General features: G+C 36.6%; 4 protein-coding genes across 11 annotated transcripts; 1 reads left to right on the forward strand and 3 right to left on the reverse strand.

The window, feature by feature from the left end:
• Positions 1-17,145: 17,145 nt before the first annotated feature.
• Positions 17,146-103,292, reverse strand: Crag (DENN domain-containing protein Crag). 6 transcript variants are annotated; one of them, XM_083140870.1, is made up of 35 exons: positions 103,254-103,292; positions 96,021-96,074; positions 94,516-94,728; positions 93,405-93,501; positions 92,661-92,904; positions 92,004-92,073; positions 88,912-89,084; positions 86,427-86,659; positions 82,682-82,807; positions 81,705-81,849; positions 78,012-78,187; positions 77,527-77,710; positions 75,385-75,526; positions 74,231-74,376; positions 72,475-72,597; positions 71,492-71,694; positions 70,122-70,242; positions 67,639-67,835; positions 62,081-62,310; positions 60,649-60,807; positions 55,624-55,767; positions 52,012-52,306; positions 48,104-49,333; positions 46,314-46,403; positions 40,765-40,917; positions 38,059-38,258; positions 35,947-36,142; positions 31,390-31,664; positions 30,320-30,563; positions 28,508-28,586; positions 28,102-28,272; positions 24,883-25,047; positions 23,562-23,656; positions 22,319-22,491; positions 17,146-21,522 (listed from the first exon to the last, which is right to left on the reverse strand). In XM_083140870.1, exons 3-35 carry the CDS (start codon positions 94,715-94,717, stop codon positions 21,386-21,388), a joined length of 6,618 nt encoding a protein of 2,205 aa, XP_082996996.1. In that variant the 5' UTR covers positions 94,718-94,728; positions 96,021-96,074; positions 103,254-103,292; the 3' UTR covers positions 17,146-21,385. The 6 variants fall into 6 exon arrangements, with proteins under 6 accessions (XP_082996996.1, XP_082996995.1, XP_082996994.1 ...); XM_083140869.1 differs by having other exon boundaries at positions 96,021-96,095; positions 103,254-103,269; XM_083140868.1 differs by lacking the exon at positions 103,254-103,292 and adding an exon at positions 102,775-103,246.
• Positions 103,293-104,082: 790 nt separating this feature from the next.
• On the forward strand, positions 104,083-130,739 carry LOC146003025 (uncharacterized). Its single transcript, XM_083141186.1, has 7 exons — positions 104,083-104,168; positions 115,809-116,090; positions 120,928-121,124; positions 125,839-125,952; positions 126,926-128,471; positions 129,272-129,356; positions 130,708-130,739. The coding sequence occupies exons 2-7, from the start codon at positions 115,971-115,973 to the stop codon at positions 130,737-130,739; spliced, it is 2,094 nt and encodes a 697-aa protein (XP_082997312.1). The 5' UTR covers positions 104,083-104,168; positions 115,809-115,970.
• An 8,778-nt stretch (positions 130,740-139,517) lies between these two features.
• Positions 139,518-152,701, reverse strand: LOC146002864 (uncharacterized). 2 transcript variants are annotated; one of them, XM_083140875.1, is made up of 7 exons: positions 152,590-152,701; positions 147,766-148,537; positions 145,450-145,598; positions 144,255-144,495; positions 143,274-143,363; positions 141,682-141,919; positions 139,518-140,272 (listed from the first exon to the last, which is right to left on the reverse strand). In XM_083140875.1, the coding sequence occupies exons 2-7, from the start codon at positions 148,525-148,527 to the stop codon at positions 139,689-139,691; spliced, it is 2,064 nt and encodes a 687-aa protein (XP_082997001.1). In that variant the 5' UTR covers positions 148,528-148,537; positions 152,590-152,701; the 3' UTR covers positions 139,518-139,688. The 2 variants fall into 2 exon arrangements, with proteins under 2 accessions (XP_082997001.1, XP_082997000.1); XM_083140874.1 differs by having other exon boundaries at positions 152,540-152,676.
• A 42,068-nt stretch (positions 152,702-194,769) lies between these two features.
• On the reverse strand, positions 194,770-218,121 carry Tbc1d15-17 (TBC1 domain family member 15/17). 2 transcript variants are annotated; one of them, XM_083140877.1, is made up of 11 exons: positions 217,953-218,121; positions 213,882-213,977; positions 208,916-209,030; positions 208,364-208,571; positions 207,682-207,869; positions 203,923-204,185; positions 202,876-203,074; positions 201,995-202,212; positions 201,450-201,647; positions 199,923-200,039; positions 194,770-199,269 (listed from the first exon to the last, which is right to left on the reverse strand). In XM_083140877.1, exons 1-11 carry the CDS (start codon positions 217,977-217,979, stop codon positions 198,979-198,981), a joined length of 1,920 nt encoding a protein of 639 aa, XP_082997003.1. In that variant the 5' UTR covers positions 217,980-218,121; the 3' UTR covers positions 194,770-198,978. The 2 variants fall into 2 exon arrangements, with proteins under 2 accessions (XP_082997003.1, XP_082997002.1); XM_083140876.1 differs by lacking the exon at positions 217,953-218,121 and adding an exon at positions 217,736-217,830.
• Positions 218,122-265,626: the final 47,505 nt, after the last annotated feature.

Consider the following 265,626-nt stretch of genomic DNA (forward strand, 5'->3'; position numbering starts at 1 on the left):
CTGATTAGAAAAATAATTTAGAAGTTTTAAACATACTTTTACTTTCCTTATACCCCCAGTGCATTGCTTCTTGCAGAAAAATTTTCAAGAAATTGAATGAAGATAACACAGTGGCCTTGACAAGCCAACTGGCAAACCATAGGACCTGCAGCGAGTCTCATTTATCCCGTGCATTCATTTGACTAATGCAATTTTCTTCCAGTTTGACTTTAGGGTTTGACTTCAAATGGCGTTGTATTTGTGTTGCATTCGATATCAAAATTAGGTTTTAAGCGATTAATGTCCAATTCTAAGTACTATATCTAATACTTGGGTAAAAGTAAGTTGTCGTCCTCTGATAAAATCACAAATTGCACCCTGTTCTAATGTCTAGGAAAGGGGAACCTTTCATTTGACCTAGGAATGACATCGAGATGAGACGAGAGGAGAATTGTCACAGCCTCATCTCGTCTCCTCTGTGGTGAGTTTGAGTTTGTTTAAGTTGGTGTATTAAGTCCATTTTATGCACAGTTAGGCTAATCGGGATACGAACCACTGTGCCACGTGCCTCCACCAAGTATCGAACCCGGAACCCCTTGATTACATGGCGACGACGCTACCACTGCGCCATCGGGGAGGCCCTCCGGTGTGCTGAGGTACTTCTCGTTCTTGTTTGTGTTTCGGTGTCCACTCAGAAGTTGTTAAAACTTATTCTATGTACTTTATATCCACTTCATGGGCTAATCGGGACTGAATCTGCAGTTTAAAGTGGAATCCAAAGATCAGTGCATGTTGGACCCTTCAATTACAAGGCGAGATATCTCGTCCTGACCCACGAAATGTTTAGTATAAGCAACACGTACATTGTGTCACCACTCAAAGTTTCACAACGTATATGTCATTAAAGCAAAACTTTTCTTAATAACGTTTTTCTGCTTTATATCTTGTTTCGATGCTGTGAACCGTCGAAATACGGAATTATATTATAAATACATTAAACCGGGCAGCACAGGCTCGCAATTATTACTAATGCATTAACTTTGCAATTACAGTAAACAAAATACAGGACATTTTGAAAAAAAAAATAAGTCAATAAATTTAAACGCTTGGTATGTCTGATAAGACACACAGTAATTTAAATTTATTTTTACCAATTTCTTCAAATATGATACCAGAGTTTCGAACGAGATCATCTCGGACATCAAGTATGGCCTCGCTTTGATTTTGCAGAGATTTATTTCAGTCTCGTTTCGAAATTTGAGAGGAAACACAGACTTTTCTTGTCTCAGTATCATCTCTATATTCAAAAATGTCTTAATATATAGGTTTAAGTATAGTTTTCCCCCTTACAAAGTTATGAAGTAGAGGAATACATTGTACCCCACAATGTCTCGTCTCATTTGTGTAAGTATTTCGTTTCGGAAAATTCCATTTGAAAAATTCAAAAGAAAAGGTCAGTCATATACTCTTCTGATGAAGATTTATATATTATCTTTGAATCGATGCGACCATTTCTTTAGAAAAGTGTAACCCCCCCACCTTACGCAAAGGAGCATTCATCTGGAGCGTGATTTTCTGAGAGTAAACTGTTTCACAGAAATGAAAATGAAAGAGATATAGTAGAGCGGAAGAAAGGAAAAAGAAGGAGATATAGAAACAGGAAGAAAGAAAAGACGAAAGAAATACTATAGTAAGATAGAAAGAAAGAAAGAAACATAGCAATAGAGGAATAAAAAGATGTTTAAAAACAGGAAGGAAGAAATAATAATAAATATAAACGGAGGAAGAAAAAACAAACGAAAGAGATATAGTAAGAGAGGAAGAACGAGAAAACTACAAATGCTATTATTTCTAGAGAAATGTAGTCGCTTATTATTATTCTGCATTGATTTAAGAACACATTGTCAATACAAATCTGATTCATCCGAATGTAATCGTATCTTTGTGTTAAGTTCGACAGGAATAAAGAAAATTCATATTATGCAACAAACAGTAACAATAATTTTACTTGACTGAAAAAGTAATGCGTTGCCATGCTATTCTGCACTATCTCTTTCGGATGGCAAAAATACTTTTTTTCTGCTGTGTAAGCCTCGTCTAGCTGAATATTGTGTGTGTGTGTGTGCACACCCCTTCCTGATTAAAAAACAACGTTGCCTTTGAAAGCTCCTGACGCAGTTAGAAAACGAGACGATGGTGCTATCGTCATTTGAAATATTATCTTTAAATTTACTAATCTTATTTGCGTCCCTTCACAGACAACCGTAAGGTAATCACAAAATGATCGATTGTCGCGGATTATCACGTCTGAGGAGCATGATTTAATTAAGCTTGAAATGGAGAGTTAAGTTTGAAGGGCAAGACGACGTTATGGGTCTTCAAATTGTGGATGATATTGTATTACATTACATGATATTCGTTTGCCAAATTTAAACTTAGCCAGAATCTCAACAAAAATTTAATACAATGCATAGTTTAGCATGTGAGGAGTTGTTTACCTTAAGCAGAGCAGGGTTTGGAAGTAACAGCCTAATTATTTCGAGCAACAACAACTGGTTAGCCTACTTATGCAAAAGAGTAACAGCAACCAGCATGGTATTTAAAAAAAAAAATTCTATGGGGGAAATTCTATATTTTAATTTTTTTTCAATGGGGAAATTCTAAGTTAGAATTTCCCCCATTGGAAAATTTTAAACAACTTCTAACTTCTCTTGAAATTCAGGGATAGTATATAAATTGCGTCCCCACGCACTTAAAAAATAACAACCAGATGCAGGGTGCACTAAACAGTTCTGGGAAAATAAGTTTTATTTTCGAAATGATTTAGAATATTATAGTGATTTGATCAAATGTTGGTGAGATTATTCAAGAAATGCAAAATGTTTATTAAACCAATGGGTGGAGTTTGAACCCATTATAAACCCTCCTCTTAGGTACAGTCACGGACAGTGCCGGCTTGTAACGATTCCATTGAAAGTCAATGTATTCATTACAAGCCGGCAGTGTCCGTTACTGTACATACGCCAATGACACTTACGTAATGATTATACACAGACAACCAATGTGTTTTAATTTAGAGATAACTATTTAGAGATAGCAATACTGAAAGGCCATGATTATACACAGGCAAGAAATCGGTTGTAATTTAGATAAAAATATCTGGGGATAGCAATACTGAATGGCCAACGACACCTGAAGGAAGTGATGACGTATACGGGAAGCGGGGCAGGAGAAGAAGTCTGATGCAACAAGCCGTAGATAAAGCAAGCAGTGCAAAGCTGATTCAATACCTTGCTATGTTGCATTCGCTTGAACTGGTGTCGTTTACATGGTGCTTGTTAACAACGCAAAGTGGCTCATACCAATGCTAAGAATGTGTAGGTGAGAAGGGCAAGAAATGGCATTATCAGAATTTATCTCATGCGTTAATCTTTGACAGACATAAGGAAAACTTTTATGCGTTTTTTTTGTTGTTATTATCTTGTGTCAGTTTTCTACATCTCTGGATTAATCACGACCATGATGATAAAACTGATGAAGTAGGTGATGGGATAATCACAGTGACGTATGATCTTGTACTGCCTCGTTAACCGAACACTTTGACAACTGACGATTAGCCAAAAACGGCGCAAAATAGGAAAAACGAATATCCACGACTTGCCCAGGAATCGTAGCTTGTTCTACGCTAACCACTCTGCACCAAAATCATGGGTGGATGGGGGAGGAGGCGATCGGTCTTCCACTAAGACTTCCAAAAGTAACAATGTCGTCAATTAACACAAAGTAATTAGCACAATCACTCCCCCCCCCTTTCGACGCCTAAAATTATCATTCATCGAGAAGTCTTAAAAATCATCATAAGAGTAAATGGCACCTCTCCTTGACGTCCTAAATCAAGTGATCGGGACTTTATGTTATAACATTTTTTTCAATTGGCTTCGGATCTATTATTGGGGGTGAGATCTTTACATATCTGATGAAAATCAGCCGAAATAGACAAACTTGACAAAGCATATTTTGACATATTTCACCAATTTCGCGTTTTTACAACATATTTCTTCAATTTTGTTGTAATAAGACGTATTTCTGTATAATTTCGTAATTCTCTCGCACATAATCGGTTATTTCATATTTTTTCTTCTTAGCTTTAGCACAACGAATAGTTGATATTGTCGATGGCAGGATATGGAAATTACGGAGGAAGAAAGGTGCCATCTTTTCTTAGTACAGAACAAGAATACCCCCACTTTTTTTTATCCCGCCGGCAAATGATAACCATGCAAACATTATTGAGGAAAAATGTTCTCTCTCATTGTTGCACGGGAAGTAAAGAAGTTTCGTTCTCATTTCTTTGCCTTTTTCGCTTTTCACAAATATCAGTCAAAAGTAAAAATAACATTCGGTATATTACAGCCCCTACTCTACTCTATTGGGTATGGGAGAAATTCGAGAGTACTGTTGTGCATATTTTTGGCTTTACTGGGAATATTTCTGCATTGTATTTGTAATTTTTCATGATATATTTTCCAATTTATATGACATAATTTCATACATATTTTACAGCTTTATAGGAGATAAAGTCCAGGGTCCTAGTGATCACCTTTGAAGCAACTAAAACCAACCACATATCGAAAGAGTAAATACTGAGACGTCTCATTTTAATATCTAAAGAGGTGATCTCCGGCCGTCGTTAAGCGATCACACTCCCACAATACGTCTAAAACTACGTGATTATCCTTAGAAACAACTTCTAAAACTAACGATACTGAGTGACGGGTAGCAAGTATCTGCCATCTTTTTTTTATTATTTCGTTCCACTTTAGGTTCAGATAGACTAATCGAGACCGGACCTACAGTTTAAAGTGCTACCCCAACCACTGTGCAATGTTCCCCCACCGAGGATCGAACCTGGAACCCCTTGATTACCAGTCCTGCCACATTTGTGCAACAGAAATTGAGAAATATATTTTCATTCGGTACACGATACAAGGCATACGGGAGACGTACTTTCGCTTGGTATGATCTTGCTTTTTTGTGGCACGATCATGAGCAGCCGGGAAGAGATATTCTTCACTGACTGCCTTGTTAATTACCTGTAAGAAAAGCACATCCTCTGGAACAGAATACAGGTCAAGCCAAGTGGATCAAGTCACGAAAAGAGAGAAAGTTTTTTCTTTTACGTGATGTAATCATGCCATCAGACTTGCGTGAAGAATTGAGTGCTCTTACGCTAGAAGGCACTTGATCTCGAGGCTTCTTTATGAAATCGGACCTTCAACTGTTCAAATAGGATTAACAAAGGTATAAACATAGGCTACGTGATATAAACTAAGCCTGTCGATCTCAAACTCTTCAAGCCTCGAAGCCCCAACATATATTCTATGCCCGTTAGAGCAAAATTGTATATTTACAACCAATGAGAATTCGGGCGGGAATTACGTTTCTGAGAAGTATTAGTTTCAATTAGTGTCCGGCCAAGCTTAGAACCGGCGCGGGGACTGCCTTATTAACGGAAATGACCCGCTGTTGCCACGTTTACCTACGAAGAAACTTGCAGAGCAGATTAGGCCTATCGCTGTCCCCTGTTTGGGCAACAAGCAGCAACCTTAGAATCCCCCCTCCCCGAAGTGGCCAGCAAGAAAACAGGATTTTGTCAAAATAACTTTTCTGCGCTGTGATTGGGAGCCAGGGGATCGAGCGTGGCCAGGGTATAGTGTTTATGATGTTCTAAGCATCTAAAAAAAATTATCATCATATGGTATCAAAGAAAATGCTCTTACAACTGCATGATAAGCATTTGTGGGGGAAAAACCGTATTTTAATTCTGAGCTCAATGTGACGAGTGCGTTTGTTCCTTCAGAGACGGTAAGAAGCTGGAGTAAATGTGGTGAAATCATGTGTTTTATTTTCCAACAATCGAATATCAAAGAACAGCATGAGGGAAACTGCGCTTCACGGCAGTTTACTATTTCAGAAGCGGTGTCATCGCACTTCAAAAACGCCACGGTGACGAGTGACCTCACACTTTCGGCAGCGATACGATAGGGTGGTACATCCATCCTGTGCAGTGGCGTATGTTGATCTCGATGACCCATAAAGTTTGAGATTGCATCACAGAGTTACGAAGGCGTATTTTGAGGACTAACTTTTTGGAGGAGGGGCAGAATCCCATACAAATAGCGTCCACGACTACTTTGCTAAATAACTGTTGCATTTGAAAATTATGAAAAAATACTCTTTATATGTGTTACTCAGGTCCCAGGGGGGTTAGCAAAAATAACAAAACTTGTAAATTTCAATAAAACTTAAATTCTATGGGGCCAAAGTTACGCCTTTGGCTGAAATGAACCCACAGTCACAGACAGTACTGAATGAATTGTAACAACCCCATTGGCTTTTAATTGAATAATTACAATCCAGAAGTGTCAGTGTCTGGTCTGTATAGGCATATCAAGAAGAGAAAGACGGACGTCAACTTGTAAACTAAAGTGGACAGTCATTTGTTTATTCCTCTCCCAGTCATCGCAGATGAATACGTTCTCCTTCACTTGCGCTCAAGTGTCCCTGTGTTGCAGGCGCGGTTGGCCCTATAGCGCACAGGATCAGTGAACCCCCAGTAATATACGATAATCACCTCGAGAATGAACAATGAACAATGTCTTTAAATTTTCACATTATTTCGCTAAAAATTCTACACAATAAGTCATGTATTTGTGCCCGTAACACGGCGAACTCTCTTGCTGAGAAGAAGAAACCGCGAATCGGCCGCCCTGATACAGACCCTCAGTTGAACCCCCACAGGACAGCTCGTGCCATTGTGAAAGCTTCGTGCGGGAGCAGAAGCGCGAGGAGGGTATAGGACAAAATGCATGGGAGATGAGATTTGCAGAACCTATGTTCAACCCAACGGTCATGCGCAGTTCATTCTCTCGCAGAAGGCGCGGGACAAGGCTCCTTTCTCGCTGCTTCCTCCCTTCCAGTGTTGCTGCGTGCGGTTCAAGTTTGAAGCGCACACATTACATATTCAATCTTCTCTTGTATCATTTTTGCACCGAACTTCTTGGAATAAATGCAAGATTGTGTCAGAGATGGATGAGTGGAAACAAATAGAAGCTGGAATTAGATGCGATGAATTAAAATAAAGGAGATACATTACCAAAATACCTTGTGCATGCATTCAGAGGTTTTTCCTTAAAGGTGGAAACACTTCGGGTTCGCGAAAGAGAAAGAATGGCGCGAAGACGTGACTCGCTGTCGCTCGGTGTCAAAGTCTCAAGTTTTTTAGTTTTTGAAGTGCTTGGATACTTGTTGGAAAGTATTAAGTGATGCTGCGAGTGAAACGAGGGATGGACTTTACCTAGGTTATGTCATTTGATGCAGTGTAGGCGTTGCTGTCCGCGCAGGTAAGAAATGACCGATAGAAATGCACATAATTAACGTAAACAAACTTCCTTGTCCACTGAAAAAAAGCGTGTGCTGGTCGACCAGCCCCAACTTTGAACAAACCTGTCGCGTATAAATGAAAGGGTCTCAGGTTCGATTTCTAGTATGCGCATGCCATTAGTTGCCATTTCCCTTTAACAAATGTAGGACCAGTTCTGATTAGTCAGCATGGACGTCCGGAAGGGGAAAAGGGGGCCGCCCCCCCCATGGAAATTGAATGTAAACCAAAAATTATATATTACACGCATATAATTTAATTTCAGTCACAGTAATTTTTGGTAATTATTATAAAAGCGTTGCAGTAACTTTAGACTGAAGGAGTGTTTTTTGCTCCTCGTGGGGAAAAAATATATTACTTGCCCCTACTTGAGGATGTCCATGATATTCCAACAAAACTCAACTTTTTTCATAAAGGCACAATTTATTGTAGTTTCAGCCCTAAATTTATTCGCACACCCCTACAACAAAACCTTATACTCCCAGATAAAAAGAATTCTTGACAAAGCTTTTAAACCCTCCCCCATCCTTTTGTTGGGCGAAGGAAGTATATTTTGCGGAAAGTGAATATATGTCACATCACTTCAGTGAACCCCCGGGTAAATAATGCACGAGCCGCGCCTGCTGTGTTGTAATATTTATAACTTCTCTATCTTGCTTTGTCAAATAATTCTACGTTAAATAGGAGCTGTGTACGGTTTTTCCCATTCATGATGATCACTGGCCTACACATGATTTTGTTTCATAGGGGATCTGGAATTATAAAGATGGATATTACATAGCTGCATTCTGGGGGGGGGGGGGGGGGGAATGCACAATAAAATATTTCATAATTATTACCACTTAGTTGATACCACTTTGATCCAATACCAATTCTCATCGATCATTGCTTGAAAATTGCATAATTAAAGTCTGTTTCCTGTAAAAATCTCTTTAAAGAACTAAAGATAATGACTGTGCCAAGCTCATATATATTTACCTGTCTAGTGTATACAAAAGAAAATGTACATAATTATAACGCAAGACACACTGTGCACAGACACAATACAAGATTCTGTTACAAGCTCGACACACCATCAATCAGATTAAGTAAAACACAAAATAGTTACAAGTATTTAGGAATTAAGTTATACAACATGTTACCAGAAGCTGCTCACAGTGTCTCTCTTAAAAATTTTAAAAGTGTACTTCAACCCTGGTTAAAAGAAAAGGTCTTCTACAATCTAGAAGAATTTGAAATCCATCCCAAAAATGATTTAATATTCTAGAATGTATTGTATTGTTTATTTCCTGTTTTATGAATTATTGTTGTGTATATTGCCACTGCCATATTTATATTATTTCATCGTCACTAATATTATAATTGTCTAATGTCTATGTACTCTTACTTTATATATGCATATACTCTCATATTAGTATCTATAACATATTGGAGTTCCATGTAATCCCTCTCTCTATATATAATTATATATTTACATATATACAATAACAAATATGTAACCAATAACTGACGACATCTATTGCATTGTACAATGTCTAACGATGAATAAATATATTGTATTGTATTGTATTGTATTGTACTGTTCAAAATATATGCATCAATTTATTAGTTTTGCTTCAAAAACATGCAAGAATTACATCAGACTATTTAGGTAATCCCAAAATACAGTGTTTTCCCACACAATAATTAAGACTGCGAAAGTGCTGTGCTGCATTTTTGTGGATCCTGCAAGAGACTACAATGACTGAAAAGTATCGGCCTGTATCAGGAAGTAAAATCCAACGGATACTTTTCGATATCGATACCACCGGTTAAAAATTGTTTAAAGACAATAGTAGTAATAGTTTTTTCTAAAGGTTTTTTTTCGGTAACCACTTTGTTTTTTCCGAGTTCTTTACAGCTTTCATTTGAAAATTTTGATTGTCTCAAAAATTTCAGGAGGGGCTGTAAACTCATCTCCCCCCCCCCCTGTGTATGAGTGATGATGATACAAACATAAAGGTATCAACAATATGTTGAAGAACACTGTATACTTTGACAACGCAGGGCAGATTACATGGAAGCTGCTGACAACCCTGCCTTCGCTAGTTTTTTTGTGGCCGGTTTCATTTTATTCAAGTGGTATTTACTGTTGGTAAGAAAAATCTGGTTGGGGTAGTCAAATGGTAGAACTGCAGGGGAGGTATGGCCCCTTCGGGAAATTGTCAACTCAAAATAACTTCAAACAGAAGGAGTATTTTTTGAGGTGGGCAATGCTATGTGGTTAAATATACCTCGATTGCCCTTCCCTGGAAAAATCCTGTGGACATCTGTGTTTCAACCCCATCAACTTTGATCACATCTTTTCCGGAATTGAAATTTAAACAAAGTCAACCAGAAAATAAGCTTATTTACCTCTACAGTTACTACAACACACAAAATTTTGCTAGTTTAAGAAAACTCCAAAATTTGACGACATGTGCAAAATGCATTTAGATCATCCAGCAATTGTACACAATGGAAGAAATTCGTTCTCTTACCAATGATACCAATTATCCTGTGTGTTCACAGCCATGTACTGTAAATTTACCCTTCTTGTTGATATGTATTTTTTCTGCCAGAAAACTCACTAGATATGGAAAGGGGATCATGACAGCCATAGCCAGCCTTACGGGGTGGCAACTCTGGCACTCACCCAAGGCGCCACACTCCAGGGGACACGGTGCTACATAAAAATAATAGTTTGTGCACGTTTTTTTTTTACGAGTTTATAGGATGCTGGTACTTCCAATTAAGTAATGCATCTGACATAGCCTGTATTCATATCTTATTTTGACATACTTAAACATGTCCAATATTACTGAAATCACAAACAAGGTAGCTACTACATTAAGATAGTGTTTGAAATATTTGTATCAAAAATACTTAACATATATTGTTTGTTTACTTATAGAATGAAATATGATAAATATTATTTTATGGATTTTTATAGTATGGGCACATCAGCACATAGACTATTTTTGCCCTTCATGCAATACGGGGATAAGCCCCTTAACTAGCACAAAATTGCGGACAGGTTCCTATCAAGAAACTAAAATAGCGTTCGTGTAACGAATCCTTGCTTTGAGGAAGTAGCTCTGGATTGGTATAACAGCCTAGAATCTGAAGACAGTGATGCAGGTGGTGATTCCGACTGTGAAATAGAAAGTTTTTGTCATGCTTGACAATTAATAATTTGTCTGTTAATAATGATTTGTGTGTGTGTGTGTGTGTGTGTGTGTGTGTGTGTGTGTGTGTGTTTGTGTTTGTTTGTTTGTTTGTTTGTTTGTTTGTGTTTGTTTATATTGCGTAGTAGTTGTGGTGTGTGTGTGTTTATATTGTGTTATAGTTGTGATGTGTTTGTGTGTGTCTTGTGTAGTAGTTATGCTGTCTGATGTGTTTGTGTTCGTCTTGTGTAGTAATTGTGCTGTCTAATATGTTTGTGTTTGTCTTGTGTAGTAGTTCCTCCATTCATATTGGGGGTTAGGCGTAGAGCTGACAACTCTGCACTGTAAAAAGACATGTCAAGAAACAGAAATATAAGGCCATGGATGTTCCCAAGGTAAAATATTCCGGAGGTAAAATAGTCCCCTGTTCGGATCTCCGGGTGGGGACTACTTTGGGAGGTCCCTGGACTAAGGATAAGATCTTCATTAGGAATAAGGATATTAAATTAGGCACCTGGAATGTTCTGAGCCTTTACCGGCCTGGGGCATTTCAGTGTACAGTTAATGAGATAGTGAAGTATAAATTAGATGTAGTAGCTGTCCAGGAAGTTAGGTGGCCAGGTGAAGGGAATTGTAAAACTAAAAATTATACTTTTTTCTATGGTGGTACTGAAAATCATAATTTTGGAACAGGCTTTTTCATAAATAATAGAATTATCTCGGCTCTTAAAACAGTAGAATTTATTAATGATAGGATATCATATGCAGTTTTACAGGGTAGGTGGTGTAAAATTATTTTAATAAACATACATGCACCAACGGAAGATAAAGATGATAATAATAAAGATGATTTTTATACAGAGTTAGAACAGGTCTTTGATAAATTTTCTCAGTATGATATGAAAATTCTGTTAGGTGACTGTAATGCACAGATTGGCAAAGAAGAGACATTTAAACCCACGATTGGTAAAGAAAGTCTTCATGAATTAAGTAATGATAATGGTATAAGATTGATTACTTTTGCAACCTCAAAGAATTTAATTGTGAAAAGTACCACTTTTAAACATAAAGATATCCATAAATATACCTGGTCTTCTCCAGATGGTAAAACTCATAATCAGATAGATCATATTCTCATTGATAAGAGAAGGCATACTAGTATAATTGACGTTCGTACACATAGAGGTGCTGACTGTGCCAGTGACCATTATTTAGTAATTGCTAAATTAAGAGAAAGACTCTCAGTGATAAATCATAAGCAACAAAATCTAAAAGTTATAAAATTTGATACAGGAAAGTTTGTTGATGAAAGAATTAAGAAAGATTACCAAATTAAACTGTCAAATAGATTTGATGTTTTGCAGGATTTAAATGATGATGAAAATATAAATGAAACAGACGTAAATAAGAATTGGGAGCACATACGTAATGCAATAGAATCAGCAGCTAAAGAAAGTATAGGATACCATAAACCAAGAAAAAGTAAGCCGTGGTTTGATAATGAATGTCATAATCTAATAGAAATAAGAAATCAGGCTAGACTTAGATGGTTAAATAACTCGGATGATACAAATCTAAGCAATTATAATAGAATAAAGCGAGAAGTTAACCGCACGTTTAGAAGTAAAAAAAGAGATTACTTGAAAAGCAAAATTGACGAAATTGAAACAAACAGCAAAAATAAAAATATCAGAGATTTATATAAAGGTGTAAATGAATTTAGAAAGGGGTGGCAACCTAAAGTAAACTTGATAAAAGATAAAGACGGTGATTTTCTAGCTGACCCATGCGATATTCTAAATAGATGGAAGAACTACTTTAATGACCTTTTAAATGTCCATGTAGGAGATAAATCAGAAGTAAATGAAGTCCACACAGCAGAACCTTTAGTTCCAGAACCTAACTTGACGGAAGTTAAAGATGCTATTAAAAGGCTAAAGAATAACAAAGCACCTGGCATTGATTTAATACCAGCTGAGTTAATTAAATATGGTGGAAATTCATTAATATGTCAAATTCATAAATTAATTTGTTTAATATGGAATAAAGAAGAAATCCCTCAACAGTGGAAAGAATCCATAATTGTTCCTGTGTTTAAAAAAGGTGATAAAATGAACTGCAATAATTACCGTGGAATTTCTCTACTCTCAACAACATACAAAATATTGTCTAACATTATTTTAACAAGACTAACCCCATATGCTAATGAAATTATAGGTGATTATCAATGTGGATTTAAATGTAACAGATCAACTACAGATCAAATTTTTCACATCAGACAGACACTTGAAAAAAAGTGGGAATATAATCAAAATGTCCATCAGCTATTCATTGATTTCAAAAAAGCATATGATTCGGTCAAAAGAGATAAATTATATAATATATTAGTAGAGTTTGGAATACCTAAGAAGCTTGTTAGTATGATAAAAATATGCACCAGTGAAACAGAAAGTAAAATTCGTGTGGGTAATAATATGTCTGACAAATTTACAATTCATGATGGGTTAAAACAAGGAGATGCATTATCTCCATTGCTCTTTAATTTTGCCTTAGAATATGCTGTAAGGAAGGTAAAAGAAACTAAAGAAGGACTAAAATTAAATGGTGTGACTCAGTTGTTAGCATATGCAGATGATGTAGACTTACTGGGGGATGATGTGAATACAATTAAGAATAATGCTAAAATATTTTTCAAAACTGCTAAAGAGATAGGTTTGGAAGTTAACAAAGAGAAAACTAAATATATGCTTACAGGCCGAAACCAAGTGTTAGGTAATAATCAAAATCTAATTATTGATAACAACTCGTTTGAACCAGTTTCCAAATTCAAATACTTAGGAGTAATATTAACAAATGAAAATTATATTAAAGAGGAAATAAAAAGTAGGCTTAATTCAGGAAATGCATGTTACTTCTCTCTTCATAAACTTTTGTCTTCTCGTTTAATATCTAAGAAACTAAAAGTTAAAATATACAAAACAGTAATTTTGCCTGTAGTATTATATGGGTGTGAAACTTGGTCCCTTACATTGAAAGAGGAACATAAATTGAGAGTATTTGAAAATAAAATCCTTAGGAAAATCTTTGGACCTAAAAGGGATGAGGAGACAGGTGAGTGGAGAAGGTTACATAATTTAGAACTACATAATTTGTACTCATGTCCAGATATTATTAGAATAATTAAATCAAGAAGACTTAGGTGGGCAGGACATGTGGCACGAATGGGAGAGGAAAGAGGAGTTTACAGGATTCTTGTTGGGAAACCAGATGGTAAGAGACCTGTAGGAAGGCCAAGACGAAGATGGAGGGACAACGTTGAGATGGACTTAAAGGAAATCGGTAGGGATGGAAAAGAGTATTTAGAACTTGCTCAAGATAGGAACAGATGGAAGGCCTGTGTTGCTGCAGCCATGAACCTTCGGGTTTAAGAAGGCTAGAGAGTTAGTTAGTTAGTTAGTTTACCAATGATAGCACCTTCACAGAAAATAAGTCTGATGTAAGGACAGTGGTAAAAAAAAAAAATACTCTAGAGGTGGGAACACTAAATTCAGACCTGGATCTAGCATAACAATACATTACTCTCTTCGCTGCCATAATTTCCCCATTGCTTTAATCTTTTTGTAATAATACAAGGGCTGATGGAAACGTTTCTGCAATCAATATGAAAAAAAGATGCGAAATTCTGGGAATGGCTTTATTGTTTTTCAAATTATTCACCCTTAAAATCGATACACTTTTGCATATGCTCACACTAATTTTGAAAGCATTTTTTCCATTCTGAAGCTGATACCTTGGAAACCACTGTTCGGAATACGTCAACAGCTGCTTCAGGCGACACAAATTGCTCACCACACATCTTATTTTTCATGTGTGGGAACAAAAAGAAGTCATTAGGTGATAAATCAGGTGATTACGGACAATGAGTCATTAGACATTTTTACTGGACAAAAAATCAACAGTTTGGTGTACTGAGTGGGAACTGGCGTTGTCGTGGTGAAGGATAATGTGATGATTTGGGTTTGTTTTATGCAATTCATTGATGACCTCTGGCAAACAAATTGTTGTATACCACTCAGTATTTACAGTCCTTCCATCTTCTAAAGCTATTATTGCCACATGTCCGATATAACCGAAGAAACAAGCAATCATTTGCTTGGAAGCACTCCTCGAACGAACAACTTTTATTGGTTTCGGCTCACATTGAAACACCCAAACAGTGGATTGCTGTTTAGTTTTGGGTTCGTATGAATAGATCCAAGTTTCGTCCCCTGTAACGATGTAGTACATCAAATTTGACTTGCCTTGGTTGAATTTTTTGAGCATTTCTTTACACCAATTTACACGAGCCTGTTTTTAAGCTTCAGTCCAGTTGTGTGGGATCCAATGGCTTGAAAGTTTGTGTAGGTTCAGATGACCATGCAAAATCGTATGTATTGCTTTCATGTCAATGTTCAAGGATGCCTGAATCTCACAATATGTCACATGCCGATCTCTCTCAATCATTTCACGCACAGCATCAACATTACTGGCAACAACAGACTTGGATGGACGACCTTCACGAAATTCATCACCGAGAAATGTGTGACCAGGCTGGAATTTGGAAAATGAATTGTACACAGTCCTATTGGATGGTGCTTCATCCCCAAAAGCCAAATGAAGTCGCTTGATGCATTTTTTTCAGTGTTAAACTACATTTGAAATCATAAAAAAATCATTGCCTGAAAGTGTTCGAGAAATTTTCATTTCTCACACGAAACTACTACTTCAAACTGCTGTGAAAAATAAACGAATAGGCTTAAACAAACAATCAAAGATAATTTAAACATACAAAGGTCTATTCTTCCGATTTTTATAATAGCGAAACACTAGCGCCACTGTTGGTGGTAGTTTGCTGAAACTTTTCCAGCAACCCTCGTATTAGTGTAATGATTTAGCAATATCATTTACCAAAGATAGTGACCGACTATATCACTCCGAAGAATCGAGGTTCAAGTACTGGCTAAGGCAGTCATGCTTAGTCCTTGTTTTTCCAACATCCTTTATCCTCACATTTACAATTTAGAGATATAAAATGTCAACCAATATTAAATTTTTGCAGATACCAATATTCTACCAATTTGATTTAAAACTAGAAATGTTCCATGAAGAATATGAATGATTTATTCACCTTCTTAATTAATGTAACTAATCTCATGCTTACTTTTCCTTGATGGTAACTTAGGCAACACTAAGATACCAGTTACTAAATATGACAGTTTTGATGAAATGTACATACATACATCATTTAGATAATTGAACTGAATTGATTAGAAGCTTGATACTGGAGTTCATTTTACACGTTGCCCTCCACCAAGTACAATGTGTAGGCTACTATCATGGTACAGCTTTTATTGGTACTATTACTTAATTAGCCGGCCCCGTAGTGGAGTGGTTAGCACATCGTGCTACAACACCAGGGGTTCCAGGTTCGAATCCTTGCCTGGGCATGGATATTTGTGTCCATTCATCAATTTCATCATATCATCACTCATCCCCATCTTCGCAAATTAGCCAAAAGTGGCACAAAAAGCAAAGTAAAATAAAGCAAGTCAATCTTAATTAAAAAAAAAATCTTGTGAAAGCATTTTTTGTATGGAATTTTCCACTGTACATCAGACAACTTTTGTAAGAGATTCACGAACGAGTTCCCAGTTCTCTTTAGTTGATTGTAAATAGTAAATTTTCATTCTATCAATATGTATTTATGATACAATTTCCCTCCCTTTTAAAAACTTGACTCACTTTTTGTAGAGATTTCTTTAGTGCTTATGAATCTATGATTTCATATTATTTTTTTCTGGCTTAGAATAAGTGAGAGCACCAGAAAGAATCAGCAAGGTAGCAGAGAGGGGACAGGGGATACTTTCTAGGAGGACAATCATATTTATTATACCCTTATTTTACTTGTTCGCTATGGACTAAATTGTATTCTTGTGGACAACTTAACAATGTTACCCTATACATTATTCAAAGTGTAACAGTACAAGACTCTCTCTATGCAATCAATGCAACATTCACTGAAAGTGACCGAGATGTGTAGGAGACGGTTTGCAATTTTCAAGCTTAAAGCCTGGTGATGTCAGTGAAGGTGAGCTTAGGAAAATGGGATGACTGAAGCCTGTACATGGGGACAAAAATTGTGTTCATTTTTGGATACATGATAATAGCACTTTTACAAGGACTGACCCCTCATGTTTGGTGTGGAAGTGGGAGGGATATGGTTAGACCTGCTGTATAGTTGGTGGTAGTGTACTTTAGAGAAATGCAGTGAAGAACAGATTAACATACAGACCCTTATGACATTTGCGAACTTAAGATGCTTGCCTTCTTTACAGTACTAACGTTATGAATTCACAAATGTAAAAAAAGTATGACCATAAAGAGAGACATTGGAGCAGGGTGTTTTAAGAACAAACCCAATACTGAACAAGAACAATAAAACAAAGCTACAGAAGGAAGAAATATACTACCTTCAAATGAAAACAAATTCCTTTGTTTTGAAACAATTTATTTTGCCTCCATATTTCATTTCATTTTTATATTCTATAATCTTATTAACATTTCATCTTAAAGCACTTCACTTCCTTTATTTTTCTAGTGAAATGGTTGCCAGCTGTTTGATGTATTCAGCAATAAGTATATAACAATGTCTTAGAAAATGTACTTGTGTACGTATTTGTGTGTATGTGTGTATGTATGTACACTCACACACTTTACAACATTCAAATGCTCAGAAGCTGCAGACAAACTAAACGATTAAAAGAAAAACAGCAATCAGAAATAAAGTTACCCAATATTAAAAATGAAAAGAAACATTGGGAATAATAATACTATTCTTCAAAAAACTCTACATGACATGTACATACTTTTATGCATTAAAATATACATTTTTGAATTAATAGACATTATTATAAATTTTGGAACTCTTAAATCTTATGTATTCATAACATATCCTGAAAGGAAATAAAATTTCATTTAAATTTATATTGTGTAAAATGTGTTAAAATTTACTCAGTACTCTCTTACACTAAATCAATGCATGTGCTATTCCTACAGTGGAATTTTCAGCACAATTTATCACTAAATTCTTTTGGTTGCAGTACATCGTGTCTTTTTTTCTAACACCCGACACACACCATGCTCATGTATTTTGACATTATCATTATCTCTCTCTGGTTAAATAATAATTATAAAATTCCTACAAGCAAATATACAATGTGAGTTGAAAAATCTAACAGATGAACAAAGGGAAACACCAAAAACAACATAGATGGATACTTTAATTTAATACTTGCAAGGATGATGTTAAAGATTCACTCAAAACAAGCTAATATCAATGCAGGACAGGTTAGTTTTTTTACTATATTTATAGTGGTGTAGATACTCTAATGATTCTTGTGGATATTCATGGTTGAATGTTCTTGCATCTTAAAATTATTCACAATGATTATACATATTATGACATTGTAAATATAACAAAGTTTAACTTACACATACGAGACACTAGGGATGTGACAAAGGTGATTTCCAATGTAAGAAATTGGGTGAAAGTGATATATAAGAATCAGTAAAAATTCTGACATTCAATTTCTTTCTTTCAAATTTGGATTATAGAGGATCTATTGTTATTGTTTGGAAAGCAGAATAGTTTTGTACTGTAAATAAAACTTATCGAATGTGTATTTAAAGGTGTTTTCTTGTATTGCTTTCAAATCTTTTTAACTACATGTATTCCTTCTCCTAAATATGTGAAAACTAACGGCTTATGTATTGGCGTAAAATATTTTAGCTCATAGTTTGTCAGTTTTATCTTGCATGTTTAAACCATTAGGTTATAGCTAGTGTGGAAATGATTACACTCCCTCTATCCCATAATTATAGTCCGGTATGCCAAAATGGTAGTACGGAAATGACAGACGAAGAGGCAGATGGAAAGCACAATTTGTACTGATCCTTGAGTAGTCAAGTTGTATGACTCATTCCCTTGTTTCATGTTCTTCTTCTGTATACACCAATGTCACAGTTTGAATATAGGGCAATTATTATGAGACAACAAACAAAGGTGTACCGGACAATAATTATGGGACAGAGGGAGTAATAATGAACAGTGGAACCTCAATTTTACATTTTTCAGGGGACCAAGCGAGAAAAACTTAAAATGCGGGAAAATGTAAAATTGGGGAATTTTTTTTAGCTTATTGCTCTATTAGGACCATTAATGTTGAATGTATAATGTGGAAAAATGTAAAATGGGGGTTCTACTGTATACAAAAAGATCATAAACAACTATAAAAGAATTATAATTTTTATAATAATATATTGTCTGCATGCCATATGCTATTTTGTGTGGGAAATTCATGTAAAAATTATAATTTATAATCAGGGCTGGAGCTAGAGATTAACATAGGGTCTGAACCATTATGTGCCTCCACCGGTCATTGAACCTGCAAGCTCTTAATTACAAAGCAATGACGTTATCTCTGTGCAATTGGGGAGGCCCTTGCATTGTTATTGAAAAGTTTCAGTTTGAATCTGATTGACAATACTGGCCAATACTCTTTCAGTTGTATTCAAACATTTAAAAAATGTATAATACAAAATTGTTTATTTGGGAATTTTCATGTGTGATGACATCATGACAGATGGAAGGTCTTAATTGCTGACCTGTACGTCATGGTTCACTGATGGAGGTACGTTGGCAATAATTTTTCTTGTACAGAGATTTGTTAATGATGAAATGAACGTAACTGTGATTTTAATATTTTGTCATGTTTGCCTGCTGCATATTGGAATGATTTTGATGTGTTCCCTTGAAAGATAATGAATGATACTGTGATAAATAAAATGAGAGCGGTGTGAAATGAAAAAGAGAAGAAAAACTATTTAGCTGCAGGATTTCAAGATATGAAGAGTATAGACTGCCTCACGAGCACAATTATTAAACACAATCACAGACTCTGAAGTCAATTAACCGTTACCACGCAAAATGTTAAAGTGACAAAAGTGTAGTACTGATGTTTTCCACACATCACATTTCCTTATAATTTACAATGAGCCAATGTGTTCTGTGAAATATTTAAAAGAAATATAGTACAAATATTACTCTGCTGCATTCCAGATACAGGCAAAAAAACTACCTGCCCTGCAATATACTATTACATTTTAGTCTATATACTGAAAATATGCACTGCTAATGCCCTATTGTTACCAGTGGGAAAACACTGTCATGTAAGTACCTGGCTTGAAAAAAATTCACTTTTATTTATAACGATTGTTTGCATGGGAAAGAGTAATCTACAATCAAGGCAATCAATTATTATTCAACGCCCATCATTTAAGTGAATGCCGCTATCCTAATATTGTCCTTCTAGTAAATATGCTTCCATATTAATTTCTTTGAGAAAACTGGTACTATTTTGAGCAAATCTACAGACTTATACAGAGTATTTACAATTTTACATAAAAGTGATACTCTTAAGCTTTCCTCCAATCAACTATTAGAAAATCAAAGAAATGTTCTAAACTGTCCTTATGACATCTGTTTGTTTTTAGATTAAGTTGTGAAGAAACAGAACAATCAAACACACATAACAAGCATCTTCACTCAACAACCTAACTATGTCTTTCAGCGTTGCTTGAAAATACTATTTTTCTCATAATGTAATTTCTAAACTTCTTTTTGTCATAGTACATTTCTGCTTCACAACAGCTAATTAATAACTGTATATACAGATTGAATAAAAATATGTACAAATCACAATTATCTTGCCTTTCAACCTCCACCTAAAAGGAAACTCGACACTCGCTGAACTTATCAGTCTGTTTTTCTAACATTGTAAAAAGAGTCTACCCCTTAAGATGAAATCATGCGGTAAATTTAAGGCATTATCACAGTCATACACATATACAATAGTCATACATTTCAACGTCTTCTTTTTTTTGTAACAAACACATTTGATTATTTTTTTTACATCCACGTGGGCGAATTAGAATGACAGCACAAAAATGGAGGGTCAGTTCATAGTTTCAGCTTATTCTCAACAATGGTGGATGCAACAAGTTTTCTTTAGAACAAAGCTGTCTAAAAAACATTTACAGCATGTGAAGAAGGAACAAAGATAAATGGAGTTCACAAGATTGCATGAACTCCTGCAAATAATGGACGTTTTCTTTCCTCCCCCTACGAAACTGCACACATTCATACTGGTCAGAAATCACAGGTTATGTCGCTAGCACAAACTTGGTTCCCCTTTTCTACAGGTCTCTGGCAAGATTATAAAAATAATTGTAGCTGTGGAAGTAGCAAATACGACTGGCTAACGCATTTCCCTACATCAACTCAACAAAACATGGTACAGAAAAAAACACACACTTCACATGGAAACACAACGAAGGTTAAGTCTATGATCACCAAATTTGCAAGGATAATTACAACTACATACTCAGTTAAAAACTGCAATCTGTAAACCTATACTAGTTAGAAAAAAATATATATTAAGACCTGTTGCCAATTTACCTACTTAAAACATCTGTATCATACTGATTGTGATAAACATATATAAAATATAATATGTACATACAATACATGTGAAAGATTTGGTACAGGACAGGACGATAGCGAAAGTTCCTGAAGATCCCGTGAATGTTTCATCTACAGCTACGAATTCCGTGCATTCGTTGTTCTGTTTTCCCTGAACTTCTTCTTAAGAAGACTGGAGCCGCCCAACGACGGCATCGTGGGTCAAAGCTCCAACTCCTTAAACACCCTGCGGCACATCACAACTCTCGCCGAGACTGGCTGGTCACATATATGGATCAGATTTAGATGTTTACTGTCCAGCGTCCGATAAGCACGGTGATACTCCTTGTCAAACATGGCTGAAATGTTTGGGTAATTATAGAGAAACTACTTCACCAAAATGACATAGTTACTTATTATTTTACATCAAAAAGTTTAATCTGTCTCATTCGACTTATAAAATTGAAATTTTGTTCCAAATACACAGACTATTGTTTCCTGGTTGGTAATTTTTAAAACCTTTTACCATCGAAAGTTTCTAAACCATGTAAACTATACAATTTTTAGGAATGGGATTAATTACACATCCTGTATGACAGGAGGTGCATGCTCGAATTCTGCCTAAACAGCACCACTTTATTGATGTCTGAAAATGCTCTGATACAAGGTTAAAAATAATGGGAAACAGACATCTCACCTTTATGCAAGTTTTTTATAAAAATACTATCACTAAAGGAACTCAACCTGGTAATTTGTATTTGTTGCTATATACAACTGTTATACGCAGTGACATAGTGAAAACATTCCTGGTTTCATGTTGGCTGTCCGAATTATTCTGTGCATAATACGCACCACAGTTTTTCGGGGCAAAAAGTTTGGAAAACAGTGCGCATTAGACATGACTAAATATGGTAAAACTATAAAATATTTACAGAAATGAAATAACTAGCGTGTTTGTGAAATTCCCTACAATTCCATGCTCCGTTTATTTCGAGATTTACTAACTTACAAGAATTCAGGTAAATTTATGTAATTTTCTGGCTTTTTTCCTATTTTATGGACTGAGTTGCCAGTCTAAAGTAAATTCTCAATTCGCACCCACGTTAGAACTATTTAGTGAACCTTGCTTATTAAAAAATAAAGTCATATACTTACCATGGTCAATATTCTCCCGTCCAAGTGCTGTGAATGCTAAGAAAAGTATATCCCTATAAACTGAGTGGGTTCTACTGATACCATTCACCTTGGATTTCTTTCGTTCAGCAAGCTTCTTTATGGGATCCGACAAGTTATTGCATTGTACCCATGAGATTACTTGTTGCATCAACCTGCAATAATAATAATTTAGAAGTATTTATTTGTGACTTAACAATTAGTGCTCAGGAGAAAATTGTCATTCTTAGGGACTTACTTGAAACCATGAAATTCCTACAACTTGTGCACTGTGTATTGTCTTTTCTTGTCATTTCCATATTCCATTTTATAGTGCAATTTTTTACTGACTATACTATGGAGCCTATTTTCTAATGACTTCATGCAACCTCAGAAAACACCTAAACTAGGGATGTGACGAAGCTGAAAATTTACCGATGCCGATGTACTCACCGATAATTTTTGGAACCGATACCGATGCCAATATTTAACCGATTCCGATACATAAGATTATTAAACAGAAATGGGATGTTATTTTCTGCATGACAAAAATAAATTTGGTATGTACATTTCTATTGCATATCATATGTATATACATATATATTCTCAAGAGATGTGAATGTAGATTTGCATCTACAAAAGGTTATGTGAATCTAGAGATTTAACATTAATACACAAACAGTTCTTTGAAATGCAAAATGAATTCCTGTTCTGCCAGATTCAACTTCAGAAATACGAGATTTGGAAGCACTTCAGGAAGTAACTTATTTCTTCTCTTATCGCAAATCTGTTCAGCAACACTGAACACTATATCACTGAATACTGATGCAGCAGGTATGCTCAAGTATTTTCTCAGCACTTGCTTCAGGTTTGAATATTCATTTTTGAATTTCCAATACACCAGCAGATCCTGGTTCAGCAATGTACTGTTTTATTTCAGATTTATAGTTAGGTTGATCCTCTGAATGAGTTTGCAATAATTTTATTACAAAAACTCTACAATAATGACGAATCATAACCAAATTTTGAATAAATCTTACAAAACTAGAATATAAAACTTCTTAGAAGGTAAAACTCTAGTATAATCTGTACCGGTTTAAATATCGGATTTTTGCCGATTCTGATACCGATGCTGATATGTCAATTTCGGCCGATTTTCATACATCTGTAATCGGCTTCGGCACATCCCTAACCTAAACTAATATTTACATTTACTTCACATTTAGGGAAAGAAAAATCAACTTACGCTCTAGGGACTGGAGTTCTGTCTGTCAGAAGTGCACTTAAGAGAGGACTCTGTTCAGCATTTTGCTGCCATATTACATACATAGGATATCCAATCTGCAACACACAAAGACACAAATAAATAAATACAACTGTTTAGAAACTGTTGACTGCATATTAAACAAATCTTTCCTTAATAGCAGCATTCACAGAAGAATGCTGTGTTGGAAGTATATGTTCAACGTAGTTGTTTTTAACCGGATGGTCGATACTTCGACCAGCAGTGCATGTTAGCAATTAATGCGCCATTTCTAGAAAATTACACATGCTATTTCAGTTCTGTCTTTTTTTAACTTTAGTATACATATGATATGGTAGACTCAAATTAGAAAACAATATATCCATTGTTAATATTATTAACAAGTGAAGTTTGCAAAAGACCATATTTTCCCTTCGTTATACACATATTATTATGGGATAGATTAATAAACTACTGCACCTTTTTGAAAAATTTAAATTCTAAATGTAAGAATGATTAAAAAGCAACATTTGAAGTAACATACTGCAATTAAGGGTCCAGGGGAGAAGTGGGGCCAAAGGCCCGAAGTTTGATATTCTCCGTAATTATGCAAAATTACTGATCAACTGATTCTTCGCTTCTGCTGTTTTACCTGTACAGAATTGTCCCCATCAGTGAAAGACCTGGGTGAGACCTCGTCAAGTCTGCATGTCTTGCTTAAATTTCTACAAAGTGCACTTGAGTCTGTCAAATTATAAGTCACATACATTAATTAGTTTCGCACATTACGCATATAATACCAATGCTTCATTATCTCCATACTAATTACTACATTTCACAAGGACAGATTTGAAATGTATGGGCAAAAGTAACTACTTGCTACAATACCGTTCCTACTATTAATTCTGTCGTTTGTTGATGGCACTGGTGACTGCAAATATTTAAAATTTTAATTATTAAACCTACTCATAGCTGAATTCTGACACTTTTTATTTTGCACTGTAATATCTGCCAAGTACAAGTATTTAGAGAAGTACAAACTGAACCATAGTTAAAAATAAGCAAACAGCAAATGTAAGCATCACCTGAAGTGTATGATGTGGTAAGGCTTTGAACACAAAGGCTTGCTTTCAGTTGTGTAACTCATGATCCGACTAGCATCACTAATTTTGTCCACTTCTATTTCTACACAAACCAATCTATGTAAAATTAGTATCTAAGGCAACCCCATTTATCTACAAAATTTGTTTTTCTTAGAAAAGAATAAAGCTTTAGTAACATAAATACAGAATTCAATGCATTTACTACCCATACACAAACTCACCTCCTCATAAAGTTTAGGATTATCCCACAGACATCTAATGTAGACATTACTCTGATCACAGTTGACCCATGATGGATGCACTGATTGATCATGATTCAACGATTCTGCCTGGAGACATAATCCAGGGAGATGACTGATCACATTTATTCTTTGAAAGAACCAAACCTGAAAAATGAAAATAATGTCAAAAACTTTGTTGTAAGTCCACTTTATGCTCAGCTAAAACTAATTGGGACTGGACCTACAGTGTTAATTCAAACCACTGTACAGTATACCTCCACTGGCTTTCGAATCCAAGATCTCTTGATTTCAAGACACTACACTATCATGGAGACAACGTAATGCCTAGAAACACACATTTATAGTGAATAGATAAGCATCTTGGAACAAAAACAGAGCAAATTTTGGATCAAGTTTTAAGACTTTATCTTGTGAGAAATTATATTAAAAGGGTGTAGTTTAAAATAAATACCATTACTGATGCAAATATTACTTGGGTTGTTCGGAAAAGAATTGGACTGGCAACACTGCATTGTTGCAAATAACATCTGTCAAGCGAACTTTGTTTTGCTTAACGGTCGGATTATAGTTTTACATTCCACCACAAGATGGGTTTTCTAGCGCCACTACCAGAGAATTGCTGACTCATAACGTGAACGTGTGTGAGTGAATACGAGGACAAGCTACGAAATGGAAGGTGATTCTCGTGCTCAGAGGTGGACTACGTGGTTCCTGTTTAAAGAGGGTGTTTCGGCATCCAAAATTTATCGCCGACTTGTGGCCATTTGTGGTGGGCCAGCACCTTCAAGGAGTACAGTGTTTCAGTGGGTTCAAAATTTAAAAAGGCGAAATGAAAGTGTAGACAAAGGTGTCAGCAGTGGTCGCCCAAGGTCAACGCGTACCCCAGCAGCAATCCAAAGTGTTTCCAACTTGATTATGGGAGATCGACGTTTAACAATTAAACAACTGCAACGTGAAACTGGTTTTGGGCGAGCAACTCTGCATGCAATCATTCATGAGGATCTGCAAATGAGGAAAATTTGTGCTCAGTGGGTGCCTCGCGATCTGACGGATCAGCAGAAACAACAGCGAGTGGACATGTGCAGAGAATTGTTGCTTCGTTACAACCAAGACAGAGAACATTTTTTTGAAAGACTGGTGACGAATCTTGGTTCCTCTTTGAAACTCCAGAGAAAAAAAGGCAATCCATGGAATGGAAACGCACTGGAAGTCCACGCTCCAAAAAGTCTCGACAGACTATCACTCCCAAGAAGCAAATGGGTACAGTTTTCTGGGATGAAGATGGAATTTTGCTGGTGGACTGGCTTCCCACTACCCAAACTGTAAACAGTGACAGCTACTGTGAAACACTACGAAAGCTGTGACTCAGAATTCAGCTGAGGCAACAAGGAAAATGGGCTCTTGGGGTGATTCTTCAGCAAAGCTGCATACAAGTCGCCAAATGCAGGAGGCATTGGCAACAATGGGATTTACGGTGCTCCCACATCCTGCGTATTCACCGGATTTAGCCCCCTCGGATTATGCACTGTTCGACAAAATGAAGGATGCATTGCGTGGTAGACACTTTCAATCTAATGAAGAACTCCAGACCGCTGTCCGTAAGTGGTGCAACTCTACTCCAACAGAGTGGTTCTCTGCGGCCATCAGGAAACTTCCCGATAAATGGGAGCGGAGCATTCAGTCAGGGGGAGATTACTGGTAATGTACATCTTTGTATTGAAGGTAAAATATAACAAATGTGGATTATATAACGCTTGTCCAATTCATTTCCGAACGCCCTTAATATTTCTAAATTCTACCAGTACCGATACTAATCCTTGAACACCATAACAGTTTAAAGGTGTTCAGAATATTTACAAATGTTAATATATAATATTTAAACATTGGAACTGCACCATATAAGTTCAAGTTTTTCTTTAAAATGTTCAAAGGATCACTTATCAGAATATTAATATAATCAAAGTATACAGTACAATTATGCCTAGGCCAGGATTCAAAGTTGCAACTCCTGATATTGCAGCGTGCTGTGCTAACTACTCTGCCACATATTCTGGTTGTAACCTCGCATCAATTCTACTGAGCAACCACAGATTTTTGCCTTGGGGGGGGGGAGGGGCAAGTACCAGGATAAACGTATCAATAATAATAATAATATAATTTTATTATTATAATTATTATTGTAACAATATTATTAAAATTATTCGTAGTAGTAGTAACTGTAGGAGTATCAAAGATGTTATTATCCTCGTAAACTACTCAAAAAAAGGGGTAGAAGTCGGTGCTAAAGCATTTGGGTTGGAACAAACAATTTGAAATACTTTTCTTCAAAACGTTCAATTTCACATTAATAATGGAAAACAAGCACACAATCCAAAGGGGACCAACTGTATTTTTGAAAGACAGAAAATGCATTCCGAATATAATTATTTCTTTACACTAACCTGTATAACTTCCATGTGCAACATATACTTTTACATACATGCAACATGGAGCGACAGAAAATACATTTTGCAACATGCAACACTAATTTCACATTTAATACATGTATTATTTAAATACATTACATAATCAATTCATCCACCTCATAATAAACAACAGCAAACATTATACGTATAAAATGTTTCTCAAATGTTCACACTTCTTTTCCTCCAAACAACTGTTCATGCATTTAAGACAAAATGAATTAAGAGAAGTTTTACTTCTCTCTCTCTCTCTTGTAAATTACAATGCATCACGAAAACAATGACATAATGCGACCGAAGCGAGCACGGAAATTTTTAGATCCATTTCTTTATAAACTGAAAACAATATTGATTTAATAGACCGCAAATAATTTCGCGGGGCTTCATGGCATTCTCTCTTTTACAGCTTTTTTCATTTAGATTGTTCGGCATCGCCCATAGCTACGGCTCTTATCTTGACAAGACTAAGGAAATTTTACAAAATGTATTTTTTATTTGCACAAAATTTGAAATTGAGGGGGCAATTGCACCTGTGTGTCCCCCTGCAAGTGCCCTTGGCCATTAATGTTTGCCCCTCCCCCCTCCCCCGTGGTTGCGCCACTGATGTGAGAAATATGTTCCTTTTCAGATAAATACTAATTTCACAAGTAACCAGAAAGGGCTACGTTTGAAATAAATTAACATACCAGCATTCAGTCCCCTTCTGATAACTTTAACCTTCACTATAGTCACCTACCATGTTCCAATAAATTATCGGATGCTCATCCACGAATTGAGGTAGTGTCAGGGAAACATCTCCTTCAAGATCTAGAATATTCTCCACTTCTTTCCGTAACACAAGGGGATTTAAATACGGAACACTGATTGGCTCCAGAACAACCGGTGGCTCGACCCGAAGATTATCATTCTGCAAGGAACAAAACAGCCTTTTTGTTAGTTAAGGAGAATTACAGAGGACTGGTGTCATTTCAGCAATACAAAAATTTTCCTCTTGAAAGATTTCTGGAATTTTCAAATGTTGTAATAAGTATTCGAGAATGCTAATTAAACCTAGTATTTGTTTGACATTAGTGCTTGTTAAAAAATTCTCATATCTTACTTTATCTCTCTCTTCTTTGAAAGAATGACATATATTTATATACCTTTTCTTTGCTTTCCTCCTCTGTGTCACTCTTGCTGGGAAGCTCTGCACTTTTGTCACATTGTTCAGTCTTTGGTGATCTGAAATTGTACATAATTGTGTTCTTTTATATTTCTGATGTACATATTCCATATTACTACACAGTCTTCACAATATACCAGCATGCACTTAACACACAAAGATGTAAAAAAAAAAAATATATAAAGTGCTCCCCTGTGCATAGCACCACGCCATGAAGGCGTATAGGGGGTGTTGGGGGTAACACCCCACACTTTGTTTATCCGGTCGTGAGTGGGGGTGATGTGATCACCATCATGCCCCTGACTGCCTTTACCCCCCAGGGTTTCCCCCAGGTACCCATGTTATTCGACGCTGGGTGGGTGCCGGGGCCGCTTCCAACATTAGAGAAGTTCCCGGATTTGAACCGGCTGGGGATCAAACCCGGGACCTTTAGCATGGTAGTCAGACGCGTTACCGACTGAGCCACCACGGCCACACAAAGATGTACATAATTTTTTATTTTTGTCACAACAAATAAGTACAGCTCTATTAATGGTTGGAGAAAACGTTACTTAAAAATCTCAATCAAAACAGTTATAATGATAAAGGGTTCACCAAATTTTAATCTTTATTTAATAACAACATGTACTAAATAACATAACAATTAGATTTCGAAAAGACTGCCTTCAACTTTGACGCAAATAGTCAGTCTCTTAGTGAAGATATCAATGGTGACATGCATGTTGCTGGGCTGCAATTCTATGCTTTTATACTTGCATTTCATCCAAATTACAGAATCATATCCGCAGGTGTCCAAGTATCTAAAGATAAAGGTGTTGTATCATGCCTCAAAGTGGTCATCTTTAAAATGCTATGTCTCTTGGTAAAAACCACCTATGATGGCAAGACTTCTTTCACTTTTGTCAACCCTGAAGTCAAAATACACAATTGGAAATATCTGGAGGACATTTTGAAGAAAGAAATGCTTCCATGCGCTGTCCCACTTTGGATCTTTAGCCATGGACATTCCTTCATCTTATATGTAAACACCATGGAATGGCCTCCTTACAGCTCAGATCTCAATCTAATTTCTTAGTATCTTTTCTTAGTATGGTCAGTGCTCAAGACAAACGGCTGCACTCTTCTCCAAGATTTTAAGCCCTGATTTTTCAGTGCATGTGCAAAACTCACTGCCGGCGTAGGTGTTGTCGTGGAAAACTACCCCAACAAAAGAACGGCATGTGTGCAAGCATGCTAAAACTGGTGAAGCCCCAATACCTGCATTTCACACCAACTGTTAACAAACTATGTTCAAATCTGGTAAACACCTTTTAACTGTTGTAACAGGGATTTTTTACCTGTACAAGAAGTTTTGGACCATCTTGTAACTATTCATCATATCTTTTCATATACACCATGGGCTGTACTGAAATGTAGTAGTAAAAAAAAAAAATAATAATAAAAAAAAAGGTAAAGTGCTTCCCTGTGCTTAGCACCACGCTATGAAGGCGTATAGGGGGTGTGGGGGTAACGTGCCACACTTTCTTGGTCCGGTCGTGGTTGGGGGTGATGTGATCAGCATCATGCCCCTGACCGTCTTTAACCCCCAGGGTTTCCCCCAGGTACCCATGGCATCTCGACGCTGGGTGGGCACCGGGGCCGGGGATCAAACCCGGGACCTTTAGCATGGTAGTCAGACACATTACCGACTGAGCCACCGTGGCCACGTAGTAGTAAAATACATGGAACAATAGAGTGAGACAATTGAAATACTGTACACTTCTTCAAAATGCAAAAATCATGTTGTACTTACACATTGTTTTCGTTGTTGGGATCATCTATCTTCAGTTCCTGATCAGCTGCTGTACTGTTCACCATTGCATTATCCTCACTTACTGCAGTTTTGTCTTCTGCTAAATCACGCAACTGATGGTCTATTAATGGCACATGGTTTATGTTCTCCTTTTGTACGGAGTTACTCGATACTGTTTTCTCATCTTCATCTTCCTCTATAACACCATCCAAACTTCCAGGCTCTGATGATATGCAGTTTGTTCCTGGAAAAATAATATTATCAAAATTCCTTGATCACATCATCATTTGGCACGACTGGGGGAAATCTTGCAATTTTCCTCATAACTTAGGTGAGAAGGCCGTGTGGCACGAATGGGAGAGGAAAGAAGAGTTTACAGGATTCTTGCTGTGAAATCTGATGGTATGGGACCTGTAGGAAGGCCAAGACAAGATGGAGGGACAACGTTGAGATGGACCTAAAGGAAATTGGAAGGATGGAAAAGATTGGATTGTTCTTGCCCAGGATAGGGACAGATGGGAGGCTTGTGTTGCTGCAGCCATAAACCTTCGGGTTTAAGAAGGCTAGGGAGTGAGTGTGTGTATAACATATAATTTATTTAGCAATACTAGTTAATAGATCTGAGCCGATAGCGATTTGAATGCATTCCTATAACAATGGGTAGATATTCTTACACATTTCCACCAATACTGACACCAATGCTTGAAAATTGTAACAATTAAAAGTTGTTCAAAATATTGATTAATATTGGTGTGTAAATATTCCACTTCATTATATGAATCAATTTACCAGAGTTTAGCTTTAAAATATTCAACAATTTCATGAAAGCATTAAAATATGTGTTACATAATCACAAAATCCAGCTTTCCACACAATACAGTGATACTGTTAATAGCAAGGTAGTTTTCTGTTTGACTTTTGTAGTAAGTATGCACAACAAATACATTTGACATTAGGTACAAATCACCATGACTTTATTCCTAACCTGGTGTTTTCTTTCTCTAACTTAGTTCCTATTACACAAAAAGGTATTCAGGTGGTGACTAAGAGCAATACTGAAGAAAACATACCTAGTGTAGAGTTTGCTTTGGCACTATCTCCATGCAGTAAATTCTTTTTGTGGCTCAAACCCAATGACAACTTGGAACCATCTGCATTTTCCACACTTGGGATCGAGCTTGATGAATTATTTCTATTCAACAGTGATGTTGACCTCAAACTGTCCATACTTTCCACACTATGAGCTGGTGTCACAGAAGTTTGTGTTAAATTCATGGGTTGGCTTCGGTAATCATGAATAGTTACTGATAAAAATGGAACCATCCATTTGCGACAAAACTGGCACCTGTAGGAAGAGAAATATATTAGCAACAACTTTTACAATTGTTTGTTGTAGTATTTTTGAAGACTAGTTGACAGAACAGGTAGTTCTAAACTAGGTTCCATATAAAGCAAGTTCAATTTATGCAACTTTTCCAGTATATGTAACTTTCTACAAGTTCTTATTTAAATCACATTATACACTGGTCAAAACATTTGAAAGTCAAAAGTAGCAATGTATGTTGATGAAGTGAGTGTGTCCTCAACCAGTACAATTCATCTGTGATGAATCATCAGCATGAAGAGCTCTCTAGTGACACCATAAGGCACATGGCAGAATTTGTGATATGAGGAGCAATCACGAGGTCACTTGTGACCACCAATTGTTTGGTGCTGGCAGACCGTAAGTGCAGGTGGGATTCAGTTGAGTAGTGTTGAATAGGAACGATGGCAGAACAACACAATTTAGGGGAATCTAGCGCATGGAGAGCCATTGGGAGGATGGAAGCAGGGCAAACAAAACGTGAGGTGGCTGCAGCCCTTGGGTGTGTCACGCAGTGTCATTTCCAGGTTGTGGACATGATTTCAACAGAAAGGTACAGTACGAAGGAGGCCTGGGCAAGGTCGCCCACGGTCAACAACAGTTAGGGAAGACCGGTACTTAGCATTGTCGGCTCGCAGGAATAGGCAGCAAACTGCAACTGACTTGCAGCGCGGCGTTGTTTTGGCAACAGGACGAAGAGTCTCGGGCCAAACTGTACGAAATCGCCTGCGGGAAAGGGGTCTTTATGCAAGAAGACCAATGGTGTGTGTCCCTCTGAATGCCCAACTCCATAGGGCCCGCAGACAGTGGGCTGTGGAACATCGTGAGTGGGGACATGGAGAGTGGAGTTCAGTTCTCTTCTCGGATGAGTCGCGTTTCAGTCTCCAGTCAGATAATCGACACATTCTCATCTGGAGGGAACATGGGACTCACAATTATCCCGCACATGTGCGCGAAGTGTCTCAGTATGGTGGCGGTGGCTTAATGGTATGGGCAGGGATCAGTGTTGGTAGACGTACCCCCCTGCACATTATCCGGAACGGTACTTTGACAGCCTTACGGTACCGGGATGAGATCCTCAGGCCTCATGTTGTCCCAATGGCTGCAGATATCGGTGATCGTTTCATTTTTGTGGACGATAATGCACGACCTCACCGAGCACGTCTGGTTGACGCCATGCTACGGGATGAGGGTATCGAAAGAATGGTATGGCCAGCATCCTCCCCAGACTTGAATCCCATTGAACATGTGTGGGACACACTCGGAAGACGCATTGCTGCTCGGCCAGCGGCACCTACAACTCCGCAACAGTTGGAAATGGCCCTTCTGGAGGAATGGGTGAATATCCCGCAGGCTGTCATTGATAACCTTATTGGTTCCATGCAAAACAGATGTGCAGCTGTCATAGCAGTTCATGGCGACCACACGCCTTAACAGAGGTATGGATCTGTTGCGTATCTGTCCATTTCTGTTGTCTTATCACCATGCTGTTCTCCTGATTTTGTGCAGTACCTTGCAGAAATCACCCCTAGAACTCTGTTGTGCTAATGACTCAATAGACATGTATTGTACTGGTTGAGGACACACTCACCTAATCAAAATACATTGCTACTTTTGACTTACTAACTTTGGTTTTGGGATTTCTTGCTTGCTCCCCTAATTGTTTTGACCAGTGTATATAATGACTAGGGCCCGGGACTTATGTTATCACATATTTTTTATTTGGCATCGGATCGAATACTGGGGTGAGATCTTTACATATCTGATGAAAATTAGCTGAAATAGACAAACTAACTTAATAAGGCATGCATTGACATATTTTACCAATTTTGCATTTTTACATTTCTTCAATTTTCTCCTAATAAGACATATTTCTGTATAATTTCGTAATTGTCTTGGATATAATCGAATATTTTATAATTTATTCTTCGTACTTTTAGCGTAATGGGTAGTTCATATTACGGATTCCAGGATAAGGAAATTACAAACTAAGAAATTAAAAGCAGTGCAGTATTTTCTTACCAACTACTACAGAACAGTAATACCCCTCCCCCCTTTTGTTATCCTGCCGACAATTGATAGCCATGCAAACATTATTGAGGAATAATGTTCTCTCACATTGTTGTGCGGGCACAGGAAGTAAAGAAGTTCAATTATTCTCATTTCTTTACCTTCTTTTCGCTTCTCACAACAGTCAGTTAGAAGTAAAAATAACATTCGGTACATTGCAGCCCTTACTCTATCGTCAATATGAGTACGGGAGTTTGAAGATCACTTGTCACTTGAGCCAGGCACGTATCAGTGTGTAGAAGTGTGAGGGAATAGAATGCCTCCTGCAAAGGGATCTGCTGCCGTGAGGCTGAGGGGCTATGTTACAGAATTTGGGAGTGATGTGATCTCCACAGACAACAAGATTCTGTTTTGCAAGATGTGTGAAATAGGGGTACGATATTCGAAGATATCTGCATTATTACAGCATTTAGACATGGCAAAAAAAAAATCAAAAAAAAGAGAAAAAAAAATCAAAATCTGCCTAAAAAGTTGTGTTTGTGTATTTATTGCCTAGATTTACCACAGATGTAGAGAGCTGCCAATTATGCTTTAGTTTCCACAAAGGTGTAAATCTGACATAATAGTAAATGAACCTTAGGACAATTGCAGTGAACCTCAAGAGATTTTCAGTAATTTCCCACTACATTATTTGGTTAAAGGGACCCTTGAATTCATTTCATACCCTAACCCACCCTAGTCGACCTTCTCTGGAAGATACGGACATCCCGTATAATGAGAAATTCGAAACTACCGTTCTGCATATTTCTGGCTTTACTGGGAATATCTCTCCATTTTTCTGACATATTTTGCAGTTTTTTTTATGACATAATTACATACTTATTTTACAGTTTTATAGGACATCAAGTCCCGGGCCCTAATAATGACACTTTCAAATATGTCCACATTTATCTTTGCTCACAAATATTTCTGTTATTGCACAACTTTTCTAACTCTTGAGTTAATTATGATAAGGAATGATGAAAAGACAAATACAAGGTCAAACTAGAATTTTCAATTTTTTAGAACAATTGAACACACCCAGAGATATACGTACAAAATACTATATTTACAAGAGACAAGTGTCTACTATCACCAGAGTGCTAATGTCCTGAGCAACTCGAGACATTTGTTAAGATGGTGGGCAAGCCTGTGAGTGCAAACATGGAACAGCATGTTGTGACAAAATTCCTTGTGAACGAAGGCCTACAACCAAGTGAAATTCACAGAACACTTCAAGCAGTGTGGTGATGGGACACCTAGCTGCAGCCCACTGCAGTCATTTCTACGATATCATCATCAATTCATACTATGGGAATGAGAGATGTGGTAATACATAATTCAGGTACTCACGAAATTAATAGAAAATTACTTAAAACAGCTTCGCGGAAAACATGAGTACCTGAAAGATCACAAAATTCTACCCAGTGGTGGAACTACTGTCAGTTTCTCAAAGATACGCTCTCAAGAAAAAAATATTCTGGTTTGTTCACGACAGGGCTTCAGTTTCTGCAAGACAATGCACATCCACATACAGCCCACCACACGATTTGGACACTGCATGAACTCAGCTGAGAGTTACTGCCATACTTTCAGTCAGGACCTCGCTCCAAGCGATTTTCACCTGTTTGAACACTTAAAAAGAAGTTCCTCGGAGGGCAGCATTGCAGTAGCAATGAAGGTAAAGCTAGCTCCAGGATACTGAGAAATCTTCATACACTGCTGATATCCAAGCAATTATGATATAGGGGGATTATTACATCGAGGAATAAAATAATTTTCTAGATGTCCAAATGTGCTCAGTTATTCTAAAAAAAAAATCAAGTCTCAGTTTGACTCATATAATGACGCATCAGTGCATTGGTTATGATCAATTTATTTTCTATATGTTTCTTCTCTGACTATTCCATGTTGCTCTTTTCTTCTGTCCCAATTAATTTTTAAATGTCCACTGCCTTCATTGTCATACGTTATGTCATCTGGGATAAACTACAATACTACAGCACTAGACATTCAAAAATTAATTGAGTCAGAAGATAAGCAACAGAAACACGTGACTCAATTGTTTTGAAATGTCAATATACATCAAATAATTTTCTTTAAAAATACAGGAGTTAATAGTTAATAACTGGACAACTTTACCTTATGCACTATATTTAGTACTGGTTACTTGAGTGACTGAAAGAAAGACAAAGTACACATGGGATAAACTCACATTGTGTTGAGATTGGAATCCTCGGGAACCCATCCTGCCATAATTTCTTCATCATAAAGGACGGATGAGCAATTATGGCACTTTGAACAGGTCGTCATCAGTATTTCCAATGCAATGGGAGCATTAGAATCTCTTACTGAAGATTTTGAATAGAATTTTTCACAAAGGCTCAAGACAGAAACTGTGTGAGTTGGTCCTAAATGAGAAAAAGAACAGAATTACAGCACTACAAGCAAGCAAACAGAGAAGTGAAAATTTTATCATACTGTTAAGAACATTCATTTAAATATACCACGTGTGCCGGTTAATTTCGTCACTGGATGGCGCTAGAAGCAACGGTTGGTGCACAGCCTCAACTGTTACGTCAGTGTGTTGCCAGGACAGTACCTGTCAAAACGCCGTGGATGTGCAACTGAGTGCGAGTGATCGTGATATTGGGTTTGTGTGGGAAACATGTTGACCTTCAAACCAAATAAGGAGCATGTGCGGCACGTCCAGCTTTTCTTGTTCAATCAAAAGAAAAAAGCGACTGAAAGCCATCGTATCCTTGTGGAAACGTACAGTGACAATGTCCTAATGCAAGATGCGTATGTGCGTTGGTTTCGATGATTCAAAAGTGGCGATTTCGACTTGAAAGACAAAGATCGCCCGGGCCAGCCGAAAAAATTCCAAGATGTTGAATTGCAAGCACTGTTGGATGAAGACGATACGCAAACACAACAACAACTGGCACAGAAGTTAAATGTTAGTCTCCAAACCATATCTGATCGTCTTCATGCCATCAGAAAGATCCAGAAGGCAGGAAAATGGGTTTCACATCATCTGAACGACAGACAAATAAAAAAGCGAAGAACGGTGTGTGAAGTGTTGCTTTCTCGGCATGAAAGAAAGTCTTTCTTGCATCGAATAGTGACTGGGAACGAAAAATGGATCTACTTTGAGAACACAAAATGCAAAAAAGTCATGGGTTGACCCACGACAACCTTCAACATCAACCGTAAAACAGAATCGCTTCGGAAGGAAGACAGTGCTGTGCATTTGGTGGGATCAGAAGGGTGTGGTGTACCATGAGCTTCTGAAACCAGGTGAAACAGTGAATGCCATTCGCTACCGTCAACAACTCATCAATTTGAACCATGCATTGATTGAAAAGTGCCCAGATTGGGCGACAAGACGCGGAAAAGTGATTTTGCAGCACGACAACGCCTCTATCACCCACAGTGAAAGGCATCAGAGACACCATTTCTGCACTTGGCTGGGAATTCTTGCCCCACCTGCCATACTCACCAGACTTAGCCCCTTCGGACTACCAATTGTTTTCATCGATGTCTCACTCACTTTCCCAGCAACACTTCAACAATTATGAAGATGTCAAACAATGGCTTGCTGACTGGATCACCTCAAAATATGAACGATTTTTCTGGAAGGGCATCCACAATTTGACGGACAGATGGGCACATTGTATAGCTAGCGATGGCGCATACTTTGAATAAAGCATTTGTTACCGTTCTCCCCAGATACACTTGTTTTCTTTAGGATCAATTAAGAATTATTAACCTGCACACCTAGTATCCTTTCATCATGTGCTGGCAGAACACTTTTTCTTACCTGTTGTAAATGACCGACAATGAAATGAAACATAGGACACAATAATAATAATAATAATAATAATAATAATAATACGCTAGCTTTGCACCAACATAAAAAAGGAGAAAAGTAAGAGTGTAGAAAAAGACCAAAGGATTGCAAACAGAATGCAGTGTTTGGTCCTTCTTACATTTGTTTTTATCTTCCTTCTTTCTTTCGTTTATGTTACTTGTACAAAACTGGTGAATTAAATTGCACAGATTTAACGTAAAACAGCAAGCATTTAACTCACAACCTGAGTGCTGCATATACCTTGCCTTAAGTGATAAAATGTGAATGTGGTTTTCCTATGAATAATAAAGATCCTTTAATATACACAAGAAACGTCTTTCGTATCCATGTACCTGTTTATTTAATTCAATTAATTTAATTTACATCGGAACTTGTGCTACAAACATGTGGATATGTAAGCATGTTTTGTGTGTTTATTAATAAAGAGCTCTTGTATATTGTAATTCTCCTTACCATTTGGATGGAGGTTTGTTGAACTTCCTTTCCTGCTCCCTTCACTGAGAAGATCAAAGAAGTTCTCTGTAAGGCTCCCAATATAATCCCCGTATTGCAGTGAGGAGAACTCATTTGACTGCCGATGTCGCTCTTCACTACCTGCACTCAAATCAACGTAATCGTCACGGTAACAACAATCCCTCTCTGATGAGCGTTGCCTGCAAAACAGTACCAAAAGTATGTTATTATTAGAGGCATATTTAATTTTTGAAAGGTGCAAGGTATGATTACCTACCATGTTTTGTCACAAAATGAACTGCCAAAAAGTGAAATGAACCATTAAACATGGTTTAAACACACAAAATTCACTTGTGAACCCATGAATAACAATGTAATTTCTCTCCTTGATCTGAAAATTAAGACAACTGACACAACAATTCAAACATCAGTCGATAGGAAAAAATTAGCAGGGGGAAAATACATCCATACCAATTCAGAACATTCTCGTATAACAATGGATAATATATTTTTAATTTTTTTCTGAGAGCACAAAGACTATGTTCTAATAATAAGGATATCAAAAATGAAGAAGAAAAGCTTTTTAATATAGCAAAAGAAAATGGCTTTCACACTAACAAAATAAACCAAATCCAAAAAACAAGTCGCAAGAAAACTGAAGGAAAAGAGAAATACAGACAAGGATAGGAAATCTGTTGAAAAGAAATTTGTGTGCATTCCATTCCACAAGGGATTCTCACATAAAATTGCAATTTTTTTTAGAAGATTTAATTTCAAAATTGTTTATAGATCACCAAGAAGTTTGGAATGTACATTTAATGAATTCAAAATGAGGAAATCTCTACCAGATGTGAAAACCACAGGAATATATAATAGAAGTTGTTCATGTTCAAAGTATTATGTAAGACAAACAGCAACGAAAATGTCAATAAGATGGCACGAACACAATTTGGACATTATAAATCTAAACAGGTTTGTCAGCTCACATCATTGAAGAGAAGCATTTGATTAAAAAGAGAAGGGTTTTTAAAAGAGTGACGGGAAACATAGATTTGAATGTCTGGGAAGCTTCGTTCATTCCAGAAGAACACTGGAACAAATTAAATTATGAAAATGGTAACACAGACCCACTGTGGAGCTTTCTATTTCACAAATGGAGTAAGCCACCATCTTTAACATTTCATGTAACAGAAAAGATCAAGAAACTTTGTGAAAACAATGATGATGTTGAATTACCTGATGATATTTGGGATTCATAATTTTTAAATAAAAAATAATGTGATCAATTTTTTTTATCTGAAATAAAAATAAAACCGACTGCTTGTTTTCACAATTAAGTTGTTACATTACAACAATGTAACATTGACAATATCCATTGTATAACAGATTCTTTTTGTTTAAAAAATTGTTAACCATTGTTATAACTGTATCTTTAGTCAAACTAAAAATAAATGTCTGATGAAGGGAGCGTTTGTCTCCTGAAACGTCAATACGAAAAACTGTGTTCTTATGCTTGTAATAACCGTAAACTACAAGAGAAATAATGAACCATTAAACAGTGTTAATAAGTAAAATCTAAAATTAAAATTAGAATTCTATTCACTATTTTAAATTCAAAATGCAATTTTTTATACTACTTTTCATTCCGAAATGTACCCAGTCTTTGTATACTAAAATCTTGATTTTTTTTCACCATAAATATGTTGTCCTAGTCATTATACCTTGCTCCCATTACAGTTTCTACATAAAATAGCCATTCAGTACTGTAGCTGAAACTTTAAGTAAATAATAAATTAAAACGCATTAAAATAATGAAACTAACTAACTTCTTTGTATTATTTCTTAATATAAAACCTGGAAATTTAAAGTTGAAATAATAAAAAATACAGATTATTCCAAAAAAGAGCATAGAAGCAATAGGAAAATTATTAATGAGATATTGCATGATAAATAACATTTCAGAAAATAACCAATCATAATTTAATCTTAAGAATGAAAGGCGTAGTTTCCCTTATGAAGTGCACACAGTCCAATGAGAGGCCAGACTGATTGATTGATTTGGTGTTTTAAGTCCACTTTATACACAGGAAGGCTAATCGGGACTGGACCTACAGTTTAAAGTGGAATCCAAACCACTATGTGCCTCCACTGGGAATCGAACCCGGGACCCCTTGATTACGAGGCGACGACGCTACCACTGCACCATCAGGGAGGCCTGATGTTGGAATGAAGCAACAATTATGTATTACTTTTCATATTTTTGAGGAGCATGTTCTCACTGGAAATATAGAAACTACACAAATGTAAATCAAGGTCAATGAAAATAACATCACGAAGAAAAGCCAACATTTGGTTTTAAATAGTGAAAACATTACATTAAAGAGGGAGTGTTTACATTATACACATGAATTCAAACACATTTGTTGTTAATATTATTTTGAATAGCCTTATTATGATAAGAATTAGCACAGAAAGGTAAAAAAAAAGGTAAAGTGGCAAACATTAAGTAATTAAATGCCTTGGGTTCAGGATGTTTCTAGACACCCTGTACATGGAAACAGAACTCGTATACAGCTAATTCCTGGAACGGCTAATAGAGAAACAATGCACACACATGACCATAAAATGGAAATAATGTGTGATGGAGAAGGTTCAAGTGCCTCCAGTAAAATGAATAAAACAAGTTTGTATGGAAGGAATACTTACGATAAACTTCCAACTTTTACTGGTGTGTTGTTGGCAGAGATTGCTTCTTTGATTTCATCAAATTTCTTAGCCACTGATGTTGCGGCTGATTTAAGGCTATTAATTCCACCAATCAAACTCTCACCATACTTTTTCGATGAAAGATTACTTGGACTGGAATTAAAGAAAAAATCATTAGCCTTTCATTGATTAAGAAAGCAAAGCAACTATTGCAATATAAAATTTACAACCTATTTGATTCATACATATTTACATTGTTTTGAAGCATATAAAGATCAAGTGCTGAAATTATTTAAGCTAAGATTATATCCAGTTCTGTTACACTACTAAGATATAATTTCAATATTTATGTGCCTAAAACACACACACAAAAATAAGAGAAAAAAACAGCTTTCTGATTTTTAACTTCGGCTTTAAAAATAGCACTAGTCAATGGCAGTGTTCAGCTGATCCAGCCAGTTGTACCAAGTTAGTGGTGGTAGTTTGACAGACAATGAAGAAATTTTATTTCTATATTTTTCAATATTGTCAAAAAATAACCTTATCTTATAGCTTCAGTAAATGTCTCAAAATTTGCATAAAATTTATTGTTACTTACAATAGAATGAATAAATTTCCACAGTCGTTCAATTGGTTTCAGATTAGGACTATATGGTTTACCACATTGAAATGCATAGCTTGATTTTGCCAAAATGCATATCTGGATCTGTACTCAAGAGACAACTAGGTGTTACTAAGTGTAAGTTTATTAGAGAATATTCACGATATTAGAGACTTGCTTTCCTTAGACTCTTCCCAAATTTTTATTCACCAAATTGCAGCCCAAGTGATGCCTTAAAATTATCATTTTGTTCTTTAAGCTAAAAAATTTTGAGTTTAGAAAATATTAAAAATGGGTTCATATTGTGAGGGAGAACAACATAGTATAATTTGCCTTACGAAAATGCAGTGTTTAATTTCCAGACTAGAACAGCAATCTGCACTCTCTCGCCTGACTTTCAAAGAATTATAAATAAAATTTACAATTGTACAAACATTTTAGCTTTTAAATGTGAACGTTCCTTCATCACAGAGTTTTTTTTTACATTCCCTAATTTTACATTTTCTTGCATTATACATTCAACCTCGATGGTCAGAACATAGCAAAATGTTATAAAATTTTCCTTGATATTTCATTTTCCAGCATTTTAAGTTTATTCAACTTGGTCCCCTTGGTTCCACTGTTAATCACTCATTTACATCCTATAGAAAAGAGAATGCAGGATTGTACAGGGTACAAAACTTCCCTTTTGATTGGATTGTGTCAGCTTGTTACTCCTGAAACCAGTTACCAAACACATTTGCCTGCAAATTCAATATACATGCAAGGAATACCCAGTTTTAAAAATGAGGGCACACACTATGCTACATTTCCAACTTCTTTTATGCTTGTACGATAAACCATGCAGTACAATGACAGACAGAAATATGTTGCCCTGAATTAGAATTAACATTATGCACAATGGCAAAATTCTCTGCTTTTTCTAGTGTAGATACACACATATTGCACCGTACATGATTAATATTCAGCATGCACCTCTTGCAATAGCAAATGTCCCTTTTTTTTCATAATACATAACACAGCAGACCCTTAACTATTGATTATCTTCTACACAAATACATTACTTCATGCTCCTGTCTTTAATTTTCAGTACCGCAAGTTTTATAAGGGAAAAAATATAGTCAACTAGAGTACTGCATTGGACCACTTTCGCTCGAAAATACTCGATCGAATCTCCCACACTTGAGCGTAATTCGCTCCAATATATAGAATATCAAATATAATTTCAGTGGGACAATAATCGTACAAATATATGTGTAAAAATTCATCCTGGTAGTTTCAGCCCATAATCATCTATTCAATTTCATATATTGCTATGTATTGCAAGATAGACTAAATCACATTTTTACATGGAGATGATGACTATGTTTACTTTAATTTCAATTTGACTGCATCTTTCACTTCACAATATATTTGAGGGCCCACTACTATAGACAAACTGCGGTTATACGTGAACTACTGGGCTTCGAACGTATACCGGTTGTATGAATGTTTGAGCGTTATTCGCTTGAGCGAAGAAACTGTCCATTCCGTAAGCCATCTAGCGTCATCCATGTGAACTATTAGACAATCGAGCACAAAGGCCTGGACGCAGCACTCTATAGTGAATACACTCGTTATCACCAATCGATTTACTTAGAAATTATTGGAATGGAAATTACCTTGCACTGCCTCTCAAATACCTTACAATCGTGAAGAATGAGGAAACAAAACTCATCTGAGTGTACAGGATTTCCAAAGGTTATTATGATGTACCACTCGGGAAGTGTAATATAGAGTATGACACAAATCATAAATAACATCTGTATATTCTCCATTAGTATACACCAACTTATTTGTTCATATTTGCTAACTAATATTAAGAGTTTGATTATAACTTACAAAGAATTGGAATGAGACCTACTTTAATTTTCTGATATAATTCATAGTGAAACTCTAGTAACTACGAGGTGGTATCAAAAGTTTCGAGACTAGCTCGGTTTATGAGAAAGTACTTTATTTATCTATGTTTACACACTATTCCCTTCAAAATAGTCCCCTTGCACAATAATACAGTGCTCCCAGCATTCCTGCCACTTCTGGAATGTGCCCTGGAAGTCTTCTTTTCGAAGCATGTCAAGCACCTTCTGCGATTCAAGCTGGATCTCCGCAATGTAGTCACAACGATAACCTTTGAGCTGGATCTTCATCTTTGGGAAAACGGCGACGTCCGCAGGAGCAAATTCTGGTTCCGTATGACACACCAACAATCCCAGCAATGTTGTGGATTGTTCTCCGATGAACCTCATACACAAGTTGCCGAATGGTTTCGACATTTTCAGGGGTTGCACTCGTTGAAGGTCTTCCTGATCTCTCATCATCTTCGTGATGTTCTCCCACTCTTGAAGCACATGTGCTGCTCAAAACACCTCAGCATCTCCGAAAAACTTTTGATTCATGTCCAGTGTCTCTTGTGCCAGATTTGCCCTGTTTCATGCAGAATTTCACATTTGCTCTTTGTTCTAACTTGCTGTCCATGATGAAATCGTAGACGTAGTAACACATGTGGTCAGAATAGCCCCAGCTGCACAGCTCCTGATCTACACAGGACGATATCTCCTGGCACACTGACTCATCAAGGTCAGTGCTCCCTGTGATTGTGTATGCAGCCTTGTGCTGCCATCTGTTGTTACAGAAGTAGTCTCAAAACTTTTTGATACCACCTCATATTATGGTGGTATAATTGCAATTAAATCCTGATGGACAAATATTGTACTTTCCACCTCACCATGAAGGCATATAGGGGGTGTAGAGTTAGGGCCCGGCATTCTCTTGATCTCAGCTGAAGCTGATGGTAATATGATCAGCACCCCGCCTCTGGCTGCTTATACTCCCCAGTTTCCTCCAGGTACCCACTTTGTACAATGCTGAGTGGGCACCAGAGCTGCTTGACCAGTGGAAAAAAATCCCAGTTCTCCCCAGCCACGGAATGAACCTGAGTCTCTCGCATGATAGTCATGTTGAAGTATGGGTGGAATCTATAAGTGTGTATGGATGCATTTAGCTCCCTCCAAGAGCTCCAAGACACCCATTTATTTGAGGGTGGGCAAACCCTAGAGCCATTTTATGCAGCAACAAGACTGAAAAACGTCTGAGCTTCGATCATACACCCTGGGAATCAAACCTGGGTCCCCTGTACCGCAGTCAGATGACCTTCACTGGATTTCTGTGGCTCCTATATATAATTATTGTTTACAATAAATTATGCTGGTACAAAGTCTAAGCCTTTCCATTTTTCACACATTTTTTTTGGTGAAACTAACCACTGTTGAGGCATTTGGAAACCTATGCAGCAGAATATTCTCCTGGCAGAGCAGCTGTATTTCGTTGGGGCAGGTTTTCAAGGATGGTAGTGAAAGTGTGACCAAGAGAGTCAGTTCACGATGCTCACAAACATCCCTAATCCAGGCCATCATCAGAATGACTGTCACATGGTGAAAAGATAAACAGTAACAGGTTATGACCATCAGTACATTTTAGGCCACGTGAAAATCTCGTTATTTTTGTAATTTTGTTTGACAATAATCTTCAGGTCTAGTAACGTTTTGAACATTTAAAATTTCAGTGAGTTGGATTTAGGTAACATTGTTTAAATTAGGAAGTTATTTCCGTACTTGAAAAGTACAAGTATGCAGGGAATGCTTACCAAAGCCGTGATTTCTCTCACGTTCAATGTAGTTTTATTAATGTATTTCGATAAATATGTTCTTTACCGCAGTTTTTATTATATTTAAAGTAATAATATAAGTCATCCAAATTGCCAATAGTAAGTTTACGTAGGCATAACATCGCAGTTGATGCAATCTGCATAGCTTACCGATTTGTGCATGAATTTCGTAGTCACAGTTTATAACCCGTAGAAATTCAGCAATTGTAATATCATTGTAAGTTGTAATTTTTGTTTATTTTTACAGCATGAGATAGTTTTGGTTAATTTTTGTGGCATGTTCTTTTCTGTTTAATAAGAATTGGCCTTATTTAAAAGTACACTGCAGTTAGTTATGTATGGATTGTAAGTGTAACACGACAGCACTAGCCTGGTTATTGACTTACACAACAGATTAATGTACCGTGTCTTATTGCATGAACTTTACAAGGTTCTCTTACAGGCAGCACTACTGTGGTAAACAATGAACACTGCATTTTGCTCCCCTTCACGGTGCTCCACTCCCTCTTACACCCTTAGGTAACCAGTCTACTGAGTTACCAGCCACATTGGCTCAAAAGGTCTCACCCATCATCAGCATTCCCACCAGTTTTCTTTTTTGTTGTTGTTATTGTTGGTGGGTTACCTTTGTTGTCGCTGATAATTGGTGCTGAGGTGAAGCTGATAGTGAGAAGCCTGTAACAAGATACTATGATCAAAACATTCTCCATACTCATTGGACGTTACACTCTTACGCCTTCTTTGACAGCAATACAGCGTCAAAAATTCATATATGCAGTTCTTACAGAAGGCTGTTTTCTCCTGGTGTTGTACCACCCCAAAAGACTGATTCTGTCGGGCACTTATAAAGCTTCCAAATGACATCAATGTACTGAGGAAGGGGGAGAATATGTCCAGCACATCTAAAATAAATCCCTAGTTCCTACAATGGGATCTTCAGATCCAGTCTCATTCCTTTCCAACCAACCCAAGTATTAATTTTACGTCCGTCATTTGCTACAACTTCTTGAATTTCACTTGATTGCAAATATATAAGGGAGAAGAAAAGGTTAATGGTTATAAGTTTAAACACCTAAATGGCATACACTTTTTATCATAACATATTTTCCAAAATACCACAACTTCTGAAACATGCAAGTTATCAATGTAATAAGTGAGAAAACAGAACTTACCCAACAATATGCTACTTAAAATTCAATGCATATTTGTTCTTTCTAGTTACTAATTAAAAGCTTGGCTAACCTGAAATTTGTTATTGCATTCTCTAAGATCTGAGTGCGAATGTGACGCTCTGCTGCTTTACGGAAACTAAGCGTGGCAGGACTTAAACGGCTGGAATAAAAGAAGCATGCTCATTTGGATATCTCTAGGCAGCAGAAAAGGAGTCCCATCATTTTTGTCACGGTTCAGTTCATTTTTAAAAACCATGGTGAAATCTCATTCAACACTATGTAAACACATCAAAACTTTGTTTAAAGATATTAATGTGATAAATTGCATCACTTTTCCATTAATGAGACAACGCTAAACTTAAAAAAAAAATACTACAAAAACCACATGAATATAAAACAAGTCAACCCATCTGCTTGTTGTTGATCAATTGCAACAGAATTCCCAAGTCAAATCAACATGGACTGGAGTTTTCAGAACAATTAAATGGCCTGTATTGCAATTATGTACTTTAATTAAGTACAAAAGTCACTAGTAGGATATATTTGGTGCTTTGCACTATTTGAACAATATAAAGCATAAGGTTGTGGAATGTCTGAAATTGCACATTCCTCATTCCTAGGTGGATTTCTTCAGGTAGCCTTGGGGGAAAATTAGCAAAACTTCAAGACATCCAGACCATGGAAGTAGATGTCAGAGAAAGTTGGACTATGAATTGATCTGTGACTACATTTGGGATTACCTTACGATTTGCACACACAGATGTACTATGTAGAAATTTTAGCAAAAAATGCACGTTCCACCAGGACTCAAACCTGGGTCTCTGGCATATGCCATTGCTATACTAACTGAGCTAGCAAACCAGCCCTGGCTACACCTGATTTTTTTGTCACTGTTTTGCCTGTGTCAAATTCACTCTTGATTTAAATCAATTTTTGGTCATTAGAATCTAATGTGATGCCAAAATGTATAAGAGCTTATTTCAAAGAAATAATATCGCAAGACGTCTACCCTGCAATTCTGGCAATGGAACTTGATATTATCTACAACCCAGTTCAGTACTAAGGGCTTTATGTGAAACCCCAATTTTACATTCCTGGAAGTTGTATTTTCCCTCATTGTACAATTTCATGTGTTTTAAGTTTTATCATCTTGGCCCTTGAAAAACAAAAATCGAGGTTTTCACTGCATTGTATATGGAATGAAAAGTTTGCTCGTCAATCACATTGTACATAAATTAGAATTTAAGTGTGTGTATTTTTGCAAGGTTCTTTGTGTAACTTTTGGAATTTTATATTGGACCAGTACAGTTATGGCTATTGGTAAATTTGTTATAAGCATAATATTTAAAAGAATCCTATTTCATACCCAATACATGTGAGATTAAATTTTCATTTTAATCATGGAATGTTACAAACATAGGGACTGTTTTTCACCTTTCCTTATTCCTGAGCAATTTTCTGAAAACAAGCAGATGTTTTCTATTTTGCAGTAACATATTCTTGATTGAACACACTAATAAAAACACACCTAAAATTTGATTCCATGCATGGTAAAACAGAACAATTACAAAAATATGGGACTCTTCTTTTGTCATATCCTAAATAATAAAATCATAAAATAAATAAGCCTTTAACATAACCAAAGTGGTCTAAATTACATGCACTCACTGACAATATGACAACACAAAACAGCCACAAAAGATGCTACATATGTTGTTCAATGTTCATGCAAAATTAGATAAATAATGATAAACTAAATAGGTAAAATAAAATTATAAAAACTAGCAACAGCTTGCATAATTGCTCAATATTTATGATGGCATGCAAAACTTAAATGACTATAATTATTTGGTAAAATACCTGAATGGCAATTTGAAACTTGAACTCAAGCTACTGAAGCTTGATGCCATACTCGGAGATGCCGAGTGCATGCTGCTATCATGAGAGAGTGAAGAATCCATGGGCATCGTCGAAGAGCGTTGAATAATCTTCTTCCTTTCTGCATCCACCGCACTGTCCTCAAACACATCTTCCACATGAGAGGCACCTTTTGAGAGGTTATGATGATAAGTTGCACTGCGAGACACACGGGAGTGAGCCATTTCACTTTCATTGGCAGGGTCTGCAAATTTCCGCCCTGCTTCTTCTGTCCTTGAGCGTCTATGAGCACCGTGCGCTCCGAACAACAGTGGACCACCGGCAGCTGACTCCAGCCCAAGATCGAATGAATTCTTCTGAGCCACGGCACTTGAGTTGTCTGAAACCAACGAATCACAGTCAACACTTCCTTCTCGGCTATTGGTTTCGCTTGGAGCGACACTGTTTGCAAACACGCCCAACGGGTCGTTCTCAGTTACAGGAGTCCTCGCCGGGCTGTGAGGCGATCTGCGGATGGGAATATTGGGTGAGCGTGGAGCTACAGTCTTCATGGGGCTATCTACAGAAGCGGTTGGTAGGAGTAGATCACATCTTCTGGACTCGCAATTGACCTTCGAATACTTATGAACACTATCTTCTGAATTACGCCTGCCAATTCTTGCTTCTGCCTTCTCCCACATATCACTACTCAATTTGTTCATTTTTGCACCAAAAACTGAGAGGAATTTGCCAGTTTTTTCTGCTATCTTTTTAGGAGTGGTCGTTCCAATTTCTAGTTCATCAATACTGCTTACCCTGCTTCCTCTACTTGAGCTACGATCTTCCAATCTGTCGCATTCACCATGGAAATAATCACTAACCTTCTGCTCCAAATTTTCAGAATCTTGGCTTTCTGCCCGATGCATGCTGCCTTTTCTATTCTTTGTAATTTCTTCCCTGCAATTATCTTTACTATGAAGGCCATTAATATCACACCAATTATCACAAACTTCCGTAGGAATTAATGAGCTTTTCCTTTCATTTGATAAAGTTCGATAATCATGATTTACATTTTGCCTACTTTCATCACTCAAATCTGCTAAACGTGAGGGTCTGCTGCCAGATACATCTCTCACATCCATAGCAGAAGACTGTTGATCTTTGTTCGCCATTTCAATCTTTAGTTGATTCAGTTTTTCAAATATCCGGGCATCGTTTGCAAAACTTTCAGACCTGCAAAGTATGAAACACAATGAAACCATGTTGCTAGAAAAACAGAACAAAACCTTATTCATTAGACTGAACATTTTCTCTTCTACATACATTCAAGTCATGCAATACTCTTGACCAAACACTACATTTACTTCCACATTGCCCATGCTTAAGTATTATAAATTGGTGAGAAATTTGTTTATTACATGTCCATGAATAAGTAGTGCAAATTTCCATTACATCCCTTCAACTCCTTCCCTCCATGTGCAAGCATGATAAACGTGACAAGAAATTCTGTGCAGTTTCTCTTGCTTGTGGTCTCACTATAACATCTATTCCATTATTTCATCATCCATTATCCATCATCATGTACAAATATGTTTGTTACATTGTTAGTTGGAGATAATGAACCATTCAGGTTCTTCATAAAACATTTACAATTTTATATCAGATACCAGTATCAGTAAATTTTATATCTGTTTTGTAAGAATTGGCAAAAAATGCAATATTGATCCATTCCTAGTTAATACACTGCTCGCCATTAAAATTGCAACACCCAGAAGGAAATGAGATAGAAACACGAAACTTGGCAAATATGTAGTTCATAATAAGATAAGATAATGATTACAGTTAGAGCTCGGTGGTGTGACATGTGACATGTAGAACATGGTTGCATAACTCCAAGGAGCTAGTACTGCTGCAACACGGCGAGGCATGGACAGAATGAGTCTGTCGATGTCTGCTTGTGGTATGGCATCCCAAGCGGCTTCCACACGGTGCCAGAGGTCTTCAACATTACGTGCCGGAAACCTGAGTTGGGCCAGCCGGTGACCCACCATGGACCAGACATGTTCAATTGGCGACATATCCGGCGAACGTGCTGGCCAAGGAAGCAGGGGCACGTGGTTAGCTTCCATAAATGCGAGGACATTCCTTGCAACATGGGGGTGCGCGTTATCCTGTTGAAAAGTGGCATTATGCAGTCAATGGATTAATGGGACAGCAACAGGGGTGAGAACCTGTGTGATGTACCGTTGGCTGTTCAATGTCCCTTGAATGCGTACGAGACGCGAACGAACACCTATGGCGATGGCCCCCCATACCATGATACCCAATGAAGGCCCTGTGTGATGATGCATGATGCAGGCATCATGAAGCCTAGTGCCACGGTGCCGCCACATGCGTGTACGTCCATCATGATGTTGTATACAGAAGCGGGATTCATCAGAGAACACTACAGCATTCCACTCTGCCATCCATGCACGACGGTCTTGGCACCATCTCAGGCGCAAACGCCTATGCTCTAGCATCAGAGGAATCCGCAACAGCGGGCGCCGGGAAAAAATTCCCCGGTTCGCCAAACGACGAAGCACGGTTCGTGGGGACACTGGACGTTGTAAAACATCCCATACTTCATGCGCAATCCTCGTTGACGTGGCCGTTCTGTCTGTAAGGGCCATGCGTATCAGACGTCTGTCGTCTCGTTCCGTCGTCCGACGTGGACGTTGTGAACCTCTACGCCGGTCTACAGTGCCTTCCTGGACCCACTGGTTCCATACACGGATCACTGTGGATGCATTCCGTCCTACATGGGCACCGATCTCATGGTAGGATAATCCACATTCATGGTATGCAACAATTCGGCCGCGATCGAACTGGGAAACCTGCTGGAATCGCTGCCGTATTCGACGACGTGGCATTGCTGACCGATTTTAACACACTACACTCACGACCATGCACTTTCACTGCTCTTCTGCACCTATCTGACCTGCTACAGGTACCACTTACCAGATGGCGTGGCAGGCGCACATGATGCATGATGGCCTTGAACACCTAATCATTTCCTTCTGCACCTCTCCTCTACACACTGTGCACATTTCGTCCGATTCCGATTACTCCTTCTGGGTGTTGCATTTTTAATGGCGAGCAGTTTATGTTGGTTACCTATATATGAACATAATTTTCTGCTACGCTTATTTTTTTAAAAAAAAGTGCAATGGGTTTGGAAGCAAATACAGTCAACGTCAAAATGATCTCAAACACGCACAGCATGCACACTCAAGACCAACAGAGATATGGTGTTATTTGATCTTCACAATTTTGACTCCCCAGACAATATACATGTCCCATTCATGTGAGAGACTTAACCAATCATGCTTAGACGATGACAATTTGTTGCATGCTTGTACTCAATAACCCATTCTTCCTGTACACAAATCTACAACCACAAATTATAATCCTCAAAAGCATTCTTCCATGACATACAAATTCAATAATATTATTTGCTACGTTCATATGTGTGACTATGTTGATGGTACGTGTAGCATGTGAAATCCTTGCTGGCTGAAGTAGAAATTGCTATCTTGCTCCAATGTTGAGCGTTCCTGAACACCTTTAAATTTTTGAATGTTCAAACATTGGTATTAGCTGAGCAATGTAGAGCAGGCTCTTCGACTTTCATTACCACTGGATAACTTATAATAGTTTAATTTCTTCAACACACTATTCTCTTAGCAATGGAGGAAAGGATGCATAAAATTATATGTAATGGGTTCTAATATTTACTGTAAAAATATAAAACTAAAACCATTCCAGTAGCTGTAACACTGAGTTACTCCTTTTGCAAAATTGTACAAAAATATATCTTACATTTCTGAAAGAGAGACTTCAAGTAAAACTATCCTAAGCTTTAACTATACCTTAACAACCTCAAATGATCTCCGGTACACCTTTCAGGTGATGTTTTGGAGTTATTCTGAACAGCCAGTGACAATGGGTTGATTCTTCGTTCCTGTATACTTTGTGAATGCAGAAGCTTTGGATGTTGCCTTACACAGAATGGGAAGTCAGCCTGGACGGTACTTCCACTACGATGTCGTCTCCTCTGACTATTTAACATATTTCTCATGCCATTTTCATTTCTCAACATTATATCTGATACCCGCCTCGAATCATCATACAGGCCTGTCATGAGAAGGCCGGCACTACTGTCAACTATAAAAAAATAAAAGATTGGTACAATGCATCATAAAAATGACTAATTTTGTTGTACTATTATACTGTGAGAAGCAATTATATAAATGGGCCATTCCATTGTCACTACATTTTTGACATTAAAGTAAATATTCTACTCACAGTTAAGCAACATTTCTCTTACAGTTTCTGTGCATTGAATTATGAAACTAGACACTGTTCATTACACATACCTACCCTTAGAATTCTTCCCGAAATTTATAGCTATAAGTGAACATTTTTTTTGTCCCGGGTGGTGACAAATAAAACACTTCCTCTTTACTTAATAAGAACTTTATTGTAATTTCTGTGAATTTTTAAATAGTGTAAAATAAATTATTTAAGACAAAAAGAGTGCAGTTGAAGGGTAAATGCAACAGTTAAAGGAGAAATTAATTGTTTCTAATGCCATGGGTAGGGCACAATGCCAAACAAAAGTAAATGAAAAAGTTAAATAACACAAATAATATGTAAAATACCTTCTACTATTAATTAAATTATGTATAATACCTTAATTTCTACCCAAATGACAATTTTACATTGTTGACTTACAAGATGAAATAAAATTACAGCATGGCATTTAATTTAAAAATGGACATTCAGGGGCACTTTATAATGGAATGCCCCTAATATATCACTATGTTGTGCCATATGAAATACATTGAAATTGCATTGTTTTCACACACTCATAATATGAATAACAATAGTTTACCCATCCTGAAAGAAAAAGTTCTGTACTTTTACAAAAATTCTTAATTTTAGGTGCTAAAAAAAAGAGGGATTTAGGACTTTATAAACTGCATTTTAAGACTTTTAGGTGCTTATAATAAATTAATAGGCATAATTAATTTTATGAAATAACTGGTTTTAGATGCAATTTGTATACAAAAGTTACTATTTTTAGTGCAATGAATACTATTCTTTGATTATAAAAAATATACAATTTGTCCAATGTAAAAACTTTATCATATTTTGAACCACTGTACCACCATATGCTTTTCAATGTTCTCCTTGGTGAAGTTCTTCTAGTCATTTGTGAGTGAGCGCTTGTACAATCACAGACATTTCTGCATTGTAACAATCCCATTAACTTTCAATGTGATTGTTACAACCCAGAAGTGTGGAGAACCTTCTCTCAGGAAGTTATTGGTGCAAACTTCATAAATGCAACTGCTCCTGATTCAAAAGGCACGTTTGGGGCTCCTCGAGGCATAGTTGTAACATCATTGCCTTGTAAGGAAGAGGTCGTAGGTTTGATATCTGTTGGAGGCACATAGTGGTTCGGATCCCACTTTAAACTGTAGGTCTCAATTCCCGATTAGTTTATCTGTGCATAAAGTGTGCTAAAAAACCTCAAAACTCAAATTGCAGGTAGGTTCACAGGGGTCTTCTCTCTCTGATGAACAGCCCCTAAACTAGGGCAGTTGTACTTTCCAGTGCAAACCCTCCCCTTTCACCTAACTGTTGTGTCAATGGGGGAAATAGGCAACTTCATTGGTCACTTGCAGGGTTACCTTTCCTACTCGTCCCAGCAGGCATTTGAAACAGCCAATCAGAAGGAGGTATTCTTGGAATCTTCCCATGCTCTTACACTGTAGGCCAGGTATAATGCCGGCCCTGTTTTAACAACTGAATGATATTATAGCTAAGATTCCATCCCAAAACAGCCCGCATTTTTGTTTGGTAAACTACACCTACAGTCCTTTTAATTGGCTGGGAAGTACAGCATTTAACAGTGGAGAACGCCACATCCAGTCAATTCGCTCCACATTTCTCCAATTTCGTGATGCAAGCTGGAAGATAGCGGAAATTTGCAGACATTGACACTCCTTGTTGTTGCATTGCTTCCTTTGCCGCTCGGATTCGTTCAAGGTCTCAAAGTTCAAGAGTCTCAAACCTTTTGGTGTAATTAAGGGTTGCTCTTAATAAAAACTATTTTTAAAGTTAAGGGAATGGTTTAAATGGAGTTTTTCAAGTCAAAATAGGTCTTTTAGGCATTTATAGTTCATTTAGGCATTTATAGGAGTTTATAGTTCATTTAGGAACTTTTAGGTCCTATAGAATTTCAGTAGAGGGGTGCTGTGTACACGAAACGCAAATATCTCTAAATAGCACATGTCTAGGATGTAGCAAATAAATAGGTATGGACCTAGAAATCTGTTCCCTAGTTATCAGTATGATGAATATTTCATCAAATATATTTAATTTGCAGTAACTATTACCAATTACCATACATGGTACAAGCCATGCCCTTTATATTGAGATAGTAAAATTGTGAAAAACTAGTTTTCTTGTATGCTAAAGGATGAAAGTGAAAACAGATATATTTTTAAATATGTACAGTCACAGAAACTTCTGGGTTGTAATGATTCTATTGAAAGTTAATTGGAGTGTTAAGATCCAGAAGTGTCCGTGACTGTACATAAAATATGACAGAATTGAGTATTTTGAGTTTCCGTGGAATGATACAGATCCACGGTCAAAAGTTAACTGTTATGGTGAATTTAAGGGAAGTATGATTGGGCATATGGCATGACATGACCTTGTAATTCAGCAGCAGTAACCTAACCTGAGCAATTGATAAACAATCAAGGTTAGAACATTGATAAGGAGATTCGTTATTTGGGTAATGTTATGTTACGAAGGATTAATTAAGATTAAATTGTTTTAAAATTAAGTATGACCCCACACATTCTCAATCTCGGGCATTTTTGGAGGTGAGGTGATCAGCACCCTACTCCAACCACCTTTACCCCCAGGATTACCCCCAGGAACCCATTGATTTGAGGCTGGGTGAAAGGCCGGAAAAATTACTACCTTAGATCACCTGCTTTTTCTGGAAATTTACTTTATAGTATAAGGAGTTAGTAATTTGCTTATGTCTAATTATTATATCAACAGTATTTTATTCCCCAAACATAAATTCTGAACCTTCGTTTGTAGAGGAGCTCAAGGAATATGAATGGAACAAACGCAAACTGTTGGAATGGCACATGGACATTAGCTTACTAAATGCATGCGAAACATGTAACATCTTCCCAAAGTTATTCAGTGGAAAGTGCTGGTTAACAGCTAAGTAAGTTTTGCGTAAAAAGTTAGTAACCTGCTTACTTCTATGAGTTAGTTATTTTGAACCCCATTTACACTCCAATCCTGCATACAAAAAGAGTGCAGCATGTACATGTGTAAACATAGCAAATGTAAATGAAAAAAAATCATTACAGTACTTATGTAATATAATCAAGAATGCAGAAAATGAACTTTAGAATATTGAAATAAGCACAAAAGTGTCTACTCACATGATTGATGTTGTAAAGGTGCAGACGTCAAAGTTCTTGCCGAACTTCGTACTATGCTGCCAACACGAGATCGAAATTGGTCTGATTCTGTGAAATCCAATACTTCTATTGCATTAGATTTAGGAGCCACATCTGGCTTAATTTCTGCAAAGAGAGAATGCATGCAATATTAATAACTCAAATACATTTATGTATTATCATATTTGTATGAAATACTTTCTTTAACAGAACAGTATTGTCAACTTGGAATGCTACGAAACATGTAAACCTGAAGAATGAGTAAAATTCTATGATTAACCTTGTACCTCTTATTTCTCCCCTGTTCTAACTAGCCTGTGAACGATAAGTACATTTTCAGCAAATACAAATTTGTTTAAGAATTATCTGAACAAACTCCCTGACATTCCTAAGAGTGCACGTTTATTGCTGCAGCAACAGAAGCTTTCCATCTGTCCTATATTGGGCAAGATCAATTCATTCTTGACTTGTTAAAATTTCCTTCAGATCCATCTCACTGCTGTACTTCCACCTTAGTCCACTGGTCTTCCTACTAGTCTCATACCACCAGGTATCCTGCAAATCTTTCCTTCCTCTTCCACATGTGTTATATGGCTTTCCCATCAATGTAATTATTCTAACAGGAAATGAACTTCAGTATTATGTAACCTTCTACAGTCACATGTTCCTTCGTCACTTCCAGCTTCAAATATTTTTCTATGCATTTTGTTTTCAAAAACTGAAGTTAGGTTTCTCTTTCTGGGTAAGGGACTTCTTTCACACCCAAGCTTTAGACTTTCATATTAGATAACAGTTGATGAATATCAAACATATTAACAAACATTCCATGCAGATCTAGCCAGACATATATTAATCTATCAACTTCATAGTAGAACCCCATTTTTAAATTTTTCAGGCAACCATGATGATTTAAAAAAAAAAAAAAACCAACTTGAAAAGTGAGAAAATGTAACATCCAGGTTTTAACATTGTAACAGTATGCCCTATAGGGCAATAAGGATTTAATGTGTAACATGGGAAAAAATAAAATCTGAATGTGTAAACTCAGGGTCCCACTGCACCTGTGTTAGTTATGTTAGTATTAATGACAGATGTGGTTGGTGTATCAGACATCACATGAGACTTAAATTATGAAATGTTATCAATTGGTATCAATGCTATGATTTGATTCTTGCATTTTCATTGCTCGAAAGTTATTGCTAAGGAATTTTGAATGCATCATTCCATATCTATGGACTGATGACTTGTTTATTCTTGTATGTTTCCTACCACTTGAATGCTTTCAATTATTGCATTCAAAATGAGAAATCACCCTCATCAATTGTTCATGTAACTTCTTTCATTATTTTCCTGTAGTTTACGGTTATTACAAGCATAAGAAAACAGTTTTTTCTTTGTAACGTTTCAGGAGAACACACGCTCCTTTCATCAGACATTTATTTTCATTTTGACTAAAGATACAGTTATAACAATGGTTAGTAATTTTTAAACAAAAAGAATCTGTTATATAATGGATGTTGTCAATGTTACATTGTTGTAATATAGCAACTTAACTGTGAAAAAAACAGTCTATTTTTTTTTTTTTTTTTAAATTATGAATCCCAAATATCATTAGGTAATTCAAATTCATCATTGTTTTCACAAAGTTTCTTGATGTTTTCTGTTACATTAAATTTTAAAGATGGTGGCTTACTCCATTTGTGAAAAAGAAAACTCCACACTGGATCTATGTTACCATTTTCATTATTTAATTTATTCCAGTGTTCTTCTGCAATGAACGAGGCTTCCCAGACATTCAACTCTGTTTTTCCCGTTAATCTTTTTAAAACCCTTCTCTTTTTAATCAAATGCTTCTCTTCGATGATATGAGTTGACAAACCTGTTCTTGGGTTTAGATTTATAATGTCCAAATCATGTTCGTGCCATCTTATTGCCATTTTCCTTGCTGTTTGTCCCACATAATCTTTTGAACATGAACAACTTATATTATATATTCCTGTGGTTTCCACATCTGGTAGCGAGTTTCTCATTTTGAATTCATTAAATGTACATTCCAAACTTCTTGGTGATTTAAAAACAATTTTGAAATTAAAACTTCTAAAAATTTTTGCAATTTTATGTGAGAATCCCTTGTGGAATGGAATGCACACAAATTTCTTTTCAACAGATTTTTCATCTTTGTCTGTATTTCTCTTTTCCTTTAGTTTTCTTGCAACTTGTTTTTTGATTTGGTTTATTCTGGTAGTGTGAAAGCCATTTTCTTTTGCTATATTAAAGAGCCTTTCTTCTTCATTTTTGATATCCTCATTATTAGAACATAGTCTTTGTGCTCTCAGGAAAAAATTTAAAAATATGTTATCCATTGTTATACGCGAATGTTCTGATTTGGCATGGATGTATTTTTCCCCCGCTAATTTTTTTCTATGGACTGATGTTTGAATTATTGAGTCAGTTGTCTTAATTTGCAGATCAAGGAAAGAAATTACATTGTTATTCATGGGTTCCATTCCACAAGGGATTCTCACATAAAATTGCAAAAATTTTTAGAAGTTTTAATTTCAAAATTGTTTTTAAATCACCAAGAAGTTTGGAATGTACATTTAATGAATTCAAAATGAGAAACTCGCTACCAGATGTGGAAACCACAGGAATATATAATATAAGTTGTTCATGTTCAAAAGATTATGTGGGACAAACAGCAAGGAAAATGGCAATAAGATGGCACGAACATGATTTGGACATTATAAATCTAAACCCAAGAACAGGTTTGTCAACTCATATCATCGAAGAGAAGCATTTGATTAAAAAGAGAAGGGTTTTAAAAAGATTAACGGGAAAAACAGAGTTGAATGTCTGGGAAGCCTCGTTCATTGCAGAAGAACACTGGAATAAATTAAATAATGAAAATGGTAACATAGATCCAGTGTGGAGTTTTCTTTTTCACAAATGGAGTAAGCCACCATCTTTAAAATTTAATGTAACAGAAAACATCAAGAAACTTTGTGAAAACAATGATGAATTTGAATTACCTAATGATATTTGGGATTCATAATTTAAAAAAATAGACTGTTTTTTTTCACAGTTAAGTTGCTATATTACAACAATGTAACATTGACAACATCCATTATATAACAGATTCTTTTTGTTTAAAAATTACTAACCATTGTTATAACTGTATCTTTAGTCAAAATGAAAATAAATGTCTGATGAAAGGAGCGTGTGTTCTCCTGAAACGTTACAAAGAAAAAACTGTTTTCTTATGCTTGTAATAACCGTAAACTACAGGAAAATAATTCTATCATGCAAGCAATGCGTACATACAAGAAAAACTTCTTTCATGTTTTGCGTAGGTAAAGTTCCTCATTTCTGTATTGGAATTTTTTTCACTGGTTTTCTGTCCTAGACATCGATACTGATACTGATGAAGCTTCCTTTGAAATTAATTGGAAAATGTGGAAATACCCCAGTACATAAACTGAACAAATAATAAACTGTTTCATGCTGTTCATGTTTGATAAGGCAGCCAGAAAACAGAAAAACAAGAAAAGAAAAGAACACAAAAAATAATGTTTCACCAGCACTGTCGATGGTAAACTGGAGTTAAAAAAAGGCATGGGCAGTGGAAGCGATTAGGGGGGAGGACAGTTCCCCCTTTGTCCCTGCACTATGCTAAACATTAGCTAACAAGGGAAAGGAAACTGTCCTTGCCCTCCCCCATTTTGACACCTTGCCATCCTAGTTGTGGAACCCAATCTGGGCAGGAGTATACTCTCATTCATGATGTATGTGTTAAACGTGATTTAAAATTACTTACGTGAAATTTAGGAAATTTTGCACTTCCGCATTGCACAATTTAATAGTTAAATCCTATTAATTTCAAAGATCCACTGTCTTCATTCACAAAAGGGTACGGTGTTTGAAGCGGAGATGGTACCGCGATACTGCAATGTTTGTTCCCGGGCAGCGGTAGTTGCAATTTCTTCCGTTCAGCGGCGCTGGCGTGTGCATCCTGGTTTGCGTCGTCTGCTTCCTGTTGTCAGGTGGCGTTGCCAAGTGGTGGTTGGGGGCTGGGCTGTGCTGCTTGGCATGGTGCAGTTCCTGTTCCCCACGTGGCTGGAGGGGGGGGGGGGGGTCGAGTATGTGCACACATCTTTTCTTGTTCAGGTCGGGGATCTTTCTGAGGACAGGGTGCCAAGTCGAGTGTGCCTGTCCATTATCCAGGTTCAGTGTTGGTTTCTGTTGGATGATAGCATGGGTTTCTTTGACAGTGTTTTCCATGACAGAGCCGGTTGGGTGAAGTATCCACGCGGGAAACAGGAACTGCACCATGCCGAGCAGAACAGCCCAGCCCCCTAACCACCACCCGGCAATGCCACCTGACAACAAGAAGCAGACGATGCAAACCAGGATGTGCATGCCAGCGCCGCTGAATGGGAGAAATCGCAACTACCGCCGCCCGGGAACAAACAATGCAGTGACGCGGTACCATCTCCGCTTCAAACGCTGTACCCTTTTGTGAATGAAGACAGTGGATCTTCGAAATTTTCTAAATTTCACGTAAGTATACTATCATATTCTTCACCACATTTAATCATGATGAATATGTAACAAAGGAAATAATATGGAGCACATGGTTATGTCACTTTCACTTTCTTAATAACATTCAATGCATGCACTATGCAAATATACACCCAATATACATAAACACATTCAAGCACACAAAATGCAAGCTGTAAATTAATAAGGGCAGATAAACAATTTATAATTTGATATATTTACAGAAGTGCATGATTGGAGAAGGATTGTTCACGAAAATGATAGCTATGTTCGAAAATGGTAAAATATATAATCAGAGCAAACTGGTGTCAGATCAATATATTAGTAAGCACAGCCTGGCAAGAAGGTTGCTTGTTATAAGCTCTACTTTCAAACAGTGAGGAACACCAGTATTGAGGAGGTGAAGGAACGTATGCACACACAACTTCCATATTGTTGAACTTAACGTACCAATGTTTGTGGGAATTCTTAAAGTGGCTGCGGACATGGCTTTACGGAGTGGAGCTTTCTCTGTTTCGGTTTCCACCTTTTTATCCACATTAAGGTGTTGTAACGAACCAGTTTTTGCATTTTCGTTCATTGAACTGTAACCTGTATCAGACTGACTTCCTATGAAATAAAACAAAATTATGTAAAAAATAATAATTAACAAACCAGATACAAAATCAAAGAAAATAAAAATAACCCAATATTGCCAGAATTAACTTTTTTCCCCCCCACATTGTGCTAATCATAACCCATTTATAAATGAAATTCTAATGTATAAAAATGAAATATGGTCAGAAATGAGTTCGATCACATGGAATGCTGCATTTCTTTATTTTTTCTCTACAGACATGCATATCTTGTTTCTGAAAGAAACATGAAATGTGGGATTACACATGTTCATTTAGAAGATGTGAAGTAAATTTTACTACAAACGCTGTGGAAAATCAGGAGAAAATGCAAATTAAACACCTAATATGAGTTTTAGTTTTTACCTAAATGCTTTCTGGAGTTTGAAGCATCATACACGTTATTCAAATTACCAGGCTGCTGATTAATTCTGTAGCAAAATGTGGAATAAACTCACTGCAATTCCAAATACATAGATTTAAAAAACTGTACTTTCTATACTGGTACTGCAAGTGCCATGCTATTGTTTTCCTTCTGTCAGACTTTTCAAAAGGACATGAATGTGCTATTAGAAATGCATATTGTGACTTTAGTCCTTCTATTAACAAGTGTGGTTAGTGTTATAATTCTACAAATTGTCTGAAATGCCATATAGTATCACAATGGTGTCTTCTGCAACCATAAAGGACATAAACATCTATACATGTAGTTGAAATGTCTCAAGCAGATATCATATTCAGTTACATCATAATTCTTATAGCTCACACATGATAATCATTTCCAGTTGTATCTGTTGTTTGAATTGCCTCTTCGAAAAACGAACCAAAATTTAATGTACGAAAGGTTTTAAGAAATATTAGTAACACCTTAAAGACTCTTACACTTGAATTTCATAAACTTTTTGATTGATTTGGTGTGTTTAAGTCCACTTTATGCACAATAAAGCTAATCGACAGTGGACATACAGTTCAAAGTGGGATCCGAACCACTATGTGTCTCCACCGGGTATCAAACCCGGGATCCCTTGATTACAAAGTGACGACACTCACCATCGGGGAGGCCCAAATTTCATAAACTATCTTCTTAACTAATACTGCACTGGATTTTCATTCCTTTTAGAAAGCATTTCATGGAACTTTGTTCTCTCCTATAAATCCTAAATATGTGAGAAGTGAAACAGTATCTTTGAGGTCATTTCATGTTAACTTCACCTTGCAAAGGAACATTTCATTTTTGTTATTTTATAATTATTTTACCCATTTCTTACCTGTGCTGATGCGATTACATTCTTCTGACTTCCCTAGTTCCTGGAAGGGTCCATATTCTCGCGGTGCGGCATGTGTCGAATCCTGAGAATTTCCACTTTCAAGTGATGTTCTGGACACACCGTCAATTTCCATCGACAACCTATCAACAGCATCTGTTGAAAGTGAAAGTCTTCGGCGAGCACCTTTGCGTCCAGCATGCCGGAACAGAGCAACTCCTATTATAACATTCCTGTAACAAGTAAAATTTATCATGTTAGTTAATTAGTATCCAGGAGAGGTAAATGCAGAAAATTACATAACATTAGGGATGGATTCATAAGAAATTTTAACTGGTATAAATTTACCAATCACGGCAGCTGAGATTCTAGCAATCCAATTTTAAATGGCAAATCTTCATTCACCTCAATTTATGTAAACAGGTGGTTGAGTATGTTTTTGCCTTAGGGAAAACAAAATCTATGAATTTAGGACTTACATTTTACAAAAAAGGGACATGAATTATACCTAAATATACTGAAAAATCAATATTGTACCTAAAGATATTCATTTGGCAGTTACACAGAGAAAGGTAATAAGTTCAAGTTTAATTTTTCTGTGCAGTTTTTGTTTGCAATCGATTCTCACCATCTGTCTGGTAGCTTCGTCAAGCATGCACTGTCAGACAGTGAACAAGAACTTGTTTGTTATTAGAGTAAAAAATCAATAACAAAATGGAACCACAGCACAATCAAAAACAGGCTACTTGTAGATAAACTGGACTGGCAAAATTACCATAAATTTTATTGCATTAGTCAATGCTGGTAAGACTACATATATTAACACTAGAATCGCGGGCTTTTTTAAAATAACTAGAACCGCGACAGCGGTCAAATTGACCGCCATGGAAAAAGTGGGTTATATTTATAGTTTTGTTTGTTAATATTTTTTTAATTGTTTCAGTACACATCTTTAATTTCACACAAATGAATACATGACCCTGTTCTTGTTTTCACAAACATGAATACAAATAAAAATTAAAATTATTACATGCAATAACAATAAATTTACTTATTTGGCATCATCTGCAATGCAATTTCTTGATTCTGTCCTCCATATTCTTTATAAAATGTATTTTTGTCTTAAGTTAAATGAGATGAAGAGGACAATGTTTAGCTTAGACGTGAAAAGTATGTTCCCGAGTATCAAGAGGGGACACGTTTTGGACATTGTTAAAAAGAGAATGGGACAAGAAATTATAGGAGAATGGGATAGTGAAAGGGTAGTGAAGGCGCTGGAAACCATTTGGAATAACGGTTACAGTATAATGGGGGATAAAATAATGTTAACGAGTGAAGGACTGAATAATAGGTTCTAGCCTAAGCCCAGCATTGGCTGAATTGGTTATGAATGAATGGGAAAAGAAAGTGATAGAAAAAGGAGGTGACAAAATAATTCTGTTTTGCAGATATGTGGACGATTGTTTTGGCATATGGAAGTGAACGAAAAGGCAGCTCGACATTTTTGCCAAAGAAATACAAGATGAAGAAAGAGGGATATTATTAGAACTCAAAATAGAAGAAGAAATGTTAAGCTACCTAGATATATTGATGAAAAGAAAGAGAGAACAAGAAATTGAAACCGCTTGGCATCAGAAGAAGTGTACAGCAGGGGTATTCTGCCACAAAAGAAGTGATGTAAGTGAGGTGACAAAAATAAATTTCATAAAGAATATGGAGGACAGAATCAAGAAAATATGCACGAAAGGATGTGAAAAAGAAGGCAAAATCAATAGCCTATGGAAACAGCTGGAAAAGAATGGCTATGAGAAGGAGGATAGACTGGACATAAACAGAAGAAGGAAGAAAAGTGGCAGGGGAGAATTGGAAGAGAAAGAAAAAGATAGGAGGTTTGGAAAAAGGAGTATGGGGAAGACCACAGAAAATATATGCAAAGTGCTTAGGAAAGCGGACATTAAAACTTACAGGAAGGGAGGGAGAAGCATCTTAAGAATAGCAAAGAATGCAAACAAGAAAAAGGAAAACAGAGAAGAGGAAGAGGACGGGATTATCTACGAAGTGAAATGTAAAGAATGTCAGAGTGTGTACATAGGAGAAATGAAAAAGAGGCTGAAAGACAGGTTGAAACAACATAGGAATGATGTACGACCTAAGAGAGAGAGAATTGCGATATCTAAAACACACGAGAGAAACAGGACATGACATAGAGTGGGATGAGGCTAAGCAGATAGGAAGGGAGAAGACAATACCAGTGAGAAAATGGAAGGAGGCCAAGGAAATAGAGAAGAAAGGTGAAGAAGACACAATGAACTGAAATGGGGGACTGAAGTTAAACAAAGAATGGAAGGTGTTAGAAAGAGTGGAAAGGACAAGAAAGAAAGAGTCCAACCACATTCTAGATGGAAGTAAATATGTTTAGCCTTTTAGGTGAAAGTACAGTTGACAAGGGAAAGCCACCTGCTAGAATGTTCCAGAACAACTTTCTAATAGTCTGGAGGGCAGTAATGTTTGTGTATATATATATCATCCTGTTTTTGTACCTTGTTACATTTGTACTTGGTGCAGAGTCTGAAGAAGACCTTGCTAGAAGGTTGAAACGTTACATTTAGTTTATGTTTTATAATAAAATAAATTACTGCCTTGGTCAGCATATTGAGTTTTCCAGTACATATACAGAGTGTTTCAAAAGTCACACAACCCAAACTTTGAAAATTTATATCACAAAAACCGTAAGAGATATTTACATCGGGTTTGCTGTATTATAAAGCCTCATCCTTTGAGATATTTTTCAATGCTTAACATTATCAATTTATTCCATACAGAAAATTAAATAAATTAATAACTGGCGGAAGCCAGGGTTAAAATTTTTCCAGAAATGCACTTTTGCGTCAGAAAACTATATAAGAAAATATCGGAGAGTCATAATTAGACGTCTGATGACTGATCCCATGTCAATCTGTCATTTGCGACCAATAATGATCATGTGCAGCATTTGATTGATTTATGACTGGCGATTTTATGGGTTGAGTAAAAAAGTGCCATTTTTCGAACATATCTCCGTAGCTGGCAATACTAACAGGTCAAAATTTTGTCAGCAGACGCACGCAATATGTGCCTAAGTATTGTCCATACATTTACGTGAAAATAATAAATCATGATTTTGTATCGAAATTGGACTCTTTGAGAGAATCCTAGCAGCCCTGAATTTTCTTCGCTCACGCTTCGCCACTACAGTGCCTGGTTGATACAACATGACGTATTCATTGGAGAAGCGCATGAGCATTGTTGAAGAGTAATAAATACCCTGCTTCTGCTGTACCTCACAAAGCAACTGTTTTACGACAAGTGCGTAGATTTTGAGAAACCGGAAGTGTATGGGACAAAACAAGAAATGGTTGCCATCATTTTTAACCGATGTGCGTACATGCCTGGAACAATCTCCAACCAAAAGCCTGAGGAATCTTGCATCTTAAGCGGACTTGTCACTTTCCAGTGCTCATAGGGCTGTGAAGAAAGCTACCCTAAAAACATAAGGCGTTCGCGCTGTTCAAGAACTGCGACACCTTGATAAGGATACATGCTTGAAATACTGCAGGTTGTCTTGATATCTGATCGAAGAAAATGGCATCATTAATTAATTCCTTGTTTTTCACTGTTGAAGCTTGGTTCCATTTGAATGGTTATGTCAACAGCCAAAACAGCAGAAAATGGTCTTCTGAAAATCCTCATGCGTTCCACGAGGTACCGCTCCATCCACAAAATCTTGGGAGAATGGTGTGCCGTATCCCGACAACGTATTGTGAGTCCCATTTTATTTCAGTGAACAGTGGATGGTATTGTGTACCGAGATATCATCACTCAGTTTATTTCCCTGCTTGAAGAGGATGAACGTGATAATTGGTTTCAGCAAGATGGCGCTACTTGCCATACCTCCAAAGAAACTATTGCATTTAGCGCGAGTTTTTTCATGATGCTGATGTGCTTGTGTTCTTTCTTTCTCTTTCTCTCTCTCTCTCTCTCTCTCTCTCTCACACACACACACACACAGAAGAAGAGAAAGAAGTGAAAGGATTATTTCCAAACATTTGTGGCGCCCAGATCACCAGATTTATCCTCTCTACATTTCTATCTTTGGGGTTACCTCAAAGGAGTATTTTACAGGATATCCAACCACTCTCCAATAATTAAAGACCAACATTGAAACTGCAATTTTGAACATTAAGGAGGAAACACTTCACCGAGTTTCCATCAACATGCTTAGAAGAGTGTGAGCATGTATCCATGAGAAGGGCACCCGTTTTGAGCATCTCCTGCAAAAGTGACACATTTGCTATTGTTGTCAGACTGTTTCTATTTTCCGACTTGACAGCAATCAACAATATCAAACACCAACAAATGATCCCACAAATTGTTAAGGGTTGTATTTACAGCTGAAGATCAATTCCCGGATGTTTTCAGCACATTAACAATGTTTATAAAATATTGTAACTGTTTTTTTTGGATAAATGATAAATTTATTGACCCAGTGATAACCTACATGATTAGTTTAGTGATTTAATCGGAACACTTAATGTCCAAATTGTAAAAATAATAATAATAAAAAGTAGACACAAACACAAAAAAGCCTTGACAAAATCCAGACGTGTAGTAGCCGCACTTATGACTCGCCCTTACCATTTCGTAACAAGCTCTCGTCAGCTGTGTTAGAATGGTAAGGTTGCCAGGTGCGTAAAAATTTACACTTAAAAGTCAAATTTCGGTGCAAAATTATGATTTTGATTTTTCATGCAAATGTAGCGCCAATATTTAAGCACATATTGCGTGAGTCTGTTGACAAATTTTTGACCTGCTAGTGTTGCCAGGTACGGAGATATGTCCCAAATATGGCACTTTTTCACTCAACCCATAAAATCGCCAGTCATAAATCAATCAAATGCTGCACATGATCATTATTGGTCGAAAATGACAGATTGACATGGGATCAGTCATCAGACGTCTAATTGTGACTCTCCGATAATTTCTTATATAGTTTTCTCACTCAAAAGTGCATTTCTGGAAAAAATTTAACCCTTGCTTCAGCCAGTTATTAATTTATTTAATTTTCTGTATGTAATAAATTTATAATGTTAAGCATTGAAAAATATCTCAAAGGATGAGGCTTTATAATACAGAAAACCCGACGTAAATATCTCTTACGGTTTTCGTGATATAAATTTTCAAAGTTTGGGTTGCGTGACTTTTGAAACACACTGGATTTTTTGAACAAACAGATCTCTGAAGGACTAACTCCATTAACTCTGCTGTGTGCATGAAGCTACTTAGTTATTAATTTCATTTCCACAAGATTTCAAATCATGAAAAGATTGCTAAAATTGTGTTGTTGTATGTATATTTTGCTGTAGCTTGAAAAAGTTCTGGGAAACCAGAACGAAACGTCGCAGATAAAATAAAATAAAAACCACTAAAAATAACTGTGTTTGATTATTTTGAATCTACAAAAAGTGGTTATGCGAACCTTTAAGAAGAACACAGATATTGCTAAAATCATTAGAAAATATTACCGGAGTTTATTCCAGTGCAATTGACTTGAATTAGTCATATCTGAAGGCCATGTAGCTTCTAATACTGCTTTGTTATAATACCCATATGTGATGGCATTTGGTTGGATTCCCATGTTCTTCATTCTGAACAGCAATTTTACAGCTAATACAGGTTGGCTGTACACTCCACAGAGTTGCATCATCACACGATAACAAACCTGAAATGTAAATATGATTTGCATCAAACCACCATATAAGATATTGCTACAAGCTCTGGCAGATATGGAGGGCACGAAAGTGACCGAACAAATGCCAATACTGATGCTGAAACTTGGTAACTTGGTATCGGCTCAATCTTGATGTACCATCTGCACCACTCAAAGAACTTTCCGACCACTCCATAATGACTTAACATACTCAAAAATAAGTGTTACATCTACAACTTTGTATGTTAATCAAACAAATTAAGTATATTCAGCATCTTTGGAAACAGATTAATAAAAATGAAATATAAGAAAATTTTTCAGTGAAAAATGTAAGCTCAACCAGGACTCAAGACCTGGGTCCCTGGCATACCATGTCATTGCTCTACCAACCGAGTTGCGAGCTCTGTTTCAGCTGATTTTTTTTCTTTCTTTCTCTCTCAGAGAGAGGAGGAGGGAAAGGAGGGGGGGGAGCAGTTGTAAAGTATGCCAGAGACTCAAGTCCGAGTCCTGGTCGAACCTGCATTTTTTCGCTGAAATTTCTATGTAGTACATTTCCTGCTTGTGTCAAACAGTAAAGAACATTTTTATATGAAATCAGTTCGGAGGAAAATTTAAATATGTTTTCAGTTTCCAATTAAGGGAAAAAAATTGTTCAAAGTCTTTTTGCAATATACATGACTTTTCCATATTTTCGAGGTCAGTGTTAACCCTACAATATGAAATTTATAGGTAACTGATATTGTACCCACCTAGTACACAAGCAAACACTTTATGAAGAACTTGAATGAATCATTCAACACCTTAATTAAGGCATGATTTTGATAGATTTTGTTTCCAAAAAAGAAACTACTAATTAGAATTGTATTTTACGAAATTGAAGGACAGTATTTAAATTTTTATATTCATAAAAACACTGATAAAATGATGCAGTTAATTACATACTATTTAAAAGAAAATATTGAACCAGTAAAATTATTGGCAATGTTAAAACTTTGTTTCCACATAACCAATCCATAGAGGCATGAAAATTTCGTTTTTGACGAAAACACGAAATATGAAATAACATGCTGTAATGGTCATTTTTCATGTTTCTGAAAGGTGTGAGGAGCATTTTTCTACCCTGTTTTGTCACGAAATAATGCGAAATGAACTGCAAAATGCGAAATATACTCTGAAACACGAAATTTACCGTTTATATACCGACGCGACACTTTCTGAAGTCTGAAGTATCCTGTGAGTTATGCAAATTACGGAAAATTAATTAATTCTGCTGTAAATATTTGAGAAGCAAAAATGGATCGCTTCACACAGGAATAAACTTCATACTCTGGTAACTACATAAATGTGCTATTAGAAGGGGTAAGTTTATTTTATGTAATAAGTGCAGTTTTTAAATCAAATTTAGGATTATATTCACAATTTTAAAACCAAAATGTCATTTTATATAGCACTTTTGATGTGATTATTCACCGCTATAACACCGAAATTTTATTTTATTTACAGCTTTTGAACCCGAAATAGACTCTGTTTTTTTACCAAAATTTTGCTTTTTCATTTACCTTAAATATGTGCTTCTACCAATCCATCTCTACTTCCTTATAAGAAAAAGATTTAAACCATCCACTGTGTGGAGTTTCAGCCATAGTGGAGATGATACGATCAGCACCTGCTCTACCAACCTTCACCTATGGTGCCCTTTGATTAGAGGATGAGTGAGCTCCAGAGCAACACTATACAGAGACATGGTCAGAAAATATCCAATGTGAAAATCAAACCCAGGTCTCCCTAACAGTTAGACATGCTACTGACTAGATCATTGCAGTCCCTCTACTTCCCTGTTTTCTACTGATGTACCCAATATATCTGTTACAGACATTCCAATTTACTATGCATGTAGTGAAGTTTGTTTTAGTCCCATTTGATGCATTGATATGCTAATTTCGACTGAAGATACAATTCAAAGTTAGATAAGAATCACCATGTAATGTGCCTCAACTGGGAAACAAACCTGGGACCCCTTGATTACAAAGCAACAGTGTTGAGCACATACATGACTCCTTTCCTAAAGCAGACACTAGCTAAAAGTACACTATCACAAATTTTTGTTAAATAATGCCCTTAACTAAATAGTCCCCCACATTTTATTTGACCTTATTAAATATGAAAGTTTTCATCTTGGTCTGCTTACCTGAAGAATGTAAAATCTGGATTCCACCAAAATTAAAATAAATACAAATATTTTAAAAATAGAAAACCGAACAGGCATAAAGAAACTTAAAATTTCTGAGGAACACTCACCTCATCTGGTGGCTGAAGTTTGATATTTTGAATTCTGACTAGAGTATCATATGCAGTACGCAAGCAAGCAGCTTTGGACTGGCAAACCATCACATAGCTTGGAAGGTGAATGAACCACAAACTGAGGAGAAAAAGAGATTTATAAAACACATTATGCACATATCAATTCAATAGTCAACTTCCTATTGTTCATAGCAGGCTCTCATTTGCCGAATGATTGCTTTTAAAATTAATCTTTTGAGTTCGTACACAAATAGTTTTCACAAGATCATGAGAAGGTATAAAGTTATAAGATTTGAAATTATCATGTGAAAACAAGAGCTTCAACAACACTTTTGTTAGGTTTTTCTTACAGGAGAACCATACAACAATGTGGAGTATTAAGCTACAGAAAAGTCTGTCATAATTTTGAAAGAAAGGAATACTGAATGATTTAGTGATTTAAAAAGCAGCATTTTTCCTAATTCTAATACTACTGTTTCAGACTGATATGAATACATCGGAAACTGGCTCCGGGTTCAAATCCCAGCATGTGCATGGGTGTTCTTTGTGAGTGTCCCTTCATCAATTTAATCATATCCTCTCTCATCCTCATCTTTGCGATTAGCCAAAAGTGGCAGAAATGCGAAGCAAAATAAACCAAATCAAATCATCCCTACGATCAAAGCCACACTGTAAAGGAGCAATCAGTACAAGCAAGGACAAAACACAGACAGGACAAGCCCACATAGGATTATCCTGGCTGTGGATACATATGCTACATCCTTCTAAGCTGGCAGTACAGCTTGACCAAGGTAAGAATGCCCCTGTGACACTGTAGTCAAAGTTTCACCTGTAAGTGAGTGGGGCAATGCAATCAGCTGCTTGCATTGTTCCTGTGTTCCTGCATTGCCAAATTGAGCAGCACTGTTAAAAGCCATGAGAGATAGATTGCTTTATTTTGCTTCGCTTTTTTGAGACACTTTTCGCTAATTTGTGAAGATGGAGATGAGTGGTGACATGGTGAAATTGATGAATGGACACCCGCAAACATCCATGCCCAGGCAGGAAATCGAACCTGGGATCTCTGGTGTCTTAGCACAATCTGCTAACCACTCCAACACGGGGGCTGGCAAACGCCATGAGTGAAACAAGATGACTGTGCACCGTGGTTCACAAGTTTGCTAGGTGCATTCTTATCTTGGTTAAGCAGTAATACAGTTTCCAGGTTGTACCAAGGGAACAGAGGGGTCACTTGCCTGCTATTCAAAAAGGTCACCTCTTGCACACCTGGTTCTCATTGTTGCAAGTTTTTACATTTGTTGTTTCATTCATCTCAACAAAATTAAAACTCTAGAGCATATCTCTTGTAAACATATCAATGTAATTACCTGTAACATGTACCAAGCAAACACTTGGCCCACAACATTGGAGTTTCGGCATGTCGTCGAGCCAGCTTTTGAGCAGACTTAATTTCATGCTTTGTTCTTCTTGCCATTGGACTTCCTGGAATAGGCCCACTTAATCTTGGTCCAATATTTAATTGATCTTTAGGTTCACCTCTGTAGAACAATTTGTTGTTAAGTACAAAGCCCTGAAATAAATTACAAGAATAATGGTTTTAGTTCTTTTGTTAGATGCAAATATGATTACTCATATTTGTTTTAATGATTTTATTTATTTTACTTCCCAATTCTAATATACAGATATTTAAAATTTGATCAAGCCACTCATGAGAAGCTCACATATAAACCTTGTTAACATTGAGAATATGCATACATTGGGAAAAAAAAACAACTTATGCCACATGCTGAAACAAAGCTGAAGACAAATCAAGCTTTTCCGAACATATCATGAAAATAAAACATCCTACCGCAAACAATGATATATCCCTTATATATACTAAAAACACAGAAGAAAAAGAAGTTAAGGAAGGGGTCCAAATAGGATAAACAAAAAGAACCTAATGATGTTTGCGGAAACTTATTTTGTACGTGACATGCCATAATAAAGGCAAAAAAAACAGACTGAGAATGCAACAAACAGCCTGTGTACACTCGGCGATCACTGAACACCTACTGATGATTCGAATCGAACATCGGGCAGATGCTTACACACTTCCACCTCTCCAAACTTTTTCCTTCCTGATGATGACCAATAGAAAGGGGCTGAAAGCAACGACCTAAGTTTTCAATTTGTTTTGTGATTTTAATACTCTGACTAGAAGCAAATTCCTATATTAACATATTGCATTTAGCCTCACAAGAAGGTATTATTAGCAGTTTAATAATAAGTTTACTGTTTAACATATTCTAATGTAATATTCAAAGTGTTCACTTGGAGAAATCTTTATACATCCACACACAAACCATACCTTATTGTAATTATACGTAATTCCATCTTGTGTTGGCTCAGGTGGCATTATAAACACTGTTCTCTCACTCTGATGAGATTCGTCCAACTCCAATAGACGAATTTCGCTATCATCTAAGTCAACCTAAAAAGAGACAAAGTGTCATTTTTACATTACTCTATATTCCTTGTACTACATATTTTATTAGGGATTCTTGCTGATACCAATAAAGTAGCCACATAAAATTTACCAATACTGATAAATTATATTTTACTGGTCTGACATAAAATTGCGAACAAATGGTTCATTAAATGCTTTAATTAATGTATGGAACAATGTGACCTTCAATGAGATTTGCTTTGAAAAAGAAACTGTATATTTAGGGCATATGGATTATATGTTTATGAACATAAAAAAATAACAACGAAATGGTACAATTTTGCAATAAATCCCAAGCTACTTATAGAAAGGTGAGTAAAAAATATAGGTAATTTTACTGATAAACCAATATGTCTATATTAGCTGATAACTACAGAGTACCAGTGTATGACTCACCTCCAGGGTTTACGTTACTATATATTTGAAATATCTAGGGGCATGGATATTTCATTTTTGACGAAAAAACGAAATTTGAAAAACACATTGTAGTGTTAATTTTTCATGTTTTTGAAAGGTTTGAGATGCATTTTGTGACCATGTTTTGTCATGAAATAATGCGAAATGAACTGCAAAAAGCGAAATTAACTCTTAAACACGAAATTTAGGGTTTATTCACCGACGCGACACCTTCTGAGGTCTGAATTATCCTGAGTGTTATGCAAATCCCGGAAAATTGATTAATTCTGCTGTTAATATTGGAGAAGCAAAAATGGACTCCTTTACACAGAAATAAACTTAATACTCTGATAACTACATAAATGTGCTATTAGAAGTGAAATGTTAATTCTGTGGAATAAGTGTAGTTTTTAAATCAAATTTAGGATTATATTCACAATTTTAAAACAAAAATGTATTTTTATATACCACTTTTCATCCAATTTTTCACCGCTATAACACCGATATTTTATTTTATTTACCGCTTTTGAACCCGAAATTGACTCCGTTTTTGTACCGAAATTTTGCTTTTTTATTTACCAAAAATATGTGCTTCTAGAAATATCTTAAAAATTATTGAACACTCAATTTCTGACAATAAGCTTTGAATATAATGCATTTCTCTCTACGTACACTTGAAACCAACCTTCATGCAATTTAAATTTCTTTAAACATTGTACACTGCAGTAACTGTAATCAAATGTGGTTTGTAAAACAAAAAAACTGTGTTATCAATTTACACATATCAAGGAATGAGCCTGAAAAAGTGAAATTGATTGCAAATGCTACTACTAAATTAGAAAATAAACTTAAAAGAAGGTGTTGGAACTACGTACAAAACAAAAAAAACAAAAAAATCAAATGACAATGAATTTGAAAATTTTATTTCATCTGGTACTAACAGTCAATATAATATATTTTCAAGACAGTGACACCTATTTAAAAATGATAAAAAAAAATTTCGATGTAAAAAAGACACCTGGCAACTGTGAGATTATGTATTTTGTCAATAACAAACCACCATCCTGAAACTGATACAATACAATATGTAATATACAATTGTTTTTGTTCCTACTGCATTAGATCTGATGTAGTAAATGAGACGTTTGTGAAATGCTACTTGTCAAAAAATAATAAATGTTCTGTTTTTCAAATATATATATTGAATAATTATGTTATTTACCTTTTCTGCACAATCATCAAAGAATGCCAAACTAGCATCCATGTCAGATACGAAGGACCTTTCTTCTATGAATCTTATAAACATCTGAGTCTTCATCACCATGTTAAAGAACTTATGATGAGCCTTCTCTCTTGAGCGAAGAAATCCTTGAAAATGAACATTTAATAATTTAATATGCCATTTGGTGAATACATTAATACATTATACTAATTGTAATGTTACAAGGAATAGAAATCATTGATTATGTTTCTTAAAGAGTTACTGGCAGTCTATGAAGTGAACACTAAATGAATGCTTTAGCCATCACAATTTATACTGAAAAGATGTATATTAGACATAGATTTAATGTTTCCGTGTAATGGTTCATGTTATCACTTCTTTCATATTACAAAATAAAAAAAATTAAAAATAAAATAAAATTAAGGTACCTATTGTTAAAAAAAAGTAAAATATATCAATATTTCAACCTAAAGCAATCTTCCTCAGGACAGAAGATGGTGTGGGCAGTTGGAAAACAACAACCACGCAAAGCAGTACTAGTTGTTTGATTTATTTCTTTTTATTTCTTTTAAGTCCACTTTATGCACAGATAGGCTAATCCAGACTGAGCCTACCGTTTGAAGTGGTATCTGCAACACTATGTGCCCCCACCGGATATCGAACTGGCGGTAGGAGTGGCATTTGTGTGCCAGAGGTGGATGACATCATACTCATGTTTGGAAATCTTTGAGGAAGTTTGTTGACAGACTACATGTGACCTGATTCAGTTAAGGTGCCACAGGAAATTTTTACCAGCCAAAGCATCACTGTAAGCCACTGCTTACAATATTTCCACATGTGTCACTGATATTCCTGAGATTATAATAATCACTATCAATCCTGCTTCACACACGTTTCTGGCTTTTTCATTCTGGATAACTAATCTGTATGTAAGTGAAACTAACAAAAGTTATACAGGAAGAAGGGGGGAGGTACAACAATTTTACGAGTCAAAAATGTTGGTTGCAATAGAGGAACATACAGCTAATCACAACAGAAACTTACTTACAATACAACGTATGTGCAGTTTGTTTTAATGTTAATAATAAAACTGCAGCTATAAGTATCCATTTTATTATTAAAAGGTTCACATGTGCAAGATTCTCCGCACTTACCTTGAAGGTCAAAAAGCGAACTGGCATCTGTTGTCCCCACTGTTGGAGCTTTGGTAATGGGTAATAAATACGACCTGTAGCCTTTCAAAATTGTTCCCATAAACTTCAAGAATGCTTCCTGTATTTCAAGTTCTAGACTTTGCTGAAATTAAAAGTCATACATTAAAATTACATGTAGAAAAAAGAAAGGAACACAAAAACCCCTCATTACAAACATTCAATATTTTTTTCTTATGAACTACTTGACAGTTACAACAACAACTTAGATATTTTCTTCTCATTCAAACACATTTCTGTTTGACATTACCAACTTAGGTTAATGCCAGAAATTTGGGTTCGCAACACAAGGCAAAAAGTATGCAGTTGAAGTTATTTTTTAATAATAACAATTTTAGAAAGTAAGGCTACATCATGGGCTTTGAAAGGAATAGTAACATTTGTTAAGTACACTGTTCATGAATTAATAATATTTAAATATGGGCTGTTCCATTCTACTTTGAACCAATACCAATGGCTACAATAACTGACTGCCACTGATATCAATACTTGAACACTGTAGCTATTTAAATTTATTCACTCCATGGACAAATACTACTATATGAGTATTTTAGTTAAAACACTAAAATAACACACAAACAGCATGATGAAAAACACTTAGGAGTTCTTCCAAGCTTTCGACTCCTTCACGGAGTCATCTTCAGGGGTACACATGATCAAAAACACAAATAACCTCAATGACAATTGAGGGGTCTAGTGAGAGAGGGAGCTATGCCACAAATCTTGAAAATTTTATTTTTTACCATTTTCAGTCTTCTCCTACCATCTGCCATCTATCATGTGAACTACAACCATGTGGCATAGCTCCCGCTTGTTCTGCAGCAGATTTTCTGAGTTCTTGAATACGTCCTCATCAGCATTTTGAGTGAGAGAACACTTACTAATGGTGTCTACATTAGGAGTGGCAGAGGTTGTGTTGCAGTAACCGGTGTTAGATTTAATATCAGCCCTGAAGTTAAAAAGATCTCATGACAATAATGCCTTATATTCCTCCAGTTCTTCATGGTGTTTACCAAAAACTAAAATCCACATAAACAATGGACAGTGAAGATCCTCCAGAAGACATATGAAGTTGTCTTTATGTAGATCATATGTAACCTTGTGAACATGATTTGCACTCATGCAAAAGTATTTAAGCCTTGTTCAAAGTATTTGAGGTGCTAGATTGATTTTTCCACATGGGTATACTACAACAATATACCACACATGTTCATAATAAATGGTATTCATATTGAAATTCATATTTTTCCTTTTGAATAATTTACCTAACAATATGTTCAGAAAAAAAAATTACCCTTTGTTATACAAATTATGACTCAACGCAATGCTTTAGAAAACTCAATTTATTTCCATTTATTGTCAAAGTGGCATAGCTCCCTCTCTCACTAGACCCCTCAATTTATGTGGAAATCTTTATTCTTCTTGGTACAACACAGTAAAACTCAAAAATCCATCTCCCCCAACCAACAATCCAAACATACAAAGACTTGCCAACACTGCACGACCGCAACGACATCTGCCGGCAGACACATCAAGTAACGCCAGTGGAACTACAACCGCGTCCACTCAGTCTTCCCTCGACCAGCCCTGAAGATTACTCCGTGAAGGAGTCGAAAGCTTGGAAGAACTCGTAAATGTTTTTCATCGTGCTGTTTGTGTGTTATTTTAGTGTTTTAATAAATATGTTGCGGCACGTGACGTAAGAAGTTTTCTACTGTCATATATGAGTATTTTAGTATAACTCAAAGTCTATTTTAGGCTAATTGGTACTGAATCTAGTTTATTACTACTACACCATTTGGGAGGCCCGCTCAGGACAACTACACCATATAATAACTGTAAATAGATCCAATCAAGTTCTGTAATGAAATAATCATACATTCACATGAGAGAGAATCAGAATATTAAAATATATGAAATCTGCCTTTTGTCACACACTTAAATAAAAATATGAATTCTTCAGACCCTAAGAGATACTTAGGTTACAGATAATTATTGGCTTGTATCGGTATTTGAACCAATATTTTCTGACATCATTGTACTGGCATTGGTATCTCCCCGGCTATAGTTTAATTTAAAGGTTACCTCTTTCCTCCTCAACTGGAAATCCTTGTCTATGTTGTTTTCTCTGTTAGGGTCACCTTTAAGGTTTTGCCTGGTTCGAAGCAGCTGCCTCAGTTTGTCATAAAGATTTTGCAAATTATTCCTGAGTGTCCTCGCTGGCTTTTTAGGGAGCAATTTTGATGTCAGGTTACGCTTTTCTTCACACCTAAGAAGACACAAAATACATAAACAATAAAATATTTTTTCTATCTATTTTGGATATCTTACATTAGTCTCCTACTTTTTAGGTTAGTCAAGATGCATTTTTGCTATTATTTTTATGAATATAAACATATTATTCATATGCCCCGATTTTGGTAAATAAATATGCAATTTCTTTTTCAAAGATAAAACCTGTTTCATATATTAATTAAGGAAGTTAATGAACCATATAGTCTTCAGAGAACATTTTTCAGTTCATACTTAATAAAGTTTGCTACGATTAAAATAATACAAAAGCAACTTACACTGTGATTGTATTCGTATCAAGATCAACACAATTTACATCTGGTGGAGGATCATACATATCAAAAAATCTTGAATCCACTCCAATCAGAAAGGGCAACGGTGCATGTAGTACATCTGCTAACCCAAGAGGGCACAATGGTATGTATGGACACTGCCACTTGAAGGGAAATATTATCTGAAAGAAATGGAAAGTTCAATGTTAGCTCTACAAATATGGAAATGATTCCACAGGATGAACATTCCTGCAAAAAAAGAAAAAAAAAGCAATTATAATTACTGGAATGGTTTTACAGGATATGTTTCCAAATTTTAAAGCTTACATTTGTACAGAGTAAACTATTTCTTTGCATTATTTTCAAGAATTAATGTGGACACAGTATAATGTAGGGATGTGACCACGTCGAAAGTGTTATTAACGCTCTTTTTGTGTAATGATTTCAAGTCTGATAACTTTATTCCTTCTAATACGACCACCTTCTTTTCTTGTTATTCCACTTGTAAACTGAGAAGAGTGGAGATCGGTTTCCTTACATACATTTTTACCTTTCAGACTTTGTCAAAGTAAGTTAGTATTTTTCATGCTCTTATTAGCTGAAGAACATGGGAAATATGTTTAATACCTCATGAAAGGAAAGATGTTCAACTTCTATCGAACAAATTGCAAGATTTTTATTGCTTGTGCATACTTTAAATAACAAAAAATTAATTTTAAGCAGTGGCGGTCCCTCCATGGAACAGAGGGAACAGGCTGTTCCCTCCTACTTACTGCGCTTTTGGGCTATTTAAATTATTTATATTAACATAATAAGAACACTTTTCTCTCGAAATCAACGTTTCCAAAAGTAACACTGAAGAAAATCTTTCACCGTGGCTGGACGTTTGTTGACGTCATCTACCCCCAACGCATCATGGTTCTCACCCCATGCTCTACCATGGTCTCTTAGTATCATGCCCTCTACTGTCTGAAGCAGAGTATTTCCGACCACGCCCGAAGTTAAACGATCCCCACGGCACCACGGAAGCTGAACACTCTAGCTGTTCCCTCAGAGAGATATTGCGGATTCGCTTTTCTTCCAGTTTTTGCTATGTGCTGAAGTTTAATCGCGTCACAAGTGATACATTTGAGTGTAGAAAGTCTATAACTTCCTAATTTCGTTGAGAACTTGCGTCTGACATTCATAACGAACTGGAAAAATCTTCTACAGTCTAAGCGTCTGCTAAATGCCTTGGCTAAACGCTGGGAAATAGCTTCCGAGGGAACAGCTCACATCCACCTGTTCCACCAACCCCGAGACCAAAGTTTCAAGGCATGCAGTGGCAGGACAAGAAGCGAATGTTGCGAGTGTTGTATGATCGACCGGCTGAGGACGAAAGCCTTTAGTTCATTCAACTTTGCAGAAAATACAACAAACCAACACATATTCTAACTGAATTAAAAACTAAAACGAAATCATACACAGAGCATTTTCAAACGAGTTACTACAACTCTGTAAATTATTAACTGAATATTCTTCCAGTGGCAAATTATATTGTTGTCCTTGTTTAATCCTCAGAAGGGAGTCTGGAACAGGTTGGGTTTTGTCACATTAACAACTTCTACTAACAGGGTGGCTACTCACCGGGAATTTCTTGAATTCCGGGAATTATGCGTGAATTATTGGTTCCGGGAATTGTGCGTGAATTCTGCTTGAAATTTTCTCTGTAGACATGAAAAATTGCAACTTTTTAAAATCCCAATTCCATTGAATTTATACATATTTATTAATGACCTGAAACAAGTTTTTCACAGTTTAGGTTTTATTTTTATTGAGGAAGGTAAATAAAGCTGCGTGGAAAATAAAACAGAATTCTCTCAATCCATTTGCTTTGTTAGTGTTCTTTGAAGAACAATCCATCTGATAGACTGAAGATTATTGCAAGATAAAATATCTTGAAGTTGATTAGGTAAATTTAAAATTCTTATAGAATTAACAATTTTTCGTAGATTACTATTTCCCGTAACATATGTGACTTGTGTTTGTAGATGTATTTATAGTCCCGAGTAGCAGTGGCGTGCCCAGGATTTTTGTAAGGGAGGGGTTACCTATACTTTTTCTCGGTAGTCCGCCCTCATTTTGTCATATTTTCCTACCATTGACGTTCTTTTTTTTAGGAATATTGGGCCAAAGGGGGGTATAACCCCTACCAACCCCCCTTGGGCACGCCACTGCCGAGTAGCTATGTGAAATGACAAATGTAAACTCCGCACCTTAAATTATATATATGTACCGTCCAAGTGAATTAGAATTATTGGATTCATTGGAATCGCACAAACCATATATTGTTAATATAAGTATTTGTTTGTGTGTATGTGTGTGGGTGGTGAGAGACTGTAAAACCTTACTTTGAAATAGAGAAAACATCTGCTTGAATTTTTGTAAAGTTCGCTTTGAAAACCGGGAATTATACTTGAATTTTATTATGGTCCTACAGTAGCCACCCTGACTAATCTAGCGAACGTCATGAAAAACTCAACCATCTGCGTGCCATTATTGCATTGAGAAAGTTTAAATTACAAGAATACTCAACTCTATGAAAAAACGTCAACTTAATCTACGAATAAAGAGATGAAACAGGTCACGACAAAATATTATTTTCTTTCTCTGATGACTCATAAATTTATATTATCAAATTTTTCTTTGTTGCGCATCAACAATTTTATTTTTAATGTTTTCTTTATATTATATCACATTTGCTTTAAAATTATTATTGTCATATAATTTTAACGTGCCTCATGTTTGTCACTTCTGACATTTCAATAAGGGTTGAATTTTACTTGATCTATTGTATTATATTAAGACACCCATGCGATGGGGAGCAAGTGCAGGTGACCTGTTCCCCTGCCTGATTTATCACCGCACGCCACTGATTTTAAGCCATAATGAAACTGATGAAGTAGTGTCGTAACATTAACCTTTTGCATCCCAAGCATCTCGATCGAGATCCTACATGTAACCCCTTGCATCCCGATCGAGATCCTATAGCATGCTCATAGTTTTTACGTTATAATGTCGCTATTTTTGGCTGGATTTGCGATTTTCTTCAAATTATTGTTAACACACATATTAAACAATTATGACTCTTGCATGTCTTGGTGTTGAACAAAAAGGCGGGAAAATGGCAGCTTCCTCACAAAAGAAAAAGAATTCCAACAAACAAAGGCCGGATTTGTTAGCAATTCTTTTCTTCCACCACTGGAAACTAGACGGGTGAAAAGTTTGCTTCTCGGTACCCAAGGTCACAAGGAATTTTCCCCATGTTGCCACAAGGGTGGGTGGGGGAAGAGGGGTTGAGGAAAACTGCGCTATTACAAAGAAAAGTTCGAAAGCAAAATGAAAACAGGTCTTTGTTGCCAAGCACATGTATTTCAAGTTGCTGCAATGACATGCATTGTCTAAAAATAGAATTTCCATCCGAACGTGAGGGGGGTGAGCGAAACACTAATTTTTTTTCAAAAATTTTGGAAGTAAAACGATATATCATTTGTCTGTCTACGGCAATTAGCGTCCAATGTACAGTCATTTTTATAAAACTCTGCATTTTGCTGAAAATTGGCTCGGGCAACAAGGGGGTTACATGCAAAAGAGGCTCGGGTGGCTAAAGGTTAAAAATAGGCACATATGCGAATGAAAAAGTACAACAACTATTCTCACCACTGAGATTGCTTCCGCAACAGCTGTGAGGACATCAGGTCTCAACGAATGTACTAACACCTTCTGTTCAGTTAGCGCAAGCAAAAGCACTGTAAGACAATCATCAGGACCAAGGTTGGTCAGCAGATTTCGAAAGCCAGCTCCACTAAAAAATAAGACAAACATGTTTAACCAAAACATTTCCAGGAATAAACTGAAAACAATTACACTCAAGTCCAATGTAATATTATCATTTTCTACCTCATCACAACTATTCGTCACTTCATTTGCTTCGTTGTTTCCAGTTTTGAAACCTAAAGTAAAAAATGTTCATGATTTTCAAGAGATGACAACTTTTTTGTACTACCGAAATGTCACAAAAATCCACTAAAAAAGGAGTAACAGTACTTGAAACCAAAAAAGATTGTAAATTTGTCCTTTCCTCCAAGGATATGTGTACAACTCATGATCTCATTCACTAAAGTTGTTTAATTTTTACGTGGAAAAATTTAAACTGACATGCACCAGTATGGATATTTTCATTCTGTTTAACTTTACAAATAATATTAATGCAAATCCAATAATATAAATAATGTTCCCCACACAATTCACTCAAATCGTCTCATTTCACTATTAAAAAGAAGTTCACTTACGGTTAATTTATATTTTAGTCTTAAGAAAATTTCATCATCTCAGATATAGACCATACAATTGCTTTATCCAACCATTTCAATACCGGATATTGTGATTTATATTTTAAAAATCGACATCAACATCAGACACTACTGATATCTAGTAATATACTATGTAAACTTTTATTTAGCTCTTGATACCATAAAATGAATTTGTTATATAAAGAACTGATTTATGAGGCCTCATATATCATCTATTTAATCATTGTATATCCATTTTTCTATTATTTATCATTGTTATATCAAGCTACTGGATAGTAATAGTTTGATAATGCACAAAGTAAGACTGAAAATCAGAATTCATACCTTCGTGGAAGAGGTATGTCTTCGGGCTGTGTCAAGTCCACCAAATCAGATGGAGAAAGCTGAATTAATATCCTTGGTCTTTGGGGAGATGGAAATGGCACTTCTTCCAAGAAGTATGATATATACCTGGAAGGAAAGTTAATTAAATAGGATAGATGGATATAAAATTAATAAGTATGTGATGCACCACAGGTTATTTGCACCTTTCAATTGATGTGGGGGAAATCCTTTTACCTAAGATTCAATAGGAGAAAATTTAAAGATATTACACACCTTGTAATACATTTTTTTTAAAAAAAATCTGAAATACCATTCCCTCATTTATTGTTGCTATTCTGTGAACACATTGCTTATCATTTTATATGAACGTGTCTTACACATATCTTCTCAACATTTGGAAATGAACCCTAGAATTTAATCAAAGTGAAACATTAAAAATACAGATTCATAAGAATATGAACAACTATACATGTACATAACAATGGGAAAAGTGATGGACTACATATCACAATGAGAGAACTTTTTTATCAAAACATTGATTAATGAAAGATTTTCTTTTGTATAACAATTACCTGCCCACTTACAAACCTCCTTCTGTATACCTGTTGCCACATGGTATAATATTTGAATACACTTACATCAACACAACAGGAAACAAGAGGATATGTAAAATCTTATACTGAGATGAATATATTAAATTCACTTCCATTTTACACTTTTCTTGCAACCTAGGTCTGTCCAGCTCAACTAAAGTTGCACAGCTTTTCTTACAATAGAAGTCCTGAATAACTGATATGGTTTATTAATTCTACCACTCTTAGCTGATCACGAAGCTGAGAATGAGTGATCATATGATGAAATTGAGGAAGGACACTCACAAAGAACACCTGTGCCCAAGCCAGGATTCCAACCTAGGTCCTCAGGCCAGTAACAGCTGCTGCCTATTCGTGCACTCGCACGTGCACACCCAAGTAAATGTGTAGGGTGTAATTAATTTTTATTATATTTATTCATTGAACGCCATTTCTTCGAAACATCAAATGTTCCCGGGCCACATCAGCTTCCATTTACTTCCTTACGTCAGCTTTTCTACCTGAGTAACGCGATATTATTATCCCTTACAAACAATAGCAGTTTATCGGTATAGCGTTGCGAGTGATTTTGTCAGGTCGTCGAATGCTGTATTTTCTGCAGGTCACAAAGAGACCAAACAACACATCTTCTCTCATGATCGATTAAATAAATCACTGGGGTATTTCGAATTTGTGATTTGATTTGCTTTATTTTACTTCGCCTTTTGTGCCACTTTTGGCTAATTTGCGAAGATGGGGATGAGTGACGATATGATGAATGGATACTCACAAATATCCATGCCCAGGCCAGGATTCGAACCCAGGACCCTTGGCATCGTACCCCCAATGTGCTAACCACTCTGCCACAGGATCCGCCTATTTCGAATTTGTAATTAACCTAATTTTTTATACATTTTAATGAAATATAACTGCTATCGCCAAATTATCAGCGAAAGGTACGTCATAACTTGGATTGTAATATGATTAGCAGAAAGGGGTGGTAATCATTGGTTGAGGGTAACAATACTCCTTCTGGACACGAGGCCGAGGTGCACACCCATACACCCAGACCACCAGCCACCACTGCCTCAGACATTGTAGCTAATAACTCTGCCACGAGGTCGGCAATAGAAGACTTTCACATCACAGCTGTATGTGCTATGCATATACTAAATCCTATCAATATCAACAAATATTTGTACATTTCATCAAATGAATATTAATCTAAAAAGTTATACGTGATAAAACATACATATATCCATCACTACCTTACATGTTGGACTAGAATTGTTGCTATGATGGTAATTCAAGGTTTGACTTTTTATGCTTTGTTTGGTGCCCAATGTAGGATTGACCACTTATCACAGGGATTTGTAGAACTAAGGATCAAAAATGTAAAACAACTATCATTAAGAAGTAACAATTCACATTTTTAACTTTCTTATTTTACATTATCTTTTTTCCTACTTTTGGCTAATCCCAATGATGAGGATATATGAACACTCATGAAGTAACATCTATGTGTAAGTTGGAACTCAACCTGGAACTCTGGGTTGCAAGGTTGTGGTTAGTTGACCTCTGAACATGCTCATCCCGCAATGAAGCAAAAAATTACAAAATATAAGCAATGCATACAATATGGATGCATTTTAATTTCTATTTTATTAAAAAAAGACAAAAGGGGCTTATTAATACAACCCAGAAAACAAGTTAACAGCAGAAATGGTCATTTGTTACACTGAAATTAATACAATTATTAATTATTTATTATTAATATACAGGGGTTGGACAAAATAATATGAACACCCACCTAATATGGTGTGGGACCACTTTTGGCTTTGAGAACAGCCTCAATCCTCCTGGGAATGGATGCATACAAATCCTGGATGGTAGTCAGTGGGATGCTATACCATTCCTCAACAAGAAACTGCTCCAATTCCTTGAGATTGACTGGTGGAGGGAAACGAAGATGGTATCCCTTGATGGGAACAATGCCTGCTCCATTGGATGGACATGGTCACCTAAAATGCCTTCATACACCTTGGCAGTTATCTTTCCTTTCAGTGTGACAGTAGGACCCAGTGAATGCCATGAAATGACCACCCACCATGCTTCACTGTTGGCACCAGATAGACTGGATTGTATGCTTCGGCCGGTGTTCGCCATATGTAAACACGTCCACTGGTGGGGAATAGTGTGAAGGTTGATTCATCGGACCACGTGACATGTTTCCATTGGTCGGTGTAGTCCAGGTTTTGTGCTCCTGACACCACTGACATCTTCGTTTGGCATTGTCCTGCATTACAAGAGATTTGGCAATAGCGGCTCTGTCATGGATATTCTGTTTATGCAGTTCTCGGCGAACTGTTTTCGTTGACACTGCATTCTGGATACACATATTCAGCTCAGCAGTCACTTTGGTTGTGGTGGCCTTCCTCTGAGAGCCAACAATCCTCCTTAATGCCCTCCTGTCTCTCTGTCAGTTTCGTCTTTCTGACACTATTCTTTTTCGCAGACGTTGTTTTCCCCTGCACTTTGTATGCTGTCATGACGGTAGATACAATAGCTCACGGTACCCCTACTAACTTTGCGACCGTTGTTACGGATGCACCAACTAATCGGGCACCAACAGTTTTCCAACTCCGAAAATGGGGCTCATCTAATCAGGTGTTCATATTATTTTGTCCAACACCTGTAATTACAATTAACAACTGTTGATTGTTACTGTTAGTTATTAAACTGATCCATTTCACTGTGATAATTACTGTAATATTTTCGGTGAGAGTTTACATGATTCCTTATATCCATTGTTAATGAACAATACACATATTGTTAATAAACTCTTGTTTATGATCCAGTGCCTTTTCAATGTATCTTCACATAAAAATTGTTACTGACTTGATATCAGTAACTTTGGGAGGGTCCGGTATCACAGGTTTACGGCACTTGTTTATCTCAGTTACGGAGAGGTCTTGAAGAGCCCAATGAAACCTTATAATTTACGTATAGGCTATACCATACATGTATATTCTATTATACCCTTTAATCTCTTGCCAAAGGAACCTGTTCTGGTCCAAGCTACAACAAGAACATACAGTGACATGATGATTAAATATTGTTCTATTCTGTTGGGGGGGAAAAGTAGTTAAGAACTTCAGTCAACTTAACATTACCTTTCTATTGGAATAGGCTGAGGTCCAGTGATCGATAACCCATGCAGAAACTTAAGAAACAATTCAAATGTATCGAAAAATGGCCAATGCGACAGAAGACATATGCACTTGTTTGTGTTAATGGTTTTCTGGGTTTTGTTTACTGGCTCTTCACCCTGAAGCTTCTCACGTTGTTCTACTGAAAGTTTTTCTTCTGGATATCGTTCATAAAAGGTTATTGCTGAACCATACACCTGTAATGAATTAAATAAATAAGCATTAGAGGGACATACAAAATCTTACGTGGTGATATAATACAACATAATCATAATATGGGGGAAAGTCAATTGCAAGTCACAAAATCCACAGTGTGAAAACCATCTGAAATCCAGGGTGCACATTTTGTTGGTAGGTGGCAGCAAAAATGCTGATTGCTGTGTGTCAAGGTTTATTTAAGTTGAGTAGGTTGAAAATGACAGTTGTGTTACACGAGTGTGGGAGAAGAACAGCAAGCAGTGTGCAGTTTCTGTGAAACAAAGGATCAGCAATAGAGAAGCATACAGAAATGTGTGCAGTGTATGTGTGCCTGACACAAAAAGTCAAGTACCGATGCATACAGCACTTCAACAATGGATGAACCAGCATCATCAACATGGGAGTGTCTAGGTTGTCCTGTGGATGTTGCAACTGAGATCATGATCTGGCATGTTGAGGAGATAATCCATACTAACTGACATGTAGAGGCACATATTTTTGGTAAATAAAAAAGCGAAATTTCGGTACAAATACAAAGGTAAGTGATAAATAAAATGAAATTTTGAGATAATAGTGGTGTAATAGTGAAAAATCAGATCAAAAGTGGTATATAAAATGACATTTTGTTTTTAAAATCTTGAATATAATTCTAAATTTGATTTAAAAACTGCACTTATTACACAAAATAAACATATTCCTTCTAATAGGACATTTATGTAGTTACAAGAGTATTACGTTTATTCCTGTATAAAGATGTCCACTTTTGCTTCTCAAATATTTACAGCAGAATTAATAAAGTTTCCATGAATTGCACAACTCACAAGATAATTAAAACTTCAGTGTGTGTCGCGTATAAATTTGGTATTTAAGTCTATTTTGCATTTTGCAGTTCATTTCGCATCATTTGGTGACAAAACAGTGTAGGAAAATGCACCGCACACATTTCAGAAACATGAAAAATTAACATTACAATGTGTTGTTTCATATTTCGTGTTTTTCTGAAAAACGAAATATGCATGCCTCTGACATGTGTTCATAGATGATGTAGCTAAGGTAGTGAGTGAGTTTCTGCCTATGTGTAGTGAGTGAGTTTCTGCCTATGTCATCATGCACAACTGATTATGCTTCCAAAAAGTGTGTGCACAATGGATCCCACAACAGTTGTCCGAAGAAAACAAATCCAACAGAATGAGCTTATCCCTGAAGCACCTCAGGTGGTATCATGTAGAGGAGAAGAACGTCATCAAACAAATCATTATGGGGCACAATGGATCCACCACTTTCAACCAGAATTGAAGTGTGCCTACATTGAATGGAAACATCATTCCTCCCCAGCCATCAACAAATTCAAGGTTATCCCATCAGCATTCAAGGTTCTTCTGACCGTGTTTTGGAATTCACAGGGTAGGAACTGTTGAACACTTTGCGTGGGAATACTTGGAACATCTACCTTACAGCCCAGACTTAGTACCCAGTGATTTCCGCACTTTCAATGATTGATTGATTTGCTTTATTTTACTTCACTTTTTGTGCCACAAATTTGGCTAATTTGCGAAGATGTGGATGAGTGATGATATGATGAATGGACGCTCGCAAATATCCATGCCCAGACCAGGATTTGAACCAGGGACCCCTTGCATCATAGCGCAATGTGCTAACCACTCTGCCATGGGGGTCGGCGCACTTTCAATGATGACGAAGCCATTGTCAATGAAGCCATGCATTGGCTGCACAAGCAGCTGCAAACCTTCCTTTCTGCCAGCTTTCAAAGAATAGTAAAAAATGGAATAAGTGTCTGAATGTGAGGGGGATTATTATGCAGAAAAATAAGTCAGGCAAGTACTCACATTCAATTTTTCTATCCTATTTTCTGACTTGTATACTAACTTACCCTCACAATAATACATGAAACAATACATACAATATAGTTACACATAATGAATGGCATCGATGGAACTTTTCTATCAACATGACCAGATGCAATATTGTCTTTTAGATTATGATTGAATAATGTCAGTACCGTAATTCTGAGGAAATGTTAACTACCAGTATCTATCAGAAAGAACAATTGTATTACAGTACTTAATAATCCACGTACTCAAAATATACTAGCAGCTGAAACCCAAATAATGATGGATGGTAGGTTAGAAATACTGGTGTTACTGAAATCAGACTGCATTATACAATACAATTAAAAAATAAATGGAAGTCAGTGTTAGAAATTCTCTAATAAACACACTTGCAATCTTACCTTTTCTGCAGCATCTGAGACTGTCAAAACGAATGTGGAAAAGACAGGCCTCGGTTGGATAGCCTGCGCATGCCAACACTCTATAGATGAACCCATTGGTAGGCAAAACATAGGCACAGATTCTGGAAATGGGAAGTTCAGATGGTCTATTCGAGGATATCTTGCTAAAATACCTGTAATGAAATAGATATGTTAACTGACTCTTCCTGGTTCTCTATGTATTACATTTTGTACTTATTTAATAAACAAAAACAAAAACAAAAATGCATATTCTGCTGGAATATAAAAACCAACTTCGCAACAAAACCATGTGCATGTCTATCATAGATGCATAGCAATAATTGCTGCAACTGATAATCCGGATATTGTCTGGCCCTAAAATCGGGTAGCTATTTCAAAATGGACATTACAAATATGCAGAGTAATGTCTGTCTTCACTGACCGAAATGAAAAATAATGAGTACATCAGTGCTAAGGTTGTTTTTTTTCCTATTTCATGCTATGCACAGATAGGCTAATTGAGAATGGACCTACAGTTTTAAGTGAGATTGGAACAACTATGTTCCTCCACTAGGTATTGAGCCTGGGACCCCTTGATTACACTTGTTATCACTATGCCATCAGGGAGGTCTGCATTTGTAACATTTGTAACTGGGTGGGTGATTTTTCAGTTGACAATTTCCTACAGGTGAGATCTTAACTATGCATTCCATATACCCTCTATAGTATTTTACTCTGCATTGTTTTTATATCGGTGCACTTTTCCAATGCGAGTTGCATCCAGTGCGAGCCTCAGCTCCAGTCCAGTGCAAGCCTCAGCTACTGGATGGGTCACAGATGGCAGATAGTGAAACCTCCCTCAGATAAGAGGGGAAGCTACGAATAAGGGCCACTTGAACCGGTGGAAAAAATCAAAGTCCGGCCCTGCCAGGGATCAAACTCAGGTCTCTCGCATAGTAGTCAGACACCCTAATGACTGAGCTACTGTGCCTCTTAAATTATTTTACGTGAAATACAGATAATCAGAATATTATTGTAGCTACCATTTGATCACAAGAAAAAAAAAATCCACACAATACTGGTGCAAAATTAATGAAAACTCTGTAGTTTGCATATCCTGCCAGATATCCAAGCTCTGGAAAATTCAACCAGAATGAAACAATCAGTGAGATCACAGATCAGTGACTAAATTCGATACCAATGTCACAGCTATCTGTCAGTGCCAATACATCGGTATCAGTATTTACTAGATCATAATAGAAACAATATGGAAAATAAGGAAAGATGAAAGTCAGGAGGGAAAGAAAGAACAACAAGAATAAAAAATAATCTACTTCAACCCAATGTCAGACTTAACACCCTTGTCAGCTCATCTGATGTTGACTATTTAAGCAGTTACAAACACCAATAAAGTGTAAAAATCATTACGTTATTTACATTTTATATGTTATTTTTATTTATATTATTTACTCTTAAGAAGCTGTACATAGGAACAAGAAAGTATTGTATGGATTAGTGAGAGAGAAAGGGGGAGACAGCTGGAAGCTAAGGGATGAAAGGGGAAACGTTGTAGAAGAGGATGATGAAATAAGGAGAATGTGGAGAAATCATTTCGAGAAATTGCTGAACGTGAAAAGAGGAAATGAACATGAAGAAGTGGAGGAAGCACTGAAGAGAATGAAGACAGGTAGAGCACCTGGAATAGATGAAGTGACAGTGAAGATGATACTTGGAGCAGTTTTTGGTGTGCAGTGTGATGAAATCAGTGTGTCAAGAGAGAGAAGTGCCAAGAGATTGGACAAAGGGACTAATAGTTTCCATAGTCAAGATGGGAGACAGAAAGGAATGTAAAAACTACAGAAGAATAATACTAATGTGCCACTCAGCAAAGGTGTATGAGAAAATATTAAGATGAAAGAATAAGGGAAGTAACAGAGCTGAACATGAGAGAGGAACATATAAGTTTAAAAGAGGCAGATCAACAGAAGATCTGATAGTCACCATAAGGCAATTACAAGAAAGGCACTACAAGTACGGAAATGATTTGATTATGGCATTCCTAGATATAGAAATGGCATACAATAGCATGGACAGAACGAAGATTTGGAAGGCTCTGAGAGAGAAATGAGTCGAGGAAGAGATAGTGTGTAGAGTACAGAGCACATACAAGGCCAACTGGAGCTGTGTGAAGACACCAGTGGGAAGAACGGAGTGGTTCAGTATAAGTAATGGACTAAAACAGGGAAGTGCTCCTTCCCCACTGCTCTTCATAATTACAGTGGATGCAATTAACGAAGAGGTGTGGAAGAAGATAGGAGAGGAAGAGATGAAGGCCCTGTTGTTCGCTGATGACTTAGTAATATGGGGAAACAGGGAAGAAGAAGTACAGAGACAGCTTGACAGTTGGAATGAGGAAATCAGAACAGCAGGAATGAAATTCAATGCAGAAAAGAGTGAGGTGCTAACAACAACAGGAAACATAACCGGAAATGAACGAAGAATAAAGATGGACACGGAAGAGTTGAGGGTAGTGGAGAGCTTCAAATATCTAGGAAGCATAATTGAGAGAAGTGGAAGAATAGATGAGGAGGTAAACAGAAGAGGACAAATGGGTGGTGGACTCTATCAAAGAGTTCAAAGATTAATATGGTACAGGGATGTAAGTATGAAATACAACAAAGTAATATATAACACATACTATGTACCAATAAATTACATTTGGAGCAGAGACTTGGACAATGACAGAGAGAGAGACAAAAGAAAGATGCAGGCAGTGGAGATGAAATTCTTAAGGAGCATGTTGGGGAAGACTAGAAGGGATAGAATAAGGAATGAGGAGATCCGACAGACAGTGGGGGTGGTGAAACTTCAGGACAGGATATATCAGGCACAGATGAGATGATTCGGATGGATGCAGAAAAACTACCAGTAAGAGCTTACAATGCACAAGGAGTGGGAATAAGACCTAGGGGGAGACCAAGATATCGGTGGAAAGAGCAGATACCAAAACATATTCTGCACTCTTGTAAAAAAATAATAAGAATTTGAAAAGAACTCTGGAAATTTAAGAAGAAAATAGAATTCTGACTCACCAGGTTTGTATGATATAAGATTTGCTCTGTTCATAGATTTTTTGTAGCACAAGAAGACATCAGAACCAACCTGAAAGGTAAAACATGTATACAATATATTCATGTAGGTCTAGGAATATAAAAGTGCAAAACTCCAGCAGTATCTTATTACAGTTGAAATTAAATACATATTCTAACACCTGCTCCAAGTAACAACTAATACTGATCAATACTTTCGTGGAGTGAAGATCCTGAAAATTATGCTGAATTTCCAATACATCTGATACAAAACTGTGTAGTTATGGCAGGGTTCAAAACTAGGTTTCCACATTTAGGTGCTAATTGGCTAAACAATGTTTAAGGTGTCAAAGCTGACAACTTGGTTGCCAAATGTGAATCAGTATCAGAATTTCTGAATAGTTTCAATTCAATAAAAGTATTTCTGCACTCCAAGGTATATATTTAATAATCTCAATTTATATTGAGACAAAATGAAAGGGTCAGGATATATCTACAGTTTTTTTTTTAAAAAAAATAGGAAAATTAATAAATGATATATACAAATGACAATTTTCTGCCACTTCCCTTCTCCAGCTCTAGTGGCTCTTGTGATATGAGTAGTTTATAGAAATGACACATTGCACAAGTAATAGAAAGAAAAATAAGCATTTCACTTACCATTCCTTTGTTTAAATTCTTGTTAATTCTACAAAATGCATGGGGATGTGTTTCACCTTTGTTTGCTAGAATCACGCATATGTCTGTGACTACCAACTCATTACAAGGCATTGTTTCAAGAGCTCTTCGATATGTTATGAAGGTTTTTGCACCAGAATTGTTGACGTTAGCAGCACGGCCTGTTGGGGTTGATAATACAACTTCTGAATCTGCCATTATCCGTTCTTTTCCTTCATACATCACCCTGAAAGTGAATACGAAATACATTTTCATATACCATAATCCATAATACAGTGAAACCTTGTTGTTACGTTTTTTAGGTGATCAAGGTGCACTTAAAATGCAGGAAAATGTAAGATCTGGGAAGATTTTTAAGCATTTGTCTCCATTGTGACTGAAGATTGAATGTATAATGCGGGAAAATGTAAAACCGGGTAATGTAAAATCCACTACTGTATTCATGAATAGGAAACACAAAAATAGGAAATCACTTTCAACAGCATGTATTTACATGTTCATAAAGCTCTTCCTAGAGCACATCATTCAATAAGCTAAAAAGTAATAACAATAATTTGTGACAAGATTTCCAAATCTGATAAAAAGGTGAACATGATTTCACATTTATAGGAGAAAATACATTTACTTCAGTACTTCAATTTAAAGTACAAACATGGTCTAATTTCTTTGACCAACTTACACATTGGTTTCTAGATATTAATTACTTATAGAGCAAATGTTCCCTACCCAATATCCACCAGTGGAGGTTTATCTCTGCCCCTTCGGAAGCAGAGATACACTTCTGGACTGCGAAGGCTTCCATGATTCAAATCAGCAGGAAACCCTGAGAAAAGGGAATGTAAAAATTAAATAATGTGCAACTAAAGAAAATGTTCTCTATGAGCCATTGCATGAATAAATAACACATCAGGGTGGCTACTCTAAAACTATGATAAAATTCAAGAATAAATCCAGGTTTTCAAGATAACCAATATTTCAAGGTTGAAATAACATTATCACAAATAGAATGAATTAGTATTAACATTTTACACTAAATATTTGCAAATAGTTTTCCTTGTACATCTTGGAAAATATATGAGTAATTTATAGACATGAAAATATTGTACTAATGAATTACACTGGGAGATAAAAAATTGGTATTGGTATTGAATTATTCACAATCATGAAGCAGAGACTTCATGTTTACACAAATTAAGAAAATTAAGAAACCTTTCAATATTCCGAGTGCAACAAGGTGTACTTGAAATTAAAATTAAAATGACTAACCAGCAATGTAAAGAATTTGAGTCACGTTTCAGTTATAAAGCAGTTTTTAGCTTACAAGATCAAAATGTTTTGATTTGGTAACATCACATGGTTTCCTACTGTTATATACTGTGAAACCACTCTGCAAGTGAGATTGAAAATAAGGTATAGGTGAGGGTTCTGTTTTGTTTATCATAAACAACCCATCTATCTAAATAAAATTTAATGCATCAGAATGTACACATGCATCAAGACTTTTCTTTGGCATTTGTGAAAACAATTCAGATAGAGTTTCTGGTGTCAGTGATTTCCAGTCAGTATACACCTTGCATGCATGTACACATGGTGTTCTTGCTTGGAGCATCTCGCTTCTTTTAAAGTAGTTCCCTATTTAAAGTCCCACTTGTGGCCAAACAAACAATTGCTGTCATAAAGGCTACATGAAAACCCAAATGCATCTCATCGTGTATGGAAAATACTGGTTTCTTTTGGAAAACAAAAAGTAGTTCCTTAATATTTCATTGTTGGATGGTTCAAATATCAGTACAGAAAACAGTAATGCAGATTTGAAAAAAAAAAAAGTTGAACTTACCAGTTGGTGTTGATAAAATGCACGTGTATCCAGGTGGAACAGTTTCCCCAAGAGCTGGGAAAATAACTGTGATATCAGTGATGGGTGCCTGATTGTGTGTTGGTTTGAGATGAGCTCCATCTCGAGAGAAGTCATCCAAAGGCTTTGGGTCGTCAGGTAGACCTGCCACAACGAAGTAGTCAGCAACCCGACGTTCATCCATAGTTATGTCACCTGAAAAGAAGAGTTTGACTATACTCTGTCCCAGAGGTCTGTGGAGCAAGCATAGGAAATCAAGTTCTGAACGCAAGTACGTGACTCGGGAGAGCTCAGACAATGAGAATGTGACAGAATAAGGGATTGCATGGAGAGGACAACATGACTGCAGCTACCAGCCATTTGCAGCAGGATACACTGCTTTGCTCTGCACTCTCACTTTCTCCCCCATCTCTACTGGTATGCATGGCACTGCTCCAAAGATTCCTGGCACGTAGTACACCAAGAATATTTCTACTGTGCTACCATGCAAACTGTATTTTCCAAAGTTACGTATGTTTAACATATTGCATTTTCAAATGCTTTGACTCATTTCACTCAAATGCAATACAGTGTTATCATCAGGCATATCTAGTTGCTGCATGCATTTCAGCATAAAACATCTAAATTTGCTGAAGTTATTGTAGTCAAAATATTGGTGAATTGCCATGATTTTGACCCCATGTCCTTTTAAACTATATTCTATGCATTATGCTATCAGAGAATGTACATGTAAGGAAACAATGCTGGTATGATGGGGGAACACTTACCACATGTTCAGAGTATAAATAAAATATGACAGATGTAGCCACTGTCTCCAGGAACCTGTATTACCTGCAACCTCTAACGAATTTTTGTGACTTCAGAGTCACCCTTATCTTGCTTGTTATATGTTTGGTGCAAAAAGAAGTCTCATATTTACTAATTTATTACTATAGTTCCTACAGGCACTAAAAATGAAATTAACAAGAAAGTGGAGCAAAATCAAAAATCACCCTATGTATTATTCCGAGAAAAATAAAAATTGCAGTTCATGGAAAATTCAAGGTCATATTGCATGACTTTGAAACTGATGCTATTGCCAATTTTTATGAAAAGTGCATTGGCTTAACATCAAAACAAGCCTAACAATACATTGCCACTACTGATGGAACAAAAAGTAATGACAATTTTATATTTGTTTGGTCTGTGTGCTGAAATATGCTCTTTTCTTTTTTTTCAAAGTTGTTCCTGTTATTCAAAGCCTATAGACCCCAGAGTTCTAAAAAATCCACACACAATTTACTTCACATTCTTTACAAACTCATGGAATTTTAATGAAATTTGAGGGGATTTTGGCATGGAATAGAGCATACTTAAAGTGAACCTATGGCCTTCAAAAACAGGATACACAAACTGCTTATGTTAGAATTCATCACAGTGTCAGTCACTAATACCTCAAAAACATGGGGCAAATTCAGTGTCAAACAATTAAACAAGACAAGACTTACCTTGAAGGCCTTTGTGTCATGATGCTACCCTATGAGTACTTTATGAAGATAATTCTGGAAGAAATGAAGATAATTCTGGAAGAAAAGAAAAAAATCTAGTTGAAAATGTGAAAAATAACTCCTCAAAAATCAATTCTTGAAGTACTAAAAAATTCCTAATTATCACCTGTTAAACCTTGTAACCTGAATTTTTTTTCTTTTTATGGAGAAGAATGAGAAATGTATTTAGAATACAAAAAAATAATTGCCAGAGTACGTCTGAAGTTCACACAAACTAATTTGTTCATTTTAAGGTGTAGAAAATATTAGTTTATGAGGATTTATGTAGTGTGCATTAGTGACCACACTCGTAAGTTGCTCTTGTGTGATGCAGTTTTTTCATGTACATGTGTAGATGAAGGAACCTTGGAAATACTAAGGAAATACTGTGTCGACAGGCCAGTTGTCAGGCCAATTCCAACCTGACTAGTAGCAGTTTTCTTCAAAGGAAATCGTGCCGACAACGCTCATAGTGGGGGACACACAGAGTGGCGCCGAGCGTGTCTGGCAGGTTAGGGAAGGATTAGGTCTGGTTTCTTCAACTTTTGATCATGGAGTGGAGTGGACGGACTCGCAAGTTATAGCATTATAGAAATAGAAAACATATATAACACATAACTAATTTTAAACCTTTAAAACAAGACATTGTTCTTTATGAATGTTTAAAACAGTGTTATAACGTTTTTTAGACTTGTTTAAAACACATTTTGATACTCGATATTTGATAATCCGGTTATTTGCTGGTTTTGTAACTTTGTCTTTTCATTCAATCCATGTCATTTTGTGTATTGTGTACATAAGTATGTTCAGTGGCTGAAAATATATATTCAGTTAACAAAGAAACATATTGGAATATGTAACCTTGGGGCACGTTTAAAACATCTGGCTCTGTTTTCTATTTCTTTTTTAAAATATTTTTAAAGTGTTTAAAACATTTATAAAATTGAATAGTATATGGGTGAAAAATATTTGTTCCTCACTTGATACACTGCACATAGTTGTTAAGTCAGTATTTTTTTTTGCATTCACAATGAATGTAGTTTGAAAAACCGAGTAGCTAGCACGTGGATAGTGTGGATTAGTTTATACTTCTTGAACAGCTTACATGCAAGATTTAGGAGTAGTGTAAATAGGTATTTTAAGAAGTTAATCAAGTGTTTACTTTATAACTAGACACAGTTATTCCTTGGATGATTAACAGATTCCTTATTAATCATCATTGTTAGAAAATAAGTCTTTTTAGCATTGTTTTAAAAGTTTCATTCATTTAAAACAAGTTTTTTAAAATTAAAACATGTTTAAAACAAAAAAACTGTTTTATTTGTTTCTTTTTAAAAAACAAATTTTTACCAACCGTGCTTGTCATGTATTTTCACTGAGTATTTCACGTGTGCTGCCAACAAGCCGTCGAACCAGACTGATGCACGTCTCCACTACACCAGTCCTGTGGGGATGTCTATCGACTCGGCAAAGCAGAATGACTTTTGTGCGCAGCCTTGTCAGCTGGCATAGTGGGGATGCGCCTTTACAATCAAAAGATTTTTAAAATATCTCGTGGATGAGACTTCATAATGTAGAAAACCAGTGCAAACATTTCTTAGAGTTTTACACATTACAAGCTGTGTAAATTTTAAAATACTATACATAACTACAATGGTACCTATGAACATATTAATGATAGTCAACAAAGTGAGCAATGGGCAAATTGATGAAATAACACCTCAAATACCACATGACACTTAAAAATACGTTTCCAGGGTGCAGAAACATAAAAATAACCAATATATTTGATCTCAAAGTATGGACCACATAGGTAAAAAAAACACAAAAAAAACACTTGTATCTGACTACTTTCACAGTTTTATTATTTATAAAATCCAGTTGTATGCCAACACCACCAAACCTAAAAAAATAAAAAAATTACTGCACTCCTTACCTAACAGAAAAAAATAAATAGGTAAAAATCTGATATTCCCCGGACACCTATAACTTCTTCGTTTTGTCAATTTTTGACATTTGTACTTACCTATCTGCTTCCCGGAACATTCTTTAACGTGTATTCACGTTTTTTTGATCAAAGTAATTGCATTTTCTTTTTAAAAAAAAGTGTTTTTGTAACTGAAGAACGTACGTTTCCGCAAATGGTTCGTGGGGCTATGCGAGAATGGTGTGTGGGGCTATGCATATTTTTTCGAAACCAATTTTTAACTATTGTAACCTATACGTGACCCTACCTAACCTAACCTTACCGGAAATGGTTCATGGGGCTATGCGTCAATGGTTGAATTTCCGCTATGAAACATTCCCACATCACACAAAACACCTTCCAGATGTTAGACAATGCTACAGGAACTTATTACCGTAAGTAGCTTCTTCTGTAAAAATGAAGAAATCTGTCCAGGGAATATCAGATTAGTACCAATAAATAACTATCAGCATCAAACCCAACACTTCTAAACTAACAATGTACTATCGTTAACACCATTATCTAACACTACTAATGATATAAACCAATCACATCTTAAAAGAAAACCACAGTCAAGAAATACACACAGACGTGAACAGGAATGACATACTGCTTTCACCATGCATTTTATAATCAATATATTTTGATGTTTTATGTAACAAAATTTGTTTCAGGGTGTGAAAACCAACAATATGTTACTTCACTATAACACACCTCTGAGAGATGATGATGATAATATTAATATTTATATCCAAAAACCTGTGATACATAGACATGGAAAATGTCAACAGTAACAAGTGGAGTAATAAGAGTTTTGTCTACAAATAGTTTATAATATATGATTGTTAAGAATATGATATATAATAAAAAGTTACATAAAATTTATCACATACAAAAAGTGATATTACTATACAAAATTTCAATATGGCATAATTAATTATTATAATAACTAGAGGTATAATTAGTTAATGTCTAGTCATCCCTTACATTGAAAGAGAAACATAAATTGAGAGTATTTGAAAACAAGATCCTTAGGAAAATATTTGGACCTAAAAGGGATGAGGACACATAATGAGGTTACATAATTTAGAACTACATAATTTGTATTCATGTCCAGATATTATTAGAATGATTAAATCAAGATGACTTAGGTGGGCAGGCCATGTGGCACGAATGGGAGAGGAAAGAAGAGTTTACAGGATTCTTGTTGAGAAACCTGATGGTAAGAAACCAGTAGGAAGGCCAAGACGAAGATGGAGGGATAACATTGAGATGGACCTAATGGAAATTGGTAGGGATGGAAAAGAGTATATAGATCTTGCTCAGGATAGGGACAGATGGTAGGCCTGTGTTGCTGCAGCCATGAAACTTCGGGTTTAAGAAGGCTAGAGGAGTTAGTTAGTTAGTCCTCCATTATTTTCCATAAATTCAGTTAGACAATATAGTGCATTGTTTAGCAAATGTTCTTTTATAGCTAACATTTGTTTATTTTGTGGGGACGTGTATTTTAATATTGTTTGGTAGGTTATTATAAAACCATATATCGACAATCAGTGGTGTACTTTTTGATAACTGTAGTCTGCTTTGTTTAAGGTGGTAGTTATTTTTTCTTCTAGTGTTATGGGTATGTATTTAGTAATGTTTCATCACCTGGCCAGAATTTAAAATAAATAAGGTAACTTAATGCATGCAGAAAAAAAGTTGCTCTTAAAAATAAAACAGAAAATGTTCATAAACAACAATCTTCATGAACAGCATAATATTCATAAACAATGCAAAATTATCCATTCTCTAGGAGGCACACAGAAATGTTCAAATGAAAAGAAAATAATATATGTGTGCTTCATTTTTTTCTCCAGCTTGATATTTGCATGGTGGTGTGTGCAGATATAATGCACTACTGCTCTCATTAAGAATCACCACCACCAAGGCCAGTAGGTCAGGGTCTAGAGTGCATGAATTTGGGGTGGCAAAACTTTTTTTTAATGCGATTTACATGTCCGAGTGGAAGTCAGTGGGAAAAAAAGTGCCACTGGAAAAACATAAGAGAATGAATTAATCAAATAAATACCTAAAACAAAAGCGATTTTCTCAATCAAAATTCAGAGAAGATGGTATAAAAAAGTGTAGAATCAGTTGATACAATAAGACTTCAATATGTAAGGGAATCTCTCATTTCGTATATGCCCGACTCATTTCAATGTATGTTTTGTAGAGCTGTATATTTGCATTTCTACCACTTATAGAAATTGTTACAATGCATTTTGATGCATGTAGGATGGTGCATTTTGTGCACCCACCTTCACAGAAAAGAAAGGAGATGGAACAATATTTAAACTGATCTAGGAACAGCATCAATTAAATCTGGCCCTGCATCTGCATTTATACTAAAGAATAAAAGGTTCAGACCTTCACCAGGTTTTGTGCTATTTCACAGAATCTCATTATTCGTCACTGTGTGGGAGATTCTCTTTTGCACTGGTTGTTAGGTTAGGTACTTATGTTCAGTCTTACTCTCTCTCTAAAACAATCAGAAATTTCCATACTGTACAGGTGAGGTAATTAGGTTAATTACTCTCTATAATAATAGTAATCTTTATTTTTCCATGCTATGCTTATAGTTAGTGTGATTTAACTTACAAAACACTGACAATGTGTGAAATATAGCATAAGTACTTGATTTTTGCACAAGTTACTTTTGTCCCTAAATTCATTCTACTAAGGTTCCCATTTACTTAGCTACATTAATTCCCACTAGTCGAAGGAAAATACATTGTCCATGGGAAGTGCGCATGCTTGCATAAGGTAATTTTTAAGTCATTTTTTTAAGCATAAATAACTTTTTCGAAATCCAAACAGTGCTCATTACTTTAAGGAAGGTTCAAATTTCGTGTGACAATGATTGCCAAAATTCTGCGATAATTAGTCTTCCGGCAAGAATTTACAATACCGGACCCTTCTGTAATTTCTATGCTACTGCTTATACTCACAAAATAACTAGTTGCAATGATTTATCTGTGGTTAACATGTTGGGGTGAGGTGTTGTTCATTAATGTGTAGAAGTTGTAAAATAAGCTTTTCTATTCTCGCAATGATTCTCCCTATACAAGTATGGGAACCATATTTGTTGATATGAACAATTGACGTTCACAATTAGTTACGCTGTCTACAGCATTGCCACACTGTTGATTTCATACTTGGAGAGCATGGATCGTGTAAGAATGGCGGAAGAGAACAGTAAAAAAGTTGTTGATTACAGGTAAGTTTGGCAACAATGCATCGATCGTAAAATTGCAGGATACGAAAATGGTATCTTCGTTGAAGAACGTTTGCCGTTAAAGTGCTACGAAAATAAGATTTTTTATCGGTTTGTTATCACAATTAGCGCAAAACCATTCACAGATAGCCCCACTGACCATTCTCGGTAAGGTTAGATTAGGCAAACATAGTTAAAATTTGGGGTCGTAAAACCATGCACAGGTAGCCCCATGAACCATTCACTGTAAGGTTAGGTTAGGGTAGACAAGCATAGTTAAAATTTGGGGTCGTAGTAATGTCAGGAATGTATATTTCGTTTTTTAAGTATTGGAAACACAAAATCTTCCGGTAAATAATGAGCAATCGTGCATGTCTATTCTGATCACGGACCACTCAACTTAGCTTATTTTGCAATTTCTACACGTGACCCCCAAATTTTAACTTCAAATTCGTTATTAGGAGGCCTCAATTAGTGAATATGCGAAATATTACAAAAATCGGGGTTCGGTATTGTAAATTCGCTCCAGTCTTCCTGCTAGGAGAATTTGGGAAAAATCATAAAACAATCGGAACAGTTACCAAATAGCTTATTCGGTAAATTTCTCGTAAAGGACAGATGGATTTCATCAAATTTACAGGAGAAATTACTTACCGAATGCAGTTTCTTTATACTTCTGGAAGTTTGGGGAAGTGTTTTCTCGCATCGTTCATTGAATTTTGCCGGTAAATCATCTATTTTTAGATATAAATGTGTGACCGATGCACGAAAGCTCTTGCATCCATTTACTTCCAGGTGGATGTAGTCTTAGCCTGTGTGTGATGACGTAATCCCGGTCAGTGTTTCCAAACATGTTTTTTGTAACATGTTTGTCAATGGTTCGTGGGGCTATGTGTCAATCCTTCATGGGGCTATGCGAGAATGGTGTGTGTGGCTACGCATATTTTTTTCGAAACCAATTTTTAACTATTGTAACCTATACGTGACCCTACCTAACCTAACCTTCCTTACCGGAAATTGTTCGTGGGGTTATGCGTCAATGGTTTGTGGGGCTACGTAGGTATTTTTGGGTGCAGTGGGGTGGAAACACTGCATGCCTAGTACGGTAGTGAAACTGTGACCGCCATTTTGTGTGTTACCGAAGGCAAAAAGAAACTAAGAAAACTTACTCGATATGTCGCAAATAGAGCTTATTTCCGTGAAATAAGCGAAATGCCACCATCAGCAATGTTTCTCAATGCAGAATACGTAAGTACGAATATTCAAATTAAATGAACTAGCAAATTTCAGCCGTCTGTCCATTATGAGAAATTTACCGTTTACGTTTATTCATAAATATTCTACGTACATTCCGATTCGAGGCAACTGACAGTGGCCAGTAATCACATTGAAACTTGTCCGCAAAGAGGCTTTTTTTAATATCCTGATCTTGGAAAGTAAATACTTGAATTTTCTTTCATTAAGAACTATATTTTACTATTAAATATACTTACTTGATTTCGTTTGGGCCTATTATCTTTAAAATTGCCCAGAGCTCCTTCCAAAACCTGTGAAGCAGCTTTCGATTTTTAGTTCCTGAATAGTGTTGCAATATTTATTTTTTCGCCCTTTATTCACAACTTTATTTTCCTAGATATCTGTGTCATTTACTAATAGTTATGCACTGTGTTCATATTTCGCTTTTGTAGTTTCGGCTTTCCTTGCTATATTTGGCACTGCCTTTGCCAGTGAATAGAAAATTATCATGATTCAAAATAAACATTTCCTTGACCTATCTGTAACCCCTTCACCATTACAATGCATTATGTTTATACTACGAATCCTAGGCACAAAATGTCTTAATTGGAACGGAGTTTCCTAAGCACCCATTTTAACACTAAATACACAAATTACTACACTTTCTAAGATTACAATAGAGCCATGTTGGTATATACAAGGTCATTACAAAATAGACAAGGAACGATGGAACTACCAAATTGCAGCAGCGGCTGGTGACCATCTGCTGTTCACACTGCAAAAATTTAAAAACCACCAAATAGACCCATAAAATTACATTTTTAGTTTTTCGTTTAACAGTCAAAAGAGATAATCGACATTGAAAAGTGTGTTTAAACAAAAGCGATCGTGGAAATTACACAAAGGTAGCATTACTTTTAACGAAATAAATGTACATAAAAATGTATAATCTTTCATGAAACGTGGGATTTTCTATATATGGCAGACTGCCATATATTTATTATGATCTCACGTCTAACGGCTTAATTTTGTTATTATAAAGACTTTACCACGTTCGACATTTATACAATTCTACTCCCCATCTCTCAAGAAGGTATACTCCTTTCAGTGGTAACATATGAGGGGGCAAGGGGCGCTTGCCCAAAATAAGTTTTTAAATTGCGTGTTCCCAAAGTATTCCCACTCACAAAGACAGGTCAGGTTTCCCGGCCTTGCATTAATACAGGCACAATACTCCACGATTGATTATGAAGTATACCCATACAGGCGTCATTTCTGTCACACTTATACATAGCAAAAACATGATGCTTTATTTCCTGTCAATCTGCAAATGACCATAAATACTAATGACATCCCGCCACCAGAAGGTATGCAAATACAATATTTGTGGATGCAGAGGGTCCGAAGATATGAGTATTTTTATAATGCGATTGATAAGGAATTGATTTGAAAAATACAAAAAGTAGGGTAGTTAAATTTTAAACTTGTCACCAGATGGCACTAAGAACAGTCGTAGGATTTCGAAAAGTGCGTATGAATGTAATTTTAAGAGGAAGTTCTGTTACAGAGAAGTGAACATACAACCAAAGAGCAAATACTGATACAACTAATTAAATTAGACTTCCTTACACTCCCATTATGAACTCCCAGAGTGAGTAATCAGAATTGCAGTTATTTTCCAGTTTTCATTATTTTCTCATTGAAAAGAATAGTATAAGTAACGATGATATATCATTAGCTTTTGATTGGTTAATTTTATCAACGGGCATTGTTTACATTAATTGTCATCGGAAGTGAGACAAGGAAAATGAAGCGTTCATTGTCTATTATTCCATAGAACCATCTCAGCACTCACCTGGGATATCAGAGGATAAATAAGATAACCTTCAGTTATACCCTGCTGGAAATTTCTACTGTTTTCAGTAGACAGAATCTACTGCTATCAACTGAACTCTACTGTGTCTCTCAGAAATCTACTGAAACTCAATGGTTTCCTAGTGAACAAGTTCAGTAGGCCTACTGTGCATGTACAGTAGATGAAATATTCTCTTCAGCATTACATGTAGCAATATTGTATGCAGTGTATGTAACTCAACATGTTGGCTGTAAATATAACTTTTCATTCCTCCTGATTTACAATTTATTTTTATAGCTATTTCAAAATCTAAACACAGTAGATGTTTCAAAACACCTATAGAAACTAAAAGTGAAAATAACTTCTTCAGTATTATCAATAATATGTATGTAGTGTTTTTAGCTTTAAATGGTGGCTGTAAGTATTACATTTCAGTCATCCTTATCAAGAATTTTTATTTATATCTGTTCGAAAATCTGAACAAAGTAGATGTTTCAAAACACCTATAGATCTACTGAAAACAGTAAAAAAAAAATTCAGCAGGGTAATCAGGATGCCTGAATATGCGATGGATAATATATTAACCAATAACCACTCACCCAAACTCCGCATAGGGGCAAAAGGGATGACCCTTTCTGAATAAACGAAAATGTCAACTCACATAGTACACCTGGACTACATTTTGCAGACTAACGAGGCTCTGGCACCTGAATCCACAGCCAGGATCGTCCTCTTTGGGAGTGTTGTGCCATGTCTAGGGTGACCAGACACATACATTCAAAAAGGAGGACAAAGCCCAAAAAAAGAGGACACCGCAAAAAAAATAAAAAAAAATTGTAACACATTTGCCATTATTACTCAACCCTAGCTTACCCGAGGGAGGTGAAAAGGGGGGCTGTCAGACCCACCACCTCTTCATAAAAACATAATGTAACGTACATAGAGAGATACCTAGGGATCGAAATGGACTGGAGCTGACCGAAATGGTGTTCCGGTTTTATGAATATCTGGAACCTTCCTGTTAGTGACCGACTACACCCTGCCTCATATTCGTTTCTCCCATCCTTAAAACCTTAGTATCGCGGATGTATGACTCATAATGGAAATGTAGAGACTGTACAATAGTATACTCTCTTATAATACTGATGATATGTTTGGATAAAGTGATGGTAGGTCAGCTCTCAGATCTTCAATGAACAATGCTTGAATATTTAACGCACTCCAAGCAAAGTAAAACATCCAAGCTTTAGATGTAAAATAACAAATGATGATCCTTATGCATGGATATATTCTCTGTGCAGCACTTTCGCTATGACCGATGCTGTATACTCTTTCCAAAGAAGGAGGACATTTGCAGATTTCTAAAAAATCTGCCCGGATGCCAGGCAGACACCTAAAAAGAAGGACATGTTGGGATAAAAGAGGATGTCTGATCACCCTAGCCACGTCCATATGTGTTTGTCCCTTCATCTATTTAATTTGATCATCGTTCATCTTCATCTTTGCAATTAGCGAAAAGTGATATTAAGCAAAGTAAAATAAAACAAATCAACCTAACTGTGCATTATAGCAGTATCATGAATGACACAAAAGCAACAATGAAATATTTCTCAACTGGAAGAAGTATTTTGAAGAATATAAATTTAATCTGCTCGACAAAGTGAGACAGAACATTGCAAGTTTTATCAAAACATCTCAATTCAAGATCATACTCTTCTTGCTAATGTATTTCATAGCAGGTTAGCTGGCCACATTTTCATCAAGACTATAAGAAGGGAGAAGGCTGTGGGCATGTCTGATTACGTGGTCTGTGGTGCAGTGCCTAACCAGAGAGTAGCGTAATGCAGTGGCGGTCCCTCCATGGAACAGAGGGAACAGGCTGTTCCCTCCTACTTATCGCCCATTGAAGCTATTTTAATTATCTATATTAACATAATAAGAACACTTCTTTCTCTCGAAATTAACACGCCGAAGAAAACTTTCACCGTGACTGGACGTTTGTTAACTTCACCTACCCTCGTCGTTCCACCCTCTAGTGCCTGATGCCGAGTATTTCCGACCACGCGCGAAGGTAAACGATCCTCAAAGTCCCACTTCCCACCTCCCCCACCACGGAACCTGAACTCTCTGGCTGTTCCCTACGAGAGACAGCGAATTCGTTTTCCTTCAAGTTTTTGCTATGTGCTAAAGTTTAATTGCGTCGTAGTGATAGTTTTGAGTGTAGTAAGTCTATAGTTTCCTAATCTCATTGCAAAATTGCATCTGACATTCATAACGAACTGGAAAAATCTTCTACAGTTAATCGTCTGCTAAATGCCTTGGCTAAATGCTGCGAAATAGCTTCCTAGGGAACAGCTCGTATCCACCTGTTCCAACAGCCCCAAGACCAGGTGCACGCAGAGGCAGGACAAGAAAGCGAATGTTGCGAGCGTAGGGCTGAGAATGTTGTATGATCGAGAGGCTGAAGACGAAAGTTTTTAGTTCATTGAACTTTACAGAAAAGACAGCAAACCAACACCTACCCTAACCGAATTAAAAACAAAAACGAAATCGTACACAAGGCATTTTATGAAAAGTTACAACAACTCTGTAAAATGATTAACTGGATACTCTTCCAGTGGCAAATTATTGTCCTTGTTTGTTCACGAGAAGGGAGTTGGAACAGTTCGGGTTTTGTCACAACTCTATGTCTTAGATTATTGCGGGTATTTTAGTTAGAGGTGGATTGAGCCTTAAATTTAGGGCAATTATACAATTATTGTGTATTACTATTGTCTTAGACAGACTATTGCGGAAATTCTGGTGTGGAGACTGAGAATTAATTTTTTTGGATGAGGCATAATCCACTCTTCAATATCAACAGTAAGTCTAAAATTGGCATGGAAACTTTGGTGAAATCTCAGATTGTCAAGAGATTTCTTTAGTGGAGAGAGTTCGAAAATTAAATTTTGGAGACTGTATTTAGTGGTATGATATCCACACGTTTTCGACCCCGAACATGCCAAAAGGGAAGCTGGAAGGGAAGCTGGAAAAAACTAAATATCTCGGGATCTTAAGAAAGTATTGACATCCCATTAAATTAATATTCTTGAAAGCCTGCAAAGGAGTGGATTTAAAGATATTCTTGCTCGCTTTGATTGCAATGATATGTTACTAGGATGCGTGTTTGGCGCTTGAGTGAGGTGAATGTGAAGTTTATATACTATAGCTGCATTACAAGACAAGATATATTCTCGATTATGATGAACGATTTTAGGGGTGGTCTTGAGTGATGGGCACCCCTGTTTAGGAAGGAGGGGCAGATCAAGTATAGTGTTCAGTAAAGCTAAGAAAGAAGTTACTTTCAGTAGACACGCTGTCGTAATTAAATACGTTGTGGGGATTACGATATGGTTTAAGGGCACAAATTATATGATTTGGAGGGGATGCGCTATTGGCCTTGGGGCCAATGTATTTAGTTCATTTCAATAAGGGTTGAATTTTACTTGGTCTACTGTATTATATTACGACAGGTATGGGAGGGGAGGGGGCAAGTGCAGGTCACCTGTTCCCCAGTCTGATTTAGCACCGCACGCCACTGGCGTAATGTCACTGGAAGGACACATTCTTATATGCGAGGGATTTTGCATTGAAAACTACCCACGCTTCTTCTTTTAAATCTTTGTTTCCAAGATATGCACATGCACATGCAAGTTAGGACTAGATTTACAGTTTACAGTTTTCCTTGGATCGTGTGGAAGGTATCCGTAGTTTGTAAGTTGCCATAGGCCATTGCAAAACCAAAGGTGTCAAAAGAGTTTATCCACCAAGTTTGTTTCAAGTCGACTTCATGCACATAGGCTAATTGGATTGGACCGGACCTACAGTTTAAAGTGGGTTCCAAACCCCTATGTTCCTCTACTGAGGATTGAACCCAAGACCCCTTGATGCTAACAATGGGAGTTTACATGACACTTTCATACCTTTTCAAGTAGGACTCATTCCCCGGAAAGAGTCAACAACAGACAAGCTGGTACTTGGATGAGGATGATACAAAAGGGGGGATCCCTGAAGTAAGCCTGCCTCCACCCGCATACATTCAAGGCTGCCTTTAAATAAACCAGGATGTCAGTTTCTCTGAATTTAAACAGTTCCCCCCACCTTTTCCTCTTTTCTTTCCTGTTTATTATTCAAAATATACAATATATAATACAATTATAATAATAATGAAAACATGACTTACTTGACTTATTTCCTGTCACTCCTAATGGAGCATAAGGCCTCTGTAAAGCATTTCCATCTTTTCCGATTCTTCACCAAACTCTTGACCTCCAAACATGTCTTCTCTTGTTGCAGCATGCAGCAGCTCCTGCTCGATTGTCCTTCTCCATGTCATGTACATCTTGGGCATCGTTCCTCCCCGATGGCGCAGTGGTAGCGCCTTCACCTTGTAATCAAGGGATCCCGGGTTTGATACCCAGTGGAGGCATAGTGGTTCGGATCCCACTTTAAATTGTAGGTCCAGTCCCAATTAGCCTTACTGTGCATAACTTAAAACACCAAATCAATCAACATCTGGGGCATCTTCTTCTTCGTGCTTTCTGGGGGTTCCAATCCAAACCATCCTTTTCTATTGAGCCATCCAGTTTTCTCAGGGTGTGCCCGATCCATTGCCATTTCCTCTTCTATATTTGTTTGTTATTTGTAACTCATACAAACAAAAAGATCAGGATATTGAAATAAGTGTTCAACAGGATAGAAGGAAATGGGTAGATGAACTAGCAGATCAAGCAGAATAGGCTGCAAACAGAAATAACTTAAAAGAACTATACGATATAACAAGACAATTAACAAGGAAGAAAATTCAGCAGAACAAATCAATTAAAGATCTTAATGGGAAGTTACTTACATCAGACAAAGAGCAAATGGAAAGATGGAAACATTACTTCCAAGAATTACTAAACAGAACATCAAGAAGGAAATGAAAATCTAGAAGCATCAGCAACTGGTGAGAAGTATGAGATTAAAGGCTTGAAGAAAGTAAAAACAAATACACCTAACTTAGATGAGATTAAACAAGCAATTAAAAAATTAAAGAAAGGTAAAGCTGCAGGCAAAGATGGAATACCACCGGATATTTTGTTGGTGGATATAGAAACTTCAGCAGCACTCTTATATCCCTTAATATCCCAAATTTAGACAACAGAGAGGTATCCAGAAGAATGGAAAACAGGATTGATTATTAAATTGCCAAAGAAAGGAGATCTTACGAAATGCAGTTACTGGAGAGGAATAACCTTGTTATCAATTCCGAGTAAAGTAGTTGCAAGAATATTATTAAATAGAATAAAGAAACCAATAGAAGAAGCTATAAGGAAGGAACAGGCATGATTCCATCCCATTAGATCATGTGTGGATCATATAGAATTATACTAGAACAGTCAGCAGAATGGAGAACAACACTATATACAGTCTTCATCGACTACGAAAGAGCTTTTGATTCACTAAATAGAAACAAAATGTGGAAGATTCTTCACAAAATAGGTATGCCTAGTAATATACTAAATCTGATAAGAAACATGTATGAAGGAAGCAAGTGTCAAATTATACACAACAACCAGCTATCAGAACCAACAACAAATAAAACTGGAGTAAGACAAGGATGTGTGTTAGCACTAACTTTGTTCCTATTAGTGATGGACTATGTAATGAGGAGAGCTTTGGACAAAAAGAGAAGAGGAATACAATGGAAGATGATGGATAGACTCAAGGACCTCGAATTTGCCGATGATGTTTGCCTCCTTTCGAGGTCCTTCAAGGATATGGAAAACAAATTGAAAGACATTGAAACTGAATCAAAAGTAGTCGGATTAAAAATAAAGAAAGAAAAACAAAAGAAATGAGAACAAATGCCACAAAAAAGCAAGAATTGGAAATAGGTAACACAATTGTCGAAGAAGTGGAAAAATTTCAATATCTTGGAGCAATAATAACCAAAGATGAAGGAGCACAAGAAGAAGTCAAAAACAGAATAAGCAAAGTCAATATAGCTTTCATTCAACTGTATCCAATATGGAAAAGTAAACAAATTGGATTAAGAACAAAGCTCAGGATATTTCAAACAAATGTTAAGTCAGTTTTACTATATGGCTGTGAAACTTGGAAGCAAACAAATAAAATAGGACACCAACTGCAAACATTTGTGAATAGGTGCTTATGGAGGATCATGAATATAAAGTGGCCTGATAAAAATACAAATGAGAAACTTTGGGATATCACAAATCAGACACCAATCATACAACAAATAAAGAATGAAAACATGGTAGTACAATATTGTTTGTGAAATTTTACACATTTGAAATTATGTTAACCCATTCTGGGAGCCAGAACAGTAGAGGATGATACAAGGGAGGAACATTAAGTTCCGTGAGAAGAGGCATGGAAGGAACAGTAAGTTTGGTAAGAATAAGATGAGGGAGGAATAATCATAAGCCTTATTTCTCTGTTCTTGTCATAATTTTATTACAAACAGATGTATAGAACAAATAATTGCAACTGTTTGATAATGCATTTAATTTTCTCTTGGATTACAGGTCTAATGTTGATTATTAGAATGAAACTAAGAAGGATGCAGGCAGTGATTCATCCATACAACACCCTTTCCCCAAATTTCATCAAGGATCATCTAAAATATTTGACTTAAAGGCATGGGATACAGTTTCCATGGGATACAGTTTCCCAAGCCCTTCCGTCCGTGGCAGTGTGCCAACTTAGCTCTCTTGGAGCCAGATCTGGCTTTCATGCACTCGTTCAGCTGCGAACTGGGACACCCACCCCCGTGCCCCACTATGATGCCATCACTGGTTCCGGCCCAAATAGACCGACTTTTGTCATAATTATACATTTTGCACGTGACGTGATATTGTTATATTGGCTGCATCGCCCCACTCCCGCTTATCTCCCCAGCTACTTCTTTATAGTGCATTGTTTGATGTGAAATTTACATAATATTGTTATCAGGGAATTCTTTATTTTCGATTTCATACCACCATCGGTGGATTATTGAGATGGATTATTCGAACTTGGGAGCATCTACGAGGAGTATCTGGAACCCTCGCTAGAGAATGAGCTGATACAGTTTGCACACCTAATAAGCAGTAGCAATGTCAAACATCAGGAAGACATCCCAATGGAACGGTCTATGTATAATATTGTACGTAAGGAGCTGTTCCGCAGTACATTTCCCAATGTCGAAATTCTCTTAAGAATGTATTTGGTCTTAATGGTAACAAACTGCAGCGGAGAAGGATCTTTCTCAAAAATGAAATTAGTGAAAAACAGGCTTCGTGCTGCCATGGGACTTGATCGCTTATCCAATCTTTGTTTACTAAGCATTGAACAGGAACTTCTTCGTGAATTGGACTTCGATGATATAGTAGATGAATTTTCAGAGAAAAAGGCAAGAAAAGGGTGTCTTTAAGTGTTAAGCCTTTGGGAATTTTCTTGAAGAAAGTGTAGTTACTACAATTTCCACAATGAACCTGTCAGTAATTGTCCAGTAGATGGACCATGCATATGTAGTGACATATTTACTCTTAATAATACTTACTCTTAAATAATATAATTTATAATAAATTATGTACGTAAGTATAGTCTACTGCTCAGTTCTCTGTTTCCATCTGAACCAAGGACGTATTTAGGGGGGTCCGCCCCCCCCCCCGAAAGATTTATCAAGTACTAAAATAATGAAAAATTTATTTGTTTAGTAGTTGATATATAAATTCCTCTGAACTTATTGTAAGACAAGGATCATATTGGGATCTTACAGCTTTGAAGGACACGAAGCATGTATTTCGGGGGTCTGGACACCCCCCCCCCATGCAAAAGACTTATTAAGTATGAAAATTAAATAATGAAAATATACTCGTTTAGCATTTGTTGTATAATTTCGTCTGAACTTATTGGAAGACAAGGATTATATTGGGATCATACGGCTTTGAAGGACAGGAAGGATGTATTTCGAGGGTCCGGACCCCCCTTCCCCACCACCCAATAGACTTATTAAGTATGAAAATGAAATTATGAAAATATACTCGTTTAGCATTTGTTGTATAATTAATTTCTTCTGAACTTATTGGAAGACAAGGATTATATTGGGATCATACAGCTTTGAAGGTCAGGAAGGACGTATTTAGGGGGGGGGGTCCAGGGATCCAGACTACCCGAAAGACTTACCAAGTACTAAAATTAAGTAATGAAAATATTAACATTTGTTGCATAATCGATGGTTATTAATTTCCTCTGAACTTGTCGAAGGCAAGGATTATATTGGAATCATACGGCTTTGAATCACATTACAAAGAAGATTTATATACACTACTAATCAAAATAATATGCATAAAATGTTAATCAGAAACTTGCATTTGTCCAACTACATGTAACATTATTTTTGTTATTCGATAAATATTCAATTATTCATCTATTTGACATTAATTTCATTGCCAGGGCACTTGTTTTTATGTAAGTTATTCCGATCATAACTACAGGTAAGCTACGTAATGAATATGCACTGTTATATCTCTATCCTTATATAGTCTTTTTACCTAATCGTGTGATAATATAATTTTAATTTATGTATTTTAATTAGTATTAATTTGATTTAATATAGTTATTTTAATTTAAACATTATTATTATTTATTATTGTTTTATTTTTATTTTTTTTATTTATTTGAAAAGTCCTGAATACAGAAAAATCCATTTTACATCAGGATATCAACCGGAAAAGAAATAAACAAAATAATAAGATGGACACATACACACACATATACATATATAACAAGAATAATAACAACTAGATCAAGAATAATATTATTTATACTTCAGCTGCTTTATTCACGCCGTTCTGTAAGTCTGCTTTGATAAATGGAAGCCCGGAGCGTTTTTTAATGAGTTGTAAATGGTTTGTAGCCTGTAGAGAAGTGATCTTTGTTCTAAGGATAGCCTTGAAGATTTAATGTAAAAGAAGTTGTTGCATTTACTGTTGGGACGTGGGATTCTGATATTAAGAAGTGGCAAGAGTTCGCTGGTGAAAAGTTGTCCATTAATGATTCTGAAGAGTAGTGTTAAATCTGAGAGTTGATGGCGAAGAGAAAGGTCATGAATTTGTAGAGTGGATAGAATTTCTTGTTTGGAGAAGTTTGCAAGGGCTGGGCATCTGTGTTTGACTATTCTGACGAAGAAACTTACTACTTTGTTTGTTTTCTTTAAATTGCTTTCACATGCCATTGACCAAATACAGGAGCCATATTCAAGAATAGGAACAACACACATTGTAAAGTAGGTTTTGAGGGCAGAAACGTGAGTTATGTCTGTAAATCTGTAAATTAGTCCAAGTGTTTTCATCGCTTTCGAAGTTATGTAGTCTATGTGATGGTTGAAAGTCAGTTTGCTATCAAAAATGACACCAAGATCCTTGTGCTGTCGTACGAACGGAATAACCTGGTTGCATAACTTGTGGGATGGCACTGTGTTATTGGATTTTAGGGTAAACCTCATGACAACAGATTTATCCGGATTTAATTTGAGATTCCAGTCTTGACACCAGCGTTCAATGTGTTTGAGATTGTCTTGGATGTAGCATGTGTCCTGAGGTGAGGTAATGTTTCGGAATAATTTGCAGTCATCAGCATACAATAATACTGAACATTCGGAAGAAATATATTCGTGAATGTCATCCATGAAGAGAGAGAAACACAGGGGCCCCAGAGAACTTCCTTGGGGCACACCGGAAACTACAGGGAGCCACGACGAAGAGCAACCAGATACGATAACCTTTTGCTTTCTATTGTGCAAGTAAGATGAAAGTAGTTTAAGAAGAGCTCCGTGAATATTGAATCTATTCGATAATTTGTGGATGAGTTGCGTGTGAGAGATAGAGTCAAAGGCTTTGGAAAAGTCTAAGTATACGACATCCATGTCTTGCTTGGCATTCAGGCAGTTAACTGCTTTGGTAAGCAAGCAAGCAAGGTTTGTATCACAGGAAGCATGAGGGAGAAAACCGTGTTGAGTGGGAGAGAGAAACGGAGAAACATGTGCAAGGATACGATTAGAAATGATTTTTTCAGCTAGCAGTGCAAGTGCAGGAAGTAAGGAAATCGGCCGATAGGAAGTGACATGAGTTTTGTTTCCGTGTTTGAGGATAGGGACTATATTTGCTTGCTTCCATGTACAAGGAAACACACCTTCGGAGAAGCATTTATTAAAGATTGTGCTTATTGGTTTGGATAAAATATGGGCTAAATGTTTCAGAAATATCGCAGGAATATCATTAGGAGTGGTAGCTTTGGAACTTGAAACAGATTTTAATAATTCTTGAACTTCATTGCAGTTAGTTGAGATTTGAAATTTTATTATTACTATTATTCCTGAGATACTTGGTTCGGACCCCCCCCCTCCCCCCCGAAACATATTTCTAGATACGTGCCTGGTCTGAATCTCCTTAGTATTTACTATATATTGTAGTCACGGTGTTCACTCTTCATAATATACTGTAGACATTTAGACACAGAATTTTACTTGTGCTATAGCGCTGTAATTTTCATCCTGTAACATTATTTTACTGCACTATTCTCCCTGCAAACCTATCTGCGATATGTTCGATTGTGAATGACTACTGATTCTAAAATCAGGTCTACCATTTCAACTGCTGAAAATTGGTGGTTAACATATTGAGTTAATAAAGCTCCTAGTAAAAAATAATAAAAAATGGGGCGCCCCCACCAAACATTTTGCCCAGGGGCCTCCACCAACCTTGATACGGCCCTGTATACGACAGACACTTTGTGTGATTCGTCCCGTGAAGAATATAAACCAAATTGGAAGAGTTTGTTTGAAGGCAATTAGATTCACAGCAAATGTGATCTGAATCAGTGTTACACTTGCATCCAAAATTGTGCATTTACCCCCTGTATAAAACAAATTGGATCATAATTCCCACAGGCCTTGTCAGTCTTTGTCTAATTGTCAGACCTAACAATTCATATTGCAGGTCTCTTTCATCATGTTCACAATAAATTCTTTGAACAAAACTTCAGATTTTGTTCCCATTGAAACCCACAGAGCAAGGGCAATAGGTTTTATTTTGTGTGTGAAGAATGGTGTTCTGTTCTTATTAATTTGTGCCCGCAACCACACACTGGAAGACATTTCAAACACTCCACAATATACCAGGCAGAAACACTAGAAAAGTGTATTTTTCAAAGCAAAAACACCAAAAAAAAGCAGCCTTTCCAAATAGTATACACACTTCTTACCCTGTGGCAAGTGGAGGAGGAGTCTGGCTCTGTCCTTCATGTGATGTTACACCCACAGCAGCCTCAAAACAGACATTTCAGACTCCAGCCTCTTCCCATCTAGAAGTCTTACTTTTTAATTATTTTTCCTTTTCTTTCTTTCAGATAGGGAGTAATTCAAAAACTTTACACGATCAACTTCAAATGGTGGCTACTCAGTGTAATGATAAGTAGAATGATATTCTAGTCATGTCTTACTTATGCTTAAAGTGAAAAGTGCAGGATTGTTAATGTTCTTCATGGAGTGTATTTGAGATATTAATTAGAATGAAGCCAGAACATCCGATGTTAAAACATGCTGCTGAAGCAGAGTACAAAGCAGCATTAAGCAGCATGAGAATTATAGGACCAACAGCTTACAGGCATAAAGTGTATCAAAAAGTGCAGGTATTTTTTGTTAGTGTTATATTATAATCTTAAATTATTAAGGGTTCTAATGGAAATTTACACTAAGAAAGAAATTGTTCAGGTTACTAACTTCAAATATCAATAGTGTTTCAACACTGTTCCAAATATTTTTTTAAAAAAATGCGCAACCACAGCATTAAAAGAATCTTTGCAGCAATTAAGGATTCTTCTTTTCTAAGGGTTTTATTAATTTTCTTAAGCACTTATTTTAATTTGAATTGTGTAAATGTTTTGAATTAATTGCTTACCAATTTGAAATTTGCACCAAATCTTTTCAAAGTATAAAGTAAGTACAAAGACAGGTGAGATGTAGGATCCTTGCATACACTGCTCAATGGTAGATTAAGGCTTGGCTGAACCTTTGGCTGCCGCCAGGGTCACCTTGCAAGTGCTGTGACATGATCAGGATCTTCTTTTCAAATACTCTCAATTTATGTTCCTCTTTCAATGTAAGGGACCAAGTTTCACACCCATATAATACTACAGGCAAAATTACTGTTTAGTATATTTTAACTTTTAGTTTCTTAGATATTAAACGAGAAGACAAAAGTTTATGAAGAGAGAAGTAACATGCATTTCCTGAATTAAGCCTACTTTTTATTTCCTCTTTAATATAATTTTCATTTGTTAATATTACTTCTAAGAATTTGAATTTGGAAACTGGTTCAAAAGAGTTGTTATCAATAATTAGATTTTGGTTATTACCTAACACTTGGTTTCGGCCTGTAAGCATATATTTAGTTAACTTCCAAACCTATCTCTTTAGCAGTTTTGAAAAATATTTTAGTATTATTCTTAATTGTATTTATATCATCCCCTAATAAGTCTACATCACCTGCATATGCTAACAACCGAGTCACACCATTTAATTTTAGTTGTGACTATTTTACTTCCGGAATATTTTACCTTGGGAACATCCATGGCCTCATATTGCTGGTTCTTGACATGTCTTTTTACAGTGCAGAGTTGTCAGCTCTACGCCTAACCCCCAATATGAATGGAGGACCGCACCTGTCGTTGGTCAGCGGATCCCTCGGATCTAGCTGGGAGGATCACATTGTAGTCCACCAACCATACCCCACTTCTGCCGATTGTGGGACGCTCATACATAGTGTCATGACAAGACAGCTCTGTAAATCCCAACAGAGCAAAATGTTGACCATTTCACTCTGTTGGTTGTGGCCTCCCCGATGGCGCTGTGGTTGCGTCGTCGCCTTGTAATCAAGGGGTCCCGGGTTCGATACCCGGTGGAGGTACAAGTGGTTCGGATCCCACTTTAAACTGTAGGTCCAGTCCCGATTAGCCTTACTGTGCATAAAGTGGACTTAAAACACCAAATCAACCAACCAATCACTCTGTTGGTTGACTAACTGCAGTGAACAAGTCACTGGGCGATGAGGTCGTCACATTCACATTATGAAAAAAAGGAAACTGAATGTTAAGCACAGAAATTACCTCGTGCCACGAGTAATGTAGACAGGTAGACAAAGTCATGTATGATTTAAAACCAATGTATTAACCAATTAATCATGTAGATGATGGCCTTGTCTCTTCATCTACTCGACTATTACAAATTATGACAAGTTGTTAAACTAAATTCACAAAGTTCCGTGGGGAAACACTAATAGAGCAAACGTAATTTGCGGTTTGCTTGGATTCTGAAGAATAAATATTATGAAGATGACATTGTTCTATGTTTTAACTTTTAGTTTCTTAGATATCAAACGAGAAGACAAAAGTTTATGAAGAGAGAAGTAACATGCATTTCCTGAATTAAGCCTACTTTTTATTTCCTCTTTAATATAATTTTCATTTGTTAATATTACTCCTAAGTATTTGAATTTGGAAACTGGTTCAAACGAGTTCTTATCAATAATTAGATTTTGATTATTACCTAACACTTGGTTTCAGCCTGTAAGCATATATTTAGTTTTCTTTTTGTTAACTTTGTTTGATGACATTGTTCTAAAAAAAAAAAGTGAGAGCATTGTTTTGAGAACTCGGTATTTGAATCATAGAAATAAAAACTGGGATGATATTAATGATGCAAAAGCACTAAAAGTATCCATAATTTGAAAGTTCTTCACATTAATGCTTCTACAAAACAACTCTAGCCCTCTGAGGGCAAGGGCATGCCAAGCAACGTTTGTCTGAGTGACCCGTAGTCTGCGCATCGAGTCCCATCGCCGCTGTTTTCTGGCTTTGGAGACTAACACATCATCTTTTCAAGTAGCTCAATTGTCCTCGTCATGCTGGGTCAACCCAAAATTTAGGGGTTCCCACCGGGACTGCTTGCTTCAAAGCTAGAGTGCTTACCACTATGTTACGACTTACGAGGGAGCCCTCTTCACTTATGCATGCTTAAATTTAATTTTCTTTTATATAAGTCACTTTTTTCTAATATCATCTACCATCGTCGTCACAATTAGCCCAAAGAACAGTAAAGTGCATCTTTTTATCATCGTGATGCCCATTTGCCTACTTGCTTTAGGAGTTTTTAGTGCCTACAAATCCCAACTCATACTCATTACTTTCTAAAACGAGAGCATTACGTGCTTTGCACTACTAGAGTACCAAACACTCAGAAGACAGTTTCATCTTACCGTCAGGGAAACCTTGCTGCGGTTGTCAACACAGAGGCTTGAAAGAGCCCGGTAGACCTTCAGAACCTATGCTGACTCTTCTTTTCATCTTTTTTCAAATTGGCCAGATCGTAAATTCTAAGAGCGCGAGGCGGCACACCCTCAAATGTATTGTCCCTCAGCTTGAAGAGTAGACAAATAACCATTTTATGGTGTCTGTCCTCTGTCGAGCAATAATATATGACAGGAAATCGAGGAAAGTTGGATTAACAAATACGTCGCTATTCCTTGTCGGTGAATTCTGACTGATGGCTTGACAAGAATGGACACTTGTCCATTACCAGAAATTCAACTTTGTTATGGTGGAATTTTTCGTTTCACAGAAATTACGTTTTTCTTCCTTCTCTTCCCTCTATTCGAATGCAATTTTGCTTACAAGCACAAGAAATAAACGAATTACCGATTTAGAAATGCGAGGCCCTGTGCGGTGGCACGCGTCGCACACCCCTAATGCCAGCCCTGTCTTTCAAAAGGGTGGATACCTTTATGGTATCCCTCCCAAACTAAGAAAAAGAGTTATAATTCCCCTCTGTACTCAATAATTCCTATCCCTCGTCTAACGTTTTTTCATTGCCACAATTTTTTGCCCCTCCCACATCTTTCAGCACCTGAACCCCTGTACTACATGTATCGTAAAATGTTATAATTGCAATATTTCATTCTGACCTTACAAATAAATTATCAGTATGATTGAATTGTTGTTTTAAGTCCACTTTATGCACAGAAAGGCTAATTGGGACAGGACCTACAGTTTAAAGTGGGTATTGAACCCGGGACCCCTTGATTACAAGATGACAACGCTACCACTGCACCATCAGGGAGGCTAATTTATCAGTATGAGATCATCCCCCCCTTCACATCAAGATTCTCAGAAGAAAGAGGTTGTCCCCACATCCATTGAATCTGCCCTTGCAGCAAGCTTTAAGATTGGTCCTTTGCCTAAAGTTATTTTGATCATAGCCATGTATGGACACACCAAGCCCAAACATCTCCTGAAATTTTGCCAAGTTATCTAGAAATGTTGATTGACTCATTGAGGATATTTGTGCACGTCTGTGACATACTGTGCAGATCATGACAATTTCAATTTGGAAAAAAAAACCAACAATTGGAAAAATATCACAATGAGAGCAACCAACTAATATGATGGAGAATTTTGTTTAGTGTAATATTCATTCAAAATATGCTCCTTACAATGGTATGTACTTTCCTTTTCTGAGATGTTTAACACATTTTTCTAGTAAAACCTGTGTACATTCTCATCATTAAGAATAAAGCCCATTAAGGTATTCACCTCAGCTATAATTGGCAAGGGGTGGAGAACAAGATCTCGACACATTTAGGCAAAAATTGATTCAGTACTTTCAATGTGTAATTCTCTTCTAACAGTAGTGTTCCATATTGAAAGATAACTCACGGTATACAAGGGCTATTTTTTTTTTTCAACCTCTGATATGGCATGAAGTCATAACCACAGTGAATAGCAAAATGGGTTTATTGGCAAAAGTTACAAACACATATACTCTACTTTTCAACGTAATTACCAAGAAGATTCAGACATTTATCGTACCAATGAACCACCTTTCCAATACCTTCTGCGAAAAAATGTGCCGCCTGTCTGTTGAGCCAGGTCTGTACGGTGTCCCGAAGCTCTGCATTGGTGTGGAAGCACCGTCCTCCAAATCACTTCTTCATTGCCAGGAAAAGGTGGAAGTCAGTCGGTGGCAGGTCTGGGTTGTAGGGAGGGTGATCAAAAACTTCCCAGTGGAATCGTTGAAGAAGGTCTTGGGTTGACGCAACAACATGCTGTCGGGCATTATCATGAAGCAAGACAATACCTGAAGACAGCATGCCTCTCCAGTACACAGCTCATTTGATGATGAATTTCCGCTGCATTGTGCCCCTCTGCCTGTAGAAATCGTATCACACTATGCACCTCGCACTTGCCGAGAGAGTCTATTGTAGCAGACATCTCTACATGCCCGTTGCTCAGCTTCAACTCAAACGTTGGCCTTGGCAGTGGTGGTGGTAGAGGCGGGATGCCCATCATGCTGCATGATTCCCCGCTTCCTAGTGCTTCACAGGCCACCTGGCGGCACCATCAGAGGTTGAAAAAAAAATAGCCCTCGTACATATGTAATAACATCATGATGATCATTTTTTCATAAACACAGCAGCCCATTCCTGAAGAAGGCAACGAAGCATCCACACTTACATATAATGAGAAATTTAGTTCAAATCCTACTGGAACCAAATTGCCCATGAAGATGGTTGTATCTCAAGTTGCCAAAAGGAACCATTTCGCACACCCATATGCCCAGAGAGAAACAGATGACAAGAGTACAGAGTGTCTCAATATCCAGAAACCAAGGTAAGTAATTACAGTAGAAATATTATATTCATTAGATAACGTTAGAAATAAGACCAATTGAGAAATGGTGTATATATATATTAATGTTCCTTGCCTATAGTTTTCATTATGGATATTCTTTCAAGCACAACATGCAGAGGTATAGTTGTGGCAGTCAGGCCCGTACCCATGGCCCCCCTCAAACTATGAAATATTTAAATGTGAACCTATCTGTGTATGTGTGAAATGTGTATCTGTGAGTTGATTTTCTTCTGTTACCATAATGTTGCAACTACAATTGTACGTTGAGCTCTGACTGTAGTATTATTGTAGCACTGGTGGTTACATCTAATGCTCCAACAGCATTTCGCCAACCACAGTGGCAAAGTGGTTACCCCAGCGCATTAAGACACAATGCCACGGGTTCCGGATCCAAATTCCAGCCTGGGCATATGGGGCATGTGTGTTCTTTGTGAGTGTATTCCTTCATCAATTTCATCATATCTTCACTCATCCTCATCATCGCGATTAAATTTGGCAGAAAAGAAACTCAAAATAACCTAATTTAATCAACCTCACAGCATTTCTGATCTTCTCTTTGTTCCGCATTTTCGGATGTACACCCTCCCCTTTAAAAAGATCCTTGGTACGCACCTTATAGAAAAACATACAAAATAAAGATAAAACAAAAGTAAAAGACTAATGTAAGCATTGATCATTATTAATAAAAAGCAAGAATTAAATAAAATATAACACTTAATAAAATCATTGCAACTGTTTTGTAATCTCTTTATGTTTGTGTGTTCACATACAGGTATATACAGGGTGTCCGTAAAGTCTCACCCCACCCTGGGTATTGTGAGAACAGCTGTAAATAGGAAGAAATGGCGAAACATGTATTCCATGATGTTCAGGGGGTAACGTTTTGAGGCCAACCATTCCCTACCTGGGCCCCCCACAAGGGTGTAGGCTGGGGTCGACTCAATTTTTTTCAAATAGCAAAGGGGGTCGAAGAATATGTTGTTTGAGAGGTCTTATCATAACAACAATAATACAGCAAATCCAGGGTCTCTACGTAGCGCCAATTGACAATGGTGTGAAATCAAATGTGGAACATGACCAGCATTGGACAGGACTCCAACTCCTACAGTAGTAATCCTAGACAACAGTGGGAGCTGGAAAAATGTTCCTACACTGTAGCATGATTCGGAGATATCCTAGCAGTGTCTACAAATACGTACACCCCCCCCACCCAAAAAAAAAAAAAAAATGGCAAGTGTCCAAACACAAAACCGCATATCATCGTGCCCCCCGAGATTGCTACCAGGAGGACACGGACCGACATGCAGAATCGCAACTCAAAACAATTGGTGAAGGAGGTACGTAGTTACATGTACAATGTCAACTGAAGGCAAATGGGGCAGGAGGGGGGGGGTTACAAGATGTTACAACACGTACATCACTAAAAGTCAAATTGAGCTTACCTACTATTTACACAAGATGTTCGAAACGAGCCCCATTCACTTCTTGGCAGTAGAACAGACGAGTATGAAATGCATGTCGTACTTTGCTGAATGTGTCTGCTGAAATGTGTCTACAGGTTGCTATTATTCTTTGTTGCAGATCAGCAAGACTACTAGGTACTGTTTTGTACACAACAGATTTAAGGTGTCCCCAAGGGAAAAAATCGTTCGGAGAAAAATCAGGCGATCTTGCAGGCCATTCGATGGTACCACAACGGCCTATCCACCTATTGGGATAATGTTCATTCAAGTACTCATGTACATCTCAGCTGTAGTGTGCAGGACATCCATCTTGCTGAAAAACGATATTGTCCGCATCAAATGCAGGCACACCGTTGACATCGACTGAGTTTTCTACAAGGTCCGTTACCAAGGAATCCACTGTGTCACGTAGAATTTGCAGGTACAGATTACCGTTTAAATTGCATTAAGAAATAGGGGTCCAATTATGTGGTTTCCTAAAATACCTGCCCACACATTAAACTTCTCAGGTCTTTGCGTATGGCCTTCCCTCACAACATGGGGATTAACATCTCCTCATACTCGAACATTGTGTTTAACACAGCCATTTAGGAAAAAATAACTTTCGTCACTGAAACAGATGTGTAAGAAGTTCTCGTTGTTAGCAATGCTGTCTCACATAATTTCGCAAAACTCAATTCGTCTGTCGAAATCATCATCTCCTAGTTCTTGCTTTATCTGCATTTTGTAAGGATGAAATTTGTGTAATTTTAACACCTTACTGATAGAACTCCATGGAATGTTACTTGCTTCTTCTGTTTGTCTGAGAGATGTTTCAGGGTTTACAGTCACGCACCCTATAACTTCCAACACTGTTGCCTCATTGATGTGAGGTCGTCCTGGACGTCGTCTGTCATTGACGCTTTGAGTTTCACAGAATTTTTTCACAAGGTCTGAAACATACTTATGGTCAATACTAGGGTGTTGAGGATACAATTCGTTAAATCGTCTAGCAGTGGCATGGTAGTTTCTGCCACATTCACCAAAAAGATAGATAATTTCCACTTTGTCTGCGCCAGAACGTGCCCTTCTGGCACCATTCATTTTTCTCGTCGTTGCAAACACTTTAACCACCAATACACACACACACACACACACACACACACACACACACATACACACACAAACAGAACTACGGTAATGGAAGATACAGGAAACACGTTAGTAGAACACAGTGTGTATGACACTACAACTCTTCTACGTCCAGTATTTCAAAGTCACTTCGAACTTTTGCGGTCCAGTCTGTTTGCAAGTAGGATGGTCCTGTTGAATCTTCATCGCGGTAGTAACACTGATTACTTGGTCTGGTTCGATACTCCATCTGCATTCTACTTCAAAAAGTGAATGGGGCTCCTTTCGAACACCCTTCTGTAAATAGTAGGTAAGATCAATTTGACTTTTAGTGGTGTACATGTTGTAACATATTGTAACCCCTCCCCCCCATTTGGCTTCAGTTGACATTGTACATGTAACTACGTACCTCCTTCACCATTTGCCTTGAGTTGTGATTGCGCATGTCGGTCCGTGTCCTCCTGGTAGCAATCTCAGGGAGCGCGATGATATGCGGTTTTGTGTACGGACGCTTGCCATCTCTTGGAGGGGGGGGGGGGGGAGGCAGGGTGTAAGTATTTGTTGACACTGCTAGGATATCTCCGAATCATGCTACAGTGTAGGAACATTTTTCCAGCTCCCACTGTTGTCTAGGATTACTACTGTAGGAGTTGGAATCCTGTTCAATGCTGGCCATGTTCCACATTTGATTTCACACCATTGTCAATTGGGGCTACGTAGAGACCCTGGATTTGCTGAACCCCTGGACCCTTTCAAACAACATATTCTTCAACCCACCTTGCTATTTGAAAAAATTGAGTCGACCTCTTGTGGGGGGCCCAGGTAGGGAATGGTTGGCCTCAAAACGTTTCCCCCTGAACATCATGGCATACTTGTTTCGCCATTTCTTCCTATTTACAGCAGTTCTCACAATACCCAGGGTGGGGTGAGACTTTATGGACACCCTGTATAATATAAACACATTTTCGGATCTGGCCCTTCCATAAAAAAAAATTCTGGATATGGGCCTGGTGGCAGTAGTGCACAATAAGAACAAATGCAATTAATTTGAGATCCCTGTCTCCAAACAAACCATGATCATGGTTATCATCACTTTTTGAAATACAATTTTTTATATTTGTATTATTTATTTTTTATAAGTGTTTCATTTTTGTTATATTATTTTCCAAGGCACAACTTAATTCAAATGATAAAGTTTGTGGACTGGAGCCAAAAAGGACAAGAATACTATTAGTACTCTAATAATAATAATTATTATTATAAATGGAGCATTCCACCATTTCGTGTGACATTCACACACAAAATGTAATGTTCTAGGCATGCACTTGTATTAAAATATTTATAATGAACTGATTTTATAGCATTATGAAGTACTTTGTGGTGTCTTTTATATTTAAAAACTTTTTCAGGCCATTTCTGAGAGGAATATGTGAATTTTATAGTGGCTGTATTTGCCTATTTTAGTCATAAGTGCCTATTTAGAACATAACTACTTTTTGAGTGCCTAATCTGATGAGAAATCTGTTGATGTTCATCACTTTTAGTGCCTATCTTGTACTTTCAAATATTCACCAACATCAGGGGCAGCATAGAAATTAACAAATACAATCCATCTGCAACTATAGAAGGTGTAAAACTTACTCCAGGCTGGAAACAGCTACTGGCTTGCCAATAAGGAGATGGAGGTTAGCAATAAAAAATATATTTTATTGCTTCATGAATATTATCATCATCAAGATTTACTTTAGAGCAAGTAGAGAAGGCTTTGTGCTGGCTTGGTGGCCAAATGTCAATTTTCGATCTCACCACCGAAGTTCCCAGGTTTGAATCCTGGACTGGCATGATGTTCTTTGCGAGTGTTGCTTCATCATCATTCATCTTCATAGTTGTGATTAGTCAAAGGTGGCAGAAAAGGCATGGCAAACAACAAAATTACAATACAATGAAAATACAAGAAGGGTTCACTTGTTTAAGTGTAAAACCAAATGCAATTCTGCCACTTTATAATCTTGTCTAATTACTATATTTATTTTTCTTCTTTTAATGCATATTATACAATAAATCAAATTTTCAAGTAAGATATAATAATTTATAAATTATGATAACTTGTTATATTTTAGAATAAATTGTCTACCCGAGTTCTTACACAAGAATCAAAAGAAAAGAAAAATGAGACACACAAGTGGGGAATATTTGATCCAAGAATTGCGCAAAAAATATGGAACAATGTATGGGTAAGTATTAGTATACAATACATTAGGATTTTGTTTCTTAAAGTGTCGATAATGATGTTAACTTTGTAGTTGAACAAAACTGACATAGCAGTTTTAGAAATTGTGGAAATACACTCCTTTTCTAAGGTAAATGTACAATGTGTAAAATTGTCATAATGATTAAATTACACAATGCAGTCTCTTATTCCAGACAGCCTGAGCATGAATGTTCTTTGTGAGTGTCCCTTCATCAATTTCATCACTCATCATTGTGATTAGCCAAAAGTGGCAGATAAATGACATGGATTTGGATTGAGGTGTTTTAAGTCCACTTTATGCACAGTAGGCTAATTGGGACTGGACCTACAGGTTAAAGTGGTATCCGAACCACTATGTGCCTCCACCGGGTATAGAACCTGGGACCCCTTAAATGACATGGAATAACCTAATTCAATCAATTAATCAATGAAAGAAAAATGCCACTATAATCACTATGATTTTCCTAATATTATGATATTATGAAGCATTCATATTTTTTTCTCACAATACTCAACATTGTTAAATGTACAATGTATAATGGTATACCTTTTTTGGGCATATTAAATTTCAACATACTGGTAAAATACCAATGCAAAATTTACTGGTCTAAAACCAATATTTTACTTGATAACACTCAGTCAGTGATAACGTTTGTGAGAATTCTTTTAGTGTATAATGATGAAACCTTGTGTTTTCTTTATTTCTAAAATAAAATATAACAGGCAAATTATTGGATAGATAAACTAATATGTCATTATTGGCCAATAACAATAGATTACAAATTAATCAAAGCATTGGAACAGTATTGGTTTCAGTAAAGTTTATACAGTATTTTATGTAGTATCTGTACTTTACTTGTATTTGTAAAGAATACTGATATATATTTGTCATTGTTATTAAACAAGCTTTGATTATTCTGTTTCTTGTTTCATGTCATTCTTTATTTGCATTTTAGAATAAATGTGGGAAGCAGGACAGAGGAGAGAGTAGGAGTGGAAAGGGCTGCAATTTTTATAAATGAAGATCCACTTGCCCCAGATAGCTCTCTGTCACCTAGTAGTGAAAGGCCTGTTTCAAGTGAAGAAAATATTCCAGATGCAATACATAAATCATGTGCAGAAGATGAAATTGCTAATGAAAAGACACATGAATTGAAGGACTGGTGCAACACAAGTCCACAATTAAGAGGATCTGCATCGAAAGACATTCTGCATCTTAAAGAAAATGTTAATCCATGTGCGTTTGGCAGTTGGCCAGGTAGCTATTTCGATGCAAAATTGGAAAATGCAATGGGTAAAAAGACTAATAAAAGTCCGCCAGAATTGTATCCAAGACATCTTGTGCAGCCAACGAATGCTTATTCTGCACAAGAATGTTTTTTACGTCCTGCATTAGCTGAGAAAAATGACTTGGATGTGCATCAAAATATGTCAAGAACTAACAGTGTAACAAATATTGCCAGTCATATATGCAACAGAACCTTCAAGAAGGAAATATCTAATGAAGATGATCTACCATATCTAAGTGAAGAGAACTTTTCATATTATGGAAAACATGAGAGTGAGGATGTCAATTTCCGTAATGACGTGAACAATTATAACTTAAGCCAGGATTCTGAATTGATCAGAATGGACAAGTCAAATGAAAAACAAGATGAAACTGATCAATTTTGTATACAAGTAGATTACCAAGTCAGTGTAGAAGTGTCGCAAGAAAAGACTTATTACTCCAATGTGCATAATTCCCCTTCACATGGTGACCTGAACTGCTCATATGTGCCATGTGGATATTTGCCAAAGAGAGACTCAAACAAGGCTTTTGTTGACCCACATTGTGCATCACATCCCAGTTCTGAAAAATATAAACAGTACACAGAATATGTATACGGTGATATAAATGACAGGAGTTGCAGGAATAAGTGTTGCAGATGCCAAGCAAGTGGCATTGGATATGTAGGAGATAGTTTAAGTGTGGTGCAGTGCATTCATGAAGATAATAGCGATATTAGATATAAAAGCTCACAGCAACAGAAGGATGAGTTGTCTTGGTGTAATTCATATGGTGATACAGTGGACTTCGTACAAAGCAGTTCTGATGGTGAGGTGCTGGAATCTGTTAGCCAAACATGGCTTCCTCAGCCTATTGCTAGTTATGCAGATAGCATGCAACGTAAGTCAATGCAAAAAGAAAAAGAAAGTTATATTCCTCCACCTTATGAACATTCTGTACTGGGAGACACTTGGCATCAACAACAGGACAAAAATGTTATTTATGAGACCTGTGGAGCACAAAAATATCCTTTACAAGCACATAACAGTAGAAATCATGAAGATTGCATTGCCAGGAAGGGATTGCATAGTGTTTCACCTCATCCTAGGAATCAGCATGGGAGAGAAAAAAATACAGTATGTACAAGTATTTATTCAAGGAGCCCTGCTGCTAGGAGCTTGCAAATTGAGGATAAGACTATAATAGAAAGTTATTCACATTTGAAAAGCAGGGTAAGTAAATAATTGTATATGTACAACGTGTGATAAAAAATGAGACTGTCTCTCTGGTTATCACAAGCTGCATTAGATTAACCAAAGTTGACAATAAAGTCACATAGAATGTGACAATACGAATTTCATAATACCAGGTGATCCGTTTCAGATGTCAGAAAAGTAAACCTTTATACACAAGAGGTTAATGTGTAATGAGCAGCTTGTTGTAATATAAGCAGAAAGGAAAGGATGTAAGTTTCGAATGAGTGGAGGTTTACTGACTTCAGCTGCGTGGCGGCAGTAGCATGCATGTAATACTTGAAAATTTCGCATACCATACGACAGACTATGTGTGCTGTTGTGACGTGATCACCACCTTTGTTACCATGCACATTAGCGCAACCATGTGGCTGAAGTCTGTAAACCTCCACTCATTCGAAACTTACATCATTTCTGCTAATATTACAACAAGCTGCTCGAAGATACATACGTTAACCTCTTGTGTATAAAAGTTTACTTTTCTGACATCTCAAACGGATCACCCAGTATATATATTTCATATATAACTTCTACATAATACAACACAAACATGTGAACATGATCATCCATTTCTATATTCCATACTCACACAACAAATTCTTGTTGTCATGGTAACCACTTCATTACTCTTTCTTCATATTCTGCAGCTATCAGTTGCCACTGCTGGGAGAACTAGAGCAACGTAACTCCAAAAATACAGTGTTAATTTTTTTAACATATCTACTTGCTCTGAAGAGTTTTATTTGGATTTAGATCAATGTATTTCCATCTCTTCTTAGTGGTATGGAGTCACCTATCTTCAATTTACTGATTTTGATTTGGAGAGGGGGAGAGTCAATATGGCTCCAAATAGGGCTCTTCAAAGTGAGTAGATAACATTCGGAAAACTGAGCACTGCATTTTTGGAGTTCTGTTCCTCTGATTCTCACATGACAAATTCTAGATAAACTTCTGTACGATCTTCCAAAAACCATGCAATTCAATTTTCATATACCGCTGTTAAGTTGGTCTCTTTGAACACAAATTTTAACTTTGGATAAAAGTAGAAGTCAAAGGGTAACTGTAACAAGTACAGTAATGTTTTACTGGCTAAAAAGTGCTGTAATCCGAAAATCGTCCTTCATTATTTCAATGGTTTAGTAAAAACTGCAGCACAATACCGCTAACTGCTTGAAAATTGTAACCCACGCTATTATCATTTATAACTTTAGAAAGTAATATCTAAAGTATATACAGGGTGATTCTTAAGTCTGAAACATTTGGACATTTACTAGTTAAATGGCAGTGGTAATTCTGATGCCGAAAGAACAACAACAAAAAACAAAAAGTTTTTCTGTACACACCTCACAAATGCTCTGTGTGTCCACCTTTGCTAATGCGGCAGCTATCTAACAGATTTCATCCCACATGCATGTTAGTATAGCACAGTTGATCATTACCACAGCCTCGGTGACACTGTTGTTAAGTTCCTGAGATTAGCAGATCATCGCAAGCCAGTCATAGCAAAGTTTTTGTATATTCCAACACACAAATTGCCTTCTAATGTAATCATCATCCTTTGTCGTTTCCTGCCTTGGGTCGACATAGAAGTCAAGCCTCTCCATTTTTTCCTGGTCTTCCACCACTCCTGTCTTTCCACAATGTTCCAATCTTGTCCTCTTCTCCTAACACTCTCCGCTACCTGCTCTTTCCACTGACATCTTGGTCTCCCCCTTGGCCTTATTCCCACTCCTTGTGCATTCTAAGCTTTTACTGGTAGTCTTTCTGCATCCATCCTCTTCATGTGTCCGAACCATCTCATCTATGCCTGATCTATCCTGTCCTTCACCACACCCACTGTCTCTCGGATCTCCTCATTCCTTATTCTGTCCATTCTAGTCTTCCCCAATATACTCCTTAAAAATGTCATATCCACTGCCTGCATCTTTCTTTTGTCTCTCTCTGTCATTGTCCAAGTCTCTGCTCCATACATAATTATTGGCACATAACTATGTGTTGTATATTACCTTCTTGGATTTCATAGGTACATCCTTGTTCCACATTAATCTTCAAACGCTTTGATATAGTCCACCACCCACTTGTCCTCTTCTGTTTACCTCCTCATCTATGCTTCCACTTCTCTCAATTATGCTTCCTAGGTATTTGAAGCTCTCCACTACCCTCAACTCTTCCGTGCCCATCTTTATTCTTGGTTCATTTCTGGCTCTGTTTTCAGGTTCACTTGGCACCATATTTGCTGCTACTTGAGAAAACTTGAGAATTTCGGCGTTCTATCAGCATCAGAATTAACATTATCCGTTGAATAGTTTATCTGTGGCAAATTTCTAAAATGTTTCACAGACTTTGAATCACTGTATGTCTCACAAAAAGAATTGTATCCAGTGAGTCCTAAAACAGATTAAATCAAAAAAATGAAAACTTATTTACTAAATCATATCATCTCTACTTTACTATGTACAAGTTTAAATTTTTCATTATTGCTGTTGCATTTTGGTTAATAATAATGATGAGAATGATGATCAATTGATGGCAAGGATGAGAAAATGAACAAAACAGAATGAAACATCCATGCCTTACTGAAGATTCAAAGTTAAGACCCTTTGCTTTTAAGCATATTTATGCTAACCAATTCTTTCTTTGAAGAAAGTGTAGAATAAACCACACACATTAACTCAATGAAAAAAAAAAAACTCACATTTTAAGGACATTGAGTACAGTTTTGCAGTTATTTCAATTCTGTTGAAATGAACTCAAATATTGATCAGTCACCGATGTATTCAAAGCTTATGTATTTCTTATCATGTGGCAGCTGCAAGCATATCTATAAGTCAATTATCAAGTTATATATATATATATACACACACACACACACAGGAATAGCATCAGAAAAGGTGCCAGAAGGGTGGATAAACACTAATGATGAAGGAGACAGTAAACACTTACCACACAAAGAGAAATTATTCTATATTTCGCGATCTATGTCGCATTTTCAAGTTGAAGAAGAAAGATCGGCGTTACTAAGAGAAGAGGCACAGAATACTGACCATAGCGTCTCTATGATCAGTGTTGCCAGAAACAGTTGATAGATGATGAGAAGTACTTTCACCAGTGTTTACTGTAAAGTGGGTGGGTAATTTTGGGGAGGAGAGGAAAGGGTTACTGGTTGGCTAGGTTGAGTCCGGGGGGTATAGTGGCGTGCGTGCCTGTTATGTAGGCCCTTTCCCAGCGCCAGCGGAAAGATGTGTCAGAGCGGGGGGGTCAAAGATGGATGATGGCAACACGGAAGCAGTTATTGAAGGTGGTGTTATGGCTGTTGGTGTGGCTGGCAACAGTGAAATCGGAGTTTTGGGTGGATGAATGGTGATTATTAATCCTTAGGTTCAAGGGGGTGGAGGTTTCGCCTATGTAGAAGTTGCCGCAGATTTGGCAGATGAGGGTGTAAATTAGGTTGGATGAGTGGCAGGTGCCCTTAGGGTGAAGGGTGAACTTGCCTGCCGCTGTGGGGATCAGGAGGGTGGGGGAGGTGATGAGTATGGGACAGGTCTTGCATCTGGGTTTGTTGCACCCGTGAGCTGGGGGGAGTGGTGTGGATGGGGTGGGAGTGTTTCAGACCAAGATGTTTTGGAGGTTGGGGGGGCGACGGAAGACGATCCTGGGTTGATCCCGAAAGATGTCCCTGGTGTCAGGATCACTGTGCAGGATGGGGAGGAGGGAGTGGAGGGTATGTCTGATTTTCGTAATATGGGGGTGGTATTGGGTGATCAGGGTTGGAGGATTGGTTTTAGGTTGTTTGTTGCGGTTGTGGGAGTTGGCTTTGGTGATTTGTTTGTTGATGAGGGTGGAGGGATAGCCACGGTTGGTTAGGGCTTGGTGCAGGCGTAGGTTGTAGTTTTGGCAGGATGAGGGGGATGAGTTGAGGCGCTGGCCTCTGAGGGCAAGGGAGAATGGGATGGCTTTTTTGGTGTGTAGGGGTGTGAGCTGGATTAGTGGAGATACTGGAGGTGTTGGTCGGTTTAATATGTATGGAAGTTTCCAAGTGGTCTCCCGCAATGTGGATGTCCACATCTAGGAAGGTCACTTGGTCTTTTGAATGGAACCAGGTGAATTTGAGGGTGGTGAAGTCGTTAAGTTGGTTTAGGAATGTAGTGAGGGAGGGTTCGCCATGTGTCCAGAGGAGAAAAATGTCATCTATGAATCTGAGCCAGAGGAGTGGTTTCAGTTGCTGGGAGTCAAGGAATTCCTGTTCCAGCCTGCCCATGAACACCAACCACTTCCTTAACATCATCCAAAACTTACCACCCCTACCACCTAACACCATCCTCACAACTGTTGACGTCACATCCCTCTACACTAATATTCCCCATGCCCATGGCCTCCGTGCCACCGAATCATTCCTTAACGGCTGACCTAAACCCCACAATCCCAGCACTCACTTCCTGATACAACTAGCCAACCTTGTACTTACCTGCAACAACTTCTGCTTCGGTGATCAACATTACCTGCAGATACGTGGCACAGCCATGGCCCCCTCTTATGCCAACCTGTTCATGGGCAGGCTGGAACAGCAATTCCTTGACTCCCAGCAACTGAAACCACTCCTCTGGCTCAGATTCATAGATGACATTTTTCTCCTCTGGACACATGGCGAACCCTCCCTCACTACATTCCTAAACCAACTTAACGACTTCACCACCCTCAAATTCACCTGGTTCCATTCAAAAGACCAAGTGACCTTCCTAGATGTGGACATCCACATTGCGGGAGACCACTTGGAAACTTCCATACATATTAAACCGACCAACACCTCCAGTATCTCCACTACTCCAGCTCACACCCCTACCACACCAAAAAAGCCATCGCATTCTCCCTTGCCCTCAGAGGCCAGCGCCTCAACTCATCCCCCTCATCCCGCCAAAACTACAACCTACGCCTGCACCAAGCCCTAACCAACCGTGGCTATCCCTCCACCCTCATCAACAAACAAATCACCAGAGCCAACTCCCACAACCGCAACAAACAACCTAAAGCCAACCCTCCAACCCTGATCACCCAATACCACCCCCATATCACGAAAATCAGACATACCCTCCACTCCCTCCTCCCCATCCTGCACAGTGATCCTGATACCAGGGACATCTTTAGGGATAAACCCAGGGTCGTCTACCGTCGCCCCCCCAACCTCCAAAACATCTTGGTCTGAAACACTCCCACCCCATCCACACCACTCCCCCCAGCTCACAGGTGCAACAAACCCAGATGCAAGACCTGTCCCATACTCATCACCTCCCCCACCCTCCTGATCCCCACAGCGGCAGGCGAGTTCACCCTTCACCCTAAGGGCACCTGCCACTCATCCAACCTAATTTACACCCTCATCTGCCAAATCTGCGGCAACTTCTACATAGGCGAAACCTCCACCCCCTTGAACCTAAGGATTAATAATCACCATTCCTCCACCCAAAACTCCGATTTCACTGTTGCCATCCACACCAACAGCCATAGCACCACCTTCAATAACTGCTTCCGTGTTGCCATCATCCATCTTTTACCCCCCCCCCCCCCCCCCCGCTCTGACACATCTTTCCGCAGGCGCTGGGAAAGGGCCTACATAACAGGCACGCACGCCACTATACCCCTCGGACTCAACCTAGCCAACCAGTTACCCTTTCCTCTCCTCCCCGAAATTACCCACCCACCTTACAGTAAACACTGGTGAAAGTACTTCTCGTCATCTATCAACTGTTTCTGACAACACTGATCGTAGAGACGCTACGGTCAGTACTCTGTGCCTCTTCTCTTAGTAACGCCGATCTTTCTTCTTCAACTTGAAAATGCGACATAGATCGCGAAATATAGAATAATTTCTCTTCGTATATATATACTAGGCAGATCGGAAAGTAACGCACAATATTTTTTTTTCTCCCCACATATTGCAGCTGGAATGCTGAAATTGTACGACGAGAGAGTTTGAAGTTTGCACCACAGAGGGTATTTTTTTCCCCTCTGCAGCTCTAGCGAGAGAAGCCTGAACTACGAAACAAACATGGCACCCATGTTACTGTCGTCCATGTGTGAAGAGCAGCGAAGTGTGGTTCGATTTTTGTGGGCCAAAGGGCATACACCGAGTGAAATTCACAGGGACGTGCGTGGCGTGTATGGGGACGACTGTCTGGACCGTAGCAATGTCTCCAGGTGGTGTCCATTCTTTCAAGAGGGCCGTGTGAACCTTAGTGATTCGCCACGCTCCGGGCGGCTGGTTACAGCTTCAACTCCGCAGAATATCCGCGCCATTGAGGCAGCAATTGTGAACGACCGGCATGTGCACCTGCGAACCTTATCGCATATGTTCAACATTTCCTATGGTGCGGTGTACCACATTGTTCATGACATGTTGAAATTCTGTAAAGTTAGTGCTCGCTGGGTGCCTAAGATCCTGACAGACCACCACAAGGGCCAGCGAATGATGACAAGCATGGATCACTTAACGCGTTACGCCGCAGAAGGGCATGACTTTCTGAAAGGAATCGTCACTGGTGATGAGTCGTGGGCGTACCACTACATGCCCGAAACCAAGCAGGCCTCTATGGAGTGGAAACATGCTGGTTCCCCAGTACGAAAAAAATTCAAAGTGACTCAATCTGCTAGGAAAGTGCTTGTGACAGTGTTCTGGGACATGTTTTGTGTGTTATTGGTGGACTTTGCTGAACACGGGACCACTGCGAATGCTGCAGTTTACATTAAAACTTTGGTTAAGTTGCGTCGTGCCCTTCATGACAAACACCGCAACATTCATGCTGATGGTGTCAAACTTCTTCGTGAAAATGCCCGTCCCCATGTTGCTGCTCCTGTTCGTGAGAAACTCACCGAATTTGGGTGGGAGGTGCTCCAGCATCCACCATTCAGTCCGGACCTGGCACCATCGGACTTTCCTCTGTTTGGTCCCAAGATGGAATTCCTGGCCGGCCAACACTTTGCGACAGATGCGGAAGTGAAATCAGCAGTCCGCAGATGGCTAAACTCCAACCAAACGGACTTCTACGAACAGGGCATATTGAAACTGGTACCACGATGGGAGAAATGTGTTGAGAAACTTGGTGACTATGTAGAAAAGTAGGGCAAAGATGTCAGTTCATTTGTGATTTGTTTGGTTTTTGTTACATATTAAACTTTTTGCGAAAAAAAATATTGTGTGTTACTTTCCGATCTGCCCACGTATATATATATATATCTTTTTGAATACCATCAACAGATGTGTTCAGACTCCTGAGTCTTTCTTATAGATAATGAAAACACTTTCATAACACTTTCACTAATCAGAAGATTGCTTCGGCATATTTACAATGCTCAAAAAAAATATATACTTCTATGTTTTCAAATTTCCAGTACCGTGTACAACAAATGAATGTATACGACTTACTAATGAGACTTCTTTTTCACACTAGGAAGCACGACTTGTTCCCTTTGTTTCTGATCCTGACAACAATCCTTAGAAAGTAATTGTATATGATCAGAGAAAAACTGCAAGTATTATCAGAATGACCACGTTGACAGGTAAGGCATATTAATTTTTTCTCCTATGGGACATAATTTAAAAATTTGGTATGCCCTTATGTTTGGGGAGCTTTCTTCTAGTTTTCAAAATGAGTTTTATAAAATTGATGGCAAATATGAATTTGTACGTGTACACTCCTTCAACTGAACTGGCAACATGAAATATGTTATGGCATACAGATAATGAGCAGCTTGGGAGTAAATGTTGATAACCCACACACTGTTCAAAATTGAGTTAACATTTGATCAGTTGCTGCACAGTCTAAAGTTGCTGTACAATAGTGAATTAAGTTCCTTCAGTAGCCGCTGATGGCCAGAAACATAAGGGAACATCCAGGTATAGTGGAACCACGAGCAAAACAACCTGCGCAGACCCGCGAGTCCTGTGCAGCGTACCCCCGCGAGTAGGGGAGGGGGAGAGTTGACCATGCTTCCTAATGGCCCGAGGTGGAGGGAAGAAAGGAAAGCTGCACGGGGACTTGTCCTCCCAAGGTTTTTTTCCTTGTGGTCGATCTATAACTCATAAGCCACAATGCAATAGACAAACTTTCAATTGCATTTTTCTCTGTTTCATACTTTTGTGGGTTATCAAGTTTTACTCCCAAGCTGCTCATAACTTATATGTCCACCAGTGAGAATTATCACTACATTAGAAATTCATCAGTTGTTAACTTTTGCTTATATTAAAAATTCATTCGTTAACATCCCTTTCAATGAAAGAATTACTACAGGTCCAAGAATTGTTCAAATACTTCTAAACAGTAGCAAGGGTAAATATCGTTTTAATTCACTGGGGGCAACATCTGGCACATATGGTGAATGTGGAAAACACTCAAAGGCAGATCTTAGATGATAGCAACAGTTGATCAGGCAGTATGGAGTCGATCATTGTCATGTTGCAACAGAACATTTGTACTCAGAAGCCCATGTTGTTTGGATTTGGTTGCAGGACACAAGTGGTTCTTGACGAGATCTGCACATGTTACACTGGTAATGGTTTCCTCTCCGAGTATGTACTGTCCCAAATGACCCCTCATTCATCCCAACATAACATTTCCTGCCAATGGTTGTGTGTGAAACTTTTTCAGTTTTGCTCACTTTCTTGGTTTTTAGCTAGTTTTTAGCTAGTAGTAGGTCTTATCTCCAGTGACAATTAGTCCTAGAAAGCAATCATCTTCAGCTACACCAAGTACTGCACAAGTTCATTGCAAGCATCGACATGCCAATTTCTGCAGTCAGTTGGTATGGCAGCCACCTTGCAGAAACTTTATGGAATTGCAGCAGCCCATCATGGACAATATGGCATGTTGATCCATGACTTGTAACCATACAGGCAGCTATTTCATCCATGTTCCGATTTTCCTTCACCATGGCTTCAACTGCTGCAGTGGCCTCTGTTGTCATTACTCAGTATGCCTGACCTAGCTGAGGAGTTTGCCATGGAAGTAAACCCCTTTAGAAACTTGCTTGTCCATTCATACAATGACATGTGCCAGCATGTTGTATTGCTACATCATGCTGCCACCTGTTGGCCACTCTTTGAAACATGAGTATCACTGTTGCCAAGTTACAGGACAATCAAGTCATGTTTGGATATTTAGTGCACTTTTATGGTATTTGTTTGACTTCCCTTGTATGTGTTATTTAAACACATATGACGTTGATTGGCAACTCCAAGTGATGTTAATTGCAATGTTTAAATACATTATACTTTTCTTTCTTTCAGTGAGGCATCACAGCTAGTTCACACGATTTTTTTCAAACTCTTCTCTTGTTACTGGAACAGGTAACAACTATGTTGTACATGGAATTTTTGGTGTAAGAAATGTTGTTGCATTTATATACAACAGTTTTTCAATTTTGATTGTGTTGTTCTATGAACAACCATATTTTCTGGCTGGTTTCCTCTTGTATAAAATATCTAATTGTGTAACCAACCAGATAGAATGTAATGTGAATGCACAATTATCCACAATGTATAGGTAAGTATAAGTGTTGTTTTTATGTGATTATTTATCAAAATTATTCATAATTTAAACATTATTCAAATGTACTATTATCATATTAATAGTTCAGGATTATCTAAAATACTTTGTTTAGTCACCAGGTGGTAATATGTAATTAAATCCATAACATTAAAATATACTATTATGTCATTCATATCAACTGCATTTAGAATATTTCATTTATAATTATTAACTGAATTTTTAATGAATGCTCAGATGTATATACATAATAAATATACATATATGAAGTAGCACATTCTTTTATGAATTTAACCTAACCATTTTTGTAAGTGGTATTAACGTGGGTCACATTTCTGGTTCATAGAAGTGTACACTATAAATTAACCAATGATGTAGTTTACTTTATTAAATGGGAATGTGATAACCCCAAATACTGACAGCACCTCGTGGTTTTTGTTTCCAAGTTTGTGTATTTATGCTGATCTGAACATAGGTAAAACTATGTACTTATATTTTTCTGCATAGGTAAAACTATGTACTTATATTTTTCTGCATATTTTCTCGCATTTGAGGAAATATTTTGATGTTGGTGTTGACATATGATTTATTATCATCATCCTTTGCCATTTCCTGCCTTTGACTAGGTCGGCATAGAAGTCAAACCTCTTCATTTTTTCCCCATCTTCCACCACTCATCTCTTTCCATGGTGTTCCAATCTTGTCCTCTTCTCCTAACACTCTCCGCTACCTGCTCTTTCCACAGACATCTTGGTCTCCCCCTGGGCCTTATTCCCACTCCTTGTGCATTGTTACTGGTAGTCTTTCTGCATCCATCCTCTTCATGTGTCTGAACCATTTCATCTATCTATACCTGATCTATCTTGTCCTGAAGCTTCACCACACCCACTGCCTCTCAGATCTCCTCATTCCTTATTCTATTCCTTCTACCCCAATATACTCCTTAAAAATTTCATCCCCACTGCCTGCATCTTTCTTTTGTCTCTCTCTGTCATTGTCCAAGTCTCTGCTCCATATGTAATTATTGCACATAGTATGTGTTATATATTACCTTCTTGCATTTCATATATGATTTATGTGATAACATAAATCAGTCTTATTATGAACATATGTTGCCATCAATGAGAGTATGCAGTTTTTAAAATTCTCTCATGCCAAGTGTCTTGCCAAGGATTTTTTTTAAAAAAGGGGGGGGGGTATCTTTTTTTAGTAGTCAGTCCTCATTTTGCCAAGGATTTTTTTAAAAAAAGGGGGGGGGGTATCTTTTTTTAGTAGTCAGTCCTCATTTTGCCATCGTCTGCCTTTAATGTTCTTTTTTTAGGAATACTTGGTCAAAGGGGAAGGGGGAGGTTTGACTCCCACCAACCTCTGTTGGGCACACCACTGTTTCATGCTATGTTAACTACTGTATTTAATATCCACATTTGCTTTATTTTATAATGTAGTTTTTGCTAAGAAAACACAAAAATTTGCATTGCATAATGTATTCCATAACCATTAGGTATAAATACAAAACAAATGTTAACAAAATATCACAGGCAAATAAAAAATACTAAGTATTTCCCAATATTTTGTTCTTACAGGAACCTCCTCTCTCATTGTCATCTGCTGTCACACCTTTCCTCAAGGTCACCTTGCTTTATTGTCTCTAGAATTAGATCTAGACTTTGTCAGATTTAGACCTGGACCATGATCTAGCTTTCGATCTGGACCTTGATCTAGATCTGGACCATGTCCTAGACTTTGATGGAGACTTTGATCTAGGTTTAGATCTAGACCTTGTTTTGGATCTTGATCTAGCATTAGTTCTAGACCATGATCTAGATTTTGATCTAGACTTAGACCTAGATCTTGATCTGGCTTTGTATCTGGACCATGATCCTGAACTAGCTTTAGACTTGGATTCTAACTTACATTTGGATCTAGATCTGGATCTCTCACTGTCATCATCTTTCTTCTGGTTTGCTAATCTCTTGAAATACCTTTCATACTGATTGGACAAATTAGTATAACAGGCATTGGTTGCATATCTTTCTAAATGATAATTATAAAACCTGCCTCTTCCCCTAGGAAACCATTTTCTGTGCCGTGAATATCTGTTTTGACTATAAAACGTTTGGTGGTATCTTCTTCTGTGAAAATGTCTGTCATCATAATAATCACCAAAATAGTTATTCTCCTGACACCAAAGATTGTCTCCATACTGATAAATGACTTGGTATTTCTTTTTTGCTGGTGGTTCAGCTGGAACAAGAAAACAAAACAGAAACAATTATGATAATGCACAACCTATGCAATGTGATAAGTCAGCTTTATATATTCACACATACCTGTAATAATATAAATCCTCACATATATATTCACAATTCATTAAAGTAATTAACCAAATGGAACAGAATATGCCTGTACCTATCAAAGTCCAACACAAACAGCATATAAAACACAACACAACAAGCAAAATAAGATTACAAAATCTGATACTGGTTTTTCACCAGTATTGTCAAGATAAAAATGGAGGTTGACTAGAGCCCGGTTAAGATGATCAGGATACAGGTCAGTTGGATTTCCACTCCCTTTATTGATTTAATCTTGACCATGCTGGTGAGAAACTAGCAGAAATAAGATTTTTAATCTTATTTTATTGTGTAGCAGGCTTCTTTATTCCAATCCTGAACTTTGACATGTTAACATCATATATTGACAATATTTTGACTGGATCGACAAGCAGGTCAAAATCTCAAGATTGTATATCTTTATGTGAGTATAAAAGTAGGCCATACATACTTTTGACTTAAAATTATAACACACACATTCATACTAATAAGGAATTAAGTAATGGCCTTGGACACTTCCTCCAATTTCCTTCTTATCATCATCTGATCTTCCCTTTTGCAGTCACATACTGGCACAAATAAGTTGCATTGAATACATATCAACCAACTAATGTCAGTAGTTCTTCAGACTGTCTTGATGACTGAGTACATTCAGTGCTTGACTTATGATCTCACCACTAAAGGTTCTAGGTTTTGAGTCCCAGTCTGGACATGGATCCCTTTGAGATAATGAGCATTCATAAAATAAGAAAAATGCAATTACGTTTTTCAGGGAACCAAGCTGTAGAAGCTGTAAAATCGAGGAAAATTTTACACCATTTTGCTATGTTGGAACAATCAAGATTGAATGTATAATGTGGGAAAATGTAAAACCGAGGAACATAAAATTTGGGTTCTACTGTAATTATTCAGTACAATGTAACACAGTCGAGGGGAGATATGGATTTGTGAATAAATGATTATCGCATGGCAATTATGAATTTTTAAAGCAAAACTCTGTTAGACTTCCAATGAAAATTTTTTAAACTACTTTGAACTGTTACAATTTTTGAGTTTTTGTATTAATGGGAATCAGTAAGAGTATTCATAGTAGTACTGGTATTGGTTCACCCCTACTCGCAAGATTCAACTGTTAACATATGGAACTTGTTATTTCAACCACTGTCCTAACACTTCATGACAATAACTTTCAACAAGCAAAATTTAGTCAGGGTAATTTTCACATGTATAGGAACATGTTCCATGATCCCATGTACTTAAAAGCACTGACCATATATAACTTCAAGCAAGGAAACAGAAATATTTTAATAGAAATTTTACCTTTTCCACCACTTGATGACTCATCCGATGAATTATCAGTTGAATTGTCACTAGATCTGGAAGAACACTTATTTGGCTTTTTTGACACTAGTACACTTTTTAGCTTGTTCTTTTTCTTCAACTTTTCACGCTGCTCTTCCATACTCTTCTCTTGAATAGCTTTGTACTTTTCTACAAGTTTGTGTCGTAACTCTTTTTCCTTCTGTTTCAATTCTTCAGCCTTTTTCCTTTCAATTTCCTACATAATGAAATAATAAAATAAGTTTATCAGAATACATTATAATGATGATCTGAAGGAATTATGATAAATGTAAACTTCTGATGGTAGAATCAGTAGATGGTACAGAACATTCGTTATTATTTCCCTTCTCTCCCATCCTGCATGTCCTTTCCCCTGATAATGACCCAAAGTCAGACTGAAGAACTACAGAAAAATACATGCCTGCAGTCGATAACCAATTAACATAAAAATATGAAGAAATTTCAATGCTCGCCAATAAGGGAAATGGCCCTTCCTGATGGCCTAGTGGTAACACTGTTGTCTTGTAATCATCGGTCCTGAGTCTGATGTTCAGTGGGGTACATTACATAGTGATTTAAATTCCACTTTAAGCTCAAGGTTGAATCCCAATTATTCTACCTACAACAACCTGAATAAGGTAAGGTAAAGTTCCCTGTGCATATAGCACCATGCCATGAAGGCACATTTAGGGGATGTGGGGGTAGGGTTGCAAACATTCTTGATCTCTGCCATTTTGGATGTGGTCAGCACCACACTCCAACTGGAATAATATATGTATACTTTGAATTCATGATTCTTCTTTCCTACAGTAATTGCAACAAGAACAACAAAGTGAGTAAAGAAAATCTGCTTTCGAGTATAAGAGGAAGTATGCTTTTGGTATTTGCTGGAGTGGTGGGGGCTCTCACCTTGACACCACTCAACACCAAAGTACACTAGCAGTTCTATTACAAGGAATTCCACATTGCTTGTTTTTATAAATGTAGTTTTTAATAGTTCACTGAGGTTCCTTAAAATGTCTTAATATAATGTACCCTGAAGAAATCAGTCCCTCACTGGGGGGTAAAAACTACATGGCATGATTACTTCACAATAAGCTGGTCCAAGCCTCCCCGATGGGTGTAGTGGTAACGCTGTTGCCTTGTAATCAAACGGTTCGATGCCCTGTGGAGGCTCATAATGGTTTGAATACCACTTTAACTGTATGCACAGTCTTGATTAGCCTAACTGTGCATAAAGTGGACTTAAAAATAATAAAAACTCAAAACTCAGTAAGCTAGTACAAAGAAAAACTCGCATAGAAAATAATATTACAAGAAGCAGATATTCCAGTGTGAAACAACAAATAATACATTGAGTACTAAAACATATTGATTGATTAGCTTTATTTTACTTTGCCTCTTATGCCACTTTTGGATAATTTGCGAAGATGGGGGATGAGTGATGAAATTGATGAATGGACACACACAAACATCCATGCCCAGGACCCCTGGCATTGTAGCGTGATGTGCAAACCACTCCGTCACGGGGGGCGGCTACTAAAACATGTAACAGTAACTCTTGTACTTACATCTGCATCTTCACCACTGTCCTCTTTTCTGCTTTCTTCACTATTTACATCTTCCACAGGCTTCTCCTCTATCTCCTTCTGCTTAATAACCTGGAAAGAATGCACCCTATGCATGAAAATCATCGAAAAACATAATTGTGTTAAACGTTCACCAAGTTTCTTATTAGGTTTTGCTCTGAATAAATCTCTGCGTTTGTGGAGATGAAAATAGGGCTGAGCCAATACCAGTAATGATAGTGATACAGATACTTTTACAGTTTCCCACCGATACCATTGCTTTAAAATTGAAACACTTAAAAGTTGTTCAAAATATTGATTAAAGTGCGCGTCAAATCACCTGCATATGGCGATAGCCAATAGCAGTGCACTCCAGCGGTGCCATGTTGAAATCTCACACGGAAAAGAGACAGCGTGGTTGAGCGAAACGCCTTGTCACGGAACTAGGCAACGCCGCACATCTGTGATTCGCAGGTGCTGTTCAGCCGTTTAAGGCCATATGCAGGAGATTTGACACGCACTCTAGTAATGGTGAGCAGGTATTCCACTTCAATCATAAGCATCAATTTACCAGTGTTTTGATTTAAAATATTAAAAAAATTACATCAGAATATTAACAAATACATAATATTGCTGCAAAATCAATAGGATAATTAGCTCTGCAAAAGTGTCATTTTTTGTTGACCTTGAAAACAATCAAACTGCCAGTACTGGAAAATAAAATTCAACCAATACCAATACATTAGAATCAGTATTGGCTCAGCCATAGTTCAAACACTAGAAATTCTGATGTGGGATCCCTAGGAGAAATATTATATTTCCTTATGAAGGTGAAAGGAGATTTTTTTCAATTACCATTGGGCCTTCCCTGCTGCTGCGATTGGCCCAACTATTCCTTAGCTTTTACAGCTAAATTCTATAAAAAAACTAATCATATATACACAACTTATTATGGGATTTCTACTAAATCATCAAGTAACTTACTTTGATTCTTTCAAACAAGTCATCCAGCAATCGAATACTCTCAAGCTTCCTTTGTGCTATTAACAACTTCCTCTCTTCAACCACAATCTTTAAATTCATTTTCTTTTCTTCGTCTTCTTTCCTCAGCTGCAAATGATGCTTCCTTCTTCTCTCTTCTCGAAGCTGTCTCCTTTCTAATTTAATCTTCCTCTTCTCTTTCCTCTGCCTCTCTATTTCCCTTTCCTCTTCCAGTTTCTTCCTCCTAATTAAAAGAGATCCCGATCAGCAAAAGGTTGTACACACTGTCCCAAAATATAGCACACAAACACATCCACAGTAAATATAATGTTACTAGGAAATATTACTGGTCAATTCAAGATTTAATTTTTAAATTAACACTTCAGTACAAAATTCAAGATGGGAAATATTCAAGATACTGAGAAATTCTGCTTTCAAAATTTCTGGAATGAAATTGTCATTTTCAAGAAATTCCGGATGCTTACAGTACAGAAAACTTCAAGGGTGTTTGGACTCTGAAGTTTTGGAACTGATGAGTTGCAGAAAGCAGAGCTTCTTTTCTCTTTTCTCCCATGAATTCTACCTTCCCTATGTTGTGCTTTGGATGCACTGGTTTCCTGCATAATGGCCAAAAGCAGAACAGGCTGCTGATTCAAACCGAGCTGCTGAAGAAGCTTGGGCCATAAAATCAAGTGCAACGTACATAAAATAATATATTAATAGTGCACACAGTAAGCCACTGAGACAGGGTCTAGCAGTAGCTTAAGAAAGAACGTGTCAAAGCTTTTAAAAACCTTACACATTACCAAATATATTAAATATTACAAATGAAAAATTTGCCAATATCGTTGAAGAGAAATCACAATACAGAACATCTATTTTAAAACAAACACAAAAATATCAATTATAATGTACGGTTTTAAAGAAATTTCCATATAGGTACAGCATCAATCATTATTAGACAATAATGGAATATTAATATTCAAAAAAGACATCTTAAGAATATTACAGCACAGTATTTAATTTCAAGCACTGATCTCTTTTCTTTTAGTGTGTGTCCTTGAACTATGTTTTACTTACAACTTTAGTGCAAAACCAAGAATATATTTTGTAAGCATGACTCTCTACACTCTAAAGGTGTAAAGGTGTAAGTATGATTCTCCACACCTTTATAAAGCTACCAAACATTTGTTTATACCTTTCTTCCTCCTTCTTTTGCTGTTCCAATTCCTTTTGCTTTCTCTCCTTCTCAAGCTGTGCCCTTTCTTGTGCTTCCAACTTTTCCCTCTCCAACCTCCTCCTTCTAATAGACGTATCGCACAGATGCTTTGTTTTGTCAAATTCCACCTGAAATTCAATTGAATCATATATAAATCATTACATTTTACTTTTAAAAGAAGTATATCATTAATGTATTTCATCCTCAAATAACCATCAGTTCTCCCCGAGTGTTTCTAGAGATCTCACATTCACATTACTTCTATGCGTTGGTGTAAGGGTAGTATTTTCACTGTCAATTCTTGGTCCAAACAGCAGCTTTTCATGTTGACCCAGCCTCATTAAGTTTCAGCTATTTATTGACCAATTATTACCCATACTGTACTTTAGCCTTCAAGGGATTGAAACAGTTCAATAAAACAAACGGCATATTTTTTTTCTATTGCTTACGATTCATTAGATGTGAGTTTTGTTACTTAACGTCGCTTTTCTGGCACTTTTGGCTAATCGTAGTAATGAGGATAAATGATATGATTAAATTGGACAAAGAACAGCTTTCATTAGGAGAAATCAACAGTGTTCTACAAACAGAGATCATATGTTATATGATTCATATTCATTGCTTGATAGGATAGAAAAGCATTTTTAAGATGGTTCTTAATTGTGGTGTGTTACAGTGAAGCACAGGTGATGAGAGGAGGAAAACTGAAATACAAACATTATTCAATGGTGAAATATGATGAAGTCAAGGTACATAAACGAAATGTGTAAATAGTAACATAGTCAAACTAAAACTACCTAACCTATTCACATGTTTATTCAGATTTAAAATATTGTAAATGTACATGTAAAGCAAAAGTGAGGAAATACTAATGCAATGTAACGGGGTCTTCCTCACGTATTTGTGTAACTATTTTCATAGCGACATAATGTATCACAGGGCTAAACCATGAATGAATCGAATACGTAAAGCAAATTGATTTTAATTGTACATAGCCTACCTGTATATAAGGACATTTCTGCTGAAATACACATAATAATATATGTTTTGAAGACGACTGCACTAGTCCACTTTTTAGGAACAGATGACAAATGGCCACTCCATATAAAACATGTATAGAAGTAAATGGAACAGAAAAATCATTCTGTAAGAAAGATCCAGTTAAGTATTCAATATTCCTCCCTAGCTTGTGGATGTATATCTGTAGCAGTGGCAGCTTCTACTTTGAAATGTTGGAGGTTACAATGAAAAGAAAATTGGTTGCAAACTTACAGTTGAACAAGTTATTAAACCTTGAATGCTTAACAGAAATGGTATACAGAATCCTTTCCCTCTTTTTTAAACACAAAAATTAATTTATTTGTGAGCATATACAAGCATAAGCCATCCATTACCTGCAGATGGAATAAGAAACCATGCAACAAATGAAGAATGTTACAGAACCATATGTGCATGTAGAAAACCATATCTATAAATATACTACAGAAGCATCTATACTTAAGATCTCTATCTCTGCACGTGAGATTCCCTAAAATACCAGAAATTACAACAATGATCTGGCTCCTCCTGATTCTTACACTGACCACCTTAGTGCTTATAAAATCTCGAATTTCTCTTTGAAGTAAATAAAAGGCCCAAGTTCCTTTTGTTTTATTGCGATTTCATCATGCCACGAATGCAATTTTTACATGGTTGGATTTCGAATTACGTCTGTTAACACATACTGCCAAGTTTTAGCGATTACTTAAGATTTTGTTCAATATATTATTTCGTGGTTAGGTTTGGATATCTTAGCATTAAAATAAAATCCCTAAATGAATTCTACTAAGGTTCTGATTTACTTCTACATTAATTCCCACTAGTCTACGATACTTACAGTCGCTTGTCAATGGAGAATACCTTGTCCATGGGAAGCGTGCATGTGTATGTAAGGTAATTTTTAATTTCCTTTTTCAACATAAATATTTTTTTTTACGGATCCAAACAGTGCTCATTACTTTAATGAAGGTTCAAATTTCATGTGACAATGATTTCCAAAATTCTATGATAATTAGTCTTTCTGCTAGGAGAATTTGAAAAATTCATAAAACAATCGGAACCGTTACCAAAACATTATATGGCTCATGACCAATTGTTTAAGTAGTTACTACCTGTACTTATAATAATACATTATGTAGGCTATTGGGATGGTCATATGATGTCGTCAGATAATTATATAGCATCAAATGGGTCATAACATTATGTGGTATATGTTCCCAGTTAAAACAAAATGCACAAAATAGAATGGAAAATTACCTTAACATGTGCAATCCATGCTTTGTCTCCATCCTTGTACAATAACATCATTCCACGTAGAGCATTCATAGCTTTAACAAAACAAACATATTCTTTAAACTGAACATAACCTTCAAATGTCACATCTTCACCGAATGTGAAGGTCCTAATTCCTGAAATGCATTCTTTCATTTTATTACGATAAGGATCAGTCATTGGAATGTCAACGCATCTCACTTCTCCAAAAGTTTCAAACACTTTTCTTAATAAATATTCACTTGGTTGCTCCTTATGCTTGCTTTGTTTCACTGCAAACCACTTGCATGGGACGTTGCTCAAATGAATGGTATCTGGTCTTTCTCCAGGTTTCATTTCATTCATATTCTTTGCATCCCTAAAATATGAGTCCCAATCATGTCGTGATGGAAAAGGCACTTTTGCTTCCGCAGCACGCACTTTGAGCATATCGGAAAAACCACTAAGTTTTATACTTTTCATATCAAGTCGTGCAATCATCATTTGCAGTTTTGATTTGTTATCTATTTCAGCCTCAAATCGAATGAATTCCAAAGTACTCTTAGACACTTTCAACACTGTAAACTCCTCAGGTTTAATCATGTTTCTCAGCTTCTCCATCACTTCCCAGTTCGATATCGTTTTCCCTGGCACCTTGAGTTGTGGAAGTTGTACTGAAACATTAAGTCTTGCAATTGGTTTCAGAAACAAATGTGGATGAAACAACTCAACAGCATCACTAGTGTCAGTACATGGGTAGACATTCATGTTCAATTTTCTGCAAAATAAAATGTTAAACTAAGTTACAACACATTAAATCATAAAATCAAAAATACAAATAACATCACAAAGTTTTTCACTGCTAAGGCACAAGCTTGCAATTAACCAAGTGTGAAAAAATAATAACTCATGATGCATCAGCCCTTGCGGGGAAGGAACTACCTACTAACTACCAGCCTCAACAGAGATGGGCGATCATGTAACCAGTTATGGGGTGATGTGTGGTCAGCACAACAAACTGCCAGTGGTAAGTGTGAGAAAAAGGCATATGTATTTTTTATATGATATACTACAGCAATAGCAACTGAAAGTGATATTATTAACATCATTAGTTCTAATATGCAGACAATATATAAAGATTGCAGAAGCACCTAAAAAGACACATACATCCAAATTGTCCAACACCACTCGTTCTGTGATGTTTAATTGAATTAATTGATTGAGAGAGCAAATTGAGAATACCGGAAGTATCTCCAATTGCTTTCAAATTCGGCATACTCACTAATTTTGGCCTTGTAATCACGAATCTGCAGTTAAAATTTGGCAGTCACGTCTAGAAATTGCAAATTAAGTAAAAAAAAAGTGGGGCCGTGAACGGAATAAACACCCTTGATTTATGAAGAAAAGAACTATTTTTTGCAATGATTAGCGTTTCAAAACTATGTTTATAATCACCCTTAATTTTAACTATGCTTGCCTAACCTAACCTTCCATGAATGGTTCGTGGGGCAAACATGTTTTCTTCCACCTTTACGCAATATGCCATTTTCTCACATGCAAATGAACGGGTCTCACTTATTGCACAAGACTTTAGCAACATTGTGTTATGACCATGGTAGCTAGACTGTTGTGCAGAAAGGAAGACATCTTCGGTTTGCATGTAAGTGTATGGAGAATCATAGTGGTAATTGACAAGCTTATTTTGCAATTTCTAGACGTGATCGCCAAATTTTAACTGCAGATTCATGATTACGGGGCCAAAATTAGTGAGTATACCAAATTTGAAAGCAATTGGAGATACTTCCGGTATTCTCAATATATACCATAGAATGGGGTGAACATCATCCTGTACAATTTTAAAGACCTTTTGGTAGATGTAGATTTTAAGCCAGTAACATTAAAGGTATTCTCAGGAAGTATCTCGGTTACAGTGCGCACATATCTAAACGTGCTTGCCTTTCGTGCACCTGATAAGACTTTGAGACCATATGAGCCCACTGTTATATTATCTGCAGTGGCCTCAACATATTCAAGAAATTCTTCATCACTGCTGCTATTACAGTTTTCTGTATGATCCGACTCTAATGGAACTTCTGGTTCATCAACGTCACAACCGGTATCAGATGATGGGCAAACAACACTTTTTCCAGGCTCAACGTTGAACTTAGATCTTTTCCTTCGTCTTGGTGGTCCACTTTCAGTGTGTTTGAATTGCTTGCTCTTCAGAAACTCAACAAGGGAATCATTTATTTGCTCCACATTGACCTCATCTCTGGTGTCAGAATCGTTTGGAAGCTTGGATAACAATTTGTCAGGATTCAGTGGATAAATTCTCGTAAAAAAAAGTAAAAAAAAAAAGTAGTCCTGATGAGCACATCTGACCATGAAATGGACTTAAAACAACCCACACTTTTTTTTACCACTAAAATTCAAGAAACTATAGTTAAACATGTCACCTCTGTTGTGTTTATGCATGATTGGTGGATTTTGCTTACTGCTCCCAGGTACATGTGTGATCAAACTGACCCCACAACAAATACAGATTTCTCTAGATCAAACAAACAGTGCTAGAGGGAGAAAAAACAGCAAAACCTGAAGATGAATATACAGACCTATGATTGCTTCAGGAAAATCATGTATTCCCTCACTGATCCACTGAGAACCATAAGAAGGTCCAGACACTCAGTTTTCCCCCAGAAATGCATCCTGAATATAATATTTTTTTACCGCCGACTGTTTTGCTTCTCATACTTACTGATGACATAACAAGCTCCTGTAAGTTGTTCCCTAAATGTTATCTACTTTTATTTAGTCATTTATTGTACAAAGGATACATATAATACTTAATAACATTATGTATGACTTGATCAATGTCACACCCAAAGATCAAAGTCACCCCATTCTACAGTACCGATTGAGATTAATCAATTAATTGAAACAAAGCGATCACATTTCTGATTGCTATTTATGCTTTTAAGACATACTTCATTGTCACTCCTTTCTGGAGAAAGATTTTTCAGTACTGTGTACTTTTATGAACGTATTTCCTACCAGCCATTCGTTTACTGTTGTCTTAGATGTGGACTGCTGTTGCTGCTACATCATGTGATGTAAGTCCCTAAGCTTTTGTTGTTAGGTTAGGCAGGTCATGTTTAGGTCTCTTAGCATGAAAATAACGTCCCTAACTATTTCCAACAGCTGACAGCTTGATATCTGGCCTCGAGCACAAAATTCCCTTCGCATGAAAATCCAGCACTAGTCCGGGTCTAAAACGCTCGAAAACCAAGAACAGTTGCTTGCTGGAATGTAGCTCGCCTAACCTACTTTTCAAACAATATTTCTCAGGTAAATAATTCTTAGTGAAACTTTTAACTGTGCTAATTAGTTTCTCGGTAACAGTAGTATAAGCCGGAGACACATTAAACTCGTTTGTTTTCAAATAAAAATCATTGCTACTTACCTCATATGCATAGTGGAAGATTTTTCAAGCTGGAAATCACTTTTTTTCCATGAAAAAAGCGTTATTTTTAACATTATAATCATTTATTGGTCGTTGCTAATTCGGCGGGCAAATTTTGACTCACGTTGTCTATCGTCAGCTGATATGCAGTATCGTCAGCTGATGTGCAGTGTTTCAAAACTTATGAACCGATAAATGCTGCACAAACTATTCACAAAAGGTTTTTAAGCGAAAATTGAGGCTAGACTCTACTTTACGCCCTTATCTGCATGGTGATTGCTTCTTTGTGTTCGCGGTGCGGGACCCGGCATCTCTTCGGGTAAGTACCTTTTTCTTATTACTTTCTGTTCACGATAGCCCCACTATCCATTCAAGGGGTCGAGGTATGCCTATGAGGTTAGGTTAGGCCTGTTAGGTTAGGTTCCATTAGCACTCATTTTACCCCTAAATGGGTGCTTCATCATCTAAAAAATTCCTCGGTACGTATCCGGACAACATAGGTTTTTCTCGATTTACTCCTTCAGGAAATTTTTGCTCGCTTTGAGATTTACGTTGTTGAATTCCTTATAAAATAAGCTTTCCAACGATATATGACACGTATTCCTTATGAAAAGGACGTAAACTAGAGTCTTACCTTACATTGGAAAAAAAAAAAAAACCCGCTCACACGACATCTTGTCAAACTTCCGCGTGGTTGCTACACTGTGAGGGGGTTACATAACCGAACGCATGGAACATTTGATTCACGTAGTCGACGGTAATGGCGGCACGAGCTATCGTACAACGGAGATGCATGATTGACGAAAAATACCTTATTTACAGGCAAAATACGTTGCACGATTCTAAAAAACAATTTCCCTGGCTTCAGAAAGTCCTCAAGAATGCAATTCCGTAAGTACTTTCTCGTCTTTTCTCCTGTAAATTTTAAGAAATCCGTCTCCGGCTTATACTACTGTTACCAGTTTCTCGAACTTTCAAACTTATTTCCACAATTGTTTCTAGCATTCTAAAATACTTCCTAATACTCCTATCAAACTATCGAAAATTATTCAATATTAGGAACCATTACCAATCTGTAATATATTTCTAAAAAGTCAATTCCTATTTGGGAATTTCAACAACTTGTTGCTTCTGACAAAGCATAAATAAATCATTTTCAAGTTGTTGTTTTTTCACTTTCGAAAACCTATCTTAAATCCTTCCAGCACACTCGCTAAACAGTCAGTATGTGAATACGTTATGACCATACATTGTAAGTGGAACAATTTTCGGATCGTTTGTAATGCTAAAAAAAAACCAAAATATTTGTAATGAGTGAACCTTCGAATTTATTCAACGTTTCGATGGAAAAATGGGCGAGTATCATTTACTATATGAACACGATCTCTTCACTCCTCTTCGTAACAGCTGACGATGGAAACCAAACAAACATTTTTCTCCTCTACTTGAGGTTGAGCTCTTCATTAGGGTACGGTAAACTGTCCCTTATGAAAGAGCTATGAGGAAACACGGTAACACAGACGTCAGGTAAGGTGGATCCAATAGCACCCAACTGTGGGGCAACTGGCTAGCAGCATAAGCTGCAGAGTTGATACTGGTTGAATACCAAAGTCAACTGAGGTACGTAACCACATGTGCAATATCGTGGAAATACATTGACATCTGCAATTCATTACAATTAAATGTTCTTATGGTAAATTTATCGTATCGGACAAACGGATTTCTTCAAATTTACAGGAGAAATTACTTACCGAATGCAGTTTCTTTATACTTCCAAGATCGATCAGACAATTCGATTATTGATGGCGGGGAAAGAACTTCCGGTTTGGCGAATTTTCCAATGTAAACAATTGGAATACAGATCGTCACCGAGCTCATTTTCTTATAAAAGATCGGAAACAAAATAGATGGACCTTGTGTTCGGCTACGAGGTTTTTCGGATCGTGATTGTGTTATCCGGTTTTTATTTCGTAGTTATTACGTGTTTGACTATAAAATACCTCTTGTGAGGTATTCGAAGTGAAAATTAATTTGGATTTATTAACTTAGTGTGTGTATTTGTGTAAATAAGAGTATAGTAGTGGTAACGATAAACTGACTCACCTGAACGCTATTAATCAGTGTAATGGGGGAAGAAGCAACCCTATGTGCTGCTGATACCCTATTAGCATTAAGCGGTGGTGAAACTCCCGTCTTTCTACAGACTAATATATCAAGAGTGAATGACGAGGATGCTATCATGAAAGGGGAGGAAGAAAAACAAGAACATCGTGCAAAAAAGAGATCGGCGGATTCAGAATCAACTGCCCAACCAGATAAAATCATCCGATCGAACGAGAATGAAAATTCTCCATCACGACAGTACACATATGACAATGCACAATCAGGTCCATATATAGTACTGTTAGAGGGAACAGGAAAAACTATAGGAAAACTGTCCGGTGGCAGTTTAGGGAATAAATTTCGAAAGGCAGGACTAGACATAGAATTGATCGAACAGTGTGGTAAAAATAGAGTCCGTGTGACTTTTCCAAATGCAAAAGCTGCAAATGCTTTCACACAAAACGAAATGTATCATAAAGATTTACAGGTTCGAGCTAGAATTCCTCAAGCTCTTGTACAGCGAGACGGTCTTATTTTCGGAGTTGGCATAGATATCAGTGTACAAGACATTATGGATGGAGTGCAATCGGCGATCCCAGTCATCAGCGCGAGGCGTATGCAGAAGAAAGTATGGAATAATACGGGTTCTTTCGATCTGAGAGACACAAAATTAATATTGATTGATTGATTGATTTAGTTTATTTTACTTCGCGTTTTGTGCCTCTTGGCTAATTTGCGAAGATGGGGATGAGTGATGAAATGATGAAATTGATGAATGGACATTCACAAACAACCAAGCCCGACCGGGATTCGAACCCGGGACCCTTGGCGTCGCAGCGCGATGTGCTAACCACTCGGCCACAGGATCGGGCACAAAATTAATATGCCTAACCTTTCAGGGTAATGTCTTACCAGAAAGAATACTAGTAAACAGTGAAATTTTCGAGGTCCGACCTAGAACGAGGTCTGTCTTACAATGTCAAAACTGTTTCCGTTATGCGCATCAAACTAAGAACTGCCGTTCAAATGCAATCTGCATCAACTATGGAAAAGAAAAACATGGAGATTCCTGCACAGAAGTTCCTATTTGTGTCATATGTCGAGGTAATCATAGAGCTACATCCCCAGATTGCCCTCAACGACAAATAGAACAGCAAATACAGACGCGGATGGCGGAGGAAAACTTATCTTATTTTGAAGCTAAGGCAAAAATATTGGGGACATATAAACCACCTCTAACCAGAAGAGACATTTTGGCACCTCCATTAACTGCTAAACAATTTCCACCGCTCCCCTCTCACGCTGAGGTCATCCAATGTACAATGGCAACTCCATTAATATCTGTGACAACTTGAGAGTCAATAACTCCTAAAATAGTTACATCCTCGCAACCCTCAATGCGAAAACTTAAAAATCACACGAGTGTGAGCAAAGATGGGCTGCACTCACGTAGAAGTAATATATGGACACGAGAAACTCCAAAACCACCTAAAGAGCTATTTTATGAATCTTCATCACTTGACAGTTTATCAGAAGACGAGGAGAATACGCCATCTCCCCCAATTGGACGAAATGCGCAACCCCAGTCTGGATCCAATCACATTGAGCAACATCCACATGAGCATAGATCATCAAATAGACAGATCATTTCAAATCCTCCAGCGGAAAATCTTCAGGCACTGTATAAATCGTTAATGCAAACTTTGCCAGAGCTGTGGTCGGCACTAATAAATATATCAGAACTTAGAAGACAACAACCACTACTTAAACATATTCATGAGCTAACAGGGAATCTCTTGACTGTTTTACAAAACTTAATTTCATAAATCCAGGAATCAAAGGGGAAAAAATTAATAGTATATTGTAGGGAATGGAATTTTTAATTCAGTGGAATATAAATAGTTTTTCCGCACGTAAAATCGAATTAAATAAACTAACTGAGGAATCCCATCCTTTAATTCTCTGTTTACAAGAGACTAAAGGAAAGCAATACGAGAATTACAATCTAAAATATTATAATACTATAGGTCCGCCATTTCAACACAATGAAAGAGGTGTGAGCATACACATTCATGAGAGTGTGGCCCACCAAACTCTGTTTTTATACCCAAAAATTAATATAGTAAACAGATATCATGTAGAAATCATAGCAGTGCGCATAAAAATACAAAACTTTTATTTCAGTATTATTAATTTTTACATACCTTCGAATTCGTTATCTCAAAAAATACAACTAGAAGATTTTCAAGGTATTCTGGACAATATTCCAGGCCCTTATATTTGAGTAGGAGATTTTAACGGGCATCATCCAATGTGGGGCGGTTCACGATCAGATCATTTAGGCCAGATTTTAGTGGACTGGATAAAACATAATAATTATATCATACTTAATGATGGTTCCATAACACATATTCCTCGATCCGGAAATAATCCTTCTGTGATAGATCTAACCATAGTGTCTGATGAAATTTTCCCCCAACTTACCTGGTTTGTGGATGAGGATATGCGTGGAAGTGATCACTTACCCATACATGTTCAAGGAAGATTTACGTATAATGTACAGATCCCGCGAAATACGCCTCTCCTTAGACGCTGGAAAGCTAACCTTATTGATTGGTCATTGTATTCCACAACAATTGACTCCTTGATATTATCAGAAAATTTACGATCTAATACTGATAGTAGTAGTATTTGCAATATTATAAACCCCACTTACAAGTGTAGAAAAGAAAAGGTTATTTGATTGAACAACCCGATTTGCTTACACTTAAAACAATGCTAAGAGGGGCTTATACCCCAATTCTTCAAGTGTGATATGCTCTGAATTTTTAAGAATTTTGAATTCTAGTGTAGAAAAGAAGAACCCCCTCAGACAGATTTGCCTATACTTAAAACAATGCTAAGAGGGGCTTATACCCCAATTCTTCAAGTGTGATATGCTCTTAATTTTAAGAATTCTGAATTCTAGTGTAGAAAAAAAGAATTCTTAACAGCCTGATTTGCCTATACTTAAAACTAAGCTAAGTTCCTATAAGATTTTATTGTTTATAGTGTGTTTCTCTGTCAAAATCCCAGGAATCTTGAATTCTAGTGTAGAAATAATAAGCCCCCCCTCCCTCCCCCCTCAGATTGATTCTGCCATGTGTACAAAGGCTGAATCTCTCAGTTTGTTGTCTATAAGCTTGTCAAAAATATGCCCCTCTTAATATTGTTTTAGATACACTTGAAATTAAGCGAAAAATATTTATATTCTCAAGCAAAACTTCCCGATCAATACATTAGGACAAGAGCGGGCAAGCATAATTAATTGCTTGCATGTTTTTTCTAATCTTTTGATCAGTTCCATGTCCCGGCAGGCAATTAATTATGCAGGCCTGGGAGATTTATATGCGTGCATGCATGAGATAAAATCTACATTGTACCCTTTCAGGGAAAATCCCCCCCCCCCCTGTACATGCCTTCATGTTATTGACTCCAAGGGAAATTCTCAGTAATGAGAATATTGGCCCCTTGCATGTTGTCAGACCAGCCGGAGCACAATTCTGGTCTTGTCTTGTTGTGTTAATATAAACCCGAGCGGGACTTACAGAGAATATTCATTGCACAATTTCAAAGTCCAACTTTGAATTGTATTTAGCTGATATATAGCTCATAACTCCTGGGTTCTGATATTCAATATGTATTGCATGTGGACATAGTCCCATGGGTTATATGTTTTATAATCAAGGCTTTTGGGTTTAAGACCCCCCCATGGAGAAGTGTTAACATTGTTGCCTTGTAAACAAGAGCTCTGGGTTTGAGTTCTGGTAAAATGTGAGGCCTCCCCTGATGGCAAAGTGTTAATATTGTTGCCTTGATTTTGTTTTGGCTACACTTAAAAACTAAGGCAAAAGCTCTTATGAGCATTTTGCTTACACAATAATATAATGTAATATATGCTTAAATACTTGTTGCTGTTATGTTAATATGTTACCTGGAATATGCTCAATATTTTAATTGGACACCAGCCTCAACTCATATATCTAATACTAAGACAATGTACAATGTAATATGCAGAAATTTTTCTAGAATTGCTCTGTGACTCTCTCATTTCTTACATCATAAACATATGATTTTTCACCTATGAGAATAACACTACATATGGTGTCATCAGGTAATGCCTCATGGAATTCACAGATAATTTTAATATTTGTCCTGTCATTAACCACAACTTGTTTCCTTTTTGAAGTGTTGATTACAAACATGGGTCTCTGTGTTTTGAATTCATCTGGTGTGTAATACATGTCAGTATTGCCAGTAGTAACCCTTTTGTATGATGTAAATGCCTCATATAATTTGAGGAAATCATCCTTGGACATGTCTAAATTATAATTTTCTCTAGGAAATACCTCATTTCTGCCATTTTTAAGATATATGTTCTTGATGTTGCAGTTATCAAATTTACTTGAATTTTTTTCCTGATTATTGTGTCTTCCAGTCTGAAACAGTACCACCACAAAATCCGGCATGTCATATTGTATACTGGAGAATGAATTTGTAGCATCAAACTCATAATAAGTACCAGCGGCAGGCTTCTGTACACATTGATATGTATAAAATTGTAGAGGAATCTGTGGATTTTTTATTATATCAGCTTTGTATTTAAGGGCATAACTGGCTTCATATTCAACAACTGGGATTCTTAGCTCCATAGTCTGAATAATGCACTTGCCCTCATCAGGTAGGGTATTAGGCAGAGCTTCCCCTGTAGAGTTTATTGCACTGTACCTCATCAAAGCATTATTATCATTGGCAGCTCTTCTAAATTTGATTCTTAAACCACCCTTCCACATAATATCTTTGTAATCTGAGAAGAATCCTGGCAACAGGCGCATAGGGAACAGCACTGTGTGGCTCTTGGATAATATTTTATCACCAGCCTCAAATCCACCTATTTTGTAGTATGATGCCTCGGTTTTGGACAATTTTAGTGTGGCCAAAGCTGTGGAGGTAATGCCGGGATAATCCACTCTGTTTATAACAACACCATGCTTTCTGATCTCAATTTCAGAGAACAGATGCGGCACAAAATTGTCCACCAATCTTATATTTGAATTTGCCGGATAATCTGTTCCATCGAGCTTTACAACATCAAATTTGATGTATAGATCTGCTCTGTGGGGGTGTATAAAGCCATCCCCTACATCAAGATCAACCTCAATCTCTGTGTTGGGTTGATTTAAATTTGCAAATGTCCTCCTGTTTGGGGGGAATGATTGTAGCTCATAACTCTCAATATTTTCCATTTTTTTTGTATGTATTTTTATTTAAATATTAATCTCTATGATTGCAGTTGTTGTGGCTCCAGCAAAATCAACTAATTCTTCTTTTTCATTAGTGACCATCAATTCAATATTATCTATTCTATTATGGCACACAGGAAAATATAATGTTGGGGATGGAGTGTAGATGATTGGCTCCATAAATTCAGAGTTAGGTTTGAATGTTGCAATGATGCCAGTTTGTTTGTGAGTGCCTATGCCATTTGATTTGGTGACCATACCCTCAGCCACATTACAGTGAATATTTAGAGTCTCTATGGCTAAGAATTTAGGTATATTAATAGCAGTGTGTTTGATGGCCGGTTCAAGTTTTGTGTTGTTCTCAAAGCCTAACAGCTCTCCTATAGTACCCAGATCCACTGTTTCTGTAGCAGATACAATCTCTACTCTGTGAGTGACAGAATTTTGAGTTAATACTATACCTCTGGGTAATTGAGCATTTAGAGTGGACAGATTATATTGCCCTGGAGTGATGACAATGTTTTGATCCCCTACTGCAATTTTGTTGTTGTGGTGTGTAATATTAGGGATCAAGTACATGCCATAAAATGCTATTGTTTTGGGATACACTATATCATCATGTAATTTGAGTTTCAATATTGAATTTTGGCTGGTGAGATGGAATACCCCCATGATGTTTCAGATACCACAAGGCTTTTTGAAAATCTTCAATTGATGGTTTATTTATTTGAGACATATATCTAAGAACAGATAAACACAAATGTCCACAATTAACATCTTTGAAGTTTTGAACACGGGCATTATTGTAATAAATATTAGCTGATTTTAAATATTTTACTAAATTTTCAGGTGGAACACCTCCAAATGAATCAAACACAAATGCCTCATCTTTTAAATATTTAAGATAACAAATCCAGTGAGTGCCCTGATTTTTGTACTTATCCAAATTAACAATGCCACACTCTTTGTTGAGTGGTTGTTCTGGTAAAGAATCAGACATGTACACACCTCTAAAATTTTTGATGCCCAGTGGCTTGATTAAAGCTTCAATATCTTGGTTTGTAAGCGGCTCTTGTTTTTTTTAAACTTATTCATGGCTCTCTTAACACCTTTGCCTTGTTTCTCCATGGCCAGGTTATGGCGCTTCAATTCATCTAATTCTGCCTTATTTTTCTTGGCATCTATTACTGTTTTTGCTATGGCAGCTGATCCCCCAGCCAAGCTCCCAATAGCCCCAAGTGCTGCTAAGATGGCCGGGATAGTAAATATGAAACCCCCTACATGTGATTTTTTCCTGGATTGTTGTAATTTTTTTAATTGGGGGGTACTAAGCAACAATTTCATACCATGGCCCTTTGCAAGACAAGAATTTTTTTTCTTCCGCTGCTTTTTGGTTAAAAGGCTATCAATAGTTTTAAGAGATTTAAGACCTGCATAAGGTATTTGATACATAACACCCTTGGCCTTCATTCTAGGTTTATTATATACATATTCACAGCCCCCACCCCAGTTTTTGTTTGGTGTTCATAGCTATGGTGGTTCCCAATGCTGCTATTTTTTCACTCAAAGAAGCATCTTTGCTTACAAATCTACCAAATGCAGCCTCTTCTAATTTCTTGTCTGCAACATGTCTCTTGTCAAGATCAGAATGTGTGTTGTATGCTATGTCATGGTCTCTACAAGCAGCATCTAGGGGATTAACACCAGGATCCCCTCTGTTTAATCTATGGTCCAATTTTGTGCCTGGACCACAATACTGATAGCCTGGAATATGTAGTTCAAATGGCAGCTTGTTTATAATGTCATTAACAAGCCCCCGACCCTCAGAAATATTCCAAAATTTAGGTGGTAGAGTATTAATAATTTTTATAAGATATCCAATCCCCTTAGTGTCATTCACTATAAAATTAGACAATTTGGTGCTTATCATGTCCATAATTCCAACTTTTTCATTGTAAAAATTGTGGCTGCCAGCATTTTCCTCCCCAGCTATCACCAATAACCTGTCTACAAGTTTCCTGACATCATCAACCCACACAAATTCTTTAGGCAGGGTGTTGTATTGTTTGATTCCACTGCCAGTCTTAATGTGTGACCATATGGGCTTGATTAAATTGTTGTATTTTGCTCCACTGCTAGACTTGACTCTTTTTTGTGTGGGATCATTGTTCTGGTATAGAGCATCTGATTTTATTAATATTTCTTTGTAGTGTTCATAATCTTGATCTGTATAGCTGCCAGGCCTTTTCCGAGTCATCAGTTCCCACAATCCAGGTGTGCCGGGATATTTAACAAAACCACCTCTTTGTCCAAGATGAGATTCTGAATATACAATTATATCATCTCCCATAAATGTTACTCTGAAATTGCCAATTCTATGTATGATGCTACCATCTCGCTCTGTGTCAGCATATAAGCCAAAGACCTCATCTTTGTTGTCTTTAGGTGTGCTTAAATATTTTTGAGCAAGAAGACCCAATTCAATAGGATCCTGAGTAGCTTCAATTCTTCGAGGAGGAACAGGACTAGGTGTATGAATACTGGAAAGTGGGGTGATTGGATAATCTAATATGTTCCTTGCAGCTACAGGTACAAGCTCTGTGATCAAATTTTGATTTTGCTCTGTAACAGTTTTGATATTTTTACCTAATTCACTAATAGCATCAATGATAGGCTGTTCTGTTTGTTTGTGTTGTTCATAAATTCCTCGGTTCTGTGATTTCCATCCCTTAAATCTTTTTACAAGATAATCTTTTAATTTAAGATCATCAATGATTGGCCTTTTCATGGTTATTTATATATGTTTCAATGTCTAGAAAATTGTTGATTTTATTTCTGTATTTGCCACTATTGGGTTTTCTTGTCATATCAATTGTAACAAACCCATAACTGTCCTGGTTCCAGCACCTACTGCAAAACTCAGAAAAATCATTGTAGCTCAAGTCCCCACCTACATATTCATCATGTATGTGTTTGAGGTTGGTATGATCTTGATGAAACACACATATAAAATTGCTGTTGTCTCGGATCAGCTGCTTCGGTATTTTTGAAAAAGTCTGTGCCAGGTAGAAGCAATCAATGTTTTTGTGTCGGCCCTGTGTAAAGAAATTTCTAACCTTGTTTTGATTATCCAGTATAATGTCATCAAACACAACAACAGAATTATCGAGACATTCATGAAGTGGCTTAACATCTGATTCAAAAGTGGCTATATCCAATCCATCATATAGCTTCATCAGCTGCTGATATTTTAATTGTTCCAAGCTCTTAGAGAAGATATACAAGTGCCTGTTTTTCCAGTCTAACCAGTTGGGTGCCAATAAAAAATTATCAATCATTAGTGTAGTTTTACCACAAGCTGATGGCCCAACAATAAGACATCTAATATTATCAGGTAGCAACTTGCCATTTCTCTTAATCTGCTGTTCAGGTTCTGGCAGCCTTTTTATAACATCCCAGGTGCTCATATTATTATTTTGTCTGCATCGATCCAGCTGTGTTCTGGAAGTCCTAGCCATTGGACAAATAACTTGTTGCCTTTTCTGCGGATGATTTTTTCTATGAGATATGTGTCAGGCTGTTTAGTTTTGGTGAGTTCTTCTTCATAGAACCTGCCTTTGAGAATTTCTCCTCGGTGATCTTTTATTATATATGTGTTAAGGGTCCCAGGTTTAATTTGAACCACTGTAAATAATTCAGTGCTCCAGTTTCTTGTAAAGCCTCTTTTGAATAAGTGCCTATATTTGCTGATTCTTACTTGATCACCCACCCTGTATTTGGCTTTTCTTGTTGTTGGCTTGTATCTAGGATAATAAACAGTACTGATCAATTTTTGCTCATCAGATGAAGTTACTTCAGAGGGTTTCATGTTGATTGTGGAATGGACCGAGTTGTTATATTTATGTAGAAGTTCTGGAAGAATATTAATCCATTTATAATTACCTTGAAGTGTAAATTGTTTATACATAAGATTTTTTAGGGTTTTGTTGAATCTCTCTGCAATTGAGGCCTTGAGATCACTGTAACTCGAATAATGTTTTATTGACTGGCTTTTAATAAATTGTTGGAACACAGAATTATAAAATTCTTTGCCATTATCTGTTTGCAAATAGCGCGGTGATCTTCCACTCTGATTGATGATTGTCCTGATGGCTTCTGTGCCACTCAAATCCAAGACTGGAAAATGTGTGACAGAAGCCATCAGGACAATCATCAATCAGAGTGGAAGATCACCGCGCTATTTGCAAACAGATAATGGCAAAGAATTTTATAATTCTGTGTTCCAACAATTTATTAAAAGCCAGTCAATAAAACATTATTCGAGTTACAGTGATCTCAAGGCCTCAATTGCAGAGAGATTCAACAAAACCCTAAAAAATCTTATGTATAAACAATTTACCCTCCAAGGTAATTATAAATGGATTAATATTCTTCCAGAACTTCTACATAAATATAACAACTCGGTCCATTCCACAATCAACATGAAACCCTCTGAAGTAACTTCATCTGATGAGCAAAAATTGATCAGTACTGTTTATTATCCTAGATACAAGCCAACAACAAGAAAAGCCAAATACAGGGTGGGTGATCAAGTAAGAATCAGCAAATATAGGCACTTATTCAAAAGAGGCTTTACAAGAAACTGGAGCACTGAATTATTTACAGTGGTTCAAATTAAACCTGGGACCCTTAACACATATATAATAAAAGATCACCGAGGAGAAATTCTCAAAGGCAGGTTCTATGAAGAAGAACTCACCAAAACTAAACAGCCTGACACATATCTCATAGAAAAAATCATCCGCAGAAAAGGCAACAAGTTATTTGTCCAATGGCTAGGACTTCCAGAACACAGCTGGATCGATGCAGACAAAATAATAATATGAGCACCTGGGATGTTATAAAAAGGCTGCCAGAACCTGAACAGCAGATTAAGAGAAATGGCAAGTTGCTACCTGATAATATTAGATGTCTTATTGTTGGGCCATCAGCTTGTGGTAAAACTACACTAATGATTGATAATTTTTTATTGGCACCCAACTGGTTAGACTGGAAAAACAGGCACTTGTATATCTTCTCTAAGAGCTTGGAACAATTAAAATATCAGCAGCTGATGAAGCTATATGATGGATTGGATATAGCCACTTTTGAATCAGATGTTAAGCCACTTCATGAATGTCTCGATAATTCTGTTGTTGTGTTTGATGACATTATACTGGATAATCAAAACAAGGTTAGAAATTTCTTTACACAGGGCCGACACAAAAACATTGATTGCTTCTACCTGGCACAGACTTTTTCAAAAATACCGAAGCAGCTGATCCGAGACAACAGCAATTTTATATGTGTGTTTCATCAAGATCATACCAACCTCAAACACATACATGATGAATATGTAGGTGGGGACTTGAGCTACAATGATTTTTCTGAGTTTTGCAGTAGGTGCTGGAACCAGGACAGTTATGGGTTTGTCACAATTGATATGACAAGAAAACCCAATAGTGGCAAATACAGAAATAAAATCAACAATTTTCTAGACATTGAAACATATATAAATAACCATGAAAAGGCCAATCATTGATGATCTTAAATTAAAAGATTATCTTGTAAAAAGATTTAAGGGATGGAAATCACAGAACCGAGGAATTTATGAACAACACAAACAAACAGAACAGCCTATCATTGATGCTATTAGTGAATTAGGTAAAAATATCAAAACTGTTACAGAGCAAAATCAAAATTTGATCACAGAGCTTGTACCTGTAGCTGCAAGGAACATATTAGATTATCCAATCACCCCACTTTCCAGTATTCATACACCTAGTCCTGTTCCTCCTCGAAGAATTGAAGCTACTCAGGATCCTATTGAATTGGGTCTTCTTGCTCAAAAATATTTAAGCACACCTAAAGACAACAAAGATGAGGTCTTTGGCTTATATGCTGACACAGAGCGAGATGGTAGCATCATACATAGAATTGGCAATTTCAGAGTAACATTTATGGGAGATGATATAATTGTATATTCAGAATCTCATCTTGGACAAAGAGGTGGTTTTGTTAAATATCCCGGCACACCTGGATTGTGGGAACTGATGACTCGGAAAAGGCCTGGCAGCTATACAGATCAAGATTATGAACACTACAAAGAAATATTAATAAAATCAGATGCTCTATACCAGAACAATGATCCCACACAAAAAAGAGTCAAGTCTAGCAGTGGAGCAAAATACAACAATTTAATCAAGCCCATATGGTCACACATTAAGACTGGCAGTGGAATCAAACAATACAACACCCTGCCTAAAGAATTTGTGTGGGTTGATGATGTCAGGAAACTTGTAGACAGGTTATTGGTGATAGCTGGGGAGGAAAATGCTGGCAACCACAATTTTTACAATGAAAAAGTTGGAATTATGGACATGATAAGCACCAAATTGTCTAATTTTATAGTGAATGACACTAAGGGGATTGGATATCTTATAAAAATTATTAATACTCTACCACCTAAATTTTGGAATATTTCTGAGGGTCGGGGGCTTGTTAATGACATTATAAACAAGCTGCCATTTGAACTACATATTCCAGGCTATCAGTATTGTGGTCCAGGCACAAAATTGGACCATAGATTAAACAGAGGGGATCCTGGTGTTAATCCCCTAGATGCTGCTTGTAGAGACCATGACATAGCATACAACACACATTCTGATCTTGACAAGAGACATGTTGCAGACAAGAAATTAGAAGAGGCTGCATTTGGTAGATTTGTAAGCAAAGATGCTTCTTTGAGTGAAAAAATAGCAGCATTGGGAACCACCATAGCTATGAACACCAAACAAAAACTGGGGTGGGGGCTGTGAATATGTATATAATAAACCTAGAATGAAGGCCAAGGGTGTTATGTATCAAATACCTTATGCAGGTCTTAAATCTCTTAAAACTATTGATAGCCTTTTAACCAAAAAGCAGCGGAAGAAAAAAAATTCTTGTCTTGCAAAGGGCCATGGTATGAAATTGTTGCTTAGTACCCCCCAATTAAAAAAATTACAACAATCCAGGAAAAAATCACATGTAGGGGGTTTCATATTTACTATCCCGGCCATCTTAGCAGCACTTGGGGCTATTGGGAGCTTGGCTGGGGGATCAGCTGCCATAGCAAAAACAGTAATAGATGCCAAGAAAAATAAGGCAGAATTAGATGAATTGAAGCGCCATAACCTGGCCATGGAGAAACAAGGCAAAGGTGTTAAGAGAGCCATGAATAAGTTTAAAAAAAACAAGAGCCGCTTACAAACCAAGATATTGAAGCTTTAATCAAGCCACTGGGCATCAAAAATTTTAGAGGTGTGTACATGTCTGATTCTTTACCAGAACAACCACTCAACAAAGAGTGTGGCATTGTTAATTTGGATAAGTACAAAAATCAGGGCACTCACTGGATTTGTTATCTTAAATATTTAAAAGATGAGGCATTTGTGTTTGATTCATTTGGAGGTGTTCCACCTGAAAATTTAGTAAAATATTTAAAATCAGCTAATATTTATTACAATAATGCCCGTGTTCAAAACTTCAAAGATGTTAATTGTGGACATTTGTGTTTATCTGTTCTTAGATATATGTCTCAAATAAATAAACCATCAATTGAAGATTTTCAAAAAGCCTTGTGGTATCTGAAACATCATGGGGGTATTCCATCTCACCAGCCAAAATTCAATATTGAAACTCAAATTACATGATGATATAGTGTATCCCAAAACAATAGCATTTTATGGCATGTACTTGATCCCTAATATTACACACCACAACAACAAAATTGCAGTAGGGGATCAAAACATTGTCATCACTCCAGGGCAATATAATCTGTCCACTCTAAATGCTCAATTACCCAGAGGTATAGTATTAACTCAAAATTCTGTCACTCACAGAGTAGAGATTGTATCTGCTACAGAAACAGTGGATCTGGGTACTATAGGAGAGCTGTTAGGCTTTGAGAACAACACAAAACTTGAACCGGCCATCAAACACACTGCTATTAATATACCTAAATTCTTAGCCATAGAGACTCTAAATATTCACTGTAATGTGGCTGAGGGTATGGTCACCAAATCAAATGGCATAGGCACTCACAAACAAACTGGCATCATTGCAACATTCAAACCTAACTCTGAATTTATGGAGCCAATCATCTACACTCCATCCCCAACATTATATTTTCCTGTGTGCCATAATAGAATAGATAATATTGAATTGATGGTCACTAATGAAAAAGAAGAATTAGTTGATTTTGCTGGAGCCACAACAACTGCAATCATAGAGATTAATATTTAAATAAAAATACATACAAAAAAAATGGAAAATATTGAGAGTTATGAGCTACAATCATTCCCCCAAAACAGGAGGACATTTGCAAATTTAAATCAACCCAACACAGAGATTGAGGTTGATCTTGATGTAGGGGATGGCTTTATACACCCCCACAGAGCAGATCTATACATCAAATTTGATGTTGTAAAGCTCGATGGAACAGATTATCCGGCAAATTCAAATATAAGATTGGTGGACAATTTTGTGCCGCATCTGTTCTCTGAAATTGAGATCAGAAAGCATGGTGTTGTTATAAACAGAGTGGATTATCCCGGCATTACCTCCACAGCTTTGGCCACACTAAAATTGTCCAAAACCGAGGCATCATACTACAAAATAGGTGGATTTGAGGCTGGTGATAAAATATTATCCAAGAGCCACACAGTGCTGTTCCCTATGCGCCTGTTGCCAGGATTCTTCTCAGATTACAAAGATATTATGTGGAAGGGTGGTTTAAGAATCAAATTTAGAAGAGCTGCCAATGATAATAATGCTTTGATGAGGTACAGTGCAATAAACTCTACAGGGGAAGCTCTGCCTAATACCCTACCTGATGAGGGCAAGTGCATTATTCAGACTATGGAGCTAAGAATCCCAGTTGTTGAATATGAAGCCAGTTATGCCCTTAAATACAAAGCTGATATAATAAAAAATCCACAGATTCCTCTACAATTTTATACATATCAATGTGTACAGAAGCCTGCCGCTGGTACTTATTATGAGTTTGATGCTACAAATTCATTCTCCAGTATACAATATGACATGCCGGATTTTGTGGTGGTACTGTTTCAGACTGGAAGACACAATAATCAGGAAAAAAATTCAAGTAAATTTGATAACTGCAACATCAAGAACATATATCTTAAAAATGGCAGAAATGAGGTATTTCCTAGAGAAAATTATAATTTAGACATGTCCAAGGATGATTTCCTCAAATTATATGAGGCATTTACATCATACAAAAGGGTTACTACTGGCAATACTGACATGTATTACACACCAGATGAATTCAAAACACAGAGACCCATGTTTGTAATCAACACTTCAAAAAGGAAACAAGTTGTGGTTAATGACAGGACAAATATTAAAATTATCTGTGAATTCCATGAGGCATTACCTGATGACACCATATGTAGTGTTATTCTCATAGGTGAAAAATCATATGTTTATGATGTAAGAAATGAGAGAGTCACAGAGCAATTCTAGAAAAATTTCTGCATATTACATTGTACATTGTCTTAGTATTAGATATATGAGTTGAGGCTGGTGTCCAATTAAAATATTGAGCATATTCCAGGTAGCATATTAACATAACAGCAACAAGTATTTAAGCATATATTACATTATATTATTGTGTAAGCAAAATGCTCATAAGAGCTTTTGCCTTAGTTTTTAAGTGTAGCCAAAACAAAATCAAGGCAACAATATTAACACTTTGCCATCAGGGGAGGCCTCACATTTTACCAGAACTCAAACCCAGAGCTCTTGTTTACAAGGCAACAATGTTAACACTTCTCCATGGGGGGGGTCTTAAACCCAAAAGCCTTGATTATAAAACATATAACCCATGGGACTATGTCCACATGCAATACATATTGAATATCAGAACCCAGGAGTTATGAGCTATATATCAGCTAAATACAATTCAAAGTTGGACTTTGAAATTGTGCAATGAATATTCTCTGTAAGTCCCGCTCGGGTTTATATTAACACAACAAGACAAGACCAGAATTATGCTCCGGCTTGTCTGACAACATGCAAGGGGCCAATATTCTCATTACTGAGAATTTCCCTTGGAGTCAATAACATGAAGGCATGTACAGGGGGGGAATTTTCCCTGAAAGGGTACAATGCAGATTTTATCTCATGCATGCACGCATATAAATCTCCCAGGCCTGCATAATTAATTGCCTGCCGGGACATGGAACTGATCAAAAGATTAGAAAAAACATGCAAGCAATTAATTATGCTTGCCCGCTCTTGTCCTAATGTATTGATCGGGAAGTTTTGCTTGAGAATATAAATATTTTTCGCTTAATTTCAAGTGTATCTAAAACAATATTAAGAGGGGCATATTTTTGACAAGCTTATAGACAACAAACTGAGAGATTCAGCCTTTGTACACATGGCAGAATCAATCTGAGGGGGGAGGGAGGGGGGCTTATTATTTCTACACTAGAATTCAAGATTCCTGGGATTTTGACAGAGAAACACACTATAAACAATAAAATCTTATAGGAACTTAGCTTAGTTTTAAGTATAGGCAAATCAGGCTGTTAAGAATTCTTTTTTTCTACACTAGAATTCAGAATTCTTAAAATTAAGAGCATATCACACTTGAAGAATTGGGGTATAAGCCCCTCTTAGCATTGTTTTAAGTATAGGCAAATCTGTCTGAGGGGGTTCTTCTTTTCTACACTAGAATTCAAAATTCTTAAAAATTCAGAGCATATCACACTTGAAGAATTGGGGTATAAGCCCCTCTTAGCATTGTTTTAAGTGTAAGCAAATCGGGTTGTTCAATCAAATAACCTCTTCTTTTCTACACTTGTAAGTGGGGTTTATAATATTGTAAATACTACTACTACTACTGATATCTCGTATTCTCAATTTATACAACTAATTACAAAACCTCTGGATATCGTAGGTGTACGTTCAAAAGGGCAAGATACACATAGATTCCCACAATTATATTGGTGGACACCAGAATGCGAGACTGCTAAACAGAACCGTAAACGTGATGAGAAAACATTTGCTAGCAGACCCACAATTACCCACAAAATTGCCTGGAAGAGAAGTCAGGCTCTTGCTAAAAAAAGCTTTCAAAAAAGCCAAAAAAATAGCCTGGATAAATTATTGTAACTCTTTAGGAAATGCTGAACCTATAAAACTCGTCTGGAAAAAATTTAATTCTTTAAGACACCCGAAACTAAGCAGGAAACAGACAATTGATGTAACCTGGCAAAATGAATTTCTCTCCATGATTGCGTCTCCTTCAGTAAATATAGAATATCAACCTCCTCTGGTTCCACAACAAATTTTTACAAGAGAGTTTCCAGCTGTGACTGTCATAGAATTACATAATATACTACATAGAGTTAAAAATTCAGCACCAGGAATGGATGGAATTCCATACCAAGCTATAAAGAGCTTACCTAAAAGGGGATTTGATATTTTAGTCGCTATGTACAATAAAACATATACCGGGGGTAGTATACCTTCAGAATGGAGAACACATGTATTAATTCCTATATTAAAGTCGAATAAACCACCATCAAATGCCCGTTCCTACAGACCAATAGTTCTAATTTCAGTATTGGAAAAAATATTCGAACGCACGCTACAAAAACGTCTTATGTGGACTTTAGAAAAACAACGATTCTTTCCCCCTGCGCAAATTGGTTTCAGATTACAACATAGTAGTCAAGATGCCATTGCAATTCTTAACGCTGTAATTCAAAATAACATTGTTATGAATTCCTATTGTTATAGTTTATTTATCGATGTGGAAAAAGCCTATGATGCTGTACCACTGATGCAACTTTGTCAATTACTAGAAAGAATAGATATATCTCCTATGATTCCCAGATTAATTTGGAATTTATATGCTGATCGAAAATTTTTTGCCTGGTTTCAAAATTCTATCCAGGGGCCTAGATTCACAACTACAGGAATTCCACAAGGAGCTCCACTCAGTCCTATACTATTTAATATATACACACAGTCTCTACACAATGAACAATTGGAGGATTTTGAACTTATTCAGTATGCAGATGATTTCTGTTTTTACAGAATTACTCCACAAGCAACACAGGGATTAATAGACATGACACGTTTAATACATAAACTTCAAGCATGGTTTTATGAAGTAGGTTTATCTTTCAACCTTAATAAATCTCAAGTTATGATTTTTAATTCTCGTAGCCAAAATGTATTTCCTAATAATATTAATCATATTTCTGACATCCCAGTGGTATCTACATGTAAATATTTAGGAATTCATTTCGATCGTAAAAATAATTGGAAACTGCATATAGATTATTTAATAAATAGAGGGAAATCTGTCCTAAACATTCTTCGTGGATTGGCAACTACTAAGTGGGGCAGTCAACCCACAATTATGTTACTATTTTACAGAAACTGCTTTCGTTCCTTATTTGAGTATGCGGCTTTCAGTTACGGTGGTGCGTCCTCAAAACAGTTACAAAAAATTGATGTACTACAACGCAAAGCATTACGAATTTGCTCTGGATTGATGAATTCTAGTCCAAACGTAAGTGTTTATATGGAAAATAGAGAGATGGCTCTATCTCATCGGCGCAAACAATTAACAAATAAATTTCTTTTTCAAACCTGGGAGAATCATAATCATCCATTTAATTTGCTATTTGAAACACAAAAACAGTGGGCAATTATGAATGTTATAGATCCGATCAACCCGAAATTTTATTTTCTTCATTGTTATTGTATGGATCCTGACGCGTACCAAAATTCTTTCACATATCATTCACCTCCAGTATATAAATTGGATTTGCCTCTTTATGCTCAGGCTAACGTCCAATTTTTAGATCATGGTCAGCACGCTCGGTATAGAGAAATATGGCCAGATTTAATTTTCATATATACTGATGGCTCCAAAAAATTTCAGGATGTAGGTTGTGCGTTTTATATTCCTGAAATGAATCAACACCAAATATTTAGGTTACCAGCAGACACTACAATTTTTACAGCAGAATGCTATGCTATTTACCGTGCATTAACTTATTCCATACAAAATAACTATAAAAAAATACTCATTCTAACATATGCGTTAAGTGTCTTACAGGCACTAACATCATCATATCCTCAACTATGTCGTCAATCTATTTTCATTATATTGATTATACAATTAACTCAACAAGCACAATCCAAAAATATTACTGTTCAGTTTACATATGTCAAGGCACATCACATTAACCAGAGTAATAATATGGCAGATATGTACGCTAAGAGAGCAAGGGATTTACCTCAAATATCTTTCATCAGACTCCCTTATACAGATCTATTACCTAGAGTTAAAATTAAAATAAAAAATCACTGGAAAATTTGGTGCAAGGAAATTCTACATAGCTGGAACTAAGGTGAAATTGTTTACCGATCACCAATCTTTATCTTGGCTAGAATCTACTAAAACTTTGAATCCACGATTAAATCGTTGGAGTTCGAAATTACAAATGTTTGATTATAATGTATATCACGTGCCGGGATATCTACATTGAGACTGTCCTATTCTCAAACTGTCATGTTCAAAGTTAATATTATTTATGTTATTGATGTTGTTTTTAACTTATGCATGTTTATTTTATATATATTGTTATAATCATCTTATCACGCTGTATAAAATACAAGAAATCAAATTGCTGTAACCATAGCAACGAGAAATAATAAGTACTAAAAATGGTGATGGAAGTAGTGAGATTTTCTGCGCCTGTATTGTATTTATTTTAAATATAACGGTTATCGTTAATTACGCATTTATTTGCATTGATAATCGTTCTGCAAGTTTAAGCGCAGCGACGGTTATCAAGAGTGGCGACCCAGAAGCCAGGATTGTTCAAAAAGTGTGCAATCTTCTGACAGTGGTAAGAATGTCTGTTGTAATGGAACAGAATTTTTGTCATATGCTGAAGTAAGACTTACGTCACAATCTTCAGTGTGCTTGTATAACGTAACTTCTTAAGTGAATCGTCATATGTGTGAAGATCACAATGGCTGATAAGTTAAAGCAAAGTAAATCTAAATCGTCGCGTAAAGAAACAAACATTCAGGCTAATACAATGACTACTTACTTTGATGCTGATAATCCCGTAGTCGCTTCCAGTAATGCGAATACTACAGAACATGATGTTTGTTCTACAAAACCCGACAAATTATCTTGTTGTAATGAACCAGACAATGATTTGAGGTATGTTCAGTGTACTCAGTGCTCGTCATGGCATCACATATCTTGTCTCAAACTTACAGTCACTCACTGGACAATTTATTCGACTACACTAGAAAATTATTATTGTAAAGGTTGCAAACCAGATTATGATCCTTTTAGTTTGCCAGCTTATCTAGAAACTCTTAACCCGAATTTTGGCGATTTGTTAAGTACTGTTAAGAGTATTCAATTGCTTATGGTCGCTTCTAATGAAGACCTCAAGACGAAACTAGAACAGTCTAATGCTGAAATGAAATCGCAGTTAGAACAGTCTAATGCTGAAATGAAATCTCAGTTAGAAAATTCTATGAAATCACAGTTAGAACAGTCTAATGCTGAAATGAAATCACAGTTAGAACAGTCTAATGCTGAAATGAAATCTCAGAAAATTCTATGAAATCACAGTTAGAACAGTCTAATGCTGAAATGAAATCGCAGTTAGAACAGTCTAATGCTGAAATGAAATCTCAGTTAGAAAATTCTATGAAATCACAGTTAGAACAATCTAATTCTGAAATGAAATTGCAGTTAGAACAGTCTAATGAAGAACTAAAAACACGAATGGATCTTGCTAACCAAGATATGAAATTACAGTTACAGCAATCTAATCAAGAATTTGCAGAGTTTAGTGAGAATATTAAGTCTCAGTTTGAACAATTGGAATTGGATATTTATAGTAACCTAACTTCAAAATTTGAATTGGTTCATCAAGAAATTAATACTGTTAATCAAAGATTAGACAACTTGACTTCCGATGTTAAAACACAACTTGATTCAATAGCTTCCGAATGTGTCAAGAAAAATGAACATTTGGGAAGTATTTTAAATAGCAATATTTCTCAAATCCGAACAGAACAAGACGTTCAAGGTCAACAAATTTTAATAAATAAAGATTTGATTAGTGAATACGATAAATCTATTACAGTATGTTCATCCAAAATAACTGATATTAATAATAGATTGACATCGTTGGAAGTTGCTGGTAAGGAAAATGTACATTTTGGAACGTATCTTATTGATTGTAATAACAGGTTTCAACATATAGAATCTCGTATTGATGTTTTGCAAACTACTGTACGGACGCGATAAGAAGCGGCGTGCAATCAGAACGCAGAACGGCAGAACGTGACCAAATTCTGTCTCCTCGTTGGCTGCCATGTGGCTGGGGGGGTTTCTACGTTGCCACGTTCGCACAAACAGACGGACAGGCTAGTCAGCTGTTGGCAAGCTCGGGCATTCTGGCAAGCATGAAATATTTTATCTTCCTGCTCTATACAGCAACCGAAAACCTTCACTGAAAGAACCTTTGTTGTGTTTTTATTATGGTACATTGCAAGCATCAGCTACCGGCATCTTTTTACTTATGTTGTATCGTATCACAATTACCAACAAAAGAAAATGCGTCTTCTGTTATGAACAACACTGTGCCAAATCGTTCTCCTTTGATGTCATGCCGCCTCTTCTTGCCTTCTTTGTCACGCCGCGATTGTTGAAGCTTCAGAACGTACAAATGAAATGTATTTCTTGAAAATTAGGGCAAATTACGTATGAACAAATTACGTACAACTTCGTTTCGTTAACACGTTTTTAAATTATATTTTGAGGAACCTACAAAAATTCACCTCCAAAACAGAATTTTACAGAACTGAGTTACTGTATTACGGAGAAGAATTTATCAAGAACAAATCAATTGTGTGTGAATTGATTGATTGAGTTGGTGTTTCAAAGTCCACTTTATGCACACTACGGCTAATCTGGAATGGACCTACAGTTGGAAGTGGAATCCGAACCACTATGTGCCTCGACAGGGTATCAAACCCAGGACTACTTGATTACAAGGCGACAACACTTACCCTACCACTGTGCCATCGAAGAGGCACGTGTGGGTGTGTGTAGTGAGATAATTTGGGAGCTATATGAGAATACAGGCTCTGGCAATACAGAGTTCAATAAATTACAACGAAACGCCTGGCAATTGCTCGATTTCCTTAACATTAATGATACATTTGGTACATGTGTTATTAATGCTTCGAGCTACCTGTATGTAAAAACATAAAAAATGAATGAAAGAACAGAAGTAGTAGTTAAAGAATCAGTTGTTTTTGCTTACCGGCTACCATTGCAGTGGCGCTATCTCAAGATCATCTTCATTGTTGGTTGGTAAAGGAACATCTTCATCTGAGCTACTACTGTCACTGCTGTCTTCCCGCCCAAGTGAAATTACAAAATCCTCCATTTGCTGCTCTTCAACTCCCTCCTTTTCCCATGCTTCGGAAATAATCTTCCTTGTGTGTTCTATAGCCGAACGCCACCTATCTGCTGTCACATCCCCGGTAGCCTGTTCTGTCAATTGCAAAATTTTAGACGGTGTAAAAGGTGGCGAAGTGTTCCTCTGTGCTACCAGCCCTTCGACCTGTGCCCAAATAAGTTCGATTGCTTTGTACATACAATGATAAGGCGGGAGACGGACCACCGTATGTCGCGCTTCTTCTGCAAGCTATTCGATATATGGGGAACTGGGGTTTGTGTAACATAAGGAGCTGCAGTAGTTCAGCCTTCCTCATGTTTCTGTGGGCTCGCGAAAATCCTGAAGTAGGTCAATCCGGCAAAGATGGCGTCAAGTTGAGTTTACGTGCTGCTGTGTTCGTCGGAAAATACTTGTAGATAATTGGAAAAAACTTCTGAAAACCTGCCACACAGACGATACGAACATCGTAAGTATCTCAGGACATAGTGTAGTGATAAACAGGCGAAAATTAGGTATAACTTAAGGAAAAATCATAAAAATGCCAGGCTGTTGTAATTGCCACAAAGCAAAGCTGGAAATAGAAATACTGCAACGTGAACTATCAACAAGAAATGAGATCATCAAAATTCTCGAAGCAGACAAATTAGAACTGTTAAACCGGAAAAGAGAAGAGAAGATGGAACATGGTACATGGTCAGATGTGGTCAAACGAAACATAAACAAGAAGTCCGCGATAAACTTGTCCAACAACAAATATGCAGCCAATCACAGTGTATCAAATACAGTTTTGCATCCAAACCCGTTTGAAGTGCTAAACAATGCAGAAGTTAACTCCATAACAACTGCATCGGCTCACACATCAAGTGCAAATGCTTTCCCATTGAAACACGTCAACAAAATGAGAAATCGACACAAAACAAGTAAACGTCCTGACACAAAAAAATACGACCAAAACGCTCTAGTCAATAAAAGTTACAAAGGTAATGTCTTAATTTTGGGTGATAGCCATAGTCGTGGTATTGCTTCTAAGTTGGGCGAGAAGTGTAGTGAATACAATGTATCTGGATTTACTATACCTGCCGCAAAATTAGTTTGGTATTGAGAGCTGAAGGAACACGCGTCACGGTGTTGCCATATCATGCGGTACGGTACGGTACGCAGTGCAGCCGTCTGACGCTGTGTCGAGGAAAACGTGTTATGAAAAGGAACAATGATGAAATGTGTTATTGTTTTTCGAGGAAAACAGAATAACAATGATGAATGTGTTATTGTTTTCTCTCTTCATTTCCATCTCCCTTACAACATGAACGAATTAACGAAACAAGCATTGTTTACAGGTTACCTTTTCAATCCATTCTGTATATACACTTTCAATAATCATTTCTTTCCAAAGTCACTGTTAAGGTCTGCCCGTCTTTCAATTATACCGCAACTGAGTTGGTGGGGCGTCTTACTTTCACGTGTGAGACCCGCGGTGGTTTGTGGAACTTTTTCAAATATCCCGAGCGGCTCAGGGGTCGACTCAGTCCAAGTGAGTACCTGGGGCAAACCTGCGGTAAAGGCGGTTGGTGAACCACATCACCTCCATAATATGGCCTAGGTCGAGGTCGAGAATGTGTGGAGCTTTACCTCCACATCTCCATATGCCTACATACTTTACTTTATTTTGCGTCCATTATTTTTTTGTGTGTGAGAATCCCAGATATTTTATGACTGTCCTTAAAGATGTTTCCCCACCTTGAAAAAATGCCGAATCTTTCAACGAAACTCGCAGTTTCCCAACAGTGGGATAATCTTTCCTCCTATAATAAGAGTAAATATGGCGACGAATAGCATCTTGCTGAAAGGTATCTAAATTTGTCACGCGTTTATTGATATTCCTCTTCTTTCCTGGGGTTTCCAATTTTGAAGCCTCGCATTTATTTATTTATTTATTTCTACCACATTATATTTTTCTTTCCCTATGGTAACAATAGTGTTCTTAGACACGCCGAAAGCAGCAGCAGTCCTGTCCAGAACTTTATTTACAGAAATGATTGGAGCCCCATTGCTTTTCTCTTGCTCAAATTATTTGCGCTCAGAACAAACCATCTCCCGCGTTTGTCCTTTGAGAAGAATTCCTTTTTCTTTTAGTGCATGGCCTCTTTGTTACATTGTCATCTCGAGTATTGCCTCCTGTGCTTGACATTCTTCACACAAGCTCACGACACACTCAAGAACACAGAAAATTATGTACAAAAAATAACAACTAAAACAACACGCTATATACAACAAAGAATACTCTAAATTCAATAAACACTAAACAACGGACCGGTTAAAATATCACAGCAACGCAACAAACAAACAACACGTCCTCTCCCAACAACATGAAATCTGATCGCAGGAAGAATAGCCCGATAAGCGGCAACACCGAGAAAAACGTTTTCTGTTGCTAGGTAACCAGGGCTAGGGTGAAGCACTGGGAAGATTTTGATTGGCTCGCATGCCAGCAACCCACCCTCCCGCAGTGCCGTAGACCCGATTTCAACACGTGCTTCCCAAGCGTCAATACCAAACTAATTTTGCGGCAGGTATAAACCTGGCGCCCCATTGACAGAAGTTGTTAAATCATTACCTGACATGTGCAAGGACTATGGAAAAAACGACCATGTGATCATAATGGGTGGTTCCAATGATATATCAAGAAATGAAGGAAAATTGGTAATCTCAGTACTTAAAAACTGCCTTGAAACAACAAAACATACCAACGTCGTCATTACTGCCATTCCACACAGATACGACCTAATACCAACTTCCTGTGTAAATTTAGAAATTAACAGTGTGAACTCTAAAATTTACAAAGTGTGTAAATCCTCTCCCACAGCAAAAATGCTAAGCGTTAGTGAAATTGGAAGAGATGGCCACACAAACCATGGCCAACATCTGAACGGAAAAGGGAAAACACTTCTGTGTGATAATCTCTATGCACTATTTACTAATACACCACCCTCGCAGAAATCAGTGTACCCTCTTAAGGAAAAACCAGAAAGTGAAGTGTGTGAAGTGCAGTGTGATACTAACCTCGTAACTCCAAACAAAAATGATGATACGGTAAAAGTTGAAGAAAAAATTAGTGTCAGTGTCACGGACAGGCCTCTGAAAAGGAATATAAAAAAACCAATCAAACTAAGGGACTCTTTTTTATGGTAAGTGAGAGTCGGGTGGTGGACAATCCAATTCATAATCATGATGCGAGATTAATCCACGAAAATATTCAAACACGATTATTACGGCAAGCCAAGTTAGGGATACCACCTTGTAATGGAAATGATATCTTACTACTGCATCTGAACATTAGATCCATTAGAAATAAATTAGATGAACTAGAAATATTAATGGGGGGAATAAATAACTGCATTTTAAGCATAAACGAACACTGGCTACGGGATGAAGAATTGCAAATATATGTACCTCCAGGTTTCAGGTTAATTACTGGCTATTGCAGATCAAATATGAATCATGGTGGTGTATCACTATATATCAGCGACAACCTAGATACCAGCTTTAAAATCTTAGATGTTAGTCAGTTTTGCATAGAATGGTGTTTTGAAGTGGCTGCTATGTCACTGCCAAATTTAAGAACAATTGTTATCTCAGTGTACAGAGCACCTGAGAGTAATGTAGAATTTTTTATCGAGTGTGTGCAAAATATTATTTCGTACCTAGACAAAAACTTTAACAAACATAAAATAATTATTCTTGGAGACATCAATTTTGACATTCGAAACAGTACCCCTAAGCAAATACATCTTCTAAATATTTTAAAATCTTTCAACTATTACTGCGCAAACAATAGGCCAACAAGACTAGACTCTTGTCTAGATAACATTTTAACAAACCTAGATAAATACTGCTATGAGATAGGGATATTCAATACATTTTATTTAACGGACCACAAAGGCTTATGGTTAAAATTGAACAATAATATACCTCTGAATACTATACATAAACAAATTAAATCTGTTAGACTAATTAATGATAACAGGCTGAATATACTAAGAAACAAATTAAAAGACGTTGATTGGATTCATTTAATTTTCTCAAGTGCAAATGTCGATGCATTATTTGAGAAATTTATGAGTACCATCTCTGATATATGTAACGACTGCTGTCCTAGAGTCCAAAAAAAGGAGAAACCAATTAAAGCTAAACGCGAACAAAGACACTTAGGTCAATGGTATAATCCACACTTGAGTAAATTAAAAATCTTGCTTATGATGTATTATAATGGATTTAAAAATGGTAACGCAGATAAGAACAGATATATCAAATTAAGAAATATTTACAGATCAGAAATTAGAAAAGCTAAATGCACAGCCAATGATAAATTTATTAATAACTCCAATAATAAATGCAAAGCAGCTTGGAATGTCATTAAGGCAGAATTAGGCAGAGGGAAACCCAGAAGAAAAGAAAATGTTCCGATTACTCCAAGCGAATTTAATGATTTCTTTGTCAGGGTAGGTAACAAATTGGATACAAACCACAATTCTATGAACCAATTTGATTATGAATATAATAATCTCATGTCACAAGACATCTGTAACATTTTGACTGACTTCCGGTGGCATGAGATCCAACCTGCTGATATTTTAAAAGCAGCACAAAAACTAAATAATTCAAAATCGGAAGACTTTTATGGAATGTCGAACTTTATTTTAAAAAGAATCATTGATATTCTACAGTACCCACTTTGCATTCTCATAAACTGGATGATGTATTGTGGGCACTTTCCTTCCTGCCTCAAGCTCTCGGTCGTCATACCCGTGTATAAAAAGGGTGATAAATCGAGCCCCGACAATTACCGTCCTATATCACTTGTTCCCATTGTCTCAAAAATTATAGAACACTGTTTATATAATCAACTCGATAGCTATTTCACAAATAATAATTTATATACAAGTGCACAATATGGTTTCAGAGCCCATTTATCCACTGTGAAAGCGAATGAAACCATTGTTTCCACAGTGTTAGATGCATTTGAATCCAAACTTTCTGTAAGTGCAACACTTATCGACCTGAGTAAAGCCTTTGACTCTGTTTCCCATCAAATATTAATAAAAAAATTACACTTCTATGGCATCAAAGAAACTGAACTTGCTCTAATAAAATCCTACTTATCAAATAGACAACAAATGGTCACTGTAGACAACATAAAATCAGAATTCTTAAATATAAAAAATGGAGTTCCACAAGGTTCTGTCCTCGGCCCATTGTTGTTCAATATTTATATAAATGACTTACCTAATATTATTCCTCATAAGACTGTTTTATATGCAGATGATACCACATTCCTTACAGTGGGGAGTGACAAATTTACAGTTGAGAAGCTTGATAAGGAAATAGAGGAAAGGTCCACTTTTTGGTTTGAAACAAATCAACTTACAATTAATGAAAATAAAACAGAGAAAATATTTTTTACTTTAGGAAATGGCCATGAATGGACTTCTGTAAAACTTCTTGGTTTACACTTAGACTCCAAACTATCTTGGGAGTCACAAACAAATCACCTATGTTCCAAACTTGCCAGGGTGGTATTTCTACTTAAAAAGCTTAGAACATGCATTAGCAAGGACTTGTTGCTGCAATCATATTATGCATATTTTCATAGCCTTCTGACTTATGGAATTCTCTTGTGGGGAAACTCATCTGGTGCTGGGGATGTATTTATCTGGCAGAAAAAAGCTTTACGAAGCATGGCAGGAGTCTTTGATCAGTCTGTTTCCTGTAAAAATCTCTTTAAAGAACTAAAGATAATGACTGTGCCAAGCTCATATATATTTACCTGTCTAGTGTATACAAAAGAAAATGTACATAATTATAACGCAAGACACACTGTGCACAGACACAATACAAGATTCTGTTACAAGCTCGACACACCATCAATCAGATTAAGTAAAACACAAAATAGTTACAAGTATTTAGGAATTAAGTTATACAACATGTTACCAGAAGCTGCTCACAGTGTCTCTCTTAAAAAATTTAAAAGTGTACTTCAACCCTGGTTAAAAGAAAAGGTCTTCTACAATCTAGAAGAATTTGAAATCCATCCCAAAAATGATTTAATATTCTAGAATGTATTGTATTGTTTATTTCCTGTTTTATGAATTATTGTTGTGTATATTGCCACTGCCATATTTATATTATTTCATCGTCACTAATATTATAATTGTCTAATGTCTATGTACTCTTACTTTATATATGCATATACTCTCATATTAGTATCTATAACATATTGGAGTTCCATGTAATCCCTCTCTCTATATATAATTATATATTTACATATATACAATAACAAATATGTAACCAATAACTGACGACATCTATTGCATTGTACAATGTCTAACGATGAATAAATATATTGTATTGTATTGTATTGTATTGTATTGTATAGCGCGTAGCTACCAGAGTGGGTGGTCCCACGCCGCTTGCTAGCGCGTCCCGACAATAATTATGCAAATTTTCAACGCAACACAAAAGGAAATTTGAAACCTCCCCTTGCACAAAATAGTTCTCAAACTAAGACATCGCGTGAAAGGGCTAGAAATGCAGTTGACTCGGGGGTGACTAATTCATCTGATTAATCTTTAACAACCCATGTGAAAACAACGTTCGATGAACCGCATGTTCGAAATCGTGTTCGCTGGAAGCGAGACAAAAGATTTATTCCAACCTGCAATGAGGAACATTATCGAAATAATATGTCACCTAATAGTGTACAGTTTAAGGATACAAGTAATTATGCGATTAACAATATGCAGACAACTTCTAGATTGAATTCTACCGTTACAAATATTGATAAACATTCCAATGTTCAACAATGTTGTTCTGCTGATGGTGAAAATAGTTACATAAATCAAATGTTTACATACTCGCAAGAACCTAACCTCCCTATCGTTCATCATAGTAATGTCCCTGGTGAAACGTGTGGGTTTCGTCATATTTCTTCCTTGCAGAATGAAGCTTGCAGACCATGGTTTCAAGGTGAAAGGCGTAATGCAAAATTAATGACTGGCACAAGTTGTCCAAATGCTGAAATTGGTGTTAATGAGTCAAATACAAATAACAATTACTGTGATAATCCACAAAGTCAGTTTGATCGTTGTATTTCTCCAACGTCTTTACCTGTAATTACTGTTGGGGATAGAGGAAACAGATATGTAAAGATAAATGAACTGTATCATTTAACCAAATTTTCTGGGAAAATAGAAGACCAATCGGCTCGAGAATATCTAGAACATCTTAATTCTATGCTTGATCTTATGGGCATTCCAATTAACAAAAGGCTACAGACTATTCAGCAGTGTTTCACCAACAGAGCTGCGTACTGGTATAGAACTCACAAACGTATGTTTTCTTCATATGATCATTTTCAAAGGGAATTCATGAAGCAATTTGCAAGTCCGGAAATAATACAGTCTCAGTTATCAGTATTAAGGAACAGGAAGTATGATCCTACAGTACATGGTGATTTAGAAAGCTTTCCGTTGAAAACATATTCAAATTATTGCAATTTAGTTGAGAACCCAAACGAATTGGATGTTATTCAATTAGTTATTAGCCAGTTACCAAATAATATAGCTAATAACATAACTTGTCATGAGGTACGTTCTATGGACCAACAACTATGTTAAGGAAATTAGATGTTGTCCGAACTAGTAGAAGAGGACTTATTTTCTTACCGGAAGAAACCGATAATAGTAGTAAGGTTAAACCGAACAAGAATCCTGACAGTATGAAATCAAAATTTAGTGTCAAGCAAATTAATGTTAAACACACCAAAAACACTTGCTCATCTTCTACTCAGACTTCGTCGATGGATGCTCAAGTACTTTTACTAATGAATTTGGCAATGCTAATTCAAGATATGGACAGTTTAGAGGTAGCAATGGTAGTTTTAGAGGACGTAGAAATAATCGAGGCTATTCAGGATTTTCACATAATAACAGAAATAATTTCAGATTCCAAAGAAATAATGCATACTCTGGTATTTCCGGTGACATTACAAATAGGCATTATAATCAGGATGCTGTAAGTTCTCAGTTACCTAACAGTAGTCAGAATGGAAGGATTTTCTACAATAGGCAAGCGCAGTATACAAGTGAGCCTGCTCTCGCTCCTACTTACAGTCAACCTGTTAATGTGACTTCATTACAACCACAAGATGCATCTACAACTTCTGGAATATCAAATTCTCCTTCTGGAAATGTATCAAGGACCTTTACACGACAATCTGGTATTGGAACATCTTACCAATCAACAACAAATTTAAATTAAAGGAGCGGATGGAAGTGCCTCGTTCACTCTGCTTTCTTTCAGAGAGGCCAAATTTGAACAAGCGAAATTCATTTCAAACACAGGAAATTATGAATGTACGTGATGATAAAGACTTAATATCGGAACCACTACAAGTGAATTTTCTATTGGAATGGTTTGAAGAAGAACCTGAATGGACTGTTAGTGATTATGATATTCCGGTTCCATTAACTGAAGTTCCAGTTATTCATGGAATTATTTGTCAAATACCTGTAGTTTGTATTATAGATTCTGGAAGTCAGGCAAATGTTCTAAATTTTGACGTTTGGTGTAAACTATCGTCTTTGATTGGCAACATTAAACTGGATAACGTGGAAGATGTAAAACTCACCGGTTTCGCTGGATCCAAGAAGTGTAAAGTTGTTGGCAGTAAAATTATTAATCTGCAGATAAAGAACGAATACTTTTCTATGGAATTTTTTGTTCTTAAAGAGTTGAATGCCGATGTCATTTTAGGAGTTCCATTTTTGAGGAAATATAAAGCTGTAATTGATTTTAAAGAAGGGAATGTAAGTTTGCAAAATGATAAAGGAAAGGAAATTTCCTCTGTTTTAACTCGGCAATGTTCTTCTACAGAAGATTTGAAGTATTGTACAAAGTCTAACTTTTGTTCCGAAGATACATTAAATGATAATGAAAGTTATTCATGTAGATTGTTACGTGATGCGTCAACTTTGAATGATGATGTAGAATATATGCCAGCTAAGAAGTCCATTTATGAGTCTGTTTTTAGAAATGATAATTTAGACAATTTGCAGAAAGCTGATTTATTCAAACTTCTGTCGTATTATCACGTACAATTTTCAGATAAACCTAGAAAAGCAATTGTTGAACCTTACAAGATTCAATTAGATACTGTAACACCTATTACAAGCACACCTTATCCCATACCAATATCAAGGAGACTACCTTTAGAAGAAGAGCTTTCCAAGTGGGAGAAATGGGGAATTATTTACCAGGATTCTTCACCATATCTTAACCCTCTACATATAGTGCCAAAGCAAGGAGGTCTTTGGAGACCTGTGATCGATTTTAGGAAACTAAATCAACATGTTATCTCTCCACAAGTGAGAGTAGAAGCAATCAACGAACTGTTACAGAGGTTCCTAGGATGTGTTTATTTTTCTTCAATTGATTTATCATGCGGTTATTTTCAAATACCGTTGACTGAAGATTCATATCCTTACACAGCTTTTTCTTATAGAGGCAGACAATATCTTTTCCGCTATCTTCCGTTTGGGATTCGATCAGCAGTCTCAGTGTTCCAGGATAGGATGAATAAAATATTCTCCACCGATTGCAGAAATTTTGTTGTTTGTTATTTGGATGATATTCTAATTTTCAGCAAAAATTGGTCTCAACATATGCAACATGTAGAACTAGTTTTACAAAAGATAAAGGGTGTCAATATGTCTATTAAATTTTCCAAATGTAAGTTTTCTTACAAAGAAATCTGTTTCCTTGGACACATAGTGTCCGGTGATAAAATTATGGTTGATCCTGCAAAGAATTCAGCAATTATTAATTTTCCAATTCCAACAAACAAACGCTCCTTGAGAAGGTTCTTAGGATTAGCTAATTGGAGGCGAAAGTTTATTGAAGGATTTGCTGAAATGGCACAGCCTTTGTATGATCTGTTGAAAAAGGAATCAAAATGGCAATGGAATGATGTTCATGGTTCAGTTTTTGAAAACCTCCGCAAGTCACTGATATCTCCAAAGGCTTTGTATCAACCAGATTTCACGAAGCCTTTCAATGTCAACACAGACGGTTCGAAGAAAGGAATAGGAGCTGTTCTATGGCAAGACTCAATTGAAAATTCTGAAGAAGGACCACGTATAATTCAATACGTTAGCAGATCTCTTAAAGGCAATGAGTTATCATATAATACTCACGAGATTGAATGCTTAGCGATATTATTTGCTATTATTATATGTGTTTATTACAAATACATTATCGCAAATGTTTCAAATGCATAGAAAAGCCTTTTATTATAGCAGAGGATTTCAATTGCCATCACACAATATGGGGAGATCAGGATGAAGATAAGTTTGGGAAAGTGTTAGTAGAATGTATGGATTTGTACAACTTTACTGTAATTAATGACGGGTCTGCTACGTATATAGGAAGATTAGGTACTCGGCCAACTGCTATAGATTTAACGTTAATGTCAGATAATATATGTGGTCAATTTCAGTGGGAAACAGACAGTGATCAAAGAACCAGTGACCATTATCCATGTTTCTTTTATACTGATACTAATTCAGAGAGATCTTTCACTATTCCGCTCAGAAAATGGAAAGTTAACGAAGCTGATTGGAATAAATATTCTAAATTACTTACAATCTTATTTAAAAATACAGATTTAAATAATATTGATAAGAGTACATATGATTATTTTGTAGATTCTGTTAGTATTGTTATGGACAGATCATGTACAAGGGCAAAAGAGGAAGTTGTAAAAAAGTATCCAATAGTACACTGGTGGAATAAAGATTGCCAAAATTTTAAAATACAGAGAATTGAAGCTACTAAAATTTATAAAACAATACCAAATCAGGAAACTTGGATTAATTATAAGAAAGCAATAGCGCAGGCCAAGAAAAGTTATATCAGTGCAAAAAGACAATCGTGGGCAAAGTATTGTGAAGACATAAATAACAAAGAGAGTATCAGTACCGTGTGGGCTAAATTAAAATCAATCCGCAAACCACATACCCCTCGATTAATACCACTCAAAGAAACCTGGAAAGATGAATTTATTATGAAGGTAACATGTAATAATAAACACGAACCTGCAGATGCCCCTGATGAAATTTTCTCTTTCAGTCCTAAAGATAGACATTCACAAGGATTATACACCAATATCATGATCGATGAAATAAGAGACATAATAATTAGAGCCAAGGACACAACTCCAGGAAAAGATGGAATAACATACTCGATGATTCAAAATTTACCGGAATGTGGTATAATATATCTTTGTAACATCTACAATTATATAATGAATTCAGGAAATGTACCGCAATCGTGGTACACTCAAATGATTTTACCAATATTGAAACCTGGCAAAAGTCCACATAAAGGAGAATCTTATAGACCGATAGCTTTGTCTTCAGTACTGGGGAAAATTTTTGAAAAATTAATTCTAAAGAGAATAAGTTGGCATATAGAGGGACAGGAATTATTTTCAAGGCTTCAAGTTGGATTTAGGAAGGGTATGGGGTGTACAGAAGCCTTGGCAATATTATCATCAAAAATTTATGATACAATGAAAAGGAAAAGTAGTCTTATTGCTGCTTTCTTAGATATTAAAGGGGCATATGATAATGTAAATATAAATACATTATTAAACATTTTACAAAATCTGAAAATACCTTATATGCATCTAAAAATAATTTGGAATCTATTAAAAAATCGTTGTTTATATTTTTACTTTCACAATAAAGTTGAGGGTCCTAGATGGATAACAAGGGGACTTCCACAGGGAAGCCCCTTTAAGTCCTTTACTTTTTAATATATATTTAATGGATATTCAAAGAATATGTCCTGAGCCATCTGGATTTATACAATATGCAGATGATTTATGTATATATGAGAGTGTCAAGCAAGTAGATAAAGGAGTCACCAACATGGAAGCGAGAATAATAGAGATAAATAAATTTCTTGAGAATAGGTCTATGAATATATCGTCAGAAAAATCAAAGTTGATTATATTTAGTAAAAAAGGATCTCCGAAAAATGTGAATCAATACACAAAAAAGTTACACATTCCCATAGAAAATTCAGTGAAATATTTAGGCGTTATATTTGATAGTAAATTAACATGGAAACCTCATGTAAAAATGTTAGTGAAAAAGGCAGAAGTAATTTACAGTGTATTTCGTTCTATGGCTACAACAAAATGGGGAAGTCATCCTAGTACCATGATGAATTTTTACAAAAACTATTACAAACCAACAATAGAATACAGGATTATAGTCTTTAATACAATTTCGGAACGTGTACTTCGACCTTTGGAAGTAATGCAGAGGAAAGTTCTACGAAAGTGTCTAGGACTGATGAAGAGTACTTCCAATGTTGCTGCATACATGGAAGCATGCGAATGGAACTTAAGTTATAGGAAAAGATAAATGTCTATTAAATATCTGTTAAAAACAATGTCAGAAGTTAATCATCCGTTTAACGACATTCTATTCGACTTGGTTGAATTATATGATACAGGCAAAATTAATAACTGCGAAGATATAGGATGGGTGCAATTATATAATGAGTACTATGAGGATCATCAAAAATTATTGAAAGTAAGGAGTAAGCCCATATATACTCTAGATTTTCCTGTTTGTGAATATAGAGATATTTATTTTCCTGAACAATATACAAAATATGATTCTATGGAAAGATGGAAAGATTATTACTTTATATATACAGACGGTTCAAAAAGTAGTCAAAATGTAGGATGTGCTGTTTATGATGTACAGAAGAAGGAATCAATTATGATACATTTACCGGAAGATTTTTCCATTTTTACAGCTGAAGCTTATGCAATTTACCAAGCACTAATTTATACATATAAATTGCAAGAAAAAATATATTAATATTAACGGATTCCAAAAGTGTATTATATTCAATTCAGTCCAATTATGATTTATTATTATACATTATAAACTGTGTAAAAACTTTACAAAATTTAAGGAGCAGGGGAAAGATAATTCATTTATCCTGGGTTAAAGCACATTGTCAAAATTTAGGAAATGATATGGCAGATTTGTATGCAAAACAAGCTAGGGTAATTCAACCTGTACTGGAGCTGAAAACCTGGTACACAGACCTTCTACCGAGGGTGAAGAAAAAGTTGAAGGAAAACTGGACGGAATGGTGCAAAGGTGAATTTCAAAATGCAGGCAGCTTTTATCAGAGGATAGCTAATTTCAATAAAATGAGGCCTTGGTTTACAAAAGTTCAAGGTTCACGGAATGTGATAGTATTACTAAATCGTATTAGGTCAGGACATACAACTACTAAAAGTCATTTACAAAAGATCCGGATTGTACAAAACCCAAACTGTACATGTGGCAACAAGGAAGATATACACCATATCCTATTTGAGTGTAATAGATACACACAAGAAAGAGAGACATTCTATAAAACTCTTATAAACTGTTAAATTCCTTTTCCTCAGTGTTTGGAATCTTTGATTTGTGAACCTAACCTTACAGTTGGATATATATTGTTATCTTTTTTTAGAAAATGTGGCTTAACTATTTAATAGAAAAAAAATGTTCATAGTATCTTTTAATAATAATGTACTAAAAAATGTAAGTTTATGTACAGTACATATATAGATATGGGAAAAACTGCTTAGCGGTAATCCCAAGTAAAATGTAAATAAAAAAAAAAAAACTTGAAAATTTGGAGTGATGTAGACAAACAAAGGTACCTAGAAAAGATTGGCAATTTCCCGGAGCCTTTGGATGCACATGTAAGGACAATACTAATATTTTCCAAAGCAATGTTGATCTACCATCAGTTTCGTTTTTGAAAAGACTTCTCCAGGTTGAAATGAAGCTTACATTAATTATAAACATTGAAATACATTGATCACAACAGTAAAAGAAATAATAGTAATTACTAAGGTTAAAATTATTGTTATACACTAATACCTAATTAAATACATTTTATTCGAATTTAATTACATTATTGTTGTTTGTTTATTATTATCATGCTATTCGATCCTCAGTGAATATCCAGCACAACTATTTTCCATTAATACTTTTACATTTCATAATTGCTATACTGAAATACACACATATTGTAGTTTGTTATTAACTTTTGCAAGTGTCGTTCAAAAAAGGACTTTAGAAGTTAGGAAAAATTGTGTGACCTCATCTAAAATTATAATTTTTCGAATTCTGAAAACTGTGGAACCATTTATTCTTTGAATTAAATGGTAGAATATGAAAAAATATCCTGGTTCCTGTATTTTTCACTCATTTTTTCGATCTAATAAAGTTAACTTTGTTAGTATTCAAATAGAGTAATCAGTGTAAAATATGCATCTAATGCATATTTTACACTGATTACTCTGTTCGAATACTAACCAAGTTAACTTTATTTCTGTTATTAACAATAAAAATAACAAACTTCCTGCTTTTTTGCAACTTGAAATGAAGGATGCCAATTTCCATAAGGGGGGGGGGAGGGGTCGACTGACCTACCGACGCCCATGGAGAGAGCGCTTATCAACAACCAAAAGGCAAATGTGTTATAATATGGGTATAAATAGTTCCAACTTTTAAATTTATTCAACACATGTGCGTTAGACAATTATAATTTTCAAAACATGTAAAATATTTTCATTTGATTTAATGAAGTGTGACTGCAGAGCCTACTCCCACATGTTTGTGTCCAATCTTTTCACCTTACTGTCTAAATCCACTGTTCTTTCAATATCGGGTCTGTCTGAAAACGATGCATAGATACCTGAGAACAATTGTTTGTTCCCTATCTCATGTTGAAGCCAAATCCCACACAAATATTGTCGCCTTTTCCGAAAACACTGCCTTTACACCATTGAATTCAATGTTATTCTTTTCAAAACCGAAAGTGCAGTCCCCGCCAGCACCAAGGAAGCACAGAAATGTAAACATCCGGTGAATAGCACCCATGTATGAGATATTGAATTTGCTTAGGGTTGCCAGATTATCCCCTTTTTTAAAGAAATGTCCCGGTATCCCGGAAAATGTTGTCGGGACGCCCATTTGTCATGTATTTAGCTAAAGAAATAATAAGTGAATGAGAATAAGTCATGTTCTGAATTTTATAGTAATGCATTGGAAAAAAAAGTACCAGTTCTATCCTCTTTGGATCCTTTTCTTTCCAAGACTATATATATATATATATATATATATATATATATATATATATATATATATATAATGTATGTATACAGCATAGGCCTATATGGTGTATAAATAGTTTGTTAGAAAAAATCTTACGTTTGGGCCCCCCAAACTGATCAACCTAGCTACGTCCCTGTTATTACACCTTGTGCGAACTTTGTACTGTTGGTGTGGAAATTTGAATGTGTGACTGATGGTCTGAATGCTTTACTGGTAAATTATGGGTAATACTAGTCCATGTTTTGCTGTATTCTTTTCACAGGTGTCGTAGACGACACCATAGACAACACTGTGGTTCTCTATGTTGCTTTTGTTCTAAATTTGAATGACTTCTGTTTCTTTGATAAATATTGCTACAGAAATAGTTTGTTTGATATTTTTAATGCTCTTATGCCCTAAATAATTAACAAATAGTTGTTTTTTTTTAATTTGTTGCAGTGTTAAAAGTTCAGATTTTGGAAGCTTTGGAGACCGATTTTGATGGAGATATATCCGAGTTTGAAGGGCTGTCAAGCAATGATGAAGATGCAACATATGTTCCGCCACCAAATGATGCTGGAGAATCATCAAGCGAAACTGAAGAGGAGATAGAAGTGATCAGCAATGTGAAAAGAAGCTATCCCCCTTGGCATCACACAGATGTTTTTGAACCACTGCCTCCTGCACCACCTTCATTTGAAGAGGAAGTTTGGCAAGGTAAAGAAGATGAAACTAAAAGTTATTTTTTGAAATATATTCCATTAAGTGTTTTTTATTTGATTTCAAAATGGACTAGTATTACCCATAATTTACCAGTAAAGCATTCAGACCATCAGTCACACATTCAAATTTCCACACCAACAGTACAAAGTTCGCACAAGGTGTAATAACAGGGACGTAGCTAGGTTGATCAGTTTGGGGGGCCCAAACGTAAGATTTTTTCTAACAAACTATTTATACACCATATAGGCCTATGCTGTATACATACATTATATATATATATATATATATATATATATAGTCTTGGAAAGAAAAGGATCCAAAGAGGATAGAACTGGTACTTTTTTTTCCAATGCATTACTATAAAATTCAGAACATGACTTATTCTCATTCACTTATTATTTCACCAATCAGACAAGTCTTGCTCGAACGGGAAAATGTCTGAACACCACAGCTAAGCAAATCAGAATTTTTTGGGGGGGTATCCCTGATGATGTCATATTTGGGTTTTCCAAGAATCAGAATGTACTGGGCTGCAGGTACAAAAGTTGCCAAAATTGCAGAAACCATGTCACGAAACAGTTTCTTTTTAATTCGAAATAATTTAAAATTAACTGTGGATGTTGATGTGTCCAGAGAAGCAAAATTAGATAAATTCTGGAAAATTCGTCTTTTGTTGGAAAGTATGCAATCTGGTTGTTTGAAAAGTCCTAGATCAATGAAAGTATCGATAGACGAGCAAATGATTCCATTTTGGGGCAAGTCATCGATGAGGCAGTACATTCGAGGCAAACCTAACCCATGTGGGAAAAAAAACTTTGTGTGCACATCTCCAGATGGTTTGCCTTTAGACTTTTTTTTGTTTATGAAGGTAAAGGGGACACAATTGTCGAAGGATTTGATTCCCTTAACATCGGATGGAAAGTTGTAATGAGGCTGGCAAGAACCTTGCCTCCTGGTTGCATTCTCTACACAGACCGCTATTTTACATCAGTAGAACTTCTCGATTGCCTCCATGTACATTCACTTCACCAGGGAACTGGAACTATTCAGTCGAACAGAATACCATCTGAAAGTAAAATGAAGGCAGATGGTGAGATGAAGAAAATGGGTAGGGGATCTATTGATCAATCTGTGAGAGGTGACGGGCAGATCGCTATAGTCAAATTGTATGACAATAAGTCTGTCACCCTTGCATCATCTGTGGAGGGTAAGCACCCCACAGGAGAATGCAAAAGATGGTGCAAGCAAAATAAAGCATATCTAAAGGTTGTGCGCCCAGAAATTGTAAATGCATACAATGAAAATATGGGTGGGGTAGACATGTTTGCTGCATCATTGCGGCATATAGGCAGAGTGCAAAGACCAAGAAGTGGACAGTGAGGTTAATACTTCACTTTTTTTTATTTTGTCTGTGCTGCTGAATGGATTGAGTACAAAAGAGATTGTGGGGCATTGAAGAAAAAGCGAAAATAAATTTATGACTATCTTCAGTTTAAACTTGAGATCTCCGAGTGACTTCTACGCTCAGATGGTTCAAACCTTCAGGAAAAGGAGGAGGAAGAAAAAGAAGTAACTAATAGAAGACAAAACATCACTGCCCTTCCTAGCCAGGCAAAAAGGAAGCATGAGGCCAGACATATGCCTGATATAGTGGATGGAATAACCCACCGTTGCAGGTACCCAGGCTGCAAAAGTGAGACACCAAGGGTGTTTTGCACAGCATGCAAAATACATCTCTGTTTAGTGGCAAACAGAAATTCTTACAAAGCATACCATAACATGAAATTTTGTCAGTTTAGTTGCAAGTTATAATATGTAATTATGTTCTGTCACTTTCTTTGCAACCTATAATATGCAATTATGCTTTTGTAAATTTATTGTAAGTTTATTTGCAATTTATTTTGTATGATTGAGGACAAATAAATCATGAAAATACTTAGTTCTTTGAATTCTTCAGTTTAGAATATCACAACCCTTAAAACCCGGTGTGTCATATATGACACACCCATTTTTGAAAAACTTCCCCCCCCCCAAAATAATAATAATAATAATAATTTTGTCAATTAACTAATCAATATTAACCCAATAAATTTCAAAATACACAAGAAAACTCAATTTTTCTACTACTGGGTCTGAAGAGGCTATGTTCGATCTCCACCAAACACCTCTCCTTTATATTGTCATTTTTAATATTCGTACTTACCTATTTATTTTGCAATGCGAAAGATTCTTTAAGGTGGCACTTCGCTTTTTTCACAAAAATAATTTCAATATATCATAACAGTAAGTATTGTTCTTCCTATTTTGGCTTCTGTTACACACAATATGGCGGGCACAGCTCGAGTCGCGTCATGGATCATGTGGGTAAGTAGTGTTTCCAACCTTCGTTACCGAAAAATACCTGAATAGCCCCTCAAACCATTGACGGATAGCTCCAAAAACCATTCACGTATAGCCCCATGAACCATTTCTGGCAAGGTTAGGTTAGGCAAGCATAGTTAAAATTTTGATCGTAAAACAATGCGATACAGCTTTTTTTTTTAAAAAAAAAAAAAAAAAATCACCCGGGACCTTTAGCATGGTAGTCAGACGCGTTACCGACTGAGCCACATTAATGGTAAATGTGATGTAAGTAATCTTCTGTATCATAAAACAAATGTTTCATTAGGAAGTTCTTTACTTTCATTTTCAATTTAGTAGGACTGCGATTCTTGAACAACTTGTAACCAAGGGGTTCTGGATTCAATACTCGATGGAGACATATTGCACAGTGGTTCGAATCCCACTTTCAACTGCAGGTCCAGTCCTGATTAGCCTATTTGTGCATAAAGTGGACTTAAAGCCCAACTCAAACAAATAAGCTTTAGACGTAGTTGGTCACAAGTTTCTATGCATCACAATATTATTACTGCTGCTGTACTTTGGTGAGTGCCATACTTGATCGCCACAGATATAGGTTTTTTTTGGGGGGGGATATTCAGCTGTTTGCAATGTAACAGCCTAAAATGTCTGGACCAATTTGTATATGGTGTGGTGGATGCCATCTTGAATTGTGACCTTCTCCATGGGTATACTCTAAAGAAAGAAAAAAAAAATAGGTTAAGTGAAACAGGGTATCAAAAATCCCCACTTGACTGGTGGATTGTTATGGTTATTACTTTATTACTTTTAAGGGTCATGTTAAGTGACCCCCCCTGCTAAATGTAAGAACTTCGAAATTGTGCATGTGTTAGAGTTTTATCAAAAACCAGTTACAAGGTAATATATAGAAAAGGTAACCAAAAGGATATTGTGCAAGATTTCTGGAGCATAGGAAGGGATAACATTTTTGAAATTTCTAAGGTTTATAAAACAGAACAATACACGGAAGAAAAGGTATCATGATAACACAAAAACCTATGATTGGGAACCTGAACCTTACATGCATATCGCATGACCTTTACCCTCAAATGTAGAATATGGGAAAATTAATACAACTCAATGCTATCCATGTAATATTTTATTTTCTACACATTCAAAGTAAACAAAATAAATATATATTTATACATGTTTCTGTTGTGAAACACTGCTCGATTATGAATATTACTTTATAGAGTGGAAAATTTCAAATAATACAAAAAAATACCATACATACATACACTATACATTTTCCTTTAATGTGGTAAAAATACAAAATATTTACAAATGATACAAATTTGATGCAATTCTTGGAACATTGTCATGCAACATTTACTGTACAATTCTGTTTTACATATCCTATAAAAGATCCACTATATGATGAAAATTGCACTACATTACAATTGTGATATTTTCTTCCAAGGAATGGAGGCCAATAATAACAATATCAAGTACAAAATTGAAACACTTGAATGCTAATTCAAACAACTAAATTATGCAAACTATTTTGAGCTGTATGGGCCCTGATCTATTTAGCTCTCAATTTTAAGTGAGTGTTGATCTGGCAACCCCATTTGCTATGCAGTTAATTATTTTCTATTAGCTGTTTCCCGGATTCGTCTGACTAAAACATGCAAAAAAAGACAAAATAAGAAAATATAACTATCTGTAAAAACTGTGGTTGAAACTATTCGTCATAGAATTATGCCTATCTGGACAATAGTGGCAAAAGTGAATGAAAAATGTAGTACTCGTATGTTGCAATGGTACATTCCTACAATCATGCCAAGTTGCATTGAAAATAGGTTGATACTTCTTGGGGAAAAATAATAATGTATAAGAACAGCAGTGTTGCCAGCTTCCATGGACAATGGATGGACCAAATTTGCAGGGAAGCATGACAAAAGACCACTCTTTGAGAATGTAATGCCCATATACAAATTTTGAAAAATGGAAAATATGCAAAATTTTAGAAAACCGTAATTTTGTAAACTGGACGTTTCCTCCTGGATCCCTAGTTGTCACATGTTCTTTCATTTTCAACATTACATGTAAAATTAAAATATATGATCAAGAGCACTAGTAGAAGGGTAGTACCCCATTTACAAGTTCAATCTCGTAATGTTTGTAGGGGGAAAAATCAGCATTTTCAAATTGTGTTTGTTAATAATACTAACAATAAATACATTGTCTTGTGATTCAAGTATGTCATACCCTCATATGCATACAAATGAACAAAAAAGACAACCAAAATATTATCTGTAGTTTTCAAGAAACATCTTAATTGCTGTCATGTAGAGATGGTAGACATCTTATACCACTCGTCCTCCAAAGGTTAAAACACCTATTATGCACAAGACAATTTAATAAAAATAGTCATAGACAATTTGCCAATGCCAAGCAATACTTGTCATCTCATTGTACATAAATGGAATACCAAATTTAACTTCAAAAACCAAGAAACAATGTCTTAATATTGACTAACAGAAATACCACATGTGTAATATATGTTCAAGCTTCAATACCTGGAGAGTAAACAATTTGAAAACAAAATTAAAATAGATTGAGTTTTAAGTTCACTTTATGCACAGATAGGCTAATCAAGACTGGATGTGCAGTTTAAAGTGGGATCCGAAACAAAATCAAAAGAAAGTTGAACATGCATTCCAGTATATAAAAGTGGTTCTCTGTAAAGACAGTGGGTAACAGTTTGATATCGGGAAAATGCATTTCTTCAATTTTACAGGAGAAACTACTTACAGAAATGAGTTTCTGTGGCATTTTCAAAGTTCGTGGAGGTATTTTCTTTCATCGTTGAATCTATTGGACCAGGAATTCATGTATTTTCGAAGAGAAATATATCTCCGACGCACAATTGCAGTTCTTTCTCTGCGTGGACCGGATGTTCCGTACGTTTAATGATGTAATGCCCTGTCAGTGTTTCCAACCATGCTGTTGTTTTGCAAGAAGTGAAGGTGGTTCTTTTTTTTAAAAAAGCTGTTTCGCATTGTTTTACTATCAAAATTTTAACTATACTTGCCTAACCTAACCGAACCTACCCTAACCTTGCCGGAAATGGTTCGTGGAGCTATCAGTCAATGTTTTTCGGGGCTATCCGTGAATTTTTTTTTGGGGCTATCTGTGAATGTTTTTTGGGGCTATCCATCAATGGTTTGTGGGGCTATTCAGGTATTTTTCGGTTACGAAGGTTGGAAGCATACCCACATGATCCACAACGCGTCAAGCTGTGCCCGCCATATTGTCTCTTACGGAAGCGAAAAAAGGAAGAACAATAAATACTCGTAATGTGAAAAATTAAAATTATTTCAATGAAAAAAGCAAAATCCCACCTTAAAGAATGTTTCGCAATGCATAATAGGTAAGTACAAATGTAAAATTGACGAAATGAACGAGTGAAATTGTGTTTTCCCTATATCAAACCGGTAATAGACATTGTAGTATATTATCATCAGTGGCATGCCCAAAGGCAGGAAAATATGGCAAAATGTGGGCTGACTAATAAAAAAAAAGTATACATATCCCCTCACCATTAACGAATATCCTGGGCACGTCACTGTTATCATGATCTTAGAATGATAATTATGGGGGAATATGCATATTAGCTCATGATTCCCACTAATCTTAGATAAAGTTCCCCTGTGTGTATAGCACTGTGCCATGAAGGCACTAATCTTGCCAAAACAAATTCACTGGCTTTTCCAGGTTCACCACATAGTTTCAAATAAATTTCCAGGGCATTCTGTAATATTTTAGTTTGCTATAATTCTCTTTGGTATATTTTTGGGGGTTGAAAAGTGTGATCAGTGGCACCAGTTGCAAGAAACAGCAATATTTATTTTTACTTGTAGATAGATATTTGTTGTATCCAATTTAAAAATGTGGAAAATACATATTCACTGCTGGTGCAAATGCCATATTGCAACACTTTCTGACTATTCCAGATCAGAGGGAATTCTGTGGCTTTTATGTTATTTAGGAAAGAGAAATGCACAACTACAAATTACTAAGATTCTTCAAAGGCCAATAATTTTATCACCATACCAACTAAATTTCCCAGGTTCAAGACCTGGTGTAAACATGGGTGTTCCTGTGCGAATTGTGCTGCATCAATTTCATTTAATCATCATTCATCCTCAAGGTTGCGATTAGCATAGAGATAGAGAAAAGTACAAAAATACAAATGCAACTTAAATTTGGCCAACAAATGTTATTATTTTAAACAATATGTTTTGCGACCAAGTTAATTTTGCATATCTGGGTAGGTACAAACAAAACAATTTCATAAACATACACATATTTTTTGGTTACATCATCATCTACACAAATTATGCAGAAATTATGAATAAAGTATCTGACAATCAGAACAAATAAATGATAGTAAGAGCTAAAAATGTACGTTATGCACAGTACCAATTATTTTACCAGGCAAACTTAATCAGATTTTACAAAAGCTTTAATCAGGATTATAGTAGCAAACACCATAGCGAAAGTTTAGCAATTTGTAGTTTTTCATTTGACACCTTTAAATCTCCCTATCCTTCAGGAAAATTATTTGGCAATTCACAATATCAAAGATATGAAAAACTAAATGGGAAAGTTTTTGCTTCACATACATGTAAAAGTTGGCACAAGTGGATTAAATTCATTTCCTCTTTTTATTTTCTGCAGTTTTGAAAATCTCCATTTGGCACACAATTTTTCACAAGAGTTTTGGTAATTTTTTTACTTGCAATGAAAGAAACTATCAAGTATTTGAATTTATGGTCTTCTGCAAAAGTGGAGAAGTGAATAAAATTGCTAATGAACAGATAAATGTGCTTTGGATTTTTTTACACCTCCATATCTTTGTAACTAACACTCAACTTTAAAAAAAAATCATAATTTATTTTTCCCACGGCTTCACAGTGCAATCAGATTGATCTCTACTAAAGATGTGTGAACTGTGTTAAAATGAGGTGAAAAATCAACCATTAAAATTATGCTATTATTTATCGCTTATAAATCAGGAACTCAAGCCCATTTAACATTGATTAACCATTGGGGTACTATTTCATGATATCCCGAAACTTATTTTGTATAGGTGTGGCTTTACATAGTTCAGGTAACTTGTGGAAACACACCGGTTTCCAAATGTTATTTTCTCTTTCTCATAACAAAACTCTATCTCTTCCACATGTTTGCTTAATAGAACATTTGACTAGAACATAGTGGAGGAAAAAAAGTTAAAAACTAACTTCTTGTGCAGCACAATATTCACAGTGGTACAATCTCCCTTCTTTTTATACAAAACCTGAAAAATTCAGATATGTAACTTACCATATATAACAATTGCAATTTGTAAGTATCAAAAAGATTCAATCTTTGGTGCCTTAGTTGGCTTTATGAGAAACATTGATACATACTTTTTACAAATTCTAGTACAAAATTCATAAGTAGTGCTGATTTAATGCATCTTCGAAATGGTCTTCGTCGACACTTTCTATGTGGTTGCAGGCATCACCTGATGGGCTGCTCACTTTCCACATATTCCTTTCAGGGTTGTGAACTCCGTAGTCACCACCCTCGGCACTTTCACTCTTCTCGGGTACTGGGGGAAGCCCAATGATCGTCCTGACACTGTTGGGAACACCAGAGGCACTCCTGAGCTGCAGGTAGATAGCCTCGGCTTTTGCCAAAGTTTCATCCAAATTGATTTGAAGCGATATGTCATTAATGTGCTGAAAATATATGTAGATATTAAAATTACAACATTAAACAAAAAACAGCTGCTACAACAGGCTTAAAATGGTTTTATAATTTTACAAATGCTATATACAGTATTTGTAGAGAAGGACAGATTAAAAAAATATTCCCCCCCCCCATGTTCCCCCATGAAGATTCTGAATAAATAAATATATGCAACAAGGTTACTGTGATAGATTTTGTCCATGAAATATAATTTTTAAGGAATTTGCAAAACCAAGGAACATAAAATATATCTTTATATTAATTGGAAACCACAAGAAAATGGCAAAAGATTGTACTAATTTACATGTTATTTATAGAAATGTTGGATAACAAAAATTTATGATAATTTGCCCTTTACACTGATATGACTATATCAAAGTCGATTCGTTTGAAGGTCACTTTATGCTCTTATAGGCTAATCAGGACTGAACCTACAGTTTCAAATTGGATACAAACCTCTACGTGCCTCCACTGGGGATTGAACCCACGACCCCTTGATTACAAGACAAGGATGTTACCACTATGCCATCCAGAAGTCCCTACATGCATATATCAGATGATACTGGTAACATTACACAATCCACATCCAATAAATGTAACAATGCTAAAATAAGATTTTATTCCAAATCATACTGACACCTACCTTCAATATTTCTGTGAAGCCATATTTGTTTTCTATTAGAGAGTTTTTCTCAGTGTCCAAGACAGAAAGGCACATGAGCAGGTGAAAGTTTGGGCAAGGTAAGCCAGTCCACAGAACCTGAGAGAGAAATAAACAATAAAATTCCTAAATATTAACATACATTTTACATAAGATTGTTCAAATAAAGTATTTTGTAAATTTGCTTTTACGACGTGTGGAAAAACATAGGTTAATTTTCGAATAATACAAAACGATTCAACATTTGTAACAATTCAAAATTTTAAGTCAAATTTCTGAATATACAGGTTAACCATGAGTATTACAATATATGTTACTGTGTGCTGGGAACTCACATTCATGCTCTAGTCAAGCCAGTAATTTTCCCAAAGTTTCTACGACAGAACATACTCTGTGTAAAGGTAAAGGTAAAGTGTTCCCCTGTGCTTGGCACCATGCCATGAACGCATATAGGGGGTGTGGGGGTAACGCCCCACACTTTCTTGATCCGGTCATGAGTGGGAGTGATGTGATCAGCATCACGCCCCTGACCACCTTTAGCCCCCAGGGTTTCCCCCAGGTACCCATGTCATTCGACGCTGGGTGGGCGCCGGGGCCGCTTCCAACGTTAGAAAAGTTTCCGGATTTGAACCGGCCGGGGATCGAACCCGGGACCTTTAGCATGGTAGTCAGACGCGTTACCGACTGAGCCACCGCGGCCACATACTCTGTGTATGGAAGCAAATACATAAAAACAATATTCAACATTACAACAGGATAATATGTAGCAGGACTCATGAAAGACAATTCCACGAAGATAACAAGGTGGAAGCATAAATCGAAGACAAAATGAGGTATTCTAGGAATCTAGTGAAGCCTCTATTTTAGTGCATTATTGCAGGTACTTCAGAAAATGTTGCAATTTTGAAATTTCCAGAATCATATTTTAGAGCTGAGATGATCATTCTAAAAATAGTATTTTATTAGGGCTGAGCCGATACCAGTCTTATCAGTATCAGAAAGAATCAACTGGAATTTATTTACCGATACTGGATGATACTTTTGGGGCACTTTAAGTCTTTTCAGGATCAACCAAAAATGCCATACGACACTTTCACGAAGCTTAATTATCCTCGAAATTATGCAAAATTTAAAGTTTTCTATTTATTTGCACCATTAATGTATGTAAAAATCTTGACTGTGATTACGTAACATACTTTAATATTTTGATGAAATTGTTGAATATTTCATAAATTGATGCTTATCATTGGAGAGGAATACTTGCATGCCATTATTAATCGATATTTTAAACAACTTTTAATTGTTAACAATTTGCAAGCATCAGTATCTGCATCAGTGCGAATCATTAAGAGTATCGATGGAAATTGATATCAGCTCAGACCTATATCTTATTATATTTTTTTGTTATTTAGCATTGATTTTCTGTCCATTTTGGTGATTATTTGACTTTCATACTCAGGCCAGGGCACACTTTGGCACCAAGGCAGGAGCCCAAAATTAGTTACTCACCTCCCATAGCCTCGTAATGTCCTGGAAAGAAAACTCCCTCTTGAAAAGGATTAAAAGCCAACGGAAGCAAAAATACAGATTCCCTGAGTCTTGGCTTTCCAAGTAACTGGACAAATCAGGGTCAGTAATATGAAGTAGATTGTGAAGCTGCTGAAGTTGTTGTTTCATTCCAGACTGGTCCAATTCAAAATTATGGCACTGAAAAAAAAAATAATGCACATTTGGTAAGGTACTAATTAATAGTTGAAATAAAATTTTCAGTGCTTAGGACTTGAGAAAATTTACTGATATAATCATACAGATCAAATATTCCCATTGATATCCAGCAACATTTTTTTCCAAAATTGTCCATTGTTGTTTTTCTTCTAAATACACATTAAAAAAATCATGTACTATGCTTACTTTTACTTTTCCAGGACAGAAAACATCACATCTGTTCAGATGCTGATTATGGAACTGAATATAGTTATCAGTTTTTATCATAATTTCATATTTTACCTTATCATCATCTTTAAACTTTCAAAAATATGCTCAGATATACTTACCACTTTATCCATGAATCCCACAAAACACCAAAAGGCATCAGCTTCATTCTCCATAACATACAAGATAGGACTCAAGAGATCACTCATCCCCTGTACATAGCCGAGGTCGAAGTTGTACATGACATAAGTCATCAGAATGTCATTCAATAGTTGGACATTTGTATTATTTTCTCCTTCAAAGAACGGCAGAGTTCGATCTGTCCTGTACACATCCTTTTCTGAAATGGTAACAGTTTTAAAAGTTTTCACAATTATTAACAATATATTTATTACAAAGAAACTAGGGGCTGAGCTCTCCATTGCATATAATTAAAAGTACATGTGTGTAGTAGGTGGTGGGTAATTTACAGTGAGGATATTCAAACAAAGTCTCATTAGACACATTTGTGGGAAGTACATCTTTAATGCATGTTCTATTTCATTTAAGATTGAATTACTCATCTTTGTGGCATTAGAAAGGGTGTATATGAATTATTTTTTGTTTCAATCTTTTTTTTTTTACTTTTTCCAAAAGAAGCAAATATATTTATCTGTTTTTCTTTTAGAAATGGTATTGCTTCACAAACTTCTCATTCAGCATTATGAATCACTGTTATGTTGAATGATGACACTTCATTTTACTGAAAAAATTCTTGAAGCAAATCTGATGGCAGATAATGAACTAACACTTTACCTCATTATCTTAAGTGATTAATGCTGCATTTACTGTTGACATTATTAAAATAGCACATATTTCATATTTCACTGATACAGCATGATTAAAAATATCTTGACTAGTCTCTACTGATATCTCTGTTGTCAGAAAAATTAAGAGAAACAAAAATGGCTGCAGGTACCATCTAAACCTTCAAGCGAAGCAGTATTAACAGGAAAACACTTACCTATTAAATTCTTCCTTTCCCTGAAGTCTGAAAACCTCGATTCCTGGCCAGCTGTCATACTTTTCCACTGAAGCTTTATCTGGAAATATTCCTCAACCTTCTTCTTACGAATTTCTTGCCTCTGAACATGTGTTGAGTTGAAAGGAAAATACCCAAGCAAAAACTTCCATACTTCATAACGAAGAGACGGTTGGACACCCTATCAAAATGCAAAAAGTTTGAGTGAAAATTAAGACAACATGTGATGATGTAGTGCACGAGACCCTCTACAATTAATTTCAGATTAGCAAAATATTCAAGCTAATATAGCAAGGAAAGGTTTCAAAAGTACTTACATTTTGGAGCTCACTAAAAGAGGTTCAGAAAACACATTTTTTCCCCCAAGGAACACCGAGTGTTGTTGGTCACATATTCCACAGCTTCCCTTCCAGTAACAAGATTGATAGTTTCATTAATTTAAATATGCTTTTACATCAGGTACCCCTATCAACTCTAAGGATCTATATCCAAAGCTGTGTAATACATGACCAAACAACATCCAAAGTGTCTTGAAGAGGAAAACATGCGGTTTTCATATTCTGTCATGAAATAATGCAAAGTCATGTTCAAAATTTGAAAAAAACTTAAACATGCAATTTAAGGGTTTATTTACCAACGAAACATTTTCCTGGTCTAAATTCTCTTGGGCAAAATCCCAGAACACAATTAATTTCGATACAAAATTTGAGATGGAAAAATTGACTTCTTTATCAGGAATAACATAATAACCTGAAATCTGATAATATTCAATTATCGAAATATCTGATAATAATCCGGTAACTACATAAAAGTGTTATTAGAATGGAAACTTTTTTGGGCAAATATAGTAAAGTATTGAGTATAGTTTTAAAATCAAATTTTGGATTTTATTTACCATACAAGTCGCTATTGATAAACCAGCATGCCTATATTGGATGATATCAATAGAGTATTGATTAATCTGCACAATACCTAATTAACAACAGTAATTCTACTGCAAGTTTGATATGGATGGAAAAATTTACATACACCTCTAAATATCTTTTTCTTGACTTGGTCTTCCTCCAAAATTCTACCATCAATGTCCATGTGTAGAGACCATTCTTCCACGGTGATAGGTAGTTCCCTTGAAACAACTGGTCGAGGTGGTAGGAGGACATCAGGTTGGGGAGAGGCGATAACTTCGTAGCCATCCGCATCGGCTGGGCCTTCCAGGGAATTCAGGCTCTGATGCAGGAGTTCTGCCACCTCTTCCTCAGGTCTGTGCTCAACTGCTTGAGATGGACGGAACACTGAAATGAATTTGCAATACATGAATGTCTCATTTATATATTCAACCCAATATTGCTATTTGAAAAACACACACAAAAAAAGACTCACATGACTGAAAGAAAAGTTTACTAAATTATACTAGTGTTTGGAAAGTCACTTTTGTAAGGAATTGAGTTACAATTACTTCACCTCCAAAGTAATTAAGCTGCAGTTAGCGTAGTTCATTCGAGAAAGTAACTCAGTTACCATTACTTATCTTCACAGTTACAGTGAAACCCAGTTTTTGCATTTTTCTGCATTATACATTCAGTTTTCATGGTCCCAATAGAGCAAAATTCTATAAAATTTTCCCAGATTTTACATGTTCCCAAGTTTTAAGTTGTTTCACCTTGGTCCCATGAAAAAAGTAAAATTGAGGTTCCACTGTACATCTACTCTCGAATATGTCAACACAGCAAAATGTGCTAAATTTTCCTCGATTTTAAGTTTTTTCAGCTTGATCCCCTGAAAACATAAAGCCATGCTTCCATATAATTTTATTCTAGATAACATATAACTCCAACAGCATGTTTCATGCATGAATTGTAAATTTCCCTGGACCTTTGGCCAATGTCAGGGCAGCTGTTTTCAAATTTTCCTTTTGTTTCGAAAAACAGCTATGATATTCCAAATTCTGAAAAATCACATACTTAGAATTCCTTATAGAATATTCACATGCATTTCTGTGTGGTTGGCTTTCTGTTGCCTAGATATTCTCACTAGTTTCGTGGCTATGTCAGTCTATTAAACTATTGATAATACCTAGAAAAACCATACGAAGATTCACATGAATTCTCCAGAAGGAATTCAAAGTACAGTTGAACCTGAGTTATACGTATGTCAAGGTGAAGAGAAAATAATATGTACTGTATAACTGAGAATTACTTACAAATCAGATTTAGATACCATCTCATAACGTTATTAACATACTGTAATTGTATCTATTTTGAGGAACAATATACAGGGTGACTGGTAATTAGATGTATTCCCTGAAAGGGGTTAAAGTAGAGACAATTTGCACTAAATTTGACTATATTTGATACCCCGTCCGAAAATTAGAAGTTTTCGAGATAATCGAATTTCAATTGTTTTTTAAAAAAATTACAATTTTCCACATAAAAAGATGAATGGAGAAAAAACTGCTCATTGTATGGAACTTGTTTCAGCGTATTCTGATTGCTAACAAATAAGTGATTTGTTGAAAAAAAGTTTTTCCCAAATAACAATCACATGTAAGTAACGGGTGGGTTTAAACTTACAAGTGATGATAAAAAAATGCACTCTTAGTTTACTTGGCAACGTATTAATAACAAAAATGGTATGACACGAAGCGTACAAATTACTTAAGTTACTTCCTTGTGACATCTGCTATCCAACAAGGTACAAATGTTGCTAACATTCACATTTGTGTACAAGAAATAATACTTCATTCATCATGTGAATGGAATCAATGAACAATACAATTAAAGAACATTACACGTCTTGCTCAAAGTGGGCACCTCCGTTACGAATGCAGGCACGCAGGTTTTTTCGGACATTTGGTCTCTTAACTCGTGATGTGATGGTGTCCTTGATGTGTTGACCAGCTGTTAAGATCCTCTCCCTGAGCTCTTCTTGCGAGTTTACCGGTGTCTTGTCATGTGGCTCCAAATGTAGAAGTCGCAAAGCGGTAAATCGGTGGATCGAGCCGGCCATGGAATCGGGCTGCCTTGGCTAATCCATTTATTTGGGTAATTTTCATCCAGCCACTGTCGCACGCAAAGGCAGAAGTATGGATGGGCGTCATCAACAATCATTTGATTGAGCCATTTTTCCTGCCCCAAATCTTAAATGGCATCACTTATGAACATTTTTTGAGGAATGGGATGGCAATGTTGTTGGAGGATGTTGCCTCTAGCTACAAGACGTGACATGATTTATCAGCATGATGCCTGCCCAGCTCGATCCCCCGATCGATTTGACGCCTTGCGACTTTTACATTTGGAGCCACATGACAAGACACAGGTAAACACGCAAGAAGAGCTCAGGGAGAGGATCTTCACTGCTGGTCAACACATCAAGGACACCATCACATCACGAGTTAAGAGACGAAATGTCCGAAAAACCTGCGTGCCTGCATTCGTAACGGAGGTGCCCACTTTGAGCAAGACGTGTAATGTTCTTTAATTGTATTGTTCATTGATTCCATTCACATGACGATGAATGAAGTATTATTTCTTGTACACAAATGTGAATGTTAGCAACATTTGTACCTTGTTGGATAGCAGACGTCACAAGGAAGTAACTTAAGTAATTTGTACGCTTCGTGTCATACCATTTTTGTTATTAATACGTTGCCAAGTAAACTAAGAGTGCATTTTTTTATCATCACTTGTAAGTTTAGACCCACCCTTTACTTACATGTGATTGTTATTTGGGAAAAACTTTTTTTCAACAAATCACTTATTTGTTAGCTATCAGAATACGCTGAAACAAGTTCCATACAATGAGCAGTTTTTTCTCCATTCATCTTTTTATGTGGAAAATTGTAATTTTTTAAAAAAACAATTGAAATTCGATTATCTCGAAAACTTCTAATTTTCGGACGGGGTATCAAATATAGTCAAATTTATTGCAAATTGTCTCTACTTTAACCCCTTTCAGGGAATACATCTAATTACCAGTCACCCTGTATACATAATACAGGTTGTTTCAGTCATAAAGTGGTAAATTAACGAATATAAAAGTTTCATTCTTAAATACATTGCATTTGCCACTTTACTACTGAAATACTACAGTAGACACTAGAATTTTTCATACTGAACTTAAAGATCTTTTTACTTTTAATGTTAACAAGTAATCTCACATATTATTATTGTCACTGTTTTTATTATGGAACACGGCAAACATCAGCTAACATGTGTACTTTCGTATTATGTACAAAAGAAAATGCCTCTCTTCTTCTGAACAACTGCGGCAAATCTTTCTCCTTTGATTTCATGGCACGCACCTTGCCTACTCTGTGACACCCTCTGCAGCACTCATCTTTCTTGCAACTCAAGACAGACTGCAGCCATGGCCACCTATACTGTTTCATATTTGAAACTCGCCTTGAGTTTTTCTAATGACAAGAAATGTATATTTCTGTGACATTGTTGTAGCTTGGTTATGTATGAATGAACAGTAGTACACATAACACCAAATTATGTATAAATGCCTTTCATACAAATAAGGTTCAAATAACACTTTTTAAATTATATTTTGCTGGGACCTACAGTAATTTATATATAAGACAGAATTATGCAACTGAGTAACGTATGAAGCAGTCTCAACAACTATATGTGTAATTTTTCAGATTTTGTAATATCATAGTGTTGTTTAAAACAAGAGGAAAATTTGAAAACAGCTGCCCTGATGTTGGCCATAGGTCCAGGCGAGCCTTAAGTCATCACACCTTACAAAGCATTTTTTTTATTTGAAGAATTTCAATTAACTTACATAGGATATCTGATAGCTTGGAGAAAGCTGTAAGAGTTGTCTCATAGGGCCTGTCCTGCAAGTTTTTTACAAATTTCCACATGACATCAGCAGGGTATTCTTGAAAGAGGTTCAGTTCAGAAAATGATCTGTCCAACGCCACTATATTTTCATCCATTATCATATATATAGTTTTGTCCTTCTTTGACCTGTAATATTAGAATTCAAGTATTACAATTAATAATTACCAGTATCAGAGCTAAGATATGAATAATGTTTAACTATTTGCTGACCATGGAAAATGGACAATTAGTAATCTTCACTGCATTTTTGGTATGAATGAACTATGACATTTTTGCTGATAAACTGACATAAACTTAACAAAAACTTACCATTCTAATAAAAAATTTCAAATGTTCATTGAAGAACACAAATGATTCATTAATTTCCTTAATTAACATATGTAACCAGGTGACTGACTACAACAGGTTTTGCCCTTGACGAATATACTGTGTACTTACCCAGACATTTACTTCACAAAACCAGGGTATATCAATTGTACATTTACAAAAGAAATTAATTATATAAGTTGCAAATCCATACATGAACTGATAAAATAGGCTATCCTAGTGGTAGTAAAAACATCACTGTTCTCTAAAGCACCAAGGTGAGTCTGGTAACTGTAGAACATATATCAACTTACTGTGAGATATTTACAAATTCCCTCAAGGCATTAACAAAGCAATGTGCATTGTTGTGTTGGAACATGAAAGCACTGTGCGATGTTCCATCTTTCTGCATCAGCTTCATCTGGTGGCCATTTTTGGATAATTTGAAGCTCTTAAGATCTGTTAGATCTATCTTGAGTGGCCGAGGCTTCCTTGAAATTCCTTGAATTCCCTCCACAGTTTCTAAATTGAGAAAGTAAGTAAATTATGTATTTATATAGTGGTTGTGTGTGTTTGTACTGTACAATTTTCTGTAAAACACATATTGGTACACTGTAATTGCTATTATTATTTCATCGGTTTTCACATATCTTTAAAAAAAAGAGTCTTATCAAAATATTAATGCAACAAAGTCTAGCCACTGTTCTAGTTTTTGTTAATATTACTAGTTTTACAATGACAATCTGCAAAAATTTATTCTGGATATGTTATTCAAATATTGCCAATTCCCTTAGATAAGGAGGGGTAGACAAATGTTTCTTCATACAGAAAAACAGCTTAAATAGTCAAACTGCACAAAGAGTTACCTGGATTTTGTGTCTTGTAGCCAACAGTTGTATTGACAACTGCCCATTCTTGTTCCGGTTCGACTGAAACAGCTTTTTCTTCTGTGGGTTTCCATTCTATACACTTTCCATAACTCTGAAAAGCAGAAGACATTGAAACGGACATTCATATTTTCAGAAATAGTCACATACATTAAATATATTAAGCAACTGTGAATAATAAAATGATTGCAACTGTCCTAGGCTTTTTTTTAGCTTACACGATTCACTGGGCTGACTGTCCCAGTAGTTGGCAGCATAATAGCCATTCATTAAACTTTTCCATTTATTTTTTCAGCTTTAAATAAACAGACTGTTACATTAACAATGATTTGATTTGGTTTATTTTACTTTGCTTTTTGTGACACTTTTAGCTAATTTGCGAAGATGGGAATGAGGATGTGATGAAATTGATGAATGGACACTCACAAACATCCATGCCCAGGCCGGGATTCCAAACCGGGACCCCTGGCGTCGTAGCGCGATGTGCTAACCACGGGGGCCGACTCATTAACAATGATATCCTGCTCAATAACTAAATCTGTTTTAAAGAGGATACAATACTTTGTAGATTGCATGAAACAATTGTTCTCTATATGTGCATCGACTGTTAGTAAGGGGCACTAATTCCAGAAATTTTAGTACATTTTAATGTATTTCTTACTTTGGATTGCTGGTCCACAGGAAAGAGGATGAATGATCATTGCATGATATTAACCTCTAGCAGCCAGCTAGTACTAGGACAACATTACCTATAACTCCCTTGAGAACAGTTGTCCCAATAACATGAAACATCATTTAAAACATTCTTTCTTGGAAACTCCAACTGGCGGTTGACCTTGATGGCTATTTCTGGCATGTCCTGTCCCCCAATCATTTTCAGGGGCATTTGGTCCGATGGGTGTCAACAAACTCATTTGCGAAGTGAAAGCTGAAGGGTTCACATCGCTCTCCTGAAGCAACATTGCCAAGTGCGCTTCTGTCTTTGCCAGTTGGCTTTATATGACTGTGTATCCGCCTATATTCCTACCTGTGGGTGGTCCTTCCGTAAACTTCATCATTCAGGACCACATGTGCAGTTGTACCATTAAGTCCCGCTGATTTCCGGTGCTGACAATACCGTTGCCCGAGAAGACACTTTCTCGCTTTACAGTATGTTTGGCAACATGTGGTGTACACAACGCTCATTTGTTTCATCCCACAAACAACGTTCGGTACCTTGTGACTCAAAAATGCTCGATCTCGGTCGAGCAAAATTCAACTGATCGCTGATTAGGTGTTTCCCATCTGCCAGTTAGAGTTGCATTCAGTATAATCAAGATATTTCAGTTCTGTTTCTTTTCTTCTTTCATTCATTAGTGTACATATTACACTCTCAAATATCAAAACAATTCACTTGTATTCTGTCCCAGGAATCTGTAGAGCAAGGCCACACATAACGGTAGAAAAGAGGAGTAAGCGAGTGGGTGGAGTGAACCAGTGTATGTTGGTGCTAATGACTGGTAGTTTGTGGTCTTGTTGACTCCATACATGCCTCACTTTTCCCTCTAACGCATTGTTTCTCAACGTACGGGACACAACCCACTGCTGGGTCCCAAGGGGACGTTTGGTGGGTTGCGAAGTGGGGGTCAAAAATTTATTTACTGTGTCTTGAAATCCTTTACATTAAAGTTACTAAGAGATATTGTATTAACAATTTAAATTCAACCTGTGTTGTACTTAGTCTAAACTGTACATAATACATTTCTGTTATTTGCGCTCTACCATTGCTTTCTATTGATTAATGTAACTACTTACATGAGTGAGTATGGAGTTTTATTAGGACAACGTTTCGGAGGTCAGACTGCCTCCTTCATTAGGTTCGTGGATGTTTCTAGGCATAGAGCATAGTGCCACGTAAAAGAAGTGTTGAATGAGAATTTGGTTAAGGGTTAAGGTTAAAAACACTTACAAAAACTCTGCCAAATTCCAACTTAAAAAATCTCTGCATGTTAAAAACTTTGTAAAAATACTCCACACTTATATTAAAATAACTAAAAAGGATCCCAAGTGGCTGTTATGAGCCCAGGCTCGTTGTGAGGCCTACTCAAGAAAGCAGCCCCCACCTCAACTGGAAGGGAAAAGCTACCTCCCCTCCTATAAACAGTCCCTCCTTTATCTCTTACGTCACCAATCCAAAGTGAATTCTCGTTCCTCTTCTGCTGCTTTGATGACATCCGAAGAAATATGGAAACCTATTTTAGCATCAGTTTTCACTGCCTTATCTCATTTTTTAAGAAAAATGATCCATCCGTCCTCTAAATTACCATCCTCTCTGTTGAGTTTATTCCTATTTCCCGTGCAAATATACGCAGCTTCATAAACATTCCTATTTAATTTATTATCTTTCCTAATGACTTCTTTTTTTACAATCTTATGCCCACTTCCAATAATATGTTCAGAGAGACCAGTTTTGGGTACTCCCTCCTCGATAACCTTGTCATGCTCGCCCCATCTTATGTGCATGCTTCTTCCGGTCTGTCCTATGTATTCTTTACCACATTCACATTCTATCCTATAGACCTGTGGTTTCCAACTTCAAAAGGTCTGAGGGCCAAAATTATATCCAGCAGTTGATTGGCGGGCCGCATTTTTTTTTTGGGGGGGGGAATTAAAAATTACAAAGATTGTAAGTACTGAACAGAAAATTGAGGCCGATCTGCTTCTTTCATTAAAGTTGGAATGTCCACTTCAATTTCTGTATTTGAAAGTCTTAGAAGGTGAAGCAGTGAAGAATTTGCCAGTCGGCTTCTGTAGCAGTTCTTGATGAACTTCATTGAAAGAAAAAAAACTTTCACACGTGTATGTACTGCCGAACATCAATGTCATTATTTGCCCAAAACTACGAAGGTTTGGAAAGCGTTCCTTTGAAAGGTATTCAAAAAACTCGGGCCGTTTTTCTTGCCTAGTTTGAAGGAAATCGCCTTGCAAATCACACAATTCAAGTAGGAGAGAAAAGCTTCTTGTTCTTCAATATTAATGCCAAGAGAATTGCTAAATAGCTGGATGCTGCTTTTAAGTTCTTCAAAATCTTTAAATCTGGAGTCAAACTCGTCCATTATTTCTTTAATATTTGCACTGAATTCAGAAAAGTCCAGTGTTTCTTCATCTTCTGCTAGCCGCCAACAGCTTGGAAACTGGACCAGGTTATTCCTCTCCAAAGTAACGTTGAAAATCATCAGTTTATTACGATTCCCTGCAATTCCGCATAGCGAAGAGGTGGGAAGCGGGCAAGTTCATTCCGCATAGCGAAGGGGTTGAATGCATGGTGTGAAGAGAACGTTACGTCACTTTAGATTCTTCTGATGATCATTATTGACTGCAAAATCAATTCTACCTGTGATATTGTCTTTCTTCACAGAGCTTCCGTTCATTTAACAGCAAAAATAGAACGTATTTTAATAAAATTACATGAAATTAATGTATTTTACAAACAGGCTTCGCGGGCCGCCAGTTGGAAACCCCTGCTATAGACTCCTTTTTGTTCTTCCGGGATTCCCCGCTCCTTCCCCCCTTTTTATATTCAGTGAAATGTTTTTCAATGATCCGGGGGGGGGGGGACGCCTTCATACCACATTTTATACCATATTCTCTTACAGTGTTTTTTCTATTTTTTCCGATAGCCCTTTATAATAAGGGATTCCGACAAAAAGATCCTTATTAATCAAATTCCCTACCTCAGCATCCTCCTTTGCACTCCCATTAGGGTCGTTTGTGTTCTCCCTTTTTATGATCCTTCATGCTTTTCTAACTACCTTATTCATTTCTTGATTTGTATACCCCTCTGTTATCCATGAAATTTATTTTTCTTTTTCTATTCTTTCGATGCATAGCCTTTCTGCCCTGATGAAAAAATTAAGAAAAACATTTGTCTTAATCCTTCCAGTGTGTTCAGATTTTTTGTTGATAAACAGGTCACCAGCTAGAGGATTATGGAAAACCCCTGTTTTTATTCCTTTATCGGTTTTTGTGATAATTGAGTCTAGAAAATTAATCTTCCCATCGACAAGGTTTTCCTCTGTAAAACCAATCCTTTTTTCCTATTTTCCTAATTCATCAAAAACAACATCAAGCTCTTTTTCTTTCCCAATTATTAAAATATCATCGACGTACCTCCCATAGTATTTTAAACTACATCTTGTTTGCTCTAAAGCAGCTTTTTCTACAAAATGCATGAAATTGCTAGCCACAATGCCCGATACCGGGTTGCTCATTGCAGACCCTTCTCTCTGTCTGAAAATTTTATTGTTGACATAGAAACAATTATAACTGGTTACAAGGAAGAACCACGTAACATATTCCCAAGCGGCAAGAATTTCGACCCCATTACCAACAACCACCTCTGAAGGCAGTCTCCCACTTTTTCTCTAGGTATGCTCGGATACAAATTTAAGCATAAAAGAGGGCTTCTTAAAGTGCTCGACGTTAGCAAAAATATGATTATAAATTGTGTGCACACCCCTACAAGTAATTCTGCCGGCACCTATGCTTATGGGTCCCATCCTTCAAGGTGGGTCCCGGACTGAAAATGGTTGAGAACCACTGCTCTAACACGTTCACTGCTTGAGTCACTACAAAGGACTTGTTTTCGTTTATTAGCTCCACAGATTCTTGAGACAGAGTATAGTAATAGTATTGAAACTTAAAAACCTCCCATCAAAAGAGAATAGCCATTGCTAGAATTGGCCATCTGCTAATGAACAAACTCAAAACGAAACACTTATGTTCACAATCGGACTCAAACCTCTACAATTTTCGTACATTCATAAGAAATAATCAATACATACTTTCAGTAGATATAATTTTTTAATGACATGTCTCTTGTTCTGGTAGTATGTGAACTAGGTATGTTTTACAGGCAAAAGAACGAATGAACTTGTTTATCAAGTAAAACAGTTGAAGTACTCACATATTCAACAATGCTCAATGAACCGGACCAAAATGAATCAACATCTCTATCGACATTATGCGTATGAACTTGTACACCATTCTGGGCAAATATCTCCTAGAAAAGAAATATGTTTTTAAAGTTAGTTTATTTTAATATTATTATATTTGAATATTTGTGAATATTTGAATATTTGAAACAATATAAGACAAACATGCAGGTGTAATGTACTGAAACCAAACAATATTTCACATTATTGTATACATGACCCCATCAATCAAGAAGGAAGAAAAAAAGTTCTTAAAAAAGAATTCAGAAAAGATGTCACATTCATATTACCTTATTCCAATTTCATCATTACACACATGTAATTTCCACATCCATATAAAAAAAAATCAGTGCATGGCAATTTTGTGACTATTCTCTAGGGTACAAACTACTGCAGCCATCTACAAAATATTTCATACATGCAGCAAATGTGTACATTCACTCATTAATTTATGTTTTCCATATTTAAAGTAACCTTGCATTAATTTCCAGTCAAAATCCCACTCTTATATGCTGACGTGCAAGTATTTTAGTACAGTCAGGTTTGGAGCTCTCTAATAACAGTGATCTACAAAAAGAAACTTCTTTTAATCATCAGAAATAAAACCATACATTTCTAGATCAGTTTTTAATGCTGATCATGAATTTAAATCTAGATTTGTGCTGGCACCCACCATTTTTTTCATAATAACCCTCTTTATTATAATGAAAATTGTCCTTATATACAGCAATATTGGATTTCTGCAACGTAAGTAAATATTATTAAAAATTGTTATGAATGTCCATGTCTATTGACCCATGTACACTGCATAAGGATCATCACTATACAACATCCAGCAGTAGTCTGCCATTATAGAAACCTTTGAAGTGCTGTTCCCTTGTCTCAATGCCCTGGTGGAAACGCTCCCCTTTTTTGTCACTCACATTGCCACGGATTTTTGGGAAGATATGCAAATGGAAGTGCAAGAAGTGTAGTCTAAGTGACATCGGACATCATGCCACTGATGAAATCCGGAGACTTGGTTTTACCTAAAAAATGTTCACAAACGCACTGAAAATTTCTCCCAAGTTTCTCGTTCTTCAGAAGTTAGGGTTTCCATCTTTTAGAATGTCTCATTTACGTCACACAAAAATGCCTTCTTTAGCTGTGCTTATGTTCAGAAATTTAGCAGTAAGGTATTGAAACCCTTTAGTTTGTTTGCCATTGCCATGACCAAGCACTTTACTAATCCAAGTTTTATGTGCAGAGGAGGAAGAAATATTTTCTTAGGATCAACTCATGATTCCGTATTCGATAGTGGCAGTGACGTGCACTGAGGAGTAGCTAGTCTAGCGGAGATAGATCAATCAATCTCAAATCTCTAATTATTTTCAAATCGCAATATTTATTGTATTGTTGAAGCCACAGTTCATATGCAACTTTTTTTCACGCACTTCTCGTCCCTTGGTGCGTTCAGCGGGCAAAGCTGGCCTAGCTCGCTCTCACTCCGTCTCACAGTTCCAGGTAGAAATGGGTTTCCGAAGGGAAAGGAAAGATTTCTGCCTCTACCTCCCTCGCCCCCGCTCCAATGGTTGAAAGCCCGTGCTTTCAGGTCCTCCAGTCTATCTCCTATAGGACAGATAGGGGATTGTATTCCCTTCACTTCCTTTGTAAATCCTTTAAAGAACTAAGGGGAAATTTTTCTGCAGTACTTATGTTCTCTGCATTTACACTACATTTTACACGTACAATATGTATGTATAATATGGGATGTACTTTTATTATTTATGCAATTGGAACGTCTTATGTGCAGACAAACATTTTATGCTTTCTTTTTTTTCAATGATGGAATATATAATGATTAAATAACAAATATTTGCTAACGCTCTCTCTTGCTCTCGTTTTAGTAGTATTTTATTTAAATATACTAATCTCTTGGCTTCCAATAAAAGAAAATGGATACGCAAAACACTCATAAATATGGATGTACTTATTTGGCCAAGAGAACGTGCGTTCTAATTCTTGGTTTGCTTTATTTTACTTAGCTTTTCTGCCACATTTGGTTATCGCGAAAATGAGGATTAGTGATGCTATGATGAAACTGATGAAGGGACCTTACAAAGAACAATTCAGGCCAGAATTTGTGACGAGCGTGCATTCATGTTCCTATGTGTTGTACTCTGAACCTAACCTAACCTTCCATGAATGGTTTGTGGATCAATTTTAGCCTAAAAACCCTCTTTTTGTACTATTAATTTGTGAAGAACCATGTCATGAAAAGTAGGTTGTACAAGAAACACCACTCATTAGAACCACTATCAGAAGGGCATCCCAGAAAGTCCTCAGGAAACACGCTCACCTTGTAAAAGAGGGGTCATATGTCTGATCCCTGGTGGAGCTACAATGCACTGTGGTTCAGTTATCACTGTATATTCCAATCCCAATTAACCTACCTGTGCTTAAGTGGACTTAAAACAACCATTTTGACCACTGTGAGAAATGTTCTTCTCATGCAGGATATTAAGAAAATTATGACAATACTAAGGCAATCATACATAACGTTACCAACCTACTTAAAGCATAGAAAGGCTGCATTATAATCCACATGGTAACAGTTTCATACATCAGAGACACATATCTTCATTTTTACAGAAGAAACTACTTACGGAAATTAGTTTCTCTAAGGTTTCCAATTTTAGTCGAGGTATTTTCTTTTATCGTGATATCTATTTGACCGGGAAATCATGTCAGTGTTTTCAATATATATATTTTTTTAACTATGTTTGCATAACCTAACCTTATCGGAAATGGTTTGTGAGGCTATCCGTCAGCTAGCCGTGCATAATGTACAATTTGCACACGTGACGAACACGACAGTAGGTATTTTTCAGCGAACAAGGTTGGAAACAATGATATTTGAAAACAAAAGAAGCGATATCATTCACAAAGTAAGCGATATCTCACCGTTATGTGCGTTTGGTAGCACTTAGAAAAACGTGTTAGAAAAAGCGTTTAGTTTTTGTGTAAAAAACATAATGGCACCTTGAACTAAGTTCCGCAATACACAATTGGTAAGTACGAACAAAATATCCTATTTTAATGTGTCTCCGATCTATGAAACTGTTACCTAATCACATAAGTGTCATTACAATGTTCAGAGCACCAAACCTAACCTGCCAAACGTACTAGGATGTGCACATCCAAGAGATTTCTTTCTGTACAAAAACCTGATCCGTGAGTGCACGTAGGATAACGGTTCCGATTGTTTTATGATCTCTTTCAAATTCTCCTAGCAGGTAAGACTAATTATCGTAAAAATTTGGTAATCATTGACACACGAAATCTGAACCTTCCTTAAAATAATGAGCGCTGTTTGGACTCGAAAAAAAAGTTATTTATGTTGAAAAAAACAACATTAAAATTACCTTGCGCACTTCTCATGTAGAGGATATTCCCTATCGACAAGCGACAGTAAATATCGTAGAAGCGTGGGAATGAATGTAGAAGTAAATCGGAATCTTAGTATAATGCATTTAGGAACTTTATTTTAATGGTAAGGGAACCAAACCTAACCTGCCTAACCTAACCACGAAAGCATATATTGAACAAAATCTTAAGTAATCGCTAAAACTCCGCAGTGTGTGTTAACAGACGAAAATCGAAATCGAACCATGCAAAAATTGCATTCGTAGCACGATGAAATCGCAATAAAACAAAAGGACCTTGGGCCATTATGTTTTTTTTTGTGTTAATAACAAGTAAAAACGAAATAATTTTTACTTATCGTCGCGCTCTGATTGCCGATTGGTCATAAATTATCACGGTGCGGATTGCATGATGTACTCACTTTCCGTTTCCGTATGAATACATTATAAACGGCGTTCCTTTTCCTCAATCTCATGTTGACAAGACATTATTGGAGATACGAAACTAACATATGACTAGGCACCCCGTCACATGACAAATTAGTAAAAATACCCATTGCAACATCAGTTATTTCACAAAATACGCAAACAATAAATTTAGTCTAAATAATTAACGATGGTTCATATGATTAAACAAACCTTCCCTTGCTCTTCTAACTCCTCCATTCTCCCTTTTCAAGCTTGCACAAAAATTTCCCTTACTTTCTAACTCAAGATATAGCTTTTATTCTTGATTTTACTTCCTTCTTTAGAACCTTGGCCTTCAACACGTACTCAAAATGTTGCGCATTTCGATTCTTAACTGTTCTAGACTCTTCTGCTAGCTTGGTGCGTGTTCGATGGTAAAAAATGGGAAAAAATGGCGTTGAGCTTGTGTTCGGTAAAAGGTAAAAAAAAGGTAAAGTGTTCCCCTGTGCATAGCACCACGCCATGAAGGCGTATAGGGGCTACGAGGTTTTTCGGATCGTGATTGTGTTATCCGGTTTTTATTTCGTAGTTATTACGTGTTTGACTATAAAATACCTCTTGTGAGGTATTCGAAGTGAAAATTAATTTGGATTTATTAACTTAGTGTGTGTATTTGTGTAAATAAGAGTATAGTAGTGGTAACGATAAACTGGCTCACCTGAACGCTATTAATCAGTGTAATGGGGGAAGAAGCAACCCTATGTGCTGCTGATACCCTATTAGCATTAAGCGGTGGTGAAACTCCCGTCTTTCTACAGACTAATATATCAAGAGTGAATGACGAGGATGCTATCATGAAAGGGGAGAAAGAAAAACAAGAACATCGTGCAAAAAAGACATCGGCGGATTCAGAATCAACTGCCCAACCAGATAAAATCATCCGATCGAACGAGAATGAAAATTCTCCATCACGACAGTACACATATGACAATGCACAATCAGGTCCATATATAGTACTGTTAGAGGGAACAGGAAAAATATAGGAAAACTGTCCGGTGGCAGTTTAGGGAATAAATTTCGAAAGGCAGGACTAGACATAGAATTGATCGAACAGTGTGGTAAAAATAGAGTCCGTGTGACTTTTCCAAATGCAAAAGCTGCAAATGCTTTCACACAAAACGAAATGTATCATAAAGATTTACAGGTTCGAGCTAGAATTCCTCAAGCTCTTGTACAGCGAGACGGTCTTATTTTCGGAGTTGGCATAGATATCAGTGTACAAGACATTATGGATGGAGTGCAATCGGCGATCCCAGTCATCAGCGCGAGGCGTATGCAGAAGAAAGTATGGAATAATACGGGTTCTTTCGATCTGAGAGACACAAAATTAATATTGATTGATTGATTGATTTAGTTTATTTTACTTCGCGTTTTGTGCCTCTTGGCTAATTTGCGAAGATGGGGATGAGTGATGAAATGATGAAATTGATGAATGGACATTCACAAACAACCAAGCCCGACCGGGATTCGAACCCGGGACCCTTGGCGTCGCAGCGCGATGTGCTAACCACTCGGCCACAGGATCGGGCACAAAATTAATATGCCTAACCTTTCAGGGTAATGTCTTACCAGAAAGAATACTAGTAAACAGTGAAATTTTCGAGGTCCGACCTAGAACGAGGTCTGTCTTACAATGTCAAAACTGTTTCCGTTATGCGCATCAAACTAAGAACTGCCGTTCAAAAGCAATCTGCATCAACTGTGGAAAAGAAAAACATGGAGATTCCTGCACAGAAGTTCCTATTTGTGTCATATGTCGAGGTAATCATAGAGCTACATCCCCAGATTGCCCTCAACGACAAATAGAACAGCAAATACAGACGCGGATGGCGGAGGAAAACTTATCTTATTTTGAAGCTAAGGCAAAAATATTGGGGACATATAAACCACCTCTAACCAGAAGAGACATTTTGGCACCTCCATTAACTGCTAAACAATTTCCACCGCTCCCCTCTCACGCTGAGGTCATCCAATGTACAATGGCAAGTCCATTAATATCTGTGACAACTAGAGAGTCAATAACTCCTAAAATAGTTACATCCTCGCAACCCTCAATGCGAAAACTGAAAAATCACACGAGTGTGAGCAAAGATGGGCTGCACTCACGTAGAAGTAATATATGGACACGAGAAACTCCAAAACCACCTAAAGAGCTATTTTATGAATCTTCATCACTTGACAGTTTATCAGAAGACGAGGAGAATACGCCATCACCTCCAATTGGACGAAATGCGCAACCCCAGTCTGGATCCAATCAAATTAAGCAACATCCACATGAGCATAGATCATCAAATAGACAGACCATTTCAAATCCTCCAGCGGAAAATCTTCAGGCACTGTATAAATCGTTAATGCAAACTTTGCCAGAGCTGTGGTCGGCACTAATAAATATATCAGAACTTAGAAGACAACAACCACTACTTAAACATATTCATGAGCTAACAGGGAATCTCTTGACTGTTTTACAAAACTTAATTTCATAAATCCAGGAATCAAAGGGGAAAAAATTAATAGTATATTGTAGGGAATGGAATTTTTAATTCAGTGGAATATAAATAGTTTTTCCGCACGTAAAATCGAATTAAATAAACTAATTGAGGAATCCCATCCTTTAATTCTCTGTTTACAAGAGACTAAAGGAAAGCAATACGAGAATTACAATCTAAAATATTATAATACTATAGGTCCGCCATTTCAACACAATGAAAGAGGTGTGAGCATACACATTCATGAGAGTGTGGCCCACCAAACTCTTTTTCTATACCCAAAAATTAATATAGTAAACAGATATCATGTAGAAATCATAGCAGTGCGCATAAAAATACAAAACTTTTATTTCAGTATTATTAATTTTTACATACCTTCGAATTCGTTATCTCAAAAAATACAACTACAAGATTTTCAAGGTATTCTGGACAATATTCCAGGCCCTTATATTTGTGTAGGAGATTTTAACGGGCATCATCCAATGTGGGGCGGTTCACGATCAGATCATTTAGGCCAGATTTTAGTAGACTGGATAGAACATAATAATTTTATCATACTTAATGATGGTTCCATAACACATATTCCTCGATCCGGAAATAATCCTTCTGTGATAGATCTAACCATAGTGTCTGATGAAATTTTCCCCCAACTTACCTGGTTTGTTGATGAGGATATGCGTGGAAGTGATCACTTACCCATACATGTTCAAGGAAGATTTATGTATAATGTACAGATCCCGCGAAATACACCTCTCCTTAGACGCTGGAAAACTAACCTTATTGATTGGTCATTGTATTCCACAACAATTGACTCCTTGATATTATCAGAAAATTTACGATCTAATACTGATATCTCGTATTCTCAATTTATACAACTAATTACAAAAACTCTGGATATCGTAGGTGTACGTTCAAAAGGGCAAGATACACATAGATTCCCACAATTATATTGGTGGACACCAGAATGCGAGACTGCTAAACAGAACCGTAAACGTGATGAGAAAACATTTGCTAGCAGACCCACAATTACCCACAAAATTGCCTGGAAGAGAAGTCAGGCTCTTGCTAAAAAAGCTTTCAAAAAAGCCAAAAAAATAGCCTGGATAAATTATTGTAACTCTTTAGGAAATGCTGAACCTATAAAACTCGTCTGGAAAAAATTTAATTCTTTAAGACACCCGAAACTAAGCAGGAAACAGACAATTGATGTAACCTGGCAAAATGAATTTCTCTCCATGATTGCGCCTCCTTCAGTAAATATAGAATATCAACCTCCTCTGGTTCCACAACAAATTTTTACAAGAGAGTTTCCAGCTGTGACTGTCATAGAATTACATAATATACTACATAGAGTTAAAAATTCAGCACCAGGAATGGATGGAATTCCATACCAAGCTATAAAGAGCTTACCTAAAAGGGGATTTGATATTTTAGTCGCTATATACACAATAAAACATATACCGGGGGTAGTATACCTTCAGAATGGAAAACACATGTAGTAATTCCTATATTAAAGTCGAATAAACCACCATCAAATGCCCGTTCCTACAGACCAATAGTTCTAATTTCAGTATTGGAAAAATTATTCGAACGCACGCTACAAAAACGTCTTATGTGGACTTTAGAAAAACAACGATTCTTTCCCCCTACGCAAATTGGTTTCAGATTACAACATAGTAGTCAAGATGCCATTGCAATTCTCAACGCTGTAATTCAAAATAACATTGTTATGAATTCCTATTGTTATAGTTTATTTATCGATCTGGAAAAAGCCTATGATGCTGTACCACTGATGCAACTTTGTCAATTACTAGAAAGAATAGATATATCTCCTATGATTCCCAGATTAATTTGGAATTTATATGCTGATCAAAAAATTTTTGCCTGGTTTCAAAATTCTATCCAGGGGCCTAGATTTACAACTACAGGAATTCCACAAGGAGCTCCACTCAGTCCTATACTATTTAATATATACACACAGTCTCTACACAATGAACAATTGGAGGATTTTGAACTTATTCAGTATGCAGATGATTTCTGTTTTTACAGAATTACTCCACAAGCAACACAGGGATTAATAGACATGACACGTTTAATACATAAACTTCAAGCATGGTTTTATGAAGTAGGTTTATCTTTCAACCTTAATAAATCTCAAGTTATGATTTTTAATTCTCGTAGCCAAAATGTATTTCCTAATAATATTAATCATATTTCTGACATCCCAGTGGTATCTACATGTAAATATTTAGGAATTCATTTCGATCGTAAAAATAATTGGAAACTGCATATAGATTATTTAATAAATAGAGGGAAATCTGTCCTAAACATTCTTCGTGGATTGGCAACTACTAAGTGGGGCAGTCAACCCACAATTATGTTACTATTTTACAGAAACTGCTTTCGTTCCTTATTTGAGTATGCGGCTTTCAGTTACGGTGGTGCGTCCTCAAAACAGTTACAAAAAATTGATGTACTACAACGCAAAGCATTACGAATTTGCTCTGGATTGATGAATTCTAGTCCAAACGTAAGTGTTTATATGGAAAATAGAGAGATGGCTCTATCTCATCGGCGCAAACAATTAACAAATAAATTTCTTTTTCAAACCTGGGAGAATCATAATCATCCATTTAATTTGCTATTTGAAACACAAAAACAGTGGGCAATTATGAATGTTATAGATCCGATCAACCCGAAATTTTATTTTCTTCATTGTTATTGTATGGATCCTGACGCGTACCAAAATTCTTTCACATATCATTCACCTCCAGTATATAAATTGGATTTGCCTCTTTATGCTCAGGCTAACGTCCAATTTTTAGATCATGGTCAGCACGCTCGGTATAGAGAAATATGGCCAGATTTAATTTTCATATATACTGATGGCTCCAAAAAATTTCAGGATGTAGGTTGTGCGTTTTATATTCCTGAAATGAATCAACACCAAATATTTAGGTTACCAGCAGACACTACAATTTTTACAGCAGAATGCTATGCTATTTACCGTGCATTAACTTATTCCATACAAAATAACTATAAAAAAATACTCATTCTAACAGATGCGTTAAGTGTCTTACAGGCACTAACATCATCATATCCTCAACTATGTCGTCAATCTATTTTCATTATATTGATTATACAATTAACTCAACAAGCACAATCCAAAAATATTACTGTTCAGTTTACATATGTCAAGGCACATCACATTAACCAGAGTAATAATATGGCAGATATGTACGCTAAGAGAGCAAGGGATTTACCTCAAATATCTTGCATCAGACTCCCTTATACAGATCTATTACCTAGAGTTAAAATTAAAATAAAAGATCACTGGAAAATTTGGTGCAAGGAACAATTGACGATGGTAGGTCATACATATAGATGGCTGGCGGAATTTGATGCAAGTCAACCATGGTTCCACAGATGTCCTCTTCCAAGACAGGTTATAGTTTTTATTAATAGATTGCGAACTGGTCATGTACGTACACCAGCACATTTAGCGAAAATAGGTATTATACATCAACAAAATTGTACATGTGATAAAGATAATCCAGATGCCCAACATTTATTTTTGGAATGTGATCAATTCTCTCACCAACGAAACATATTATATAAAAAATCTGATAAGATTAAAAATTCCATTTCCTATATCTTTACTTTCTCTTTTATCTGATTTATCAATACCAATTATTTGGATTTTATATGGATACGCTCGAAAATGTCAAATTGAATTATAAACAGAACATAGAATGTAAAAGTGTAAAAATTGAAGATTGTTTAGTGTCATCTGTTGGGTATTGTAAGGAAAAGTTGTGTAACAGAAATCCCATACCACAGACTAATGATGTCCCATAGTATAAATACAGAAACATTGGCCAAAGTCGACAGTGTTTTGTCTGACAGGGTGAGAAGAAGAAGGAGGAGAAGGAAGCGTGTTCGATGGTTTGAGCCCCTTCGGAGAGGCTCATACGCTCGTCAACGAACAAGTAGCGCTTAAGCTCAGTGCGCACAGTCGCTATTCGGCTAAGAAAATTAAATTCACCTGTGTCGTGAACGGGACGCTCGCTAAATTTGAGAACAGTCATGAGAACAAGTTCCGCAATATGCGAAAATGAAGATGATGAACCACATCAAATATTGTTGTGCGGGATCCCGAGAAGTCGGGAACCGGAAAAGAAATTTCCATCCCGATCCCGAGCAGTCGGTTTGATTTGGTGTTATAAGTCCAGTTTATGCACAGTAACGCTAATCGGGACTGGACTTACAGTTTAAAGTGGAATCCGAACCACTTGTGCTTCCACCGGGTATCGAACCCGGGACCCCTTGATTACAAGGTAATGACGCTACCACTGCGCCATGGGGGAGGCCCCCGAGCAGTCGGGAAATATCGAATGGTCATTTTAAAAAGTTGCTAATTTTCGACGTTTTCTGCATTGCAAGTGTCTGGAACGTATCGCAAAGTGTTTGTTTTTATTCCAGAAATGCAGAAACAAACACTTAAGTTGAATTCGAGATTTTCAGAGCTTCGAGAAATTTCGAACATTTCCCGTCCCGAAAATTTCCCGACTTTGTCGGAAACTGGCGAATTTTTCCTGTCCCGATCCCGTCCCGACCAAGAAAATTCTGCCCGCACAGCCCTACCGAAAATATATGATTGATATGATCCACATCCTACTGATCCAACCCGTAACTTCCGATTCCGACGTTTGCGTAATTTACAACAAATGAAAAAAAATCAAGAATAGGGTTGTGCGTGACCGATATCATGGCTATCGGAGAGTATTTCTGTGACCGATACTTTTTTGTCGGGTAAGGATCGTGACGTGACACTTTTTTAAGATTTGCATATAGAATTGTTTATTTCAAGCTTGGCGACTAAAACTGATCACTTTTCGACCCGTTACTGAGCTCCGCTTCGACATCATGAAAGTTAACGAATGATTTTATACCTGACGTCAGAAATGGAGGGCGGGGCTTGACCAAAAAAGTGTCTGGTTTGCGTGCGTTGAGTGAGACAAGGGAATCCAGCTTCATAAACAGGTCTTCCTCTCCTACCTTTTGTACTGACGTCAGAGGAAGATTGCGTACGAGGTTAGGTTAGAACTGTTAGGTTAAATCCCATTAGCATAAATACAATGAAAAATTATTATTTAGGCTAAGAGAACTAAACCTAGCTAGCCTAACCTGACAACGCAGGCATCTAGCATAAAATTAAAAAAACCTTCTCCCGTAACGTCAGAGCACAAGATTGCTCAAATGTTGTGCGATAAGTGAGACCCCGTAAACACTGGGGTGCTATTCCGGCTTCCCGCCTGCTAGAGTGACGCGTCAAAAAGGGGGCTCCTCAGCTGCGGGCCGCTTAATAACATGTAAAATCATACAAGTTTAACGCCTCATGGAGGCGATTATAACTCTTGGAAAGCAATGTTTACAACATGTAGTTCTTCTTCACTGCTTTCCCGTACCTTTTCAAGTTAACTGTGGATGGCATACGAACAAGTTCATGCTGAATTCAGCGAAAAGGGAATCCATATCTTTGGTTCTTTAACACTATTTTTCTACACTTCTACACACAGCAATAAAGTTGGTTGGTTGGTTGATTTGGTGTTTAAGTCCACTTTATGCACAGTAAGGCTAATCGGTACTGGACCTACAGGTTAGAGTGGAATCCGAACCACTGTGTGCCTCCACCTGTATCGAACCCGGGATCCCTTCATTACAAGGCACAGCAATTCAGTTAAATGATTATTAGATGAGGGTCTAATCTTGAGACGAGCACAATAGATAGAACACCTGAAAAATCGTAAAGTGAACCAATTTTAAGGGCATGTGTGTGTGCTGGAGGGGGTGGAAGTAGAGTCTCGTAGGCATATTTTCGTGCAAGTAGATGACTAACTTAATAAATTATACCATGAACCTAGGTGCAGCAGGGTCGAGAGAGAGTAAGATTGGACGGTATAACCGGTCTCCATGACAGCATAACACTTTAGGAAGCCAGAAGCCCCAGTTCGAACCATAGTAAGGCATTCATCCTAATCGTAGCGATCAACCCAAGAAGTAGAAATTCGGAATAAAGGACACATACATACACACATATTGATTTATTATTAGTTCGCTTTTCTGCTACTTTTGACTAATCGCGAAGATGAGGATGAATGGTGATAAGATGAGGTGGTTGAAGGGACAATCGTAAACATGTAAGGAAAACACAATACGAGCCCCACCAAAGATTATACTGGCCACGAGTCCAGACACCAGAGCCTCGCTACTCGCAAGTATGCAAAAATGCAGTACAGGATGTGTATATATATATATATATACAGGGTGTTGCAAAATACCTGTTACAACGCTTGGGAGGTGGTTCGACAAGTAAAAACGAGCAAAAAATGTCATGTGAAAAAATGTCGAAATCGGCACCGTTTGCGAGTGACAGGCGTGCGAAAATCGCCTCACACCATGCGTAAAGTACAATAACTCAAGAAGGAAGAAAGATATCAATGTCGGAATAAAAGAATACAAACAAAATCGTGCCTGACGAATACAATGGTGCAGCAATTGAGGCCCAGTGTAAATTGCGCAAGGTGACTCTCAAAGAAAGTGGGGAATCCCGATGGAAAATATAGGAAATTTACTACTATTTTCTACATAATGTTGAGATCGGAATGTAGGCAGTAAAAAATGACGACGTATGTCCACATGTCCCACTACTGCTGGGACACCGTCCCACACTCGGGAAATAGGAAATTCACTCGAAAATGACGCTATGCCGTCAAATTACGCTCAGATTGATTTCAGCTAATTGGTACAGAAAGCTCCACTAGAGGCGCTGTGAGTGTAGGTCACCTGTTACGTATTAGTGTTGGTGGATACTACGTAGAGACTGTAGTCGACCGTTGTTTTTCCTGTCTTGTTCTGCGTCTCGCAGCGTGGAGTTTAGTCTGGCGTGTGTGTATGGTTGAATTGCGCTAAGGAATACTGTACGTAGAGTACGTATTCCCGTGTTCTTTCTCGGTTTGCAACAACTGCGTGGACACCTGTGTGACATTACGTGGGTGCTAATCACGGTAGTTGTGATCCGTCACTCGGAGGGAAAGTGCCCCTGTTTCTGGGCAGTTCTCGAACAAGACAATGGTGGAGTACTCTACCCACGAGCTTGCTGATATGCATCTCGTTTATGGAGAGGCAAACCGAAACAGCCGTGAAGCACGTCGTTTGTATCACGAACGTTTTCCCAATAGGCGATTACCAGCACATGCACTCTTTCAAAGACTTGATGCTCGACTGCGTGAAACTGGATCTCTACTACCCCGTAGGTGGGATTGTGGAAGACCCCGCACTGTGCGCACTGTGCAATTTGAAGAGGACGTGTTGGACGCGATACGAGACCGTCCTGACACCAGCACACGTGTCATTGCTCGTACTCAACAAACCCACCATAGCAATGTGTTCCGCGTTCTTCGAGAGGAGGGATTGCACCCATACAAATTGCATAAGGTGCACCACATACTGCCCACGGACTTTCCCCTACGCATGGATTTCTGCCAATGGTACGTGCAACAAACTCTTTCCATTCCAGAGTTCCCAACAATAGTTTTGTGGACCGATGAGGCAATGTTCACCAGGGACGGCATGTTCAATAGCCACAACAGCCACGTCTGGGATATGGACAATCCGCATGCAATCATTGTGCTCCATCATCAACATAGGTTCGCAGTGAATGTGTGGTGTGGCGTAGTAGGTGACCACTTGATAGGCCCGTACATTTTGCCATCTACTTTGTGTGGTGGGAATTATCGGGTGTTTCTACATGACGTATTACCTGAACTTTTGGAAAACCTGCCACTGGCAGGTAGACAACGTATCTGGTTTCAACACGACGGCGCCCCCGCACATTTCGACCGGGGAGCCAGAGCCTTACTCAACGATATTTTCGGCGATCGTTGGATTGGCAGGGGTGGACCTTTACCGTGGCCACCTCGTTCCCCCGACCTCACACCACTGGATTTCTTTGTGTGGGGAGAAATGAAAAGGCTCGTGTATGAAACCCCTGTGGAAAGTGCTGAGGATCTCGTTGCTCGTGTTAGTGCCGCTGCTGGGACAATTGGTGACATGCCAGAGGTATTTGCACGTACCAGACAATCAGTGCTTCGCCGATGCCATCTTTGTCTTGAAGTCAATGGCGGACATTTTCAACAACGTCTCTGAGTATACCGGTGTTTGTGTGAGCCCCTATCAGCACCACATAGTGTCCTTTAGTGAAAGGTACGAGTGAAGATGCTGGATATCGCTGTACTTCATACCGTCGATCTGCATGTGCGGAGGTTGTGCGCTTCTCAGTGGAATCCCTTCCAGATGTGCTGTGCCTGGAAATGTTACATGCCATTGTGTGCGTTTTCTCGCCATTCTCCGTCTTCATTCCTTCGAGGATTACCCACTTTCTTTGGGGAGCTCTCTTGTAGTATATGTACAGCCTAACGATATGTGGCCATTGTTTAACTTTTGTTTTTCGTACTGCAAAGTAGTGTGTCAACATTAAGGGATTGAAAACTTTTTTTTATGATTTTCCAGTATTTTTTTCCATTTGGGATGGTGTCCCAGCAGTAGTGAGACATGCGACAAATTGGTTTCTTTTCTTCGAACCGCAATGTGAACCGTGTACAACAGGAGATTTGCAGTTATTTTCCTATTTCCCGGGTGTGGGACGGTGTCCCAGCAGTAGTGGGACATGTGGACATACGTCGCCATTTTTTACTGGCTACATTCCGATCTCAACATTATGTAGAAGATAGTAGTAAATTTCTTGTATTTTCCATCAGGGGATTCCCCACTTTCTTTGAGAGTCCCCTTGCGCAATTTACACTGGGCCTCAATTGATGCACCATTGTATTCACCAGGTACGATTTTGTTTGTATTATTTTATTCCGACATTGCTATATTTCTTCCTTCTTGAGTTATTGTACTTTACACATGGTGTGAGGCGATTTTCGCACGCCTGTCACTCGAAAACGGTGCCGATTTCGACATTTTTTCACATGACATTTTTTCCTTGTTTTTACTTGTAGAATCACCTCCCAAGCGTTGTAACAGGTATTTTGCAACACCCTGTATATATATATATATATATATATATATATATATATATATATATATATATATTGTGTGTGTGTGTGTGTGCGCGTGTGGAAGTATGTTCAGCCTCCACCGTATAGTGATTAACAAATCACATCGCTAAACCAAGACAGAGGCCAGGCCTGTTGTATATGTATTTTAGATTTGACGTCACTTTTCTACTACTTTTGGTTAATCGCAGCGATGAGTGATGATCACATGAAATTGATGAAAGGGCAGAGTCAAAGAATATCCATGCCTACGACGTGATTCGAACTCTGGAACTTCACTGACGGGATTCAAAGTGGAACACTTAACGCGCTTGACCACATTGACCATCGAGCTGGCACGAATTTCTTTGTGATTCATCCACAAAAGGGGGTGGGGGTTAATATTTTATTGAGGGAGTACGTTTTCCCACGACATTAGATTTTCTCCTTTTACAATTTCTAAAAGGCATATTTTAATTTTTCAAAAATAAAATATATTTCAGTTACGGTTTTCTAAACACAAATCAGTTTAGGTATAATATTTCTGTAGTTCCTATAGTTTGTGGGCAGTTACTAGTGAAATGTTTATTTGAATAGCTTTGCCACCACTGGCGTACGCAGGAATTTTTTCGGGGGGGGTGGGGGCCTGGACTTCTGAACTTGGATGGTGCATGGGTGCGTTCGGTGGCGCAGAAACATTTTTCATCTGCGGTACAAAATTCGTTCTCCATATATATTGTATATAATGATAATATATATATTGGGGCATAGAGAATTCCTTTTTAGAAGAGCAGACACGGTACTCTGTTTTTTAATCCAAAGTTTACGTAAATACATTTTATTTCTTTACTTTATTTTTTAGAATTTATGATAATTTTAAAGACAGATAATTCCGAAACATTTAAAGCTCCAGACCTCGTTTTGGGTTCGTTTTGAATATGATGGAACGGAAATACACAAGTTCGTCATTGGAAAGTAGTGAACAAACATGAATATATTCAGGATGCGATTTGAGGGGTCTATAGGAGGGATACCGCCGCCCTTGATTTTAACCATCAAATCTCTGGTTATGAATGACACATCTCAACCAGTGATCATTATTTCCAGTCCACTTGTAAACTATACTGTTCTTATGGTGTTTCAGTTCACCATACATACATACGTTGCTTACGTTACGCAATTTATAGCGACTGTGTACAGTGACGCCAAATTACATTGGCTCATGGGATCCGAGCCCATTCAATAATTTGCGATTTTTTTGTGAACTTGTAATTCAAGTGTTCAAGCCCACTCAACTAAATGCTTTTGAAAAGCTACTGGCTGTCGCTCTTTAAGATGCCATGCATTAAGTTTTTTTCAGCTGGTGTTTCACAAGTACTTTTCTATCGATGGTCTGTGTTTTTGACATATGTTGGGTCGCTTCGTCTTCTAATCTTGTTCGGGCCTCCCCGATGGCGCAGTGGTAGCGTCGTCGTCTTGTTATCAAGGGGTCCCGGGTTCGGTACCCGGTGGAGGTACATAGTGGTTCGGATCAAACTTTAAACTGTAGGTACAGTCCCGATTAGCCTTACTGTGCATAAAGTGGACTTAAATCACCAATGCAATCAATAAATCTAATCTTGTTCGAGCGGTTTTGAGATCTGCAGTGTTTTGTTGTGTATTAAACAAGTCGAGATGGTTCCTGATCGACTCATAAGAGGTTCAGGTTTGAGGAATTTGTAGAACATTTGACAATGTAGTTATTTATGATCGAATTTGCTCTATTTTAAGACTCTCTGCACTCTCTGAGTGTACTATTATTGTATACGCAACCATAGGCGCCGACTCCATGGGGCTTGGGAGGGCTCGAGCCCCCCCCCCCCAATGTTAACGATGTGGGGGCAGAGTCCCCCAAATAATTTTGTTTAAGAGGATCTAATGTATTATTTTGCTTCTCTTGTAATGTTAACTCTGAATTGTGCCACATGAACTTAACTTTAAATGCACATTTGAAATGTTCTAGACCATCAACTTGGGGGGGGGGGGGGGCTATGAGCAGAGACAGCAAAACACATGACTTATTACTATATAGTAAGTAATTAATTATGAGTATTGTTAACATTTTTACTAAAAAGAGTTTCAGAAGAAGATGTGCATGAACTAGGAGAGTAGATGGGACGTTCGGGCTACAAAATGTCTCTCACATGACATTCAGAACGAGATCATTGATATATGTTAGGGAGATCTGTTTTGCGCTCCTTGGTAGCAGATATTAAAAGTCGGGAATATTTTGCTATTATGGTTGACGAAATTTGTGACATATCCATCCGTGAACAATTAACATTTTGCATTCGAACTGTAAATGAAAATGTTAATATTATTGAGGAATTCATAGGTTTTTACGAGATTCCGAACACTGAGTCCAAAATTTAAAAAAGGGAGTGAGTGAGTCATTCATTAATTTATTTCAATGAGCATAGCCCCCCCCCAATTATTTTGACAAGTCGGCGCCCCTGTACGCAACACCAAATCCTTCGGTTCCTATAGCAATGCAAAAAATTGACATGGTTACTCTTGAAACATTGAAAACGATTTATTCACCGTGTAGGAGGTCTCTAGTTCAGAAGTTAGATCAAACCATACGTTCGAAAGCAATTTCTTCAACCTTTGATGCACAATATAAATATAAATAGCTGGTTTGAAGACTTATTTATTTATTTATTTACTCAGAGTTTCAGATACAGTCTTATTTGGTCATTTTACACTGAAACAACATAAAGTAGAACAAAAAATAACAAAATATGAAAACAATAACAAGATGGGATAGATTTACATGTTCTTGGTCAGTAATATACAAAAATTACGTTCTGGAAGGAAAATATCTACATTCAGGGGAAGTTTGTTGTAGATTTCTGGGAGCCTGTAAAACAAGGAGTGTTGTAGAAGGGATAGCCTAGTGGTTGGGTTGTGGAAGGGTTGCAGGTTGCGCGTTTGCTTTTGGGGTACTCTAAGTGTGAATTTACTGATTAGGAGATCTGTTCTGATTTTGCCATTTATTATCTTGTTTAAAAATTTCATATCAGCTAGATCACGACGAAAGGATGGAGTGTGAATATTCAGAGCAGTCATGGTGTCTGATTTGGATACATGTCGAAAGGAAGGTATTCTATTGCGAACAATTGCAAGAAATAAACTGAGAATAGAATCTATTCTGGTGAGATTGGTTTTTGAGGCCATTGCCCAAATTGGGGAACAGTATTCAAGGATGGGCGAGATGATAGATTTAAAGAATAAAGCAAGAGATGATGGGTTTTGAATTTCGCAAAATCTGTATAGAAGACCGAGAAGGCGCATGGCTTTTTTAGTGGTAGCTATAATATGATAATTAAAAGTGAGTTTTTCATCCGTGATAATACGTAGGGTCCTTTTGGGTGGAAACATTTTGGATTGGATTGTTTTCAATAGAATAAGTAGACACCACTTTTTCTTTTTTAGGGAATAAGTAAGGAAAGAGCATTTCTGAGGGTTTAGTTCTAAATTCCACTGACGACACCACTTAACAAGTACTGTGAGAGCATTTTGAAGAATCATCATGTCATGATGCGATGAGATCTCCTTGAAGAGTTTACAATCATCCGCAAACAAAAGTATATTGATAGGGAGGGAGGACAGTTTTTCAGGGAGGTCATCCATGTACAGAAGGAATAGGAGCGGCCCTACGACACTCCCCTGAGGGACTCCAGACAAAACGGGAAGAAAGTTAGAAGAGGTACCTGAAAGCACAACACGTTGTTCACGGTCATGGAAGTAGTCCTGGAGTAAAGAGAGAAATTTGCCATGGATGTTAAATCTGGATGATAATTTATGAAGAAGAAATTTATGATTAATTTTGTCAAAGGCTTTCGAAATGTCCAAATATATAGTGTCAAGTTGGGAGTTATTATCAATAGCTCTGGCAGCATGCGAAAGTAAGACGGAAAGATTTGTTAGGCAAGAGCTGCTTGGAAGATAACCATGTTGTGCTGTGTTGATATATGGTGACGTAAACTGAAGTAACCTGTTTTTGATGATTTTTTCACAAATAATTGATAGTGGGGATAGAAGTGAGATTGGTCTATAGGATTTTACACATTTTTTATCTCCAATTTTGTGAATGGGCACAATGTTGACCCGTTTGAAAATTTTCGGAAACACACCCTTAGAGAAACATTTGTTGAGTAAGGCAGATAGAGGAAGAGCCAAGGAGTCAGCAGTTTTACGTAGGAATATTGTGGGGATTTCATCTGTACCTAGGCACCGATGGAGGGGCAATGAAGCGAGAAGGTATTTTACTTCCTCGGGGGATGTTTTGATTGAAGATAGTGTGTGAGGACAGACAGCATTTAAGCATTAGTTTTATTTTCGCATGTAGTCCTATTAAATGCACACACACACACACACACACACATGGCATTTAGACTATTAAAAACGCGTGTTTTATATTGACATGTTCATGGCCGTATTTAGAGGTTTTTTTAGGGTTCAACCCCGCCCCCCGAAACTTCTGGCATGTTGGATTAATGGAAGTTCAAAAACCAAAATTTGTATCACATTTTCAAAAGTTTATTCGCAGTTTCACAAAAATACAACAGGGAGACAATCCTGGAATGATCGTGATCGAGCTAGAATTTTCAAACATTTTGAATTCTGAAATTTGAACGAGACTGATTTAGTTCTCAGAATCACAGCCCACCACCCCTTCATTTTCACTTCTGCTGTCCTCTTTCCAGTGCTTCCTGGATCGGACTGAAAATTTGATACGCTTTGTTTATTTTGACCATATGAAATATTTTATTTGTTTTCTGTTAATTTCACATTTGATTTATTTGTTAGTTTCAATACTGTTGTTTGATATTTTGATATTGGCTTAAATTTGTAATTTTTGTTGTACATTTGTTACACGCAATATCGGAAGCGGAAGTCATTTCCGGTTTGTGAAGATGTGTAGAACTGTCCAATCTTTTATTGATTCGGTTGCGAGGACAACAGTGCAAAAAGAGAAAAAAAATAAGTTGAGTTGCGGAAGATGACGTCTATTTTGTGAAAAACGCTGTTTTATAGAAAAAGCAGCAACTTAATTCAAAAGTGATTGTGTTGGTGAATATTGTTATTAATTTGCAGTGATTGTTTAAGGGTAAAATGTTTTATTAAATTTGTAAAATAGTAAGAAGCTAATTTTTTGTTCAAATCGTTTCGTCCTGAGAACCAAGTGTAGTATACATTAAGGTGAGTCTCATAACTCCGCCGCACAGGGAGATTGGGTAGCTACCGTGACGTAGTAATCCGTGATCCAGTGGCGAACACCAGAAAGGAACGTCACAGGTAAATTTGGCGCTCAACGTGAAGGCATCGATGATGTAAAAGGATAAATTGTAACTGTAATATCGTGTGAAAAAAACGTGTGTTTTGTGCCGTGTGAAGTCATGAGGAAATTGTCGAGCGTTACAAAGTCTGATAACACATAGATGTAAGTCATGTGATCGATTTTGCAGAGATATCAAGGTATGAGTAGGAGAATTTTGAGAAGCCAGAGGAAGAAGAAAATGGATAAATTGAGTTGTTGTGATGATAAAGATAACCCTTGGACGAAATATTTCAGTGCAGGAAATGCGAGGCGTATTTCCATTTAGGGTGTGCAAATTTGCCAATATCCAGAGAATTTCTTCCTGATGGTGACTTAGTTTGTAAAAATTGCAAATCGCATAGTGCTACTTTAAATATGGAGGTACTTTGTGGCTGGTTAAGGAGAATTGAAGAAGGAAGGAAAGAAGATCAGAATGAAATGATAAAGAGGTTTGATAAAATGGAAGAAGGAAGGCTAGAAGATAAGAATGAATTGAGGAAGATCATTGAAGAAGGAAGGAAAGAAGATAAGGATGAATTGAGGAAGATCATTGAAGTAGGAAGGAAAGAAGATAAGGATGAATTGAGGAAAATCATTGAAGAAGGAAGGATAGAAGATCAGAATGAAATGATAAAGAGGTTTGAGAAAATGGAAGAAGGAAGGCTAGAAGAAAAGAATGAATTGAAGAAGATGATAGAAGAAGGACGGAAAGAGGATAAAAAGGAACTGATGAAGATTATTGAAGACGGAAGAAACGAAACTAAAGTAGCTTTCAGGAACTTAGAGGAGGTATTTAGGAATGATAAGGAGGAAATGATGACGAGAATGAAAGCAGACCGAGAAGAATTGATGAAGAAGATTGAGGATGAGCGGAAAGATGATAAAAATGAAATGATGAAAGTAATAGAAGACAGAAGACAAGAAAACAAAGAAGAATTGGAAGCTGTGCGATGTGATTTGTTAAAACAAATTGATGAAGGGAGAGATGCTCTAAATAAGATAGAAGAAGTCTGGGAAGTAGACAGACGAAAAGTAATGAATGAATTGGACACCGTAAGGGCAAGGATAGAATCCGTCGTGGATCAGCAAAGTACTTCAAGGAATTTTTGTATGCAGGACAGTGAGAAGATGAATAAAGAAATTAACCAGAAGTTCTATTTTATGGAGGAATTCCTTTTAGGGAAGTTGGAGAGATTACATTTAGAATCTGTGCAAGGAAATCCAGGAATGACTGCTGGAAATACTGACAGATCTGTGGAAAATATTCGATGGGTGAGAGATGATAATGACCCTTTGATTTCCGGTATATCTTCAACAGAATCTGTATCTTCTGCTGAATTGTTGACTAAAAGGAGCCGTAAGAGGAGAAGACGTATCCAAAGTACAAAAGGGATACCCAGAGAAGATATTGATAAATCTCCTGATGTCTCTCATAGTCCATCTCACACTGGACATTTTTTTAGAATGTCGGATATTAACTCTCTGAGCAAATTTACCGGAGAAATAAATTCCATATCAGCGGAGCGTTATTTGGAAGAACTGAAAACGTCCATGGACATAATGAAAATGCCTGTGCACTATAGATTAAAGGTGCTTCCTTCTGTAATGAAAGGGAAAGCTAAAGCCTGGTTTATTGCCAACGAGAGAAGGTGGAAGTCTTTTGAACAGTTTTGTGCCGCGTTTGAAAAACAGTATGCCTCTGCAGAAGCGAAGCAGAGAGAGATCCAGATTTTAAGAAACAGAAGATATTCCAAATCCTCAGGTCTTTCTATGGAGGATTATTGTTGGGATATCTACGGGTCATACTGTAACTTGGTCGAACGTGTGGACCAAACAGAAGTGTTAAGTTTAATTATTCATCAGCTCCCATACAGAATACGGCAGCTAGTATTAAGAAGAGATCCTCGAAACATTGACCAGTTGACCAACTTCTTGGGGAAGTACGAAGCCTCAGAACAGATAGATGGGTGGAGAGGCGACGGTAATAAAGCAGAAGAAAGGAGACCTAACCAACCTCGAGTTCACAGAGTACAGAAGACAACTTCTACTAATAATCCTGGAGGATCCCGCAGCGCAGAGAGCGGAAATGGGAAGGAACCAATCACCAGAGAAGGACAGCGATTCCCGGGTGGAAGGTGGAAGAATAGAAACTGGACAAGTAACAGACTTTATAGAAGGACTACGCCGTACACAAATAGTTGGAGAAGAGATCAAAGAGCTCCAGAACGAAAAGAGTGTGCAATACAGACGGAAGAGCTACCTTCCAGTAATCTTAGAGTTACAGCGTCGCCATGGGAAATTAACTGCAATGAAGTTCTGGGTTTAGCCCAGCGCCCGTTGTAAGCGGTACTCTTACGCTTGCAATGAAGGGCATGCAAGTACAAGAAAGCGACGAAAGTGAAGACCCATTCCTAACAGAAGATCCGTTAGAAGTATTGTACTTGAATATCGAAGCCACTCCTCTAAATTATTTAAAAATTAGAAAGACGATAATGGAAGAAGATAGGGATAATGTGAAGGAACCTGAAATTTCAGTCGAGGTATTAGGATTCCAAATAAAATGCACTCTGGACACGGGTAGCGAATGTACCCTTATGAATTATAATATTTGGCTTAAAGTACGAGAGCGATTACCAGGTTTTAAATTGCAGAAGTGTCCAGGCGTAATATTAAAAGATTTTGCTGGAAAAGAAAGATCACGGATACCTGGTTGTAGGCGAATAAATTTTGAAATTGGCGGTTTTATATTTGAAGATTTGGTATATGTGGTCAAGTGCTTAGAAGCTGACTTATTATTTGGTTATCCTTTCCTTCGAAGATACAAAGCCACTCTGGATGCAGGCGCAGAAAATTAGTATCTGATCAATGGCGGACACACAGTAGAGCAACATTTACTTCCTAACGCTGGAGATTCAGAGAAGGGCGAGTCGCGGGAGAAGACAGCCTTAATACAGTGTACGAAAGCGGAGGAAGAAGCTAACGCTGATGAGTGGGCTGCAACAGAATCAGACATAAGAGATAAAGCCTTTGCTTCAGATGTTTTGAGAGTTGAGGAAAAGGAGCAGCTATTTAATTTATTGTTGAAATATAGAAGAATATTCGCCGACAAGCCAGGATTATCTAGGAATTCTATCTGCGAAATAAATCTGACCAGTGAAGAACCTGTTTACTCCAATCCTTATCCTGTTCCGTTGTCCAAGAGAAAAAAGCTGGAAGGAGAATTATTGAAGTGGCCAAGAGTGGCGAGTAATTATACCCTGCAACTCACCATATTTAAATCCCTTATTAGTAGTGGATAAACCGGACGGGTCGGTTAGACCCTGCATTGATTTTAGAAAACTAAATAAACAAATTGTAGCTCCCAGGAGTACAGTACCTCAAATTCAGGAAGCTCTACAGAAATTTAGAGGGAAGAAGTATTTCTCCTGTTTGGATCTTGCTTCAGGATATTTACAAATTCCAATTAATAAGAAGCATCAAATATACACAGCCTTTACATACAACGGAAGATCTTGGCGTCTTACGAGAATACCTTTCGGTTTAACCAATGCTGTAGCTGTATTATGTATTCCATGCACAATTTGTTTAATCCATCTACTGAGAAATTCTTGACAGTTTATGTAGATGATCTTTTGATATTTGATGAAACGATTCACAAACATTTTCAACACTTATCATTCGTCTTGGATACTCTTCAGAAGGAAGGTTTTACAGTGAAACTTAAGAAGTGTGAATTCGGAAAGGAAGAAATGAAATATCTAGGCCATATTATATCCGGAACACACATCAGGGTTGATCCTAAGAAGAATGAAGCTATTTTGAAATTTCCACGTCCCAGGAACAAGAAGGATTTGCAACAATTTCTCGGGCTGATTAACTGGAGACGTCGTTTTGTAGAGAATTTGGCACAAAAATCTGCCCCTTTAGAACAATTGTTGTCAAAGAACGTTAAATGGGAATGGACCAACACGAGAGAAAACTGTTTCAGAAGATTGAAACAGGAACTAGTGCAACTGCCTGCGTTAGCGCAACCCGATTTTTCTAAGACGTTTTGCATAATGTGTGATGCTTCTTCGTTAGGACTTGGATCGGTTCTATTTCAAGGAAACCACGAAACTCCAATAAATCTGACTGAGATTCACATTATTCAGTATGCCAGCAGAAAATTAAAGCCCCATGAAAAGCATTATACAGTTCAAGAACTAGAGTGTCTAGCTGTGTTATTTGCGATAGACCATTTTAAAGTTTATCTGTATGGTCAGAAATTTTTCATCTATACTGATCATAAAAATCTAATATGGTTAGAAAATAGTCGTAACTGGAATGGCAGATTAACGCGATGGGCTCTGAAACTTCAACAATATAAATATGAGATCATTCATGTGGAAGGAAAGAGTAATAAGATCGCTGACGTACTAAGTCGTTATCCTGTGGCTGAAGGGGTTCTGGAGACAGAATGCAACACTCCAACCATTCTACAGGTGTGGTCAGCTAAGAAAATTCTCATGCTGAACCAGGAGATCCAACTGTGGAAGGAGTCCCAAAATCAAGATCCAATGTGTGAACATATATATGACAAGTTAAATAATGGAGATGAAGGGGCTAAATATTTTTTGAGGGAAGACCTTTTATTTAAGAATTCTAGAGGTAAAAAGAAATTCCATTGTATAGTGGTTCCGCAAAGTTTAAAGGATAAAGTGTTGGAGGCTGAACATGATAACACTGGCCATTTTGGGTTTACAAAAACTTATCAGAGAGTAAGAAAAAGGTACTTCTGGAAAAATATTAAGTCTGACATTTCACGATATATTCAAGAGTGCTTGATATGTTCAAAGAACAAGCCCGATAAGCTTGGGATATGTAGAGAGAGATTGACCACGACCCAAAAGAAACCACATGAAGTTCTGTCAATAGACATCATTGGCAAACTACCTAAGTCTTTATCGTTTTACTATATCCTGACCTTGATTGATGTAGGAACCCGATACTTAACAGCCTATCCGTTACGAACAGCCACTACTGGTGAAATTATTAGGAAGTTAGAGCAGGGATACTTCACCCATTATCCGAAACCTAAGTATGTGCTGTCCGACAGGGGAAGTCAATTTCTGTCCAAGCAATGGCTACAATTTATGGAAAACCACTCTGTTAGACCCATCAGGACCACTCCTTATCACCCAGCAAGCAATCCGATTGAGAGAAGCAATCAGGAAATTGTAAGACTTTTTAGGACGTTTTGCAATCGGAAACACGACTCCTGGTGCAAACAAGTGAGGACTGTCTGTTGGCTCATCAATAATTCTATATCCGAGGCTACCGGTTATGCCCCAGTGGAGTTATTTTATAATCGACCTGTAACAGCTAACTTACTGCAGGAATTAGACTGGCCTGAAGACAGTGAGTGGAAGACTCTAGCCTGGGAAACCAAATTATTCATCGCAGAAAGTCGAAACAACCGACAGAAGAACAAAAAGAACATACGGATCAATCCCTATTCGTTCACACTAAAAGAAGGAAACCTGGTTTTAAAAAGGAACCACCGGTTAAGTTCAGCTAAAGATAAAGAAATATCCAAGTTCTTTGAATACTTCGTTGGCCCGTATGTAGTTGAGGATGTTAAGCACAACACAGCTAACTTGCTGGATCCTTGGAAGGACAAATTAATAGGAAGGAAAAATTTTTCCAACCTGAAGAAAATTAATTGTTCACCCGAAAGAACACAGGAATTATTGCAAAGATGGCATGACCAGATCAAAAAGGACTAATTTTTGTAGCAAAGAAAATTTCGTACATAAACATTACCTCAATTTTCTTTGTTTGTATGGGAGGAGAACTTGATACGCTTTGTTTATTTTGACCATATGAAATATTTTATTTGTTTTCTGTTAATTTCACATTTGATTTATTTGTTAGTTTCAATACTGTTGTTTGATATTTTGATATTGGCTTAAATTTGTAATTTTTGTTGTACATTTGTTACACGCAATATCGGAAGCGGAAGTCATTTCCGGTTTGTGAAGATGTGTAGAACTGTCCAATCTTTTATTGATTCGGTTGCGAGGACAACAGTGCAAAAAGAGAAAAAAAATAAGTTGAGTTGCGGAAGATGACGTCTATTTTGTGAAAAACGCTGTTTTATAGAAAAAGCAGCAACTTAATTCAAAAGTGATTGTGTTGGTGAATATTGTTATTAATTTGCAGTGATTGTTTAAGGGTAAAATGTTTTATTAAATTTGTAAAATAGTAAGAAGCTAATTTTTTGTTCAAATCGTTTCGTCCTGAGAACCAAGTGTAGTATACATTAAGGTGAGTCTCATAACTCCGCCGCACAGGGAGATTGGGTAGCTACCGTGACGTAGTAATCCGTGATCCAGTGGCGAACACCAGAAAGGAACGTCACAGGTAAATTCCCTTCTGATTGTCCCAAAATTCACGTTCAAACTTTTAAATTCCCCCTTTATAAGAGTTCAAACCTAGGATATCCAGCTTCGTAACGCATTGCATTCACTATATTTCACCCAGCGGTTCGATATAGTACATACATTTAACCTATATGCTGTCCAAAACACATACTTGTATAGTGCATAGTGGTTGTATATAATGCTGTTTCGTAAGTACGTATATGAACAATGTGAGCGTCGAAAGGTGGGATCGAACTGGTCTATAGAAACCCCCTTCCCCCGGAATTGACATCGTTTATTGCAAGATACAAAATAGCAAAACGTTTGTTAGTTTTATTGTTATTTGTTAACGGAAATAAAATCCAGTTAGTTAGTATTCCAACAGGATAACCAAAGAAACATGGTGTTAGATCTAAAAATTGAGGTTAAAATACAGGCACCAGGTTAAGTTTTACCATTTAATCCAAAGAATAACTGGATCCACAGTTTTCAAAATTCCAAAAATTAAGTTTTATGTGAATGGTCAAATAACATAAACTTTATGACTAAAATTTATCTTGCTTTTAAAGCTCTTTCTTGAGGTACCTAAGATTTAATAACAAAATATAATAACTGTGCATTTCACTGCATGAAACGTAAAATAAATAAATAAAAACAGTTGTGCTGCATATTCACACTTCTGATGGATAGAGTAGAAAAGTCTCGTCAAGGGTATAAAGACACCAATAATAATAATAATAATACGTTTGGAATTAATTAGTTTATGAAATTTAAGAAAATATTATTATATTAACAATTATTATTGTTATCATTTCTATTATTCAAATTTCTTGCGACGCCTATCTGGACAATTATGAGTGAACCCCCTCCCCCGAAAATGTTTCCTGCCTACGGCCTGTGCTACGGCCATGGACATGTTAGGCAAACTTTAATGTAAGCGAAAGCATGTGTGCATCACTAGTGAAAGATTTTAACATCTACAAAAAAAATCCGAAACAGATTTCCACCTCACTCACGGAATGTGAACGCCGGTTCAGTGCCATGAATCTAGCCTTTACTGAACAGAATGAGATTGGTTCATCGAATGTATGGCCGAAAATCAATTTCGCTGATATCCCGTTGTCGCTGTTCTATTTTCATTAGATATGAGCTCCAATTACCATTTTAATTCTTCGTTTTACAAGTTATTCAAACACAATAATAGTTATCGGGGGTCATTTTAAGGTATTTTTTACGTCATTTTTTTATTTTCTAAGAATTTCGGCGGCCTGCAGCCCCTTAAGCCCCCTGCGTACGCCAGTGCTTGCCACACTAATCTAGCCTACGCTCCCATCAAATTTATGATTTCATCATTCATTTTCATTGTTATGGTTACCCAAAATACTTAGAAAAGCGACGTCATATAACAACAGTGACAGCGACAACCTATGTATAGATATATAAATTATTATGAACACATCATAAATAACAAACATCTGTGAAATTTTGAAGGTACTTAAAATTGTATTTATTTACCCATAGGCAACTTCAGATTTCAATGTATCGGTGATATAAGAGTTTAGTCGTGATTACTTTTTGCTTGATTTGTATAACGCCATTTATTGTAATTGCGTGCTGTAAACTGCCTAGGTGTTATTCCTTGCTTTTTGCCTATTATTCTACTGCAAATGGTTGATAGAACCAAGATATGGAGAATTAAAAATGAAGATATTTCCCGTAAGCTTCGATTGCTAAGCGCATAGCTAAGCGAGCCTCCCCTCTTGACAGATCCCCTTGGTCATGTCAGAGCTCGTTGCGGCTCCTGGCCAATGGGAGATAGCCGTGTCTCGGAATGCGCCCTTCACGTCAGTGTTGCCACATGAAGGAAAATTTCCCTTTTTGAAGGGAAATTTGGAGCTAATGTTAAGGTAAAAGGGAAAAGGGAAATTCGATGAGAAATAGCGAATTTTCAGGGAAATTTTAAGACAAACTCAACATTAATTATATTAATCATTATAAGAGATTCCAGTTTTGAAAGTGAGAGCTTATTTTTATTTTTTATTTTGTCGTATACTTTGTTCTGAGAGGAAGGATGAAATTTGGGTTGATCCACATCTGGCTACCATTTGGGGCCGGAGGTCATTGACCATTCACCCATTGGGAGTGGGAGACCGAGGGTATTGTTTATGGAAAGCTTTCCGCGGTTCTCTGAATTTTGCCTCAAACACTACACGTGCAAACAATAAAGTTATATTTGTCGCAAACTATCTTTACTTCAGTATTCAATTGATACTGATAATGGGTTATTCGTTGTGTGCGAGTGTGGAAGGTTGTACCCGTCTTGGACGATAGAAGAACAAGGGAAGCAAAGGAAACGATCTGCAATTCCAGAATATAATAGAAAACGTTGTGGAGAATTATCGGAAGATGAAAAAACACCGCGGAAACAAGTTTAAAAATTCCGTGCGGAATGGCAAGAATTTGATTTGATTTGATTTGATTTAGTTTATTTTACTTCGCGTTTTGTGCCTCTTGGCTAATTTGCGAAGATGGGGATGAGTGATGAAATGATGAAATTGATGAATGGACATTCACAAACAACCAAGCCCGACCGGGATTCGAACCCGGGACCCTTGGCGTCGCAGCGCGATGTGCAAACCACTCGGCCACAGGGTCGGGCGGAATGGCAAGAAGTGACCAATAATACCTCTCAGACTCAATGGATTAAATTTTAATAAAAAACTTGGTGTGCTTTAGAAGTTTCCACCTAATACGTGAAATTTACCAGAATGGAACATTTGCTCAGGTATGTACTATATATATATATATATATATATATATATATATATATATATATATATATATATATATATACACATATTTTTTAATAAAACGTGTATACCCTAGCGCCGAACTTAAAAATCTTGATGGGGAGCCAAAAATGTGATTTTCCACACAAACTCTTCATATCTGCGCCTTACTACTGTAGAACCACAGACAAATTTGTTTGTGCTATTAGAACAGCATTTTGATTTTGTGTAGAATATTTTTTAATTTTCTTCTGATGGTGTGATGAAGACAAGGGGCATTGGCCTCCCTAAATTTAATCTATGTTTGTGTGTTTTGCTTTTTACTGATCAAAATCTTCAGTTGCCAACTTTAACATAGTTTGAGCTTTCATCTCAGAACGAAACAATTGGCTTGGTTTAGCAATAAAATCTAAATCTTCCGAAATAAAACATTTAAAAGTTATTGATTTTATTGTTTATTGATTTGGTTTATTTTACTTCGCTTTTGTAACACTTTTGGCTAATTGCGAAGATGGGGATTAGTGATGATATGATGAAATTTATGAATGGACACTCACAAACAGCCATGCCCAGGCAGGGATTTGAACCCGGGACCCCTGGCATCGTAGCATTTAAAAGTTAAACATTTTATACATACGAACATGGGTCAACGATAATATTTAATTATTATTATTAATATTAATAATAACTATTTATTATTATTATTAATAATATTAATAATTCCTTTAGATGAAGGGAAAAAATGGCCGAAAAAGGGAAATTTTACCCCTTGCAAAGGGAAATTGTGCTTACAGATTGTGGCAACACTGCTTCACGTTCACAATTACAAACAACGCAACGCCCGCCATTTTATAAGTGAAACTCCATTGAAACGCTCCATACAGTTTGAAAGTTAAAATCGCAAACAACCCCAGAAATCATGGCAGAAAATGGCGATTCAAGAGACCGTCACCAATCTAGAGACAGGTAAAATTCTTAATTGCTTTATATTATATGTTATGGAAATAAATCATATGTAGTAATTGGAATTTGAAATAACCGGCGCCATTTCAATTCGTACGTGTACAATGTTAATGTATTAGATGCGGAATAATAGAATAGATGCATACTGTTTATTCTAGTTTCGTAATATTATACATACTTAGAGCACTAATGAATTATGGTGAAGTTTGTCATGTTGGAAAATTAACGAAACAAAATTGTGGCGTGGCGTGGCGTGACTGCGTGGTGGCAAATGTGTTTCTTACATGCTCGCATATATTGGTACAGGTGATAGTTTCCGGTGTTTATTATTTTAAAAGTTAATATAGGTAATTAATATTGTTTCAACCTTTGTAATACAACAAAATAAAAATGCTCTTAAGTAACAATATAAAAATAGGATAACTGTTTCGAATGTTCTACGATATGTGGATCCTGCCAAATATTTTGGCAATGAGTTTGACGCTTGAAGAAACTAATTAGCGCAGTTAAAATTACTGAGTATTTATTTTTGCCAGACACACTTATGAGAAAAGCTTAGACGACTAAACTCTTTCCAACGAGGAGCTGGTCTTTGTTTACCATAGTCTGAAAGACAAGAGTACCAGCGGATTTTTACTCGAGGGTTGTGAGTTTTGTGCTTGATACCGGATATTTCATGGCCAGACGTTAGATGTATTCAATGACCTTATTTTAATGCTAAGGGCTCTAAACTTGACCTGCCTATCCTAACAACGAAAGAATTCCGCTTCGTATAGATCCCCTTCACACCTCACAGCACGTAGTAGTAGCAGTAATCCGTATCCAAGACGACAAGAAGTGAATGGTTAAACAAATTATAGTGTGTAGGGAAGGGATAAAATCGAATGTGATACCACGCTTTCATACCCATGTCGTAAGACATATTAGCAGCTACAGTATGTATGGGAATACCTTCCTGTATTTTTTCAACTCCTTAGTGGGCAGAAAATAAAAGTACTTGTCACCTGCATGAAAGTAGATGCACATAGATGTTAGTTTTATACATGCCAACAGCTCCCATGTGCCAAGCCAGGTCATAGATCATGCACATGTGCAGTTTAAATAATGGTGGAATTGGCTCAAAAGCTATCTTCACTACCTGTTGAAGCTAGTCACTCCATAAATAGAAATTGAACCACGTGTTCCATGGTTGGCTCTCTGACCACACACTTATTTAATCCAGGTAACACTTTACTATAGGTGAGACGGATTTCTTCAAATTTACAGGAGAAAGTACTTCTAATTGAACACGGGGTCGTAAAGAAAGGAAACCATTGGCGCTAGCCCCACGAACCATTGGCACGTGGATAGGTTAGTTCTGTTAGGTTAGGAAACATAGTTAAAATTTGGTGTCATGTTAGTATCAGCATCTAGAAATTGGGAATAATTGCGAACCATTGGCGCTAGCCCCACGAACCATTGGTGCGTGGTTAGGTTAGTTCTGTTAGGTTAGGAAACATAGTTAAAAAGTTCTGTTAGGTTAGGAAACATAGTTAAAATTTGGTGTCGTGTTAGTATCAGCATCTAGAAATTGGAAATAATTGCGAACCATTGGCGCTAGCCCCACGAACCATTGGTGCGTAGTTAGGTTAGTTCTGTTAGGTTAGGAAACATAGTTAAAATTTGGTGTCGTGTTAGTATCAGGATCTAATTTCATCAAAATAATGTTTATACACCTTCAGGAATGTTCCGCGAAGCAGATACGTAAGTACGAATGTCAAAAATTGACTAAACGAAAAAATTAGAGGTGTCCGAAGGATACTAAATTTTTACCATTACTCGTCAAAAATAGAACCTTTTTTTGGTGAAAAAATTTCGTAAGATGTTTCGAATTTTTTTTTAATTTAGACATTTTTCGGTGCACAAGGTTGCAACACTGCATGCACACTCCAAATCGACAAACCACTGGCACAACGCGCGATGAACTGATAAGCTATCGCCGTATTGTGTGTGGAAATAAGGAAGAACAGTAAGTATTCGTTGATGTAAGAAATTGACATTATTTTCGTTAGAAATTCATTATTTCACCTAAAGAAATGTTCCGCAATGCAGAATAGTACGTTAGCAATGTAAAAAAGTGCGAAATAAATGATTTATATATAGGTGTCTCACCTATAGTAAAGTAGTACCTTGATCCATAACACACACACAAAGAAAAAGATAGCCAAAAAATATCTGGCCCAAGTTCCTGTTGTTTTATTGAATGCTACAAATTCAATTTTTAAATGGTTTGATTTACATGTGTTAGGGGAGAGTGGGTGAATAAGAAACTTTTTTCATTATTTGTGATAGAAAAAAATCACAAGCTAGCCTCATTAATTGTCTATCACTAAAAAAAATCAAGACGATTGTGGTTATGTTGAAGGTTATTCCATCATTTGTTTATGCTTGTGGGAAATTTTACCATCAGAAAGTAGCATTTTCACACTAATATTATTTTTTATAGTAAATGCAGATTATGCATTCTTGATAATTTTTACGTGATTCTGTGGACAAAAGATAGGACTTTCTGGTCCTATTTTGTTAAATTTTCTGTCGCAAAAATAGTGAGCGATTATTGTCATGTATCTTATTACCCCAAATATGAAAAGCAAATGGGATAATAAGATACTGATGTCTATTACCCCTTGCTTTGGGCAATAATCAATATTTGACATTCGTACTTAATTTCTGCTTTGCGGAACATCCATTAAGGTGTATTGAAGTTTTTTTTTATCAAAGTAGGGGAGACCGGGGTAATTAGAACATGGGGTTATTGGAACATGTTAATGTAGAATAATTTAAAACGAAAAGACTTGTGTAATAAAATTTCATACCTATGTACCTACACTAAACCTACATGCATAAAATTTGTTATTGGAATAACTACACAAAAGTAAGTTTTATTTGACTTTCATTATACACGTGCAAAAAATGATGTGACGCATGCTTGGTGTTTCTCTGATTCTGCATATACTGGATGTGAATGAAAGAACCCTTGCAAAATTTTCTTCACCCCTATAATAAAACATAAGGGCACACATCTTTTCATGTGAGTTTGGTTGTCTATGGGCAATTTGCCTGGTTTTTATAAGCAAAGTTCTTATTACCCCAAACATTTCTGCGAAGGGGTTATTAGAACATTGCGGAATTTGATTGATTTCGCTTGGGTATACTAGATTGTACATGTAACTATTAGAAGTTTTTTCTTTACTACATTGTAGAATGGCCTATAACCTTTCAAATAAATCATAGAACACTGATTTTCATTCACACATGTTTGCTTCACAGCTGGGAAATTGAACTTTATGAAAAAGACGTTAACTTGGGATTTTATTTAAACAAGCATTGATAACTCCAGAAGAAGTAGAGCTATTGTGTTCAAATTTGCAGGGTAAGTGGGACATTTATATATGATGTTCTTATTACCCCAACAGCAATCTAAAGCTATTCAGTTGAAATTTCTAACTTATGTTCCATTAACCCCAAATGGGGTAATTGGAACAATTTTATGGTGACAATTATTTTTTTTTGGACAAGTATTTGCAATGCAGGCATGGTCATTTTTTTTTTCAAAAATATACAAAAGATGTCCTTTTAAATGGTAGAAGTTTTTAAAAAAATACATCAGTAACTTTCTGAGTAATTTATAGTGGAACTTCTACAGGCTGTTTCCTGTTCTAATTACCCCGGTCTCCCCTAATTGCAATTTTCACATTACGAGTTCTTCTTTCTCGTAGTCTTTTCGCTTGCCTGAGACTCAATATGGCATGTACACCTTCCTACATAATCGCACGTCATGCTTGTGTTTTGTCTATTTTCATTCGTTATGCAGTGTTTCAACCTTTGGAACCCAAGAAATACCCTTGAAGGAAGAAAATTGAAATGTTTCGTGACACTATCTGTGAATGGTTTTTGGGGCTATCTGTCCCGGAATTTGTGGGAAATTTAAACTAAAAAATTATTTTTGTTTGAAATATTTGGATTTTTGAGTCCAAATTTCCCACAGATTCCGGGCTCCGCCCCTGGGGTGGTTGTCCTACCGCTATCGCAGCCCTGCCTCCGCTCCGACTCCCCGGTTTTCTCTATAGAGTCCCTGTTAATGGCATGTTAGAAATTGGCCGGAGTCACCTGCCCCCAAATAAGCCCCAAAGTTTTAAATTTGAATAAATCCTTTTCCAGGATACGGAAAACTTACCTGAATTTTACCATGCATCCACGACACGTTATATTAGGCAGATACCCACAGCCCATTCCTTGTAACGAGTAGCTTACATTGACTGCCACATTTTTTGACATTCCTTCCTTCATGATCCCATGTTCAATTAAATTAAAAAATCCACTGGATCTTCCACACCCCCGGTTTCACCATGCATCCACGACACGTCATGTTTCTAACTTTCATTGCAAACACATCCAGTTCGAAATACTGGATACCCAATGAATATGAACAAAACACAATCACAGCACGTGATGTACACGCCAAAGGCTACTGTCAGTCGGAGAATTAATTTGCAACAAACAACATGAATTTCCTCTATGAAACATTCCCACATCACAAAGAACACCTTCCTGATGTTTGACAATGCTACAGGAACTTATTACGGTAAGTAGTTTCTTCTGTAAAAATTAAGAAATGTGTCCGAAGCATAGTAAGCTAGTAGTGATACTATACCGTTTACTATGGCATCAGTTCATGTGTGGGACGAGTTACTTGTCATTGTGTGAAATATCTAGTTTCAAAACATAATACATATTGTACAGGGTGCATCTAAAGAATGGGATCCTTCAAAAAAAGTACAAGACACCGACATTTTCACATAATTGTTAAGAAACAACAAACTGAGATAGAAAGTATGTTTTTACTTTATTGTACAAAGTAAAGTATACTTAGTTGTAACGAAATGTAGATTTTGCCTTACCTTTATATGTGTATACCCAGGAAGTGGTTGAAATTCATTGTCGTTAAAATGTGCGGCAGAAAATCAGGTAAGTTTATTAATTTCCCCCTACTGAGGAAATCAGCCAAAATCTTTATATTCGTCATAGTATGACTTCTATGTATGGTTCATGAGCACACACCCTCATATTGCTGTTTAATGTTTCTGGTTATAAATTGCACGCACTTTTTACAGTATGTGTGCGAAAGAAAGTGCAAAATGAGGCTATTTCAGGAGTTAAAATCTTGTAATGGGAAAGGTGGCAACACTATGCAGGTGGTATAATTGGAAACACCTGAACTTTGGGATCATTTACAGGAAATATGAAAATTGCCCTCTGCCTCATTTGGTATCTGTTGCGGACATACGAAATGCGTGCAGTGTAGAATGTCCGTAATAAGGAAGTTTCCAATAATCATATCCCAAGTCAACTGGAAGTTGTAAGTGGAAAGTAATTTCAAGGGATCAATCGGAGAGTTGCAATGTGGAATATAATTTTACATTGACAGTGATGGTTGTCAATTTAATTCACTGAAAACAGCTTATTTGTATGTCGCAAATGCAGTGTGAATACGTTGCACAGTTGCTGAATCCAGAGTATAGGTTCTCCCAGTAACTGTGCCAGGTGGTGAAATCCTGAGCAAAATGTCAGTGTGTAGAAGCCAACTGAATCTTCCTTGCTCGGCCATGTAAAACTCTGTGCAGGTCCGTGATGGTGCATAAATTTGACACTATATTCAATGTTGTCATGAGACACTTCTGTAATGATCCCTAACCACCACTGCGAATTGTACACACAAGCAACATATGATGAGCTGTGTAGCATAATTTTACCTTGTGTTACTGGCACGTTGGATAGTTCTTTAGATATCACACTAATTTCAGTTCTTGTAGTCATGCTGGATATGTGAGATGTAAGCATGCGTGTTTTGGTTAGTGATATGAAACAATGAAGACTTCTTGTTCCTTCAATGTGAGTTGCTTGAGCAAATCGTGGTTTTAACTTGTCTGTTTAGTGTTCAATTTCCTTCGAGCTGACATAGAAAACCTGAATATTCTTCGTAGCTTCCTGGGCAGTTTGTACATTCACCAAACATACTCGTACAGTCCATATTTGATATATCACAAACAAATTTTTCCATTATAGTAAGAAGTTTGACATGGGGTTGAACAGAGTGCAGCATGAGCTTGATATTCTGGTGTATGATGCACACTATGAGTTCCACCTGCTCCTGGAAGAACACACCATTTTGGACGTATTTCAGCAAATTTTGAGAACCCCACTTGCAAGTTTGGATGTTCATTTTCAAACAATGCATACAACTCTTTTAAATTGCACATTACCAGATGCTTTTGTTTATGCACCCTTCCTCCGTCAACCTTCAGAGAAATGATGTCTTTCTTTCCTGCACATATTCAGCTGTTTTCATCATTCTCATAAAATTTGCGGCAAGCATCAATGGTATCCCCATTCAGAGCAATGCCAGTCTTTGGTGAAGGCAGTGCCAGTATTCCTTTCTCAGCTCCCAGTTTTTTGGCTGTTCATACCATGTACTCAGTAGTGTTCAACCTTTGTTGTTTGCCAACTATGAGGGGCAAGTGTGAGTATTGTAAGCTGTTCAGCTATTGAAGACTTGATGAATTTCTGCTGAATTCTGACATGAGAAGGTTTAGGTCACGTTCAGCATGAGTTTTTGTAGCCTCAGCAGATTCTTCCGACTCTTCAGGGATATGTAAAACTGCTGCAACATGCTTTGTAATAGAAGATTGTATTTGTTTCATTTTTGCTTTTCCATGCCTTTTCCTCTTCTCTTTGTTCACATGAGTCAGTGTTTATTTCACTTTGAGTTATCACACACAAAATGAATTTCTTCCTGTCTGTAAGTACAGTTTGTTAACAAGTCTTACTTACTAAATAATCGAAAAACACCACTGCTCTCACCAAAATATTACGGTACACCACCAGAAGCCAGCCTCATATCACACAATAGATTTGGTGGGAAAAAAGTGTCCTGAAATTCACATGAAACATATTAACTTTTTTGTTTTGGAATATACTCTTTTACAGGTGTGAGTGCATGGGTCGTGGTACAACAACTTGAAACATTTGAAAGGAAAACTCAATTACGCATTATATGTAAAAGCAGATATTAGCAAAACGGCAGTACACATAATTCAGTATTCTATGAAAATTGTTCAGAGTGCAATCATGAAATTTCTCCCGAGGAACATGTTGGAATAGTACAATATTTTACTGCCACTCATTTCTTCTTGATATCTTTCCCTCATATGGAACTGTGCACCCAAAAAGAGTGCTTTTTTTTAGCTTCATATTTTTAACATACATGACACACTTTTTAAGCAAGAAAGAAATATATTGCAGTCTTCCTTTTTAGTGTGGAGACCCCACACTTTGGGGAACTGTTCTTGAGAACTATGAAGATTGCAATTTATTTCCTTCCACTTTAAAATATGACAGATTTCCACATATATACCACATATATGTGTGGAAAGTTGCTTTTTCGGTTATTAAAAAGACAACCACAAATTAATATAGTTGTCACCAAACTTAACTTTTTTTATTGTACGTATTTCATTTGTATAATACAACAACTAGAAATCATATGTCATTTCTTTTCGTTACGCTACAAGGATTTATCTTGTACCTTCGCGCTGTACGTTGTCACGTCACTACACACGTGAGACAGTAACTTTAATCAGTCCTGAAGCGCAAACTAATGACCGTAGAAATAAATAATTTTACAGTTTTCCATAATACCCTGAGACATACATTTGTGCAAAATTTTATTAAAATTGGAGATGTAGTGGCGACTACCATTTCGGTGATTTGCCATGGAATGACCCATATGTAAGTTCATGTTAAATATTCAATATGATTGTCAGGAATGGACGGCTGGGATAATTGTGTTAAAGGTAGATGTGGGCATTTCCATAATATATTGAGGCTCTACCTAATGTATTTAAAGTAATTGTGTGAAGGCTTGGGTTGTATTTCACAAAGTTAATATTACAGTGTATTGAAGTTAAACCCTCTGTACATCTGCCAGAAAGTGGAAAGTCTTGCATGAATTATGATGATTGTTCCAAATGTTTTAATAATTTTTAGCAGGTTTTATAAGCATATTAGGAAGTGCTGTAGAACAGGCATGTCAAACTCATTATTTCGTAAGTAGGGCCTCATGACGATAACGTTGAAACTATCATCTTGAACACCAACCCCTTGAAGTCTAAAATTTTAAAAAAAAAACTCCTAGAGACTTACAAAATTGACAAAAAATATTCAATGAACATGTGTGTAACAGCTAACACAGCTCGTCCAGAGAGATGGCTGTTACATTATTACCTCCTCAGTGACATAGTGATGAGAAGTCACCTTGTAATCAAGGGTTTCGGGTTGTATACCCGGTGGAGGCACATTATCATTCGGATCCCACTTTAAACTGTAGGTTTAGTCCCGATTAACCTATATGTGCGTAGAGTTGAGTTGAAAGCAACATCAATAGTCAATAAAAAGAAATCATACTCCCAAGATATAAATTAACAACTAACAATAAACAAGCAAATATTACATTTTGTGACAGCTTCAAATTACTAAGCACACGAGAGATTGTCTGCTTCTGGTAATTGTATGACTTACACCAGTGCTTTTTTTTCTGGTGAGAAGGAAGAAGGTACACCATACCAGCACCTTTTTACAGGTGAGAATAAAATGATCATTTATGAACATACCAAATTTTTTTAGTAGTTCAAATGAACGCAATAACAATCACGAACGAAGTTGCAGGTTACCGGTGCCTTTTTACGCAGATAAAAAGCACGGCTTAAAATCATTGTGGTATATGAAGGATTACCAGTTGTGGGGATTCAAGTGATTACCCTTGCATTATCGGTTGGTTCTTGGTTAGTTACTACCAACAATTAACAACTGGAGGGGATGCAAAAACCCTAATCCTCTCTTCAAATACCGCTGTTCTTAGAACAATGATTATGAAAAATGTATAATGGAAAAATAATCTAATTATAATAATCTTTATGTATTTTATTGAAATAAAATTAAACTGAACTATCTTTTCATGGCCAGTGATACCATTTCACACGTTTGTTTTGATTAGAAATTAGTTGCAATTGTGCAAACCTTTGTGGCAAGAAACTGTTTAGTTTTGTTTCCCGGAGATTTTTTTAGAAACCAGTTTCTCGATGTCCGCATTATGTTCTTGTGAGCAGGAGACACTTAATGCAGACAACAGATGTTTGTCAGTCAATCTTGATCGTTGGGCTGTTTTGTTAATCTTCATGATGGAGAACAATTGTTCACAAATGTAAGTGCTACCAAACATCACTAAAATTCCAGCAGCAAAATAACTCAATCGAGGATACTGCTGTGGGAGATGAGAAAAATTTATGGATATTAGTGATATTTCTCTTTCAATACTGAGTCTCATTGATCTCATTGTAATTCAATGAGTTCCATTTGAAGGTCGGTGCAACATCGAAAGAAAAGGGACCAGTAAACATGGAAAATTTCTCTCGCACTCTTTGAAGTCTTGAAACCTGTTTTCAAATTAATCTAGCAGTATTTTTACTTTAGACTAATATTGGTTTAAATCAGGTTTACAAATTGACAAGTTGGAAAATGACAAATTATTTGTATGCAGTTGATTTACCCAAAGTTTCAATTTCAATGCCTTAACATTCTCATACAATGAAGTAACAATCTGATCCCTCCCCTGAAGTTTCTAATTCAGCCTGAAGATTTTATTTGGCCTGATATGGCCACCAAGTGCATTTTGCCTCCTAATTACATTATTTGTTTTTAAGAACAAAAGTAATAAAGAAATATTGGGAACATCACAGGAACCAATTTAATTTATTATTTTCAGTTGTGTTGTTCTGAATAAAATCCTGTTTGGAGATTAAAATTTCATTCTTGATCCAACATTGTGAGGACAATTGATAAACTACTTAAGCAGTAGTGGAAAGGTAATTTGGCATAATGTGATCCTCAAATGGATGTTACACCATAAAGTACCAATTACGTAAGGGATCATTCCATGAAGGCTACAAGAAGAAGCCTGTAGCAGCACTAACCCTCAGTCATCCACATCCTCATTGCAGCACATATGTCCCACATCAAAACAAACGTTATTTACGTGAATTATTGATGCAAATCGAGGTTGAATTACACCAGCACCTACTGGCAATCAGGCCAAATGCACATGAAAGCAAAAATGTCCAATTCAGACATTTTTATAAGCTATTAAATGAAAAGTAAAAAAAAAAGAATGAAAGTTGCATAGAATTACGAGATTACTCTCTTGAAACAAACGCACCAAAATATTATTCTAAAAGTAATTAAAACTTCGCCAGATAATGAATGCACTAAAAAATTAACTCACCATTCACAAGAGTATTTTCCAAAAATGTTTCTTTTTTTTAAAAAAAAAATTGTAAACATATTTTTCAAGTAATTGAAATTGTACAACTTATATGGGCGTAGAAAGGAACTATTTGTTCCAAAACTGTCAATCTTACTAGCTCGCAGAAAAGGCAATGAAATACCTCCACGAAACTTACAAAATATACATAAGAAAAGACATACTGATTCAAATATTAGGAACCGAATGTTGTCACTTTTCAATAGGGATGGGACTGAATTGATCGGTACTCTATCAGTATTGGCGGCCGATATAGACATATTGGTGTATCAGTTTATCGGTAAGATTACAGATTATTTTACCGATCCGATATATCGATAAATATCTGATATTTTAGTGCAAAATTCTGCCATTTTGTTGGAATTTTTATGGATAATCTCCATGCCCTACTTTCTAAAAAAGTAAATGTCTACATATGCAATTTCTTTTGCACTGCAGTCACCTTGAAACACACATTTATAAATGAGGTCAATGAACCTTTCAGGTTCTTCAAGGACCATTTCTAATTTTATATCGGTATCGCCCAAAATTTCATATCTGTCCATCCCTACTTTTCAATATCGTTATTTTGACAACTTATTATTCTTACTTCCCCCAAATTCATGGCTGGCGTGCATTGATTTAAGATATGAAACGTTCCCACATGCACTACTCAGTGCCACCAAAGGGGGACTGGTCACTTCAGAGGTGTGTAAGCAACTGAAAGAACGACAGAAAAAAATTTTTCCAACATGCCTATGTTATCAGGGGAATGGTGAAGATAAGTTACCTGGTGCTTTCCCGACCATTATTGCGCTGGTAAGGAAAGGCATTCAAAATTTTAAAAAAGGCTGCACTCAGTGATTTTTCCTACTGATTTAGGGTGGCTACTCACCAGGAATTATGCGTGAATTCTACATGAATTTTTCTCTGTAGACGTGAAAAATTACAACTTTTTTAATCCAAATCCTATTCCTATTTTATGGAAATAAAAATTATTTTCGTAAAATTTTCTTAGTCTTACCAAGTTTATAAACATAGCTAGGGGGCTGTGGGAGTCGGTCTGCCCTGGGTGCAGAACTATCTCAATGAAAAAAGTTGTAAAATTGATTGATTGATTTGTGGTTTTACGTCCACTTTATGCACAAAGGCTAATTGGGACTGGACCTACAGTTTAAAGTGGGATCCAAACTACTGTGCCATGTGTTGAAAAAATAATTAATCCCAGCTTGTGATAATCGTTCCAAATGTTTTAATAATTTTTAGCAGGTTTTATAAGCATATTAGGAAGTGCTGTAGAACAGGCATGTCAAACTCATTATTTCGTAAGTAGGGCCTCATGACGATAACGTTAAAACTATCATCTTGAACACCAACCCCTTGAAGTCTAAAATTAAAAAAAACAACTCCTAGAGACTTACAAAATTGACAAAAAATATTCAATGAACATGTGTGTAACAGCTAACACAGCTCGTCCAGAGAGATGGCTGTTACATTATTACCTCCTCAGTGACATAGTGATGAGAAGTCACCTTGTAATCAAGGGTTTCGGGTTGTATACCCGGTGGAGGCACATTATCATTCGGATCCCACTTTAAACTGTAGGTTTAGTCCCGATTAACCTATATGTGCGTAGAGTTGAGTTGAAAGCAACATCAATAGTCAATAAAAAGAAATCATACTCCCAAGATATAAATTAACAACTAACAATAAACAAGCAAATATTACATTTTGTGACAGCTTCAAATTACTAAGCACACGAGAGATTGTCTGCTTCTGGTAATTGTATGACTTACACCAGTGCTTTTTTTTCTGGTGAGAAGGAAGAAGGTACACCATACCAGCACCTTTTTACAGGTGAGAATAAAATGATCATTTATGAACATACCAAATTTTTTTAGTAGTTCAAATGAACGCAATAACAATCACGAACGAAGTTGCAGGTTACCGGTGCCTTTTTACGCAGATAAAAAGCACGGCTTAAAATCATTGTGGTATATGAAGGATTACCAGTTGTGGGGATTCAAGTGATTACCCTTGCATTATCGGTTGGTTCTTGGTTAGTTACTACCAACAATTAACAACTGGAGGGGATGCAAAAACCCTAATCCTCTCTTCAAATACCGCTGTTCTTAGAACAATGATTATGAAAAATGTATAATGGAAAAATAATCTAATTATAATAATCTTTATGTATTTTATTGAAATAAAATTAAACTGAACTATCTTTTCATGGCCAGTGATACCATTTCACACGTTTGTTTTGATTAGAAATTAGTTGCAATTGTGCAAACCTTTGTGGCAAGAAACTGTTTAGTTTTGTTTCCCGGAGATTTTTTTAGAAACCAGTTTCTCGATGTCCGCATTATGTTCTTGTGAGCAGGAGACACTTAATGCAGACAACAGATGTTTGTCAGTCAATCTTGATCGTTGGGCTGTTTTGTTAATCTTCATGATGGAGAACAATTGTTCACAAATGTAAGTGCTACCAAACATCACTAAAATTCCAGCAGCAAAATAACTCAATCGAGGATACTGCTGTGGGAGATGAGAAAAATTTATGGATATTAGTGATATTTCTCTTTCAATACTGAGTCTCATTGATCTCATTGTAATTCAATGAGTTCCATTTGAAGGTCGGTGCAACATCGAAAGAAAAGGGACCAGTAAACATGGAAAATTTCTCTCGCACTCTTTGAAGTCTTGAAACCTGTTTTCAAATTAATCTAGCAGTATTTTTACTTTAGACTAATATTGGTTTAAATCAGGTTTACAAATTGACAAGTTGGAAAATGACAAATTATTTGTATGCAGTTGATTTACCCAAAGTTTCAATTTCAATGCCTTAACATTCTCATACAATGAAGTAACAATCTGATCCCTCCCCTGAAGTTTCTAATTCAGCCTGAAGATTTTATTTGGCCTGATATGGCCACCAAGTGCATTTTGCCTCCTAATTACATTATTTGTTTTTAAGAACAAAAGTAATAAAGAAATATTGGGAACATCACAGGAACCAATTTAATTTATTATTTTCAGTTGTGTTGTTCTGAATAAAATCCTGTTTGGAGATTAAAATTTCATTCTTGATCCAACATTGTGAGGACAATTGATAAACTACTTAAGCAGTAGTGGAAAGGTAATTTGGCATAATGTGATCCTCAAATGGATGTTACACCATAAAGTACCAATTACGTAAGGGATCATTCCATGAAGGCTACAAGAAGAAGCCTGTAGCAGCACTAACCCTCAGTCATCCACATCCTCATTGCAGCACATATGTCCCACATCAAAACAAACGTTATTTACGTGAATTATTGATGCAAATCGAGGTTGAATTACACCAGCACCTACTGGCAATCAGGCCAAATGCACATGAAAGCAAAAATGTCCAATTCAGACATTTTTATAAGCTATTAAATGAAAAGTAAAAAAAAAAGAATGAAAGTTGCATAGAATTACGAGATTACTCTCTTGAAACAAACGCACCAAAATATTATTCTAAAAGTAATTAAAACTTCGCCAGATAATGAATGCACTAAAAAATTAACTCACCATTCACAAGAGTATTTTCCAAAAATGTTTCTTTTTTTTAAAAAAAAAATTGTAAACGTATTTTTCAAGTAATTGAAATTGTACAACTTATATGGGCGTAGAAAGGAACTATTTGTTCCAAAACTGTCAATCTTACTAGCTCGCAGAAAAGGCAATGAAATACCTCCACGAAACTTACAAAATATACATAAGAAAAGACATACTGATTCAAATATTAGGAACCGAATGTTGTCACTTTTCAATAGGGATGGGACTGAATTGATCGGTACTCTATCAGTATTGGCGGCCGATATAGACATATTGGTGTATCAGTTTATCGGTAAGATTACAGATTATTTTACCGATCCGATATATCGATAAATATCTGATATTTTAGTGCAAAATTTTGCCATTTTGTTGGAATTTTTATGGATAATCTCCATGCCCTACTTTCTAAAAAAGTAAATGTCTACATATGCAATTTCTTTTGCACTGCAGTCACCTTGAAACACACATTTATAAATGAGGTCAATGAACCTTTCAGGTTCTTCAAGGACCATTTCTAATTTTATATCGGTATCGCCCAAAATTTCATATCTGTCCATCCCTACTTTTCAATATCGTTATTTTGACAACTTATTATTCTTACTTCCCCCAAATTCATGGCTGGCGTGCATTGATTTAAGATATGAAACGTTCCCACATGCACTACTCAGTGCCACCAAAGGGGGACTGGTCACTTCAGAGGTGTGTAAGCAACTGAAAGAACGACAGAAAAAAATTTTTCCAACATGCCTATGTTATCAGGGGAATGGTGAAGATAAGTTACCTGGTGCTTTCCCGACCATTATTGAGCTGGTAAGGAAAGGCATTCAAAATTTTAAAAAAGGCTGCACTCAGTGATTTTTCCTACTGATTTAGGGTGGCTACTCACCAGGAATTATGCGTGAATTCTACATGAATTTTTCTCTGTAGACGTGAAAAATTACAACTTTTTTAATCCAAATCCTATTCCTATTTTATGGAAATAAAAATTATTTTCGTAAAATTTTCTTAGTCTTACCAAGTTTATAAACATAGCTAGGGGGCTGTGGGAGTCGGTCTGCCCTGGGTGCAGAACTATCTCAATGAAAAAAGTTGTAAAATTGATTGATTGATTTGTGGTTTTACGTCCACTTTATGCACAAAGGCTAATTGGGACTGGACCTACAGTTTAAAGTGGGATCCAAACTACTGTGCCATGTGTTGAAAAAATAATTAATCCCAGCTTGTGATAATCGTTCCAAATGTTTTAATAATTTTTAGCAGGTTTTATAAGCATATTAGGAAGTGCTGTAGAACAGGCATGTCAAACTCATTATTTCGTAAGTAGGGCCTCATGACGATAACGTTAAAACTATCATCTTGAACACCAACCCCTTGAAGTCTAAAATTAAAAAAAACAACTCCTAGAGACTTACAAAATTGACAAAAAATATTCAATGAACATGTGTGTAACAGCTAACACAGCTCGTCCAGAGAGATGGCTGTTACATTATTACCTCCTCAGTGACATAGTGATGAGAAGTCACCTTGTAATCAAGGGTTTCGGGTTGTATACCCGGTGGAGGCACATTATCATTCGGATCCCACTTTAAACTGTAGGTTTAGTCCCGATTAACCTATATGTGCGTAGAGTTGAGTTGAAAGCAACATCAATAGTCAATAAAAAGAAATCATACTCCCAAGATATAAATTAACAACTAACAATAAACAAGCAAATATTACATTTTGTGACAGCTTCAAATTACTAAGCACACGAGAGATTGTCTGCTTCTGGTAATTGTATGACTTACACCAGTGCTTTTTTTTCTGGTGAGAAGGAAGAAGGTACACCATACCAGCACCTTTTTACAGGTGAGAATAAAATGATCATTTATGAACATACCAAATTTTTTTAGTAGTTCAAATGAACGCAATAACAATCACGAACGAAGTTGCAGGTTACCGGTGCCTTTTTACGCAGATAAAAAGCACGGCTTAAAATCATTGTGGTATATGAAGGATTACCAGTTGTGGGGATTCAAGTGATTACCCTTGCATTATCGGTTGGTTCTTGGTTAGTTACTACCAACAATTAACAACTGGAGGGGATGCAAAAACCCTAATCCTCTCTTCAAATACCGCTGTTCTTAGAACAATGATTATGAAAAATGTATAATGGAAAAATAATCTAATTATAATAATCTTTATGTATTTTATTGAAATAAAATTAAACTGAACTATCTTTTCATGGCCAGTGATACCATTTCACACGTTTGTTTTGATTAGAAATTAGTTGCAATTGTGCAAACCTTTGTGGCAAGAAACTGTTTAGTTTTGTTTCCCGGAGATTTTTTTAGAAACCAGTTTCTCGATGTCCGCATTATGTTCTTGTGAGCAGGAGACACTTAATGCAGACAACAGATGTTTGTCAGTCAATCTTGATCGTTGGGCTGTTTTGTTAATCTTCATGATGGAGAACAATTGTTCACAAATGTAAGTGCTACCAAACATCACTAAAATTCCAGCAGCAAAATAACTCAATCGAGGATACTGCTGTGGGAGATGAGAAAAATTTATGGATATTAGTGATATTTCTCTTTCAATACTGAGTCTCATTGATCTCATTGTAATTCAATGAGTTCCATTTGAAGGTCGGTGCAACATCGAAAGAAAAGGGACCAGTAAACATGGAAAATTTCTCTCGCACTCTTTGAAGTCTTGAAACCTGTTTTCAAATTAATCTAGCAGTATTTTTACTTTAGACTAATATTGGTTTAAATCAGGTTTACAAATTGACAAGTTGGAAAATGACAAATTATTTGTATGCAGTTGATTTACCCAAAGTTTCAATTTCAATGCCTTAACATTCTCATACAATGAAGTAACAATCTGATCCCTCCCCTGAAGTTTCTAATTCAGCCTGAAGATTTTATTTGGCCTGATATGGCCACCAAGTGCATTTTGCCTCCTAATTACATTATTTGTTTTTAAGAACAAAAGTAATAAAGAAATATTGGGAACATCACAGGAACCAATTTAATTTATTATTTTCAGTTGTGTTGTTCTGAATAAAATCCTGTTTGGAGATTAAAATTTCATTCTTGATCCAACATTGTGAGGACAATTGATAAACTACTTAAGCAGTAGTGGAAAGGTAATTTGGCATAATGTGATCCTCAAATGGATGTTACACCATAAAGTACCAATTACGTAAGGGATCATTCCATGAAGGCTACAAGAAGAAGCCTGTAGCAGCACTAACCCTCAGTCATCCACATCCTCATTGCAGCACATATGTCCCACATCAAAACAAACGTTATTTACGTGAATTATTGATGCAAATCGAGGTTGAATTACACCAGCACCTACTGGCAATCAGGCCAAATGCACATGAAAGCAAAAATGTCCAATTCAGACATTTTTATAAGCTATTAAATGAAAAGTAAAAAAAAAAGAATGAAAGTTGCATAGAATTACGAGATTACTCTCTTGAAACAAACGCACCAAAATATTATTCTAAAAGTAATTAAAACTTCGCCAGATAATGAATGCACTAAAAAATTAACTCACCATTCACAAGAGTATTTTCCAAAAATGTTTCTTTTTTTTAAAAAAAAAATTGTAAACGTATTTTTCAAGTAATTGAAATTGTACAACTTATATGGGCGTAGAAAGGAACTATTTGTTCCAAAACTGTCAATCTTACTAGCTCGCAGAAAAGGCAATGAAATACCTCCACGAAACTTACAAAATATACATAAGAAAAGACATACTGATTCAAATATTAGGAACCGAATGTTGTCACTTTTCAATAGGGATGGGACTGAATTGATCGGTACTCTATCAGTATTGGCGGCCGATATAGACATATTGGTGTATCAGTTTATCGGTAAGATTACAGATTATTTTACCGATCCGATATATCGATAAATATCTGATATTTTAGTGCAAAATTTTGCCATTTTGTTGGAATTTTTATGGATAATCTCCATGCCCTACTTTCTAAAAAAGTAAATGTCTACATATGCAATTTCTTTTGCACTGCAGTCACCTTGAAACACACATTTATAAATGAGGTCAATGAACCTTTCAGGTTCTTCAAGGACCATTTCTAATTTTATATCGGTATCGCCCAAAATTTCATATCTGTCCATCCCTACTTTTCAATATCGTTATTTTGACAACTTATTATTCTTACTTCCCCCAAATTCATGGCTGGCGTGCATTGATTTAAGATATGAAACGTTCCCACATGCACTACTCAGTGCCACCAAAGGGGGACTGGTCACTTCAGAGGTGTGTAAGCAACTGAAAGAACGACAGAAAAAAATTTTTCCAACATGCCTATGTTATCAGGGGAATGGTGAAGATAAGTTACCTGGTGCTTTCCCGACCATTATTGAGCTGGTAAGGAAAGGCATTCAAAATTTTAAAAAAGGCTGCACTCAGTGATTTTTCCTACTGATTTAGGGTGGCTACTCACCAGGAATTATGCGTGAATTCTACATGAATTTTTCTCTGTAGACGTGAAAAATTACAACTTTTTTAATCCAAATCCTATTCCTATTTTATGGAAATAAAAATTATTTTCGTAAAATTTTCTTAGTCTTACCAAGTTTATAAACATAGCTAGGGGGCTGTGGGAGTCGGTCTGCCCTGGGTGCAGAACTATCTCAATGAAAAAAGTTGTAAAATTGATTGATTGATTTGTGGTTTTACGTCCACTTTATGCACAAAGGCTAATTGGGACTGGACCTACAGTTTAAAGTGGGATCCAAACTACTGTGCCATGTGTTGAAAAAATAATTAATCCCAGCTTGTGATAATCGTTCCAAATGTTTTAATAATTTTTAGCAGGTTTTATAAGCATATTAGGAAGTGCTGTAGAACAGGCATGTCAAACTCATTATTTCGTAAGTAGGGCCTCATGACGATAACGTTAAAACTATCATCTTGAACACCAACCCCTTGAAGTCTAAAATTAAAAAAAACAACTCCTAGAGACTTACAAAATTGACAAAAAATATTCAATGAACATGTGTGTAACAGCTAACACAGCTCGTCCAGAGAGATGGCTGTTACATTATTACCTCCTCAGTGACATAGTGATGAGAAGTCACCTTGTAATCAAGGGTTTCGGGTTGTATACCCGGTGGAGGCACATTATCATTCGGATCCCACTTTAAACTGTAGGTTTAGTCCCGATTAACCTATATGTGCGTAGAGTTGAGTTGAAAGCAACATCAATAGTCAATAAAAAGAAATCATACTCCCAAGATATAAATTAACAACTAACAATAAACAAGCAAATATTACATTTTGTGACAGCTTCAAATTACTAAGCACACGAGAGATTGTCTGCTTCTGGTAATTGTATGACTTACACCAGTGCTTTTTTTTCTGGTGAGAAGGAAGAAGGTACACCATACCAGCACCTTTTTACAGGTGAGAATAAAATGATCATTTATGAACATACCAAATTTTTTTAGTAGTTCAAATGAACGCAATAACAATCACGAACGAAGTTGCAGGTTACCGGTGCCTTTTTACGCAGATAAAAAGCACGGCTTAAAATCATTGTGGTATATGAAGGATTACCAGTTGTGGGGATTCAAGTGATTACCCTTGCATTATCGGTTGGTTCTTGGTTAGTTACTACCAACAATTAACAACTGGAGGGGATGCAAAAACCCTAATCCTCTCTTCAAATACCGCTGTTCTTAGAACAATGATTATGAAAAATGTATAATGGAAAAATAATCTAATTATAATAATCTTTATGTATTTTATTGAAATAAAATTAAACTGAACTATCTTTTCATGGCCAGTGATACCATTTCACACGTTTGTTTTGATTAGAAATTAGTTGCAATTGTGCAAACCTTTGTGGCAAGAAACTGTTTAGTTTTGTTTCCCGGAGATTTTTTTAGAAACCAGTTTCTCGATGTCCGCATTATGTTCTTGTGAGCAGGAGACACTTAATGCAGACAACAGATGTTTGTCAGTCAATCTTGATCGTTGGGCTGTTTTGTTAATCTTCATGATGGAGAACAATTGTTCACAAATGTAAGTGCTACCAAACATCACTAAAATTCCAGCAGCAAAATAACTCAATCGAGGATACTGCTGTGGGAGATGAGAAAAATTTATGGATATTAGTGATATTTCTCTTTCAATACTGAGTCTCATTGATCTCATTGTAATTCAATGAGTTCCATTTGAAGGTCGGTGCAACATCGAAAGAAAAGGGACCAGTAAACATGGAAAATTTCTCTCGCACTCTTTGAAGTCTTGAAACCTGTTTTCAAATTAATCTAGCAGTATTTTTACTTTAGACTAATATTGGTTTAAATCAGGTTTACAAATTGACAAGTTGGAAAATGACAAATTATTTGTATGCAGTTGATTTACCCAAAGTTTCAATTTCAATGCCTTAACATTCTCATACAATGAAGTAACAATCTGATCCCTCCCCTGAAGTTTCTAATTCAGCCTGAAGATTTTATTTGGCCTGATATGGCCACCAAGTGCATTTTGCCTCCTAATTACATTATTTGTTTTTAAGAACAAAAGTAATAAAGAAATATTGGGAACATCACAGGAACCAATTTAATTTATTATTTTCAGTTGTGTTGTTCTGAATAAAATCCTGTTTGGAGATTAAAATTTCATTCTTGATCCAACATTGTGAGGACAATTGATAAACTACTTAAGCAGTAGTGGAAAGGTAATTTGGCATAATGTGATCCTCAAATGGATGTTACACCATAAAGTACCAATTACGTAAGGGAT

This window comes from Lepisma saccharinum, chromosome 19 (genome assembly GCF_977018435.1).
Source record: "Lepisma saccharinum chromosome 19, izLepSacc3.1, whole genome shotgun sequence".
Taxonomy (NCBI): domain Eukaryota; kingdom Metazoa; phylum Arthropoda; class Insecta; order Zygentoma; family Lepismatidae; genus Lepisma; species Lepisma saccharinum.

What these genes read in the sequence shown, in the direction of transcription:
- Crag (XM_083140870.1), bottom strand. Translation starts at nt 94,717, where the DNA reads ATGGATGAACGTCGGGTTGCTGACTACTTCGTTGTGGCAGGTCTACCT. An exon ending in GATTCCAATCTCAACACAAT is followed by an intron (nt 31,665 to 35,946) that starts GTGAGTTTATCC and finishes CTCTTCCTACAG; the next exon opens with GTGCCAGTTTTGTCGCAAAT. An exon ending in ATCCTAAACTTTATGAGGAG is followed by an intron (nt 23,657 to 24,882) that starts GTGAGTTTGTGT and finishes TGTGTGTTGCAG; the next exon opens with ATTGGATATCCTATGTATGT.
- LOC146003025 (XM_083141186.1), top strand. Translation starts at nt 115,971, where the DNA reads ATGAAGCCAGAACATCCGATGTTAAAACATGCTGCTGAAGCAGAGTAC. An exon ending in CTCAATATCCAGAAACCAAG is followed by an intron (nt 121,125 to 125,838) that starts GTAAGTAATTAC and finishes GTTATATTTTAG; the next exon opens with AATAAATTGTCTACCCGAGT. An exon ending in TCCAAATAGGGCTCTTCAAA is followed by an intron (nt 129,357 to 130,707) that starts GTGAGTAGATAA and finishes CTCTGTTTTCAG; the next exon opens with GTTCACTTGGCACCATATTT.
- LOC146002864 (XM_083140875.1), bottom strand. Translation starts at nt 148,527, where the DNA reads ATGAATGTCTACCCATGTACTGACACTAGTGATGCTGTTGAGTTGTTT. An exon ending in ACTTGTTTGAAAGAATCAAA is followed by an intron (nt 143,364 to 144,254) that starts GTAAGTTACTTG and finishes CATTCTTTCCAG; the next exon opens with GTTATTAAGCAGAAGGAGAT. An exon ending in ACAGTGGTGAAGATGCAGAT is followed by an intron (nt 141,920 to 143,273) that starts GTAAGTACAAGA and finishes TTCATTATGTAG; the next exon opens with GAAATTGAAAGGAAAAAGGC.
- Tbc1d15-17 (XM_083140876.1), bottom strand. Translation starts at nt 217,789, where the DNA reads ATGAGATTGAGGAAAAGGAACGCCGTTTATAATGTATTCATACGGAAA. An exon ending in GGAAAGGAAGAATTTAATAG is followed by an intron (nt 202,213 to 202,875) that starts GTAAGTGTTTTC and finishes TTACCATTTCAG; the next exon opens with AAAAGGATGTGTACAGGACA. An exon ending in TGGGATTCATGGATAAAGTG is followed by an intron (nt 201,648 to 201,994) that starts GTAAGTATATCT and finishes TTTTTTTTTCAG; the next exon opens with TGCCATAATTTTGAATTGGA.